Raw genomic sequence first — 288,358 nt, forward strand, 5'->3', positions numbered from 1 at the left:
TATAGAGTTTTAAAATTCGGCAACCTTCATAGAAGCATGTATTTTTTTGAGTTTATGTAAACCTTTACCTTATAAAACAACCCATTCAGTTTAAAATAAAAAAGGAAAGGCGAAACACCTTTTTTCTATTTTTATAAATGATCACCTACCCTCTGTTCCCAGCTGAATAAGAGCTTCACCCCAGTGAATGGCTGTGCAGTGCTGGGGGGGTCAAGACAATTCTGAACATTGGAGGAGAGCAGGCTGTGTTCCCAGCTAGAGAACTGACCACGCTGTACTCTCATGCCTTGTGTAGTCAGTGTTTAATAGGGAAGCAGAGAGACTGGCAGGAACACCTGAGATTTCACACAAAGTAAACAATACAAAGAGAAGAGGATTCTTTTCCATACAAGTACATGTGCAGCAGTAGTGTGGTTGTTAATCACGTCTTCCAATGTGTGTGGCGGTTGTGTACAGGTGCTTTGGCACGTGCCTGTGCACAGCTGCCGCACGTTGCACGCAATCCCCACTCAAAACGTGACAGATCTTGGCACCCAGTGGCCTTTTTAAAGCAAGCAGTCTGGTCCAAAAGTTGTTGAATGATCATCAGCCCCCCACCTGTTCCTGTGCTTCTGTGTTGCTTTATTCCTAGATTCCCCATTGCTGACCTGGCTTGCCCTTGGACCTGTCTTGGCTTCTCTCCTGGCTCTGACTCCAGCTTGTCTCATGGACTTTGTTTACTGCCTGCCTCCTGTGTATGACCTCGACTTGATCTTGACCACGCTTCTGCTCCTTCTCCTGACTGACCTCCTCTGCATGATCCTGGTTCTGGCTTCTGACCTTGCTTCCTGCATCACCCACCTTTTAGGATTCCGCCTTTGTATCTAGAGTTACTCCTGTCTTACTAGTACCTCTGCACGGTCAAGACTTCACCTGTTCTTCTAGAGTGTCTTCTGTTGCCCTGTTAACACTGCAGCATGAACGAGTCCCCTTCTGGTGCTTCATCTACTCAGATCTTCAGGCAATACCACAACCGGCAACCCATGCTTCTTTGGGCGGAGCGCTCCCTCTTCACCATCTTCAGTGGTGCTCTGTACTCAGCTGCAAGGGAAGCCCTCTCATCACTTCGGCCTCCGACTAAGTACATGACAAAATGTCTTTTTTCCCTGTGCTATTTGTTTGCCTTACCTTGTAATGATGGGCTCACATATTGTGGTGTCATGGCTGATCAAATGCCATGGTTTGCTACAGCTCACCTGTCCCTAAGCACCAAAAGGACAAGACAACTTCCAATTCCAGGTCACAGCATCCAGTGTATGCATTGCCATCCACTCTGTGTCACATCACAGATAAAATGTACCGTAATTACAAAAAAAATCTTCCAGCTGCATTGTGTGTCTGAGAATGCTCTGCCTGTTTGTGGCTGTCAGATCTAATTAGCTTGGTTGTCTATATTTCTCATGCACACTTTCTGGAAAACAAGGCTCATCAATAGTGGGTGCTGTAACGATTACCAGCTGGATCCTGGAAACATCAAGCAAGTATACATATTCGCCAGCACACCAAGGATCTACAATTATCCTCCAAAGATTTTTATTGCAGAGGGATCACATCACAGAGACAAGTGCAACGTTTCAGAGTCGCACAGGAACCCTTCGTCAGGCATGTGATGATCTATTTAGCTCACACCTGCACCATCACAAGACTGTGATCCACAGGGATTGTGGGATTTGTAGTTCCATCACAAAAAAATGCAGTTCCCAGACTACAGACAGAGGTCTTGCATTAACCTGTGCAGTGCCATGCTGCATGCCACGTGTTTCTATACAAACATGTAAGCAGGTTGAAATTCTGATTAGTGAGATAGCTGCTGCCTCAGTCTGCTGTATGGGAAAGAAGACACAGACAGGCCACAGCGTGTAATCTCCAGCTGCTTAGGGTCGGTTCACACATGGGCAACACGACTTTAGCGCGACTTTGTACCGCGACTTCAACGCGGCTTCAGCGCGACTTTAGCGCGACTTCAGCGCGACTTCGGCAAATTACGAGGCGACTTGAAGTCGCCTCCATGGCAGGCGACTTCGCCTGTGGCCAATCACCTCTCTGGGAGGGAGGGGGGAGGGAGGGGTTTTCTCTGCAAAGTCGCTTGAGAGATCCGACTTGCAGGCGACTTACATTGAGTTGAATGGGTACAAGTCGCCTACAAGTCGGATAGAAGTAGTACAGGAACCTTTTTTGAAGTCGGAGCGACTTCAGTAGTGTCAGTTAAGACGGTTCAATTCACTACAATTGTAATCTAAATGCAAAGCGACTTGGGGCGACTTGGGGCGACTTGAGGGCGTACAAGTCGGATCCCAAGTCGCCCCAGTGTGAACCGAGAGAAGGGGGAAAAGAGAGTTAACAGTTTATTGTTCAAGTGTACACGATGTTTGGCACAAGTATAGGGACCCCATGTGCAAGGCAAGTGATCCTGTTCAAGGTGCCCAGCATAGCCCAGAAGAACCCACCCTGGAGTAGGCCATCCCTGTGACCCACACTTGGCGCCGAACAGGGGGGGGGGGGGCATGGAGGGAGTGTCACCCACTTTTCCCTACAAACGTGTGACAAATGAATTTGAAGATTTAATCTATCATAGGCTGTACATACAGGGCAACAAATGACATCATGATACTACATCATCAATCCACAGGTTTTCCAGAATGTTTATAATGCCTTTCATTTCTGTTCAGAGCATTTAGGCCCCTTGCAGATATTGTGTAGACATTTCGAACATCGCAAAAGTTCCGAACCAAATAACGAACCCCATTGAAGTCTATGGGACCCAAACTGGAAAAAATCAAAAGTGCAAGTAATTGGGCATACAAAGGGCATGGGGTCCAGGTACTGCCCTGGGGGACATGTATCAATGAATACAAAGTTTGTAAAAAAACATAATTTTTAACCAGTTGCCGACCGCCTAATGCAGATATACGTCTGCACAATGGCACGGGCAGGCAAAATCACGTACCTGGCCCCCCCTCCCGCGATCGCTCCCAGCCAATGGGAATCGTCCCCTGCCTCTGTGTAGTACACAGAGGCAAAGGATGTGATGTCATCTCTCCTCGGCTCGGCAGTTTCCGTTCCGGCGCCGAGGAGAGAAGACATCTGAGTGAGTTGCACAACACTACACCTCACAGTAGAACATGCCAGGCATACTTTACACCCCCGATCGCCCCCCGATCCCCCCCCAATCACCCCTCCCCCCCTCCTGTCACACTGACACCAAGCAGTTTTTTTTTTCTGATTACTGCATGGTGTCAGTTTGTGACAGTTAGTGTGTTAGGGCAGTGAGTGTTAGCCCCCTTTAGGTCTAGGGTACCCCCCTAACCCCCCCTAATAAAGTTTTAACCCCTTGATCACCCCCCGTCACCAGTGTCGCTAAGCGATCATTTTTCTGATCGCTGTATTAGTGTCGCTGGTGACGCTAGTTAGGGAGCTAAATATTTGGTTCGCCGTCAGCGTTTTATAGCGACAGGGACCCCCATATACTATCTAATAAATGTTTTAACCCCTTGATTGCCCCCTAGTTAACCCTTTCACCACTGATCACCGTATAACCCTTACGGGTGACGCTGGTTAGTTCGTTTATTTTTTATAGTGTCAGGGCACCCACCGTTTATTACCGAATAAAGGTTTAGCCCCCTGATCGCCCGGCGGTGATATGCGTCGCCCCAGGCAGCGTCAGATTAGCGCCAGTACCGCTAACACCCACGCACGCAGCATACGCCTCCCTTAGTGGTATAGCATCTGAACGGATCAATATCTGATCTGATCAGATCTATACTAGCGTCCCCAGCAGTTTAGGGTTCCCAAAAACGCAGTGTTAGCGGGATCAGCCCAGATACCTGCTAGCACCTGCGTTTTGCCCCTCCGCCCGGCCCAGCCCAGCCCACCCAAGTGCAGTATCGATCGTTCACTGTCACTTACAAAACACTAAACGCAAAACTGCAGCGTTCACAGAGTCAGGCCTGATCCCTGCGATCGCTAACAGTTTTTTTGGTAGCGTTTTGGTGAACTGGCAAGCACCAGCCCCAGGCAGAGTCAGGTTAGTGCCAGTAGCGCTAACACCCACGCACGCACCGTACACCTCCCTTAGTGGTATAGTATCTGAACGGATCAATATCTGATCCGATCAGATCTATACTGGCGTCCCCAGCAGTTTAGGGTTCCCAAAAACGCAGTGTTAGCGGGATCAGCCCAGATACCTGCTAGCACCTGCGTTTTGCCCCTCCGCCCGGCCCAGCCCAGCCCACCCAAGTGCAGTATCAATCGATCACTGACACTTACAAAACACTAAACGCATAACTGCAGCGTTCGCAGAGTCAGGCCTGATCCAAGCGATCGCTAACAGTTTTTTGGGTAGTGTTTTGGTCAACTGGCAAGCGCCAGCGGCCTAGTACACCCCGGTCGTAGTCAAACCAGCACTGCAGTAACACTTGGTGACGTGGCGAGTCCCATAAGTGCAGTTCAAGCTGGTGAGGTGGCAAGCACAAGTAGTGTCCCGCTCCCACCAAAAAGACAAACACAGGCCCGTCGTGCCCATAATGCCCTTCCTGCTGCATTCGCCAATCCTAATTGGGAACCCACCACTTCTGCAGCGCCCGTACTTCCCCCATTCACATCCCCAACCAAATGCAGTCGGCTGCATTAGAGGCATTTTCTTTATGTCCTCCCGAGTACCCCTACCCAACGAACCCCCCCCCAAAAAAGATGTTGTGTCTGCAGCAAGCGCGGATATAGGCGTGACACCCACTATTATTGTCCCTCCTGTCCTGACAATCCTGGTCTTTGCATTGGTGAATGTTTTGAACGCTACCATACACTAGTTGAGTATTAGCGTAGGGTACAGCATTGCACAGACTAGGACACACTTTTACAGGGTCTCCCAAGATGCCATCGCATTTTGAGAGACCCGAACCTGGAACCAGTTACAGTTATAAAAGTTACAGTTACAAAAAAAAGTGTAAAAAAAAAACACAAACAAAAATCTAAAATAAAAAAAAATAGTTGTCGTTTTATTGTTCTCTCTCTCTCTATTCTCTCTCTATTGTTCTGCTCTTTTTTACTGTATTCTATTCTGCAATGTTTTATTCTTATTATGTTTTTTCATGTTTGCTTCTCAGGTATGCAATTTTTTTAAACTTTACCGTTTACTGTGCTTTATTGTTAACCATTTTTTTGTCTTCAGGCACGCCATTCACGACTTTGAGTGGTTATACCAGAATGATGCCTGCAGGTTTAGGTATCATCTTGGTATCATTCTTTTCAGCCAGTGGTCAGCTTTCATGTAAAAGCAATCCTAGCGGCTAATTAGCCTCTAGACTGCCCCCCCCCCCGCCACCGTCTTCCGTCTTTTTCTCTGGCTCTCCTGTCTCAACAGGGAACCTGAGAATGCCGGTGATTCAGCCAGCTGACCATAGAGCTGATCAGAGACCAGAGTGGCTCCAAAGATCTCTATGGCCTAAGAAACCGGAAGCTACGAGCATTTTATGACATTTCGCCGGATGTGAACAGCGCCATTGGGAAATTGGGGAAGCATTTTATCACACCGATCTTGGTGTGGTCAGATGCTTTGAGGGCAGAGGAGAAATCAAAAAAGAGTACCTGTCACTACCTATTGCTATCATAGGGGATATTTACATTCCCTGAGATAACAATAAAAATGATTAAAAAAAAAATGAAAGGAACAGTTTAAAAATAAGATAAAAAAGTAAAAAAATAATAAAGAAAAAAAAAAGCACCCCTGTCCCCCCTGCTCTCGCGCTAAGGCGAACGCAAGCGTCGGTCTGGCGACAAATGTAAACAGCAATTGCACCATGCATGTGAGGTATCACCGCGAAGGTCAGATCGAGGGCAGTAATTTTAGCAGTAGACCTCCTCTGTAAATCTAAAGTGGTAACCTGTAAAGGCTTTTAAAGGCTTTTAAAAAATGTATTAATTTTGTTGCCACTGCACGTTTGTGCGCAATTTTAAAGCATGTCATGTTTGGTATCCATGTACTCGGCCTAAGATCATCTTTTTTATTTCATCAAACATTTAGGCAATATAGTGTGTTTTAGTGCATTAAAATTTAAAAAAGTGTGTTTTTTCCCCAAAAAATGCGTTTGAAAAATCGCTGCGCAAATACTGTGTGAAAAAAAAAAATTAAACACCCACCATTTTAATCTGTAGGGCATTTGCTTTTAAAAAATATATAATGTTTGGGGGTTCAAAGTAATTTTCTTGCAAAAACAAATAATTTTTTCATGTAAACAAAAAGTGTCAGAAAGGGCTTTGTCTTCAAGTGGTTAGAAGAGTGGGTGATGTGTGACATAAGCTTCTAAATGTTGTGCATAAAATGCCAGGACAGTTCAAAACCCCCCCAAATGACCCCATTTTGGAAAGTAGACACCCCAAGCTATTTGCTGAGAGGCATGTCGAGTCCATGGAATATTTTATATTGTGACACAAGTTGCAGGAAAGAGACAATTTTTTTTTTTTTTTATGGGAATATGTGAAATTACACCCCAAAATACATTCTGCTGCTTCTCCTGAGTATGAGGATACCACATGTGTGGGACTTTTTGGGAGCCTAGCCGCGCATGGGACCCTGAAAACCAAGCACCGCCTTCAGGCTTTCTAAGGGCATAAATTTTTGATTTCACTCTTCACTGCCTATCACAGTTTCGGAGGCCATAGAATGCCCAGGTGGCAAACCCCCCCCCCCCCCAAATGACCCCATTTTGGAAAGTAGACACCCCAAGCTATTTGCTGAGAGGTATGGTGAGTATTTTGCAGACCTCACTTTTTGTCACAAAGTTTTGAAAATTGAAAAAAGAAAAAAAAAAGTTTTTTCTTGTCTTTCTTCATTTTCAAAAACAAATGAGAGCTGCAAAATACTCACCATGCCTCTCAGCAAATAGCTTGGGGTGTCTACTTTCCAAAATGGGGTCATTTGGAGGGGGTTTGTGCCACCTGGGCATTCCATGGCCTCCGAAACTGTGATAGGCAGTGAAGAGTGAAATCAAAAATTTACACCCTTAGAAATCCTGAAGGTGGTGATTGGTTTTCGGGGCCCCCGTACGCGGCTAGGCTCCTAAAAAGTCCCACACATGTGGTATCCCCATACTCAGGTGAAGCAGCTAAATGTATTTTGGGGTGCAATTCCACATATGCCCATGGCCTGTGTGAGCAATATATCATTTAGTGACAACTTTGTGCAAAAAAAAAAAAAAAATTGTCACTTTCCTACAACTTGTGTCAAAATATAAAATATTCCATGGACTCAACATGCCTTAAAGCAAATAGCTTGGGGTGTCTACTTTCCAAAATGGGGTCATTTGGGGAGGTTTTATGCCATCTGGGCATTTTATGTCCTTCAAAACTGTGATAGGTAGTGAGGAGTAAAATCAAAAATTTACGCCCTTAGAAATCCTGAAGGCAGTGATTGGTTTTCGGGGCCCCGTACGTGGCTAGGCTCCCAAAAAGTCCCACACATGTGGTATCCCCATACCCAGGAGAAGCAGCTGAATATATTTTGGGGTGCAATTCCATATATGCCCATGGCCTGTGTGAGCAATATATCATTTAGTGACAACTTTTTGTAATTTTTTTTTTTTTTGTCATTATTTAATCACTTGGGACAAAAAAAATGAAAAAAAAAATGAATATTCAATGGGCTCAACATGCCTCTCAGCAATTTCCTTGGGGTGTCTACTTTCCAAAATGGGGTCATTTGTGGGGGTTTTGTACTGCCCTGCCATTTTAGCACCTCAAGAAATGACATAGGCAGTCATAAATTAAAGGCTGTGTAAATTCCAGAAAATGTACCCTAGTTTGTAGGCGCTATAACTTTTGCGCAAACCAATAAATATACACTTATATACACTCATTTTTTTTACCAAAGACATGTGGCCGAATACATTTTGGCCTAAATGTATGACTAAAATTGAGTTTATTGGATTTTTTTTATAACAAAAAGTAGAAAATATCATTTTTTTTTCAAAATTTTCGGTCTTTTTCCGTGTATAGCGCAAAAAATAAAAACGGCAGAGGTGATCAAATGCCATCAAAAGAAAGCTCTATTTGTGGGAAGAAAAGGACGCAAATTTTGTTTGGGTACAGCATTGCATGACCGCGCAATTAGCAGTTAAAGCGACGCAGTGCCAAATTGTAAAAAGTGCTCTGGTCAGGAAGGGGGTAAATCCTTCCGGGGCTGAAGTGGTTAAATGAGCAGTGATTTACTGATGCTTAAGGTGAAACCATAAAAAAAAGAAATAACAATCAAACTGAAAAATTCCTTTAAATATAGTGCCAGGGGGTCCCCTTAGTCTAACTGTAAAATGGCACATCTGTATTGTGTATAGAACCTGCTGCAGCAATAATTACATTTATAAAGCTAAAAAATTACATTTTTCCTGCAAGCTTTCCTTGTTTTGTAAACAACGGCTCGGGGAGCCAATCTGTATGATGAGGCCACAATTTAGTGTACTCCGAACAAGATTAGAGATTTTTTGGATAAATTCTGGTGTCTCTTTGGCAGATATTGAATGGAAATAACAACGTTTTGCACCGCAGTGAGCAAGCCTTATGTGAAGAAGACAAATTATAGTACACTCAGGCCAAGATTAACAATTTTTTTTTAGATAAAGTCTGGTGTCTCTTTCGCAGACTTTAGATAGGAGTAACAGGTGTGGAAAAATTGGGCTTTGGGTGTTGGTGGTGCCTTCACACCGTAACCCTATAGGGGTACTCTTGATGAAAGCAAGAACTGGCCTTGCTGTCAAAAATTGAAATGATAAACACCTGTCAAACAAGTGCGAAAAAACGTTTTCCAGATGAAATCAACACCCACAAAGCTAGGCAGCCTAGACAGTCTTTCAGAGATTCAAGATTCAGAAAGCACTTAATCAGAGACATCGGCATCAGGGGCTTGATAGCTGCTAATCCAGGACTGATTTACTTTGATAAATTTCAGCCGGTCCACAGAGTCTGTGGACAGATGTGCTCTCTTATCTGTCACAAAACCTCTGGCAGCACTGAATGCCTGTTCAGAAAGCACACTGGATGCAGGGCAGCCCAGCAGCTTAATTGCATACTGGGCAAGTTCTGGCCAGTGGTATATTCTCATGACCCAGTAACCCAGTGGATGGTCATCTGGAAAGCTTTCCATGTCTGTTTTCGCCCCTAGCTATTCTCCCACCAAATGATGCAGATGCTGCCGATAGGATGCGGAAGCTGACAGTCCTGGGCGCCAAGAACTCAAAAAATTTTGAAAAGCATCACTGAGGCATCTCTCCTAAACTCTCAGACTATCTCAAATCTATATCCTCCATCGGGCAAACCTCACCCCGGAGAGGGCAGTCTAACAACTGTCTATTGTGTCATCAGGAAATGGGTAAATGTTTTCACCTAATTTGGGCATGCCCATTGTTACAGGCATTTTGGAAACAAATTGTGTATTTCCTACATGACATGATGGGATCCTCACTCACCATAAGGAGAAAGTAAGGAGAAAGTCTACCTCTTATGCCCCGTACACACAATCGGACTTTCTGACAACAAAACCGTGGATTTTTGTTCGAAGGTTGTTGGCTCCAACTTGTCTTGCATACACACGGTCACACAAATGTTGGCCAATAATTACGAACGTACTGATGTACAAGAAGTACATGATATTTCCATTACGAACGCTAGTTTTACAAGACCGATCGCTTCCGGCTCATACTTGATTCTGAGCATGCGTGGACTTTTAAGCAACAGACTTGTGTTCACACGATCGGAAAGTTCGACAACAAAAATTTGTTGGTGGAAAATTTGAGAACCTGCTAGCCAACATTTGTTGACGGAAAGTCCTCCAACAAATGTTCGATGGAGCATACACACGGTCGGACTTTCCGCCAACAAGCTCACATCTAACATTTGTTGTCAGTAAATCCGATCGCGTGTACGGGGCATTACAGTTGACCCTAGTGGATGATTTTTCCTTACATGTTCTGTCATCACTGAGCTTGTGTGGAGATATTGGGTTAACAGGGACACTAAACCTATAGAACAAATCAAGAATTGCAAAATTGCATTATATATATGAGAGATGAATGTGCCCCGGAACCTGTGCTACCCATCTGCTTCTCTCATAGGGAGCATCCTTTGTGTAGCCGCCCCTGAACACCTGCTGACACACACATATTTATATATGAATCTACGCATTATGCACTCATGTTTAAGTTTGCTAAAACAGATCCTTGGGAACTATTCTGCCAATATACCCTATTTAGCAATACCGGGGTTTCCCTGTATTCCATACAGGTTGTTTATCCCTGGAGCGCTGATCTGTACTGGAAGATGTGGGTACATCTGCAACTCTATGAGATAATAAGTGAATTTGCCTTCAACAACACAACTCAGCTGGAAAAATAAGAAACTACACATGGATTCTGCTTAAAAATAAATTCAGCAATTTTCCACAGCATGCAGCTGACCTTCCTGCTTTCACAAGTTAATAGGATTTTTTTTACCTTTTCAAAAAAATAAAATCAAATTTTCTTGGATCTCGGATTAAGTGTGAATTAATTCCTTTACTAACAAGGTGCAAGCTGTTACTCGAATTGCAAGAAAATAAGTCACTTTACAGCTGAGAAAAGCAGCAACCAGAAGCTCATCCAACATCTGCAAATTGTAAAGAGAGAAATACCTTAGAGAAATACGTCATCTAAAAATGTGAAGTGCCTGGCTGTTGTGCTGACCCACCGACTTCACTACTTAAAGCCTGACTCAAGGCACATCTCTTTTTTAATCTTTAATAGTCTCATTAGCACTCTAATTTTTTTTTTTTACTACTTTAGCAGCTCTCTAAGCTCAACTGAGCTATTCTGATATAAGCAGCGGGAAGCCGCACTTCTGGTTCCCTGCCACATCATAACTGGGTCTTTGATAGACACCAATTGTACCTCTGTCCCCACACTCTGCTGTAGAAATTTTAGCACTTTTCGTTTAATAACATACTGTAGGATATAGGGTTGGATTAAAGAAATCAGCACCCCCTACTCATCAGCAGGCCTCAGATCAGCTGACAACCAGCACAGCAGGGCCAGTTTTACTTTGATTCATAATATAGTATAATAATAGCAGTGCCAGATAACACAGTGAGCTAAGCAAAAGCTGTATCAGCTGAATTTGCAGTTCTAGATAGAATCCTGCTTATTTTAAAACAAAGGATCTGGAAATGACAGTGAGAGCTAGCCTCATCCTCCTTTATATCTTGTGGGCTAATGCAGGGTGGCAGATGATTATGTGACACTTGGACAAAAGTACGCCGCACAATTACTGCACTTCAGTGATTGTTCCTGCTCCTAGCAAACTACACCACCGACCACTGGACCACCACGCTTCTGAACTGACTGCCACAGGACTCACGCACTTCTCAACTAACCACTAGTGGACCTACGCACTTCTCAACTGACCACCACTAGACCAATGCACTTTTCAACTGACCACCACTGGAACTACACACTTCTAAATTGACTGCCAGTGGATCTGCACACTTTTCAATTGACCGCCAGTGGACCTATGCATTTCTCAACTGACTGCCACTGGACCCACGCACTCTTCAATTGACCGCCAGTGGACCTATGCACTTCTCAACTCACTGCCACTAAACCCATGCACTTCTCCACTGACCACCACTGGACCCATGCACTTCTCAACTTATTGCCAATAGACCTAAACACTTTTCAACTGACTGCCAGTGGACCTATGAACAGACAACTATTGGACCCCCGCACTTTTCAACTGACTGCCAGTGAACCTACACACTTTTTAACTGATGGCCAGTAGACTTATGCACTTCTCAACTGACCGCCACTGGACCCATGCACTTCTCAACGGACCACCACTGGAGCTGCGTACTTCTCAACTGCCTGCCATTGGACCCATACACTCCACAACTGACCGCCAATGAACCCATGCACTTGTCAACTGGCCGCGACTGCACCCATGTGCTTCTTAACTGACCATCACTGGACCCATGCCCCTCTCCACTGACCACCACTGCACCTGTGCACTGCTCCAATAACTTCCATTACATGGCTGTGCAATGCACTCACTGCTACTGCCAGGCATCCACTGTGTCCTACTATAGTGATGTGGAGGTCAGTGGGAGGAACTAATAAGTGCAGCATGGGATATAGGTGATCAACACTGCCAGAAATATCAGTATCTAATAAAACTTTAGTGGATTCGGATTCCTCTCTGTCAAAGTGGTGATTGGCAGCATAGACAGTGGGAGAGGTATTTTTATTTCTGTAATTTAAATTTAAATTTTTGTGACAAATCACAAATTTACTGTATAGTGTGCATTCAGATGTGTCCTTTCTGTTTTGTACAGGCAGTCCACGAGTTACGAACACCCGAGTTACAAACGACTCCTACTTACGAACGGCCTCAAATGCCGGCCACTTGTGCTCCACACTGGTCCTGGATACCTCCGGTGACATTCCATACTGCATTACTACATATACTGCATGGCCAGAAGAGCCCCACATAACATATCAAGCGCCCAGAACATCCCACGTCCATGCACAAGTGGACGTTACACTTAAGAATGCGGTGTTCCGACTGGAAGTTACACTTACAAATGCAGTGTTGTGACTACGACTTACAAACAAACCTACAGTCCCTATTGTGTTTGTAACTCAAGGACTTCCTGTATCTTCAAAGTGTATTTTTGCTGCTTTTCAATTTCTTTATAGTTACTTAGGTAATTATAAAACATTGCAGATAAATACACCATATTTACCACATGCAGAACACAGGTGGTGCAATGATAGCAGGAGAAGTTATTTTATTGATATGCTGGGAATAGCAAGAATGGGAAAGAAGAGGGGGAAGATGTTTTAGGCCCCCCTTTCCTCATGGGATCATGGCATCAGCATTTAGGAAACATTTAATGGGGGTTTTTAATGAATTTCAAAGCTGATTGGCTAATTAGGGTCAGGTGATCCAAAGGGTTATAGACAGTTAGTAGGTTGGTTGGAGATTGGTCAGTTAGGGTCAGGTGTCATAAGAAGATTCTGGAAGGTCAGCAGTTCAGGTAGGGATTGGTCAGTTAGGGTCAGTTGTTTTAGAGGGTTCTAGAAGGTTAAGAGTTCAGATAGGGATTGGCTAGTAAAGGTCAGGTGACCGTTCAGAATAATCTAGAAGGCCTTTTTTGGCCTATTTAAGGAGATGTTCTGTTAGGGTCTGTGCCAGTCGCCAGAGAAAATACAGCGCAAAAGAGCTCAGGCAAAAGACGCTATTATACTGCAGGGTCCTGTGTTTATCTCCGGTGGCTTGAAGACCCTGGTGCGACAACTTCTGGAACGAGCAGAGTCGGCTGGAGGAGAAGATTGGATCCAGCATTGCCTTGCCTTACCTGCGGGTCAAGAAGCAAGAGGAGATGGGAGAAGATCAGAGTCGGCAAGTGTAGAAAGTGTTTCTCAGCAGCGGCCATGTCAGGTTGTCGAAGAGGAAGAGTTTCCAGCAGAGGAAGTTCCGGAGGTCATCAGGCAAGGAGGCGCCACACAAGCCGAAGAGGAGGGGCGTAGAGTGAGCAAGAGGAAGCATCAGCAGAGGAGGAGCTTCAGTCCGGCTCCGCCCGTGAGAGAAGTCAGAAGACAAGAGAGGTCGGCATTGTCATCGAATAGACAGCGTGCATGCGCAACAGAGGCGAATGAAAGAGGAGGTGAGCGGAGCTTTCGGATGACATCAGCAGGTGCAGGAAGGTCGCCTAGACAACGCGGATTGCCCAGTAATCAGCTGGGGCTGCAGAATAGCAGAAGAGAAACACACAAGCAACCTAGTTCGGTTCCCCCTCATAATGTTCCACAAGCCGGCAGTCCTATACCTGTGCGGTGTGCCTCACCTATGGCTACTCCTGGAGTCAGCGGTACCCTGGGGAATGATGGTGAGTGTGCTATTTTATCTCAGCGGTCAGCGCTATCTTCATCTTTGGAGCAGCTGATTAATGTTATGTGTACTCAGTCAGCTTCTCAAACAGAGATGTCTGGAGGTATGGACAGAGCCAAGGCCTGTGCCTCAGACCGCTGTTGTTATATCTCCAGATACTAGAAGCAGTGCAGACATTGTAAATGTACCAGATAAAGGGGCTAAAGAGTGCATGCCATGTTTTCTTTCACCTCTAGGGTTTCATTTGCATTCCCCTCTGAAAGAGAATATTTGGAAGGGGGATTACATAGATTTAAACATGGTTCTTCCTCCTTCTAGAGAATTTTACAAATTTGAGAGAAGGGATGAGAAAACAGAGGATGAAAGGCGGAAGCCCTTAATTAAATTATTTTACAGTTGGTTACAAGCCTTTTGCATCTATGTGAGTGTATTGTGTGAGAAATTTCCTGATAAAAGTTTGTTGTTATTTTAACATATTGCTATAATCTAGGAAGCATATAGGAGCTTTAGCGGTCTGTCATGGTTAACTTATGATGAGGCCTTTAGACAAAAATTGGCGGTCCAACCATCACTGCAGTGGGGGTCCAAGGACGTCGGTCTTTGGTTAAATTTATTTTTGCCACAAAGACAGCCTTTTTTACGTCCAGCTACGTCTGTTACCACTCATTCTTCTGGTACTACATATAAAAAAGGTTTATGTTTTGCATACAATGATAGCCAATGTAAATGGTTGAATGCTTGCAAATACAAGCATGAATGTGCTTTTTGCTCTGGAAACCACCTGATCTCTAATGCCGCGTACACAAGAGCGGACTTTTCGACCGGACTGGTCCGACGGACCGGCGGACAATCTGATCGTGTGTGGGCTTCATCGGACCTTCAGCAGACTTTTCCAGTCGAAAATCTGACGGACTTTAGATTTGAAACATGCTTCAAATCTTTACATCGTAACTCTGCCGGACCCAGTTCCTATCGAGAAATCCGCTCGTCTGTATGCTAGTCCGACGGACTAAAACCGGCACTAGGGCAGCTATTGGCTACTGGCTATCAACTTCCTTAATTTAGTCCGGTCGTACGTCATCACTTACAAATCGGACTTTGGTGTGATCGTGTGTAGGCAAGTCCGTTCATTCGGAAAGTCCGTTGGAAGTCCGTCGAAAGTCAGTTGGATAGTCTGTCGGACCAGTCCGGTCGAAAAGTCCGCTCATCTGTACGCAGCATAAGTGTTTTCGTAAGCTGCAAACAAATCAGAAAGAGGGTTTTTCAAAAAGCAACTACACCAGTGATATTTCCAAGAATGCTTCCGTGGTTGCAAATCTATCCAAATCAACAGATGGCTTCTCTGTTAATTGAAGGTTTCACAGTAGGTTTTCAATTACCAATCTTTCAAGGTTCTGGTTGTACACTGGTGGAGAATTTAAAGTCAGTCAAAGAATATCCTCAGTTGGTAAGGAAAACATTGGAGGGACCTTTTGATTTCCCTCCTTCTCAAATTTTAGGATCTCCCCGTATCTCTTAGTTCCCAAAAAAAGTGCAGAATGAATTTCGGCTCATTCATCATTTATCGTTTCCTTTTGGCAGTTCTTTAAATTATCAAATTGACTCGGATTCATCATCAGTGTCCTATACATCTTTTGATTCAGCAGTGGAAGAGCTGCGTTTGCTAGGGAGGAATGCATTGATGGCGAAAGCAGATGTCCAGTCGGCCTTTAGGCCTCTTCCGTTGAATCCAAATTGTTTTAACTCCCTGGGTATTAGTTTTGAGGGTCAGTTTTATTTTGATAAATCGTTGCCAATGGGATGCTCTGTTTCTTGTTTTTATTTTGAAGCATTCTTAGCTTTCTTGGAGTGGGTGGTGAGTAAAACACCAAATTCTAATTTATTTATACATTATCTTGATGATTTTTTATTTATGGGTTCGGGAGGTTCTAGTGATTGTGTTCAATTGTTACACTCTTTCCAATTGGTATGCAAATATTTTGGAATTCCTTCATAGTCTCATATTAGTAAAACTTTATCAGGTATTTCCTTTTTCTTGCGCCTTTACAATCTGCCTCGATGTCACAGTTTTTTCCCAGTGAGGCAGGTTCTAAAGGGGTACAGAAGGGTTACGTTACAAAGGGATGGCAGGTCTTCTATTACACCCGACATTTTAGCACAACTTTGTGTGGCAACCTCACAGGTCTGCTCCTCTAGTTATGAAGCCATCCTTTTTAATTCTGTTTTTACGATGGCATTTTTTGCTGCTTTCAGAATTTCAGAAATTTTACCTGCTTCACAGGCTAGTAATTTGGGCATTTTATTGTCAAACGGTAGATTGCTTACTGATGGTTTGAGTTTTTTCCTGCGTTTTAGTAAAACAGACTCTAGGTATTGGGTCCTGGATAAATTTAAAGGAGTGCTGAAATGCAAGTGTTTGTCCGGTAAAAGCTTTTCGTTATTATTTTCATTTACAACCAAATATTTTGAATTTCTTATTTATCCATAGGGATGGTTCACCACTAACTACTTACCAATTTTCAGTGGTCCTGAAAAAATGTTTGGCACACCTCAAGTTAGGTCATTTAAAGATAACATCTCATCCTTTTCGAATTGAAGCGGCTACTGAAGCCGCTCGGATTGGTTTAGAAGAAAGTACCATTAAAAAAATAGGGAGATGGATTAAAATTCTTTTAAGTTATATATTCATCCTTATTAATATTATTGTTCTGTTACAGGTTTTCACCGTACAGTTTGGATTGTGAGTCATTCTTATATTTTTTGGGCACAGAAAAGAGCGGCAGATAGAATTTATTCGGAGAATTTGGGCCTGGATCATTCATCTTTTCACATTCATTGGTATGGGCGGAGGGGTATGTTATGGGAAGATTTGGTTTTTGAAGTAGGCAGATTATATGCAGTATATGATGCTCCGGATATACTTATTGTACACCTCGGTGGTAACGATATTGGTAAGATCAAAACGCTTGACTCAATTTCTAATATGAAGGATACGTTTAGATCCTTGAAGTTAGTTTCGCCAGACACGGTTCTGTTTTTTTCTGAAATAGTACCGCGTTTCCGTTGGTTAGAATCTATGGTTTTCAAACCTCTTGAGAAAGTCTGTAAAAGGATAAATAGGGCATTAGAGAAATTTCTTGTTTCTGAGTTGGGTATGTCATAATTTTGAACTTGAAGGTGGAGTGCAAGGTTTATATAGACATGACGGCATACATTTATCAGACGTGGGATTGGATATTCTTAATTTAGATGTACAAACATGCATAGAGTCGGCCGCGGTCTGGGGTTGTGTTGACAGAAGGGTTGCTGTTAACAACCCTTCTGTCGATTGGCAGATTTAAGAAAAAAGTTTAATGATAAATGTTGAGTCAGCTCGAGTCTTAGTGGCTGGGCTGAGTATGGCTTATTGCTTAATACATTTTTGGTTGAGAATATGATTTATGAAAATAAAATTTGATGTTATAATCAATTAATTTGTATAAACCAATAAATCAGGCCGTGGCCAATGTTATCCAAAAAAATAATAAAAAAATAAAAATAAAATAAATATATATAATTTAAAATAAATACATAAATAAATAAAAAATAATAATAATTATTTGTGTGCTGTGTTTTTTATTATTAATCTATGCATGTTTGTTGGTTTGCATGATGCCTGCGATCCCATAGCCTTTTGTGCCTTTTCTCTTGTAGTTATACAGTATTCAACACACACAGCCAAATGAGCCCAAAGTGGGACCCAACCCCATCTCTGACTTGTAGAGCCCTGTATGAATTTTAGCAAGAGACATTAAAAAAAGTGAACAGTTACTGCTGGACTTTCCTGTCAAAAACCCAGTGTGCTCAGCAAACAGTGCTATGGAAGCACATTGTAATATTTATTTGTAAATGTAATATACAGTTCCCAACTGTCCCTGATTTCGAGGGACTGTCCCTGACTTAGAACAAAGTCCCTCTGTCTCTCTTTCCTCCTCGATTGTCCCTCATTCTGGTCTGCCCTAATCTTTCAAAAAGTGCTTCTCAGTGCTAAACCTTTCATCCAATTTCTATTAAATTACATTTTAATTTTTAATTTTAATATTTTAAATATTAAATTTCTACATTGGTAAATTTCAAAAGTGAATAATAGTGGTTATAAAAAAGCACTTGTGGGTTTAATTAATCATTTTTTTAATATAATTCTCCCTTAAGGGGGCATGGCAGAGGTGTGTCCTATGCTTACATACTTTTGCTAATAGGTGTCCCTCGTTCCTATAGCAAAAAGTTGGGCGGGATGTATTTAATACAGTTAATGTGTCGCAGGTGCATGCCAGAGATTGCAGATAGGCTACAGGTGACTCTTATGGACTGCATTATTGCAAGAGGTACAGCCATGCTAAAAGTAACTGCTAACGACTGAGAACTAGATATAGGAGACTCCAAGAGATTGCTGTTAATTAAAAACAAAAACCCAACAGGGAAAAAAAAAAAAAAAAAACGGCTGCTACAACAGCTGTGTGCTCACCAAGGTTAATTAGGGGAACAGCTCTTGTGGTGGGAAGGACGTCTCTGCTGTTCCCTGGAGTAATATAAGGAATCAATATCTATAATATAAAGAATTTATTTAATGTTATTATTAAAAAGCATTAAAATAAAATTGATCATATACGATTTTAGTTTTCCGTTAAGCTTAAGAGACGTTCATTTTGAAACAGAAATTTTTTAGGTTACTGGTCCACTGAACAGGCACCGAAAGCAGCCTTGACAACCAACAGAGATTAGCATTTTTATTTCACTAATTACTTTCATTTATTCCTAAGAATTACATGCAAATGTGCAGCTACATAAATTAACAGAACAAAATTGCTAAATTATGATGTGCAATCATTTTTGTTAAATTCAAAACAAATAAATGGACAAAACAGAGGGAAAAACCACAATGATTACATTATGCCAAGATTTTTTAGATAGATGGATGGGGACCACTTTTGCTTAAAATATAAATAAATGAAATAGTACACTGCCTGAGTGAACGGGTCTGTATATGAAAGTCTGAAATCATCATTTATTCCCATGTTTTTGCAACTGTAATTCTCAATTTATAATAACTTTGTCGTTGTAATTTAATTTCCAGTAATGATCATTATGCTGAATTCCAGATGTTTCTGGGTTTAACGCTTATTGTAAAATACATTTACCAGTGCTCTATAAAATGCATGTCCAGACTGTGAGAAGCAATACACTGACGGAAGCACTCAAGCGGAGTATGGGAGGTTCCGTCACACAGACAAAACCTTTTTTCTGAAATTTTGGATAAATTGGGGGATGATTAGAACCCCTCTCTGGCTGTCTTCTCTGGTCTGAGATTTAAAGGGTAACTCCACTTTTGTGGGGAAAAAAAATAGCAAATAAAGAAAAAATATGGCATTTACAATTGCGACACAAGTCATATTGTAATTGAAAGTTATTAAAAATGACCTTTCCTTTTCAACCTGCAGCTCTGTCATTTTCTGAAAATGCAATGCAATATAGCTACATGGAGGTGTTCTGTACACAGAATGTGTACAGAACGCCCCCCAGAAACATATTATTTTTGCTTGTGTGATTGGCTCACCAATTTTCCCAGAAGTCTGCACTATGATACAAGTCAGATTTCAGGCATCCCCTGCAACAAAAATGTCATTTTTTAGTGAGATACTTTCAATAGGAAATCACGGCCAGGGCCGGATTAACATAGGGGCTGATGGAGCTGCAGCTCCAGGCCCCTGCCTTAAAATCGGCCCTCCCAGCCAGCATTATAAGCCCGGTTTCTCCTGTCGATAAACTTCTATGGGACAGGAGAAGCTGTGTGTAAATGTAGGGGTGTCTGGCTGCATCTGTGTTGGCTCACTGTGGTTATTACAGTGTCACAGTGCACAGTTCCCCCCCTACACAAATGGCTCTGCCTTCCCCCTCCCCTCTCCCCTTTCTCTCTGTGTGCAGTGAAGGAGCCGTGTGGGCTGGGAAATTATGAACAGAGCAGCCGGCAGATAGAAGGTGAACACATATCTGAGTGATAAGCTTCCCATCCAAGTGTGAGCTCAGTGACTGGACTCTTATCTCCCTTCTCTCCCCCACTTTTACCTTTATCTTCAGCAATGGCTGTTATAACTGCAGTCAATATGTAGACTCGGCTCCTTGTGCTTTTAGGTGGGTTCACACTGCTTTGCTGTCTCTTGGCCCATTGCTGGTGTATCCGCAGTGTTCCTGCGTTTTACCCACAGCAGTCCTATTGATTTCCATTAGGTTGCATGTTTTTTCTGAAAGCGCACCAAAATTCCTGTGTGCTGCATTTTATCTTTGGCGCACTGTCAGAAAATGCAGCAAAAATATGCAACCTGATATAAAGCAATAGGTCTGCAGCTAAAACTGCAGATACACAAGCAGTGCGCCCAAACTGCAGCACACCAGTGTGAGCCCAAAGGCTGTACACACCCCCCTCTGTAGGACTTGGTCTGCTCAATACTGCTGGCATTCATTTTACACACAACCATACCATCCCAGATGAGGAGGGGTGGGGGCTCCAGGGATTTGTTTGACTATGCAGGCCCTGTCCCTTCTTTCCATCCTGGAAGAGTCCTGGAGGGAGTGGCAGGCTGCTGGTGGCAAGTGACACGCTGTATCTGGTGACAGACTGTCAGTGGCAAGTGGCACACTGTATCTGGTGAAAGGCTGCTGGTGACAAGTGGCACACTGTATCTGGTGAAAGGCTGCTGGTGGCAAGTGGCACACTGTATCTGGTGGCAGGCTGCTAGTGGCAAGTGGCACACTGTATCTGGTGAAAGGCTGCTGGTGACAAGTGGCACACTGTATCTGGTGAAAGGCTGCTGGTGACAAGTGGCACACTGTATCTGGTGAAAGGCTGCTGGTGGCAAGTGGCACACTGTATCTGGTGGCAGGCTGCTAGTGGCAAGTGGCACACTGTATCTGGTGACAGGCTGTCAGTGGCAAGTGGCACACTGTATCTGGTGAAAGGCTGCTGGTGGCAAGTGGCACACTGTATCTGGTGCCAGGCTGCAGGTGACAAGTGGCACACTGTATCTGGTGGCAGGCTGCTAGTGGCAAGTGGCACACTGTATCTGGTGGCAGGCTGCTGGTTGCAAGTGGCACACTGTATCTGGTGGCAAGTGGCACACTGTATCTGGTGGCAAGTGGCACACTGTATCTGGTGGCAGGCTGCTGGTTGCAAGTGGCAAACTGTATCTGGTGGCAGGCTGCTGGTTGCAAGTGGCACACTGTATCTGGTGGCAAGTGGCACACTATCTGGTGACAAGCTGCTGGTAGCAAGTGGCACACTGTATCTGGTGAAAGGCTGCTGGTGGCAAGTGGCACACTGTATCTGGTGGCAGGCTGCTAGTGCCAAGTGGCACACTGTATCTGGTGGCAGGCTGCTGGTGGCAAGTGGCACACTGTATCTGGTGGCAAGTGGCACAATGTATCTGGTGGCAGGCTGCTGGTGGCAAGTGGCACACTGTATCTGGTGACAGGCTGTGGTTGGCAAGTGACGCACTGTATCTGGTGAAAGGCTGCTGGTGGCAAGTGGCCCACTGTATGTGGTGGCATGCTGCTGGTGGCAAGTGGCCCACTGTATCTGGTGGCTGGCTGCTAGTGGCAAGTGGCACACTGTATCTGGTGGCAGGCTGCTGGTGGCAAGTGGCACACTGTATCTGGTGGCAGGCTGCTGGTGGCAAGTAGCACACTGTATCTGTGGCAGGCTGTGGGTAGCAAGTGGCACACTGTATCTGGTGGCAGGCTGCTGGTGGCAAGTGACATGCTGCATCTAGCGGCAGGCAACTGTGGAAAGTGATACTCTACATCTGGTGGCAGGCTATGGGTGGCAAGTGACAAGCTGCATCTGGTGGCAAGTGACAAGCTCAGGTTCCCACTGATTCTGCATGATGGTGAGTTGAACTATTTCACTATATATTACGATGTAGTAACTGAAATAATGGAATTTGATCATCCTGACACCATATCAAGCATGGTGTCAGGATGATTGATTTTAAGTACTAACACCAGCCATTTGCCTGACAAATCACCTCCAATGCCGATTTCCCTGCCAACCCCGAGACTACATCCTCCACCCTTATCTTTTTTTGGGAAAAGGGGGTTGTCCCTAAATGACAGTTTGGAAATGTGGTCTCCCTATGTTGCTGCTGGTGAGAGACCGCATAGCAGGTGGTATTGGTGGTGTTGCTGCTGCTCAGAGGCTGCACGGCTGGTATTACTGGTGAGAGTATATTTAATTCGTTTTAGCGAAAAATTGTTTGCATTTTCATTTTGTTTCCATAAAAAGGCCCACCGAAATTCTCAGCACCAGGCCCATGATGCTCTTAATCTGGCCCTGATCACGGCTAAAGGGAGCAAACCCTGCAGCTTTCCTCATTAGAGCGCTGCAGCTAATTGATAATTATGAAACCCCTCCCATTAGACTCACTCGACAAAGGGGCACAGAGGCACATGGGAACAGAATAACAAAAGGTAGGAATCTGCAACAAAGTTTGTTAAAATCCTTGCAATGTACATAGATCACGCAGAGGGGGATGTTTTATTCTCAACAAAAGTGGAGTAAGGCCCCTTTCACACTGGGGTGGTGGGGGCGTCGGCGGTACAACAGCGCAATTTTTAGCGCTGCTGTACCGTCGTTCTTGCAGCGGTATTCGGCCGCTAGCGGGGCGGTTTTAACCCCCGCTGGCGGCCGAAAAAGGGTTAAAATCCCTCGTACAGCGCGGTTATAGCCGCGGTATTGCCGCGGTATAGCCGCGCTGTCCCATTGATTTCAATGGGCAGGAGCGGTGAAGGAGCGGTGAATACACCGCTCCTTCACCGCTCCAAAAAAGCGGTTTGCAGGACTTTTTTCACCGCCCTGCCTGCGCACCGATTCAGTGTGAAAGCCCTCTGGCTTTCACACTGAACAAACAGCGGAGGCTGTTTAGGGGCGGTTTGCAGGCGGTATTTTTAGTGCAATACCGCCTGCAAACCGCCCCAGTGTGAAAGGGGTCTTATGCTTTAACCTCCTTTCCTGTCCTGCTGACAAAATTTTACCAGACAGGAAGTGAGAGGAACTTGTTAAAGCAGCAACACAGACAGAAACAAAAGTGCATTTTTAAATAGAGTAGTGCAAGACTAGAACCCTTGTCAGATTTTTATTTCTGTCTGTGTCCCTGTGGTGGACTTTCCTTGACTTCCTATTTGGAAAAAACATTGTCATCAGGATAGAAAGTGTAAAAACACCAGACGCCAGTAAAATGTGTTAAACGTGGTTCAACGAGGCTTACCGCTGTATACACAGTGGTAAGCCTCGTCCGGCGTTTCTCTGCCTCTATTCAAAATCAATGGTTCCGTATGGAAGCCCATTGATTTGAATAGAAGTCGCACCAGAAGTCGGATCAAGATGATCCGACTTGCGGTGCGACTTGTGTGCTGAGAATCTTGGGGAAACCCGCCAAAAGTTAAAAAAAAAAATAAAAATTTGCGTGAGGTTCTCCCCAAGACGTTACCAGACCCTTTGGTCTGGTATGGATCTTAAGGGGAAACCTCCGCCCAAAAAATGGCGTGGGGGTCCCCCCCCAGATTTATACCAGACCCTTATCCAAGCACGCAGCCCGGTAGGTCAGGAAGGGGGGGGGTGAGCGGGTTGCCTAATAAATTACTTTAAAAACCTGTGTAGTGTATTTTATTTTTGACACTTTTTTTTCCAGGCGAATGGGTAGGGGTACAATATACCCCATACTCATTCACATAGGGTGGGGGGGCCAGGATCTCGGGGCTCCCTTATTAAAGGGGCTCCCAGATTCCGATAAGCCCCCGCCCGCAGACCCCAACAACCAACGGCAAGGGTTGTCGGGAAGAGGCCCTTGTCCCCATCAACATGGGGACAAGTGCTTTGGGGCAGGGGGGAGCAGGCCCCCTGCCCCAAAGCACCCACCCCCCATGTTGAGGGCATGTGGCTTGGTATGCTTCGGGGGGGGCTCGCTCGTCCCCCCCTTTTCTGATCTGCCAGGCTGAGTGCTCGGATAAGGGTCTGGTATAGATCTTGGGGGGATCCCCATGCCATTTTTTGGGCGGGGGTTTCCCCTTAAGATCCATACCAGATCGAAGGGTCTGGTATCGTCTTGGGGGAACCTCACGCAATTTTTTTTTTTGCATTTTGGCAGGGTTCCCCTTCAAGATTCTCAGCACACAAGTCACACCTCAAGTCAGATCATCTTGATCCGACTTCTGGTGCGACTTCTATTGAAATCAATGGGCTCCCATAGGGAACCATTGATTTTGAATAGAGGCAGAGAAACGCGGCTGAATGCTAGTGCAGCTAAACGTACATTAACGCCAATGCAAAATGTGGATAAAATCGCGTTAACGCCAGTTTTTTCCTGGCGTCGGTACTAGCTTTACAGCCCATTTTTAAAACGTCCGTGTGTATGGGACATTAGCTTTAAAGCAGTTGTATACCCTTTTTTTATTTTTACCAACAGGTAAGCCTATAGTACGGCTTACCTGTAGGTAAAATGAATATCTGCTAAACCTGTACAGTTTAGCAGATATTCACTTTACATGCAGTCGCTGACGTCAGCGGCGCACCCGTAGGTAAGAATTTAAAAAAAGGGTATACGCCTGTTGCAGACTCTGCCAGGCCTTGCCGGAAAGAATACTCTCACACGCATGCGCGGAAGTGACGTCATCACGGCTCTGGCCACTCACAGTGCCAGAGCCGCGAACCCGGAAGAAACGCTGAGGGCATAATGTCAGCTCCCTCGGCATGGACCGAGATGCGATACGGGGACCTCGTTCTAAGGTGAGTATTTCATAATGAGCTAGTACGAGGTGCATACTAGCTTATTATGCCTTTGCCTTACAGGGGGTTTTTTTGTGTGCATTTTTTTTTTTCCATGTGCGGGTATACAACCGCTTTAAGAAGATATCCTGCTAAAGGAGGGGAAAAAAAAAACCTCTTAAGCTGCATATACATGGATTGAAATTTGTCCGGTTTAGCAGAGACCAGCTGAATTTTGATCCATGGGCACTATGGTTGTACAGAAGTCAATCTACCAACAACTTCTTTACATCCTACCTGCTGGAAAATTTCCTGTCATTCAGAACTGCAGCCTATGGTCTGCAGCGCTGATCAGTGTATTCTAAACAGTGGGGAAGCCTCCCCGTTGTCAAAATACAGTGACACAGCAAGAAGGATTCCTCCATCCACCTTGAATTGGTCGATGGGGAAACTGGGACAGTTTTTTTTTTCAGTCAACACACCGGTTGAACAAAAAAAAAAAAAACTCATCTATGGCCAGTTTTAGACAGCTGTCGCCAAAATAAGTGTCCCCGTTGGAATATTTATCAACACCGCCTGTTTCTTGTGCTAACTCTAAAATAATTATATAATTAATAATGTTTTACAAAGTCCACATAGTTTTGTGTATGCCCCTTATCGATGGATAGTGCTGTGATAGACTGGTTGTTTTGATACGGGCAGCTTTGAACACACACGTTTGTGGATGTGGATTTGCACACGAGCGGGAGCATGGTTTAATCATGGATTACATTTACATGTCTGGATTTTAGTTAGTCACTATGACTCTGAGTGGGACATATTTCATCACTTAGGATCACTTAGAGTGAGGATATATTTCACTATCAAGAATATTGACCATTCATGGTTAATCCCACAATACTTTGATTCCTAAACAACCCCCCCCCCCCCCTTCACTCCCCTCCCTCCCCCACCGGGTTGCTGTAGATTTGCTAGCTTGGTTCCATATAAATCAATACATTTGGTGCTTGCTCATGTATGGGACACACTTGCTGACGATGTTTGCATCTAATGCCCAATCTAGGGTCTGACATACTGCAATTCTATAATGTTTGTAGTACTATTACCAATATATATTGTTGCATATGGGTCAAATACGAGCAGCAAACAAATATATACACACTCGTCTCATTGTGTATATGACACACTTGTGGAAACAGACATAAGGGCTTGTATTTATATACACTTCACATGTATATTTACATTTTTATATTTTTACATGACAATAATTCAAGCTCCATATTCAATGCCTTATTTAGAGGTTGTAATTTTACAGTGGTTGTTATGTCAGTATCGTTGCGCATCGTTGTATGTATGCCGAATACCAACAGCCAATACAAATTATGTCAATCGTGTCAATGGTTTTGGCTCGGATATGGAGATGCTTATATACATGTGTGTGTATTGTTTATATAGAGTTTTCATTTGGCTACAACATTAATTATTTTGGTTTTTATATATATGATACACTGTTAGCCATAGAGATATCCTAGCCAGTATCCACCATTTGGACCCAAATTCACAATGGTTTACAAAGTCCACATTGTAGTGTGTATGCCCGTCATTGATGGCTAGAGTTGCGATACACTGGTCGTTTTGACACGGGCAGTTTTAAACACACACGTCTGTGGACATGTGTTCGCATACGAGTGGGTGCATGGTTTACTTATAGGACTACATCTACATGTCGGGATTCCAGTTAGTCATGATTTTGAGTGGGACATACTTCACCATCAAGGATCACCAAGAATGTTGAGTGAGGATATATTTTATGATTAAGAATACTGACCGGTTATGGTCACCCCCTCAAAACTTTGATTCCAACCCCCCCCCCCCCCCCCCTTTTCCCTGGTGCTGTAGATTTACTAGTTTGGTTCCGTATTATTCCATGCATCTGGTTCTTGCTCATGTATGGGACACACCTGTTGACGATTGTAGCATCCAATTCTATGTCCTAACTAGGCGCCGACACCTTGCAACTCTGTACTGTTTGCGGTATCGGCATCAATGTATATCGTTGCATGTGTGTGTCTAATACGAATAGCAAGCTTACACACACTCTTTTTGTTATGCATATGATACACTTGTGGATATGGACACAGGGGCTTGTATTTACATGCATTTCACATATATATTTACATTTTTACATAATGAAAAATTAAACTCCACTTTTAGTGTCTTATGTAGAGGGTGTGGTTTTACAACGGTGGTGGTGTTGGTATCGTTGTATATTGCTGTATGTATGCCGAACACCAGCGGCCAATACAAATTATATCAATCGTGGCAATGGTTTCGGCACGGACATAGAGGCACTTATTTACATATGTGTGTATTGTTTATATAGAGTTTTCATCAGGTTATAACATTTACTACTTGATGTCCCATGGTTTACCATGTTCATACTTTTCCGTGTTTCGATTCTTTTATTTTTTTGACATCGTGGTTGTCGATTCCTTGATTCTCTGACCTGTCACCATTTTCACTTTCTCGTCTAAGGTAGTTCCTGCATTTCCCACATTTTCATCATATCTAGAATGAGGGTTCTTGCTATATTTTCCTTTCCCCATGACCGTTTTATTTGCTCTGTCCATTATATAAAAAAGAAAATTTGCAACTTCGTTTTCATACCTTAATATATAGACTGGTTTACAGGCTGGATTTGCTGACTAGTTGTTTTGGACATCAAAGGAATGCTCATAGGTGTATGTATATATATTTTTCATCCTGTGTATACATTATGATGATTCTGTATAAAATGTTTTTAAACTTTGTTATAATAACAATATATATATATATTTTTAATAACAATAAGCGTTTAAATGTAAATGAAATTATAAATTTATATGATGGTAAATGTTTTTAAAAACTGTTTATATTTGAAGTTTACATCCACAATTATTATTGTAAATAGGGACTATATATATATATATATATATATATATATATATATATATATATATATATACATACATACATACATACATATTAGGGCTGCAGAAATTAACGATTAATTCCTCAATTAATGGTTAATTTTTTTGATCGGTAGGCTCCCTGCCCTGGGGCCGCTTTGGGCCAAGCTGTGGCTGCAGTGCTCCGCTCCTCCTCCTCCTCCTCCACTATCTGTCATACACAGTCTGCGGGCATCTCCCATGTGTGTCTCTGAGCTGAGTGTGAAAACTTTGCTGTGAGAAAAGTCCCGCCCTCCTCCTAGATCAGCTCGTGTGATAGATGCAGTGTTCTGTCTATCACACGAGCTGATCTAGGAGGAGGGCGGGACTTTTCTCACAGTGCAGCCAAAGTTTTCACACTCAGCTCCGAGACACACAGTGGGAGTTACCCGCAGTCTGTGTAATCCATGCACAGGCACTGACTACAGTGAGACTGCATTATGGGCACGGTGAGACTGCATTATGGGCACGGTGAGACTGCATTATGGGCACGGTGAGACTGCATTATGGGCACGGTGAGACTGCATTATGGGCACAGTGAGACTGCATTATGGGAACGGCGAGGCTGCGATTATGAGCACGGTGAGACAGCATTATGGGCACGGTGAGGCTGCAATTATGGGCACGGTGAGACAGCATTATGGGCATGGTGAGGCTGCGATTATGGGCACGGTGAGACTGCATTATGGGCAGGGTAAGACTACATTATGGGCACGGTGAGGCTGCCATTATAGGCACGGGGAGGCTGCGATAATGGGCACAGTGAGACAGCATTATGGGCACGGTAAGGCTCCGATTATAGGCACGGTGAGACAGCATTATGGGAACGGTGAAGCTGCGATTATGGGTACGGTAAGTCTGAGATTATGGGCACGGTGAGACTGCATTATGGGCACGGTAAGGCTGCGATTATGGGCACGGTGAGGCTGCGATTATGGGCACGGTAAGGCTGAGATTATGGGCACGGTGAGGCTGAGTTTATGACGTGTGACGTCCTAGCCATGCCCCGCTATGTCCGGCTTCAGCCGTTGCCATAACAAAGGTGCTAAATCAGCTAAAAGTAGTTGGATCTGTATGTGCGTTATAATTAATAGAAATTAGTCGATTAATCGATTTAAAAAAAAAACGATTAATCGAACACGAAAATTTTAATCAGTAACAGCCCTAATATATATATATATATATATATATATATATATATATATATATATATATGTGTGTGTGTGTATATTCATACCTTTAGATATTTGTGGCTTCATGACACACCTATCACATATATAATAGAGACCTGGTGGATCTCATTAATATATATATATATATAAGAAATATATGACTGCACGTTCCCTATACACAGTAGACATGTGCAGTCGTTTTCGTCTGAATTTCGGGTATTTTTGTTATCGTTTTGACAAATGATAACGAACATGCAGAATCCGAAAATCTAAAGATCCGACATAAACAAATGCTTTATTTTCATTTTCGTTGCGGCAACAGATAGATAGGAGATTTGACATGGCACTGACAATAGCTATCTGTGTCCATCGAACCTGTGTTCGAATGTGCTTAACCTTAGCTCTATTAGTCCAAGATTATTCTACATAGAGAGAAAAGATTTGACATTACAGAGACAATAGCAAAAAAGGTCGAATGTGCCTAACCTAACTCTATTAGTCCAAGATTATTCGACATAGAGAAAAAAAGAATCGACATGAAGATTCGACGAAGCAGTCGCCGCGAGTGGACATTTATGGTCAAATGCTCCGCCCATAGGCTATAGAAGAATTCCTATGTTGGTTGACTAGTAATAATGATTAATAAATATAATTATTACTAGTGTCATACAACATTAGAATTCTACTATAGCTTGTAGGCAGAACATTCGACCGGAAATGTGCGATTGCGGCGTTGTACAGTTTAGGTGCTCCGTCGAATCTTCTTAGAACATTCGACAGACACCATAAGCCTTCAATGACAGATTTGACCTTAATTATTTGGGATTTTCGGACAAATGCATTTTTTAACAAAACAAAATTAATTAAAGCGAATTTCGGGAGTAACTAAATAAATGTATTTTTCGGACGAAAACGAAATTCCGAAACAAAATATTTCAGTGTGCACATGTCTAATACACAGTTTTTGTAAGGTGGTTTTCACTCATTTTTCTGTCCATTTATTTATTTATTTATATATGTTTCTGTACACATACACTTATATTTTTTTATTAGCATTATTATAGATTTATATTTAATACAATTTTTATTCACTTCAATTAATTTTCAATATACAACTATTATCTTATTGTATTTTGTCTATCAACAATTTAGTATATATGTGTTCATTTATTAATTATACACATTCGCAGTTCATAATTCATTTGAATAATCTATTAGAATAATTTATTTGAACACTTTACTTAAGTTGGTTTAATTTCACTTTCATGTATTTGTCCTATTTTATACACAGGTATATACACATTCATGTGCACTTCCCTAAATCACACGTTTATCACGTTTATTAATTGAGTTTATTCAATTGATTATCTAATCAGGTAATTGGATTCAATCAACCACACATGGAGTCACATGTCTAATATGTTTTAGTATATATACCACATCGTTTTTGGTGGTAGGGTAGCTATTATTAAGCACTGTTAAGTGTGAAACGCGTCAGTTTGTTTGTCCCATTTTCTGCTGTGTGGAAAAAAGGCTGAAAATACTGCGCTAAACCCAATAAACTGTGAATAAAAAGCTGCTAACACACAAACAAACCAAGTCTAATCAAAAGTGCAAACAATAAGTGTAGCGCTAAAAGTTAATATATGAGTGAAAAAATATATAAATACAAAACCTGTATGCATCCAAAACACCTCAATCACGCAGGCGGAGATGGATGTAAACAATAAATATTATAAGGCATCAAAAAATAAGTCCCAAAGTGTTGTGAAGTAATGACTATGAACATAAAAAAAGGGAGAAAGAAAAGTCCACATGTAAAGTGTAGAGTGTCCAATGGCTAAGGAACTCTCTCCTCAGTCTTCAACCGAAGTGGAAAATGCACCAATAAACAGGAGAAGACATTCAGATGGAAGAATGGGTACTTTTACCGGATCAGTTGAACGCACGTACCGTACGGCAGTGCGTCTATAAGGCTTTGGGATACTGGATCCCCAATGGTATTGCCACATTGGATGGTCTCCTGCAGGCCACCAACTCCAATCCGCACGAAGTTGGGTGATGGTTGAAACAAGGGTATCCAAGGCTTAACAGCTGCCAAGCCAGTCCAACAATGAAGGTGGTCTAAAGATGGTCATCAGTGCTTCAGCATGAGGAAAAACTTCACATGGCCTAGGTCAACCAAGGTAGGTTTATTCAAGGTAAAATACCATATAAAAAGTGATCACAAAAAGTATAAAAATATATATACTGGCAATGTGGGAAGCAGGAGGTGCTGGACCGATGCATTTCAACTAACAAGTCTTCCACAGGGGCATATCCCAGGGACAACGACCCTAAACAGGGCTGGTGCATGGATTTTTGACACCCTAGGCGAAACCTAATTTTGCCGCACCCCCCTGGCTCCACCCCTGACCCCACCTCCTTATCCCTGCCCATGTATACTCCACCTTTTTAATGAAGCGCCCAAATGCAGCTTTACCAGCTCCCATCAAATGCAGCCTCACCAGTGCCCATCAATGCAGGCTCACCAGCGCCCATCAAATGCAGCCTCACCAGAGCCCATCAATGCAGTCTCACCAGCACCCATCAATGCAGCCTCACCAGTGCCTATCAAATGCAGCCTCTACAGCGCCTATCAAATGCAGCCTACCAGTGCCTATCAACAATAGCCTCACCAGAAAAATTCCTGCCTATGTGATGACGTGGGGGAGGAGGAGCTGACGCCCAAGATGGCTGCTCGGTGAAATAGAGTGGCTGACACGCTGACATGCTGAATATAGCAGACGCTGAACACAGGTATCTTTGGGAGATTGTCTCAAGACACAACCAAAAGTTTACCATATCTCTGTACTACAACTTATCTGCCTGGATAACGGAGGGGTGACAGTAAAAACGAAGCGCAATCCTACCTGTGGAGTGCCGGCGAAGAAGCAAAGGCGGACCTGAGCGAGAGCGCGTGGCCGGACAGGTGCTTGGCGGGTCTGCACACACAGTCGGCAGATTCGACAGAGACGGCTCACTGGCAGAGACGCGCGCGCATGGTCGAAAGGCTCAACCCGGCAGGGATCAGGAGAAAGCAAAAGGACCGAGGGGTGCCCCCTCAACACGGCTTAGCGGTAAAACCTCCAGGTCAGAAAGTGGTTATCAGGAACCGGTAAGACAAAAAATACCTGTCTACAAACAAATGATATGTATGGACTTGCAAGAAATATGCAATAGGGGTATATAAAAAGAAGAAAATTTAGTCTCCCATATATATCTGGGAATAACGCAGACACGCATGTTATCTCATTGCATCTGACATACTAGAAGATACATAGACTTTTGAATCTGACAGGCTGGATTAGAGCATAGTGCTCAGAGGAATAGAAATACAAACATATAAATATAAAAGACACTAAAGGCAGAGATATTGAGCGGACCATCTATTTTTTTTTTTTTTTTGCTTTTTGCTTTCCCAAGAAAACATCACTGTATTGGGGATAGCTTTGGTAAAGAGAAACCATAAGGTGCAAAATATTGTTATAACGCATAACAGAGTATATATGGGTTGGTAACTTTTGGGCCATATAAAATATCCCGTAAAGAAAGAGGAAAAGAAAGGACAAGATAAAGCACAAAAGGGTATAAAAATAAAAACAGTATCTCCTCCAGTATGGCGCCCAAAAAAGGTAATAAAACGCCACAACCCCAGAAAAACAAAAAGGATAAAGAGGAAAATAAAAGTAAAAACCCCACTGGGACACAAACCACACAGACATCAGATATTAAGGAGATATTTCAACAACTTCAGCTGCAAGCTCCTCGAGCTCCACAAGGGATTAATACACCACAAGATATCTCAAATATAGCGGAAACATCAGGTATATCTAGTTCATCAGGGGAACTGCAACTGCAACACCCTAGAAACAGCTCACTACTAGATATAACAGGCTCAGCCAGTGATCTAAAGGACATGGAAAAAGAAAAATGGGATATGAGAAAATATATCCAATCCCTCCCAACCAGAGAGGATATGGATCAATACGTGCACAGAGTGGAAAATTCATACAAAACGGAAATACAAGAGCTCAAAGAATCCATTAAAACCACACAGGAAAAAACCTCTAGACTAGACACAAAAATCTTAAAAGTAGAACAAGAATCAAAGAAGCTAAAGGAAAATGTGCATAAACAAGGAATACAGATAAATCAACTAATAGGCAATCTCGACGAGCAAGAGAACAGAAGCAGGAGATCCAATATTAGAATCAGAGGATTAAAAGAAGAGGTGGGCGGTAAAGAGTTAATATCTACACTACAAAAGATCTTTCAAGATCTGACTCAGGAGATAGAAATGAAAGATTTATTAATAGACCGGGCCCATAGAACAGCAGTAAATAGAAGAGTGGATCCCACTAGGCCGAGAGACATTATCTGTAAGATGCATTATGCCCATATAAAGGACAAGATCATGCAAGCTGCCCGACAAAATAACGGTATTCAGTATGAAGGGGCCCCATTGCAATTTTTCCAAGACTTATCCAAATATACACTGGACCGCAGAAGAGCATTAAAACCCCTAGTGGAACAACTGAGGAAAAATAATCTACAGTATAGATGGAAGTTTCCATTTCAACTACAGACACAAAAAGAGGGACTTAATATAGTTTTCAGGGACCTGGAAGATTTACCACAGTTCGTATCAACTCTTAATCTACCGGAAATAGAACTACCGAATTGGCCCGTTTCATATATGCAGTTGTTCAGATAACTCTAATAGAATATACATAATAAATGGGAGTGGAGAATGGGGGGGCTCTGGGTATGACGGGGAGGAGGGAGGGGATGGTGCCCCCCCCCCTTTTTTTTTTTTTTTTTTTTTTTCATGACAATATGTGCACACTTAATAGATGATGAGATATAGAGGGGAGGAGGGATGTAATGGGGAACTGATGATAGTGGTATATGTAAACACATTGAAAAACAGATGGTAAACAGATACACTTTAAAACGCATAATTATAACATAGAGTTAGATAGGGGGCGGAGTTCTCCCCCCCCCCCCTTTTTTTTTTTTTTTTTTTTTTTTTCTTTTTCCCTCACTATAAAGAGATTTGCAAACACAAATATACTAGATGTAAATAGGACATTGGTTCAAGATAATACACTTCTTTCTTGTATTGCGGACACTAAAGAAGAATTTTTTTTTTTTTTTTTTTTTTCTTCTGTAGTATTTTTTGCATTATGGCAGATTATGAGTATATAGAAATGTATTGATGGGTTATGCACTTCCAGTTTTGTGCACAGTGATGGGGTTGCGGAGGGGTTGGGGGGGAGGGTGGGATATAGATGTAAATTATGGCAATAGTTTGTATATTTATCAGCACTGTATTTAGGATCTCATGCACTTATTTTAATATAAGGATAGGCAAGGTTGCTTTTTTTTTTTTTTTTTTTTTTTTTTTTTTTTTTTCCTTCACTATAAATAGATTTGCAAACACAAATATACTAGATGTAAATAGGACATTGGTTCAAGATAATACACTTTTTTTTTTTTTTTCTCACTAGAGCAGGTTTTGAGCACAAAATTTACAACCACTGTGTACACTCTCATTACACCAATTATTGTATATGAGATACTCTTCCTCTCCCAGATCCCCCATGGATCTGGGGTTTGGTGGGGGGAGGAGGTTTGGGTCCAAAAAGGAAGGGAAAAGGGAAGGAAATGTTTTTTTTTTTTTGGTTTTTTTTTCCCCCTCTATTAAAGGTACTTCACTACACTGGACACGAAATGGAACCTTAGTTGGATGTTTTAATAATATTTCTTGTATTGTGGACACTAAAGAAGAAATTTTTTTTTTTTTTTTTTTTTTTCTTCTGTAGTATTTTTTGCATTATGGCAGATTATGAGTATATAGAAATGTATTGTTGGGTTATGCACTCCCAGTTTTGTGCACAGTGATGGGGTTGCGGGGGGGTTGGGGGGGAGAGTGCGATATAGATGTAAATTATGGCAATAGTTTGTATATTTATCAGCAATGTATTTAGGATCTCATGCACTTATTTTGAGATAAGGATAGGCAAGGTTGCTTTTTTCCTCCTATTTTTTTTTTTTTTTTGATATAGAGTCTTTTATAGACCATGAAGCTAATATCATTACCATGGTAGGGTATACCACATATTTTATGGATAACGAAGGATGAGAGGAGGTTGGGATGGGGGGACAAGAAATTCCTTTTTTCTTTGTTTTTTTTTTCCCTTTAATTTAATTTAATTCCCTGTAATTTAAAAGGTCAGCGTGTCGCCACCGACCGAGTGGCAGTAACTGGACGTTAGGCTCCAATCTCCCTAAGTTGAGGGAGCTTACATAAAGTAAGATAGACTGTTTTTTTAGTCATTAGAGTACGAATCGGGGTGTGTGTGTGTGAGTAGATTACATCGATTTTTTTTTTTTTTTCTCGTCTTTTCCCCTTTTCTTTTTTCCTCCCCTCTTTTTTCCTTTTCCTTTTTTTTTTTTTTTTTTTTGTGTTTGTTCTCTCTTTTTGTTCGTTCATCTTGGAAATATAATGAATATATGCTCATATAATATTAGGGGCCTTAACTCGGCATCGAAAAGATCCCAGGTTCTATATTCTCTCCACAAACAAAAGGTTGGAATAGCCCTCTTTCAAGAGACGCATTTCCGGACAGATCACATACCTAACCTGCGTAACAAATATTATACTACATGGTTCCATGATTCCTATGGATATTCAAAGGCGAGAGGAGTATCTATTGCAATCCATAGAACAATCCCTTATCAAATACTGGAAGAATGGCGAAACAGGGACGGCAGAGCAATTCTACTGAAGCTCAACATATATGGTAAAAAGTATACGCTTATAAATCTATATTTACCCAATCAAAACCAGATTAAAATAGGACTACAACTGATTAGCCAACTGATGGAAAAAGCGGAAGGTATTATCATAATCGGGGGGGACTTCAATTTTGTTTTGGATAAAAATATAGATACTACAGCGCCAAAGACAATACAGGTTAGTAAGGATAAGAAGAAATTTAAAGAAATGATGCAGAAATGCCAACTGGTGGATATATGGCGTCTTTTACATCCATCAGAGAAAAATTTTACCTTCTATTCTAAGGTTCATGGTTCATATCATCGACTAGACTATTTTTTAATAAATCAGAGAGGGGTAAACGCTATATTGACCGCAGAGATCGGTAGTACAATATGGTCCGACCATATGCCCGTTTTTGTGAAAATAGATACATATATAAGCGAGAATAGTAGGGGAAATTGGAGACTTAACGATAATTTATTATATGATGAGACATGTGTAAAGGAAATAAGAAAAGCAATAACGGACTTTGTAAATGATCATACGGGAGACAATACATCCCCGCCAATACAGTGGGAGGCACTGAAGTGTGTGATTCGAGGCCTATTTATAAAACACGGGGCTAGGCTGAAAAAAATGAAAAATAATAGAATAACTCAATTATTCAAAGAAATATCCCTAGGGGAAGACCAACATAAGCAAAACCTTACACGAGAAACACTAACAGAGGTAACAAAATTAAAAGCAGAATTACAAACATTATTAAATGAAAAAACACTTAATATTAGGGATAACAATCGTTCCCTATATTACCAACAAGGGAACAAGCCAGGCAAATTGTTAGCCAGAACCCTTAAAAATAGAGGTAAAACAACACCTATCATAAAGATAAAAACAGAGTCGGGAGAGACGAAATATGACCCAAAAGGGATTTTAAATGAGTTCCAGAGATTCTACACGAAATTATATAATATACCTAATCATTGGGCGGATAGAAACCCCGATAAATTTCAACAAGAGATACGGCAATATATAAAGGAAACGGCAATACCGGCTATAAACTCTTTTGAGGCACAGTTAGAGCAAGACTTCTCTATAATAGAAATACAAAGAGTGATTGATTCGCTAATACTCGGAAAAAGTCCAGGCCCAGACGGGTATACCCCACGTTTTTACAAAACATTTAAAACAGAGCTTATGCCTATAATGAAACGAACCTTTAATGCAGTATCTACAACAACACCTTTCGGATCACAAAGTATGCAGGCTTACATCACGTTAGTACCTAAACCAGACAAGGATCATACCTTGTGTGGAAACTACAGGCCAATATCGTTAACAAATATCGATCTCAGAATATACTCAAAAGTTATTGCCAATAGGCTCACCCCTATAATACCTGACCATATACACCTGGATCAGGTGGGCTTTGTAAAGGGTAGAGAGGCTAGGGACAATACCCTGAAAACTCTTACATTAATGGAATATGCACAGGGGGGCTCCATCCCATCCTGCCTACTCTCAATAGATGCTGAAAAAGCATTTGACAGGGTGGGATGGAGCTTCCTTAAAGAGACACTTATACAATGGGGAATAGGACCTATATTGTTAAATAAAATAATGGCACTATACCAGCACCCCACAGCAAAGATTCGGGCGAATAGTGGAATGTCGGAAGAAATACATATAGCAAATGGTACTAGACAAGGTTGCCCACTATCCCCAATACTATACATACTGGTCATGGAGCATTTATTAAATGCGATTCGGGCGAGTAAAGATATACAAGGGGTAAAAGTAGGAGATATGGAATACAAGATGTCTGTATACGCAGATGATATTTTGCTTTATGTTACAAACCCACTAATAACATTACCAAACCTGATAGCTGCATTTGACCGATTTGGGATCTTAAGTAACTTCAAGGTAAATTTTAATAAATCCGAGGCACTAAACATCAATATGTCAAGAACTATGATAGAATTGCTCAAAAAGGATTTTTCCTTTAGATGGCAAGAAAACTCTATCAAATACCTTGGTACATATATCCCCACAGATTTGAAAAAACTGGAGGTATATAATTATGTACCGATGGTACAAAAAATAATGAAAACACTCCAGCAATATGAAAAGGGCACTTTCTCCTGGATAGGCAGGATAAATATCGTAAAAATGGATATATTGCCCAAAGTATTATATATCCTACAAGCGATCCCCATATATCCTGCTACGGGCATTATGAAAAAACTGACCAGAGCGATTGGACAATTTGTTTGGGCGGGCAAAACACCTAGACTAAATAGAAAGCTACTAAATAAGTCTAAAAAAAATGGTGGTCTTGCCCTCCCGGACATAGCAAGTTATTTAAGGGCAATAATGATCACCAGAATCGTAGACTGGTTCCAAAATAGGAATAATAAACAGTGGGTAAAATTGGAAGAGGAGATCACAGGAATAAAATTGAAATCCCTACCATGGATTCAAAGAGAACAAAGATCGGTAGAGGGCGATATACCCTCCTTAGTAGTTTCAACAATGAAAACTTGGGATAATATGATTAAAAAGGGAGTAGGTTCTACGTTTAAAGGGCCTATGACCCCATTGTTTGATAACCCCGAATTTCCATTGGCACTAAAAGTAAAAACCTTTCTCAAATGGAAAAGACATGAAGATACAAGAATAATAGAAACCATGGTGGGGAACAATGTGCTCCCGTTGGGGATGATGGGAGAGGACCACAAAAATGAATGGATGCAACATGGTCTACTCCAAAGATATGTATCATCCCTGGTAAAAGAAACAGCAATGGATAGGCCCTTAACAGCCCTGGAAAAAATTTTTACTCAAGAAGAGAAACCCGTACATGTACTATCTAAGGTATATAAAATCTTGAATGACGAAAGCCAAGACCAGGTGATATCATATATTAAGAAATGGGAGGAGGAATTGGGGATAGAGATCCATAGGAAAAAATGGGAAAAAGCCATTGCAGTAACCCATAAATTATCCATATCCAGTAAGCATCAGGAAAGAAATTATAAAATTTTAGCTAGATGGTATAAGTGCCCGAAAGATTTACATAGGATGAACCCAACAAATGAAGAAGAATGCTGGAGATGTCAAGTTTCATCAGGGACTATGTCCCATATATGGTATTACTGTCCCAAAATCCTGCCATTCTGGCAAAAGATTTTTGAAATCTATAGGGCTATGACAGGAAATGAAATATATCCAGATATACTGATAACAGTATTATCTATGATACCTGGTTCAATAAAAAATATAAAAAGAGACTCATTAAAATATTTCTTAACTGCTGCACGTACTTGCATAGCGAGAAAATGGAAAAGTAGTATTACGCCCTCCATGATGGAATGGGAGTGTGAGATGGCGGAAATGCGGGCTCTAGAGGAGAGAAAAGTGCTAGAAGAGGGCTCAAATAAACAGATAAAACAGATACAAGCCATATGGGCTAGATGGGTAGACTATAGTGCCTCCTCACAACTGTTATGTGATGGATAGAAATATGTAGACCCCCGGGGACAGGAGACATTGTATTTCCAGATGACTCTTCCCCCCCCCCCCCCCCCTTTTTTTTTTTTTTTTTTTTTTTTTTTTTCTCTTTTCTCTCTCTTTTCCTCTTTCTTCTTTTCCCCCTCCCCTTCACATGAATGGATGGGCAGGATGAACGGGTGGATGGTGGGATGATATAGGAGTTTTAATGTGGTTAATCCAAATAGTTAGTCAGTATGAGAATGGATGTAGATTTGAAGCGTATTGAAGATAAATACTTTTGATATGATTGTGTTTGTATGTTATGGTATAAAATGTAAAATGTTTTGGACAAATAAAGATATAAAAAAAAAAAAAAAAAACAATAGCCTCACCAGCACCCATCAAATGCAGCCTACCAGTGCCCATCAATGATGTTTGCTTGCTTCCATTCATTCGGGACACAGACACAGTCCTCCGTCGCTGCTGCGCCTCTGACACTATGTGCGAACGGAGTGGCCACTGCCTGCTGATGCTGAGACTTAGTTGCTTGTTGCAGAGAGAAGAGAGTAGGAAAACCAGTGGCTGGGCACCCTAGGCAGCAGGACGCCCTAGTCGGCAGTGGTAGCACCCAGCCCTGACCCTAAACATACAGTCAGAGCTACAATGTTCAAAACATATTCATGTGTTAGAATGGCCCAGTCAAACCCAGACCTAAATCTAATTGAGAATCTGTGGCAAAACTTGAAAATTGCTGTTTACAGACACTCTCCATCCAATCTGACAGAGCTTGAGCTATTTTGCAAAGAAGACTGGGCAAAAATGTCACTCTTTAGATGTGCAAAGCTGGTAGAGACATCCCCAAAAAGACTTGCAGCTGTAATTGCAGCGAAAGGTGGTTCTACAAAGTATTGACAACCATTTATAATTTTCCCTCCACTTCATTATGTCCCACTTTGTGTTGGTCTATCATACAAAATCCCAATAAAATACATTTACGTTTTTGGTTGTAACATGACAAAATGTGGAAAATTTCAAGGAGTGTGAATACTTTTTCAAGGCACTGTAAGATGGTGTGAAACTTCAGTTAGACTTCAATAAATGCAAGGATGAATTAAATGGTCTTGTGCCTGGAGTTCAGTTTTAATGTGGATATTGCAAACTTGTTACACAAGAACCACATCCTCCTCTTATAGGGAAACCTAAGTGCTTTTGTGTCATAATTATTACTGAATACTTAGTTGTTCCAACTAACCCTTGACTCCTAGATCAATACTCTGCTGATGCCTTTAGCAATAAATACTGGGCAAATGTCAAAACAATTATCTATTTAACAATGTTATACTTAATAAAGGAGTTTCCTAATTGCCACACAGCCTTTACCTAATGATGCCAAACCAAAGACCATAGCATCTTTAATTTTTTTTTTTTTAAATTATGTTTAAAAGCCATATAATTAATCAAGTCATTTAAAAAAAAACTGTTCTGGCAACCAGCCGATGGTTATACTAAACAGATGTTCTGTGATGGGGAGCAGGAGGGAATGTGGATTATGTCTTATAGTTCCCTTCATTGTTTCTCCCTTGGGATCCATATATCACTTAAGAAGATGGAGATCTGTTCAGGTTTTATGTATGACTCAGTAACTATTTATTTAACCTGCAGGTAAATTACAGGGATTTACTGAATGCAAATATTTGCAGGAATAAATATTTTATCACCAGATTTTCTGGACAACCTGAAATTCACTGCCTGCTAAGGAGACTTTGAGGGATCCCCTATAATACACTGGATCCTATATTATCTTAGGAATTATACCAATTATGGTGTATGATATACCTAGTACATCATTTACCATATTAGTTATTATACCTAATATCATGTTATAGTCAATTATATCACAGAGAACCACAGGGGAAATTCTTCATAACATACTAGGAAATGGTCTCTCAATCTATTTGCCCCATGCTTGCTTAAACTCTCTCCATCAACATTTTTTTAATTTTATTTTTATTCCTTATGCTCCTAGCATTAGGAAATAGATAGGAAATTATATTATAATTACTTGTTTTAACCTTTTCTTTTTACATTTCTTCAGTAGCTTCCTGGCTTCTGGCTTAGGCCAAAATTACAGTATATCATACATCTCAGGAGTCTTTATGGGAATTTTTCCTTTCATCACAAGGGGAGGAGGGGCTTTCTAAGCTAAGCACACTCTCCTGCATGCATGCCTGAGCTAAGGGCAGATGGATACCAGGAAGTAAATGCTGCATTAATCATCTGCCTTTACTCAAGATGGCCGTGATTAGAAATACTAGGGGGGGAAGTTTTTCCAAGTGATTTCTCAACAAAATAGGAGACATGGATGGATGGGTGAGTTTTCTTTGAATAATAAAAATGAATGAAATAATGTTTTCAGTTTGTGGTGCTCAGATACAGTTGAGTTTCACTTTAATTACAGTAGAAAAAGTTAGGTCTCCGACCTGAGTGTTCTGTCTGGCGGAAATACAAGACTAGCTGAGCATAATTACAAGTTACATAGTTACATAGTAGGTGAGGTTGAAAAAAGTCCATCAAGTCCAACCTATGTGTATGATTATATGTCAGCATTACATTCTATATCCCTGTATGTTGTGATCATTCAGGTGCTTATCTAATAGTTTTTTGAAACTATCGATGCTCTTTGCCACTCTTACAGTAAAGAACCCTCTACATAATTTAAGGTTAAACCTCTTTTCTTATAATTTTAATGAGTGGCCACATGTCTTGTTAAACTCCCTTCCGCAAAAAAGTTTTATCCCTATTGTACGGTATTTGTGAAATCATATCCCCTCTCAAGCGTCTCTTCTCCAGAGAGAATAAGTTCACTGCTCGCAACCTTTCCTCATAACTAATATCCTCCAGACCCTTTATCAGCTTTGTTGCCCTTCTTTGTACTCGCTCCATTTCCAGTACAGCCTTCCTGAGGACTGGTGCCCAGAACTGGACAGCATACTCCAGGTGCGGCCGGATCAGAGTCTTGTAAAACGGGAGAATTATCGTTTTATCTCTGGAGTTGATCCCCTTTTTAATGCATGCCAATATTCTGTTTGCTTTGTTAGCAGCAGCTTGAGCCTATCATCTACTAGGAACCCCAGGTCCTTTTCTATCCTAGATTCCCCCAGAGGTTCTCCCCCCAGTGTATAGATTGCATTCACATTTTTGCCACCCAAATGCATTATTTTACATTTTTCTAAATGAAACCTCATTTGCCAATTAGTTGCCCACCCCATTAATTTGTTCAGATCTTTTTGCAAGGTTTCCACATCCTGCAGGGAAGTTATTGCCCTGCTTAGCTTAGTATCGTCCTCAAATACAAAGATTGAACTGTTTACCCCATCCTCCAGGTCGTTTATGAACAATTTAGGAACAATGGTCTGGCAATTACTTGACTGAGTTCCCTAAGTACCCTCGGGTGCAAGCCATCTGGTCCTGGTGATTTATTAATGTTAAGTTTCCCAAGTCTATTTCTAATTCTGTCCTCTGTTAACCATGGGGGTGCTTCCTGTGATGTGTCATGAGGACAAACACTGCAGTTTTGGTTACTGAAGCCCCCCGATTCCCTCGTGAAGACTGAGGAGAAGAAGAAATTCAATACCTTCACCATCTCCTCATCCTTTGTAACCAGGTGACCTTCCTCATTCTTTATGGGGCCAATATGGTCTGTCCTCCCTTTTTTACTGTTTACATATTTAAAGAATATCTTTTTTTTTGCTTTCCTCCAGTATGTGTCTTTCGTTTTCTATCTTAGCCGCCCTAATTGCACCCTTATATTTCTTGTTGCATTCCTTATAAAGTCTGAATGGCGATGATGATCCCTCAACCTAGTATTTTTTGAAGGCCTTCTCCTTTGCTTTGATATGCATTTTTACATTGGAGTTAAAGCATCCAGGACTTTTGTTCATTTTTTTAAATTTATTACCCAAAGGGACAAAAATGGCTAATGCCCTTATTTAATATGCTCTTAAAGCAAACCCATCTCTCTTCCATGTTCATTGTTCCTCAGATTTTATCCTAGTTTATGCCTTCTAGCAAGGTTTGAGTTTAGGGAAGTTGGCTTTTTTTCAATTCGGTGTCTTTGTATTCCCCTTATGTTTCCTATTTGTGTGATTTATACTGAAGCCAATTGACCTGTGATCACCTGTTTCCTAAACTGCCCCATATTTCCACATCCGTGATCAGGTCTGTATTGTTGGTAATCAGTAGAGTCAGTAATGCTTTATTTCTAGTTGGTGCGTCTACCATCTGAACCATAAAATTGTCCTGCAAGACATTTAGGAACTGGCGAGCCTTAGACGAATGCGTGGTTCCCTCCTCCCTGTCTATGTCTGGATAATTAAAATCCCCCATTATGATAACACTTCCCATCCTTGCTGCTAATCCAAATTGTGATAGGAGATCCGTCTCCCCCTCCTCCCTAAGGTTAGGGGGCCTATAGGATACTCCCAGTATTATTTTGCCCTTAGCTTCATCCCTTTGGAGCTCTACCCATAAGGATTCCACCTCCTCCCTAGCTCCCTTATTGATGTCATCTCTCACATTTACTTGTACATTATTCTTGATATATAGGCACACCCCTCCCCCTTTTTTACCCTCTCTATTCTTGCGATAAAGGGTATACCCTTGAATGGTTGCCAGCCAATCATAAGAGCTGTTGAACTAGGTCTCTGAAAAATGAAACAGACAGATCAACCTTCTGACAGGGTAGTAGAGAGAGATCTGCTGTTCTTAGTGATTAGGAACAGCGATCTCTCTCCTCCTCTAGTCAGTACGCTCCCCTCACAGTTAGAAACACCTCCCTAGGGAACACTTAACCCTTTGATCGCCGCCTATTGTTAACCCCTTCCCTGCCAGTGCCATTTATAGAGTAATCAGTGGCTATTTTTAGCTCTGATCGCTGTATAAATGTCACTGGTCCCAAAAAAGTGTCAAAGGTGTCTGATCTGTCCGCAGTCCCACTAAAAATCGCAGATCGCCGCCATTACTAGTAAAAAATAAATAAATAATAAAATTGCCATAATTGCCCGTACTTTGTAGACGCTATAACTTTTGCGCAAACGATTCAATATGCGCTTATTGCGATTTCTTTACCAAAGATATGTAGAAGAATACATATTGGCCTAAACTGATGAAGAAATGGTTTCTTTTGGAGGGGAGGGATATTAATTACAGCAAAAAGTAAAAAATATATATTTTTTTTTAATTGTCGCTGTTTTGTTTATAGCGCAAAAAATTAAAACTGCAAAGGTGATCAAATACCACAAAAAGAAAGCTCTATTTATAGGGAAAAAAAGGACATATATTTTGTTTGGGTACAACTACGCACGACCGCCCAATTGTCAGTTAAAGCGACGCAGTGCCGTATTGCACAAAATGTCCTGGTCATTAAATTAAGGGGACAAATCCTTCCAGTCCTTAAGTGGATAAGGTATTCAGAAGAGGCATATCTTAGCAATCTAAAGCAAACACTTTTTTTTTTTTTTTGGGGGTTTAAACGTTTTGTTTTTCTTCTGTGTCCCATTGGGGAGATTTCCCAGAGCTACAACAAGAAATTAAATGAAATCTCTCCCAAAGTAAGGAAGAGTTCTCTATTATACAGCTGTTGCAGGTGTTCCCATTGGAAAATTTCCCCTATATTCCTGTTACGGTGGCAACTGAAAAATGTCTTATTTCCCTTATTTTGAAGCTGCCCAGCAGGGGCATAAGCAGCAAAAAAAACATAGCGTTTTCAACAGTTCCATACTCTATCCACAACCAAAAAAAGTTTTAGCTCTAGATATATCTAAATTACGCTGCGTTCACATAAAAAAATGTGCCAAAAAATGAGCCTGGCATCGCACATTTTCGTTTTTTGTTTGACAAAAGACAAACATGCCGAAAGGTGTTATTGCAGCCTAATGCCGCGTACACACGAGCGGGCTTTACGGCAGACTTTGTCCTGCAGACTTTTCGACGAACTTTCCGAATGAACGGACTTGCCTACACACGATCAACCAAAGTCCGACGGATTCGTACGTGATGACGTATGACCGGACTAAAGCAAGGAAGTTCATAGCCAGTAGCCAATAGCTGCCCTAGCGTCAGTTTTTGTCCGTCGGACTAGCATACAGACGAGCGGACTTTTCGACCTGACTCAAGTCCGTCGGAAAGATTTGAAACATGTTTCATTTCTAGGTCCGTCGAACTTTTGGGGAAAAAAAGTCCGCTGGAGCCCACACACAATCGAATTGTCTGACGGACTCCGGTCCGCCGGACCAAGTATGCCCTAAAGTCTGGTCGTGTGTACGTGGCGTAAGACCCCATACACACTTAGATTTTCTGCAGATTTTTGTCCTCAGATTTACCAAAACCATTTAGTGCAAGGACCTGCCTGATTGCATAGAAATGGAAACTCTTAAGGTTTGACCTGATATTATATGGTTTTGGTAAATCTGAAGACAAAAATCTGCAGAAAATCTTATGCCGCGTACACAAGGTCAGATTTTTCCAATGGGAAATGTTGGATGTGAGTATGTTGTTGGAAAGTCCGACCGTGTGTGTGCTCCATCGAACATTTGCTGTCGGACATTCCGCCAACAAATGTTTCTTAGCAGGTTCTCAAATTTTCCACCAACAAAACTAGCTGTCGGAAAGTCCGATCGTGTGTACACAAGTCCGTCGCACAAAAGTTCACGCATGCTCTGAATCAAGCAGAAGGAGCCGCACTGGCTATTGAACTTCCTTTTTCTCGGCTCATCATACGTCTTGTACGTCACCGCGTTCCCACGTTTGTAATTGTTGAGCCAACAACCTTCGAACAAAAATCCATGGTTTTGTTGGCGGAAAGTCAGATCGTGTGTACGCGGCATAATAGTGTGTATAGAGTCTTAGGGTTTAAGTGATACTATGTTTAAAAAATTGTAAACTGCATGCACGGTGTAGTTTCATTTGGCTTTGGTAAAGGGCCTATAGTTGACATGCCTGTCATAATGTACTAAAACCATACATGTTAAACACTATCCTCAGTGTTCATAAACTTTAAACACAGGTAATATCCCTTTAAATCTACAATACACCATGTGCAATTTATGAAATAAAGTCCCAAAAAGTCCTTTTTATATTAAAAATAAGAAAGTGATAAAAAGTCCACAAAAGTGCGTGAAAATTCTCTTGTGCCAGGATGCGAGCAAACCAACCCAGCCACCACCACCAGAAAAGATTCTTATCCTGAAATATAACCCGTATATCATAAGGAGGTCAAAAAGTGCTTGCTGTTATACCACCATTCAACACTCCTTCCTGCTCCAGACCCACTCAGATGTCTTTCCCAGGATCTCATGGACAGCTAACAGGACCCACATGGATGGTTTTCAGGGCATACACCCAACAACACAGGAACTATGAGATTGCAGGTATTCAGCCACTCAAACCGCTACACCTCTTCCTGCATGGACCATAAAATAAAAATGAAGGACACTGCACATAGTGTGATCCTAAAAACTGCTATTTAATCTTAGTGTATACTTCATGAAGCGCCCTGGGGTTTAGTCAGAGAGCTCCTCACCAAATTCCTCGTCTGGAGTAGTTACTGTAGTTAATTTCTAAGGATCCATTGACTTCTTCCTAAGTTTGGCCTGGTCGTACTTTCCTCTTCTACCACCAGGTGGCCGGGCACTTGGGGGTATTAGGACAACTCAAGGTCATGTTATTGGTCTATGGGATATCTCAGGGATTTTGTTGAATCCCTTGGCCTGCTGGGAGAGCCTATATATTCGGGTGATATCAGGTGATCCGTGTTCTGGTGTGCCACCCAGACCGCCATCTGGGTGGATGTGTGTCGTATGCCCCGGGTTGCTAGGCCGGAGATTGGGCCTATCCCAGGGGGCATCAGGGTGCCAGGCTGTGTGAGGGACTATCCAGAAGTAAGAGGGCAGTGCAGGGTTGGGACTGTGGGTTGCAGTCCAACCAAAAGTGCCGGCTCTGCCGGCTGGAGAACCTGCTAGTGGTCGGAGGTAGAAGGGAAGCTGTCACCACAAAGGGACCAATCGCCTTTACCAGGGACCACAGTGAGTAACTGAAGCAAGTACCAGAGCAGTATTCTCACTGAACAGGCACGTTGGAGAATCGGGAAACTTCAGGCGGTGATCAAGTCAGGGACCCAACCAGCTGAGGTGACACTTGTAGAGCAGCCTTGTGTGTCAAGCTAGGGACCGAGCCGGTCAGCAGGGGTGAAGTTTGAATGTATTCGAAGTGCTAAGCTAGAGACCCAGCAGGGAAGCGTGGGTGACGCTTAAGGGAGAGACCACCGCAAAAGCCTTGAGGAGCTCACGGGATTCAGAGTTAGTGAATCAGAGGGTCCAGTGAGAGACCAGGAGCTCCAGGGGCTGAAGAACTACAAGGAGAAGTTGTAGTACAGCTGAGAGAACTGTTACTTTGAGTTGGGAACTGTTTAAGTACTGTTAGCATAGGAGACAGCAATCCTGCACGTGCAGAAGTGGCACCTTGCTGGGGCCTTTCCCTGTACTGCTGTTCTCCTATTGAAGTCTCAGAGTCTGCCATTAGAAATTGCAACTACTTAAGGGTGTCCTGGCTCTAACCCTCTTTCCCCTACAAATTATAAAAAGGACTGCCAAAGAAATAAAACTCTTTTACATCGGGCGCCCAATGACTTTTACCACCTTTGCACCCACTATGCCTCACAACCCACCACTTATTGAAGAATGTCAGTTATCTTTGGCCTTGAAGGTTCCCATTAGACTGGAAGAGGTCAGAGATTCTGCTACATTCAAATTCAGCAAATATTGAAGTAATACTTGCAATACACAAAATGGTGCAGTAAGTAACCAGCGAAAACATAATAATGTCAAACACTGTGCCCTGCCCGTGGAGTTTCGTTACAAATAACGTCTTCATGGGAAACGGAAGCCTGTCGTGATGTATCTCTTGCATGCTTGCCATGCCATGGCCACCAAATAGACAAACAGGAGTGTTGTGGAGCCATGAAGAAGCAGCAGGGAAAATGACGGTGGCAGACAGTACAGCAAATGGTGTTTGGACCTATCATCATTTAATTGGGGCAAACTAGGATACTTGTACCTTATGGCAAAAAGCCCCCTCCTGAGAGTATTTAGTTCTGCTTTAACACATAGCATACATACATTTCACCAGTAATTTATTACACCTGGCACTGAAATATGAACATTGCTGTTTCTTCCATAAGAAAATACTTTGCGCAGCTCAGTGACACGGATAGAGGATTCTGGACATGATATATGCATGGGAGGATGTAGAGAATCAACCATGTAGGCATGGTCAGACATTGGATTCAAGATTTAGTGTATGTTGCTATTAGTTCTGGAGAGAAGATAAAATTAGGTGACTAACCTATAGCACCAAAATAAAAAGGTTTATCTTGATATATAGTGCACATGGTTTACAAACACAGTTGGAGTTTGAGGTCTGTGACAAAAGAGATCAAGTGAACCAGAAACTATTTTTATTTTTCTATTAACCTATGTTGAATTCTGCGTTACTACCTTAGGGATGTAGCACTCTCCTAGATAGGTATTTGAATTGGGAAAATAGCTGTGAGGATTAGGTACATTTATTTTGGGCTCATTATATCTGATTCTGCTGCAGTTTGTTGTTAGGCAATTTTAGTTTTGGTTCACTGTAACCAGTGTGGCTGTGTTTATTGTTTTAGTCTGTTCTATGTTGCAGTGGTTAGAGGAATGACTGCTTCCGCCTGATTAGTCCAGAAAGAGCTGGAAATTAATGGGCAGGAAGAGTCTAATCAGCAACTAAATATTCATACAGCCCTGTCCAATCCCTAGGGAGGATCACCCAGATGGTAGCTGGGGGCCTGTATAAATACACTGAGACAGACAGCAGTGAGGGCTTTTTTCCTTAGAAGGAGATCACACCCTAAGGGGGGGGGAGGGCTGCTTAGTCAATCCTGCCATGTGCCTGCAGAGTGTCCCAAAACCTCAGATGGGCTACCTGGAGGTCTGCTTTGCTGGAAGTTGCAGAATGCTGACTGAGAGTCTGTCGTCTGAGGAGGAGCTAGTCTGACATCACAGGGAAAGTGTTGCAAAGATATTCAAAGGAGGAAACCCATTTTCTAAAGACATTTGTGAGTTTAGACTGGAGAGAGATCCTATGAACTGTGGACTGAGGCCATCCCTCATGTATTAAGAGTCAGCTGTATGTGTAAAGGGGACATAGAGTCCAGTGTCCTGCAGAGCTACAACTATTTAATTCCCAGCAAAAGAACTCTGCTTGGACTTTCCACCAGAGGAAGATTAATCTCTTCAGGTTTGCTACAGGTTCATAGTTCTATAGAAGATAAGCGTCCTCCTATTTGTACATAATCCAAGTTACCCAAAAAAAAAAAAAAACACCAAAAGAAAACCCCTGGACTGTTCATTGTGCCAAAGAGATACTGTGACTGTGTGCCTGGATGAAGGGCAACTGTTGGGAAAGGAACCCTGGGCATCTTTCTAGCGGCTTCTTTGGGGGATACCAATATACACTTCTTAAAAAGGGTTCCCGATGTCCATTTCTCAGGCCCACTAAATGCTTCTCAGAGGCCACAGTCTAACCATCAGTAGCCCCACAAAAAAAACCAAGAAAACATCTATAACACACCTTTTCCTGAATGTACAATGTAAGCGATGGGAAAGAATGTGGACTGTATTTCCTTCCTTTATGTTAAATTTTAACTTTGACTAGAGTACACCTACAAATATGCCTTATAGATGCAACCAGATAACCTAGTTAAAACAAAATCTTCAATCTAACAAGCGGCTTGATTCCATCTGATAATTTGCTCCATCAGCAGGCTGCCATTGTCATATACAGCAAGTGAGATCACATTATGTATACTGTATAGTCGCCCACACTACTACACAGCCAGAAATAATTATGTCTAACAAAATGACTTCTGTCCACCAAAATATAAAAGGTCACAAAATCAATTATCACTATACAGATGAACCAACATAGGTTACAAAATCAATTTTACATCTCGCCTTATGGAAGCGACAGCATAATTTGAAAACCAAGTGAACTTTTAAATCTGCTATAATGCATTTCTGAGCTGGCATTTTGAATATCAGCATATGAAAAAGGGAAGTAGACTTTCAAATCCTGTCCAAAATAAAATAAGGATCCTGCTGTAAAGAATGTGGCATCTTGTTGCATAGCGCACTGTGTAAAGCCTAGTACATGAGTGTTAATGCTTGCTTCCTAGCTTCAGGTGTAATAATTAGAATCCAAGGATACAAAATATATATTATGACTTTAAGTTACTGCTTAACCACGTATAATGTTAATTATAAACCCACTACCCACAGACCCCCACTGCCACCGGGCCAGGGTTGTGGGGGCAGAGGCCTGTAAGCAGGTTGAAATGGTTAGTGGGTGCTGTCCCGGCTGGGAGCATTGGGGTTAATGTTTTGCCCACTCTCCTGATCTTTTTGGTGGGTTTCCTGTCTGGGTCCAGCCCACTTACCTATGTGATATAAATTGGGACAGTGGTCTGGTTCAAGAGAGTCCCCGTAGGAGTCCGGGAACCTGACAGTGGTTCCACAGGAGACACTTAGTGATCACGGATCAGCCTTGAGCGTGAGTCCTGAACATGAATAAGAGACCCTTAGAAGTAGGTAAAAATTGCCTGCCATGGCACGCAACAGAGACTTATAACTTGTGGTTCACCCTGAAGACACCAGCACATGAATATGCCTCCAAAGGATCTACACTTGCATGAGAGAGCCTGTAAAGGACTATAAACTCGGGAATGCATTTTCAAAGGTATGCCGGGACAGCACATCAGCCTGTAGTAATAGTTAAGGAGCTAGGAAAGTATCATGTCTTGCCTGTGTGACTGTAAAGTGTCTACTTTTGAACTTTTATAAAGCATTTGAAACTTTGTCCATGCCTGGTCTGAAGTTATTAAAGTGGTGTATCCTAAGTAACCGGCACACACACTGTTAACCAGTGGGTCTTAACACATTGGGGTATGAAGACACCAGTGTGGAATAGAGTAATGTGAAGTGGTTACCAAGAGTAACGGAAGTGTAACAAGCAGCCTGGTGCTCCTTCTGCCAGTGGTCTGCCTCCCATAGCAATGGGAGTGGATTGCACCACAGAGGTTCCCCATCCTGTAGGTAAGGAGATTCAGAAGTCAAGTTACATGCACGTGCAGAGCCCTTGCAGAGTGCACAGCGGGGCTCACTCCGCTACTTGGGAGAAGCGGGAGTAGTAGTGGAAAACGCTGGACAGGTGGTTGTGGACATTGGCTCAGCATGTTCCTCCAAAATTAAAGTTACTGTGAAGAGAAGAACTCACCCTGGGGTGAGCCTCCCATGTGACCCTTGCTTGGTGCCCGAGGAGGAAACTTGGAGGACGTGACTGACAGCCACCGCCCCACCCTTAAAGGCCCTTATCCTCATCAACATGGAGACAAGGTGGTTTGCCAGGGGCTCCCCACCACCCACCATACTGGGGGCATATGGCCTGGTATGACTCAGGGAGGTGGGGGAGGGCACTCTAATTTTTCCCCTTTCCTAGCCACCCAGGCTGCATGCTCAGATAAGCGTCTGGTATGGATTTTGGTGTGTGGGGGGAACCTCATTCTTTTCTTCTTGTTTTTTTGTGTGAGGTTCCCACTTGAGATCCATGCTAGACTCCAAAGGCCTGGTTTAGAATTTTGGGGGGCCCCCATGCATTTTTTTACACTATCCCCACTGTTTGTTTACATTCACCTGTCAGTTGGGAATCCCCAGATGACAGCTGAATGTGCTCGGTGGGGATGAGTCACTGGTTGTTAGGATGCTGGCGGGCTCCCTTACATCCAGGAGGAAGATGTCACATTTAGCTGTCACATTTAAGTCTTTCACATCACACTGTAGCTGGAAGTTTGTTTGACCAAATACCCATAAGTTCGACTGTTCAAACAAGATTCTCCATGGACTGAGCACTGTGCAGAAATTTCTCTCATATTATTTCCCCTGCTGGGCTAATATTCTTAGCCTATAGTGTTAAGCTTTTTTCTCTATTGGTAAATGTTAACGCTCATGGTCAAATGTTCTTATATCTGCTTTTCTTTTAGGACCGAATGTTAAGGAATGTTACATTCACCCAATGAACGGCAAGAACACTATTACACATATATTACAAACATTACTAGTATTGTTTGTTATTCTTGCACAAATGTTGAAATATTCACAAAGCAAATTTTTAATAGATGTAGCATTTTTTGACTCCTTCTGCAATCAAGGGAGCAGTGATCGTTTGTTCTGGTCTTTTCAGAGTTTCACAGGCTGGGAGTTTGATTGCTTCTCTCTGCCTCTGGAAAAAGCTTTCAGAGAATAGGAAGGGAGTTGCAAATAACCACCCTAAATATATATCAGGTTTCAGCCAATCCCGGGAGAGCAGTGTCCAGAAGGGGGCTTGAAAGGTGATAGATTGAAGCACTCGAGAACTGGGCTCTCTATCCCCAGGAGGGTTCCAGGGCCTGAGGGGCTGCTGTCCTCAGGCATGCCATGTACTGTTGCGGGTGTTCTAGAGGCCTTAGGCTCAGTGGTGTCAGGGCTGAGGGCCTGGATGGATTTGCTCAGAAGCTGATTGCAGGACCTCCCCAGAAGGGATCTGGTCTGGAGAAGGACTGTCTCACTCACTGCACTGTGTCTGGAGAAAGCTGGAAGGTGGCATCTGTCCTGGGGACTTGTGAGTAAAGACCCTATATTGATCCCTGTGACTATGCGGTGTTGTGAAAATCACATTGGCTACCAGTAGTTGTGCATAGGTGCAAGATAATCAAATAAAATTGCCTTATGGTCTCCAGCCTGTTTAGAAAGTTATCTCTCCAGCTGTGGGGGTTTAGACTGTCCAACATTCATGTTAACTTAAGGAGAAGATTGTCCTCTCAATTGCTATATGCTAATCATTTTGGAGTATGCCTTGCCCTAAACCCTCTCCTGTTTAAAGTTTCTTCATGCAATAAATCTTACAAAGGCATCCCCCAGACTCTGTTACTGGAGCTGGTGTAAATGGACTGGTGCTTGCGGTGATGGCAGCCTCTGTACTTTTAGGGAAAAAATGTTTTTACCAGCGGCCCCTTTGGGGGAGCACTACATAGACCCCTTAGTAATAGTTAAATGTGTTTAGGGATGAGCTTCGTGTTCGAGTCGAACCCATGTTCGACTCGAACATCGTCTGTTCGCCCGTTCCCCGAATTGCGAACGATATGGGCCGCCCGCGCCAAATTCGTGTGGCGCGTCATGGCCCATAATTCACTGCGGCATCGCAGTGCATTGCTGGCTGATGATTGGACAAGCATGCACTATGACCCGCATGCTTGGCCAATCACAGCGCCGTCTGTAAAGAGAGCTGTAATTGGCCAAAGCCAGGGTGGCTTTGGCCAATTATGGCTCAGGGGGTTTAGTAAATGTCCCACACTATATAAGGCCGCCTGCACGGTGGCCCTGTGTAGTGTGTTACGGCGTTGAGAGACAGAGAGACAGTGTCATTTGATTTAAGTTAGATTAAGCAGGACAGTCAGTCAGTTAGCTGCACTTACAGTGTATTGTGTATATATATATATGCATCCCAGGTGTTGTATATATATATATATATATATATATATATATATATATATATATACACACTGTATTCAGTTTAGCTAGATCCGTTCCTGTTATTATCTTCCTACTGACAGGCAGGCTTGTGTTGTTACAGTATTTACAGCTACCTGAAGAAAATTGCTGGTGTTCTTCTGATCCTATTAGTACCACAGTCAGGCAGCTAGACTATTTACAGTTAGTGGAATGCGTCCTCCTCACAGTGTTCAGCTAAAGCTACAAGTTAGTTTAGTGTGACCTCTGCAAAGTGTTCAGTTAAAGCTACAAGTTAGTGTAGTGCGACCTCTGCACAGTGTTCAGCTAAAGCTACAAGTTAGTGTAGTGCCTCCTCTGAACAGTGTTCAGCTAAAGCTACAAGTTAGTGTAGTGCACAGTGTTCAGCTAAAGCTACAAGTTAGTGTAGTGCGTCCTCCTCACAGTGTTCAGCTAAAGCTACAAGTTAGTGTAGTGCGACATCTGCACAGTGTTCAGCTAAAGCTACAAGTTAGTGTAGTGTGTCTTCCTCACAGTGTTCTGCTAAAGCTACAAGTTAGTGTAGTGCGACCTCTGCACAGTGTTCAGCTAAAGCTACAAGTTAGTGTAGTGCGTCCTCTGAACAGTGTTCAGCTAAATCTACAAGTTAGTGTAGTGCACAGTGTTCAGCTAAAGCTACAAGTTAGTGTAGTGCGTCCTCCTCACAGTGTTCAGCTAAAGCTACAAGTTAGTGTAGTGCGACCTCTGCACAGTGTTCAGCTAAAGCTACAAGTTAATGTAGTGCATCCTCTGAACAGTGTTCAGCTAAAGCTAAAAGTTAGTGTAGTGCGACCTCTGCACAGTGTTCAGCTAAAGCTGCAAGTTAGTGTAGTGCATCCTCTGAACAGTGTTCAGCTAAAGCTACAAGTTAGTGTAGTGCGTCCTCTGAACAGTGTTCAGCTAAAGCTACAAGTTAGTGTAGTGCGTCCTCTGAACAGTGTTCAGCTAAAACTACAAGTTAGTGTAGTGCGTCCTCTGAACAGTGTTCAGCTAAAGCTATCTGTAGAAGGTTGGTGGTGTTTTCCTGATCCTATCACTACCGCAGGCAGCTACATTATTTACACGTTAATGTAGTGCGACCTCTGGCTTGACAAAATTGCTAGCACTTCAACTGCTACCTTTTCAGTTGGTAGACTCTGCCCCCTTCCGTGAGTTTGTGGAATGTGCGGTTCCTCAGTGGCAGGTACCCAAACGCCACTTTTTCTCACGGAAGGCGATTCTGGCTCTCTACCGGCATGTGGAAGGCAATGTCCATGCCTCGCTGGACAGGGCGGTCAGTGGTAAGGTGCATATTACCACTGACTCATGGTCCAGCAGGCATGGACAGGGACATTACCTAAGTTTCATGGCGCATTGGGTGACTCTGCTGGCAGCTGGGAAGGATGCAGGACAAGGTGCAGTAGTGTTGGAGGTTGTTCCGCCACCACGCCTCCAAAATGCCACTACTAATGATTCTGACACACCTCTCTCCTCCACCCCCTCCTCTTCTTCTTCCTCCATGGCCTCTTCCTGTGCTTTGTCCTCGGAACCAGCGGTGCTCCGTAGGCGTTCAAGGGGCTACTCAAGTATGCAGGCCAAAAGATGCCATGCGCTGCTTGAGCTGGTGTGCTTGGGGGACAGGAGCCACACTGGGGCAGAGGTTCTGTCAGCTCTGCAGGGGCAGGTTCAGAGGTGGTTGACGCCATGCCAACTTAAGGCAGGAATGGTGGTTTGCGACAATGGCACCAACCTCCTCTCCGCCCTCCGACAGGGACAAATGACCCATGTGCCCTGTTTGGCTCACGTCCTTAACTTGGTGATGCAGCGGTTCTTGGGCAGGTACCCGGGCTTACAGGATGTCCTGAGGCAGGCCAGGAAAGTCTGTGTGCATTTCCGCCGGTCATATAATGCCAGTGCTTGGCTGCGACTATGGCACCAGGACAGGGTCAGGGGAGCTTGTTTTTTTTTTCACCACGCCAGTGGGCCATGATCAGGGATGCATGCACTGTCCTGTCACCATTTGAGGAGGCCACGAGGATGGTGAGCAGTGACAGTGCATGCATCAGTGACACTGTCCCCCTTGTCCACCTGTTGGAGCACACGCTGTGTGGAATAATGGACAGGGCACTTGAGGCAGAACAGAGGCAGGAAGAGGAGGACTTCCTTAGCTCTCAAGGCCCCCTTTATCCAGACAGTGTTCCTGCGTGCCCGCCGATCACACAGGAAGAGAAGAGGAGGAGGAGGAGGATTGTGTCAGTATGGAGGTGGAGCCTGGCACTCAGCATCAGCAGCATTCTTTAAGGCATCATTTACAGTCCCAAAAAACACATGGACTTGTACGTGGCTGGGAGGAGGTGGCTGCGGATCATGTCGTCCTTAGTGACCCAGAGGACTCAGGACCGAATGCCTCAGCAAACCTACGCTGCATGGCTTCCCTGATCCTGCAAAGCCTGCAGAAGGATCCTCGTATTCATGGTATCAAGGAGGGGGATCGTTACTGGCTGGCAACCCTCCTTGATCCACGTTACAAGGGTAAGGTTGCGGACCTTATCTTGACGTCGCAGAGGGAGCAGAGGATGAAACATCTTCGGGAGGCCTTGCAGAAAGGTCTGTGCAACGCGTTCCCAGAGACTGGGAGGTTACAAACTCCTGTTTCTGGACAACGTGTTGCTGAGGCTTTCGGTCAGTCAATGAAGGAACGGTGGAGTGGACCGATGCGTTCAGACAATTTTTTAGTCTGCAGCCCCAAGGTATGATCGGTTCCAGCAACCATCGCCAGCGTCTGTTTTACATGGTGCAGGAATACCTAGGGGCAAGATCTGACTTGGACACCTTTCCCACCGAAAATCCTCTGGGTTACTGGGTCTTGAGGATGGATCACTGGCCAGAGCTTGCACAGTATGCAATTGAGCTACTGGCCTGTCCTGCATCCAGCGTTCTTTCGGAACGCACATTCAGTGCTGCTGGAGGCTTTGTAACCGATCACAGGGTGCGTCTGTCCACCGACTCGGTCAATCGACTGACCTTCATAAAAATGAATCAGTCTTGGATCACCACCAGCTACCAAGCACCTGATACTGATGTAACTGAATACATTTTTTTGAAATGTCAGATCCCTTCAAAGACTGCCTATGTTGATGCTGAGTGACTATCCTGTTATACTAAGTAATTATCCTCTTCCTCCTCAATGATCATGATTAGGGATGAGCTTCGTGTTCGAGTCGAACCCATGTTCGACTCGAACATCGGCTGTTCGATCGTTCGTCGAATTGCGAACGATATGGGCCGTTCGCGCCAAATTCGTGTGGCGCGTCACGGCCCATAATTCACTGCGGCATCGCAGTGCATTGCTGGCTGATGATTGGCCAAGCATGCACTATGACCCGCATGCTTGGCCAATCACAGCGCCGCCTGAACAGAGAGCCATAATTGGCCAAAGCCAAGGAGGGTTTGGCCAATTATGGCTCAGGGGATTTAGTACACGCCCCACACTATATAAGGCCGCCTGCACAGCGGCCCTGTGTAGTGTGTGTTCCGGCGTTCATTGAGAGAGAGACAGACAATGACATTTGATTTGAGTTAGATAGATTAGGCAGAACAGTCAGTCAGTTAGCTGCACTTACAGTGTATAGTGTATATATATGCATCCCAGGTGTTGCATATATATATATATATATATATATATATATATATATATATATATATATATACACTGTATTCAGTTTAGCTAGATCCGTTCTTGTTAGCTTCCTACTGACAGGCAGGCTTGTCTTGTTACAGTATTTACAGCTACCTGAAGAAAATTACTGGTGTTCCTTTGATCCTATTAGTACCACAGTCAGGCAGCTAGACTATTTACAGTTAGTGCAGTGCGTCCTGCTCACAGTGTTCAGCTAGATCCGTTCCTGTTATCTTCTTACTGACAGGCAGGCTTGTCTTATTACAGTATATACAGCTACCTGAAGAAAATTACTGGTGTTCTTTTGATCCTATTAGTACCACAGTCAGGCAGCTAGACTATTTACAGTTAGTGCAGTGCGTCCTGCTCACAGTGTTCAGCTAAACCTACAAGTTAGTGTGGTGCGTCCACCTCACAGTGTTCAGCTAGATCCGTTCCTGTTATCTTCTTACTGACAGGCAGGCTTGTCTTGTTACAGTATATACAGCTACATGAAGAAAATTACTGGTGTTCTTTTGATCCTATTAGTACCACAGTCAGGCAGCTAGACTATTTACAGTTAGTGCAGTGCGTCCTGCTCACAGTGTTCAGCTAAACCTACAAGTTAGTGGGGTGCGTCCTGCTCACAGTGTTCAGCTAAACCTACAAGTTAGTGTGGTGCGTCCACCTCACAGTGTTCAGCTAAACCTATAAGTTAGTGCAGTGCGTCCTGCTCACAGTGTTCAGCTAGATCCGTTCCTGTTATCTTCCTACTGACAGGCAGGCTTGTCTTGTTACAGTATATACAGCTACCTGAAGAAAATTACTGGTGTTCTTTTGATCCTATTAGTACCACTGTCAGGCAGCTAGACTATTTACAGTTAGTGCAGTGCGTCCTGCTCACAGTGTTCAAGTAAACCTACAAAAGTTAGTGGGGTGCGTCCTGCTCAGTGTTCAGCTAAACCTTCAAGTTAGTGCGGTGCGTCCTGCTCACAGTGTTCAGCTAGATCCGTTCCTGTTATCTTCTTACTGACAGGCAGGCTTGTCTTGTTACAGTATATACAGCTACCTGAAGAAAATTACTGGTGTTCTTTTGATCCTATTAGTACCACAGTCAGGCAGCTAGACTATTTACAGTTAGTGCAGTGCGTCCTGCTCACAGTGTTCAGCTAAACCTACAAAAGTTAGTGGGGTGCGTCCTGCTCAGTGTTCAGCTAAACCTTCAAGTTAGTGCGGTGCGTCCTGCTCACAGTGTTCAGCTAAACCTACAAGTTAGTGCAGTGCGTCCTGCTCACAGTGTTCAGCTAGATCCGTTCCTGTTATCTTCTTACTGACAGGCAGGCTTGTCTTGTTACAGTATATACAGCTACCTGAAGAAAATTACTGGTGTTCTTTTGATCCTATTAGTACCACAGTCAGGCAGCTAGACTATTTACAGTTAGTGCAGTGCATCCTGCTCACAGTGTTCAGCTAAACCTACAAGTTAGTGGGGTGCGTCCTGCTCACAGTGTTCAGCTAAACCTACAAGTTAGTGTGGTGCATCCACCTCACAGTGTTCAGCTAGATCCGTTCCTGTTATCTTCTTACTGACAGGCAGGCTTGTCTTGTTACAGTATATACAGCTACCTGAAGAAAATTACTGGTGTTCTTTTGATCCTATTAGTACCACAGTCAGGCAGCTAGACTATTTACAGTTAGTGCAGTGTGTCCTGCTCACAGTGTTCAGCTAAACCTACAAGTTAGTGGGGTGCGTCCTGCTCACAGTGTTCAGCTAAACCTACAAGTTAGTGTGGTGCGTTCACCTCACAGTGTTCAGCTAAACCTACAAGTTAGTGCAGTGCGTCCTGCTCACAGTGTTCAGCTAGATCCGTTCCTGTTATCTTCTTACTGACAGGCAGGCTTGTCTTGTTACAGTATATACAGCTACCTGAAGAAAATTAATGGTGTTCTTTTGATCCTATTAGTACCACAGTCAGGCAGCTAGACTATTTACAGTTAGTGCAGTGCGTCCTGCTCGCAGTGTTCAGCTAAACCTACAAGTTAGTGGGGTGCGTCCTGCTCACAGTGTTCAGCTAAACCTACAAGTTAGTGTGATGCGTCCACCTCACAGTGTTCAGCTAAACCTACAAGTTAGTGTGGTGCGTCCACCTCACAGTGTTCAGCTAAACCTACAAGTTAGTGGGGTGCGTCCTGCTCACAGTGTTCAGCTAAACCTACAAGTTAGTGGGGTGCGTCCACCTCACAGTGTTCAGCTAAAGCTACCTGTAGAAGGTTGGTGGTGTTCTCATACTACAGGCAGGCAGTTGATTTTGCTAGCTGCAGTATCAGTACATATATATATATATATATATCCCAGCTTAGTGCAGCTACAGGCCATTAGTATGTCTGGATGGCCAAGAAGGAGAGGCAGACAGTCACAAGCCAATAAGAGAGGGCAAGCAGGCTCTGTGTCTAGTGCTGGTCATGGAGACGGTGCATCCTCATCAGCATGTGGCCGTGGGACACGCTTGGGCTTTTTTTCAGCAGCTGGCCGTGTTGAGCCACAACATGCGGAAGACTTGGTCGAGTGGATGACCAAGCCGTCCTCATCCTCCTCATCCTCTCTCACCCATGCCCAGGGTACTTTGTCTGGCAAAGCAGCGGCCTCTTCCCTCGGCTCAATGTCATCAGTGACTCCTTCCCTAGCCCCACCATGTCCTCCTGAGGAGTCCCTCAAACTGTTTGACCACAGTGTTGGGCACATGCTCCAGGAGGATGCCCAGCGTTTGGAAGGCTCTGATGATGATACTGAGCTCGATGAAGGCAGTAACATGAGCGCAGACAGAAGGGGTGCCCAAGAAGGACAGCAATCTGGCAGTCATGCTCCCCCTGCTGCAGCATACTGCCAGGTTAGCTCCAGTGATGAGGAGGGAGGGGATGATGAGGTCACTGACTCAACGTGGGTGCCTGATAGGAGAGAGGAGGAGGAGGAGGCGGCACATCACCAACGAGGCAGGATGCCCTCCAGGGGCCAGCCTAAGGGCAGCACATTGGCTGCATCACACCCCAAAGCTCCACATGTGCAGGGCGCTGCAGTCTCTGCGCGTTATTCAAAAAGTTCTTTGGTGTGGGCCTTTTTTGAGACGAGTGCATCAGATCGCACCGCTGCTATTTGCAACATATGGCTCAAGCGTATCTCACGTGGCAAAAACATCTCCCGCTTGGGTACCACATGCTTGACCAGACATATGTTGACCTGCCATGCAGTTCGTTGGCAAGCGTATCTAAAAGACCCACACCAAAGAACAAAGAGGACCTCTCCTTGCTCCTCATCAGCTGAGATCTCCAACCCCACTATACCTTCAGTCCTCTCTGAGATCTGCACTGAGAGGAATGAAGGTGTAGAATTAGGTGTGTCACAGCCAAGTACTTGTGGGCAATCTGCTTTTGGTACACCGACGTCAGATTGTACCAGGCAAATTTCCCTGCCCCAGCTGCTGCACCGCCGAAAGAAGTTTGCTCCCAGCCATCCACATGTGCAGCGGTTGAATGCTAGCTTGGCAAAATTGCTAGCACTTCAACTGCTGCCTTTTCAGTTGGTAGACTCTACCCCCTTCCGTGAGTTTGTGGAATGTGCGGTTCCTCAGTGGCAGGTACCTAAACGCCACTTTTTCTCACGGAAGGTGATTCCGGCTCTCTACCGGCATGTGGAAGGCAATGTCCATGCCTCGCTGGACAGGGCGGTCAGCGGTAAGGTGCATATTACCGCTGACTCATGGTCCAGCAGGCATGGACAGGGACGTTACTTAAGTTTCATGGCGCATTGGGTGACTCTGCTGGCAGCTGGGAAGGATGCAGGACAAAGTGCAGTAGTGTTGGAGGTTGTTCCGCCACCACGCCTCCAAAATGCTAATGATTGTGACACACCTCTCTCCTCCACCCCCTCCTCTTCTTCTTCCTCCATGGCCTCTTCCTGTGCTTTGTCCTTGGAACCAGCGGTGCTCCGTAGCCATTCAAGGGGCTACGCAAGTACGCAGGCCAAAAGATGCCATGCGGTGCTTGAGCTGGTGTGCTTGGGGGACAGGAGCCACACTGGGGCAGAGGTTCTGTCAGCTCTGCAGGGGCAGGTTCAGAGGTGGTTGACGCCACGCCAACTTAAGGCAGGAATGGTGGTTTGCGACAATGGCACCAACCTCCTCTCTGCCCTCCGACAGGGACAAATGACCCATGTGCGCTGTTTGGCTCACGTCCTTAACTTGGTGGTGCAGCAGTTCTTGGGCAGGTACCCGGGCTTACAGGATGTCCTGAGGCAGGCCAGGAAAGTCTGTGTGCATTTCCGCCGGTCATATAATGCCAGTGCTCGGCTGACGGACCTCCAAAAGGAGTTTAACCTGCCCAAGAACCGCCTAATCTGTGACATGCCCACCAGGTGGAACTCAACGTTGGCCATGCTGCAGCGGCTGCACACGCAGCAGAGGGCCATCAATGAGTACCTGTGCAACTATGGCACCAGGACAGGGTCAGGGGAGCTTGGTTTTTTTTCCCCACGCCAGTGGGCCATGATCAGGGATGCATGCACTGTCCTTTCACCATTTGAGGAGGCCACGAGGATGGTGAGCAGTGACAGTGCATGCATCAGTGACACTGTCCCCCTTGTCCACCTGTTGGAGCACACGCTGCGTGGAATAATGGACAGGGCACTTGAGGCAGGACAGAGGCAGGAAGAGGAGGACTTCCTTAGCTCTCAAGGCCCCCTTTATCCAGACAGTGTTTCTGCATGCCCGCCAATCACACAGGAAGAGGACGAGGAGGAGGAGGAGGAAGATTGTGTCAGTATGGAGGTGGAGCCTGGCACTCAGCATCAGCAGCAGTCTTTAAGGGATCAGTCCCAAGAAACACATGGACTTGTACGTGGCTGGGAGGAGGTGGCTGCGGACCATGTCGTCCTTAGTGACCCAGAGGACTCCGGACCCAATGCCTCAGCAAACCTACGCTGCATGGCCTCCCTGATCCTGCAAAGCCTGCATAAGGATCCTCGTATTCGTGGTATCAAGGAGAAGGACCAATACTGGCTGGCAACCCTCCTTGATCCACGTTACAAGGGTAAGGTTGCGGACCTTATCTTGCCATCGCAGAGGGAGCAGAGGATGAAACATCTTCGGGAGGCCTTGCAGAAAGGTCTGTGCAACGCGTTCCCAGAGACTGGGAGGTTACAAACTCCTGTTTCTGGACAACGTGTTGCTGAGGCTTCGGTCAGTCAAAGAAGGAGCGGTGGAGAAGGTGGCCATCTGACCGATGCGTTCAGACAATTTTTTGGTCCGCAGCCCCAAGGTATGATCGGTTCCAGCAACCATCGCCAGCGTCTGTTTTACATGGTGCAGGAATACCTAGGGGCAAGATCAGACTTGGATCCCTTCAAAGACTGCCTATGCTGATGCTGAGTGACTATCCCTGAGTAATTATCCTCTTCCTCCTCAATCATCATGCTGATAGCTTGAAAGAACATTTTTGGTTCTGGGCGCCACCACCAATGCCTAAGGCACAATTTTTCAGCCCCTGTTTAACAGGGGCGTGTAATTACAATTTTTGATGCAATACTTTGCAGCAGGGCTTGTTCCTGCGTTCCAACTAGTGTGTCTGTGAGGGGTTGCAGTGTTGTAGCACCAGCACCAGTGCCTAAGGCCCAATTTTTCTGCCCCTGTTTAACAGGGGCGTGTAATTACAATTTTTGATGCAATACTTTGCAGCAGGGCTCGTTCCTGCGTTCCAACTAGAGTGTCAGTGAGGGGTTGCAGTGTTGTGGCACCAGCACCACCACCACCACCACCAAAGGCCCAATTTTTCTGCCCCTGTTCAACAGGGGCATGTAATTACAATTCTTGATCTAATATTTCACAGCAGGGCCCATTTCTGCACCCACCAAGAGCGAGTGAGGACTTACAGTGTTGTGGCACCACCACCACCACCACCAAAGGCCCAGTTTTTCTGCCCCTGTTCAACAGGGGCATGTAATTACAATTCTTGATCTAATATTTCACAGCAGGGCCCTGTGAGGGCTTACGTTGTTGTGGCCACAACAACACCTAAGGGCCAAATTTATGCTGAGTATATAGGGCAGGCCCCTACTTTCAAATATCCAACTTACAAACGACTCCTACTTGCAAACGGAAGGAGACAACAGGAAGTGAGATGAAATCTACCCCTAGGAAGGGAAATTCTCTCCTGTAAGAGTTAATATGGGAAAAACATTTCTCCTTTCCACTGATGCTTTCCAATCCTTGTTCCACAAAAAAACCCAAATTTTCAAAAAACATTTGTCATTGGGACAAAAAGTGAGTGAAATCTTCTAAAGAGGAGGAAAGACAGCAAAACAAATGTCACAGGGGTGATAACCCTTTCCTATGTTTTCCAAAAAGCTTAAAAAAGATTTTTTGGCTGGAGCTAAACACGTTAAAAATGTACCTGTTCAAAATGACAAACAGATTCTACTTAACAACAAACCTACAGTCCCTGTCTTGTTTGCACCGCCTGTATACTGCTGTTCAGAGTATATAGAGCCTTGTGGCCCCACACCTTTCCTTATTTTAATTTGGGTGCGGGGTTCCCCTTAATATCCATACAAGACCCAAAGGGTCTGGTAATGGACTGGGGGGTACCCATGCCGTTTGTCTCACTGATTTTCATCCATATTGCCAGGACCCGACATTACATTAAACCCGCAAGCAGTTTTAAATGAGATTTTTTCCTTTAAAAATGACATTTGGTGCAGGGACTGTTCTAAACACGGGAAACACGTGCCACTTTACAGGCATACTATAGACACCCCCCAGGTACGATATTTAAAGGAATATTTCACTTTTTTTTTTTTTACTTTAACCATCATTAAAATCACTGCTCCCGAAAAAACGGCCCTTTTTAAAAGTTTTTTTTGCATTGATACATGTCCCCTGGGGTAGGACCCGGGTCCCCAAATCCTTTTTAGGACAATACCATGCAAATTAGCCTTTAAAATGAGCACTTTTGATTTCGAACGTTCGAGTCCCATAGACGTCAATGGGGTTCTAACGTTCGTGCGAATTTTCGGTCCGTTCGCAGGTTCTGGTGCGAACTGAACCAGGGGGTGTTCGGCTCATCCCTAATCATGATGATAGCTTGTAAGAACATTTTTGGTTCTGGGTGCCGCCAGTCCCGCCACCAGTGCCTAAGGCCCAATTTTTCAGTTCCTGTTTAACAGGAGCGTGTAATTACAATTTTTGATGCAATTCTTTGCAGCAGGGCTAGTTCCTGAGCTCCAACTAGAGTATCTGTGAGGGGTTGCAGTGTTGTGGCACCAGCACCAGTGCCTAAGGCCCAATTTTTCAGCCCCTGTTCAACAGGGACATGTAATTAGAATTATTGATCTAATATTTCACAGCAGGGCCCGTTTCTGCGCCAACCAAGAGTATATGTGAGGACTTACAGTGTTGTGGCACAAGCACCACCACCACCACCAAAGGCCCAATTTTTCTGCCCCTGTTCAACAGGGGCATGTAATTACAATTCTTGATCTAATATTTCACAGCAAGGCCCTGTGAGGGCTTACAGTGTTGTGGCCACACAACACCTAAGGCCCAAAGTAGGAAAGTAGGGCAGGCCCCTACTTTCAAACATCCAACTTACAAACAACTCCTACTTGCAAACGGAAGGAGACAACAGGAAGTGAGATGAAATCTACCCCTAGGAAGGGAAATTCTCTCCTGTAAGAGTTAATATGGGAAAAACTTTCCTCCTTTCCACTGATGCTTTATCACCAATCCTTGTTTCACAAAAAAACCCACATTTTCAAAAAACATTTGTCATTGGGACAAAAAGTGAGGTGAAATCTTCTGAAGAGGAGAAAAGACAGCAAAACAAATGTCACAGGGGTGATAACCCTTCCCTAGGTTTTCCAAAAAGCTTAAAATAGATTTTTTGGCTGGAGCTAAACACGTTAAAAATGTACCAGTTCAAAATTACAAACAGATTCTACTTAACAACAAACCTACAGTCCCTGTCTTGTTTGCACCGCCTGTATACTGCTGTTCAGAGCATATAGGGCCTGAGGGCCCCACACCTTTCCTTTTTTAATTTGGGTGCGGGGTTCCCCTTAATATCCATACAAGACCCAAAGGGCCTGGTAATGGACTTGGGGGGTACCCATGCAGTTTGTCTCACTGATTTCATCCATATTGCCAGGACCCGACATTACATTAAAGCCGCAAGCAGTTTTGAATGACTTTTTTACCTTTTTGTGCAGGGACTGTTCTAAGCACGGGAAACACGTGCAACTTTACAGGCATACTATAGATACCCCCCAGGTACGATATTTAAAGGAATATTTCACTTTTTTTTTTTTTCACTTTAAGCATCATTAAAATCACTGCTCCCGAAAAAACGGCCGTTTTTTTTTTGCATTGATACATGTCCCCTGGGGCAGGACCCGGGTCCCCAAACCCTTTTTAGGACAATACCATGCAAATTAGGCTTTAAAATGAGCACTTTTGATTTTGAACGTTCGAGTCCCATAGACGTCAATGGGGTTCTAACGTTTGTGGGAAGTTTTGGTCCATTTGCAGGTTCTGGTGCGAACCGAACCGGGGGGTGTTCGGCTCATCCCTAATTGTGTACTAGACTACGCCTTTCTTACTTTTAAGGCCTCATGCACACTGGACAAAAAAAAGATGTTTTTTTGTGTTTATTATTTCAGCCTGTAAATGCACCTGTTTGTGTCTAGCACACACAGGCAATCTGTAAGAGCAGCATTAACAGGCTGAAAAAACAACCCATCATCAGTATATTTAGGAGAGGAGCGATTGGACAGAAAAAACGCATACCACGCATAAGCGCAAGATGCACTTAAGCGCATTTATGCGTTCTAATACCCAGAATAAAATAATATTCTGGCTGAAAGAATTCATTAACGCCAAATGCACAAACGCGCAAAACTTGTTTTTAACCACGTTTTTTTAAGCAGCTTTTACCCTGCCAGCAGAAAAGTCATTTAGAAGAGCTGAGGAAACGTTCAGTGTGCATAAGACCTAGAGATTTATCTATTTTGAAGAGAAAATGCTCTTTACACATATCAGTAGAAGCCTGATACCCAATCTCCTTGTGGTAGAGCACTAAAATTGTTCTATCATATGGATTTTTTTAAGCTTCAGGAATAGAGGTGACTTGACATCATGTCTTAGAAATACTTAAGAAACAAAAATAACAGATGGCTGTGATACGTTATTCTTTTGGTTTACCAACATTACCCTTTAATATAATGTATGTTGTATATATTATTACATAACAATTCTGAGAAGAGGATATTACACCACCCTTTCTCAATTATTTTACCAGATAGTAGTAACCCTTGAACTAACTTTCAGATCTCAATAACCCCTTGTAAATATTATTATATTTACAGCCCACAGCACATTAGCATTACTAGTAAGTTAGAGAGTTAAAGTGATTGTAAACTATCACCTTGTAAAACCATTCAATTACAAATGAAAGGCAAAATATATTTGTATAGATACAAAAATACATTATAAATACCTTTTTTCCCCTTTTTTATAAGTGATCACATTCCCTCTGTTCTCAGCTGCATAAGAGCTGAGGGGGGAAGCAGCAGCACACTGAGCTTCCCAGTAAATAGCTGTGCAACGGGGGCGTGTCAGGACAAGTCTGATCATTGGAGGATAGTACCCTGAGTTCCCAGCACAGCTAGAGAGAGAACTGACCACAGTGTGCTCTCCTGCTTAGTGTGGTCAGTTTTTAATAGGAAAGAGGAGTGACTGGCAGGAACACCAAATATTTTACACAAAGGAAGCAATACAAAGAGAACAGGATACTTTCTCATACATGTACATGGTACAGCAGGCACAGATCAGGAAAGTGTTGGGGTAACAAACGCTTTAATTTTTAACACTCCTCTGCTTTACACAACATTATTTTCACTAATAATTATGAAATAAATAATAATAACTGGCATGTTGCCTTACTCCACTCTTGTTGAGAAAAAAAACATCCCCCCCGGGTGATCTATGTACATTGCAAGGATTATAACAACTTTTGTTGCAGATTCCTACCTTTTGTTATTCTGAAGAAATCCATGTGTGTTTGTCTGTGCCTCTGTTTTGAGTAGGTCTAATGGGAGTGGTTTCATAATTAACTGTCAGGTGTGCAGCTTCTGGGCACTATTGAGGAAATCTGCTGGGCCTTCATTCCTTTAGACATGCTTCTATTGAAATTATCTCTCCAAAAATGACATTTTTGTTGCAGGGGATGCCTGAAATCTGACTTGTATCTTAGGCAGACTTCGGGGAAAATTGGTGAGCCAATCACACAAGCAGAAGATGATGTTTCTGGGGGGCGTTCTGTACACATTCTGTGTACAGAACACCTCCAGGTAGCCATATTGCATTGCATTTTCAGAAAATTACAGAGCTTCCGATTGAAAAGGAACTGTAATTTTTAATAACTTTCAATTACAGTATGACTTGTGTCGCAATTGTAAACGCCATATTATTTCTTTATTTGCTATTTTTTTCCCCCACGAAAATGGAGCTACCCTTTAAATCTCAGCTAGCAATAAAAACCCAATAGAGGTTCTAACTATCCTCCAATTTATCCAAAAATTTAGAAAAGCACTGGTAAATGTATTTTATAATAAGCGATAAACCCAGAAACATCTGTAATTCAGCATAATGATCATTACTGGAAATTAAATTACAATGACAAAGTTATTATAAATTGAGAATAACAGTTGCAAAAACATGGGAATAAATGATGATTTCTGACCTTCATATACAGACCGTTCACTCAGGCAGTGTACTATTTCATTTATTTATATTTTAACCACTTGCTTACAGGGCACCTAAACCCCCCTCCTGCCCAGACCAGTTTTCAGCTTTTAGCACTGTCGCTCTTTGAACAACAATTGCGCGGTCATACAACACTGTACCCAAATGACATTTTGATCATTTTTTCCCACAAATAGAGCTTTCTTTTGGTGGTATATGATCAGCTCTGGGTTTTTTATTTTTTGTTAAAAAAAATTTAAAAAAAATGAATTAAAAAAAAAAAAAAAATACAAAACCATTTTATATTTTGTTAATAAATTTTGCAAACAGGTAATTTTTCTCCTTCATTGATGTACGCTGATGAGGCTGCACTGATGGGCACTGATAGGCTGCACTGATGGGCACCGATAGGCTGCATTGATGGGCACTAATGGCCACTAATAGGCGGCACTGGTGGGCACTGATAGGTGGCACTGGTGGGCACTGATGGGTGGCATTGGTGGGCACTGATGGGTGGCACTGGTGAACGGCACTGAAGGGCATTGATAGGTGGCACTGATAGGTGGCAGTGATCGGCACTAATAGAGGGCAGTGATAGGCAATGATCGGAACTGGTAGGTGACACTGATAGGCAGCACTGCTAGGTGGCACTGATGAGGCACTGATTGACACCACTGGTGGGCATTGATAGGTGGCAGTGATTGCTGGCACTTATGCAGATTCATGGCATTCATGTGGGCACTGGCGGGTGGCACTGGAAGGCAGTAATGGTGAGCACAGACAAGGCGGCTTTGCCGCTTCCTCTTCAGGACCAATGTCCCTTACTCTGAAGCCGGTGATTGGCTTTTTTTTCTCCTCACGCGAAAAAAAAAAAAGATTACCGATCTTCTGTTTACAGCACGTGATCAGCTGACAGCTGATCAGCTGTGGTAAGGGGCCGGGATCGGTGATCACCCGAGTCTCATTGACTCGGTGATCACATCGCGCGCCGTGTGTTCCCAGCAGGGGGCGCGCGGGGAGCATAAAAAGGGGAGGACGTCTATTGATGGCCTCCCGGCAATGTAGAAGTGCGCTGTAGCTGGCTATAGCGTGGATCTGAAGGAGTTAAGCAAAAGTGTTCTCCATCTTAGTGCAGACTTCTGGGAAAATTGGTGAGCCAATCACACAAGCAGGAAATGATGTTTCTGGGGAGTGGTCAGTACACATTCTGTGTACAGAACACCTTCAAGTAGCCATATTGCATTGCATTCTCAGAAAATTACAGAGCTGCAGATTGAAAAGGAAAGGTAATTTTTAATAACATTTAATTACAATGTGATTAGTGTCACAATTATATGTGCTATATTATTTTTTCTTTATTTGCTATTTTTTTTTCCCCACGAAAGTGAAGTTACCCTTTAAAAAAGTGTCTCTTATACATTGGTGGTCAGGGTGAGAAGGCCCCTTATTGGTCAATGGAAAGAAGACCCTGTTACATTTGTAGTTAGTTGGAAAATGCCCCATTACATTGGGAGTAGGGATGAGCCGAACACCCCCCTGTTCGGTTCGCACTAGAACATGCGAACAGGAAAAAAGTTTGTTCGAACATTCGAACACCGTTAAAGTCTATGGGACACGAACATGAATAATCAAAAATGCTAATTTTAAAGGCTTATATGCAAGTTATTGTCATAAAAAGTGTTTGGGGACCTGGGTCCTGCCCCAGGGGACATGGATCAATGCAAAAAAAACTTTTAAAAACTGACGTTTTTTCAGGAGCAGTGATTTTAATAATGCTTAAAGTCAAACAATAAAAGTGTAATATCCCTTTAAATTTCGTAGCTGGGGGGTGTCTATAGTATGCCTGTAAAAGGACGCATGTTTCCCGTGTTTAGAACAGTCTGACAGCAAAATGACATTTCAAAGGAAAAAAGTCATTTAAAACTACTCGCGGCTATTGCATTGCTGGTCCGACAATACACATAAAAGTTCATTGATAAAAACGGCATGGGAATTCCACACAGGGGAACCCCAAACCAAAATTTAAAAAAAAATGACGTGGGGGTCCCCCTAAATTCCATACCAGGCCCTTCAGGTCTGGTATGGATATTAAGGGGAACCCCGGCCAAAATTTAAAAAAAAATGGCGTGGGGTCCCCCCAAAAATCCACACCAGACCCTTATCCGAGCACACAACCTGGCAGGCCGCAGGAAAAGAGGGGGGGACGAGAGAGCGCCCCCCTCCTGAACCGTACCAGGCCACATGCCCTCAACATTGAGAGTGTGCTTGGGGTAGCCCCCCAAAACACCTTGTCCCCATGTTGATGAGGACAAGTGCCTCATCCCCACAACCCTGGCCGGTGGTTGTGGGGGTCTGCGGGCAGGGGGCTTATCGGAATCTGGAAACCCCCTTTAACAAGGGGACCCTCAGATCCTGGCCCCCCCGTGTGAAATGGTAAGGGGGTACAAAAGTACCCCTACCATTTCACTAAAAAGCTGTCAACATTGTTAAAAATGACAAGAGACAGTTTTTGACAATTCCTTTATTTAAATACTTCTTCTTTCTTCTATCTTCCTTCATCTTCTTCTTCTGGTTCTTCTGGCTCTTCTGGTTCTTCTGGTTCTTCCTCCGGCGTTCTCGTCCAGCATCTCCTCCGCGGCGTCTTCTATCTTCTTCTCCTCGGGCCGCTCCGCACCCATGGCATGGGGGGAGGCTCCCGCTCTTCTCTTCATCTTCTTCATCTTCATCTTCTTCTCTTCTTCATTTTCTTCTCCGGGCCGCTCCGCATCCATGCTGGCATGGAGGGAGGCTCCCGCTGTGTGACGGTGTCTCCTCTTCTGACGGTTCTTAAATAACGGGGGGCGGGGCCACCCAGTGACCCCGCCCCCTCTGACGCACAGTGACTTGACGGGACTTCCCTGTGACGTCACGGGGAATGCCACAGGGAAGTCCTGTGCGTTAGAGGGGAGCAGGGTCACCGGGTGGCTCCGCCCCCCGTTATTTAAGAACCATCAGAAGAGGAGACGCCGTCACACAGCGGGAGCCTCCCTCCATGCCATACTATAGACACCCCCCAGCTACGAAATTTAAAGGGATATTACACTTTTATTGTTTGACTTTAAGCATTATTAAAATCACTGCTCCTGAAAAAACGTCCGTTTTTAAAAGTTTTTTTTGCATTGATCCATGTCCCCTGGGGCAGGACCCAGGTCCTCAAACACTTTTTATGACAATAACTTGCATATAAGCCTTTAAAATTATCACTTTTGATTTCTCCCATAGACTTTTAAAGGGTGTTCCGCGGCATTCGAATTTGCCGCGAACACCCCAAATTGTTCGCTGTTCAGCGAACTTGCAAACAGCCAATGTTCGAGTCGAACATGAGTTCGACTCGACTCGAAGCTTATCCCTAATTGGGAGGAATTCTTTTAAATAGGCGATCAGTTGGAAAACAGCTGTCCTTACATACAGCTATAAAGATCTTTGGTGCTGATGGGGCAGAATATCTGTTTTTTTTTCTGCTCAAATTAAAATGGTTCTAAAAGCAGAAGGTTTTTTTATCTTAATGCATTCTATGCATTAAGATAAAAAAACCTTCTGTGTGCAGCAGCCCCCCTAATATTTACCTGAGCCTCCTGATTGGCTGAAACACAGCAGCGGGAGCTATTGGCTCCCACTGCTGTCATTTAAAGACAGTGAAGCCAAATAGGAGAGAGAGGGGGTGGGCCGAGCCGCGGCTCCATGCCTGAATAGACACGCGGAGCAGCGGCTCGGCTCATGTTCCCCCATAGCAAGCTGCTTGCTGTGGGGGCACTCGGTAGGAGGGGGCTGCTTTGTGCAAAACCACTGCACAGAGCAGGTAAGTATAACATGTTTGGTATTTAGTTTACTTTAGTATCACTTTAAGTAACAATCAGGCCTTACCTCTCCCCAAGCCTCTGGGTGATCTATGTACATTGCAGGGATGTTAACAAACTTTGTTGCAGAATCCTACCTTTGGTTATTCTGAAGAAATAGATGTTTGTTTATCTGTGTCCATGTGCATAGTGAATCTGCGGAGTGGTTTTATAATTATCAATCAGCTGCTGCACCTGCAGGGTTCTAATATGGAAAGTGGCATGGTCTGCATCCCTTTAGACGGCTTTCACACTGAGCTGCGGGGGGCGTCGGCAGTAAAGCGCCCCCCCCCCCCCCCGCTAGCGGCCGAAAAAGAGGTTAAATCGCTGGAGCGGCGTTTTGCCGGCGGTAATGCAGCGCTGCCCCATTGATTTCAATGGGGAGCATCGGTGGAGGAGCGGTGGAGGAGCGGCGTAGGAGCGGTGAGTTCACTGCTCCTTCACCGCTCCAAAGAAGCTGCTGGCAGGACTTTTTGTGACGCCCTGCCAGCGCACCGCTCCAGTGTGAAAGCCCTCGGGCTTTCACACTGGGGTGAATGGAGTCGCTTTTTCAGGCGCTATACAGGCACTATTTTTAGCGCTGTAGCACCTGAAAAATGCTGGAAGTGTGAAAGAGGTCTTAGATGTGAATTCCCTTTGGGCATATTTAACCAAAAATGATGTTGCTGTTGTTGCAGGGGATGCGCAAAATCTGATGTGTATCTTAGTGCAAACTTCTGGGAATATCAGTAAGCCAATCACACAAGCAGGAAATTACATTTCTGGGGGGGCATTCTGTACACCAACTGTGTACAGAACACCTCCAGGTAGCCATATTGCATTACATTTTACAGAAAATTACAGTGGCTGCAAATTGAAAAGGAAAGGTCATTTTTAATAACATTCAATGACAATATGATTTGTGCTGCAATTGTATACACTATATTATTATTTTATTTGCTTTTTTTTTTCCCATGAAAGTGGAGTTACCGCTTAGGCTTATCATATTCATATGTACTGTATATGTAAAGACACATTAAAGTAAACTCCCATGTATGATTTTTACCTATAAGTAAGCCTTTAATAAGGCTCATCTATAGGTACTGTAAATATCTCCTAAATGTGCACCATTCCTCCAGAGCTGTGCCATAAACAGCAACACCCATGCGCATGCGCGAGAGTGATGTCATCGCTGGCTTGGGCAATCATATAGCTGAAGCCCGCGAACCTGGAAAGAAGACAGGGTGTAGACAGAAGCGGCTTCAGCGGTGACAGCGCGCTGCTGGAGTGCTTTGTTTTTCGGAAAGTCTGTCATAATGTGCTAGTATGCAATGTATACTAGCACATTATGAATGAAACTGCCCAGAGCCCAATTTTTTTTATTTTGGATGCGGTTTACTACCGCTTAAAAAAGACAATACTTTAAGGCTGGGTTCACATATCTCCGGCCGCGGTTCCTAGCATTAAGAAGGCTGAAACAGGCGCTGAGGAGGCGACATATTGCCTACTGCCTACATATTGCCGACATACTGCCTGTCAAATTCCCTTAGAAGAGTGATCCACAGCAGATCGCCTTATGGTCTCTCTTAATACAGATAAACCACTGCAACCAGGAAAAAGTAAAAAAAAAGCATGAGACGAACACACTAAAACAGCATAGAAAAAGAGGAAATACCATTAGGATTCAATAGAAACAAAAGCAAATAAACTGGTTTTGGAGGCAATGAACACTTACAATAAGCGATGTCAAGGCAACCAAACAGAATGAAGAATCAGGTGTACCATGAAAGCAGAGCATTCAAGAAAATATGACGGTCTTAATAAGAAGGGGTTTCCACAGCAACTAATGAGATCTGTCCTACAGCTGAAAGCTGCCCATCAATCAGGAATAAGCATGCTAAGTTATAGCTTCCTGCAGACACAATCCAGCCCTGTCATTGTGCATCAGCATCTCTCTGCCATTACACTTCATAAACCCGGGTGCATCGGATGAGAGAGCGAGCAGAAGAGGTGGGGTCTGATTTACTAACGTACATACGTGTACAATCAACCACCAATGTGATTGAGCAAAATCTATGATAATGCAATATTCATCCATGAACGTCTGGGCACAGGTTACAGTAAACTTGGAATTTATTAACACAGAGGCTTTGCTTTTGAATTTATGCTCCAGTGTCTAAACCAGCTATTCTCAACCAGGGTTCTGTTTATTGCTAGAGTTCCTTCACAGGTTGCTAGAGGTTCCTTGGACTATGGTTGATTGAACTCCCATTTGATGGCTCCTGCATATTTCTACATCCAATGCCTCTTGGTAGAGCCGGTGGCATGATACCAATGATCTTTTTAGCTGTTTGTAGAAGTGGCATTTTTCGCACTGACCACCAATGTTAGGGTCACATTCTTCCCACTGACCACCAATGTAAGGGGGGGCATACTTCCCACTGACCACCCATTTAAGGGTCACATTCTTCCCACTGACCACCAATGTAAGGGTCACATTCTTCCCACTGACCACCAATGTAAGGGGGGCATTCTCCCCACGGACCACCAATGTAAGGGGGTATTCTTCCCACTGATCACCAATGTAAGGGGGGCATTCTTCCCACTGACCACCAATGTTAGGGTAACATTCTTCCCACTGACCACCAATGTAAGGGGGGAATTCTTCCCACTGGCCACCAATGTAAGGGTCACATTCTTCCCACTGACCACCAATGTAAGGGGGGCATTCTTCCCACTGACCACCAATGTAAGGGTCACATTCTTCCCACTGAGCATCAATTAAAGGGGGCATTCTTCCCACTGACCACCAATGTAAGGGGGGCATTCTTCCCACTGATCACCAATGTAAGGGGGGCATTCTTCCCACTGACCACCAATGTTAGGGTAACATTCTTCCCACTGACCACCAATGTAAGGGGGGAATTCTTCCCACTGACCACCAATGTAAGGGTCACATTCTTCCCACTGAGCATCAATTAAAGGGGGCATTCTTCCCACTGACCACCAATGTAAGGGGGGCATTCTTCCCACTGATCACCAATGTAAGGGGGGCATTCTTCCCACTGACCACCAATGTTAGGGTAACATTCTTCCCACTGACCACCAATGTAAGGGGGGAATTCTTCCCACTGGCCACCAATGTAAGGGTCACATTCTTCCCACTGACCACCAATGTAAGGGGGGCATTCTTCCCACTGACCACCAATGTAAGGGTCACATTCTTCCCACTGAGCATCAATTAAAGGGGGCATTCTTCCCACTGACCACCAATGTAAGGGGGGCATTCTTCCCACTGATCACCAATGTAAGGGGGGCATTCTTCCCACTGACCACCCATTTAAGGGGGGCATTGTCCCCACTGACCACAAATGTAAGGGATGTATTCTCCCCACTGACCACCAATGTAAGGGGGTCACATTCTTCCCACTAGCCACTCATGTATGGGTTGCATTCTTCCCAATGACCACCAATGTAAGGTCATATTCTTCCCACTGACCACCAATGTAAGGTCATATTCTTCCCAATAAACACCAATATAAGGGTCGCATTCTTCCCACTGACCACCAATGTAAGGGTCGCATTCTTCCCACTGACCACCAATGTAAGGGTCGCATTCTTCCCACTGGCCACCCATCTAAAGGGGGCATTTCTCTCACTGACTACTAATGTAAGGGGGGCATTCTTCTAACTGATCATCAATTTAAAGGGGGCATTCTTCCCACTGACCACCAATTGAAGGAAGGTCATTCTTCCCACTGACCACCAATGTAAGGGTCGCATTCTTCCCACTGACCACCAATGTAAGGGTCGCATTCTTCCCACTGGCCACCCATCTAAAGGGGGCATTTCTCTCACTGACTACTAATGTAAGGGGGGCATTCTTCTAACTGATCATCAATTTAAAGGGGGCATTCTTCCCACTGACCACCAATTGAAGGAAGGTCATTCTTCCCACTGACCACCAATGTAAGGAGCATTTTTTTTTAACTGATCACCAATATAAAGGGGGCATTCTTCTCACTGGCCACCAACTGAAGGATAGGCATACTTCCCACTGACCACTGATGTAAAATGGAAATTCTTCCCACTGGCCACCAATGTAAGAAGTATTTTTCCACTGATGCCTGATGAATCTGAAAATGATTCCAAGGGTTCCTCTGGATTAAAAAGCTTGAGAAAGGTGGTCAAACAAATGTTGACTGAGGCATGCCTAAAACTAAAAATACTTTCTTAGGGCTCTTGCACACTGACAGCTAAAAAAACACCACATTTATTGGCATTCAGGCACTTTTTTTTTTTTTTTTTACTGATCAAAATGCAGCCCATTGTTTTTAATGTGTACACACAAGCGTTTAAACATGCGCTGCATATAGATCAGTAAATAAATTAAAAAATATGCGTTGCTGATTAGTATTTTGACCCATGTATACACACAAATACACTGCGCACTCTACAATCTGATTGTAAAATACAGTATTATTTACATTTACCAAATTAAATCAATTTCTGTCCAATCGCAGAGGCCTTTCTACAGTTGCTGGTAGATCTAAAGAGACTGTATAATCAGATTATACTGTATAATGTATAGTCAGCTTTAGGAAAATGTCACACGAACATTCATCTGTGATTAAGGGACTGGAATCGAATGTGAGATACAATGAGGATGATTACTAAAAAATAAATAAATAATAACAAGGGCAGGGATAAACTGAGAGCGTATGATTCAAACATCTAAGCATGGCCTGCACATGAAGATCCATGCATGCGCAGTAAATACCCCTCTGGTTTTGGGGTGCTGCCACTTGTTGGCCACTACTTTCAAAAAATGATAGTGTGCTGCAATGCATAAGTCTAAATGGGCCCATTGTGGTAGCTTTGCGCACACAATGTGGGTTTATTCCTATACAGTAGACACATCTAATAGTGCTAAGCGCTTACAGCCAAAACCATAAGGGTAATCACACACTACTGATGTATGATAATCAGACATTCCTAGCAGAAAAAAAAGCAAGGATGAGCTGTATAGCACTTGCCTGTATTTGCACGTACATGTACACATGGGTAAAAATTCTTCTTCTAGATTTATTTTAATCAAGGGAGTGTTGTGTAAGCACATATTTGTGTGTATATGCATGTATTTTTGGGTATACATGGCTCAAATTACTGACCAGCAACGCAGATTTTTGTATTGTTTTTTACTGATCTATATGTAGCGCATGTTTACGCACCTGTGTGTACAGGCCTATTAAAAACAATGGGCTGCATTTAGATCAGTAAAAAAAAACACCTGGAGGTTTTAGGTGTCAGTGTGCACAAGACCTAAGAAAGTAGATTTTTTTTTTTTCAGTTTTAGACATGCCTTAGCCAACATATGTTTAGAGCACCTTTCTCAGCCTTTTTACTCCAGAGAAAGCGGACCGCTAAAATTAATTAATCGGGTGTCAATGGGAAAAATATCCCTTACATTGGTGGTCAGTGGAAAGAATGCAAATGGTATTACACAAAGCAGCCCGAAACCTCCTCTTCTGGGGTCCCCCACCAGCACTCTAGACTCCTCCGCCTCTGCATGTGTCACCATAGGAAGCCACTTTCTATGGTGGCACAAGTGAAGACACGATCCTGAGCCTGCTGTGTGTGTCCACTGACACACACAGTGTGGCTTGGCCCCACCCCCCCTCTGCTCACTGGATTTGACTGACAGTGGCAGGAGCCAATGACTCCCTCTGCTCTCAAAAAGCCTGTGAGAGAGCAGACAGAGGAGAGAAGACCTGTGGACGAGCACAGAGTCGAATCGATACAGGACTTGCGTAAGTATTTGGAACCACTTTAAGGTCCACACAAATAGTGTAAAATATTTTTTGGGTCCAAATTCCTTACCTTTTGATTACTTTTTTACCCTCAGTAGTAGGGCTGCTGGCACTGTGCCTGGCTGGCATGGGAGCAGTAGAAGCCAGTGGCGCTGCCTAGCTGGTGTATGTGCAGTAGGGGCTCCTGTCTTTTAGAGATCTGCCTTGATGGCACAATAGGTGGATGTTGACACTGTACCAAGCTGGCAAATGCACAATGTACTATGCATAAGCCAGACAGGCACAATGACAGATCTCAGGTAGTGTGCGTCCAGGGGTAAATGCCTTCTGCATTATGGGCATTCATCCCTGGGTGCACACTGCCCTAAATATTGGTACTGTAACACTTGTTGCACTAGCCGCAGCAGCTAACAGCCTCTCATAAACTTTTTACAGGTTGCTGGATGGTGCACCTGTGCCTTCCACCTGCACCCAAACGTTGGGAGTCTCATGCACCAGGACTAAATGCTGAGTGTACATGTAAAGTCCCTTGGGCCTTGAGGTGACTGTAAAGTAAATTTTTTTTAATAACAAACATGCTATACTTACTTGCTCTGTGTAATAGAATTGCACAGAGCTGCCATGATCCTCCTCCTTTGGGGTCCCCTACTGGGGCTCCCAGCTCCAACTCTTCTCAGTCTGCCACAATAAAAAGCTGATTCCTATGGGGGGGCACCTGCAGCTCAATCCTGAGCCAAGTCTGCCTGCGTCTATAGACACAGACAGCGTGGCTCTGCCCACCCCGTCATCACAGGATTTGACTGACAGCAGTGGAAGCCAGTGGCTCATTGTCAGCAAATTAATTGACTGGTTTCTTGTACTGATTCTTCCTCTCACTCAAGCCCTGCTGTACAGGGACTGCAAGAGGTTGATACCAGGTCAAACTCAGGTACTTACACTGCTTGCATTTAAATAATACATTTAAAGCAGTAGGAAACCACCTAAAAGAAAATAAAAAATGAGTCCTCTGCAGGTCTTAGCTATAATGTGCTAGTATGCACCTCATACTAGCACATTACAACAAGCTTACCCGCACACAGAGCTCTCCAGAGCAACGCTGTCATGGATCCCCCGACACTCCCATCTTCACTTGGTCTACCTTCCGGGTTTGCGGGCTCTGACCATTTAAATGGCCAGGGCCGTGATGACGCCATGGCACGGGGCTCTGCATTCAGTGACACACTGGGGGTGATTTACAAAGAAGAAGGCACTGCACCAGTTCATACATTAATCGAACGTGTGAACAGGCAATGTGTGAACAGGCACACATTGAAGCGCAAATAGCGATAATAAATGCCCGCATATGTAAACTACAACTATCGCTAGGGTAACTGCGGTTTTCTCATTGATAATAGCTCACGCCCAATACAATTGGTTAATTTCATCTTATTGGATATGTCTTGTTAGGCAATTAGTAGGTGTTCTCAGTTAATTAACCCTTTTGATGCTAATCTCATTCCTATTACTTCTAATATATCTTTGAAATGTGTTTTTTTCTTTTTTTTACCCAAATCTTTCAATACATTACAAAGAACAGAGAAGTGTTTCTAAACTGAATAAATTAATATTTCCAGATCTTGATCTTTAACTAGTTGCCGTCCGCCCTCCATCAAATGACTGTGGGGCGGCTCTTGTTCTGAGACGACGTCATATGATGGCATCCCAGAACGGCCGCTCTCGTGCGCAGTGCAGCGATCGCGGCAGCGCCGTGTTGCTAGGACACGGCACGACCCCGATCTCTGTAAAGAGCCGCGTCCGCGGCTCTTTAACCTTGTGATCAGCTGTGTCCAATTATAGCCGGTCACACAAAGATGCCGGTAATCGGTGCCCCTCGCCTCACACTGACAGAGTGTGTGGTGAGGAGAGCCGATCAGCGGCATCTCCATGCAAGGGGACATCTACACATGTAATCAGGCCACTGATCATCGGTGCCCTGATTACAATATAGTGCCAGCAGTGTCACCAATCAGTGCCCACCATTGCCAGCAATCAGTGCCCACAAGTGCCACCAACCAGTTCCCATTAGCAATGCCAGTTAGTGCCGCCTATCAGTGCTGCCCATCACTGCTGTCGATCAATGCCCATTAGTGTTGCCCATCAGTGCCACCCATCAGTGCCCATCAGTACCGCCTATTAGTGCCCACCAGTGCCGCCTATCAGTACTCATCAGTGCCACCTATCAGAGCCCATAAGTGCGGCATATTAGTGCCTCCACATCAGTGACACCTAATCAGTGCCCCTAAGTGCCACCTCATCAATGCCCACCAGTTTAGCCTGTCAGTGCCCATCAGTGCCGCCTCATCAGCGCACATCAGTGAAGGAGAAAAATGACTTAGTTACAAAATTTACTGACAGAAACTAAGAAAAAAAAATGTTTTTCAAAATTTTTGGTCTTTTTTTTTTGTAAAAAATAACAAAAATCCAACAGTGATTAAATACCACCAAAAGAAAGCTCTATTTGTGTGAAGAAAATGATGTAGTACAGTGTACCATGACCGCAATTGTCATTCAAAGTGCGACAGCGCTGAAAGCTGAAAAATGGCTTGGGCAGGAAGAGGGTGTAAGTGCCCTGTAGGCAAGGTGACCATACACTGCAATCAGTTAGATCTTAAATAAATTAGATTTAGTGCAAGAGCCTGTTTGATTTCCTATCATTTGAATTAATTGTTCAAGTGCGTCTTTCTATTACCTATTTTGCGTAAATATCGAGTTGTACAGAGATTGGCCAATCAGATTGCATAGTGCATGACCATCTTAAGTGCCAAATTTGGAATGTAGATGTGCCATGACCCACTTGTATTTTCTAAACGATATTTCTTGGGCATTACACAAGGCACATGAAAAACCACCTTTTTTCAAGACATGCTAGAGTGATCAGGAATCTTCAAACTACAGCTCTCCAGATGTTGCAGAACCACACATCCCATAAGGGATTGTAAAGCTCTGACATTCACAGACATGACTAGGCATGATGGGAATTGTAGTTCCTGAACAACTGGAGGGCCGTAGTTTGAAGACCCCTGTGCTAGACCATTATTATGGCTCCAGAATTGGGAGTGTGGCATCTACCCAACTTCTCTCTGCTGATGGACACAAGAACCTACATCTATAGATATATCTATATATACACACACACTGAAGCAGGAAGCAATATACATTGGCCCCAAAGTGAATCTGTACACAGGAAGTAGGTGTGTGTTTTGAGGCCAAATCATTTAGACATACACGCATGACCCACACAAACACCACCCCATGTAAAAATAAATAAAAAATTATCTTAATTTGCAAATAAGGATCATCTCTTCCTCAGAGAACAGTAAGTGGGGCATGGTGGGGGGGGAAGAAATTAGCGGCAGTACAAGCAACTTCCTGGAGGGGCGTGATATCATTCCTGTGTGCTGGCCACCACTTCCGGGAACCAGATATGCGCCACGGGTACACACCTCCACGCACGCAGCAGTTGTGCATCTCACATACACAGCTGTCACGCATCTAGCTGCAGGAACCCAATTTTTATGGAAATGAATAGTAAAGCAGATGCAGATTTCCAGGACTGGACTAACAAATGTTTATAGTGAATGGCAACTGGTGTTTTATATCAAACAAGGTCTAAATGGGCCATTGACATGCATCACAGTTGAACTTAGGAATGTGTCTTTGCAAAGTTAAACTAAATTAAATCCCCTCTTATTTTTGCTTGGGTATAGAGTGCAGAGGGATTAGAAGTCTTGTCAGTTTTTGGGGATGTCTATACCCCCTGATAGGGTGAAGACACCTCCCAAATTTTGCCAATTTCTCCTTCAAATTTATTCACTTCCTGTCACATAGCCAAACAGAAAGTGAGGGTAAAACCTTACCAATGTCTTTCCTTGGGGACACACAGGTCAATCAAATTATTAGGTATCTTGGACTTTGGGGTTTATTTACTAAAGGCAAATCCACTTTGCACTACAAGTGCAGTTGCTGGAGATCCGAGGGGGACATGCAAGGAAAATAAAAAACAGCATTTTTGCTTTTCATTGATTGGATGATAAAATCACCAGTGCTTCCCCTCCGATTTACAGCGAGTACACTTGTACTGCAGAGTGGATTTGCCTTTAATAAAGCCCAAAATACCTGATAATTTGGGGTGTACACAAAGTGCTAGAGTGCAATTTGCCTAATGGGGACACTAGTTATATTGACCTGTGTATCACCAAGGAAAGACATTGGTAGGGTTTTACCCTCACTTCCTGTTTGGCTATTTGACAGGAAGTGAAGCCAATTTTCAGAAAAGGGACACAAAGCCCAACCTAAAAAAGACAAGCAGGGGTTTTAACACTCACTTGGTTTCCCTCAAATGCCCACAATTAGAATAGGATTGTCTTGAGCTAGATTTTAGCTCACTGCTCCAAATCAGTGGTTCTCAATTCTGTCCTCAAGTACCCACAACAGGGCATGCTTGCAGGTTTTCCTTCATCTTGCACAGGTGCTTTAAATCAGAGTCAATGGCTTGGTATTTTGGACAGCTAAGATAAATTCCCAAAACATGTCCTGTCGGGGGTACTTGAGGACTTAGGCTGAGAACCACTGCGCTAAAATGGAAAACTGAATACTTACCTCTTTGTAATTTTCCTTTCCTGATGCCTATCCATGGCAGCATACACACAATCCATGCATATGCTACCATGAAAGCACCAGGAAAGTAGCTTTTAGACAAATCACACTTTTTTTGTTTTGTCATGCCAATCAGCCTAGTTAAGCTGCAGCTGGGAAATCTGTTGCATGAAAATTGTTTGGGGGAGGGGGGTAAAATGCATTACTTGGATTGAGCATGCATCTGCAAAACAAATTATTAACAAAACACATAAAAACAAAAATTTGCAACAAATTTTATTGGTCAACAAAACAGGACTTGGAAAAGAGCAAGGAAAGCAAAAAACACATGAATGTTAATTTGAGACACTAACAGAATATGGTTTTGAGGTCTAACCATTTTGCAGAGGAAATTAACAGAAGTTAAAAGGACTGCGCCCACAAACAGACAGTCTCTTAAGGATTTAAACATTTATTAGTCACAACATCTTGAGGAAGATTTTGCAAAATAATGCAGCACAGACAATTACATCAAAGTGAAACTAACAATCTACAAACATTGACAACATCAAAAATATTTCAGGGAAAAATATCCCCCCCTCCCAAAAAAATAAACAAAAGTAAAATACTTGCTCTAAAACGCATCTGTTTTGCAAAGACCACACACACACACAAAACCAACAAAGTCCCTGAGCATGCCCAGAACAACCCAAATGCAGCTAGCTCAAAATAAGCCACCCCCTGTCCAAAATTAAGCACATCATCCAGCATGCTACAAAATTGCAGATGGGACAACACCCCCCCCCCCCCCCCCCCCAGTCCAGGGAGGCAAACAATGAGCCTAACATGGGCAAAAGTTACCATTGCAGTCTATGGGAACTGACTTGTTAGTTTTGCTCGTCCCCACTTGGCTAGCTTATATTCTAGTTTTTGGCCTTAAAATGGGTATGGGGGCCCAGGTCCCACCCTGAGGGACGTACATCAATGTCACCAATTTGGACAACCCCAAAAACGAAACAAGAAGTGCCTTTAAAATTGCAAAATTGCGATCGCTCTTCTCGCCCCTTTCCTAGCTGGCCCTGTTGTATGCTCTGAAAAAGGATGTGGTTTGGATTGGTGAAGGCAGCTCACAGCCTTTTGAGAATGGAGTGGAGTGTGGATTTCCCCTTTAAAAGCAAAAGGTTAGCCCATGGAAATCCAAGGGGTTAGAGGGGGGAGACAAGAGCATTGGAGAATGGAATGTGGCGTTCCCCTTTAAAAGCAAAAGCTAGCCCAAGGAAATCATTTGCATTAGAGGGGGAAGGTTAAATGCCCTTTCAGGAGGAGCTAGAGGAGCGAGAGTCTTTTTACATAATTTTAACAAGGTGCATGTCACATGTTGGCAACGTAACATGCTAACATGACCTGTATGCAAATCCCCTTTAAAAAATACATAGAGGTGAACCAGCGTAAAAAAAATGTTGTCAAATTTAGAGGTGCGCCTGTTCAACCCATGCATTTGCATGTATGTTGCTTAACATTTACTCAGATTTTGGCCGCGCAGTGAACAAACTCATGTGAATGAGCGCAAGAGCCGCTTGCGCACTGCTTACATTGATCTCACGCAGTTCTAAATGTACTTGCAGGCACAGCAGGTTTTCTCAGAAAAAATTGACAGTTACTTACCGGTAACTGTTTTTCTAGGATATCTTCCAGGACGGTACACCTGAGAGATGAGAGACTCTCTCCCTACAGGAAACACAATCAATCAACAGCTGTTTTAAGTCCCCACCCTTCCCCTTGATCCTCAGTTTGTAGAGAAGTAACTCCTGAACCTGGTTCACAAGGGAAATCATTCCTCATAGGTACTCACCTTCTAGTGTTCTACCATTTTGCCTCCTCCAATGGGCGGGAAGTAGGCCTGCCGTCCTGGAAAATATCCTAGAAAAACAGTTACCGGTAAGTAGCTGTCAATTTTCTCGTAGTCATCTTCCAGGACGGCACACCTGAGAGGATAATCAAGTACCTCAGGCCTACCTTAGGGTGGGACCACTGCAAGACCCTCTTGGCGGACCTTGGTTCTGCAGTGAGTTTTACCTCCACTCCATATGCTTGATGAAGGTATTATAGCTGGATCATGCGGCTGGTCTGCAGGTCTATTCCACCAATGTCCCTGCCTTCTCCGCTTCGGATGCAGGACTTAGGTGGAGTGGACTCTTAAAGATGGAATCAGAAAACATGTTAAACTTGTAGGTTAGCAATGTTGCCTGTCTCACACATCTAACAACCATGGCCTATTGTGCATGTAGGTGCTACTTAGAACCCCTAAAGATTAATCAGAGACCTGTGTTGTAAGACAAGGACCCTACATTGATCACTAAGAGGGCCTGTCTTAACACTACCCTGTTCAGGGAATTAAAATTGCAAAAAAAGGTGGGCCCCTAACAGACAACCTTTTTTGTTCATTTTTATCTTTACATCAGCAAAGACTAAAGGGAACTTATGGGTAATAGATTAACCGAGGCTTGATCCCTGGGTTTAAGGCATGCCCACTCTGTGGCTTTACTTACGCCTGAGTGCCTACTTCAGGAGAATAAAGTTCATAGCAGGAGTATAACACTTATACTGCTACATCTAGTTCTGCTAGAAGGGTGAATGAAGGCCATGCACCGAGCCGTAACCTATTTGGTCGGGTATACATCTTTATACTTCATCTTCAGGTCACAATACTCCTCTGAACAGAACTTCCCAAGTTCTTACTAAGCACGGTGATTCTTTATCGCCTTCCTCCAGTGTCCTATAACCCTACTGGGCTTCAACCCTAGGAAATGGTTCCAGCATTCCTGAATGTAAGGGGCTGAGGCTTTCTGACATGTGACGTCTGCAGCCAGAACTCCAGGCCCCTCCACGGAAAAGAGGGCTGAAATACAAAAGGTGATACATGCATTATTAATATCACAAATTAAAAAAGATCATAGATTGTGGACCCAGCACAATAGATTTAGATAGAAAGGACACAAGAATAGACAATAATGTGTATCCGAGTGTGGCTAGCTAAACCAACATATCAAATATGGGAGAGACCCAAATCTGAACTTCAATGTAGACAAACAGTCCTCACAGTCTGGTTCTGATCTGCAACCAATATGTAAAAACATTAAGACACACGCAAACCCTCAGCCTCGGTTCACACTGGGACGACTTGTCAGGCGACCTAGTCACCTGACAAGTAGCGTCCTGTTCTGTGCAATGGAACCGTTCTAATCGGTGCGATGCAAGTCGCTCCGACTTAGAAAAAGGTTCCTGTACGACTTTGGGGGCGACTTGCATTGACTTCTATACAGAAGTCGTTTCGCAAGTCGCCGCTGAGTCGTGTCCTGGGTCGCCTGAGGCAGTCGCGCTGTAAGTCGTGCTGCCTCAGTGTGAACCGACCCTAAATGCTGCGTGTTTCTGAAGTGCAGCTAGCTAGGTCATAACTGATATATATATATATATATATACACACATACACACACACACATACACACACACACACACACACACACACATACATAAAGGACGGGAGTCCTGTTTACGGTGGAGTTTTACAGCAAAACAGTACAGCAAAACAGGGCCATAAATATAAGACAGAAAGACCCAAACTTCTATGTTGCGTATTTCTGACGAACCACCAAATACAGTTATAAGATCAATATGGCACACAAGACAATATCTTTTCTGTTATGCAGTTCTATAGTGCAGTCACATAGAACCAACACAGAAAGGACCCAAGCAACCTGCAGCATTGTGTTTTTCTGAAGTGCAGTAAGGTAAGGGAATCTGAAACAGAAAGCACCAACAAGCTTCAATGTTGAGTACTTCTGCTGTGCAGCCACATAAAAACAGACAGCCTTCCTAGCTGCAATCTTTCTGGTGTCTTGCAAAGTAAGGCAATAACTCCATGATGTCTATTCTTGTTGTGTAGCAAAACCTCAACCAGAAGGGACAGATAAAACTTAGGGCTCCCACACCTGTGCGACCCAACCTGCAACCGCAAAAATGCAAGAGAAAAGTCATACACTATGGCTTCCAATGGGAACCATTCGTGTCTGTGCAACTCCAGGTCGCAGCGCCACCAAGCAGACCCTGCTTTCTGGATCCACAGGTCGCAGGTAACTTGCAATTTTCAGGTTGAACAAGCGAGGGGTCCCCAATGCTGTATCTCCCTGGAGGCGTGCAGCCAACAACCCCCTGCTGTGTATCCTTAAGAAGCAGCAAGGTAGAACAATGAGAAACAGAAAAGACACCCCTCACTGCTGTGCCTTTCTGATATGCAGCCAATAAGGCAGTAAATATAGAACATACAGGACACAAACAATCTTCAATCTTTGTGTATGTCTGATGTGTAGTAATATACCAATACTGAGCAGAGACGCCACCACCCTCAATGTGTCTCCCTGCTGAGGCAGCAAAAACAAATCAGAAAAGGACAAGCAACCTCACTGCTGTGTCCCTTCTGATATGCAGCCAATAAGGCATAAAAGGACAGATAACCTTCAATCTGGTATATATCTGATGTGCAACAATACAACAATCTGAATAGAGATAGCACATCCATATTGAAGGGATTTGGCATGCGACTCAACATGTCAAATCGCATGCCTAAAAATCGGTAGCCTTTGCCATTAATAGCACTGTCAGCCCGACGCCACTTTGCGGGGCTGCACCGATTACCAAAGGCAGTACCAGTACTACCCCTGGCACAGGTTCAATTTGTATTTCCCAACAATTCAGGACCATCAATCTTCACTGCTGCCTTTCTAATAAGCAACCAATAAGGCAGTAATACAGGACACAAAAAACCCCAGACAGAACTCAATTTTGTGTATGTCTGATGTGCAGCAATATAACAAATATAAGCAGAGATGTCACAAGACTCAATGATGTGCATTTCCGCCATGCGTCACAAGACCAGAAAGTACAGACCACCTTCCCTGTTGTATTTTTCTGATATGTAGCCAAATAAGGCAGTACCTTTAGGATATAACAGACAACAACCAAGCTTCAGTGCAGTGCATTTCTGATGTACAGCACTATACCCCTTATGAGCAGAAATGTCACAAATCTCAATGTGTATTTCTGCTGTGCCACACAACATCCCAGCAAGGACAAACCTTCACTACTGAGGTCTACTGGTGTGCAACCAAGGAGGAGTCATGGTGTATCCCTTTATGAAATAACCAAACAAAGCAATTTGATCCCTAGGCATAGCCTGGGCTGTAGATACTAACACTTCACCCCCAGTGAAGGAACAAATCCTAAAATGGTTAGACACCTTACTATAGTAGCTGTTGTCCAACCTTACCTCTGTAGACTGAGCAAAGGCTGGCCAGCTCACACACAGATGGGGCTGATCAGAAACTAAAGTCTCAATGAGCCCAGCACTAGAGACCAATTTAGGACAGCCTCTAGAAAAGGTCGTCACCAATTTAGCCTGGAGGAAAATAGCCACCTGCAGGCCTTAAACAAGCAATCATGTATCTATCTAGCTCTTGCATATGTTTGCACAGAAAATCCTTAATTAAAGGATATAGGAAGCGATTTATGGTAAATTGCCTTTAGATCTGTCACTGAGTGGACTGTAGCCCAAACCAACAAAAAGGTTTTTCTTACCTCCTGCACTATAATATAACCACAATGTAAAGGTGGAGTGGGAGGTTAGAGCTTATGACTTCAGATTCCTAGCAGCTGGGCTAATAGGGCCATATAACCTAGTGCACCTGCTGACCAGGAGAGCTTACTCCTGAATCCTTCAACCATTGCACAATCCATAAATTGTTCAGTGGTATACCTGGCCTGTAAGGAAACCTTTGTATCTACCAGGTCCCCCCCTTCGCTCTATTCATCCCTACTAATGTCTCACAACCGGACATGTAGGGAGAGGCTGGCAATCTACTGTTGTGATAACCACAGTGTCTCTGCTGTAAGAGGGAGCTGTGGCTGGTGGTTTTAGCAGTAGCTTCTGGGCTATTTTGTTATGCAGACCCCAGGTCCTGCACGGTACCACTCAGTAAATACAGGGGGAAAAGGAAGAAATGCCTTACCTACCTCTTTCCCATCTGAGGTGGTTTAGGCACACTCGCTCCTCTGCACCACTTGTCCACCATACAGCATCTCTGATGTAAGAGGGAGCTGTAGCTGGTGTTTTTAGCAGAAGCTTCTGGGCTATTTGAATCTAGACCCCAGGGGAGATATCTCAAATGCCAAGAAACCATCTGGCTGGGATTGGGGATTTTGCAGCTAAATTCCCAAGGTAAAGGAAAGTACTCACCGTTGTCGTCTTCCCCTTTTTCCACAGCCACCGGGCTTGCTTTTCCATCCTTATGGTCCACACGCAAGGAGGATAGCCGCCAAAGTGCCCCCCCAACTGCTGTCCCCGTAGGGAGCTGCAAGGTTAGGCTGTGTCCTGCCAGTCAATATATACACCTGGGGGGCAATGCCGTACGTTCCTCATTCCATTCTGAGGTGGTTTAGGCAGACATCCACCGTAGTGAACTGGTGCCTCCTTGAAAGGAGGAGGTGGGCGCCTGCTCCTGCTGACTCTCAGCCTTCCCTCCTGGGTAAGAACGCGGGTCGTTCAGGCGGCGCCCTCCCCAGCAGCCCACGCGAGCTACCAGGGGCCCAGGAGTCGGGGCCCTGGAAAGAACTGACAGCCAGCACCCCTGTCTGAACGGACGCCCGGACAGGTAAGGGGGGAGACAGGAAAAAGGCCCCTGAAGTTCTGGGGACACCACTGTACCCAGGGGCCTTCAGCTCTCAGGGGGGCTCTTCCAGTTTCTGCTGCCCCCCCTGAGGAAAGGATAGGGGAACCCCCCAGGAAGGATAAATATATCCGGCCAGACCCAGAGGCCCATCAGGTACTAACCAGGCCCGACCCTGCTTAGCCTCCGAGATCATACGAGATCGGGCAGGCGGCGCCCTCTTTTACTTTCAGGGTGATGTGGCCGTGGCCTTCCCAGGCATTTGGTCCGGCTCCCAGGGGGGGACCACCAGCCCCAGGCTTCGGGTCATTTGGAAAAAAACAAACGGTTTCGCTGTGTAGGGAGAAACACAATCAAAAACTGAGGATCAAGGGGAAGGGTGGGGACTTAAAACAGCTGTCGATTGATTGTGTTTCCTGTAGGGAGGAGCCTCTCATCTCTCAGGTGTGCCGTCCTGGAAGATGACTAAGGGAAAGTTACTTTCTCATTCTATTTTGGCCATATTTGTTACTTGGGCAGTTGTTACTAAACTTCCTCACATCACCCCATAATATTGGCACCTCCATCTTCTGTCAATATTGAATTGGAGCTGCGGTGCGCCATGTTCATAGTAGCGCACAGATTGCATTCTCCCATGTGCCAAAATTGCTATAGTAAATGGGGGATTCGAGCTCTGTTACTGCCGCACCGTCTCATAAATATGGAAATGTGAGTTGCACCTCGCCGTGCGCCTCTACTGATGGCGCGCGTTTTTCGTAAATAACCACCACTGTGTGCCCTGAATACAGAGTGTTGCTGCGCATGTGCGGGTGACATCATTGCCTACTGCTGATGTGAATATCTCCTAAATGGTGCACGTTTAGGAAATACAACCAATGTCTTGCTAAAAAAGCTGAGGGTAGACGTGATGCACTGGCCAAGCATGTCTCCTGACCTATACCCTATTGAGCATCTGTGGGGCATCCTCAAACGGAAGGTGGAGGAGTGCAAGGTCTCAAACATCCACCAGCTCTGTGATGTCGTCATGGAGGAGTGGAAGAGGACTCCAGTGGCAACCTGTGAAGCTTTGGTGAACTCCATGCCCAAGAGGGTTAAGACAGTGCTTGAAAATAATGGTGGCCACACAAAATATTGACACTTTGGGCCCAATTTGGACATTTTCACTTAGGGGTGTACTCACTTTTGTTGCCAGTGGTTTAGACACTAATGGCTCTGTGTTGAGTTATTTTGAGGGGACAACAAATTTACACTGTTATACAAACCGTACACTCACTACTTTACATTGTAGCAAAGTGTCATTTCTTCAGTGTTGTCACATGAAAAGATATAATAAAATATTTACAAAAATGTGAGGGGTGTACTCACTTTTGTGAGATACTGTATATCTGACTGGAATATATTTCTAAGGAATGTATTCTGGCTGTGGATTTCTAATTATACACCCTGTCCAAGATAAAGAATTACAAAATATGTTTTTTTGATTATGTGTTAATGATTACTGGGCTGCAGTAACTAGTGTCTTAGATATCTGCCTGTAAATAGTTTGTTTAGGCTTGAACTGCCCCAAACAAATTATTACCTTCACTAACAGATGTGCCTGCTGGGCACACTGTATAGACTGAATGTACCATCAGCTACATACAGTATACAGCACTGTGTTCAGGCAGTGGGATAGGAACTTCCTGTCCCGCTCCCAGAACACAATCGAGTTAGGATGAGCGCTGCTCAGCCATTCACAGAAGGCTTTGTAATTTATGACTGAATACAAGGCTTCCTTTGATTGGCAGAGGTAGAGATCCTGACATCATCTCTGCCTCATCTAATCAGAAGATGCTTTGTATCCATTCATAGAGTAAAAAGCTTCCTGTGAATGGCTGAGCAGTGCTCAGTCCAACTTGATTCTGATTCGGGAGTAGGAAAGGAAGTTCTCATCCTGCTGCCGGAACACAGTGCTGTATATTGTATGTAGCTGATGGTACACCCAGTTTATACAGTGCCCTGGGCAGTCACATCTGTTATTGAAGTAAATAGTTCCTTGGGGTTAAACAAACTAATTAAAGACACAGTAAACATTGAGTTAGGCTTTAAATTAAATGAAATTTGGTATTCTAAAAAATACAAACATACAGACTCACCCCTATGCTGCAACATAGGTGTGATGCTTCAGTGGCTGTCCCATGTCACCTCTAAGCCCAAGAACACATGACTGCTGATTGCTCAGAGCAGAGAGCGATGACTGATAGTCATCGCTCTCTGCTTTGCTCCTCCTCACTGGAGCGCCGGGCAGGAGAGGGGCAGGCATAACTGACAGGTCTCAGCTGTGTGCTGAGAGGCAGAGTCAGCTGTCAGGCAGCTGGTTGGATCCTGACAATATGGTCGGGATCATTCCAGAGCCTAAAGCAGCTCTGCCATGTCAGCCTAAAGCAGCTCTGCTGTGTCAGCCCGCTGTCGGCTGATTCTGGGTCACAAGGGAGCACAAGAGCTCCTGTGACCCACAAGAGTATGGCCAAAAAAGCTTTGCCTGCACTTTTAAAAAAAAAAAAACAAGAGAGGCAAACACAGACTCATCAAGTTGATGGTAAAGTGGTCTCTCAGTTAATATTGTTGCATGTCATATTAGCATGCCTAAATTGCTATTTAGAAACTTGATGAATCAGGGCCTTTGTCCTTCAAAAACAGAGGCAATTAGGAGTTTCCCTCTGGGTACTGTGTGACAAATTGTGTTCAGTTAGTAAATGTACACTTGAGTTATTGTATGTGTGTATGTATGTATGAGTGGTGTTGTCAGTCATACAATATGGTGTGTGATCTGGGGGTTACTTAGCTCATGAGGGAAATATACAGTCAGATCCATAAATATTGGGACATCGACACAATTCTAATCTTTTTGGCTCTATACACCACCACAATGGATTTGAAACGAAACAAACAAGATGTGCTTTAACTGCAGACTTTCAGCTTTAATTTGAGGGTATTTACATCCAAATCAGGTGAACGGTGTAGGAATTACAACAGTTTGTATATGTGCCTCCCACTTTTTAAGGGACCAAAAGTAATGGGACAGATTAACAATCAACCAAACTTTCACTTTTTAATACTTGCTTGCAAATCCTTTGCGGTCAATTAAAGCCTGAAGTCTGGAATGCATAGACATCACCAGACGCTGGGTTTCATCCCTGGTGATGCTCTGCCAGGCCTTTACTGCAACTGTTTTCAGTTCCTGCTTGTTCTTGGGGCATTTTCCCTTCAGTTTTGTCTTCAGCAAATGAAATGCATGCTCATTTGGATTCAGGTCAGGTGATTAACTTGGACATTGTATAACATTCCACTTCTTTCCCCTAAAAAACTCTTTGGTTGCTTTCGCAGTATGCTTCGGGTCATTGTCCATCTGCACTGTGAAGTCGTCCAATGAGTTCTGAAGCATTTTGCCAAATATGAGCAGATAATATTGCCCGAAACACTTCATAATTCATCCTGCTGCTTTTGTCAGCAATCACATCATCAATAAATACAAGAGAACCAGTTCCATTGGCAGCCATACATGCCCACGCAATGACACCACCACCACCATGCTTCACTGATGAGGTGGTGTGCTTTGGATCATGAGCAGTTCCTTTCCTTCTCCATACTCTTCTCTTCCCATCACTCTGGTACAAGTTGATCTCGGTCTCATCTGTCCATAGGATGTTGTTCCAGAACTGTGAAGGCTTTTTTAGATGTCGTTTGGCAAATTCTAATCTGGCCTTCCTGTTTTTGAGGCTCACCGATGGTTTACATCTTGTGGTGAACCCTCTGTATTCACTCTGGTGAAGTCTTCTCTTGATTGTTGACTTTGACACACATACACCTACCTCCTGGAGAGTGTTCGTGATCTGGCCAACTATTGTGAAGGGTGTTTTCTTCAACAGGGAAAGAATTCTTCGGTCATCCATCACAGTTGTTTTCCATTGTCTTCCGGGTCTTTTGGTGTTGCTGAGCTCACCAATGCGTTCTTTCTTTTTAAGGATGTTCCAAACAGTTGATTTGGCCACACCTAATGTTTTTGCTATGTCTCTGGTGGGGTTGTTTTGTTTTTTCAGCCTAATGATGGCTTGCTTCACTGATAGTGACAGCTCTTTGGATCTCATATTGAGAGTTGACAGCAACAGATTCCAAATACAAATAGCACACTTGAAATGAACTCTGGACCTTGTATCTGCTCCTTGTAAATGGGATAATGAGGGCATAACACACATCTGGCCATGGAACAGCTGAGCAGCCAATTGTCCCATTACTTTTGGTCCCTTAAAAAGTGGGAGGCACATATACAAACTGTTGTAATTCCTACACTGATTACCTGATTTGGATGTAAATACCCTCAAATTAAAGCTGAAAGTCTGCAGTTAAAGCACATCTTGTTTGTTTCACTTTAAATCCATTGTGGTTGTGTATAGAGCCAAAAAAGATTAGAATTATGTCGATGTCCCAATATTTATGGACCTGACTGTACATGGCATTATATTGGCAAGTTTTAGAAAACAACAATTAGCCATGGCTGGGTGTGTATTGCGGTGACTGTACCTGGGTGTAGTATACAGTGACAGTAGATGGCCAGGGTGTAATATACAGGGAATAGGATTTCTTAGACTGGCCATGGCAGGGAGTGTGCAGTATATAGCAGAGACAGAACACAGATAGGATGTAGTATACAGGGTTGGGGTGTAGTATACATGGACAGATTTCTTAGTCCCAGGCCAGTCATGGCCAGGAATCTATAGCAGTGACATAACATGGTAGTGACAGTATACAGGCAGGGAGTGTGCACTGTAATATACAGCAAAGACAGTAGAGGGACAGGGTTTTTTGACCAGCCATTGCAGGGAGTGTATAGCAGTGACAGTACCCAGGTTGGGGTGTAGTATACAGGGATGGGGATTCTCAGGCTGGCCATGGGAGTGACAGTAGATGGGCAGGATGCAGTATACAGCAATGTGGTGTAATATACAGGGTTAGGGTATAATATACAGATGGATGGGGTGTAGTGTACAGGTGCGGAGTGTAGCATACAGTGAAATGGGGTGTAGTATACAGGGGGGTGAGGTGTAGTATACAGAGGGATGGGGTGTAGTAAACAGGGGGATGGGGTGTAGTATACAGGGGGATGGGGTGAAGAATACAGGAATGGGGTGAACTATACAGAGGGATGGGGTGTAGTATACAGACAAATGAGGTGTAGTATACAGAGGGATGGGGTGTAGTATACAGGGGGATAGGGTGTAGGATACAGAGAGATGGGGTGTCGGATACAGAGAGATGGGGTGTAGGATACAGAGAGATGGGGTGTAGGATACAGAGGGATGGGGTGTAGTATACAGGGGGGTGGGGTGTAGGATACAGGGATGAAGTGTAGTATACAAGGGGATGGGGTGAAGAATACAGGAATGGGGTGTACTATACAGAGGGATGGGGTGTACTATACAGACAGATGAGGTGTAGTATACAGAGGGATGAGGTGTAGTATACAGAGAGATGGGGTGTAGTATACAGAGAGATGGGGTGTAGTATACAGGGGGATGGGGTGTAGGATACAGGGGGATGGGGTGCAGTATACAGGGGGATGGGGTGCAGTATACAGGGGGATGGGGTGCGGTATACAGAGGGATGGGGTGCGGTATACAGAGGGAAGGGGTGCGGTATACAGAGGGATGGGGTGTGGTATACAGAGGGATGGGGTGTGGTATACAGGGGGATGGGGTGTGGTATACAGGGGGATGAAGTGTAGTATACAGACGGATGGGGTGTAGTATACAAACGGATGGGGTGTAGTATATAGCAATGGGGTGTAGTATACAGATGGATGGGGTGGGGTGTAGTATACAGATGGATGGGGTGGGGTGTAGTATACAGAAGGATGGGGTGTAGTATACGGAAGGATGGGGTGTAGTATACAGGGATGGGATGGGGTGTAGTATAGACAGATGGGGTGTAGTATACAGGGATGGGATGGGGTGTAGTATACAGACGGATGGGGTGTAGTATACAGGGATGGTATGGGGTGTAGTATACAGACGGAAGGGATGTAGTATACAGACGGATGGGATGGGGTGTAGTATACAGACGGATGGGGTGTAGTATACAGACGGATGAGGTGTAGTATACAGAGATAGGATGTAGTATACAGACGAATGGGGTGTAGTATACAGAAGGATGGGGTGTAGTATACAGAGATGGGATGGGGTGTAGTATACAGACAGATGGGGTGTAGCATACAGACAGATGGGGTGTAGTATACAGACGGATGAGGTGTAGTATACAGAGATAGGATGTAGTATACAGACGAATGGGGTGTAGTATACACAAGGATGGGGTGTAGTATACAGAGATGGATGGGGTGTAGTATACAGACAGATGGGGTGTAGCATACAGACAGATGGGGTGTAGTATACAGACGGATGGGGTGTAGTATACAGAGGGATGAGGTGTAGTATACAGACATGGGATGGGGTGTAGTATACAGGGATGGGATGGGGTGTAGTATTCAGGGATGGGGTGTAGTATACAGAGGGATGGGGCGTAGTATACAGATGGATGGGTGTAGTATACAGACGGATGGGGTGTAGTATAGAGAGGGATGAAGTGTAATATACAGAAGGATGGGGTATAGTATACAGGGATGGGATGGTGTGTAGTATACAGACAGATAGGTTGTAATATACAGACGGATGGGGTGTAGTATACAGACGGATGGGGTTTAGTATACAGGGATGGGATGGGGTGTAGTATACAGAGGGATGAGGTGTAGTATACAGACGGATGGGGTGTAGTATACAGATGGATGGGGTTTAGTATACAGGGATGCGATGGGGTGTAGTATACAGAGGGATGAGGTGTAGTATACAGAGATGGGATGGGGTGTAGTATACAGACAGATGGGGTGTAGTATACAGACGGATGGGGTGTAGTATACCGAGGGATGAGGTGTAGTATACAGGAATGGGATGGGGTGTAGTATACAGACATGGGATGTGGTATACAGAGGGATGGGGTGTGGTATACAGAGGGATGGGGTGTGGTATACAGGGGGATGGGGTGTGGTATACAGGGGGATGAAGTGTAGTATACAGACGGATGGGGTGTAGTATACAGACGGATGGGGTGTAGTATATAGCGATGGGGTGTAGTATACAGATGGATGGGGTGGGGTGTAGTATACAGAAGGATGGGGTGTAGTATACAGGAATGGGATGGGGTGTAGTATACAGACATGGGATGGGGTGTAGTATACAGACATGGGATGGGGTGTAGTATACAGACATGGGATGGGGTGTAGTATACAGACATGGGATAGGGTGTAGTATACAGACAGATGGGGTGTAGTATACAGACGGATGGGGTGTAGTATTCAGGGATGGGGTGTAGTATACATAGGGATGGGGTGTAGTATACAGGGATGGGATGGGGTGTAGTATTCAGGCATGGGGTGTAGTATACAGAGGGATGGGGTGTAGTATACAGAGGGATGGGGCGTAGTATACAGATGGATGGGTGTAGTATACAGACGGATGAAGTGTAGTATACAGAAGGATGGGGTATAGTATACAGGCAGATGGGGTGTAGTATACAGACAGATAGGTTGTAATATACAAACGGATGGGGTGTAGTATACAGGGATGGGATGGGGTGTAGTATACAGAGGGATGAGGTGTAGTATACAGATGGATGGGGTTTAGTATACAGGGATGGGATGGGGTGTAGTATACAGAGGGATGAGGTGTAGTATACAGAGATGGGATGGGGTGTAGTATACAGACAGATGGGGTGTAGTATACAGACAGATGGGGTGTAGTATACAGACGGATGGGGTGTAGTATACAGACGGATGGGGTGTAGTATACAGACGGATGGGGTGTAGTATACAGGAATGGGATGGGGTGTAGTATACAGAGGGATGGGGTGTGGTATACAGAGGGATGGGGTGTGGTATACAGGGGGATGGGGTGTGGTATACAGGGGGATGGGGTGTGGTATACAGGGGGATGAAGTGTAGTATACAGACGGATGGGGTGTAGTATACAGACAGATGGGGTGTAGTATATAGCGATGGGGTGTAGTATACAGATGGATGGGGTGGGGTGTAGTATACAGAGGGATGGAGTGTAGTATACAGAAGGATGGGGTGTAGTATACAGGGATGGGGTGTAGTATACAGAGGGATGGGGTGTAGTATACAGACAGATGGGGTGTAGTATACAGGGATGAGGTGTAGTATACAGAGGGATGAGGTGTAGTATACAGAGGGATGGGGTGTAGTATACAGGGACGGGATGGGGTGTAGTATACAGACGGATGGGATGTAGTATACAGAGGGATGAGGTGTAGTATACAGAGGGATGAGGTGTAGTATACAGACAGATGGGGAGTAGTATACAGGGATGGGATGGGGTGTAGTATTCAGGGATGAAGTGTTGTATACAGACGGATGGGGTGTAGTATACAGGGATGGGGTGGGGTGTAGTATACAGAAGGATGGGGTGTAGTATACAGAGGGATGGGGTGTAGTATACAGGCAGATGGGGTGTAGTATACAGGGATGAGGTGTAGTATACAGAGGGATGAGGTGTAGTATACAGAGAGATGAAGTGTAGTATACAGACAGATGGGGTGTAGTATACAGGGACGGGATGGGGTGTAGTATACAGGGATGGGATGGGGTGTAGTATACAGACGGATAGGGTGTAGTATACAGACGGATGGGGTGTAGTATACAGAGGGATGAGGTGTAGTATACAGAGGGATGAGGTGTAGTATACAGACAGATGGGGAGTAGTATACAGGGATGGGATGGGGTGTAGTATTCAGGGATGAAGTGTTGTATACAGATGGATGGGGTGTAGTATACAGGGATGGGATGGGGTGTAGTATACAGGGATGAGATGGGGTGTAGAATACAGAGGGATGGGGTGTAGTATACAGGGATGGGATGTAGTATACAGAGGGATGAAGTGTAGTATACAGACAGATGGGGTGTAGTATACAGACGGATGGGGTGCAGTATACAGGGATGAGATGGGGTGCAGTATACAGACGGATGGGGTGTAGTATACAGACAGATGGGGTGTAGTATAGACAGATGGGGTGTAGTATACAAACAGATGGGGTGTAGTATACAGACGGATGAGGTGTAGTATACAGGGATGGGATGGGGTGTAGTATACAGGGATGGGATAAGGTGTAGTATACAGACGGATGGGGTGTAGTATACAGGGATGGGGTGGCGTATACAGAGGGATGAGGTGTAGTATACAGAGGGATGAGGTGTAGTATACAGGGATGGGATGGGGTGTAGTATTTAGGGATGGGGTGTAGTATTTAGGGATGGGGTGTAGTATACAGAGGGATGGGGTGTAGTATACAGATGGATGGGATGGGGTGTAGTATACAGGGATGGGATGGGGTGTAGTATACAGACGGATGGGGTGTAGTATACAGGGATGGGATGGGGTGTAGTATACAGACGGATGGGGTGTAGTATACAGGGATGGGATGGGGTGTAGTATACAGACGGATGGGATGGGGTGTAGTATACAGAGAGATGGGGTGTAGTATACAGACGGATGGGGTGTAGTATACAGGGATGGTATGGGGTGTAGTATACAGACGGATGGGGTGGGGTGTAGTATACAGGGATGGGATGGGGTGTAGTATACAGACGGAAGGGATGTAGTATACAGATGGATGGGATGGGGTGTAGTATACAGATGGATGGGGTGTAGTATACAGACGGATGGTATGGGGTGTAGTATACAGACGGATGGGATGGGGTGTAGTATACAGACGGATGAGGTGTAGTATACAGGGATGGGATGGGGTGTAGTATACAGACGGAAGGGATGTAGTATACAGATGGATGGGATGGGGTGTAGTATACAGATGGATGGGGTGTAGTATACAGACGGATGGGATGGGGTGTAGTATACAGACGGATGGGGTGTAGTATACAGATGGATGGGATGGGGTGTAGTATACAGACGGATGGGTGTAGTATACAGACGGATGGGATGGGGTGTAGTATACAGACGAATGGGGTGTAGTATACAGAAGGATGGGGTGTACTATACAGATGAATGGGGTGTAGTATACAGAGATGGGATGGGGTGTAGCATACAGACAGATGGGGTGTAGCATACAGACAGATGGGGTGTAGTATACAGACGGATGGGGTGTAGTATACAGGGATGGGGTGTAGTATACAGACATGGGATAGGGTGTAGTATACAGACGGATGGGGTGTAGTATTCAGGGATGGGGTGTAGTATACATAGGGATGGGGTGTAGTATACAGAGGGATGGGGTGTACTATACAGATGGTTGGGGTGTACTATACAGACAGATGAGGTGTAGTATACAGAGGGATGGGGTGTAGTATACATAGGGATGGGGTGTAGTATACTCGGATGGGATGGGGTGTAGTATTCAGGGATGGGGTGTAGTATACAGAGGGATGGGGTGTAGTATACAGAGGGATGGGGCGTAGTATACAGATGGATGGGTGTAGTATACAGACGGATGGAGTGTAGTATAGAGAGGGATGAAGTGTAGTATACAGAGGGATGGGATGTAGTATACAGACAGATGGGATGGGGTGTAGTATACAGAGGGATGAGGTGTAGTATACAGACGGATGGGGTGTAGTATACAGACGGATGGGGTTTAGTATACAGGGATGGGATGGGGTGTAGTATACAGACAGATGGGGTGTAGTATACAGACAGATGGGGTTTAGTATACAGGGATGGGATGGGGTGTAGTATACAGAGGGATGAGGTGTAGTATACAGACAGATGGGGTGTAGTATACAGACGGATGGGGTTTAGTATACAGGGATGGGATGGGGTGTAGTATACAGAGGGATGAGGTGTAGTATACAGAGATGGGATGGGGTGTAGTATACAGACAGATGGGGTGTAGTATACAGGGATGGGATGGGGTGTAGTATACAGAGGAATGAGGTGTAGTATACAGACGGATGGGGTGTAGTATACAGATGGATGGGGTTTAGTATACAGGGATGGGATGGGGTGTAGTATACAGAGGGATGAGGTGTAGTATACAGACGGATGGGGTGTAGTATACAGACGGATGGGGTTTAGTATACAGGGATGGGATGGGGTGTAGTATACAGAGGGATAAGGTGTAGTATACAGAGATGGGATGGGGTGTAGTATACAGACAGATGGGGTGTAGTATACAGACGGATGGGGTGTAGTATACAGAGGGATGAGGTGTAGTATACAGGAATGGGATAGGGTGTAGTATACAGACAGATGGGGTGTAGTATACAGACGGATGGGGTGTAGTATTCAGGGATGGGGTGTAGTATACAGAGGGATGGGGTGTAGTATACAGATGGTTGGGGTGTACTATACAGACAGATGAGGTGTAGTATACAGAGGGATGGGGTGTAGTATATAGGGATGGTATGGGGTGTAGTATACAGATGGATGGGATGGGGTGTAGTATTCAGGGATGGGATGGGGTGTAGTATACACAGGGATGGGGTGTAGTATACAGACGGATGGGGTGTAGTATACAGGGATGGTATGGGGTGTAGTATACAGACGGATGGGGTGGGGTGTAGTATACAGGGATGGGATGGGGTGTAGTATACAGACGGAAGGGATGTAGTATACAGATGGATGGGATGGGGTGTAGTATACAGACGGATGGGATGGGGTGTAGTATACAGACGGATGGGGTGTAGTATACAGACGGATGGGGTGTAGTATACAGACGGATGGGATGGGGTGTAGTATACAGACGGATGAGGTTTAGTATACAGAGATAGGATGTAGTATACAGACGAATGGGGTGTACTATACAGAGATGGGATGGGGTGTAGTATACAGACAGATGGGGTGTAGCATACAGACAGATGGGGTGTAGCATACAGACAGATGGGGTGTAGTATACAGACGGATGGGGTGTAGTATACAGACGGATGGGGTGTAGTATACAGAGATGGGGTGTAGTATACAGAGGGATGAGGTGTAGTATACAGGAATGGGATGGGGTGTAGTATACAGACATGGGATAGGGTGTAGTATACAGACAGATGGGGTGTAGTATACAGACAGATGGGGTGTAGTATACAGACAGATGGGGTGTAGTATACAGACGGATGGGGTGTAGTATTCAGGGATGGGGTGTAGTATACAGACGGATGGGGTGTACTATACAGACGGTTGGGGTGTACTATACAGACAGATGAGGTGTAGTATACAGAGGGATGGGGTGTAGTATACATAGGGATGGGGTGTAGTATACAGGGATGGGATGGGGTGTAGTATTCAGGGATGGGGTGTAGTATACAGAGGGATGGGGTGTAGTATACAGAGGGATGGGGCGTAGTATACAGATGGATGGGTGTAGTATACAGACGGATGGGGTGTAGTATAGAGAGGGATGAAGTGTAGTATACAGAGGGATGGGGTATAGTATACAGGGATGGGATGGTGTGTAGTATACAGACAGATGGGGTGTAGTATACAGATAGGTTGTAATATACAGACGGATGGGGTGTAGTATACAGACGGATGGGGTTTAGTATACAGGGATGGGATGGGGTGTAGTATACAGACGGATGGGGTGTAGTATACAGACGGATGGGGTGTAGTATACAGACGGATGGGGTTTAGTATACAGGGATGGGATGGGGTGTAGTATACAGAGGGATGAGGTGTAGTATACAGAGATGGGATGGGGTGTAGTATACAGACAGATTGGGTGTAGTATACAGACGGATGGGGTGTAGTATACAGAGGGATGAGGTGTAGTATACAGGAATGGGATGGGGTGTAGTATACAGACATGGGATGGGGTGTAGTATACAGACATGGGATAGGGTGTAGTATACAGACAGATGGGGTGTAGTATACAGAGGGATGGGGTGTAGTATACAGAGGGATGGGGTGTACTATACAGATGGTTGGGGTGTAGTATACAGACAGATGAGGTGTAGTATACAGAGGGATGGGGTGTAGTATACAGACATGGGATGGGGTGTAGTATACAGACAGATGGGGTGTAGTATTCAGGGATGGGGTGTAGTATACAGAGGGATGGGGTGCAGCCGAATAGCGCCTCTAAAATGACGGTAAAGCGCCGCTAAAACTAGCAGCGTTTTACCGTCAACGCATGCCCGCTCCAGTGTGACAGCAACCTTAAGTGATACAGAAAATTTTTTATATTTAAACATTTATTAAACAAAACAAACCTCCAATCAGTTCACTTGTATGTAGTATTTAGATAAAAAAATAAATAAATAAAAACTATATCTTAAATATTAAATACACAAAAACAGGTAATCAAAACTTTTGGACGAAAAAAAATGGGCTAACTTTACTGCTTAGTTTTTTTTTTAATTTATTAGTGTATTTCTTTTTTAAAAATTGCGTTTGAAAGACCGCTGCCCAAATACCGTGTGACATAAAATATTGCAACAACCACTATTTTATTCCCTAGGGTCTCTGCTAAAAAAAAAAAAAATATATATATATATATATATATATATATGGGGTGTAGTATACAGAGGGATGAGGTGTAGTATACAGGAATGGGATGGGGTGTAGTATACAGACATGGGATGGGGTGTAGTATACAGACATGGGATAGGGTGTAGTATACAGACAGATGGGGTGTAGTATACAGAGGGATGGGGTGTAGTATACAGAGGGATGGGGTGTACTATACAGATGGTTGGGGTGTAGTATACAGACAGATGAGGTGTAGTATACAGAGGGATGGGGTGTAGTATACAGGGATGGGATGGGGTGTAGTATACAGAGGGATGGGGTGTAGTATACAGACGGATGGGGCGTAGTATACAGATGGATGGGTGTAGTATACAGACGGGTGGGGTGTAGTATACAGAGGGATGAAGTGTAGTATACAGACGGATGGGGTATAGTATACAGGGATGGGATGGTGTGTAGTATACAGACGGATGGGGTGTAGTATACAGACAGATAGGTTGTAATATACAGACGGATGGGGTGTAGTATACAGACGGATGGGGTTTAGTATACATGGATGGGATGGGGTGTAGTATACAGAAGGATGAGGTGTAGTATACAGACGGATGGGGTGTAGTATACAGACGGATGGGGTGTAGTATACAGACGGATGGGGTTTATTATACATGGATGGGATGGGGTGTAGTATACAGACAGATGGGGTGTAGTATACAGACGGGTGGGGAGGTAGTATACAGACAGATGGGGTGTAGTATACAGACAGATGGGGTGTAGTATACAGACGGATGGGGTGTAGTATACAGACGGATGGGGTGTAGTATACAGACAGATAGGTTGTAATATACAGACGGATGGGGTGTAGTATACAGACGGATGGGGTTTAGTATACATGGATGGGATGGGGTGTAGTATACAGAGGGATGAGGTGTAGTATACAGACGGATGGGGTGTAGTATACAGACGGATGGGGTTTAGTATACAGGGATGGGATGGGGTGTAGTATACAGAGGGATGAGGTGTAGTATACAGACAGATGGGGTGTAGTATACAGACGGGTGGGGAGGTAGTATACAGACAGATGGGGTGTAGTATACAGACGGATGGGGTGTAGTATACAGACGGATGGGGTGTAGTATACAGACGGATGGGGTGTAGTATACAGACGGATGGGGTGTAGTATACAGACAGATGGGGTGTAGTATACAGGGATGAGATGGGGTGTAGTATACAGGGATGGGATGGGGTGTAGTATACAGACGGATGGGGTGTAGTATACAGGGATGGGGTGTAGTATACAGACAGATGAGGTGTAGTATACAGGGATGGGATGTAGTAAACAGAGATGGGATGGGGTGTAGTATACAGATGAATGGAGTGTAGTATACAGATAGATGGGGTGTAGTATACAGAGATGGGATGGGGTGTAGTATACAGAGATGGGATGGGGTGTAGTATAGACAGATGGGGTGTAGTATACAGACGGATGGGGTGTAGTATACAGACAGATGGGGTGTAGTATACAGAGGGATGAGGTGTACTATACAGGAATGGGATAGGGTGTAGTATACAGACATGGGATGGGGTGTAGTATACAGACATGGGATGGGGTGTAGTATACAGACAGATGGGGTGTAGTATTCAGGGATGGGGTGTAGTATACAGAGGGATGGGGTGCAGCCGAATAGCGCCTCTAAAATGACGGTAAAGCGCCGCTAAAACTAGCAGCGTTTTACCGTCAACGCATGCCCGCTCCAGTGTGACAGCAACCTTAAGTGATACAGAAAATTTTTTACATTTAAACATTTATTAAACAAAACAAACCTCCAATCAGTTCACTTGTATGTAGTATTTAGATAAAAAAATAAATAAATAAAAACTATATCTTAAATATTAAATACACAAAAACAGGTAATCAAAACTTTTGGACGAAAAAAAATGGGCTAACTTTACTGCTTAGTTTTTTTTTTAAATTTATTAGTGTATTTCTTTTTTAAAAATTGCGTTTGAAAGACCGCTGCGCAAATACCGTGTGACATAAAATATTGCAACAACCACTATTTTATTCCCTAGGGTCTCTGCTAAAAAAAAAAAAAAAAAAAAAAAAAAATTTATATATATATATATATATATATATATAAAATATGTTATAATATATAATGTTTGGGGGTTCTAAGTGATTTTCTAGCAGATAATACAGGATTTTTACTTGTAAGCAACAAATGTCAGAAAAGATTTAGTCTTTAAATGGTTAAACTGAGAGCTTCTACACACAGAGTTCAGTTCATTCATAAGTGTAAACATTGTATCTCTTCGCCCCGGTTTACACGGGGCGACTTGTCAGGCGACTTAGCCGCCTGACAAGTCGCATCCCGTTCTGTACAATGGAACCGTTCTAATAGGAGCGACGCAAGTCGCTCCGACTTAGAAAAAGGTTCCTGTAGTATTTTTGGGGCGACTTCAGGCGACTTGCATTGACTTCCATACAGTTGTTTTTGCAAGTCGCCGCTGAAGTCGTGTGCAGGTCGCCTCGGTGAATCGACCTGCAAGTCGTGCCGCCCCTGTGTGAACCGGCACTTCAGGTTCTTTTTATCAGATTTGGCAGGCTGCCCAGAGAAGAGAGAAGTCGCTTCACAGAAGATTTCAGGCAACTTGTATTGACCTCTATTACTGAAGTCATTTGCAAGTTGCGCTGAAGTTATATCGGCCTTTTTTATCAGCACAATCGGCCGATGCCGATTAAGTAAAAAACACCAAATATCAGCCGATATATCGGCCGGCTAATATATCAGTCAACCTTGAGTGTAGTATACAGGGATGGGATGTAGTATTCAGGGATGGGGTGTAGTATACAGAGGGATGGGGTGTAGTATAGACAGATGGGGTGTAGTATACAGGGATGGGATGGGGTGTAGTATACAGACGGATGGGGTGTAGTATACAGGGATCGGGTGTAGTTTACAGACGGATGGGGTGTAGTATACAGGGATGGGATGGGGTGTAGTATACAGGGATGGGGTGTAGTTTACAGACGGATGGGGTGTAGTATACAGGGATGGGATGGGGTGTAGTATACAGACTGATGGGGTGTAGTATACAGACGGATGGGGTGGGGTATAGTATACAGACGGATGGGATGTAGTATACAGAGAGATGGGGTGTAGTATACAGACAGGTGAGGTGTAGTATACAGGGATGGGATGGGGTGTAGTAAACAGACGGATGGGGTGTAGTATACAGGGATGGGGTGGGGTGTAGTATACAGAGGGATGGGGTGGGGTGTAGTGTACATTGATGGGGTGTAGTATACAGACGGATGGGATGGGGTGTAGTATACAGAGGGATGGGGTGGGGTGTAGTATACAGAGGGATGAGGTGTAGTATACAGAGATGGGATGGTGTGTAGTATACAGACGGATGGGGTGTAGTATACAGGGATGAGGTGCAGTATACAGACGGATGGGATGGGGTGTAGTATACAGGGATGGGGTGTAGTATACAGACGGATGGGATGGGGTGTGGTATACAGGGATGGGGTGTAGTATACAGACGATGGGATGTACTATACAGGGATGGGGTGTAGTATACAGACGGATGGGGTGTAGTATACAGGGATGGGGTGTAGTATACAGACGATGGGATGTAGTATACAGGGATGGGGTGTAGTATACAGACGGATGGGGTGTAGTATACAGGGATGGGGTGGGATGTAGTATACAGGGATGGGGTGTAGTATACAGACGATGGGATGTAGTATACAGGGATGGGGTGTAGTATACAGACGGATGGGATGTAGTATACAGGGATGGGGTGTAGTATACAGACAGATGGGGTGTAGTATACAGGGATGGGGTGGGATGTAGTATACAGGGATGGGGTGTAGTATACAGACGATGGGATGGGATGTAGTATACAGGGATGGGATGGGATGTAGTATACAGACGGATGGGATGGGATGTAGTATACAGACGGATGAGGTGTAGTATACAGATAGATGGGGTGTAGTATACAGACGATGGGATGGGATGTAGTATACAGGGATGGGGTGTAGTATACAGACGGATGGGGTGTAGTATACAGGGATGGGATGGTGTGTAGTATACAGGGATGGGATGGGATGTAGTATACAGACGATGGGATGGGGTGTAGTATACAGGGATGGGATGGGGTGCAGTATACAGACGGATAGATTTTAGTATACAGGAATGGGATTCTCTCTCCCAGGCCAGCCATGTCAGGGAGTGTTCGCCGGCGGCTCCGCCCGTTCCGGTTTCCGGTGGCCCGTGTCTCTCCCGCACACCTCCCCGGACATGGCTCTGTGATACAGCACATGGCGGCCGCGGCCATGCAGAGCCCCCCCACACCATCCAACACCCCCCCGCTCCTCCTCCTCTAGACACCGAGCTCGGCCCCTCTCCCTCCCGCCGCCATGGGGGTGCACGGCTTCCAGGACTACATCGAGAAGCGATGCCCGGGCGCGGTGGTCCCGGTGGAGCTGCAGAAATTGGCCCGGGGCAGTCTGGTGGGGGGCGGCCGGCAAAGACCCCCCCAGACTCCCCTCCGACTGCTCATCGACGCCGACAACTGCCTGCATCGGCTGTACGGCGGCTTCTACACCGACTGGGTGAGCGGCGGCCAATGGAACCACATGCTGGGCTACCTGGCCGCCCTGGCCAAGGCCTGCTACGCCGGCAACATCGAGCTCTTCGTCTTCTTCAACGGCGCCCTGGACAAGGCCCGGCTCCATGAATGGGTGAAGCGGCAGAGCAACGAGCGCCAGACCGGCCAGCAGATCATCAGCCACATCCAGAACAAGGGCACCCCGCCCCCCAAAGTCTGGTTCCTGCCCCCCATCTGTATGGCCCACTGCATCCGCCTGGCCCTGGTCCGCTTCCACATCAAGGTGAGGACCCCCCCCCCATCCCATAATAAGGCCTGTCACCCTGCCAGAGCTAGGCCTCATATCCATGACAAGGGGGGGGGGTCACATCCGGCCATAATGTGACAGCACCCCCCCCCTCGGTTGTTCTGTAGGAGATGGGCCCCAGATCCCTGACAAGGGGGGGCATTTCCTGATATAATCTGTGACACCCTCATTGTCAGAGTAATAGTATATAGGAGGTAGGCCTCAGACTCCTGAGGGGGGGGGGGGTGCTCACAGCCATATATATATATATATATAATGTCACGCCCCCACCTTCAGAGGACCCACCTAGTTGGGTCTTCCCTGGAGGAGTTAGGCCTCAGATCCATAACAGGTTGGGGGGCTCACACCCTGATATAGGTACCACCCCTGTTGTCAGAGCAATTTATATATATATATATATTAGGGGTCGACCAATATAGTTTTTTGAGGGCTGATATAGATTTTTCGACTGCCTTTCAGGCCGTTATCGGGTTCCAATATTCTGTAATTACCTGCCCCCCCGAGATGGAGCGCGTCGCCTGCCCCCCCGAGATGGAGCGCGTCGCCTGCCCCCCCGAGATGGAGCGCGTCGCCTGCCCCCCCGAGATGGAGCGCGTCGCCTGCCCCCCCCGAGATGGAGCGCGTCGCCTGCCCCCCCGAGATGGAGCGCGTCGCCTGCCCCCCCGAGATGGAGCGCGTCGCCTGCCCCCCCCGAGATGGAGCGCGTCGCCTGCCCCCCCCCGAGATGGAGAGCGTCGCCTGCCCCCCCGAGATGGAGCGCGTCGCCTGCCCCCCCGAGATGGAGCGCGTCGCCTGCCCCCCCGAGATGGAGCGCGTCGCCTGCCCCCCCGAGATGGAGCGCGTCGCCTGCCCCCCCGAGATGGAGCGCGTCGCCTGCCCCCCCGAGATGGAGCGCGTCGCCTGCCCCCCCCTGAGATGGAGCGCGTCGCCTGCCCCCCCCAGATGGAGCGCGTCGCCTGCCCCCCCCAGATGGAGCGCGTCGCCTGCCCCCCCCAGATGGAGCGCGTCGCCTGCCCCCCCCAGATGGAGCGCGTCGCCTGCCCCCCCCAGATGGAGCGCGTCGCCTGCCCCCCCCAGATGGAGCGCGTCGCCTGCCCCCCCAGATGGAGCGCGTCGCCTGCCCCCCCCAGATGGAGCGCGTCGCCTTGCCCCCCCAGATGGAGCGCGTCGCCTGCCCCCCCCAGATGGAGCGCGTCGCCTGCCCCCCCCAGATGGAGCGCGTCGCCTGCCCCCCCCAGATGGAGCGCGTCGCCTGCCCCCCCCAGATGGAGCGCGTCGCCTGCCCCCCCCAGATGGAGCGCGTCGCCTGCCCCCCCACCCCGATGGAGCGCGTCGCCTCCCCCCCCACCCCGATGGAGCGCGTCGCCTGCCCCCTCCCCAGATGGAGCGCGTCGCCTGCCCCCTCCCCAGATGGAGCGCGTCGCCTGCCCCCTCCCCAGATGGAGCGCGTCGCCTGCCCCCTCCCCAGATGGAGCGCGTCGCCTGCCCCCCCCGATGGAGCGCGTCGACTGCCCCCCCCGATGGAGCGCGTCGACTGCCCCCCCCCCAGATGGAGCGCGTCGACTGCCCCCCCCCCCAGATGGAGCGCGTCGACTGCCCCCCCCAGATGGAGCGCGTCGACTGCCCCCCCCGATGGAGCGCGTCGACTGCCCCCCCCGATGGAGCGCGTCGACTGCCCCCCCCCGATGGAGCGCGTCGACTGCCCCCCCCGATGGAGCGCGTCGACTGCCCCCCCCAGATGGAGCGCGTCGACTGCCCCACCCCCAGATGGAGCGCGTCGACTGCCCCACCCCCAGATGGAGCGCGTCGCCTGCCCCCCCGATGGAGCGCGTCGCCTGCCCCCCCCGATGGAGCGCGTCGCCTGCCCCCCCCCCGATGGAGCGCGTCGCCTGCCCCCCCCCAAGATGGAGCGCGTCGCCTGCCCCCTCCCCGGATGGAGCGCGTCGCCTGCCCCCTCCCCAGATGGAGCGCGTCGCCTGCCCCCTCCCCAGATGGAGCGCGTCGCCTGCCCCCTCCCCAGATGGAGCGCGTCGCCTGCCCCCTCCCCAGATGGAGCGCGTCGCCTGCCCCCTCCCCAGATGGAGCGCGTCGCCTGCCCCCTCCCCAGATGGAGCGCGTCGCCTGCCCCCTCCCCAGATGGAGCGCGTCGCCTGCCCCCTCCCCAGATGGAGCGCGTCGCCTGCCCCCCCCCCCCAGATGGAGCGCGTCTCCTGCCCCCCCCAGATGGAGCGCGTCGCCTGCCCCCCCCAGATGGAGCGCGTCGCCTGCCCCCCCCAAGATGGAGCGCGTCGCCTGCCCCCCCCAAGATGGAGCGCGTCGCCTGCCCCCCCCGATGGAGCGCGTCGCCTGCCCCCCCCCGATGGAGCGCGTCGCCTGCCCCCCCCGATGGAGCGCGTCGCCTGCCCCCCCCAGATGGAGCGCGTCGCCTGCCCCCCCCAGATGGAGCGCGTCGCCACTTGCACTACCTCTGGCAGCCTCTCCCCAACGATGTCCGAGCGGGTAAACTTCCACATGCGGGTGGTAAGAGATGACAATCTCTCTGTTCGCCCACAGCTCTGTGAAGAGCAGCCTTCACGGCCCTGCTGTAGGGGCAGAACAGCGGTGATGCGAGGTGGGCAGTGAGATGTCATCTCTCTGTCGCTGACAGAGGGAGGGAGGAGGTGGTCTGACCAATATCGCTACGTTTCTGACCAATACTGATTTGAAAGATGTGCATATCGGCCGCCAGTTTGGCTGCTCCAATAATCGGTCGACCCCTAATATATATATGACACCCCTTGTAATGGAGCTTCCTAGTACTGAGCTCCTCCTGTATTAGATAGGCCTCAGATCCATGACAAGGGGGGGCTCATACCCGGCCATATTGTGTGGACACCCCCACTGTCAGTGCTCCTCCTAGGATCTGGCCGCTGTGCACAAGGCCTCAAATCCATGACAAGCCTCTGATATAATATTTGACACCCCCACTGTCAGAGGATCCTCCTAGTACTGGGCTGCTGTGTAAAAGAAGACTCGGATCCATGATAAAGGGTGGGGGTCATTTCTTGATATAATCTGATACCCCCACTGTCAGGGGATCCTCCTTGTACCGTTCTGTTCAGGAGATGGCCCTAGGCATCGTGACCCTAGGGGGGGGCAGGCTCTCACCACAATAAGTGACACCCTGTCAGGGGAGCTTCCTAGTACTGGATTGGTGTGTGTGGCCCCCTATACAGTGACGGGGGGGGGGGCTAATATCGTGTCCTAATATGTGACACCCAAACTGTCAGAGGTCCCTCCCAGTACCAGGCTGCTGTGTAGAAGATAGACCTCAGCTTCATGACAAGGGGGGGCTCATACCCAGCTATAGTATGAGTGGACACCACTAGTATTGGGTAGAGGGGTAGGCCTCCGCTCCATGACAACAGGGGGCTTACACCATGATATAGGTGAACATCTCTAGTATTGGGGAGGAGTTAGACATCAGCTCAATAATGGGGCATATTCCACATTGTGCCCCCCCCCCCCAATACTGTCCTCCTTTGTAGTAACTAGGCCTTAGTACCAGGACACTGGGTGCTCAGTACCCTTCTCATTGTATGACACCGTGGCAGAGCTCCCCCTGTACTGTTGTCATGTATTAGATGGGCTTCAGCCCTGTGACGGAGAGCTCAGCACCCAACCATAGTATGTGACCCCTGTCACAGTATCCTAGTTCTGTAGAAGATTGGTCTCCGCTGTGACAGGGTGCTCGGTACCCAGCCATAGTATGTGACACCATCTAGTATCCTCCTAGTTCTGGGCCCTTTGTAGAAGATAGGTCTCCACTGTGACTGTGTGCTCAGCAGTCAACCATAGTATGTGACCCCCTGTCTAGTATCCTAATTCTGGACCCTTTGTAAAATTTAGCTCTTCAGTGTGACAGGGTGCTCGATACTCAGCCATAGTATGTGACTACCCTTCTACTATCTTGGTTATGAGCCCTCTGTAGAAGATAGTTCCTTGCTGTGACGGGGTGCTCTGTACCCCACCATAGTATGTGACTACCCGTCTATTATCTTAGTTATGAGCCCTCTGTAGAAGATAGTTCCTTGCTGTGACGGGATGCTCTGTACCCCACCATAGTATGTGACTACCCGTCTATTATCTTAGTTATGAGCCCTCTGTAGAAGATAGTCCTTGCTGTGACGGGGTGCTCTGTACTCCACCATAGTATGTGACTACCCGTCTATTATCTTAGTTATGAGCCCTCTGTAGAAGATGGTTCCTTGCCATGACATGGGGTGCTCAGTACCCTCCTAGATACGTTTTTTCCCACAGGGGTACAATCAGTCAGATTTTTGCTCTGAAAAAACTGATGAATACTGATTCAAGTTACTGTTTTTCCATCAGTTTGCAAATTGTCTTCAGTTGAGTTTAAACCTGATTTTTTTCACGTCTGTTTGTTTTTTAGTTGATGAGGAAACTATTCATAGGTGACGAGTATAAACAAAAATGTTTCTTGCCTTTTAAAGTGACACTTGGTCAGAGGACCTTCCTAGTACCGCCCTTTTCTGAAGGCATTAGGCCTCAGTCCTGTGATGTGGTGTGGGATGATCAGTACTTTTTACACTGTGTGGCACCCTGTCAGGGGACCCCTTAATACTGTCCTTCTCTGAAGTAGTTAGGAATAAGCTTTGTGACAGGGCGCTCAGCACTTTGCTATGTTTTATGACACCCTGTCAGAGCATCTTCCTAGTGCTTGGCTTCTCCTGTCATAGTATTCTTAGTTCTGTTCTCCTCTCTAGGTGTTAGGCCTCAGTACTATGGCACATTGGTACCTTGAAATCTCCCACAATTGTACCCCTTTCATATCTGTGATTCATCAATATACGTACCTAGCTGCATTTTGGTGACATTTGGCACCTAAGCACCCTGTGACAGACCTAGCCGGGAGAGAGAATTTTGGAGGGGACTGAATGCTAGCCTCTTGCTGATCGATCGTGGGCCCTGGCATTTGGGGGAACGGTGCTCTTTGTGAGCTGTATGCCTGGGGACCCTTGAGGTGGTATTACTGTGGATTCGGGTCCTGGTCCCCCAGGACACACAGACTCTGGGGACCCTGGATTTGCCATATTAGAAATAGTGGCTGATTCATAGTGCTGTTACAAATGCTGTTGGGAGATGCTGATGTCGATTCCAGCCACCTGTCTGTCTGTTGCCTGCTAGAATGTGTATTGTAAATAAGTCTCTAGCATGGGATCTAAGAGTCATTAGATCCCCATTGTTGTTTGTGTTAATTAACTCTGCTATTGTGATAATGTTGATTGGGTTTTCTGAGCTACAAGATGGCCAGTCTGGCCTAAAGATCATGTCTGAGTCATCTAGGCCAGTGTTTCTCAACTCCAGTCCTCAAGGCACTCCAACAGGTCATGTTTTTAGGCTTTCCATTATTTTGCACAGGTGATTTAATCAGTTTCACTGCCTTAGTAACTACCACGGTTGTTTCATCTGAGGGAAATCCTGAAAACATGACCTGTTGGGGCGCCTTGAGGACTGGAGTTGAGAAACACTGATCTAGGCTGTCTAAAGGGATTAGTTAATTAGCCCATGTTAATTGGGTTTCTGGTCACAGGTGTATGTTCAGAGTAATAAGAGCCTGTATTTTTCAATAAAAGAGATTCCTGTTTGAACTTACATACAGCCTGCCTGGTGTTTGTTCTGAGCTACACAACTGGATTAGAACGGCACATAGCTGTAGTTCTAGTCCCGGAGCTTCAGATGACCGAACCATCAGATGTTGCGATCTGCAATCTGATTCTATAGCTGCAGAGGCGTGTCGGGAGAGTGGAATCGAGCGAGCAAGGGGCTCGTTACACACCCTATTATAATAGCGTTGTACCAATATCCGTATCAGTGCCGATACTAAGAATTTGCAGAAATACTTCTACTCGTGCAAATGCTATGATACTAAAACCAATACCTTCAAGTCCCCAGACCAGTGCGATTCCAGCAATGGAACGGTTTAAATTGTTGCAACTCAAGTCGCAGTGACTTTGAAAAAAGTTCCTGCGCTACTTTTTTTGTTATTTCATTGTGACTTGCATTGACTTCTGGTAAATGAAGTCGGAAATTGATGGGTCCAAATCGCACTGATCTGCGGCTTTGAAATCACATTTCAAAGTCGCACTGGTGTGACCCAAGGCTTACATTTCTTCATAATTATAAAGGAACGGTAATCATTTTCCCCAGTCATCTTTCAGGATGGCTAAATGAGAGGCTCCCCCCCACCTAGCACAGGAAACACAAATCCGCATTAGTATAAAGACAGGCGTGAGGCTAGAATTTGTTGGTATGTGTGTTTCCTCTGGCCAGACAGAATCTCTGCAAGCTTTTTTTATTTTTCTGTCAGATCTTTGTTCTAGGTGGCATGGGCCTCCCGGACCGTGAAACTCCTTATACCAGGGCAGTGTCCTGGGGGGGGGGTTGGAGGACCCCCCCCTCCCCCTTACTTTATGATCCATTGGGGAACCACAGCATAAGGCTAATCCTGTCCCTGTGAGGCATGCAGAGTCTACCTACTGGGAATGTGCTTTGCCCCCTGCCTGCATGGTCGCTCTGGAGTTTAGAAGATCCGGGAACACCAGGCAGACGTCATTTCCGGTCAAGTGATGACACGGCGGATGTAGCCGGTGGCCATCTTGCTTGTGGCTCTCTGGTAATCTCCGGAGCAGCCTGGGAAGGGGATTTTGGGCTCTGAGGCAAGATGACGGGCACCCCAATCCACAGGTGTCAGTCCAGGGCTCACGGGGACGGATGAGGTCCATGCTGGGTGGGACCCAGGACACTTGAGGATGCTGTTTGTCCTTTGTTTCACACAGGTGTTTGCCCCTTTCACACAGGTGTTCCGTTTGTCCGTTTTTCATTCATCCGTTGACGGATGAAAAACGGACATCAGTGCATCTCTATGGAAATATGGAAGTAAATGGATATACATATGCTTCCGTCCATATCCATTTTTTAAAACAAATCGCAAGCCTTCTTTTCTTCCTTTTAAAAAACCGTAATGGTTGAAAACAGTCTATTTTTCCATTAGTAGTGGATGTAAAAAAAAAATGATGAAAAACTGAATTTTTTTTAAAAACGTGACTGAACTGATTAAACCAACAGAATGCCCATGTGAAAGGGGCCTTAACCTCCCTGGCGGTATGATTATGTCAGATTTTTGCGTTTCAAATTGGTACAATTGTTTTGCATAGAAATTTGGCGTTTTATATTGTAGGCCTGTATTTCCTAGTAATAACACACTTAAATCTGTCCAAACAAGCGTGTAGTAGACATCCTGGGTGTGATAAAGTTTGAAACACAAAATCATAAATTATAATATAATAAATAACTAAAATAATTATAAAAAATAATAATAATAAAATACATTTCCCCACGATTCACTGTTGCTCAATTCTGCAAGTGTTCTAATTTACTATCGCTCTTTTCTAGCTGGTCTAAAACCACTTTTGACATAAAGGGACACTTTTTAGTTGCTATGGACAATCTCAAGTTTCCAGGCAGAAAGAAAAGTATATATAATATAAAACTGCATGCAGGGCATTGGACAAAGCACTGGGGACAAAAGGGATGTGAAATGATTTCATACAGTAATGTAATCTGTAAGATTACAGTGTACTGTATGTATTATGAATTTTCAATTTTTGGAATTTGCAGCCAGGCTTTGCCCCAGTGCGTCGTGTCGCTCGCAGGGAATGGAGCCCGGAACACAGAGGCATTGGGCGGAGGACAGAGCCCACGGACACAGTGGGTGGACATTGCAGGATCCTGGGGACAAGGTAAGTATACTGCACAAGGATCCTGCAATGCAATCCTAAGTGTGGCTCGGAGTTACCGCTAATGGTACTGAATTTTAACCCCGAGCCACACTCGGGAAAACCCCAAAGGAAGGTTAAAGGATATGTAAAGGTTTGTTTTTAAAAAGCAAACAAACATGTCCTACTTGCCTCCTCTGTGGAGTTGGTTCTGCACAGAGTGGCCCTGATCCTCCTTCTGGGGTCCCTCAGTGGCGCTGGTGGGTCCTTTTCTTCTCGAGTGCCTCTCTGGAGCTCTCCTTCTGAGCACTCGTGCGGGCGCGCTCCCGTGTTCTGCATTCATTGACACAGACAGCAGGACTTGGCTCCGCCCCCGGCTCCCACATCATTGGATTTGATTGACAGCAGCAGGAGCCAATGACTGCACTGCTATCAATCTATCCAATCAGGACCCAAGGCATCGGCTGGAGCTGGTGTGCTCGTCCCCGTCGCTGGAAAGATCGGGTTCAAGTAAAAGGGGGGCACTGGGGGGGCTGCTGCATCACAGAAGGTTTTTTACCTTAATGCATTAACGTGAAAAACCTCAAGGGTTTACAACCCCTTTTAAGGCTTGTACACACTATAAGAAAATTTTCGTCTGAGAAACGATCATACGATTTTCTAATAGTGTGTACACAACTAACTGATTCCGCTCTTTTGACCCAAAAATTCCAAAGGGACAAATTCCAAAATGTTTCTTGTATGGGGACCAAATGATTTTAGTTTAATGTGTACCGTTTTCGGACCAGAAAAATCAGAAACAAGACCGCATGTGATCAGAAACAATAAAAAAGAAAAAGTCTTTGTCATACGAGAATTCTCCTACATTATTTCCTTCCTCAGTTCCAACTTGCTGTAAAACGGGGAAAATCGGACGATCGTTTGGCCGATTTTCTTATTGTACCCCACTTTAGTCTTAAAAAATCTGTCACATGACACTAAACATAGGTATCTGTAATTGGTATCGGCAAATACTTAAGAAAAAGTATCGGTACTCATTCTTGGTGTTTAAAAAACTGGTATCGTTGCATCCCCAGCGGGTAACACTCCTGCACTACAAAGCACCATGGTGCATTTTAAAATAAATAGGTCATGTCTGTTTTTTTTTTTTCTGCATTGTAATCCATTGGCAGCCTATTCAAAATAAATAGGCTGCCCTAAAGTGGATTTAAACTCCACTTACAGCATTTGGAGTTTTTGCTATAACATGGATGTGTGCACAGCATAATTGTACATTATGGCAGACTTGTCTTTGGCAGCCATGGTGTTCATCACTTCCAATGACATCCTTGCCCTGTCTACATATGGGCTCAGCATCCTTGGCCAAGTTGGCTGTGCAGGGTCGCTGAAACTCCTATTCATGCACATGGGAGTTAAAGTATAACTAGGCCCGTTCACACCACATGCAGTCCAGTGTGTTTTTGTTCTACATCAAAAACGCAGGGAAAGTAGGTTATATGGTTTGGTTATGGCATAGTTCACACCAGTGCAGTCGGTTCCAGGGCTTTTCATGTCCAGGAGAAAAAAAAAGTAGAACATGTTTAATTTTTCATGCACTGGACTGTACTGGAATGCAGTAAAACTCACAAACGCATCGGAAACTAGTAAAAAAAAAAAAAAACACAGGAAAAAAGCACCTGAAATGCATCTGGAAACTCACCAAAAACATGATAAAAACACGCATCCAGAACGGATCTGGCGCGTGTTTTTGTGGTGTGAACCGGCCCTCAAGGCAAAACTTTTTTTTTTGTTTGTTTTTGTTTCGGATTAAAGTGATTGTAAACTTTTTTTTTTTATTTTTTTTATTTTATAAAAGAAAAAAACATGTTATACTTACCTGCTCTGTGCAGTGGATTCGCACAGAGGAACAACCAATCCTCCTCTTCTGGGGTCCCTCTTCTGTGCTCCTGGCCCCTCCCTTCTGTTGAGTGTCCCCACAGCAAGCAGCTTGCTATGGGGGCACCCGAGCCAAGTCAGTTCCGTGTGTCCATTCAGACACGGAGCTGTGGTTTGGCCCCGCCCCCTCTCTTTCCTGATTGGCAAACATTGGCTGAGACACAGCAGCAGGAATCAATCAGTAGGGAGGGTCCCAGACGGCCAAGACACTCGTGGACAGAGATGGGGCTCCAGTTAATTATTAGGGGGGTCGAGGGGGGCTGCTGCACATTCTGACTTTACAACCCCTTTAAGTGCAGAGGGATTAGAACGCCTGTCAAGTCGTATTGCAGTCTGTGCCCCTGTTAAGGAGATACAACCCTTCCTATTTGTTCTGTTTACATTATCATTGAAAGCGAAAGTAAAAGAAAATCCCAAATTTTGGGTTGTCCCCAGAAAAGTAATAGAGGGGAATCTTCCAATAGGAACACTGGTTTTGGTGAGGAAGGAATTCCCTTCATTTGCAGGGATTTCTCCTCACTTCCTGTTTGGCTTTGGAAATGAAGTGAAGGGAAATCTTTTATGCTATCCAAAATGGGGGAAAAAAAAGTTTTGCCTATAGTTCTTTATTCTATCCCGCCACTTGTCAGATGCCAGAATTGTATACTCACCTGTGCATGTGTGTCCATTTAGAAAAATCATTGCTGGCAGGCGAGACCATTTAAAAAAAAAAACATTTTTGCAGAAGAGGCACACAGTCTGCCTGCCAGCAGTGTTTTTAAAATAATTTAGTTCTGATTTACACAGCAGACAACACAGCATTCATTAACATGCAGTTATCAACATACCACAGCAGTGTGAATGAACTCTTAAGTGGCACCTATTCTGTCAGTGTACACTCACTACTGGGCTGCCCTGGCTCTGTAGAAGTTAGGCCTCTGTGCCATGATCAGCAGGTGCCCCTCACCCTCCTATAGCACCCTACTGTCAGAGTATTCTCCCAATGCTGGGCTGCAATGGTTCTGTAGCGGTTAGGCCTCAGTGCCATGACTGGCAGTTGCCCAGCACCCTCCTACATTAACACCCTCAGTGTCTGAGTACTCTTTGAGCCCCAATGCCAGGACGGGATTGCTCAGTTCCATCCTTTTTGTGACCCCCTCTCTCTCTCTGTCATAGTGTCCTTCCAATGCTGTGATGTTCTGTTGAAGTTTGACAGCTGAGGCCAGGCACCCTACCATACTATGTGACACCACTACTGTCCTTTTACTCTCCTAAAACAGATCCACAGGGGCTCTGTAGGAACAGCACACCTAAAAGATGCGGGTAGGAACAAGAACTCCCAGTGTCAGCATTTGACAGGAAGGTTCCACTATGACCATCTTATCTTTTGTGTACATAAATGAATACTGCACTGCTAGAGGTGGTTAAGAGGCCACAATTTTGCACAGGCAGATGTTCAACACCTCCACAGTCAGAGTACAGTAATAATAGTGCACTGCTAGTGCCATTGACAGATGGTTGCCCAATGCCCTACTACATTAACATCCTCCTGTATATACTTGTGTAATGACCTGCCTACATGGGTGTTTAAGAGTTTAATCTGCGGAGAGTTTGGGGATCCTTTGAAAAACTGTAGTGATTTGTGTCATTTTATAGGGCAGTGTAGACAGATAAAATATAGCCTAATCAAATCGTGTGCAAGGGTCAGGATGAGGAGGGGTTGAGGGAAAGGGGTAGGGTGGCATGCATTAACACAGGTGAAATGGTGCCCAGGGAGGTGTGTGCTGGTGATCGAGTGAGGGGTAGAGTTAGGTTTCCAGGTATGTGTGTAGTGTGTGTGTGTGTGTGTGGATATAGATCTAGATCTATACACACTTTTTTTTTTTTTTTTTTTCTTTTCTTTTTTTTTTGGTATGGAAACGCATTGTAAATGCGTAATATATGCTTGTGTGTTTCTAACACAAATTAACCATTTCCCGCTGGGAGGGCATACATGGACGTCCTCCCGTTTTCGGTGGTTATACCGGGATGATGCCTGCACCTACCAGCATCATCTCGGTATTGATCTTTTCATCCGGCGATTCTCTTAAAGGCAGAAGTGATCAGAGTGGCGATTGATGGGAGGCCAGAGGAGAGATTTGGGTTCTAATAGAGCCCAAATCTCTTCATAAAGAGGACCTTGCACAGCCCATAAATGTTCATCCCTTGTGATGGCAATAAATTTAGTACAAAAAGAAAAGTGTAAAAAAAAAAAACAAAAAACATTTAAAACGCCACCCCGTCCCATTGTGCTTACGTGGTAATGCAAACGCATATGTAAACTGTGATTGAACCACACATGTGAGGTATTGTTGTGAACATCAGAGTGAGAGCAATAATTCTAGCACCAAACCTCCTGTGCAACTCTAAACTGGTAACCTGTAAATGCGTTTAAAGCATTGCCTATGGAGAATTTTAAGCAACGTAGTTTGCCGCCATTCCACAGGCAAACACAATTTTAAAGTGTGACATGTTGGGTATCTATTTACTCGGCATAACAACAACTTTCACATTATGCAAAGAAATTGGTTTGACATTGGGGTGTTTTCGTTTTGTTTTTTAAAACCTGAAAACATTTTTTTCCAAAAAAAAAATTGCGTTTGAAAAACCGCTGCGCAAATACCGTGTGCCATAAAAAAATTTCCAACACCCATCATTTTATTCTATAGGGTCTCTGCTAAAATATATATATGTTTGGAGGTTCTAAGTAATTTTCTAGCAAAAAAATACATTTTTAAATGTGGGAGTGAAGTTTCAGAAATAGCCCAGATGGCAAATGGTTAAACACCTTGTAAAAAAAAAAAAAAAAAATCACATTAGAAACTGCTTTTAAATGTAGGATAATGTCATGCTAATTGTGTGCTAGGTGCTTCACAAACCTATCCTAAATATGTAAAGGGGTTCTTATGGGTACGCTTTGTTTGCTTTAAATTTCAGCTCCCACGTAAGCAGCCCTGATGGAGCTGTTGTAAGGACATGCTGGAAAACCAGCAGCTGATCAGCACTGGCAGCCAACGCCTGTGAGAGCTGATCAGTGGGTTCTGGTGGGGGGCAGAACACCGCACTATCATTGCATAGTTAGTATGGCAGCCTGGCGGTTTTTGTTTTGTGCAGCCGCTACCTTGAATGAAAAAAAAAAAATGAATGTGTGTACTAGGCTTAATCCTAAGGCCCCTTTCACACTGGGGCGGGAGGTGCGTCGGCGGTAAAACGCTGCTATTATTAGCGGCGCTTTACCGTTGTTCTAGCAGCGGTATTCGGCTGCTCGTGGTGCGGTTTTACCCCCCGCTAGCGGCCGAGAAAGGGTTGAAAACCACTGCAAAGCGCCTCTACAGAGGCGCTTTGCCGGCGGTATTGCCGCGCTGCTCCAATGAACTCAGTGGGCAGGAGCGGTGTATACATCGCTCCTTCACCGCTCCGAAGATCCTGCTAGCAGGACTTTTTCCCGTCCTGCTAGCGCACACAGCAGCGGCAGCTTCGGGTTGGTTTGCAGATGCTCTTTTTAGCGCAATAGCGCCTGCAAACTGCCCCAGTGTGAAAGGGGTCTAACTAATAAAAACACTGCGAACAGGTAGCTCTTTATTGCAGAGGAGACAAGCTATGTCTTCACAGGTACACACACTTACCTGCTCACAATCTTCTATTGCTGTGCCAGAATGACTCCTGTTTGCATATGGTATATGACATCACCCACCACCAACCAATCAGGAGGCTGAAAACCCAGAAGTAGGCCAGAAACAACCACTGACGAGAGAGCCGCTCCAGGTGAGCACATTAGACATCCATCCACAGCATAGCCAGCGTTTGGGTGAAGGTCATCTGCAAATACACAATCAAAAGAAACCTGGAATTCATTGCGACACTTCACCTTTTATTGATCCTTCATGCAAAAGACATCACAGACCGTGCTGGGTACAGTAAAAGTTGACGTGTTGTGCTGTGACTAGCGCTTTTTTATAACCACATACTATGAGGTTATCAGTAAGCTCACGAAGGATTAATAAAAGTAAAGTGTTGCAGCGAATTAAGCATTTCTTTTGATTAGGCCAGAAACAAGATGGCAGCCGGCAGTGAAGGATGTAACCACTGCATCGCTTTAGGATCCTGTTGGCTTTCATAGCAACAGGTTCTTCAAATGGCAGAGGTGCCAACTACCTCACTTTGCTGCCAGTGTCATGTCAAAAGTGGCACAAATGTTTTGCTTAAATTAGAAGCAGATCATTTCGAAAGGGAACTGGCACCAGAAACGTGTTGACACTATTCAATTCCCTGATCAGGTCTTGTTCGCCTTGTGGGCTTTTTTATTTTCATAGGGATGCATTGAAAATGCATCCAAAGTATTTACAGTGTATTTAAGGTGCTTCTATAAAAAAAAAAAAAATCTTTGTAAAAATCAAACATATACAAGAAGTAACTAATGATCAATCTCTCGGGCACATCACAGGTATATTGTAAGTCCATATCACAATCCCATCCTAAATGTGTTCTGGATGTTCTGCTTGCTTCTAACTTTGACGTTCCCAGTGTACACGTTCTAATACAATACTGCTGTACCTTGTATAGATCTGACATCATATAGGAACTGTGTGTGTAACAACAGCTTGTGTACACGAGTGTTCAGGGGTTTGTAAAAGGCTTTTGAGAGTTCTTTGGAACTGTATTCCTACAGAGTAGTGTGTAGTCCAGTGCTTGTAGATACATACTGTATATCCTATGTCGCTTTTGCTGCAATGTAACCTATTCATTCATGTGATGCTCATTTTGTAAGGAATTAAACGTACATTGTAGGCTCATATGATGCACATTACATGTGTGTACAGTATGGTGTACGTGAGAGGAGGTTCTTCAAGAACAATGAATAACTAGCTGACAGGAACTGCATAAAAGCATCTGAAATGTGACCAATTGTGTTTCTTGAACATGCCTGAAGGCATGCGTTTCTCATAGGTGTGTTTTGCATGCTGCCTTACTGTTGTGGAACTTAAAACGGTATTAAACCCAAACTAAAGATTTTATATATTGCAACTTGCCAATCATTGGATGCGTAGCTGCATTCGTGTTTTTTTTTTTTCTTCCCTCCTGTTTTCACCTGGTGATCTGGCCAGTAACGCACCCTCCTGTATTAGAGTGCCTCCACTCTGGATGAATGAGCACAGGGGGCACCTTGGCCAACAGCATTAGTCTGGGGGGAGGGGAGTGTTAAATGTACCGCCTGTTCGTTTTTTAGGTGGACCTGATCAGACCATCCATTGCTCTCTATGGAGTGGCATGTGTCAACGTGTGTGTGTTGACACCCGCTCACATCTGATTTGATCATATCCACCAAAAACTGCCAGGTTGGGGATCCGTTCCCCATCCATCTGGCGGATCAAATGATTGTCGGGTGTAAATGGACAGGCGGTTTGTTTCCATCCGACCTCCCATAGAGGACAGCGGGCTGTGTCTGCATATGAACACTTTTCTAAGCAGTTACAGTAACTGTTTTTCCTTTTATTTATTTTTATTTTATTTATTTCAGGTACTTATATAGCGCTGTCAATTTACGCAGCGCTTTACATATACATTGTACATTCACATCAGTCCCTACCCTCAAGGAGCTTACAATCTACGGTCCCTAACTCACATTCATACATACTAGGGACAATTTAGACAGGATCCAATTAGGATAAAGGTTTTATATAAATAAAAGCTAATTATTGTAAGCACACCTGTCAGTGGTAAATGGTTTGTTTCATCCCTATAACATGCATGAAGGTAAAAAACCTGTGTGCAATCCACCCACCCGGGGCTCTGTGTGTCTTATGGACGCGTAGAGCAGCAGCTTGGGAACGAGCGCGCAGCGGTGCCCCCAGGGCATAATTTTTTTTTTTCCGGAGGGGGCACTGCTCGAGAGGGGGGGGAGCCAGGCGTGCCAACTGGAGACCCGAAATGATTGGAGCTGCTCGGTGCAAAACCACTGCAAAGAGCAAGTAAGGAGGGGCAGAGGACTGAAGATTTCATCTAGGACAACCAGCACCAGCAGATGAGATCTTGTGCTGGTTAAAAACTAAACTAAACTGGTGTACACATCTTCCATAGATCCAGTTTCATCTGAATGAGAAAGTTACTGCAAAGACCACCCTCTGTGCACTCGATTCTGAGGCTGCATTCTCATTATAGCATTTTGTGATTCCATACAACTCTGTGTTTTTGAGCATGTTTGCGAAATGTACAAAAAACAGGTGCTACTCTTGCGGTGCCATTCAGGCCTCATGCACACTGGACGTTAAAATAACGTTATAAAAACGTCAGTAGCTTTGCAGTGAGTTTTTAAACATTTTTGCAATAGCGTTTAGTAGCATTTAGCGTTTTTCCACGTTAGCATTTTTTAACTTTTTTTTTTAATGAATCAAAAACGTTAAAAACCGCTGGTGGGCGACGTTTTTGAGCGTTTATCGTCTATCAGCATTAGAGCGTTTTTACAGCTCAAAAACGTCTCTCAGAACCCACTAGTTTCTTTTTTTTTTTTTAACTGCTCAAAAAAGCCACTGCCTAAAACTGCTGATAGACACATAGGATAACATGATGGAGAGTTTAACCACTTGCTGCCCGCCATATAGCAGAATGACGGCGGCAAAGTGGTTTCAATAACCTGACTGGGCGTCCTATGACGTCCTCAGGATATTAAGCCGCTGCGCGCCCCCGGGGGCACGCATCGCTGCGATCGTTGCGGTGTGTCAGTCTGACACACCGCAACTCCAATCTAGGTAAAGAGTCTCTGATGGAGACTCTTTACCACGTGATCAGCCATGTCCAATCACGACGGATCGCGATGTAAATTGGAACAGCCAGCGATCGGCTTTTGCGAGTAGAGGAGAGCTGATCGGCTGCTCTCCTGACGGGGGGGTCTGTGCTGATTGTTTATCAGCACAGCCCCCCCTCCGATCCCACCTAGGACCACCATCATGCCGTCCAGGACCACCAGGTGACCATCCACACTGGACCACCAGGTATGCCCCCTCTAGACCCCCAGGGAAATACTAATCTGTGCCCAGACAGCTGCCAATCAATGCCCAGGCAGCTGCCAATCAGTGCCCACTCACAATGCCTACCACTGCCAGTGCCACCAGGGATGCCCATCGGTGCCACGTATCAGTGCCCAGCAGTGCCGCCTATCGGTGCCACCCATAAAAACCCATCTTTGCAGCCTTTCAGTGCCCATCAGTGTCACCTATCGGTAGTGCCCATCAGTGCTGCATATCAGTACCGCCTACCAGTGCCCATCACTGCTGCATATCAGTGCCCATCGTCAGTGCCTGCTCATTGGTGCCGCCTGATCAGTGCCCATCAGTGAAAGAGAAAACTTATTTACAAAATTTTATAACAAACAAAACTTTTTTTTTTAAAATTTTCGTTTTTTTTTTATTTAGCAAAAAATAAAAACTGCAGATGTGATCAAATCCCACCAAAAGAAAGCTCTATTTGTGGGAACAAAATGATAAAAATTTAGTTTTTTGTACAGTGATGGATGACCGCGCAAATAGAAAAAAACGTCTACAGCCAAACAACTGCTGTAAAAACATCAAAAATGTCCAGTGTGCATGAGGCCTTATTGTGTATGCCACCCCAAATGTGGCAAAACAGATGCACCTTTTTTGCACAAAAAAAAGTGCAACTAATGCATCAAAACATGCAATTAAAAACCATTTGAGGCTCAAAAAGGTGAGTGAGCTAATATGCTACACGTAGGACAGCCCATTGAAATGAATGGTCTACGCTATGCTCGAAAACACCCACAAAAACGCATAAACGTGATGCCTGGCATCACATGTCATAGTGTGAATGGAGCCTAAAGCTGGCCATATATGGATCGAAATTTCCATCCATATATGGGCAGGCTGGTTGTACACAAGTCGATCTATCGATCAACTTGTGTACAACTAGCCTGGCAGGTTCTTCCCGAAAAATTTGTTCTGGCTACAGCCAGCAACACAATAACTCAACAGGAGGGATTCCTTCATCTACCTCGTTCATCTGAACAGCTGGGTGCCATCTATTGTCTTTATGTAGTTTTAATATTGTCAGACTTTTCTACTGTTGTCAGTGAACATGTGCATTTTCTGTAGTCGGTACACATCAACATGCCAGCAGGTACTGTAAGATATCGGTAAATACCGATGTTGGTTTCGTTTTATTGTCCCCTTTTCAGAGCCATCTGACATTCTAACTTTCAGAACAATAGAACATATAACGGATGACGTGTGACTATATATACAGATTGTGTGTGTTTAGTGTGAAATTGCAGATTATACCAAAGGGAGATAAAGCATTAATAAACGGAAACTTAAGATCCTGTATTGGTGTTAAACAAGCAGCCACGTTTCCCAGCCCTGGGGTGTAATTCTGTACACAGCTGAGATGTTGGCCATATAATACTAAGTGTACATATTTCCATTTCTCCAATTTCTACGGTGGCATTAAAGCTGGACCTAAAAGCCTGTACACGTGGGCCAAATATCGGGCGGTGGCAGCCGTTTCCATAGAAACTGGCTGACATTCGGCCAGTGTTTACGGGAAGCTGGTCCTATAGAAGCTAGCCAAACTTCTGGCTCCTGGCGAAGGGGCATGTTCGAAAAAGGTCTGCTGATTGGATCCTGATCAACGCTCTCAGCCAATGGCTGAGACCGCTGACCGGTGTGTTCTGATGGGGGCTGACCCCTGTCAGAACACAGTAGCTCAGCGGGGAGGTTGCTTTACTAATGTCTGATTGTTAGTACAGGAATGTGTTAGTTTGTTCTTTCAGCCCGCTGAGTTGAACGAAAAAAACTGATGGTGTGTTCCAGGCTTCAGCTTCACCTTTAGTCTAGTACAGGCTCCTATACTTTAATGAAATTGCTTACTCTGAGTTTAATGCATACTGTGAGCTTCTCATAGTGTGCATTAGAAGCTTCAGGGCTATAGGTCGTCTAGCATCATCTAGCCCAACTGGCCTTCTTTCAATTAAGGAGTCTCAGTTAACAATTGTGGGCATTACCTAGGGCAGTGTGAATGTAAATGCAACCTGCCTAGTAACACCTGCTCCTCCTGACATCCTCCCATCAAGGCATTTCGATATTTCCTTGAAGCGGAACTTTACGTAAAAAAAAGGGGAAGTTCCGATTCTTTGTTACCCTTCCTCTGCTTTAATTTTTGTCACTTTTTGGGGGGAATGGATACCTGGTTTTGACAAGTACCCACTCCCTGTTCTGGTCAGATGGCCACAACGTTCTGAGCAGAAGTCAGAAGTTTGCCACCCATCCCCATTGCTTCCCCCACAGCCTTCTGGAATACATCACAGGTCTCAGAAGACTGAGGGACCATTCACAAAGCGCGGCTTGCACATGCTCAGTGGGAAACTGGCTGTGAAACTCTAAGGCTTCACTGCCAGCACCTGGACCTGCAGCCAATTGAAGAATCGGCTCGGGTGAAGACAACGCTGGATCCCTGGACAGGTAAGTGTCCTTATTAAAAGTCAGCAGCTGCAGTATTTGTAGCTGCTGACTTTCAGTTTGGAGAAGACTGGAGCTCCTGTTTAACGTCTTCCAAAAGCCATCCGAGTGTTTGCATATGGGTTGTTGGGAGGAGTACTGATCCAGGGTCCAGAGATGTTTTCAGGATACATTGTACAGCACCCTGCCAACCTCTCCCAGTACCCATGACTTGCTAGCATTACATAGAGAAGCACAGAAACCTGGTGATGACATTACTTTGCCTAAAATAAGGTAGGTAATTTAAATGGAAAGGTCTCATTTAAAAATGTTGTTTGCATATTAATGAAGAGCGAAAGGGAGGAACCAATAAAGGCAAACTCTAACCTGGTAAACTTCAGATTTTAAGTACTTGTGATGCAAATGAGGACTGTTGGTCCCAATCAACCATTCTTCCTAAATCTTATTCCACATGGTCCCCCTTTCACAGCTTTGGTGATAATTGATGTCCCTTTTTTTTTTTCTGATGATTTATTGTTTATTAAATGTGGCTTAGCCATTTGTGTGATACAATCAGGCTTGTTTAGTATGTCAGCAAAGTGTAGTATTTAGATTTCACAAGTAAAGTGTACTTGCTTTGCCTACTGCTGCTTTTACTATTTTTTGGAATAAGCGGTCAATGCCTGTCCACTTCTGCCCTGATTTCATCCCTTTTTTGTTAAAAAAAAAAAAAAAAAAAAAAGCAGAGATCAGAAGTATTGCTCTAATTTTGCTTTCTATGGGTTAAATCTGGAAGCACTGCGTAAATCTCTAGGTAGTTGCTGGAAAACCCCAGGAGACTGTAAAAGCAAAGGTACTCTATAGGGCACATCTTCACTTTACATATGTAACTCAAGCTCTGGCCTGCCCCCTCCTCACAGCTCACAATAGGAGCTTCACTTGGTAAGGTTGAAGTTCCTGGGGCTAGAAGGCTATAGTTCAACTTGCTGAGCTGCAACTGGCTGTTTCATAAGATTGTCCTGGATTTCCATACATTTGAGCAACTGTCTAGAGATATATGTGCGTTCAACCTCCTGAGAGCAGTTTAACAAGTCTACAAACAAGACGGCTTTCTTTAAAGTGCTTGCGTTAAAGGCAATTTATTCCTCCAAAGCAAATACACTTTTGCACACTGGTACTGACTAGTATTCCAATGTTTCTTCTCCCTCAATTTCTCTCCATCACTCGGCTAATGTGACCCCAGTGCTGATGGAGAGAGGGAGGGTCAAACCAGGATTCTGTGCAGGCATCCATCATCCTTATTAAAGCGGAGTTCCACCCATTTAAAAGTCAGCAGCTACAAAAACTGTAGCTGCTGACTTTTAATCAGACACTCCCCCACGGTCCAGCAATGTGGGTGCAGGAAGCCTCGCTCCTCTCCGAGGAGCTGGCATTCAACTGTGGGCGCCTGGCTGTGGACGGGCAATCTTCTGGGACTTCCGGCGCTGTGGAGCCAGGGGAGAAAGTGGGAACTGGGTGCCTGTAAAAACAGGGTAACCGCTCCTCCCCCCAAAAAATTACATGCCAAATGTGGCCTGTTAGGGGGTCACCAGTACTTAAAGCACAAGTTCCATTTTTTGGTGGAACTCCGCTTTAACTGATGTTATTGGTTGTTAGGACCCTGGAGACTTGTTCCACTCGCTGGCTTGTATACAATTTTTGGGAAATTTTTAGGTATTTTGCCAAGGCACCCTGGTTGAAAAAGGCTGGTTTATAACGTACACAGAGCACAGCTTGGCCCCATCCCCTGCTTCCTCCTTACTGGCTGTGATTGGCATCAGTGGGAGCCAATAGTTTCCACTGCTATGTCTGAGCCAATGAGGAGGGAGAGAGCCCTCTCTCTCTCTGCTCTCGTGCACATCACAGGATAGAGATTGGGGTCATGTAAGTATAAGGGGGAGCTGGCGGGGGCTGAAAATAGTTTTCTTTTTTACCTTAATACAGATTATGCATTAAGGTTAAACCTTCAGCCTTTAGAATCAATTAAGACCCAACTGTATTTTGAGAAGAGGCCACATAAAAGTATAAGCCCCCTTTCACACGAGGTGGACTCCATTTCTACGGAGCCCGCCTCGGTCCGCCGGCTCAGCGGGAGATCAGTCCGTTGATCTCCGCTGAGCTGGCGGATGACAGGTCCCTCTCTACTCACTGAGCGGGGAGGGGCTTGTCAGTCGCCGCTGCCGCCTATGGAGGGATCGGATATAAACGGACAGCATGTCCGTTTTCATCCGATCTCACCCGATCCGATAGCGACGGACCTGGACGTAGAGCCATCCGTCTGCTTTTAGCGGACCGGGTCAGGTGTCAGCGGACATGTCTCCGCTGACATCCGACGCGCCATAGACTAACATGGAGCGCCTGTTCAGGTCCGCCGTCAAAACTGACAGGCGGACCTGAACAGTCCGATCGTGTGAAAGGGGGCTAAGTATTCTTTCCAAATTCAAGATCTGTATGTAGTACCCGATGCTTGATTTAAAAATGTTTGTACATTGTATCGGGAGGACAGCAAGCTATATGTTATGTTTGGTAGCGTGTGTATTTTTGTGATCAGTAGAGGCTGAAGTTATTATAGTTTTTAACCTGATTTTGTACAGTCACGTAGTGACTCGCTAGTACTCGCTATACACCTACCAGCTATAGACGGCTACTGGGAAGTAGTCACACCTTACTTTCCGAGCTCTCCTGGAAACTGATAACACATTTTCGATCATTCACAGAATGGGCAAATATTGGATCTTTTGTATTGACAAAGGCCAGTTTTTTTTTCTTGACTGACATTGGTGTACAAAGAAAATTCATCAGACATCTTTGTTATATTGTTAGTGTTGACCTATTGAATTGTACTGTACAACTAAACCAAAGATTTTATCAAAGAGGAGCAGAAGTAGAGCTGCTGCTCTTAGCAGCCAATCTGTAAGCTTCATCTTTTTCTGGGAATATAAATTAAAGTGGAGTTCCACCCAAAAGAGGAACTTCTGCTTTAAGCACTCCTCGCCCCCTGACATGCCACATTTAGCATGTCGTTTTTTTGGGGGGGGTGTACCCTTTTTTTCTGTGGGACTTCCTGTCCCACTTCCTGCTTCCCATCTTCGGCCGCCTAGACGACTCCTCTTGCCCTAAGCGGCCCCTCCCTGCCAGCAATCTTCTGGGTCACAACTCAGGTCCCAGAAGATCGGCTGGCCAATAGGAGAGCGCAATGCGACTCGCGCATGCGCGCCCGGCTGTGAAGCCCTAAGCTGTCACGTGTGCCCACAGTTACCAGGACGGCGCCAAAGAGAGGAGGGGGAGCTAGCCTCCGGGCGGCCACATCGCTGGACTGTGGGGCAGGTAGGTGTCGGTTTATTAAAAGCCAGCAGCTATGCTTTTTGTAATTGGTGACTTTTAATAAACTAAAAAAACGGGTGGAACTCCGCTTTGGGTAAACTCTTCGCTGTGGAGGGCTGGAGATCTACGTTGTTTTTCGTAAATCAGCACCATGTACAGTTACACAGGAAAGAAATGATGGGAAATGCCCCCCCCCCCCTCCTCCCCCAGTACAGACACACACAGCAACTAAAAAAACCTAAGAGAGGTTCTTATTCTATCTTACTATATCAACTGTCTGCACAAAACTGACAGTTGTAGTATAATTGGTTCAGTCACCCATCAGATGATTACATTTTAGGGGAATCCATCAGGGTATCGCTCAATGATATTGTATAAAGCCAAATTCATACGAATGTCCATAAGCAGGTCATACAAGAAAATTGCTCAATTTCCCCTATGAACACAGTCAGTGTTGTTGGGGGAATCCCTTCCGCAGCTCTGTTGTGTTCTGCCCTACGGGAGCCTTCCCTGCCAGCAGAACACAATGATTAGTGTTGCCAGCCATAGCTGGTGGCACTAATTGTTTGGGAAAACCCTGACATGCTGGTTGTACACAAGCCGATTGATAGATCCATAATGGTCCCTACTAAACCAGCCGAATTTAAATCGATCTATGGCCGGCATTAAGTAAACATCCATGTGAAAGGCTGTTTTTCCACACAGGTTGTACAGATGTTCTGTGCATTTATATGCAGGCAGTCCTATTCATGTCTGTTGGGATGCAGAGGCTGCATGGACACAGTTACTGCTCCTAGTTTGACATTTGTGCAGATGCGTGTCCACGAATGCAGACATTGTGAGTTCAGGTACACGCACCCACACAGCTGTCAAATTGGGAGCAATGGGCGTGATTGCAGTCACTGCATCCCTATAGATATCAATGGGACCCCCTGCATGCCATGCAAATGCATGGAACATCTGTACATCCCTGCAAACCTGACCCTTCTCATGGATGAACACTTAGGCCTCATGCACACTGGATGTTAAAATAATGTTATAAAATCGGCAGTAGCTTTTCGGTGAGTTTCTCAATGTTTTTGCAATAGGGTTTTTTAGCGTTTTTCCACGTCAAAAAAAAAAAAAAAAAAAAAAACGTAAAAAACTGCTGGGGAGCCACGTTTTTGAGTGTTTATCTGTGTTATCAGTAGGGCTGCAACTAACGATTATTTTCGTAATCGATTAGTTGACCGATTATTGTTTCGATTAATCGATTAATCGGTTAATAATCTTATAAAAAAGTGTGGTGTATAATTTAGTTAATATGTAAAGTTTTAAAAAAAGGCAATTTATTCCTATATATCTCTATGCAGTGGTAAATATAAATAACCAACATTATAAGGTTAGGGAGCAAAATATCTAATCCACTCTGAGAATAACAGACAGAAGAGCTATATACTGTATATACTATTAGAGGAGATATATACTGTATATACTATTAGAGGAGATATATACTGTATATACTATTAGAGGATATATACTGTATATACTATTAAAATGTGAATCTGGTAAATATCAGACTCCGAGATCAATTTTTTTAATTTAACAAACAATGTCTTCCTTCAAAAAAAAAATGTTATTTTAAGAACGTTTGTTCGATTTTCTAATCGTTAGTGGGGTCAAAACGACGTTCATTTTCAACCACAGTGATGGGAAAATTTTGAATTAATAGCAAACTTCTTGGTGAAAGGAATTATCAGACAGTGTATGTGGTTTTCGTTCAGAAATTACATTCATTTTAAAAACAGAATGTTAAAAACAAGTGAAAATTTCAAACAACATTCTTTCATTCAGCGAATGTACAAAGATTTCTCGTCTGAATATTTTGTCTGAAAATTGATCGGTGTGGCCAGCATAAGGCTCGGTACACACCTATGCAGTTTGCTTTTGATCTGTTTCTGCAGTGCTTTTTGCTGTGCGTTTTGACTTTTGCGCACGTGATTGTGCTGCGATTTGCGTTTTTGCATTTATTTTTGGCCAATTTGTTGTTTGGAAGATTAAAAAAACAAAAACTGCTGCAATAATTACATGCTTTTCTGCAGCTTTTCCATTGAAGTATATTGAACCAAAAAAAGCACCGTTTCGCATTAAAAAAAAGTCCCCGACCCTTTCCAAATACGCAGCAGCTGAAAAAAGCATTGATGTGAACGTGTCCCACAGGAAACCATGTAAATGAACTGTAGTGCGTTTCTGCAAAAAAGCACCAAACACATAGATGTGAACCAGGTCTAAGACGTTTAGTAACATAATGGGGTTAAAAAAACTAAAATTAGCCCTTTATAGTACAAAGAAAAACAGATCATCACTACTGTAAGGGGTTCATTTTTTTTACTGTAGTGTAATATTTACAGTAGCGATTATTTGCTCTTTTTGTACTTTTAAGGGATTATTTTAGTTTTTTTAACCCCATTATGTTACTGGCCGATTAATCGATTATGAAAATAGTAATCGATTAATTTCATAATCGATTAGTTGTCGATTAATCGATTAGTTGTTTCAGCCCTAGTTATCAGCGTTTTTTGACGTTAGAGCTTCTTTACAGCTGAAAACCTCCTCTCAGAACTCACTAGTTTGTTTTTCTTTTTAAAAGCCGTAAAACGCCCAAGCCAAAAACAGCCTATGTGTGCATGGACACATAGGATAACATGCTAGGGAGTTTATGGACTAGAAAAAAATTTCTGAAACCAAAAACAGCCGCTGTAAAAACATCCAGTGTGCATGAGGCCTTAAAGAGGAACTAACTCTAAACCTACCTTTAGCTACAGCCTAAGCCTAATCTATCTAACCCTGTAAAGAAAAAAAAATGGTGACTTCAGTGTGTAGGAGAGGCAGCTGACAACAGAGGCCTCATAGTAAGTCTATGGGTTCAGAATCGGTAAGTATGGCATTTTATTTATTTTTTTACACGGCTAGATAGATTCGGCTTAGAATGTGGCTGAGAGTAGGTGTAGAGTTTACTTCCATTATGTACCCCCATACAAATGAGGCCTAGTTGACTTTCAGCAAGAAATTTTTAAATGTGTCGGTTTACACATGTGAGCAGGCTTTAGGTTTGTCTGCAAAACAGAAATGTCTATAATTCTTAATACAGATTTAAATTGTAGAGAAATCCGTGATGCTGTACATGATTTTTGGATGCAATAGTAGCAGGTTAAAGGTAGAAATCCCTTTTCATGAAATGGGAATGTGCATACACATTAAAATGTATGTGGTTAGTTTTTTGCATAGCTTTTCAGTCTCTTTTGGAAAGGGTGGTTTTGGCATGCGTTTCGCCAGACATTCTGTATAGTAGGTTAGGTAGCTTATCTATCTGTGGTTTACAGGATTATTCAGCTGTGTTCAATATGAAGTGTATGATGCCATCCCAATGTACATCCACACATGATGGACAAAGTGTACTGTGACATGTGGATGGTCTTGAACCTTCCATAGAATTTATTAGGGGGTGGGCCTGTTGGCGCTTTATGTCCTTGTGCCTTTCCATGTTGTCTGCATGAGCCTTGGATATAGCTGCATGCTTCCATTGTTTCTTTATCCTGATGAGCTTCTCTATAGGATGTGACCTTCGGATCAGAGATTAGTAACTGGAGTTTAGGATTATCAGGATGGTGCTGCTGGCCGCTCTCTTTATGAGATTACACCATAGTGGTGGATGGGAAAGATGACGGCTGTTTTATAATCCATTAACCCTTGTTCTGAAGCTATTTCTTTGTCTGATTTCTCTGCTTCTTGCTTAAAGCAAACCACTTAGCCATCTTACATTTTTAAAAGTCACCCCTAGGGCTGACTATTACTTTATTAGTCAGATTTGATGCAATTTTTTTTTTCTGACTTTAGGGCTAAATCCTACTTGGCTCCCACCTCTTATCTAGCAGATCACCCTTAGTTAGAACACAGCAGAACTGAAGTCATTTAATAAATCACTTCTATGAAGTACAGCCTACCTGGAAGAATACCTTCCACCCCAATCCAGTGATTTGTTTCCTCTGACATTGTCCTGGCCAGCCCCTCCTCATACTGCACACATGGGCCACAGTCCTATTTATTATTCTAGATAAGCCTTTCTAAGGGAAACTGCTGAAGCCCTCCATGAGTACGGCTTACCCATAGGAATGAGTGTGATCTTGGCGTGCATGCACAGTATAAAGCGGAGCCGGCTGGGACAATGTCACAGGAAAGATTGCTAGATCAAGGAGAAAAAAAGTCAAGTTTTATCCCAGGTAGGCTGCACTCAGTATGGGGGTATTATTAAAGGACAGCTTCACTGAAGGTAAAGTTGTACTGTAAGGGACATTAATGACCAGTGCACAGGATCGGAAAACTGTACAAAAAGTACCGCTTTCAAGCGATCGTACGATAATCTGATCGTTGGTGCACAGCTTTTGGGAGCCGATCATGACAATTCATGCGGTATTATCCGATGGGACAAGCATGAAAAGTTTTCTCGTATGATTTTCGTTTAATCAGTACAGTTGTCGTTCGAAAATACAGTACAAATACACTGCAATACATTACATCACTTCCAAATTTTTATTCTGTCGTATGAGAATTTTTGTAACTCTAGTAAACTCTTCATTTTCCATTTGAGACTAGCATGCAAAAAAAAAAAAACAGACTATCATTTGTGCGATAATCTCATTGTGTGTACCAGGCATTTAGGCTCTTTTAATTGAGACGGGTAGCTGAGCTGGGTCTAGGTACAAAGTCAGGAAGGTTTATGTCCTGCAAACAAGGTGAAATCAGATGGGATCACAGAATAACTTTTTAGGTGAATAAAGTAGGGCTGTTACTGATTAAAATTTTCGTGTTCGATTAATCGATTCTTTTTTTTTTAATCGATTAATCTACTAATTTAGATTAATTATAACGCACATACAGATCCAAATACTTTTAGCTGATTTAGCACCGTTGTTATGGCAACGGCCGAAGCCGGACATAGCGGGGCATGGCCTAGGATGTCGCACATCATAATCTCAGCCTCACTGTGCCCATAATCTCAGCCTCGCCATAGTCAGTGCCTGTGCCTGGATTAGTCTGCGGGCATCTCCCGCTGTGTGTCTCGGAGCTGAGTGTGAAATCTTTGGCCGCGCTGTGAGGAAAGTCCCGCCCTCCTAGATCAGCTCGTGTGATAGACAGAACACTGTACCAAAACAAAATTTGCGTCATTTTTTTCCCCACGAATAGAGCTTTCTTTTGATGATATTTGATCACCTCTGCGGTTTTTATTTTTGGTGCTATAAACAAAAAAAACCCGAAATTTTTTTGGAAAAAAATATTTTCTACTTTTTGTTATAAAAAAAATACAATAAACTCAATTTTAGTTATACATTTAGACCCAAATGCATTCAGCCACGTGTCTCGGGTAAAAATCCAATAAGCGTATATTTATTGGTTTGCGCAAAAGTTATAGCGTCGACAAACTAGGGTACATTTTCTGAAATTTACACAACTTTTAGTTTGACTGCCTATTTCATTTCTTGAGGTGCTATAATGGCAGGGCAGTACAACCCCCCCCCCCCCCCCCCAAATGACCCCATTTTGGAAAGTAAAAAGTAAATACCCCAAGGAAATTGCTGAGAGGCACATTGAATATTTTATTTTTTTTTGTCACAAACGATTGAAAAATGACCAAGAAAAAAAAAAATTTACACAAAGTTGTCACTAAATGATATATTGGACATATGTGAAATTACACCCCAAAATACATTCTGCTGCTTCTCCTGAGTATGGGGATACCACATGTGTGGGACTTTTTGGGAGCCTAGTCGTGTACAGGACCCTGAAAAACAATCACCACCTTCAGGCTTTCTAAGGGCGTAAAATGGTGATTTCACTCCTCACTACCTATCACCATTTCAGAGGCCCTGAAATGTCAAGATGGCACAACCCCCCCCCCCCCCCCCAAATGACCCCATTTTGGAAAGTAGACACCCCAAGCTATTTGCTGATAGGCATGTTGAGTATTGTGCAGATCTTGCTTTTTGTCACAAAGTTTTGAAAATTGAAAAAAGAAAAGAAAATGTCCTTTTTTTCTTCTTTTTAAAAAACAAATGAGAGCTGCAAAATACTTGGGGGGGGGATTGTGCTATTTTGAAATCGAAGGGCCTCTGAAACTGTGATAGGTAGTGAGGAGTAAAATCACCATCTTGCGCCCTTAGAAATTCTGAAGTCGGGTGTCCTGTACACGGCTAGGCTCCCAAAAAGCCCCACACATGTTGTATCCCCATACTCAGGAGAAGCACCAAAATGTATTTTGGGGTGTAATTCCACATATACCCATGTCATGTGTGAGCAATATATCATTTAGTGGCAACTTTGTGTAAATAAAGAAAAATTATTGTAATTTTCACAAAACTTGTGGCAAAATATAAAATTTTCCATGGACTCAACATGCCTCTCAGCATATAGCTACTTTCCAAAATGGGGTCTTTTTTTGGGGGGGGGGGTTGAACTGTCCTGGTATTTTATGCACAACATTAGACGCTTATGACACACATCACCCACTCTTCTAACCACTTGAAGACAGCCCTTTCTGACACTTTTTTTTTGTTTACATGAAAAAATATTTTTTTTTCGCTAGAAAATTACTTTGAACCCCCAAACTATATATATATATATATATATATATATATATATATATATATATATATATATATATATATATATATATATATATATATATATATATATTATATAATTTTTTTTTTTTAAGCAAAGGCCCTGCAGATTAAAATGGTGGGTGTTGCAATTTTTTTTTCACACAGTATTTGCGCAGCGTTTTTTTTTCTTTTTTTGGAATTTTTATGCACTAGAACACATTGTCGCCTGCCATTTTCTTCAAAATGGTGTCTATTAGACTCTAGATCTCTCCTCTGCCCTCAAAGCATCTGACCACACCAAGAACAGTGTGATAAGATGCTTTCCCAATGGCGCTGTTTATATCCAAACCAAAGTCATAAAATGCTCGTAGCTTCCGGTCTCTTAGGCCATAGAGATGATTGGAGCCATTCTGATCTTCGATCAGCTCTATGGTCAGCGGGTGTATTCACCGGCTGCATTGTCCTGTTCCCCCGATGGGACAGGAGAGCCTGAGAAAAAGCGTTCCCACTGCTTGTAAAAGCAGTCTAGTGGCTAATTAGCCGCTAGGATTGCTTTTACATGAAAGCCGACCGCTGGCTGAAAAGAACGATACCAAGATGATACCTAAACCTGCAGGCATCTTTTTGGTATACCCACTCAAAGTCCAGCAACATACCAGTACGTTGTTGGGCATATATTGTAATGTTCGTTGTTGTTGTTTTTTTTTTTTTTTTTCATGCAGCCTGTGGGCTGCATGAAAAAAGAGATTGATCGGTGGGTATGCCCACCATTAGAATTCTATCGACATATATGCTTATTTTTAACTGTGGTGGTGAAATCGCCTCCTACAGCGTCGGAGTCGCTGATTTACGTATCGTGAGTGCAAACGCTGTTGCTGTCAAGATGGATAAATCAGTGCTGCAGCTGAATAGCGTATCTACAAAGAAAATAATGTTTAACAATAAAACACAGTAAAGTATAAAATAATGACATATCTGCAAAGCAAACATGATAAAACATAGTAACAATAAAACTTTTCAGCTAAGCATAAAATACAGTAAAACAGAGCAGAACAATAGAGAGAGAACAAGAAAAACGCAACTCTTTGGCTTTTTTTTTTTTTGTAACGGTTCCAGGTGTTGGTCTCTCAAAATGTGATGGCATCTTTGGAGACCCTGTGAAAGTGTGTCCTATGACTGTGCAGTGCTGTACCCTACGCTAATACTCCATCAGTGTGTGGTAGCGTTGGAAACATTCACAGATGCAGAGACCAGGTTGGTCAGGACAGGAGTTACAATAAAAGCGGGTGTCACGCCTGTATCCGCGCTTCCTATAGACATGACATATTCTTTGGGGGGGTTCGTTGGGTAGGGGTACCACAGAGGACATACGGAAAATGCCTCTCATGCAGCCGGCTCACTGCATTTGCATTGGAAAAGTTGGGCACAGCGCCGTCTGGAAACAGAAGGGCTGTGGTGACCTCTTCCTGGAAGTTAAGGAAGGATCCAGTTCGTCCTGACGCCTTGTATAGCACAAAAGCGTTCAGCAGAGCCAATTGAAATAGGTATACGGACACTTTTTTTGTACCATCGTCTGGCTTTATGGGAAATTAAGTACGGCGCCATCAACTGCTCGTTGAGGTCCACCCCTCCCGAATTAAGGTTGTATTCGTGGACACAGAGGGGTTTCTCCACAACACCAGTTGCCTTTGGAATTTGGACTGTCGTATCTGCATGAATCAAGGAGAGAACAAAAACATTCTGGGAATCCCTCCACTTCACTGCGAGCAAATTATTACATCTCAAGCCGGCTCTCTCCCCCAGCCTAAGATGGGAATCTACAAGCATCTGGGGTAAGCCCCGGCGATTAGATTGCACAGTGTCACATGCGCCAATTCCGCAATCAAAAAGGTGACTAAAAAATGGCACGCTTGTGTAATAATTGTCCACGTATAAGTGGTACCCCTTTCCAAATAAGGGTGACACCAAGTCCCACACATTCTTACCAGAGCTCCCTATGTAGTCTGGGTAGTTCTCGGGCTCCACGTGACTATCGTTTCCCTCGTAAACCATAAAACTATATGTATAGCCTGTTGCTCTGTCACAGAGCTTGTACAACTTGACCCCATATCTGGCACGCTTGCTGGGAAGATACAGTTTGAAAGACAAGCGGCCAGAAAACTTAATCAGAGACTCAACGCAGACAACTTGATCGGGAGTAAACAAGGCTGCAAACTGTTGGTTGAAGTGGTTTACGAGAGGCCGAATTCTGTAGAGCCGATCAAATCCAGGGTCACCCCAAGGACGACAGATTTAATTGTTGAAATGCATAAATCGCAAGATCTGCTCGTATCTAGCCCTGGTCATGAATGGAGAGAACACGGGCATATGGTGAATTGGGTCAGTGGACCAATATGAACTCACTGTATTTAGTTATGCCCATGAGGAGGGATTCCAATCTCTGGCAAGGGTCAACTGGGGATTAGCGGCGATGAATTGACCAGCATACAAATTGCTTTGGTCCACAATAGATCTATAGAGATCTTCTGTGAAAAACAGCGAATAAAAATCAAGTGACATAAAATCAACTGTTTCCACCTGAATTCCAGGTTGGCCAGTGAATGGGGGAAGTACGGGTGCTGCAGAAGTGGTGGGCTCCCAATTAGGATTGGCAAATGCAGCAGGAAGGGCACTATGGGCTCGAAGGGCCTGTGTTTGTCTTCTTGGTGGCTGTGGGACACTACTTGTTCTAGCCACCTCACCAGCTTGAACTGCACTTATGGCACTCACCACGTCGCCACGTGATACTGCTGTGCTGGTCTGACTACGACCAGGGTGTACTAGACCGCTGGGGCTTTCCAGTTCACCAGAAGGATGAGCGGCACTAGTACTAGCTCTGTGCTCCATACGAGAGCCCTGCGGTTCTTGCACCTCAACAGAAGAACGGGGTTGGGTATGCCTGACCTTGTCAGGGACCACTACTCTGTCGTCAGAGCTATCTGTCAGGGCGCCGCTGATGTCTACTGGTTCGTATTCTGAGCCTGAATCTGACAGATGAGTGACTTCCTCTTCACTCTCATCTGTCATGCTCAGAAACTTGTAGGCCTCTTCACTAGTGTACCTTCAATTTACTGGTACAACTAGTGAAACTCACAGGCAAAAAGAGCGACTGCTTCAAATGCTACCAAAAAAACTGTTAGCGCTGGCAGGGATCAGGCCTGACTCTTCGAACGCTGCAGATGTGTTTAGTGTTTTTTTAAGTTACAGTGATCGATTGATACTGCACTTGGCTGGGCTGGGCGGAGGGGCTAAATGCAGGTGCTAGCAGGTATCTGGGCTGATCCCGCTAACGCTGCATTTTTGGGAACCCTAAACTACTGAGGACTATAATGCTATAGATCCGTTCAGACACTATACTACTAAGGGAGCTGTATGGTTCGTGCGTAGGTGTTAGCACTGCTGGTACTAACCTGACACTGCCTGGGGCGACGCGGACCGTAAATGACTCTAAAACCTAACTAATGTCACCCGCCGGGTGATCATTGGTTTAAACCTTTAGGTAAAATATGGCGGGTTTCCTGACGCTATAAAAAAATAACTAACCAGCGTCACCCGTGACACTAATATGGTGATCACTGGTTACGGGGGGTGATCAAGGGTTTAAAACCTTTATTCTGTAATAGATGGGGGTACCCTGACGCTATAAAAGACTGACAGTGAAACTAACCAACTGGCTAACCCGTGACACTAATACGGCGATCAGAATATAGATCTATACACTGTATTAGTGACACTTGTGACAGGGTGTGAAAGGGTTAACTAGGGGGCGATCAAGGGGTTAAACCTTTATTAGGGGGGTGCCCTAGACCTACTGGGGCCTACTACTAACTGCCCTAACACTTATTAACCTCTTGACATCCGGAGGCCGTCATATGACGGCCTTGACTTTCGGAGGTTATATCTGAATGATGCCTGAGGCTACAGACATCATTCAGATACCGGCATTTTCAGCCGGCGATTCCGTACACCATAAGAACGAGCATAGCGGCTGTTCCACCGCTTGATCGTTCTTACGGGCGGCGAGAGGAGGACATCCCCCCCCCCCCCCTTCCGCCGCCCTCCGGTGCTTCTACCGACTCACCTCAGCGATCGGTGAGTCGGATAGCGGATCCGCCGGTGCCGGATGTACATCATAGAGATTTCCGGCGGACCAGATGGTCGCCGGAGTCTCTATGATCGCTCGGAGGACGGGCGCGATGTTATGACGTCACGCCCGGCCTCTGCATTCAAAAAAACGGCGCCGCTTCGGCTATGAAGCGGTGATCGTTTTTTGTTTTTTTTTTTATTTTAGGCTTCCCAGCCTAGAGGTGAGATGTGGGGTCTTATTGACCCCATATCTCACTGTAAAGAGGACCTGTCATGTCATATTCCTATTACAAGGGATGTTTACATTCCTTGTAATAGGAATAAAAGTGATCAAAAAAATTTTTTTTTAAAAAAAAAGTGTCAAAATAAAAAATTTTAAGTAAAATTAACAATAAAAAAAAAAAATTTTTAAAGCGCCCCTGTCCCCGTGAGCTCGCACGCAGAAGCGAACGCATACGTAAGTCCCGCCCACATATGAAAACGGTGTTCAAACCACACATGTGAGGTATCGCTGCGAACGTTAGAGTGAGAGCAATAATTTTGGCCCTAGACCTCCTCTGTAACTCAAAACATGTAACCAGTAAAAAATTTTAAAGCGTCGCCTATGGGAATTTTTAAGTACCAAAGTTTGGCGCCATTCCACGAGTGTGTGCAATTTTGAAGCGTGACATGTTAGGTATCTATTTACTCGGCGTAACTTCATCTTTCACACAATGCAAAAAAATTTTGCTAACTTTGCTGTTTTGTTTTTTTTAAAGCATGAAACTGTTTTTTTAAAAAAAAAAAGCGTTTGAAAAATTTATGCGCAAATACCGTGCAAGATAAAAAGTTGCAATGACCGCCATTGTATACTCTAGGGTCTCTGCTAATAAACATATATAATGTTTGGGGGTTCTATGTAATTTTATAGCAAAGAAATGATGATTTTTGACATGTAGGAGCGAAGTGTCAGAAATGGCCTGGATGCGAAGTGGTTAATCACAAATGACACCAATGCAGTGATCAACTGAAAACTGATGGCTTGTGTAGCAATTATATATGCTTTATTTTTTCTGTCTGTTGTATTTTTCCATGAAAGTGGAATTACCCTTTAAGCTAAAGCAGTCCGGCTGGTTAGCGGAGTGAAAAAATGCATTAGGCACTATACACAGTGGGGAAACACGTTTTGTACAGATTTATTGATACCCAGACAATGATACATTTCTTATACTGTATTTGTGATACATTTTAGAATCTGTGAATGGAATGTTCTTATGCTGTAAGGCACTGACCAGAGTGAGCCAAGTACAGTAACCCAAAGAGGCCAGTTGGCAAAATACTACATTGACCTCTGTAAACACAAATTGGAGTGGTTGCTGTGGGTTAATGTGCTATCTATTATTGGCCCTGTTTGCACTGGCTTGTTAAATAAGTCCAATAATGCTCAAGGCAGCTTTTGTTGGCATCATCAGTTGCCATTCAGCAGTTATTGATCTCTTGTGTGTTTTGGGTTTTTATAACTTGCTGTAATCAATATCTGATGGTTGGTAATTTGCCAAGCAGTCAGCTTTTGGGTCAGGGTGTTATTGGGTGCAGTAGGTGAGACTTCTGGCAGTATATTTGCCCCATTTAAATTGTATAAGTTGCAGAATTTTACATTGTGTGACCTGCTAAGTTAACTGTAAGACATCATATTTAAAAATCACCTACACATTTTAACATGCAATAGAATGGCCTCTAACCCAGTCTCCAGCAAGAGCAAAGTTGCAGTGGTGAGTCTACAGCAAGAGCTCTGCGAGTCAACAGCATGAAAATTCAGCCACAGTGACCCCTGTGGTGGGATGACTATTGCACAACATAACTGAACCAGAACTTGCAGCAGACTTGCAGAATGTTTGCAAAGAAAGTTGATCTGGAGTTATGCAATGCGGACTTGCAACTTGTGAAGCCTGGCAAGTCTAGCAATAGCTTAGCAAGTCATTTTTAAACTTGCAGCACAATTGCTTGCTATCTGGGAAGGTACAATAAGAAAAGTATTTTAAAAATGCTAATTTCCTGGTTGCTATGTGGACCTTCTGGCAATCAGATTGGGCGAACAGAGGTGTTTTTGTTTTTTTTTGTTCAGGTAAAAGCATCACTTTTTTTTTTTTTTTTTTTTTTTTGCACGTTTTAATTTTGCCACATTTTTGGAGTAACATTCAATTGAATGGGCTGCCCTCTGCTCCAAAGATGCACCAAAGTAACTCCTGTAACCTTTTTTAGAGCAGACCTTTATTTTTTGGAATGGTGTGGAAAATAACTTTTTTTTTAACCTGCTGGTTGAATGAAAAATCTGATCCATGTATGGTCAGCTTTATTCATCAGGTAGGTTCTGCTGACACACATTGGAGGGGAGCTATAGATTTATTTCTGCTGTCTGACTGCAAATGGATAGATTTCCCAGACCTCCTATATTGCACTCTTAAAGGAACTGTTTGTGCACATTGTATGGCAGTTGCACTGTGTAATTATTTGCATAGCTCCAGTGAGCCAGTTAGATAAGTAACATATTGGTGATCTCAATTTCCTTTTAAAGATTACTATGCTTTCTGTATCACCCTGGTTGGTCCAGTTGAAAACAAGGTTGGGTGTGTGTTTAAGTGTAAGCAACATCTGAAATGTGCCAGTACTTGAAGAATCTTGGATACATCGGGTGTTCCAAGATTTATTTTGCTAGAGTTTTATTGAGCCCAGGTTCACACTGAGCTGCGGAAATCGATTTCAATCCCGCATGTCAGTCCCGATTTCGGCGGCGATTTCAGAGACATCTGTGCGGGTTTCTGCACAGATGTCAATAGAAATCACACCCCGAAATCACAAAAAGTAGTACAGAAACTACTTTTTGAAATCGATGCAGCGTTGCACCGATTAGGACGGTATAATTGTCAATTTGACATGTCAAATCGCACCAATTTTAACCAGGGCTTAAAGCAGAACTAAACCCATCCATAAAACAGTTACGGGAATGCTAACTATCACATTTGCTTGTGCTCTCAACGAAACAATCAAACCATCAAATGGCTTGTGTTATTATTGATCACAGGTGCAGCTCAATGACAGTTGTAGGTCGGACACATGCCAAGATGGCAGCTTCCTTGGCTGGAAAGGAGGGCTTAGTTTCACTTTAACTGCAGTAGCTACATAATGGAATACTATGATGGAAGCAGGAAATGCAAGTGTTCCTAAAATTTTCATCCTTCCAAAGAAATAAGACAATAGACTAATGCCCAGACGTTAATAATTAACACGTAGCAACTAGTCAGATTTTTCCATTTACATAGTGAAGTGAGGTTATTGTCACACATTATTGCCCTTTGCACATTTTTTATGCTGCTTACTTTGCTGGCCCTTGCCTGGCTCATTTTGTGGCTGGTTACATTGCTGGCCCTTTTGGAATGAAGGTAAAACCTGTCCTTAGATTTGCCAGTACGACCTGGCAAGAGATGATAGAGACTGCATGCTGTTACTGTTCTATCAGATATCCACACCCAGTTTGCAAAGAGACGTCAAAGCTAAGGCATGCTTTCTCCTGCTTCCCACAATGCAGTTAGGGTCTCTGCTACCAGTTGCATTACAGATAATAAGGAAGAATTATGATAAAGCAGTGGTGTGTGCCAGCGCTAATAGGTATTTAAACAATCTGGGAGTCACCTTTGTCAAATTTTTACACCCCACCAACTCCTTAAATATAATGGTTGTCAGCCCAGGATCTTCCTATACTAACTAAAACAAGTGCACTACCCAGAGAGGTGCCAACAGTTTTTAACAATGGACTGAAGCAGTTTAGGTACCAAATTCGGTTCTCTCACCTCCCCGAGCGGAGAGCTGCTGACTGTCAGGTGCTATACCATGGGGGGTCGCTGACCCTAAGGATCTGTCACTACAGGTGGCTCTGTCAGGGTCTGCTGCACCATTTTCTTTGGGGGTTTCACTTAGTCACCTGACCCCCATGTGTATGGTGTAATCACTGGGTCAGTCCATGGTGTTAGTTTGGCCACCTGTAAGCATCCCAGCATCAGGGGCCAATAGCACTGGGCGCATCACTCATGCAACCGCTGGTTCTTGTAGTTCCACAACTTGGTGGCCTTGTTTCAGCCCCTCAGTTGGGTTGCCAGATCACGTACATTAGCACGATTAGGTCAGGCATGGTAGGGCTCGCGTAGCCTGGTGATTTCAACTCCTTCATAAGATACACATACAGAGGAGGGGGGTCTCGCGGTCCTTTTAGTTCTTTTTCTGACACACGGTCACCTTTCTTCTCCCGCCACCAAGTACATGTCACACTCTGTTAAGGTGGTTGTTCAGGGTCAGCCACACCAGCTCCAGGGGCCTCAGTCCTGGGAACTGCACTGGTGTAGCTCCCACAGCTTGGTGGCCACGTTGGCCCCTCATTTGGGCTGCCACTGTCACGGGCATTTAGCACGTTGTCACATCTTACAGGCGAGACGGGCCACGCACAGCCTGATTCCTCCTGCCCCCCTTTTTAAAAAAAGGGGGGGTTCACGGTTTTCTTTCTCCGCTGCAGGTTCACCTGTCTCAGGTGAGTGTCTGATTTTGATGTTGCATTTTTAGGTTTTGATTTTCTGCTTGTTCGTTCCATCATTTTATTCAGTGCATATGTCATGATGATGTTGCAGGTGGATTCTACATTTTACGTTCAGGAACAGCAAGGTGTGTTCTGTGTGTCTTTTGGTCAGGGGTCATAGCTAGTTGCACTACATACCAGGGTCTGTCACAGCTACAGATCCGTGCAGGATGAGGTTTCGTTTTTAATGATTGTAATATTAGTCTTCTCGCCTGTACATCATACGTTGCACGTCACTTACATTCCTATTTCTGCCTACCACTGTCTGTAGGTTCCAAGCTCTGAGTGTTTGTTTTTTAATTACCTGCGCTGCAGGTTACTTGAGCTTGCTTACTGCATACACACGGGGTTACGGTCACTAGGTTCACCCTCACGCCTTGTTCCTGTTTGTTTTGGTTCACGGTGCCTACATAGTTATGCACGGTAGTAATTTGCTTGGGTCTGATGGTCTCTAGTTGGGTTTTTCTACAGATTTGAACATGTCACACATTTTGGAGAGCGACGAATTTGCCTTAACCCCTCCTACTCCTGTTAGGGGTTCAGAGCATGGCAGAGCCCATCGCTGAGGAACTGGACTATACCAAAGCTCATAGCAGAGCTCCAACGCAGGGGCTTTCTGTTCTTGGCCATGGCCAGGAAAACAGAGTTTTTTTTAGGCTTTTATTTTCAAGCCCGTCCCAGCTGCAGCCATCCACTAGTGCAGAGCAGCCAGGCCCAGCCAGGGTGGAAGTTGCTGCTGCTCCTATAGCCTCTGTGCAAGCTGGCACCTCTGCAGGTAGTACCAGCATGCCATTACCTGTAGCTGTTCCTTCTCCACTTTCAGTGCTGCCATCCGTGTACCCTGTGCACTTCATCCCTGCCAACCTCAAAAAAGATATCTTAGAGGGAAAGGATATAAATCTGGGGTCCCTGCTCATAGCTTCACAAGACATTGTTGAAAACAAGTCTTATACTTGTGGGAAAGTCTCTGGTTCTCAAAACTAGGGACCCGAGGCTCAAGGCATAGCGGAATTTGTTCTTTCCTTTGGCGTTTTATATAGATGTAATTTGTGCTGTTAGTCCTGGCAGGAGAGAGGAGTTGAACCTGTATCTCAACAGGGTGGTGGACCTGGCGCACAAATACGGTGGCTCTACATTCTACGACTATCACCGGTCGTTTTCGACGACGGCCGCAGCTACTTGGCCGCAGTTTCAAATGGTCACATGTTGAAGCAATATTGACATGGAACGGTTCTGTAAGCACTTTGCCAATCAGAAAACTCCAACATGTGGCCATTGTCAGTTGTCAGCTCACACCACCAATTGGTGTCCCAATATGGAGCATTCCCTGCCTACGGGTTCTACCAGGCAGATGTTCAGTGGATCCTCCGCAGGGACGTCAGGTAGACAAACTGGGCAGACCCATACACTATCTAGGCAAGGCTCAGCTGTGTAATAATTTCAATTACATAGCCTGTAACTACAATCAATGCAGACTCCTTCATATCTGTGCCAACTGCTTCAGGGCACACCCCAAATCCTCCTGTCCCCTTAAGTTGTCCAGTTCTTCTTGACTAAGCCGAGTCAGTGTTTTCAGGTTAGGGTTCTGGTTGTTACACCACCCATCCCCAGCTCTCAGGCAATTTCTCGTAGAGGGTTTTTCTGACGGTTTTCATACGGGCCTCATCACTTTACCTTTGGAGACTTTTGAATGTGCTAACCTATTATCTGCTGCCAGTAATGCCCTGTTAGTTGATGAATTGTTACAGATCAAATTATCCAAGGGGTTTGTCATCGGGCCGTTTCTCGCTGCACCTTTCAGTATGTGGAGGCTTAGCCCCATTGGTGTGGTTAAGGGTAAATTTTCAAATAAACATCAGTTAGTCTATGACTTGTCTGCTCCTCATTCCTCACATACCTAGTCTTAATTCTCTTATTCCTTCAGAAGAATTTTTGCTGCAATATTCGTCAGTGGACTTGGCCATTCAGTGCATTTTGTTGACAGGTAGGGGCACATGGCTATCTAAAGCCGATATTTTGGATGCCTTTAAACTCTTCCCCATCAAACTGACCCTCTGGCAATGGCATGGGTTCAAATGGCGCAAGCAGTTATTTTGACACGAAATTTACTTTTGGTTCTAAGAGTAGTCAGTTTGCCTCAGCTCTCAATTGGATATTGTCTAATTGCAAAGGGTGTCACAAGGTCATTCATTATTTGGATGATTTTTTTGCTATTCGAGAGCTCGGCGCAGTCTCCCAAGGATCTTGAATCACTCACGGAACTGTTTTCTGATTTAAACGTTCCCTTAGCTGCTCATAAGGTGGAAGGGCCTTCCACTCTTATTACCTTTCTGGGTATTACCCTTGACATCAATCGCATGATTGCCAGTTTGCCTCAAGAGACGCTTGATAGGATTCGAGGCACCATTCACAATCTGGTCAGGTCCACTGTTTGCGCTAGGAAGGATTTGCAGTCACTCTTAGGCATGCTCAACTTTGCCATGAGGATTATTCCTCAGGGTAGGTTATTTGTGTCTAGGTTGCTCTCCTACCTCTGTGCCAGGACACAGATTTGGCTGTGAGGTTACAAGCTGATGCAGTTTTTGAGCAATTGGTACAGTATTTCCATGTTTATCCATCTACCTACTGCCATGTCCCCCAGAATTTTTTGAGATGCCGCAGCCTCAGTGGGTTTTGCAGCAATTTTTGGATGTCAATGGATGACCGGTCCATGACCCCCCCCCCCCGAGGTTTTCAACATATCCGGGTTTGCTCAGACTTCTGCTCTGTTCGAAATGTATCCAATAGTTGCAGCGGCAGTCACTTGGGGTCCCACTTGGTCTGGTCACACAGTTATTCAGCTACAGCTGAAATTCTCAATAAAGGAATATCCAGGTCGCTCCTTATAATGTCCTTCATGCGCAGGTTGACATGGTTGGGCCTCATGCACAATTTTCATTTCCAGGACGAGTTTATCAGTGGTGTCTATAATGTGGCTGCTGATACCTTATCTCGGTTTGATTTCCGGCGTTTCTTCTTACAGCATCCAGAAGCAGATCGGGTGGGCAAGCCGGTTCCTCCTTTTTCCACGTTGACAATGGATTAGTCGCACTCGGGGTGCAGGCTGCCAACCTGGTGAATTCTTCATTGTCAAGGAATACTCTCAGGGCGTACAGGACGGCTTGGAAGTGTTTTTGTAGATACACGACCCTCTATCCCTGCAATTGGGTTGGAGAGGTCAAATACATGTTGGCTTTCGCTGCCTATTGTCATGGCGAGTTGTCCTTTTTCATTCATTACCATCAAGTTGTACTTCTCAGGTATTCAGCACTTTATGTCACTCCAGGATCCTGATAGACCATCCTTTTTTGTGGCTCATCCAATCAAAGCCATTTTGAAAGGTATACAGAAAGGTCAGGGTCAGTCACGTTTGACTCGTCTGCCAATCACCGGCCGAATGTTCCGTGGACTTTCAGATTTGTCGTCCCTTTCACCTTTTGGCTCAGGTCCCAGCCTTGTCCTCAAGGCTGCTGTCTTCCTAAGTTACTTCGGTTTCCTCAGACCCGGGGAGGTATTCCAAGCCAGCCACAATGCACTGGTGCTCCTTAAGGTTAGTCTCATCAGATTTCCTGATCACTCTTCACTTCAACTACCCAACAACAAAAATCGGCAGACTGGTCAGGATTTCATTATCAATTATTACAAAACTAACGCTATCTGGTGTCCAGTTGATGTCCTGGACCAGCTCTCCTCCATGTTCGCAGCAGCTCCTCTAGATAGCCCATTGCTCCCTTTCCCTAAGCAACCTCTGGCTTCCAGACAGTTCATCTCACATGTTAGAATTTTCCTTGTTAATTTGGGATTAAATCCGAAACAGCTTTCGGGTCATTCCTTTAGGATCGGGGCGGCGTCCTCAGCATCCAAGCAAGAGGTCCCGTTGTATGTTTTATTAAATGCATGTGATATTGGAAATCATCCTGATTCAGTCGATATATTCCCCATGAGGAAGTTTAAACTAGCTTTTGCTACTCTGCTTGACTGATTCTTCACATTTCCCATTAAACTTCACATTGCTTTACCTAGTTCTTGTATTTTTGCCCTCTTTTAAGCATACTGTTCCATGCGTCCATGGCACACCTCAGGTCACCGTAGTTGGGTAAAACATCTTCAGTATCCAGACTCTGAATACAAGTGTATTTAAAACCCAAACAGTTTTTTTCAGTTTGATAATAGTGAAAGGCTTAAAATCTGTTACTTTTTTAAAATTTTTTTTTGTTTCTGTTAGGATTGAAAATAAGGGAAGTTTTAATTAAAATGTATATCATTAAAATCGGTTCTTGATTTTCAGGCAAGCAACTGTCTCTAGGATGAATGGTGCAGTCTGGGAGAAGGATGTATTCTGCCTGCCCCATGCAGGAGGGAGGTTTTCCTCAATCTCACCTCCTCCACTGAGCAAGCATCTTGGTTTGTGATTTGTAAAGCTACAATTTTAATATTTAAAAAAAAACAAACATATCATACCTGTGCAATGATTTTACAGAACACAGAAGTTTTTTTTTTTTCTTAATGCACACAATGCATTAAAGTGATACTAAAGTCCTGTGTTTTTTCTCATTAAAAATAACAAACATGTTATACTTACCTGCTCTGTGTAGTGGTTTTGCACAAAGCAGCCCGGATCCTCCTCCTTCCCGGGTCCCTCTTTTGCACTCATGGCTCCTCCCTCCTGTTGAGTGACCCCACAGCAAGCAGCTTGCTATGGGGGCACCCGAGCCAAGCCGCAGGTCCCTGTGTCCATTCAGACATGGAGCCATGGCCCAGCCCCTCCCCCTTTCTCTCCTCATTGGCTCACAAACTTTAACAGCAGCAGGAGCCAATGGTGCCACGCTGCTGGCTCAGCCAATGAGGGGAGTCCTGGACAGCCCAGTCTCTCGTGCAATATCGCTGGATCGAAATGGGGCTAGGTAAGTATTGGGGCTAATGCACACAGAAGATTTTTTTCATCTTAAAAAAAACTTCTGCCTTTACAACCACTTTAAGGTAAAAAAAAAAAAAACCTTCTAGATTTACAACTGCTTTTAAACTGGCTGTACATGGATTGAAATTTGGCCAGTTGAGCAGGGACCGGCTGAATTTCGATCCATGTATGGGCAAGAAGTTTGTACAAAAGTCAATCTACCAATTAACTTCTGTGCAACTGCCCTGTCAGATTTTCTCTGCTTGCTCACACCGGCTATAGCCGGAAGTGCTGATCAGTGTATACTGACAATGCGCGAAGTCTCCCCACTGTCAGAATACACTAGCTCGGTGGGGAGGACTCCCTCATCCACATCAAATGTGTGGTTGGGGGATTCTAGTTAGTTCTTTCTTTCAATTTGCTGTTTGAACGGAAAAAAAAAAAAGACTAATCTATGGGCTGCCTTAGTCCAAAAGTAGATACTGATCCTGGATGATTCCTGTACAAAGTTAGCACCGGCCTATTGGGGGAAGTGAAACTTTGACTTGTTTAAGAGATTGTGTTACTCTTTATCTTAGAATGCACACATATGAAAAAAAATATACATCTGATGCTAGATTCATCATAATGCTGATTATTGTCCTGAACATTTGTCTTACTGAAAAGCGTGTTCTATTTTTATTTTCAGGTTGCACAGAGCATTGAAGATCATCATCAAGAAGTCATCAGTTTTTGCCGTGAAAATGGATTCCATGGTCTGGTCGCCTATGACTCAGACTATGCACTGTGCAATATCCCGTATTACTTCAGTGCTCACGCACTCAAACTGAGCCGCAATGGTAAAAGCATCACAACCAGCCAGTACCTAATGCACGAGGTGGCTAAACAACTGGATCTTAATCCCAACCGCTTCCCAATTTTTGCTGCTCTTCTAGGTAATCATGATGTTTGACATTTGTTACAATCTAAGTTGTCCAATAGAATCTACTTTGCTTTCCATACCTGTCAGAAATGCTTCATGTCAGAAGCAGAACACAAATGCTCATGTATGCTGGCCCTTATGTTGAAGAAACTAGCAATTTTGTGCTTCTTTCAAAGCAGGCAAGGCTGAGGTGGGGATAGTGAGGTAAGGAAGGGATGGGAGGTTATGCCTATTGGTGATTTTGATGGTTACATGTACAGCTATGGTGACCTCGGGGAAGGTGTGGGTTTTCAGCATGAAGATTGGGTATAAGGGTGGAGGTTAGGAGAGCAGGGAAGAGGAGAGGTTTGCTGTGGAGGTGTCGGGTTAGGTGTGCTGGTGTCACGGGAAGAGGTTGTGTTAAATGTGCAGGTGTGGTGGTAGGAGGGGTGGGATTGGGTATGACATTTTGATGGTGGAAGCAGAGGGGGGTGTAAAGGTTAGGGTTTTTAAGTATGGTGGTATGAGCGGAGAAGGGGTGGGGTTAGGCGTGCATGTAAGTGGCCGCGGTTGCAGGAAGAGTTTCATGGTGAAAGGCAGTGGTGTCGCTAGGGGGTGGCTTTTGGGGCTGTAACCCCGAATCAGGGGCCCATAGCCCCCATTCTCTGCAGGGGTCCCCAAGGGGAGGCTCTCTGGGGACCCTGATGTAAGTGGGGGGCTCCCTGGGGACCCTAATATAATGGGGGCTCTCTGGGGACCCTGATGCAATGGGGAGGCTCACCGAGAACCCTGATGTAAGGGGGGCTCTATGACGATATATATACACACACACATATATTTTATACATGTGTTTGTCCGCCCAAGCGTATGACTTTCTTTACTACGCTGCTATGGGCTCTAGCCCCAGATCTTTTGTAGACCTAGCAACAAGGATGCAATAGAAAAGGGTTTCCTATAGCAAAATGTTGAAGAGGGCACAAAGCAGTCTTCACACAGCCCTGCATTCCAACGCCTTTTCCAACACACTCTTCCAACTAACAGAGACTACACCCACACCTTAGCACTGCCCCAACTTTTCCTGGAGGCAGTTACTAGACCAGGTGGCAGGTTGAGGGCACTGAGTGGTGACTTCTGTTTTTTGGTGCCAGGATGTTGGGAGGAGGCAGGGGAGGGAAGATGGTGCCCTTGGGCTTTTGGCAGTGTCTTCCTGAAGGAAGCAGAGATTGCCATCCCTGAGTGGGTCACAGTTGGGGTGGAAACCAGGGGTGAGCAACAGAGAGTTCAGTTGGCGGGTATATGAGGGGGTGGCAGTGACTTGACAGCGACTATGTGTGAGTGGCTTGATGCATTGCAGCAGATAACAGGGCAGTTGTAGTGGCTGCCCGCCTGGCTGCATCACTCATTCACAATGCTCTGTGAATGGAAAACTACAAGGTCAGGCAGTCTTTGTGGCTGTCGGCTTGTAGTTTTCAATGAACTACCATGGCGCTGTGGTAGTTCATTCTCTCTGCCTGTCAGGTTGTATCTCCTAGCCTGTATGGGATATATAGGCACACAGATACACTGACTGGATCTGCAGGAGACCTGCATGGCACCAGTAATCTGCTTTAGAGCAGGGGTAGGCAACCTCGGGCCCTCCAGCTGTTTTGAAACGTCCCATGAGACATTGCAAGACTCACCGGCATAACTCCTAGAGGCTGAGGCACGATGGGACTTGTACCCCTGCTTTAGAGGCTCCAGAAACAACAAATAATAAATGCACTTTTTTTTTAACTGCAAAAAATTGTGCATTTATTATTTTTTGTGAAAAGGTGAACTTCTCCTTTAAGGAAGATGTTATACACAAATGTGGATGAAGAAAACATATTGTTGACTGTTGAATTCAGATTCTTCCTTTTCAGTTTAACTTATGCTGGCAAAAGGAAAATCTGTTTGATATAAGCAGGGAAAAAAACAACTTTGTTTCCATTCGATTTATTCATGCATGCTTTATTTTATTGTCCTAAAGCAGTAATTTACAGTGGTGTTCAATTTAGTTCTCCAAGGCAACATAAATAGTGGTAGAATGAATATCTGCTATTAAACTGACATCCATTTATTGTACTTTGTAACCTGATTATGTAAATGCAGGTTTATGAAAGCCAACCTGTTTTAAAGCAAATTTATTTCCGCAAAGGAGTCAAGTATGAGGACTTGTATACTGCAGATGCGTTTTATTTTTTTGTTTTTTAATTGTTACTATAGCTTTATTGTGCTTGTATTGTAATCCATGTTTTGATAGAAGCTCGGAATTATAACGGAATGGATGCACAAATGCCTAGAACGCAAAGAAATCACTAACATGGGAATGAGAAACCTCCTACTGAGATTACTTGGCTTTATTACATTCTGCTATATGGATTACTTTTATGACTTTGATGAACTGACTGAAAACACCAGCCATAGAAGGCAGTGCTACTTAGTTGTAGCCGAGTTATTGTTGGTAATAATGTAACGCTTTCCATGGTTTGAAGGGAGTCTATGTGATCGCTGTGAATGACGTGTAACCAAGGAGCAGTATCTTAAAAGATTCCAGGGTGGTGAATGTTCTTTTATTTAAATAGAATAGTTTTTGAATAACGTGGAAACCCAGTTTCTGGGGTAATGACCACGATCTAAAAACGGTGGTTGAAAAATGTGGCACTTAGCATCGTGTTTTGAGTAATTGGAGAGAAAGCGAGCGAGTCTGTGAACTGATCATAACAGCTCCGCATTGAGAGGCCTGTTCTGTTGTCAAGGTTACAGAATCCTTCAGTGGGGCATCAGGTGCTAATCTCCGATGGAGGCGGCCAAGCTCGTTCTGTTGGCTTAGCCAGAAGTGCCTCTTTGTTCCCAACACCGTGTAATTTGCCTCTGATGGAGCAGCAATAACTGAAGTTTTTCTAACCAGCTATAGGGAACGGAGTACATTGTGGATGTACATTTATTCAAAGTTGTGTGACATTTAGGTAATAAATTAGTAAAACTGGAAACTAGGCAATCTGTATTTTGTAGAATTCCCTGGCTTTAGCCTGTACTATGTATGTATGTATGTATATGTATATATATATATATATATATATATATATATATATATATATATATATATATATATATATATATAATATAATTTTTTTTTTTTTTTTTTTTTTAGGCCAGTGGTGGTAAAAATAATTTGCCCTCCATACAGGGCAATAAATACACATTGGGGGTTATTTACGAAAGGCAAATCCACTTTGCACTGTAAGTGCACTTGGAAGTGCAGTCGCAGCAAATCTGAGGGGTAGATCTGAAACGAGGGGAAGCTCTGCTGATTTTAACATCCAATCATGTGCAAGCTAAAATTTTGTTTTTTATTTTCCTTGCATGTCCCCCTCAGATCTACAGCGACTGCACTTGCAAGTGCACTTGAAGTGCAACGTGGATTTGCCTTTCGTAAATAACCCCCATATTCTTAGAACTATTACTTACCACCCCATTGTTCTGCTGTAGATGAGACTAAAGCCACAAATGCACACACCAAAAGTTGACTGGTTCAGATCGGATGGTTATATTGGAAAAAAAGCATTAAGAACAGCGCATGCAGCCAGTAGGGGGACCCCCACCCCCATGCCCCCACTGTCGCAATACAATAGCACAGCAGAGGAGATCTCCACATCGCTTATGAGATGGATCCTTTTTGGGCACTAAATGTCTAAATCATGGCTCCGTTTTTTTTTTATCATCATTTGTTTACATTTCTGAGAGTTCCAGAAATTCTGAGATTCTCAGCATATAATGGCCACCCCAGTCCCACAGTTTCTCAGTTGAGCATTCTGAGCCTCTATAACAGATAGGGACTCTCATTCGGGGATGAAGGAACGTGCCAAAGCTCTGGCTCTAAAGTCTAGCCATACACAGGGCTTATTTTTCATCTGCAACCAGTTGCAGGAAAGAAATTCGCTTGATTCCCCCAGCAACACAGTGTTTCTGCGGGAATCCCTGCTGCCGGCCATGGTCTTCTTCCAGCACGGAGGAAGGGGAAGCCGTCCTTGCCGGGAGAAGACTAGAGCAGCCTCTAGCGATAATCGCAAGAGAATCCGGCAGGCTTGTTGTACCCAAGTTGATCAATCAACTTGGTACATTAAGCCTGCCCATTAACCGTGCGAATCTCTGCCAGTTCCTGCTGAACCAACAGAGATTTGAACCGTGTATGGCTGGCCTAAGTTTACTTTTTAGAAAAAAAAAAATGCACATATTTTTACAGGGAAAAAAAGTGCCTTTATTGTTTTTGTGGGAGCCTGGAAAGCATTACACCTGTGATCAGAGGATGAGGGGTGCAATATCTGGCTTCTGCATCCAAACCCTGCAGCTTTCAGCCTGTACCTGTTTATGGGCTGTCAGTTTGAAATCTGCAGATCTTGTGAATGTACTGTATCATTAGTGCCCTTGCATTGCATTCAGAACTACAAGCCGTCAGCTGATGGTAGTTGACTGATTCACAGGAAACTGTGAATGAATGCCGCAGCCGCGTGGGTGGAGCCCCGCACATCCGCGCTGCTTTGAGGTATGTCAGCGGGGGTGGGAAGAAGATCCCCTGCCCAATGTCACAACAAGGGGGGATCAGGTTAACTGGCTGCTGAAGCTGGAATATGTTGCTTCTACCAAAAATATGGGTGTAACATATAACCTGTTTCAAAATCTGAACGTATCTTTTAAAACAGAAAGTTCACAAAGATTGACTGCATATTGTACATCACATGTCTGGGATCTTCTGGGGTGGTCAAAAAAAACCCATTATCTGAGCTGCACCCTGGCTAATCATTTTAGCTTGCTTTCTTTTATACCTGCTACAGGTTCACTTTAAGTGGATTATCCATTTAACTGTTAATGTCAGCTTAAACTACTTGTAAAGTGACAGGTACGATTTAAGTGCCTGCGTAATATATCTGTGACAAAGGTTTATCCTTCCATGTGGATGTTGCGTTACCAGTCAACACACAGCTGTCAGTCCACCAGGGCAGGCTGGTTACACTCTATTGCTTGAGTGGCCAAAGTGCCCCTATTACTGGACATGTTCTGAAATCTACCTGTGGGACTACCACAAGTAGCAGGGAGGCATTTAATAGCAATAGTGTAGTTCATTGTAGTGACACGTGATGATTATTTGTGGCAGAGGTAATGTCTAGGTGCTAAGGTGTAGAAACCTGTACATTCCCTACTTGGTTAATAAGCTTAGTACACTCGATCAGAAAATCGGATGAAAAATACGACTTTCGAAATGATCGTCATCGTACGATAATCTGATGGTTAGTACACAGTAGAGCTGCACGATTCTGGCTAAAATGAGAATCACAATTTGTTTGCTTAGAAGATAGATCACGATTCTTGCGGCATTTTCTATTTTTTTTATTCATTGAAGTGTATTTTTTCCCAAAAAATTGCGTTGAAAGACGGCTGGGCAAATACAGTGTGACATAAAATGGCAATTGCCATTTTATTCCCTAGGGTCTCTGCTAAAATATGTATAATGTTTGGGGGTTCCAAGTAATTTTCTAGCAAAAAATATTGATTTTAACTTAAAGAAGTGTCAGAAAAAGATTTAGATTTTAAGTGGTTAAACTTCCTGCATTTACACTTTGTTGAGGACTTGGCAGCCTGGCCTGATTTTTTCTTTACAAACAGAAGCGTGTCCCTTTGATCTAAGGAAGAGTTAGTTACAATGTTTCATATTAAAAACTTGGCAGACTGCCCCAATGTTTTCTTTTGACAGCTGAGTGAGCAGATAAGTCTCTCCACTTGTTATATGAAAGAATCGGCAAACTCTGCAACAGAGATTGTCAGGGGCCTTGAATCGAGATCACGATTTTTTTAACGATTAATTGTGCAGCTATAGTACACAGCTTTCAAGAGTTGATCATGGCCGTTCATCCGATATTATTAGAAGGGACAAACAAAAAATTTTTCTCGTACCATCTGGTATCGTACAAAAAAACATTTTCGTGTTTGTCCCTTCAGATAATTTCAGACAAATGGTCGTGATTTTAGGTGGATGCAGCATCTGTCCCCAATGGCTCTAAGGCTGGCCATACACTATACAATTTTCTTGTACAACTTTCCTTTATAATATGAGGTCAAACCTAAACACTTTCAATTTGTATGCAATCAGGCAGGCCCTTTTACTACCTAGCCTAAGGTAAATCTAAAGAAAATTAAATAAGAAAATTGCATAATGTATGGCCAGCTTAAGACTGAGAACTGAGCAATCGAACACGGCTGATCGCTCGGTTCTCAGTGCCCTGTGAGCAGAGAGCTGATGACTGTCAGCTGAAAATGAGTCGCAGGAGTGCAGAACGAACTGCACTCCTGTGATCCACAGAAGTCCACTCTAACTAGCTTTGGCTGTACTTTTAATCAGTACAGTTTTCTTCCGAAAAAAATCAGAAGAACAAGACGGAGCATGCTCAGAAACTAAAGAATTAATTACTTAAATACAATACACTACATCACTTCCGAAGTTGTATTCTGTAGCATGAGAATTTTTGTAAGTTGAGTAACCTCTTCATTTTTCAATATGAGACCAGCATGTAAAAAAAATAAATAAATAAAATGATCATTTATCCGATATTCTCATCGTGTGTTCAAGGCCATATTGAATGAGTGCAATCAAACATGCATATTGCTTTGTTCTGGCTGTGACACAAAGGTTAAGGCCTTGTTCACACCATGGTGCAGAGACGTCAGTTTTTCTACACACATTCTGCAAGTGCACAAAAATGATTGTTCTCTATGTGCCCTGTTCACACCACTACACTGGCATCACATGCAGATTTTTTTTCTGTGCAGGAATCTGCAACATGTATGCAGTTTTCTGCACGGGGAAAAAAGCTGACATGAAATCATCATTGGGGTGAACAGGGCACATAACTGACGTGCATGAAAACTGATTTCTCTGCAAGTGAAATCTGCGTGCTTTTCCCATCTGTTCCCATCGGTTTTCATGCATTAATGGTGTGAACGAGCCCTAAAGTAAATGCAAAAGTTATTATACAGTAAAAAAGTAAATGCAAAAATGGCATTTGCCATTTGAGTGCCTTTACCCTTCTATAGTGAGTAGTTTGTAAATTGTACACAGTTTTTAAGTCTTCTCTAAAATGCATGTATGTCATTTAGGTAACCACATCCTACCTGATGAAGATTTAGCTGCTTTCCATTGGAGTTTACTTGGACCAGATCATCCATTAGCATCATTAAAAGTATGTAAATAACCTGTGATTTAATCTTTGCTTCCTTTGATATAACTGTATAGGGCAGGGATATGCAATTAGCGGTCCTCCAGCTGTTGTAGAGCTACAAGTCCCATGATTCATAGCAAGATTCTGACAGCCACAAGCATGACACCCAAAGGCAGAGGCATGATGTGGCTTGTAGTTTTGGAACAGCTGGAGGTCCGCCATTTGCATATCCCTGCTATAGGGTTATCGCCAACATTAAGGGCCAGTTCACACCACAAAAATTGATTGCATTTCTGCATGCATGTTGATGCATTTAGATGCGTTCCAGTGCGTTTTTGATGCATTCCCATCCTCCTTCTTTTTTTTTTTTTTTTTTTCGTTTTGCCGCATTCCAGTACAGTTCTATGCTGAAAAAAAATGCAGCTTGTTCTGTTTTTTTTTTTTCCTACACTGGAACTGACCACACTGGTGTGAACGAGGCCATTGGAACCCATATTATCTTCTGTCCTTGCATTTTTGATGCAGAAAAAACATACTGGACTGCATTTGCTGTGAACCAGCCCTCAAGGTACCTCCTTCCCACACGCTAAAGACATACTGGTATTTTAATTGTTCCTTGTCTAAATTGGCCCTGGTATGTGTGTGTACAGATATCATGCCAGTCCCAAGTCCTGGCAATTTGGGAGGGTTGAGGAAAGCCCAGGCAAAATTTGGCAAGAAATAAAAACGATTTTAAGCGCACCAGGGAGCCAACCCATAGAGCCACAGAGGGTCAGATACAATTGTGCGGATATATACATACAAGATATTACCTTCCATGACACCGAGCCAAGCTCAGGATTTCTGTGCAGAACGGCTCTGTCAGGTTGGAAGACATTAGGGTTATTCTGGCCATACACTGCTTGAATCTCGGCCGGTTCAGCAGGAACTGGCTGAGATTTGAAGCATTAATGGGCGGGCTGAATGTACCAAGTTGATCGATCAACTTGGGTACAGCCAGCCTGCCGAATTCGCTTGCAATTATCGCAAGTGCCGGCTATAGCCGCTAGTGATAATTACTGTCTAATCCCGACGTGGACAGCTGCCCATTGCTTAGTAGTAGGGATTCTCTCCGTGTTGATGGGGGAATCGTATGAAATTCTTTTTGCAGGAAAGAAATTTGCACAGTCTATGGCCGGCCTAAAGCTACGTACACACGATCGGACATTCCGACAACAAAATCCATGTTTTTTTTTCCGACAGATGTTGGCTGAAACTTGTCTTGCATACACACAGTCACACAAATGTTGTCGGAAATTCCAACGTCAAGAACGCAGTGAGGTACAGCATGTACGACAAGCCAAGAAAAATTAAGTTCAATAGCCAGTGTGGCTCTTCTGCTTGATTCCGAGCATGCGTGGAATTTTGTGCGTCGGAATTATGTACACAATCGGAATTTCCGACAACATATTTTGTTGTTGTAAAATTTGAGACCCAGCTCTCAAATTTTTGTTGTGGGAAATTCCGACAGCAAGTGTCCGATGGAGCCTACACACGGGTGGAATTTCCGACAACAGGCTTACATCAAACATTTGTTGTCGGAAATTCCGACCGTGTGTACGCAGCATAAGAATGTTTTAACTAATAAACCAAATTGCATCTGTCTTTTTAATAAACAGCAGTTTTATAACAGCAGTTTCAAAAAATGCAATGCATGTCAAAGCACATGCCAAATGCTTTAGGGCACACCACTGAATGACTGCTTACCAGGGTGGATAAAAATCAATAATTTTTTTATTAAATCTAAAAATCTGATTTATTTATTTATTTATTTATTTATTTTTTTATTTATTTTTTTGCTTTTAAATTTGTATTTTTTTTATTTTTATCAAATGTATTTTATTAAAATGCTTTTGGAGTAAAAATCTATTTAAAGATAGATTTCTATTTAAGATACATTAATAATTTAGTTTATTCAGCATGACATGGAGCTTAGTTATGTAGCATGAGGCTGTATATTCTGCAATATTTACATTTTTGGTAAACTCATTCATAAAACAAAATTCAGGAATATTCCTTTATCCCATTGTTTTCGCAAATCTATGTACACTACAAACTGAATCGCTTCTGATATCCCTGTTTTACTAACCTGAGAGCTTATTATTCTGAATAGGAAACCTTAATTTTGTTTGCAAATATTAAAGATTCTAACTACCAGCAAGAATAAGTCCTTACATTTAAAGAGCACCTGTCATTTCAGATCCATCATGGCAGTGCCTGTTAGCGGGCATCCACTCACCTGCTGCCACCACGTCCCTCAGCTTGTTGTGTCACTGCTGCCTCACCAGCTTTTTAAGTGAATGGGACTGTCGGTGAGTCAACAGCGGGTCAGAGGAGGAGCCGCTGTGGACAGAGATGACAGTTGCTCTTTTAAAAATGATGGTTTAAATCGAGTTGATTTAAATCAAATCCAACCTGATGCTTACTACTTACAGTAAGTTGCTGCATTTCAAAGCTGAGCAAAAGAGACTAAAGCTGGCCATACATTTATACAATTTTTTTGTTAAATTTCCTTTAGATTTACCAACTATATAGTGCAAGGGCCTCTCTGATTGCATACAGATAGAAAGTGTTTAGGTATGACCTCATATTATGTTTTTGGGAAAAATCTAAAGGAAAATTGTACAAGAATATTGTATAATATATGCTAATTAAGGAAAAAAATTGCTCTTCTGTATCCGTGCAAAATCATTTCTCTCTTCAAAGAGGCACATCATGTTAGGTTGATTTCCAATATATGTGTCAGATATTATAGGTTTACCAGTTAGCTCTTTGATGTGTGTTTTCAAAGCAATGTAGAGCGTCTAACTCTATATAGACAGTTGGTATCAAAATTGCAATGGCAGCAGTAAGCAAAAAAACGTTTCCATTATCATCATTTATTGTGCCTAGACTCCCAATGACACTGCAACTTGTCTGTTACTACAGTTAAAGCTATTCAGCCGTGTCATTTATTGCTATTTGATATTAAGGTTCATTATTTATTGACTGACACCTTTTTCACCTTTTTAGGTTCGTGCTCACCAGCTCGTTTTACCTCCATGTGATGTTGTGATCAAAGCGGTCGCAGACTATGTGCGCAACATTAAAAATACAGATGATTTGGATGCCATTTCTTCAGATGTTTTTCAGCATTCACAGGTAATTGAAATGGGACGATGGACAGTAAGTCACTCCAGCCTTTATTTGTCCAGTCTTTCACAAATGTATGATTGATAGATGTACATGAACACCATGTATTACATGCGTACATTTTTTTTTTTCTTTGTTTTTTTTTTTTTTTTTTTTTAGAAAAATAGGCAGTTTCTTTGAAATAAAGCACTGTCTGTGGTAGGAGAGATGGATGTGGTGTGTACCTGTGTGTCTGCTGTTCAGATTTATTCATAGTATACCAGATACTTTACAGAGCATGCAAGCGCCGCTTGCATAGAGTTCCACCCACTGGCACATGTAAATGTGAAATACTTGTTACAGCACAATTGTGCATTCACTTGAAACAAAATGCATGTATCGGGGAAATGCCTTTTTTTTTTTTTTTTTTTTTTTAATTTTTCCCAGCGCCAGTATATAATCTGCTTGCAGGGGCTGCAGAGAAGACTGCTGCTATTGGTGAGTTTCTCTGCAGTGGTCAGACATCCTGGGGTTCTATAATTTATTTGATTTTTATAATGAGACTAAAATTCTACTTCTGTTGCATAATTCAGCAAAATAAACAAAAACAAAAAAATATATGAATAGTAAGAATTACAAAAAAATCTGAAAAATAGCAAATGAGATGTTTACAGTCCAGTATAGTCAACATAAAGCCTTTTTTTCGCCTTTTCTTTCTCTCTATCCACCTGCCCAATCGCCTCACCTAAGACTACAGCGGGAAAATGGCTCTCCTGCACTGGATCACGTATTCAATATGTGATCCAGCACTTCTGGGTAGGGCGCTGGCTGGGCTGTGATTAGTTGCAGCACAAGCCGATCAGCGGGTCCCGGACAATGATTGACTGCCGGTGTTCTGTCGAGAAGTGCCCGGCTATCGAATAGTGCCCGGGTGGAACTTCACATGCGTCGCACAACAGCTGAGCTTATGCTCAGCTGTTGTCCCGCGTGGCCAAGGCACGTTCATGTAGGTGAGGGACGGATATTTACATGAAGGGAGCGGATATTTCAATGATGGGCAGTGCTGGGGGCGGAATTTGTATCGGTGGCCAAAGAAATCTGCAAAAGAAATCTTTATCTGCTATTAATTTTGAACGCTTGTGGGGTGTGTTTAGTCAATTGAAGGGCAGCTTTTTCTATATTACACAAAGATTTCCTTCAGCAGATTTGTTTGCCCATCGATAATAATTCCACCCCCAGCACTGCCCTTCATTGAAATATCCGCCCCCTTCATGTAAATATCCAGCCCTCACCTACATGAACTTGCCTTGGCAACGCGAGACAACAGCTGATCTTAAACGCAGCTGTGTTCTGAGGCTGCGTTCTGCGCATGTGCTGCGCACGCGCAGTTCCGGCCAGGCATTTTTCGATAGGGGGCACTTTTCGACAGCACCCGCTGATCGGTGAAGAGGATGACAGGGCAGAGTTTTGTGAATGTAAACAATACAGAACTCTGTCCTGTCAGCAGGGATGTGCTGGTTTTTGTCTCCCTGCAAAGTAGGGGAGAAAAGCCGGCACATACCTAAGTAAAAGCATCTCACAGTACCAAGCACTGTTAGGCACACTTTTAACCCTTTAATCGCCCCCAGATGTTAACTCATTCCCAGTCAGTGTTACTAGTTTAGTGACAGTACATATTTTTAGCACTGATCACTGTATTGGTGCCACTGGTTTCCACAAAGTGTCAGTGTCAGGCTGCCCACCATACTATTGCAGTCCCGCTATAAGTTGCTGATCACCGCCATTACTAGTATAAAACAAAAAAATTTATAGAAATTTTAGTGTATATGTGGATGTCCGCTGCAACCTGCTGATAATCGAGAGAGGCTGGATGGAGCTCTGCATCTGTAAACAATGCAGAGCTCCATCCTGGCAGCGGGGATGTGATGGATTTTCTTTCCCTGCAAAGCTGTTCGCCGTCATTACTAGAATGAAAAAAAAATCTAAAAAATTCCAGTATATATACCATAGTTTGTAGACGTTAGAACTTTTGCACAAACAAATCAATATATGCTTATTGGGATTTTTTTTTACCAAAAATGTGTAGCAGAATACACATTGGCCTAAATTTATGAAGAAATTAGATTTTTTTTTTTATTTTATTGGATATGTTTTATAGCAGAAAGTAAAAAATTTTTGTTTTTTTTGTTTTTTTTTTTCAAAATGTCTTTTTCCTTTTAATAGTGCACAATAAAAAAAAACCCAGAGGTGATCAAATACCACCAAAGGAAAGCTCAGTTTGTGTGTAAAAAAATATATAAATTTCATTTTTGCACAGTGTTACATGACCGCATAATTGTCACTTAAAGTAATGTAGGGCCAACAAGTAAAAATGGCCTGGTCATGAAGGGAGGCAAATCTTCAGGATGTGGACATCTTATAAGACATCTAGGTCTGGTTAGTGTGTGTAGTTAATTTGGTTAGTTGATGTTGTAGGAGAGGAAGCATGACTATGGGAAATGATGGGGAGGATGTGAATGTTAAATGTTGGCATTTCACTCTTTCACACTTGTACAACCTGAAAGTCGCACGGCTTTTCTGCGACTTTGACATGAAGTGAAGCAATGCCTGTGTATTCTTGAGGTCCTCAAAAGTCGCATAAAAGTCAGACAAAAGTAGCGCTGTGACTTGAAGTCGCACAGATAGGAACGTTACTAATTGGGGTATGACTTGTCATGCGACTTTGCAGTCCCAAGTGGCACAAGTTTGAAAGGGGCCTTTAGGCGGAAAAACATGAAAGTTATTGGAATATACGTGGAAATAGAATGAAAAGGAAGAGCTCTAAGTGCTGTAGCATAGTAATCATCTAAACCTGTTCACCTTATAAAAAATATAAATGATTTGTTCTTCAGTCCAGAACAGATGACAAAGTTTCCCGCTTCAAGAGAGCTGTCGCTTACTACAGAGCCACCAACAAGCCCCTGCCATACCCACCAGCTCCATACCTTGGTTAGTCCAATGTCTAAATGTACTTGCTTCAAAATGCATTCATAAATGTTATTCATTAATTAAGATCTGGTCCCTGTGGCTCACATTTCTTACCTTGATTGTTTCATTATTGAGTCCTTTGTAACTGTCAGATCTTTGTGACAGTTCAGAGATCATGTGAGGAATGAGTTATTGTTGGTTCAGTGCTTTATGCTGAAAAACCTGCAACCTTTGTCACGGAGACTGCAATTGCAAGCATTTCATAGAACAGCACTGAACAGTCAGCTAACACTAAGAGCAGGATCTGTGCTGATAACTACCTTGGCTCCTATTCAGAACAGTGGAAGAACACCATTCCTTATTGAGGGATTTGCTGTTACAGCCATAGCTGACTTATTTAGAATGCTAGGTGCCTGCTTCATGTGGCTTCCCTAGTTTGAGTCAGTGACCCAGAACAGACATGTGGACAAGCAAGTCTGATCTCTGTATTTGTGTACTTGTTTCAGGTATTGACTATTGAAGCATTGCAGTCAGTATTTATAGACGTGGAGGTCAGCAATTGCGCCTTCCATGTCTGATCATTGTTGCTCACTTTAATTCATTCTGCTATTTTCTTAAATTAAAGCTGTATATCATCCTTCTACATCTAAGCATAATGAAATAATGGGTAAAAGTTACTTGCGAGAATACTAGATTTGTTTCCCGAGAGCTTAACTCCAGGTAAACGTCTAATTACAGAAGTGAAAAATGCTGTTTTATTGTCCAAAAAAGGGAGGAAAGCACAAGCAAGGCCCCGGAGCTCTCTGCAGAATGCACTGCAGTAAAACAATGCAGCTGAAGCTTGTGATTGGACAGTGAAGGATCCCCTCCAGTAATCCTGTTTAGATGTTGTCTGAAGGCACTGCACAATGTAGTAGAGCCCTCATTTAACTCAAAGTGCTGCTAGTCCCTCTCCCAACCAGTGCTGGCATTTAAAGGGATTAAGAGTCCTTCACACTAGTGCAATTTCTGATGCAACTTGAGTCGCACAGAATTGTATGAAAGTGAAAAAAACACGATTTTCAATGGTGCCCGTTCACATCCAAGCCACTCAGCACAGAGAGATATCGAAAAAGGTTCATGTACTGCTTTGGTGCGTTTTCCAGTGTGATTCTGGCCCTATAAAATCTGCAGACCTTATCAAAGTTGCATTTAAGATGCACTGTAAATCAGATCAAAGTCAGACCCAGCATTGTAAACCTAGTTTAAAAGAAGCTGATACAAAGTTAACTTATGCTAGGTAGAAACGGGGAGTTTTTATTTCCGTTCAACCCATCGGGCTGAAAAATTGTGTTCCGACAGGTGTATGCCCAACCCCATCCCCCCCCCCGCCAGAACACGCTGATCAATGCTCACAGCACATTGGCTGCAAGTGCTGATTGGATGCTAATTTTCCAGCATGCCCGTTGAATAGAAGCTGTCGTTAGATTGGCCTGTACAGGCTAGTGTACACACAGGCCGAAAGTTAGCCGGTTTCCGATGATATTTGGCCCTTGTGTACCAGCCTTAAGGGTAATTCAATTTATATGTAAGACAGTTTCAAATACAAAAACTCATTTGTTCTGTCCTGGTGACCACCATTAGTGGGCCAGAAAGTGATTAGGTACCCAAAAAAGAGGAGGTTAGGGAGAAATTCTCCCTTTTTGGAGAGGTTTCCTCCTACCTCTTGAGACTCTGGGACACAAAGTGAAGGGAAATCTCATGTGGCAGAAAAAGTAAGCTCGTGTAAACGATGTTTTACCATTTAAAAACACATTTTTCTTGGCTTATACATACACTTTAATGTAATTATGTCATTGGCTTTCAATGCAGCTATTAGATTTTATTGACTGGCTCTTAAATTCTAAAATGAAGAGTCCTTAGCTGCTAATATAGACAGGAACACTGAACTCAAGGAAAGCAGCTAAATACTCAGCTAAACTACAAATTTTGGAACTCTTTTATTACCTGTCAAAGTATTTGTAAATCTTGTAGGCAGTCTTGTGATCTAGGCACTCCTGCTTGAAAGCCCAGCTTGAGTAATAAAACATCCCCAGCCTACAGATTAGACAATAGGGCAGGAATATCATCATGAGTTATCACGTTGCACTTTCCTTCGGTCAGCATATATGCTCTTTACTCAAAAAGTGTACAGGTATTAAAGTCAGTTTGTGCTATCAAGAAACCAGTGGGACCTTTCTAGGAGCAAATTAAGGTAATTGATCAGTTTAAGGCACACTTAACATAAAAGCTGTGTTGAGTTTTGCTGTGATGGATTGATAAAGGGTTGTACATATCTGGAGAAAATGCTGCTTCAGGCTCCTTTCTGTGCTGACTATACATCTAAAGGCCAAGGTAGTAGGTTACGTGATCTCTGCTGATTTTAATGGGGGGGGTCATTCTGAATGTGGACCTTCCCCTTCAGCAGAGATAGCATGACAAGGTGCCTGGACCTGCACACTGAAAAGGTAAGTATTTCAGCCTTTCTATTACTTTTTATCCTTTCTATTACTTTTTATCCTCTCCAGCAGTACTTTTTACATAGATTTATACTTTTTTTTTTTTTTCCTAAAATATGTACATTGTCCAACCTATTGATTGAGAAATGTGTTATACTCCATGATCATTCTATCCACTTTTATGTGCGTTACGTTTTCTCTTTCATTGCACTACCATATGCCACTAATATTTGGTATCTGTGTGCTTGATTATCATTTTTATGAATTAATGGAGTATTTCTTCTTATGAGCAGGCAGACCAAATCAAAACAGAGCTCACTGTATGATGCAGGGCAACCCATCTCAGATGCCTCCTCTGCCTTCTGTACAATCAAAGCCTATGGTAAGTATTTTATGTCTGGTTTTTATCCCTATTTGCTGGGTCATTATGTGAACACTAGTTAATGTGCAATACTGCACTGCTAGTGTGATTATTTTAGAACTGCTGCAGACAAAATTAATTTTTAGCCTTTTTTAAAGCTGTTTCTGCTGTACCAATGGATTGATCCTGTTTTCACTCCAATCACCACCTTTTTGACGGTGTTTTTGCTGCTGTGCTGGTTGGTACTTGATCTTGTCCCAGCTTTTTTTTTTTTTTTGACTGTTTAGAAACCCACTGACAGTTTGATATTTTTTCTTTTTCTTTTTCTTTTTTTTTTTTTTATGCAAGCATCTTCTCTGTACTCCTACAGGCTCCTCACTTGTCCGGCCATAGTGGTGCTATCGGTAAAGGTCCATATCCATACAACCTCTCAGAATCCACTGCCACTGTCAGTCCTACAAATAAGAGCGTTTCTGAACAGAATAACTACAGTAACATTCCTCATGAAGGCAAACACACCCCACTGTACGAGCGTTCTTCTCCAATCAACCCAGCACAGAGCGGGAGCCCCAACCATGTGGATTCCACCTACTTCCCAACATCTTCTGCTTCCTCATCTTCTGACAACGACGATGGCAATGCAGGAGCCAGCAAGTGAGTTTTCTGTAATCTGTTTTCTATGGAATAAAAAGAGATCGGCTTGAATAGCTGAGGTGCAATGACCTCACTCCTGCAGCACAAAGCTCTGAAGGAACGGCCCGGGTATGCCATTCCTTTAGAGCACATGTGTCGGTGACGTCACTGGCTGCTGTTCGCTAGAATATCTCCTAAATGGTGCATGTTTAGGAAATATTCATTTTACCAACAGGAAAGCTTTATTAGAAAATGAGTTTACTACCACTTTAACAGAAAAGCAGAATTCCAGAATTTAAAGTGTGTTTAAATGTTAACATTTGTCTTATTTGCTCGCCTATGGTCTTTTGAATATATAATGAAAAGCTTTTTGTTATCTGTTTGACAAGTGCAAAGAAAAAAAAAAAAAGATTTTTATCCTGCCAGAAATTTTGTGAGCTCATAACTTTGTGTTCTCTCTCTGCAGAGAGTTATCTGCTAGCATTGTTCCTAGCTAGAGTGCCCCCCCCCCCCAGTAAGCTGACTCCTGCCTCAGTCTTAGGTCATGGATCCTCCAAAATGATAACACAAAACGTACATCTAAGGCCCCTTTCACACTGGGGCGGTGGGTGTGTCGGTGCTAAAGATAGCGGTGCTTTACTGTCAATTTTGCGGCGCTATTCGGTCGCTAGCGGGACGCTTTTACCCCCCGCTAGCGGCCGAGAAAGGGTTAAAAAAAACGCAAAGTGCTGCTGTAGCAGCGCTATGCCGGCAGTATAGCTGCGCTGCCCCATTGATTTCAATCAGCAGGAGTGGTGTATACACCGCACCAAAGATGCTGCTAGCACTTTTTTTTAGCGTCCTGCCAGCGCACCGCTCCAGTGTGAAAGCCCTCAGGGCTTTCACATTAGAGAGACAGCAGTGGCTCTTTCAGGGCGCTTTGCAGGCGCTATATTTAGCGTTTATAGCGCCAGCAAAGCGCCCCACAGTGAAAGGGGTCTAAGAGAACCCAAGTATGGTTGATAAGCAGACATTGGACTGTTTTGAAATTGTCTGCTGAGTCCTGATCTGAATCCAATGGAACATCTTTGGAATGACTTAAAATAGGAGAAGGAACCTTTCAAACTGGAAACAACTGTAGCAGTTTGCTTCAAGAGAGTAGGACAAACCTCCAGTTGAGAAGAGTAGAAGTTTTATTCTGAGCTGCAGAAGGTGCTTGATTACGATTATTGCCTCCAAAAGGTGGGCTAAGACAGGGCTTGAAAAATTTGCTTTGAATCTAGGAGGCAGCTAAAAAAAGTTAGGAGCCAGGTTTTTTTAAACTAACAAAGCTTTTTTGCTATACTGCACTACTTTAACTGACAATTGCGTGGTCATGCAACGCTGTACACAAATGAAATTTATATCCTTTTTGTTTACACAAATGGAGCTTCATTTCATGGTATTTAATCATGACTGGGTTTTTTATTTTTTGCACTATTAACCCTTTCATGACTAAGCCTATTTCTGAAATTTGGTGTTTACAAGTTAAAATCCGTATTTTTTGCTAGAAAATTACTTAGAACCCCCAAACTTGATATATATATTTTTTAGTAGAGAATCTAGAGAATAAAATGGCGATTGTTGCAATATATTATATCACACGGTATTTGTGCAGCGGTGTTTTAAACGCAAATTTTTGGGAAAAGAGACACTTTCATGAATTTTAAAGAATCCAAACAGTAAAGTTACCCCAATTTTTTTGTATAATGTGAAAGATGATGTTACGCCGAGTAAATAGGCGACAAACTGCGGTACCTAAAAATTTCCATATGCGACGATTTTTTTTTTTTTTTTTTTTTTTAACGATTACCAGGTTAGAGTTACAGAGGAGGTCTAGTGCTAGAATTATTACTCTCACTCTGACGGACGCGGCGATACCTCATGTGTGATTTGAACACCGTTTACATATGCGGGCGCGACTTCCGTATGCGTTTTCTTTGCTGCGCGAGCTCGCGGGGACGGGGGCGCTTTAAAAATGTTGTGTGTTTTTTTTCTTATTTATTTTTATTTTTATAAATTGTGTTTTAAAAAAAAAAAAATGTTTTGATGACTTTCTTATTGCTGTCACAAGGAATGTAAACATCCCTTGTGACAGTAATAGGTGATGACAGGTACTCTTTTTTTTTTTTATGGAGGGATCGGGGGTCTTCACAGTATTCAGATCGCCGAAAACGGCGATTCTGAATACTGTGTATCTTTTTAAAACCGGCGCCATTGGCAGCCGAGTAAACGGGAAGTGACATCATGACGTTGCTTCCTCATTTACAATTAGAAGGCTGGAACAAAGTCGCCCACAGCTTTGTTCCAGCTGCCGGAGGCAGCTGATTGGTCACCGGACCTCCCGATGGCACGGAAGGCTCGGTAAGAGCGGCGGGAGGGGGGACGTCCCCTCCCGCTCCTCCGGTATAACAGCCGAGCGGCTTTTAGCCTCTTCAGTTGTTATATCTGGATAGCCGATCGCCCGCTGCAAACAACGGTACCGGGATGATGCCTGCAGCTGGGCACTGAGCCCGCACAGGGATAGATGGAGGGGGATGGCTGGGCACTGAGCCCGCACAGTGATGGGTGAAGGGGGACAGCTGGGCTCTAGAGCTGCACGATTCTGGCCAAAATGAGAATCGCAATTCTTTTGCTTAGAATAAAGATCATGTTTCTCGCAGCGTAACATCTTTCACACTATACAAAAAAAATTGGGCTAACTTTACTGTTTAGTTCATTAAAGTGTATTTTTTTGCAAAAAAATTGCATTTGAAAGACTCCTGCGCAAATACAGTATGATATAAAATATTGCAACAACCAATTTTATTCTCTAGGGTCTCTGCTAAAAAAAAAAAATACATATAATATTTGGGGCTTCTAAGTAATTTTCTAGCAAAAAATGATTTTAACTTGAAACCAGCAAATGTACAAAAAAGGTTTAATGTTTAAGTGGATAAACTTTCCTCATTTACACACCGAAGTGTATTCCTGTGATCTAAAGGACAAATTGTTACAATGTTTATACTTCGTTCCCTGGCTGAAGAATATTGTGATACTTGGCAGACTGCCCGTTTTTTTTTTTTTTCTTTTCTTTTGATGGCTGTGGCTTCAGCAGAGCAGAGAATTCTCTGCATAGAAAAAATCAGGAAAATACTTTGTCAAGGATCGCAAAGGGGAAAAAATTGCGATAATTAATTGCGCAGCTCTACTGGGCACTGAGACCGCACAGTGATAGGTGGAGGGAGATGGCTGGGTGCTGAGCCTGCACAGTGATAGGCTCCCCCAAACAATGAAAGAACACTGTGCAATTGGAAAATGGGTGATGGGGGACGCTGTGTAACTAATAAGTGCCTTATCTTAAAGACCATATATCATGGAATAAAGTGACATGTGCAATAAAAGTGCAAATGAGGTAACTACTACCTGCCTGAAAAAGTGCTATAGGACATAGGTAAATCATTTCCAATATAAAGTGCAGCAAACAATATACCAATGTGAGAAAATTAATAATAAAAACATAAAGTGATAAAGTCCACAATGTGAATTGATAGCGGCTTAAATCTTGATGGCAGAGAAGAATTCCTTCACCGTTAACATAAAAATGACACCAAAAAACTGCTCACCAGATGGATAATGACCTCTTTAATTAAATAGTTGCTGCCCACCCACTGTCAAATGACGGCGGGGCGGTGCGACTCTCGTACTTTACAATCTCTGTAAAGAGCCGCGTCCCCAGCCGGTCACATGTAAACAGATGCCGGTAATCGGTGCTCCTCGCCTCACACTGACAATATAGTGCCAACAGTGCCAGCAATCAGTGCCCACCACTGCCACCAATCAGTGACCATTAGCGATGCCAGTCAGTGCTATCAGTGCTGCCCACCAATGCCCATCACCGCTGTCGATCAATGCCCATCAGTGTCGCCCATCAGTGCCACCCATCAGTGCCGCCTATCTGTGCCACCTATCAGTGCCCACCAGTGCCGCCCATCAGTGTGGCATATTAGTGCCTCCTCAGTGCCCATAAGTGCCACCTCATCAATGCCCTCCAGTTCAGCCTATCAGTGTCCATCAATGCCGCCTCATCAACGCACATCAGTGAAAGAGAAAAATTACTTTGGTTACAAAATTTACTGACAGAAACTAAGTAAACAAAATTTTTTTTTTTCAAAATTTTTGGTCTTATTTTTTACTAAAAAAACCAAACCAGCAGTGAATAAATACCACCAAAAGATTTGTGTGAAGAAAATGATAAAAAAATTTGTTTCGGTACAGTGTAGCAAGACCGCAATTGTCATTCAAAGTGCGACAGCGCTGAAAGCTGAAAAATGGCCTGGGCAGGAATTGGGTGTAAGTCCCCTGTAGGCAAGTTGTTAAAAAGACGGACTAATGCGCTGTAGGGAAATCCTATTAGGTACCCTTGGTTAATGGATGAAGCCTCTGTGCTTTCCTCTTCTCCTCCAAAATATCTCATACAGAAACAAAAGGACAATCCATAGCACAATACTGTATTTTTATTTAAAAATAATACAAGCAATGGGTGGGGTCCCTGCTTACATTAGTGGGTGCCTTAGCCTGGCACTCCGAAGCTATAGCCTGCATGAATTGCAATATGAGAGCTGCTCACCACTGGGCTCACGTCCAAGCTGGCGTGCGTTCCACTCGTGCTAGGAGAGAAACCGGAAGCTGGGATCTGGAGGTGACATGACCAGATGCGCCTCGACATACGTTTCGTAAGAATTACGTCATCATGAAGCGTATCGGTCACTGGGCATGCTCGCCTTTTATGGCTAGGAAATGACTGTGATTGGTGGAGCTACAATTCTCCGCCCTCCACATTCGTGAAGATTATTCATGCAGCTTTCTATTGATCTTATTATATATGCATTGGTTACCCATGCAGAGTATTCAAATCCCATATAAAATATACAAAAGAATATAAAAAAAATTCAATTTTTTTAAAAAAATAGAAAAATGTATTTTATTAAAATACCAAACCAGTTGATAAACGTAGTCTGGCCACATACTTGGGTGGTACAGACCTAGTTAGCCATTGAAGTAAATATATTGTGAACCTCAAACTTTTTATTCTTCACGGGACCCTATTCATTCATTAGTTAGAGTTTTTCTAACTCTCTATGTTCATACCGGCTGGCTGCATAGTGCCCAGTCGGTATAACCACTGATTTTCATTCTTGGAGACCGCCTGTTTGGGATATGTGCCTCTCCAATGTTTGGATATTCTGTCTATCCCATAAAAGTTCAACAAACGAGGATCCCTATTGTGGTTTAATCTAAAGTGTGTTGAAAACCTATGTTTAACGAACCCTTTGGCAATGTTGGTGATATGTTCGTTAATCCTGGTACGTAACTTGCGTGTTGTCCTCCCCACATATTGCATTGGGCAGGGGCATTCCAACACGTAAGTTACGTACTCTGAGTCACATGTGATAAGTGACTATATCTTGTGTTCTTGTTTATTGATTACTAATTGGAACCTGTCTATTTTTCTGCTTTTCCTTTTCGTTGTTTGGCAGGCTCTACATCTAGTGCAGTAATGAAAGCCCTCTATCCAAAATGGTGCTCTGTTTTTTTTGGGGATCTAGAACGTTAGGTGCTATCTTATTTCTTAATCCTGGGGCCCTTCTATATATGAATTTTGGTTTTGTTGGCAGGAGGGGTTTTAGATCTTTAGCCTTAAGAAGGATTGGGCAGTGTTTCTATACGGTCTGTGGAATACTGTGATGAATGCCAATTCCCCTTTTAAATTTTCTAGGTTTAGTGTTAGAAGCTAATTTCTATCAAGGAGTGAAACTTTATTTCTACATTTTTCCAATTCTTTAGGTTTATAACCTTTCTCAATAAAGCTAGTGATGAGGATATCTGAGTTTTAAAATCCTGCAAGCTCGCAATTTCTTCTCACTCGCATAAATTGGCTTTTGGGTATCCCGGCTAAGCCATTGTGGGTGGATCGTGGTGACAACTTTGTAAAGGCACATAACCATTTGCCGGTTTCTTTGAAAAATGTTTTGGTAGTTATTTTATTTAGTTTTTTTAGTGAGTACCAGATCTAGATAATTAACTCTGTGTGATATTCTGTGAATTTCAAACCATACATGTTTGTGTTTAGCATCCTAATAAATGATTTCAGACTCTCTGTGGAACCTTCCTATAATAGTATGATATCATCAATGTATCGCTTATAAAATAGGAGGCCCTCCCGCTTTTTAGCATACATATTTTCTTCTTCACATTTATTAAGTACTACATTGGCCACACATGGCAGGGTCTTCCGAACAGCGCCAGCATGCAAATGAGTGCGAAGGAAAAATTTTATGTAATCTTTGGGGAGTGAGATAGACTCTGAAGAATTTTTAATTGTATTAATCGATCCCTGGCCTAAACCAGGTGTTGCGTGGGGTTTTCCCAAACATCCTCCCAATCCTCTGAATCCAGCTCCGGGACCTCCGTGCCCCAACAGGACAAAACCTTATCAAGACCAATGTATAGTGGGCTGAAGGGCCTTGTAAATGGTGGAGAGAGGTTTCTCTAAAGTTTCCTCTCGCAATAGGGACTCAATCCCTGATAGTGTAAGGGATAACAGTTTATTGTGAAATGCATGGCGCAACTGGAGGTAACGGAACAGGTACGAGTTAGGGAGCAAGTAGGTCAATTTAAGGGAATCAAAAGTCTGGAGACCACCCCCTGTACAAATTTGGCTACGGTATTTAATTAGCAGCCCATATATTGGGTTCTGGAAACAAAGAGAATTGTTTGAGAGAGGGGTTGAGCCACAGCTGTGTATGGTACAAGAAATTCTGGGAGGACCATCGATGTTGCAATCGCCGGTCCTTTATGATGGATTTCATGGAAAGTGTAGTTGGAAAGAGGGTTGAGGAGTCTCCAAATAATAATTCTCTTTCGTTCATTGACAGACACAGCGCTCCATTATTCAGAACCATAGGGTTATATTGCCCCCTACAGGAGTAGGACACTAGGCAGAAAAAAGACTTGGCTGCGCGTATGGGCAGTCCTAGGTTGATATACATCCCTCTCTCTGCTATAGGCCTTCGTTTTTTTTCTGCCTAGTCATGAGTAAGGACCTAGTTCCCTTCTGGGATCTCTGGTCCTGGCAATTTTTTTTTTTTTTTGCTTTTTAAACTACTTTTTTTCTCTTGGAATTTTTCCGGTGAGATCTACAATCAACTGCTGGACTGGGTAACGGGCTGGACACTAAGATCCAGTGGTCTCCCCAGTCTGGGCAGCGAGGGCGTGAAGACCGCAGCCATGTGCTAGGTTGGCCGCAACATAGCCCCACTGGACGGGGGCTGGCCCTGCGAGTTAAACATCTTGGGAGTTCGCATACGACCAGGTCTCGTCTGTGTTGCAGCGTTCCTCGTGGCCGACAGCCCCCCCACTTCGGTGGCGAGGAGGATCTGTCTGGGAGCGTTACCCGTGCACTTCGCTGGAGTGGTAAGTAAGAGGCCTCTTCTCCTTTCCTGGAGTGGTGTGGGGCATGGGTACTCCTTGGGGTGGTTGGCCCCTCTGGGGTTCTCCAAAGCACCCCCCCTTCCCCAGGTGAGGCCCAGGCCTCGGGGCTTCAGACACTCTGTCCACTCCCCCCTCCAGGGTTGTCACTATGGGAGGTACATCTGGGCACCTGCTGGATGGTTGGGCCGGTGACCGGTGGCCCTCCACTAATTTAGGCCGCGGCCTACCGACCCAGCATGTGTGGGGTGGCCCTAGAGCGGGAGGCGGAGACCGCGGCTTTCCATTGCTGGCATCCGCCTTCCTTCCTCGGCTCTGCCTGGTCTGGCCTCCCCCCCGCGGGCCTGTGCACTCGCGACGGGCAGCCGAAAATTTAGGCCACGGCTTTTGCGGCCTACTAGTCTGCGCGGCCATGCTGGACGCCTTTTACCAGAGGGACAGTGCTTTGAAGGTGACACCCCCCCTTTTTGGGGGTTAAGTGGGCCCTCCATAGGCGCCCCCTGTGAGGGGCCTTAGTGGATGCCCCCTGTGAGGGGCCTCCGCCAGTGCCCCCTGTGAAGGGTCCAGTGGTGCCCCCTGTGCAGGGTTTTCCGTAGGGGCCCCTTGTGCAGGGTCTCAGCCAGTGCCCTTGTTAGGGGTCCAATGGTGCCCCCTGTGCGGGGCATCTGTCTCAGTCGGTGCCCCTTGTGAGGAGCCTTGGTCCGCGCCCCATGTTGCAGGGCCTCGGTTGACATCACATGTGTGGGACCTCACTGACGGCCTATGGTGGTGGTCTCAGGCGGCGGCCCCCTGAGTTCTTTTCATTTTCACAAGTGGCGCTTAGACATATAGGCTAGTACATGACTCCCCCTGCCTCATCAGTCTCGACTGATCCCATGTCTGGCTCTGCCGTCATGGATGTAGGCCACCTTGCGGGGTTGGTGGCCACACTCCCTGTCCTGTCAGTGAGGTTGTTCCTCCACAACTGCAGTGGTGCACAAGAAAGTGCTAGATGCCACCCTTATTACATCTGTACGGGAAACTTTAAAGATGGAGGATGCAGCTGTGGCGGAGGTGCCGGTCCCCTTGGCATGGCAAAAGTGTTCCCTTCTCCCCTCTATTTTGTAATATTTGTTCGTAAAGACTGGGAGTGTCCAAAGCACCCCTTTGTGGTTCCAAAGACGCTTTGCTGTGAGGTACCCCTTTGTGGGGTCCCTCCTTAAAGAGTGGACTGTTCCACCAGTGGATCCCCCTGTCTCTGGGTTGCGCAAGGTGACCATGATTCTGGTAGAGGAGTCTCCGGGATTTAACGATCCGGCTGACATACCTGGAGGGGGAGCAGATTCCCTCTGCTTTCGCTGAGTTGGGGGACCAGTTGGTCTGGGGGCTGCAGTTTGTATGCAGTGCCTCTTGGACACAGTTCACCTGGTTGCTAAGCTCTCTGTTTCTGCAGTGGTGCTTAGACATGTATTGTGGCCTAAGTGTTGGTCTGCGGTCTGGGCTTCTAAAAAAGCTCTGACTGGGTTACCATTTTAAGGCAATTGTCTGTTTGGAGCTATCCTGGATGACATAGTTTCGAGCCTCACAGAAGGGAAGTGTACATATCTTCCAGTTTCTGAAATGGGGAAAAGGGTCTTGTAGTAGATGCAGTTCTTCTTCTCGGAACACAATGGACCTGGTCTGGGGAGCCGAGAGCGGGGCTCCCTAAACCCACGGACAAAGCCCCTTCAGCATGTCCTCACCTATGTCCTAGTGTTCCGGCCTTGAACCCCGAAAAGGGTTTTCTTCTTCCAATAGGTGTCTGTCACTGGACTGTTGTCAGTTCTCCTTGGGGCTGTGCAAGCCCTGTTGCTTTGGGGTGTGCTTGTCCTGGTGGGTACAGAAGGTCAGAATGGAGTCCATTTGCATGGTGGTGGCGTCCCTTCATCATGGGGACTTTCTGGTTTCTGTCGACTTCACGGATGCTTATTTACGCACTCCAAAATATGCCCTACACCAACACTTCCTCTGTTTTTACTGTGGGAGAAGAGCATTATCAGCTCGTGGTGTTGACCTTTGGTCTTGCCTCCGCTCCTTGCATATTCACAAAGGTGTTGGCAACCGTTCTGGCATGGTTACGTCAGCAGGGGATTTTGGTCCTGGGCTGCCAGGACGACCTTTTTCTGCGAGCAGAGTCCTCAACTACCCAAATGGGTCACGTAGCTTGCTATTCAGACCACAGATTTCAGTTGGCTTCTATACAACCTGAAGTCTGCTCTGGCTCCCTCCAGAAAACTGGATTATATCTGGGCCTGACTCTGGTTTCATCTCTAGCCAGAGTGTTTCTTCCTCTGGACAAACTCCGGAAGTTGCATGCTGCGCTTCAACTATTGTTGTCTCGCAGGTGGGCCTCCCTGCGGTCCTGCATGTAGGTGTTGGGCCTGATGGTATCTACCTTTTGAAGTGGTTCCATTTGCGCAGTTCCATACCAGCTCCCTTCAAGTGAGATCCTGTCGTAAAGTGCCCAAGGTGCCTGGGCTATCAGATTCGGCTGAGCCAGAAAACCAGGGGTCCCTGGTCTGATGGCTTCGCTCTCCAGGATTTCGGCAGGGCATATTCTTTCTCCCTTTGTATTGGACAGTGGTCACCTCCAATGCCAGTCTGCCGGGGTGGGGAGGTGTCCTGAGACTGTTCTGCTCAGGGTCGTTGGACGCTGGAGGAATTTGGACTGATGATCAATATCCCGGGACTTCGAGCGATCAGAATATGTAAGGATCATGGAGGTCAACTTCTTTGGGGGCTCCTGGTACGAATCCAGTCAGACGGAGGTGGCCTATGTCAATCACCAGGGCGGAACGAAGAGTGTGTTGGCACTCGGAGGATGCTGGCACCTGACAGTAGCCAGCATTCTCCGGTGGGCAGAACGCCTTGTTCCAGCCCCCTCCGCCGTATGCATTCTAGGAGTGGAAAACTGACAGGCGGTTGCCTCAGTCGGCTAGTGTCGGTCCAGGATGTGTTTTATCCGATATGTCTCCGATGGCACACCCGCAAGGTAGATCTGTTGGCGTCCCGGCTTAACGGAACGGTACTGAGGTTTCTGGCATGGTTACAGGATCCTCTGGTAGACACTGCAGACGCTCTGGTGGCCCCATGGGGCTGGTATAGTCGGATCTACGCCTCTCCTCCTCTCAAGCTTCTGCCGCGGCTTTTGCGCAGGATCGAAGCCGATGGGATTCCGGTCATTCTAGTGGGCCTGGATGGCCTTGTTGGTCTTGGTAAGCTGACCTGGTGTGCTTTGTCGCTGACGTCCCTTGGGGACTCCCTCTCAGACAGGTTCTACTGTCACAAGGGCGATATTCCATCCTGCTTCAGTCGCTGGTTTTGAAGGCTTGGCTGTTATGAGCTAGCTGCTGAAGTTATGCTGCTGAAGGCTAGGAAGCCTTCCTCTAGGAAGATTTAGCACTGGATGTGGATAGCATACATATTCTGGTGTGAAGCGCTTTTACCCCATTTACCCTCGTTCTTTCTCGGTGGCTCGGATTTCGACCTACCTTCACAGGGGGGTTGAGCAGAACTTGACTACCATCAAGGTCCAGTTGTCAGCCTTGGTGGTTTTCTTGGGCATCCCCTGGTCTCGCACTCCTTGGTGCGTACTCTTAATCAAGGGGTTCGACATCTGCCTACTCTGGTGCGGTCTCTTTTAGCGCCATGGGATCTGCTTTTTTTGCGTTTGGTTCTGCAGGAGCCTCCCTTTGAAAATATTCAGGAGGTTCCTCTGCTTGCTCTGTCCCAGAATGTGGCTTTTTTGGTTGCTATCACCTCTGCTCACAGAGTGTCGGAACTATAGACGTTACCATGTCATACTTCTTACCTGGTGATCCACAAAGATGAAGTGGCTCTTCGCCCTTGTCCGTGGTTCCCTCCTTTGATTCCTTTTGATGAAGGACATTGTATTGCCTTCCTTGTGTCCCAGGTCAAAATGTCCTAAGGGTTTTACCTTACATGCCCTGAATGTGTTCAGGCGATTCCGTTGTGTATTTGGCAGTCACAGGGTCTTTTCGGAGTTCAGATTCACTGTTTGTGATCACGGACGGGCCAAAAAAGACCTTTCTAGATGTATCAGACAGACGATGACTCTGGCCTATTCTATCAGGGGTTGGGTTCCTCCTTTCCCTGTTACGGTGCATTCCACTTGCCTGCTTACTGCTTCTTGGGCATTCCATCATCAGGGGTCAGCTACAGTGGTTTGCAAGGCAGCCACTTGGTCGTTGGTGTACACTTTCACAAAATTCTACAACGTGGATGTACTGGCATCTAAGGATGCTTCTTTTGGCCGTAAGGTGTTGTATTCTCTCTTGGGGGTGTATTTTTCAGGTTGGGCTCCAGTTCTGTATTGAGCTCCTGTTACCTGGTTGGCTCTTGTGTTAGCCTTTGGATTTTTCGTTGTTCCACCCCTCATGTTTGGCACTGCTTTGGGATGTCCCTATGGTTCTGAATAATGGAGCGCTGTGTCTGTCAATGAACGAAAGACAAAATGGGATTTTTGACTTACCGTAAATTCCATTTCTCTGAGTTCATTGACAGACGCACTTTGTACCCCTCTAAGCAGTTTTGATGCTTCTGACACTGCCTGTTACTAAACCGAAGGCCTATAGCAGAGAGGGGGTGTATATCACCTAGGACTGCCAAGTCTTTTTTTATTTATTTATTTTTTTTTCTGCCTAGTGTCCTACTCCTGTAGGGGGTGATATAACCCTATGGTTCTGAATAATGGAGCGCTGTGTCTGTCAATGAACTGAGACAAATTGATTTTACGGTCAAAAATCCTATTAGGGCTTCATATTACAAAGATATGCTGCCTCTAGTACCACAGCAGCATTCACCTCATCTGCTACCAACCAGTTGTATGCCTAAGTAAGAGCAGCAATATAATATGCAAATAAATCAGGACATGCCAACCTACCCTGCGTCCATGGTCTCTGTATCAATGCCAACCTAAACCTGGGCTGCTGTGAACCCCATTTAAACTAAACCATTGCATAGTCGAATTGTCTAAAATACTTTCTGGGAATCCACACAGGGACATGACAAAGTAAATATAGTCTAGAGAGAAGCAATTTTATTTTAATGAGATTAATCCTACCCATGCCGACAAGAGTTGCTTCGCCAGATTCAATAGCGGCAACAAATTTAAGGTAGTATATTTTGATGCATCAGAGGAGATGACCCCACCCCCAAGTATTTGGCAGTAGGAGTCCACTGCAATGACAATTCTGGGTCAGCCATACCCCCGCCTCCCGATCAATGGGTAAAATGAGGGACTTGTCCCAGTTGACCTTTAAACCTGTTAAAGGGGAATAAGAGGAAATCATCACTAGAGCCTCCTTAAGGGAAGGGCCTGGGTCGTTCAAAAAAAGTCATGTCGTCAGCGTATTACGCCACTTATTCAACAGCAGGACCAACCGGTATACCTTTTAATATGTGGGGAGATACCGTATATACTTGAGTATAAGCCGACTTTTTCAGCACATTTTTTTTTATGCTGAAAAAGCCCCCCTCGGCTTATACTCGAGTGAGGTTTTCCTGCTGTCATGCAGTCTTAACTGTTCGGCGGCCGTCCACTGTAACAAAGCCCCACCACCTCCTCGTCCGTGATAGACGGAACACTGATACAATGCTGGGAAACTGAATCAGTGTTCCGTCTATCACGGACGAGGAGGAGGCGGGGCTTTGTTACAGTGGACGGCCGCCAAACAGTTAAGACTGCAGTTGCATGACACAGCGGAGACACCCGCTGTTTGTAATCAAAGGTACAGGTGGGCACAGTGAGGCTGCAGATGGGCACTGATGATGCAGGCTGCAGATGGGCACAGTGAGGCTGCAGATTGGCATTGTTTACCAGTAGCTGCTGAATTTCCCACCCTAGGCTTATACTCGAGTCAATATGTATTTCCCAGTTTTTTGTGGTAAAATTAGGTGTCTCGGCTTATACTCGTATATACGGTATGGTTCGGGCAATTGGTTCCATCAGTAAAGCAAATAATGCTGGGGACAACGAGCAACCTTGCCTCGACTCCTTGCCAATGGAAAATGATTCGGACAACCCACCTCCCAATGTAATCTGTACTAATGGAGCTTTATAAAGTATTTTAATATAATTAAGGAAACGTGGCCCAAAACCCAACACCTCCAACAAAGCAGACCTGTAGACGCAATCAACTGAGTCAGATGCTTTGGCTAGATCTAGCATAACCAGAACCCGGAATCTGACTCGTTTGGGGGGAGCTGCAAGTGTGTCAGGACCCCCTGCGAAGGTTAATGTCAGTTGATTTACTTGGGATAAAACCAGTTTGGTCAATACTAACCAAGGATGGTAAAAGTTTTGTCAGTCTCATAGCCAAGACCTTAGTTAGGACCTTTTAATTCATAATTCAGAAGGGAAATACACAAGATCTGACTTTTTGACAACAAACATGCAAATGACCTGTTTTAAGGCAACATCCGACCGTGTGTACGCTCCATTGGACAAACTTTTTCGGTTTCATCGGACAAATGTTGGCTGTGCGAACAGACAAACTTGGCGGCAACAAAAGTCCGATGGTGTGTACACAAAACCATCGGACTTTAGTACAAAGTACAAACATGCATGCTCAGAACCAGTGCAAAAGATCAGACAACAATACAGAAGTTGACCAAAGGGTGCGCCGGAGTTTTGAACGTCCTCTCTAGAAGTGTCGACAGCACGTTAAAACGTCACTACGTTTCTTGTTTGTTGCCTAAAAAGTCCTGCCGTGTGTATGCTTAACAAATTCACGGCCAACGCCCTTTGTACAGAAATCCACGGAAAAGTTTGTATAAAGTCCAATCGTGTGTACGAGGCTTAAGATTCACAGAATTTGGGACCTTTCCCTGGTTTAAGTGGTATGTGTGCTTGGTACGGGGGGGGGGTTAAGGACTGTGATGTATCGATCTTTCAGATGATAAATAGCTGTGTTTTTTTTTTTTTCTTTTCAGTCATGTCAGTGGAAATAAGCCTGGATGGGATAAAAAAGCAAAATCATCTGGTAAAACAAATAAGAAGGATAATGCAGACCAAGTAAAGGTAATTAGTTTAGATTTATAAACAAACATTGACTTGGGGAAGTTTTTGCCCTGCTCTGGTTGATGTGTAAAGTATAAAAGCAAGTTAAAGCGGTATTAAACCCAAATGTATTATATTGCAGCTTACCAGTGATTAGATGTAGTAGCTGCACCACTTATTTTCTTTTTTCCCCTCCGTTTTCAACTGGTGATCTGGCCAGAAACGCACCTCCTGTATTAGTGAGACACCACTCTGCATGAATGAGCCCAGCAGACAATACCATTGTCATCCTGGGGGGGGGGGGGGGTGTGTAGGTAGTGTTAGATGTTCTAGCAGATTTAAATATACCATCAAATTGAAGCTAAACTCAAGCTCACGGTTTATACTTAATTACAGCAAACTGTTTTTCCCTTTTTGGGATAAAAGTTTTACATGAATAAATAAAAGCTGATCATTTAAGCACCCCTGTCAGTGGTAGTTTCTCTCTGTGTAAACATTCTGCTGAAGAAGCATGTGCTTTTGATAAACAGACTGGCTGGCTGGATCACCATATAAAATTAGAAGAAAGCTTAAAAAAAGAGAGAATGCTGAATGCTGCCATCACATCTAAAACTTGTGAACTTGGTGCAATATAATGTTTGCTTTTGTGTTTAACACCACTTTAAACTGACTTTATTCCTACTCGTTTATTGAGGGACAGATGATCTTGTGGGGCAGTCCTGTGTAACTACTATTCCCATCATGTTTCAGTTTTTTTGCTCTTGCTCAAAAAGGAAGAACACCCTTTCTCAGTAAATTTATTATTATTTTTTTGGCTATCCTTTGTATTTTTTTCTTCAACTAAGATTCCTGCTTTATTGCGGTTGAGCTGGTTTCCATATGCAGCAAATTGGATTCTTCAGTAGTAGCTTTCGAGGCTGTACCAGATCTCCGTTGTACTGAATGTTGTGGGGCTAGTACTAAATGTTATCTTAAGGCACTGGACTCTGCAATCTGGCAATTTACAGACTTGAGTGTCCTGTGTGTGTTGAGAAGTGCTTTCGAAATTCAGAGCCATGGCTAAGACCCTTTCTCCAAAGACTCACTTTTTTGAGTAGGCTGTGCGAGCTGAGCACCTGTATGTACCTCGTTACTAGGCTCACTGGGCACCATTTAAAATCCCTACCTTCAATCGGTTCACTGCAGAAGGGGTAAGGCCGAGGAACTGAGCGCTGATATCAACAAGAATAAAGTGTTGCTCTGGCACTCTCCACCACTAAGTGTTGCCGACCTTCCGGTTGCTGCTCCTGACTGCTGGTGACACATGGATCATTCCTCTTCTTGCCTCTGCTGCCTGCCCAAAATAATCCGGGCACCTTCGAGCACTGACACCCCCCCTGCTACCACTATCTGGGTTCCTGAGTATTCAATGCCTGGTCTTGTGCCCTGTTTTGTTCCCTCTGTCCTGCGGTGAGCATGTCAGATCCTATACACATGGGGAACAGTCAAGCTGTTTTCTGTGACTCTAACGCCCGATCCACTAATTGTTCCAGTGCTACCCTTAAACTAATATTTTGTTGAAGCACCTTTTTATTTTATTACAGCACTCAGTCTTTTTGGGTATGAGTCTATCAGCATGGCACATCTTGACTTGGCAATATTTTCCCACTGTTCTTTGCAAAACCCTCCAAATCTGTCAGATCACCCCCCAGATTTTCAATTGCATTCAAGCCTGGGCTCTGGCTAGGCCATTCCAAAACTTTAATCTTCTGGTGAAGACATTTCTTTGTTGATTTGGATGTATGCTTTGGATCGTTGTCATGCTGAAAGATGAAGTTCATCTTCATGTTCAGCTTTCTAGCAGAAGTCTGAAGGTTTTGTGCCAATATTGACTAGTATTTGGAACTGTTCATAATTTCTTCTACCTTGACTAAGGCCCCTGTTCCAGCTCTAGAAAAACAGCCCCAAAGCATGATGCTGCCACCACCATGCTTCACTGTGGGTATGGTGTTCTTTTGGTGATGTTTGGTGCAAAAACAACACTGCACATCTTTTGGAATTATGGCCAAAAAGTTCAACCTTGGTTTCATCAGACCATAACATATTTTCCCACATGCTTTTGGGAGACTTTATATGTGTTTTTGCAAAATTTAGCTGGGCCTGGATGTTTTTCCTCGGAAGAAAAGGCTTCCGTCTTGCTACTCTACCCCATAGCTCAGACATTTGAAGAATACGGGAGATTATTGTCTCATGTACCAAACAGCCAGTAGTTGCCATATGTTCCTGCAGCTCCTTTAATGTTGCAGTAGGCCTCTTGGCAGCCCCCCTGACCAGTTTTCTTCTCTTCATCAATTTTGGAGGGATGTCCAGTTCTTGGTAATGTCACTGTTGAGCCACATTTTCTCCACTGGATGATAACTGTCCTCCAATGTTTTCCATGGTATATCTAATGCCGTGGAAATTGTTTTGTACCCTTCTCCTGACTGATAACTTTTAACAATGAGATCCCTCTGATGTTTTGGAAGCTCTCTGTGGACCATGGCTTTTGCTGTAGGATGCGACTTAGAAAATGTCAGGAAAAACCTACTAGAACAGCTGAAATTTATTTGGGGTTAATCAGAGGCACTTTAAATGGCATGTGTGTACTGACTCCTTTTTAGTGGCTTTCACGCGATTTTGCCACGATTTCAGGGAATACCTGTGTAAGTTTGAGCTCTGTGGACCTCATCTCGCATCAAAGTCAGACCAAAGTAGTACAGGGGCTACTTTGAAGTCGCACAGATATGAATGGTTATCATGGGGTACGACTTGTCATACGACTCTGTTGTCCAAAGTCGCAGAAAAAGTCGCACAAGTGTGAAAGGGGCCTTAACATGAGTTTGAATGAGTGATTACTTAATTCTGAGCCCAGCTACAGCCCCAGTTATAAGAGGGTGTGCACACTTATGCATTGTTTTAATGTTATTTTATTCTACGTATGTTTACATTGTGCCAAGCTGGACCAGTCTAAGTATGCAATACAAATGCTTCAAACTTACACATCCACTTTAAAGTACAACTTCCTTTAGGGAAGGGTTTTGTTTCTGTCTGAGGTCCTGCACAGCCGCATTATTTTCCAACCGTGACAATGGGCTCCCGGAGAAGATGCCCGCTCACTGTCACTGGAAGCGGAGGGGTGGATAGCTTACAGCTGCTGGAACGTGTTGCGTGAGCCACTCTAAATATGGGTGTAACATGTTCCAAAAGGTGAACTTATCCTTTAAAGAGCTAACAGGGGCTATAGTTTTTCTGTTCTACTAAGAGTGTTTGTATTGCAGCCTGTGTTTCTTAGAGAACCATGTCTAGTTCCTATTCTGATCGCAGGGACAGATGGCAAGGAAAAATCCATTCAACTGGGCTGCAGAGAGCGTTAAAAATTGTCAGATCGGTTCTAACCCTTCCGATAGGTAGCCAAAATGAAAACAATGTTGCATGACATAACTAATAATGGTATTCCGCCATTACAGAAAAGGTGCCCTAGAGAGCCCTTCAAAGGGTCATGTATGAGTATTTGTACATTGGAAGCCCTACAAGGAGTAAGAATCATTGGTAGTTTTCAGGAGTCTATGCATCATGAAGGTTATTAAATTGAATATGCTGGTCATGAAGGCAACCCTTCCTGAATCCATTTTAATAGTAATATCTATCTTTGGGCCCAGAATATACCATCAACGGCATGTTCACAACAGATTTGAGTCTATTTTCCTTCCACTTTTGATCTCATAGAACCTATGAACTTGCACTGGCTACAGATATTTTTTTGTTTAAGTTGTGTGGACTGACGGTTTCCAGAGTGGACGTTCAATATCTATCTTGTCTTTCAAAACAGACTGAGGGTTCCTCAGCTGCCACGTCAGGACCCAAGGCAACTGAAAAGAAAGGCAACCAGGGGGGTGGCCTGCAGATTCCATGTCTTCTGTCCATGCCCACCAGGAATCACATGGACATCACAACTCCTCCATTGCCTCCTGTAGCACCTGAAGTATTAAGAGTAGCTGAACATCGCCACAAGAAGGGTTTAATGTACCCTTACATCTTTCATGTACTCACAAAGGTAAGTCTTACCCTGCTTATTACCTTTACCTTTTTCCACAATTACAATTTTCCTTCTGATTACTGCATTATTCAAATCAAATGGTTCTGGTAAGTTTGAGTATTATGATTTTGATGCTTAGTGTGGAAAGAAGCGATTAAGGCCCTGTTTGCACTGGCATTAAAAGCAGGAGTTTGAGGTGCTTTTTTAACTCTTATCAAACGACTAGTAAAGCAGTCTGCAATTAATACTATGGACAGCACACAGTGCTGTTCACATTATCAAAACTTGAAGAGTTTGTGTCACGTCTCATTGCTGCGCTTCTAAAATGAAGCTTCATGTACAGTTTGGAACGAGCTGAAGCATCTCAACTCCTTCTATTCAAGTTTATGGTAACGCACCAGAAACTCACTGGTATGTGTTTGTAGTGAGTTTGCAATGTGTTTGTTGACTGGAGAGTTTACAGGGAGTTGGGCCTTGTTCACAACAGAGAAAAAAACCTAGGCATCTAGGGTGCGTTTTTAACGCTTGTCAAACTCGTGTCAAAAGCACATAGGGCATTTGGGGAGCGGTTTTAACTCTCCTTTAACACAAGTTAAACACAACGCAAATTCAATTAACAACTCACATTAACTCTATAGACATGTTTGTTAACCCTTTCATGCCTAAGCCTATTTCTGACATTTGTTGCTTACAAGCTAAAATCTGCGCTAGAAAATTACTTGGAACCCTCTAACATTATACATATTTTTTTAGCAGAGACCCTAGAGAATAAAATGGCGATGGTTGTAATATTTTATGTCACACAGTATTTGCTCAGCGGTCTTTCAAACACAATTTTTTGGGGAAAAAAGACACTTTCATGAATTTTAAAAAAAAGTAAGGTTAACTCAGTTTTTTTGTATGTGAAAGATGATGTTACGCTGAGTAAATAGATACCTAACATGTGATGCTGTGAAATTGCGCACATTCGTGAAATGGCAACAAGCTACGGTACCTAAAAATCTCCCTAGACACTTTTAAAAAAAAAAGGGGGTTGTAAACCCTCATGTTTTTTCACCTTAATGCATCGTATGCATTAAGGTGAAAAAACTTCTGCCACTGACCAGCCCCCCAGGTTCACTCACCTGAGTCCTGTGATTCACACGCCGGAGACGCGCTCTTCCCTTCTGCTGCCCGTTGTCTTGGCTCTTGATTGGATAGATTGATAGCAGCACAGCCATTGCTGCTGTCAATCAAATCCAATGACGGGGGGGGGGGTTGCATTCTGTGACTATGGACGCAAATGCTGGACTCGGGAGCACACAAGGTAACCCCCCGGGAGAGCGCTTCTCCTAGGGGGTTTTATGATGCGGGGAGGAGCTACCAGCGCCGCTGGGAGACCAATAGAAGTCGAGGATTAGGGGCGCCACTGTGCAAAACGAACTGCTCAGTGGAGGTAAGTATGACATGTTTGTTATTTTAAAAAAAACAAAAGACGAACCCTTACAATCAATTTAACGGTTACCAGGTTAGAGTTACAGAGGAGGTTTTTTGCTAAAATTATTGCTCTCACTCTGTCGATCTCGGCGATACCTCACGTGTGATTTGACAGAGTTTACATTTTCAGGCACAACTTGTGTATGCAACAGAACATGGCGATTTCTCCTCCTGCAGCTGCAGGCATCAACCCTAGTTTAACCCCTTCGAGCCATGTACACAAATTTGCATACGGTCGGCGCGAAGGGGTTAAGCGTCAGTATTTTGAGCAAGTGTGAACAAGGCCTTAGACTTTTAGGTTTAAAATATTCTGACCCTGTTTTTAAGCTGTGAAAATCCATTATATATAAAGTTAGTTCAAACACGAAGAGACTAGTTTACTAATGTGCGTTGTAACTCAAAACAGCACGTGTCATAGGAAGCAATGCTTTTTCAGTAAGGCTGTTCAGATCTTTGGGGTGCGTTGTGCTGCAATTTGAAAAGTGAAGCATGTCATTTTTCTTTGCAGTTTCATATATTGCAATGCCCATTGGAATAAGGAAAATGCATGTAAATGTGCTACAAAGCATGTTATATGTACTATGGACACGAATGGATGTGAACCTGGCCAAAGAGTGAAGACTCTTCATACAATAAATTGTATGAAAATTCACTTAAATTATCTTGCCGTGTGCTTTTTTTTCCCCCACCTAGTGTACATGGAGATGTATATAAGTTTTCAACCCACACCTTTATAAGCGAAAAAGGCTACAGGGCACTTTGCAGCTTTTCCATCATGTACTGCCCCCTAGGGAGTGTGTATATCTAAATTTGCCTATTTTGAAATTGGTAGCAAGGCAGCTAAACTAAGGGCTGAGGAGTTGGTTAAATTGGGTGGTGGAATTAAAACACACAAACGCCACACACCCGTGTGCGTTATTGTCAATCCCCCCTTGTTCAAAGCTCTTTTAGACAGCAACAAAGTAAGTTTCAATCTTACCCAAAAAATGTATAGATTCTGGATTAAAACCTTCACCTCATTATGTAGATATTACCAAAACCCCGAAAAAGCCCTGTTCCAAAAACTGGATATCGAGACCTCCAAATACCCCAAAAAACTGATATCCTGTTTTATTGTGGTGGCTAGGATCACCATAGCTAGATGCTGGAACCAGTCGGTGATATCGTTTAACTACGTTGCACAAAAATTGAATTCGACAATGATTAATGATAAACTTTCACGCGCCCTCCACACCCAGTAAAAATTCGACAAAACTTTGCAGCTATGACTGACATCTCGAAAGGGTGTAGTACAATCCGGGAACTCTGTCTACACTTTTTTTCCCTTCTCTCCTCTTTTCCTTCTTATGGCAACAATGTTGCACCTTATGTTTCTTACGTTTTGATTCTCTGTAGACGCTTGGTGCAAATAGGACAACAGGCGAGAAGCTAGTTTTTAGAATTATAACTTTGTTCATCTCCATACCAACCATGTACCTGTTAAAGGATAATCTTGTCTTTTTCGGAACCTAAGCAAAATGTTCCACTGTGATAATATGTTGTATCACCATTGTTCTACATACCCAAGTGCCTCATTTTCTTGTACTCCCTAATAAGGGTAATTTATGTACATGTATTACTTAAACCTCTATAATAATAATTAAAAAAAAATTGAAATAAAAAAAGATAACATTTTTTTACACTTTTTAAATTTTTTTTTACATTTTTTTTTTTAATTCTGCAAGCCAGTACCCACTGCTTTCCAGCCTAGCCTGGGGCCCTCTGCCTCCTTGGCTCGCTACATCAGACCTACAGTATCTTAGCAGGCAGTGTATTACCCAAGGTGCATGCACTCCCAAGATTCAGTACAATCGCTACAATGGTATGGTGTATCTGCGCATGTGCAGGGGATTTCTGGGCATGCGCACAAATTCCGCTGGCTGCTATAATGCCCATCCCATATACCTAATAACTGACAGCTTAGTTTTTGACAGGACTGATGCAATCAGTCGGGTGTCTTTTTGTACATTTGTTTTTTTGTTAGTGCAGAGTCACTTAATTCTGAACTCCAGATAAATACACAGATAAAATATGTATGATAGCCGTTTCACCTGCCAAAAGATTATTTGTTCTGTTGTAAATACAGTCCTGAAATTTACACAACTCTGCCGCACAGCCTGTCTGTGAAGAGGCGGGGACCTGATCTTTCTCTGCTGTAGCTTAAAGTTAATGTAGGGCTTGTTCAAACAGTCTCCATTGAGATTTGTTTTTCGGCACATTACTGGTATGGTGTGGACAATTGTGGTGCCCCGATACCCATGCAATGGTAATGCAGCTCAACAGACATGGTGTAAACAAGCTCTTATATATGTCCTCTCCCCACTCTGCAACTAGACCGTTAAAGCAGAGGCAGTGTAATGATGAACTTATCTCTCTCTGTCTTCCTTTGTCACACAGTAGACTGCTAAAAGCAGATACCGGTCAAATTTAGCTACTTGCACTGCTTGTATTGAAAATAATACTTTTAATGATGTATTAATGGTTGGAGAGCTGCATTTAGTTGTGTCTTTAGAAATGTCTGGAATTCAACTTTAAAGTATGTCTAAATCCAAATCTTAGGAAGGTAGTAATTGGGCATTTGGGCTATACTGCTGCCTTCAGGAGGTTTGGACATCGGATAACAAAAACACAAAGGCAGGTCCTGCCCCAGCTCTGCTGAGAAAAACAAAATGTTTTCATTTCTTAGCTAGCCTTTTATATTTTTTTTTCTTCAGTCATATTTTTCCTTTGTTTTATATATTTTTTATATTTCAAGACTTTGAAAAAAAAAATGCTTGAGCTAAATTCTACACAGCAGCTCTCCAGATTCAGCTCTGAAGCCCTAACCAAATCCTGTTGGGCTGAACAGTTGTAGGGTTAGCCTGGATGTAACCTTCGGGCACTGGGCTCGGCAATGTGGTGCTTTTCAGACCTCTGTACTGTGCTGGTTAGTCATAGAGTGCTCTTCAGGTCCAGAGCCATGGCTCACAAGTGCCATTCGTTGGTTCTCTCAGTGGCTGTTGCCCACCCCTCAGTTGGGCTGGACATTTGGATGTCCCAAATGTTTAAGACTTTTATATATTCCTGTGTGTCTATGAATGAATAATAAAGAAAATTTTTATTTTTGTATGTGTCATTAAAGGATCACAAGTCCCACCCGTTTTTGTTTGCCTCCCGGAGGCAGCAGAATAACCCATATATATAAGAGATTGTGCATTTCTGTGTAGGAAGAAAAAGATTTTACGTAAACTACACAAATCTTTTTTTTTTTTTTTTTTGGATACAGTAGGGGGGTGTTAAAACCCCGGTCAGTTTTTTTTTTTTTTTTTTTAAATTATTTACCTTCACTACTTGTCCTGTAGAGAAACGAGAGGAAAAAAAAACTCCAGTGTTAGGTAAATCTCCTCTTAGTTGTTACTGCAACAAGTGTCTGCGGTGGAATTTCTGTTTAATGCCTGATCTGGCGGCGACTCAAAATTTGAAATTTCCCTTGCTTTCAGTCCCAGTAACAGTGGCCACCAGTTCATATAGGGTTAGGGTTATGCTACTATACAGTTCAATATCTACCTGTTTCTAATTGTCCCACACACCATGCAATACTAAAAATAACATCTTCTTGACTTTAGATATATCTTAAAGTTTCTTTTTGCATAGTTTCCAGAAAAAAAGCTTGCACTAGACTTTGCAGAGTACTTGATAGGATGATACCCCTGCAGCAGTTTAACATATATACTCAATTGTCCCTTTTTATCACCCAGTTCCTCCCAGGTTGGAATTCTACTTCTGCATTGCGGTGATTTGCACAAATAATATGTATAAAAATTCTTAGTTTGTTATGGGATATATTTTATTAGTGGTGTCAATTTCATCTTGTTAATGTATTGATTTAATTAGGGAGAGATAAAAATTCCAGTTACCATTGAAGATGAAGTGAACAAGGACCTTCCCCCAGCTGCTATCCTCTACAGACCAGTGCGCCAGTATGTCTATGGGGTCTTGTTCAGCCTGGCAGAGTGCAGGAAGAAAGCAGAGCGGCTTGCTTTTAGAAAGAACAGGATGCCCCCCGAATGTAAGTTGGCTTTTGGTCTTTTCTCTTTCCCTCCAATAATGCAGGTTTCTTTTTGTGACTGATCACTTTATTTAAAAAGACACTTTAGCGATCCTCCTACCTAAAATGGCTGGATGAATTAGAAGGTTTTAATCCGCTACACAGAAGATGAAAGGACCGATGCAAGGATGATATACAGTTGTGCTCATAAGTTTACATACCCTGGCAGAATTTATGATTTCTTGGCCATTTTTCAGAGAATATGAATACCACACAAACTTTTCTTCCACTCATGGTTAGTGGTTGGCTGAAGCCATTTATGAACGATCAACTGTATTTACTCTTTTTTTTAATTATAATGGCAAAATAAACTACACAATGACCCTGATCAAACGTTTACATAGCCTGGTGATTTTGGCCTGATAACATGCACACAAGTTGGCACAAAGGGGTTTGAATGGCTATTAAAGGTAACCATCCTCACCTGTGATCTGTTTGCTTGTAATTAGTGTGTGTTTGTGTGTATAAAAGGTCAATGAGTTTCTGGACTCCTGACAGACCCTTGTATCTTTCATCCACTGCTGCACTGACGTTTCTGGATTCTAAATCATGGGGAAAGCAAAAGAATTGTCAAAAGATCTAAAGTAAAGGGTAGTTGAACTGTATAAAACAGGAAAGGGATATAAAAAGATATCAAAGGAATTGAGAATGCCAATCAGCAGTGTTCAAACTCTAGTCAAGAAGTGGAAAATGAGGGGTTCTGTTGAAACCAACTAAAATTTCAGTCACAACTGCCAGGAAAATTGTTTGGGATGCAAATAAAAACCCACAAATAACTTTGTGTGAAATACAGGACTCTCTGAAAACATGTGGTGTGGCTGTTTCAAGATGCATAATAAGGAGACGCTTGAAGAAAGATGGGCTGCATGGTCGAGTCGCCTGGAAAAAGCCATTACTACGCAAATGTCACAAGGTATCCCACTTACAATACGCCAAACAGCACAGAGACAAGCCTCAAACCTTCTGGCACAAAGTCATTTGGAGTGATGAGACCAAAATTGAGCTTTTTGGCCACAACCATAAACACTTCATTTGGAGAGGAGTCAACAAGGCCTATGATGAAAGGTACAGAGGTGGATTGCTGATGTTTTGGGGATGTGTGAGCTACAAAGGCACAGGAAATTTGGTCAAAATTGTTGGCAAGATGAATGCAGTATGTTATCAAAAAATACTGGAGGAACATTTGCATTCATCAGCCAGGAAGCTGTGCATGGGACGTACTTGGACATTCCAACATGACAATGATCCAAAACTCAAGGTCAAGTCAACCTGTCATTGGCTACAGCAGAATAAAGTGGAGGTTCTGGAGTGGCCATCTCAGTCTCCTGGCCTCAGTATCATTGAGCCACTCTGGGGAGATCTCAAACGTGCAGTTCAAGCAAGACAGCCCAAGAATTTACAGGAACTGGAGGCTTTTTGCCAAGAGAAATGGGCAGCTTTACCACCTGAGAAGATAAAGAGCCTCATCCACAAAAGACTTCAAGCTGTCATTGATGTTAAAGGGGGCAATACACGGTATTAAGAACTGGGGTATGTAAACTTTTGATCAGGGTCATTTGGGTAGTTTCTGTTGCCATTGTGATTTAAAAAGAGTAAACACAGTTGATGGCCAAGAAATGATAAATTCTGCCAGGTATGTAAACTTATGAGCACAACTGTATGCTAACTTAGTATATGTAAGCCCTAACAGTGACCTTCTCCTGTTGCTCCATTTTAGTCTGTTTAGCTATACCAATAAAATCATTATACTTTTTTTCTTTCTCTCTCTTTAGGTCCCTTTCACACAGGCGCCTCCGTCTTGTGGATTCTGCTTGCTCAGCGGAGCATTATTCCACTGATACCCCACTAAGCAGGCGGGTGATAGCTCCTGTCCGCTTTACTGTGCATAGCGGACACTGACACAGTCCAGCTCTCTTCTATGGGGAAATCGGGTGGAATCTGACATGGCAGGTGTCAGCTGACATGTGTCCACTGACCGCCGCTCCATAGGGGAGACTGGAGGGTCCGATCAGGTCCACCTGAAAAACTGACTGGCAGGCCTGATCAAAAAGCCCGTGTGAAAGGACTAAAGTGCATAAAAAAAGGTTGATCTTTTGAGAAATTGTGTCTGCTGCCATCATCCCTATGTTATCGCAAAGAGACTATTTAGCTCGCCTGGTTTTTCGCTATTTTTAGCTCTAAAACGCCTGAAAAGCTCCTCAGTGTAAAAGGGGTCTTAATGAGGTCTCACTATATATATATATATATATATATATATATATATATATATAATGAATCGGGACCTCCTTCCTCCTGCTGGTGATGCATCATAGAATTCTATTCGCTTTTACCACTGCCTGGTCACACTGTTTGCTCATTTTGCAATCATCTGAAATAAGTACCCCCAAATCTTTTTCCTCTGTAGTGCTGGCCAACATTATATCCCCAATGTTGTACTCTCAAGGGATTATACACCTTTGTATCATCAGCAAAAAGACATACCTTGCCCAACAACCCTTTAGTTATATCGCTTACAGTGAAGGGGAAAAGTATTTGATCCCCTGCTGATTTTGTATGTTTGCTCACCGACCAAGAGATGATCAGTCTATAATTTTAATTGTAGGTTTATTTTAACAGTGAGGGACAGAATAACACAAATATACAGAAAAACGCATTTCAAAAAAGTTATTTTGCATTTTGATGAGTGAAATAAGTATTTGATACCCTATTAATCAGCAAGATTTCTGGCTCCCCGATGTCTTCTATACAGGTAACGAGCTAATCTCAGCTTGTTACCTGTATAAAAGATACCTGTCCACAGAAGCAATCAAGATTGTAGACCTACACAAGGCTGGAATGGGCTACGAGACTATCTCCAAGCAGCTTGGTGAGAGGTTGACAACAGTTGGTATGTTTATTCGCAAATGGAAGAAACACAAAATAACTGTCAATCTCCTTTGGTCTGAGGCTCAATGCAATATCTCACCTCGTGGAGTTTCAATGATAATGGGAATGGTGAGGAACCGGCCCAGAACTACGCGGTAGAATCTTGTCAATCTCAAGGCAGCTGGGACCATAGTCACCAAGAAAACAATTGGTAACACACTCGCTACACCGCAAAGGACTGAAATCCTGCAGCACCCAGAAGTTCCTCCTGCTCAAGAAAGCACTTGTACAGGTCCATCTCAAGATTGCTAATGAACATCTGAATAATTCAGAGGAGAACTTGGTTAAAGTGTTGTGGTCAGATGAGACTAAAATTGGGCTCTTTAGCATCAACTCAACTCGCCGTGTTTGAAGGATGAGAAATGCTGCCTATGACCCCAAGAATACCATCCCCACTGTCAAACATGGAGGTGGAACCATTATGCTTGGGGGCTGTTTTTCTACTAAGGGGACAGGACAACTGCACCGCCTCAAAGGGAACAATGGTTGGGGCCATGTACCAGCAAATCTTGGGTGAGAACCTCCTTCCCTCAGCCAGGGCATTGAAAATGGGTAGTGGATGGATATTCCAGCATGACAGTGACCCAAAACACATGGCCAAGGCAACAAAAGAGTGGCTCAAGAAGCAAGTTAAGGTCCTGGAGTGGTGTAGCCAGTCTCCAGAAGAAAAAGAAGGGGGATGGACCAGAGTGGTCCAAGGAGTGTCAACAAAGGGAGAAGCTGCCATGTAAAGAGATCAAAAATGTACAAAAAACTTTATTGAAACATCTGTATAACATCATGTAGTTAGGGATCCCACGTCTGCGGACCTAGTCCACACAGGTGGGATCCGTTCCTCCACAATATCAGAAGACCATGCAAAATAAAAAAGCAAAAAACAACGTATTAAAATAGACAGTGGTGGGTCTACCCACCCTCCCCTATATTCCCTTTTGCCAAACCCCAAGTGCCCCAGGGAGACCGAGCAAAAATATGCTAATAATTGGATTGAATCTAATAGACTGCTGACATAGGTGTCCTCCCTATCAGTCAGGGAATCATAAAGGCATGGTACATTCAACTGTTGGTATTCAAGAGTAGCATGAAATAATCCAAGTCCCGTCAGTGCAATCATACAATTTGAATATAGGTGCCTGATATGTCTATCACGAGGATAACACTGTAAGGCAGTGTAAAGCAGACCACATACAGTCAGTTCCGATGGAATATACAGACTAGATCAGAGGTAATTGTACAACAGTCATAACTCCAACATGTATCTGCAATCCCTGTACTTGGTTTGAGTCAGTGTGATAGCTTGGCCCCCCGGAGTAGCGTACTTGGAAAGTGTGCAGTCCAGTCCTCCAAGCTGGCTCCCATGGTGAACGTATAATCGCTAGCACAGTGCCTCCATGCTATACTGCGCTATGCTGCTGGAGGATATGAGCATGGGGGTAAGATGTATTCCAAATGCAACGGAGCATCGGTGTCTATTCATAGAGGATTCTTACCCCTCCTGCCGTTCAGCGTTGTAGCCGTCCAAATTTCTACGTCCCACCGGCATGTGTGAGTTTGAGACCCGCTTGCTTCTGACCACACGTCTAACTTCTGTCGCGGAAGAACAGCTGAGCGTGCTGGAATTTCCGGGTAAGTGTACTGTTGATGAGCTGTAACGTAATACAGATATTTCAATAAAGTTTTTTGTACATTTTTGATCTCATTATGTGGCAGCTTCTCCCTTTGTTGACACTCCTGGGACCACTCTGGTCCCTCCCCCTTCTTTTTCTTTAGGCCTATTGTTCACTGTTACTTGGGAAGGAGCCCGTCTGTTTGACAAATCGTATAGATCATATTCTATACAATTTTCACACTACATGAGTTGATTCAATTACTAGGGGTGTTTTTTTACCAATATTTTTGTAGCCAGTCTCCAGACCTTAATCCCATAAAAAATATGTAGAGGGAGCTGAAGGTTCGACTTATCAAAGGTCAGCCTCGAACCCTTAATGACTTGGAGAGGATCTGCAAAGAGGAGTGGGACAGAATCCCTCCTGAGATGTGTGCAAACCTGGTGGCCAACTACAAAAAATGTCTGATGGATATAAAAGTGATCAGCGCAACTTTCTAGATGGTATTTGATATTATGATCAACATTTCATTTATTTACTTACTTTAAATATAGCGGACTGTTTTTTTAGAATTTTTTCAACATCTTTATACCGTATCACTAACACTGCTGTGTAATCCTACAATTTGGTATTATTTGGGAATTTTTCACCTTATTAGCATTATGAAGATTGTTTATATATTTTGGCACTTTGGATCAGCAGCTGTATGATACAATTTTGCACATTTCTTTACACATCGCTTTTGCTTACTTTGCACAGGTTTTATCTGCCTTATTTTGCACAGGATTTTGCACATTAGATATTTATATGTATTTTACACAGGAGACACACACTCATGATTTTAGGTAGTTTAGCATATTTATCCCACACTGAGAAAGTTGCGCTGATCACTTTTATATCCATCACCAATTTGTGCACTGTGTTCACTTTATGTCTCGCTGCAATTTTAATTTAGTCATTTATTGGATTAGATTTATTGATAGCGTGAGGGATCATTCCTTTTAATTTACAAAAAATGTCTGACCTCTGTGATTGCCAACAAGGGTTTTGCCACAAAGTACGAAGACATTTTTTTTTTTGCGAAGGGTTTAAATACTTATTTCACTCATTAAAATGCAAATCAATTTATAACTTTTTTTAAAACGTGTTTTTCTGGATTTTTTTGTTTTAAACCTACCATTAAAATTATAGATTGATAATTTCTTTGTCAGTGGGCAACCATACAAACGTACAAAATCAGCAGGGGATCAATTACTTTTTTCTCCTCACTGTACATATAGATAAAAAAAAGAACAGGACCTAGTACAGAGCCTTTTGGTACACCACTAGTGGGCTGATCTCTGTTCCCAGTGAACCCCATTTACAACCACACTCTGGTATCTGTCTTTTAGCCAACTGCATATCCACTGAACCACCCAAGGGTTAAGTCCTAGCTTGTACAACTTTTGTGGAACTGTATCAAATGCCTTGCTGAAATCAAGATATTGTCCACAGCACCACCCTGGTTTAAAACATTGGTAATATAGTCATAAAATTCATTCAGTTTAGTCTCACTTGATCTGCCCTCAGTAAAGCCATGCTGCTTTGGTTCCAGCAAGTTGTGTATTTTTAAGTGATCAATTATCCTACTTTTCAGGAGCGATTCCATTAACTTGACTACAACCAATGTTGACCATTCCCGCCTGTCCTATAGCAGATTGACGGCCGGCGGTGGCTCTGTTATCCTGACTGGGCGTCATATAACGTCCAGCAGGATAACATGCCGGCACACGCCGATCGGAGGTGTTGTGTGTCACCGCTAAACATCACGTGAACCAGGGAGTACCAGTAAACGGCATTCCTCAGTTCGCGCTGACAGGGATAGCCGATCGGCGGCTCTCCCTGTCGGGGTGGTGGGATGGGGTCTGCACATTATCAGCACAGCCCCAGCAGCTGCCAGTCGGTGCCCCATTAATAACGTATGTCAGTGCCCACCAGTAACACCTGTTAGTACCTCATAGTCAGTGCCGCCTCATTGGTGCCCATCAGTGCCCGTCAATGAAGGAAGAAACACAATTTTATGACAAACTAAGAAAAACTTTATCTTTTTTAGTTTGTTTAGCAAAAAATAAAAACTCCATAGGTTTATTTGTGGGAAGAAAATTTTTAAAATGTATGACTGCGCAATTGTCATTCAAAGTGCGACAGCACTGAAAGCTGAAAATTGTCCTAGACAGAGAGGGGCTGGTATTGTGCCTGTTTTTGAAGTGGTTAAACGACTACTACAGTATCGATGTTAAATGTCCAGTAAGAATAGCTAAGTTGCCAATACTGGCGCTTTCATTGGACTAGATTATTGTGAGTGGGGCTTGGCTTCAGGGGTGGAGCTTAGCCCTCAAAGTGATACTAAAGTCTTGTTTTTTTTTTGGGGGGGGGGGGTTAGTTAAAAATAACAAACATGTTATACTTACCTGTTCTGTGTAGTGGTTTTGAACAGAGCAACCCTAATCCTCTTCTCGGGTCCCTCCTTTGGTGCTTCTGGCTCCTCCCTCCTGTTGAGTGCCCCTATAGCAATGAGCTTTCTATGGGAGCAGCCGAGCCATAGCTCTCTGTGTCCATTCAGACATAGAGCTGTGGTCCGACCCTGCCCCCTTTCTCTCCTCATTGGCTGGCTGACTGACTTTGACAGCAGCGGGCACCAATGGCATTGCGCTTCTGTCTCAGCCATGAGGAGGGGAGTCTCGGGCAGCCGAGACACTCCTGCAACATCGCTGGATCTAGATGGACCTCAGGTAGGTATTAGATAGGCTGAGGGGGGCTGCTGCACACAGAAGGGTTTTTATCTTAATGCATGGAATTCATTAAGATAAACATTCTGACTTTAAAACCATTTTAAGTTGGGCCCCCTTTGTAAGGAAGTACTAGCAAGAAACAATGCAAAATGAGAGACTTCTTTTAACAGTGTATCTTCTTCCTTAACCATTCCTACTTTCAGTGTGTAAAGACAATAAAAAATAATAGATAATAGAAGCACTGACAAATCTGGATTTAAAAATATAATTCTGGCATACAATATCTTTCACCAAAAGACTGAAACATAAGAAAGTCCCACCCTAACTGCTCTCAACGCCTCTCTTCCTTTTTCCCTTTTCTTCTCAGTTTATTCTTGACGATTTATATTGTGAAATCAGTTCACAAGTTGTTGCTTTCAATTAGGGCCAAAACAAATAATCGATTAATTGACAACTAATCGATTATGAAAATAGTTGTCAACTATCTTCATAATCAATAAGTCGGTCAGCCGTTTATTTGGCCTGTATACAGAATTCAATTATTTGTTTACAAATCAGGAAATCCGGTGAAGCACACATATAGCTCAATACACCGTCCATACATGTCAGACACAGTGCAGCACACATACAGCTCAATAAGTGCCTGAGAACTTGTGAATGTGTGAGGAGCAATGCCTCATGGGACATGTAGTCCTCGGCAGGAAGTGAGTGGTTCTAAGGGCAGAAGTTTTTTTTTACCTTGCTATAGGGGCGCTCTATGCTATACTTTGCAGCTTGCTTTTGGGACACTCTGAAGGCATGAGCAGCCAGAACCACCGGTGGGGGACCCCAGAAGAGGAGAATCGGGGCTGCTCTGTGCAAAACCATTACACAGAGCAGGTAAGTATAACATGTTTGTTTAACCACCTCAATACAGGGCACTTTCACCCCCTTCCTGCCCAAGCCATTTTTCAGTTTTCAGCGCTGTCGCACTTTGAATGACAATTGCGCGGTCATGTTACACTGTACCCTAATGAATTTTTATCATTTTTTCCCCACAAATAGAGCTTTCTTTTGGTGGTATTTGATCACCTCTGCGGTTTTTATTTATTGCGCTATAAACAAAAGAAGAGGGACAATTTTGAAAAAACACAATATTTTTTACTTTTTGCTATAATAAATATCCAATTTTTTTTTTTTTTTTAACAAATTTTTTCCTCAGTTTAGGCCGATACGTATTCTTCTACATATTTTTGGTAAAAAAAAATTGCGCTAAGCGTATATTGATTGGTTTGCGCAAAAGTTATAGCGTCTACAAAATAGGGGATAGATTTATAGCATTTTTATTATTTATTTATTTTTTACTAGTAATGGCGGCGATCTGCAATTTTTATTGTGACTGCGATATTGCGGCGGACATATCGGACACTTTTGACACATTTTTGGGACCATTCACATTTATACAGCGATCAATGCTATAAAATTGCATTGATTACTGTGTAAATGTGACTGGCAGGGAAGGGGTTAACACTAGGGGGCGCTCGAGGGGTTAATGTATTACCTAAGGAGGTGATTCTAACTGTGGGGGGAGGGGACTGACTGGGGGAGGTGACCGATCGCTGTCCCTATGTACAAGGGACACGCCATCGGTCTCCTCTCCTCTCTGACAGGACGTGGATCTGTGTTTACATGCACAGATCCACGCTCCTGCTCTGTTACCCGGCAATCGCGGGTGCCCGGCGGACATCGCGGCCGCCGGGCACGCGCACCGGGTCCCGAGCGACGCAGCGGGCACGCGCGTGCGCCGGCGGCGCGCGCGCGCCCCCTAGTGGCTCGGAAGGCGAGGACGTCATATGACGTCCTCCCAGAACAATAGAAGCCTCGTCCAGCCGTCATATGACGGTGGGCGGTGGCTTAGCGGTTAAAAAAAAAAAACTTTAAAGACTGTGCAGGGAAGATCAGCATCTGAACCCAGAGAAGGTGGAGGCTGATAGACTGGAGGTAATAGAAGGCATTACAATTATATTTAAAGTAAACTTTTACCAGTATTGTGCATTATATTTAAAATGATCATATCCATGAAAAAGTCTCAGCTTTTAGTACTACTTTAATATAAAAGATTTATATCTCCCTTCCAGCCTTCATATTTTTCATGTCTGACTCCTAGTTAAAATGGCCATATATCCCACTTCTGGGTATATTTTTATATATGATTAGTAATATATATTATTACTTTCACTGTTTCACAGTATAGAATGAACCCTTTATAGTAATGATTATCTGAACTTTTTGTACTATAAAGGGCTCATTTTAGTTTAACCCCATTATGACAGGTGATACAAAAAAAAGCATGCTGCTGCTAACAAACGTCTTAGGCCTGGTTCACACCTAGTGCGTTTTTTGGTGCTTTTTGCAGAAACGCACTACAGTTCATTTAACATGGTTTCCTATGGGACACGTTCACATCTATGATATTTTTCAGCCACTGCGTATTTGGAAAGGGTCAAGGACTTTTCAACGTAAAACGATGCTTTTTTTGTTTTATTTGGTTTGATAGACTTCAGTGAAGAAGCTGCAGAAAAGCATGTAGTGTGTTTTTGCCGCTATTTGCGTTTTTTTAATCTGCCCAACAACAAATTGGCCAAAAAACAGCATAAGAATTGCAGCAAAAAGCACTGCAGAAACGGATCAAAAGCAAACTGCATAGGTGTGAACCAAACCATACACTATATACATATCGATTTTCAGGCGAGAATATTCATAAGAAAAATCTTTGTACATTTGCTGAACATTGTCGTTTTGAAAATTTCACTTGCTTTTAACATTTAGTTTTAAAATCAGTGTCATTTCTGAATGAAAACCACATACTGTCTGAAAATTTCTTTGACCAAGAAGTTTTCTGATTGGCCCTTCGAATTTTCCCATCACTGTGGTGGAAAGAGAACATCGTTTTGACCCCACTAACGCTTAGAAAATTAAACCAAAAATGAAATTTTTTTTAGAAGGAAGACATGGTTTTTGTATGGCCAGTATAAGTGACAGCAGGTGCAGATAGCTTTTTTGTAAAGCCACCTGCCTATGACAATGGAGTCTGTCATACGTAATATATTACAGTTCTGTCTGAAAATCTGCAAAACAGTCTTTACTTTTTTTTCTTTAAATAAATGATGATATTTACCAGATTCAACCTCTAATAGTATATACAGTATATCTCTTCTGTCTGTTATTCTCAGAGTGGATTATAGATTTGGCTCCCTAACCATATAGTTGGTTATTTATATTTACCACTGCATAGAGGTATTTAAGAACGTATTGCCTTTTTTTTTTTTTTAACTTTAACATATTAACTAAATTATACACCACACTTTTTTTTAAGGTTATCCTCCGATTAATCAAGACAATCGGCCAACTAATCGATTATAAAAATAATCGATAGTTGCAGCCCTACTTTCAATGACACACGGTTTACATAAATGTCATATCTAATTCACTATGAGCTCTCCTCCCCAGTTTAGGTAAGGGTGGGGTAAATGTTAATTAGGGTCACCAATTACTCTCCATGTTTTACATACACTACTCTTAAGTATCTATACTATCTAAGCCGTGATATGATGTCCATTACTGTTGCTTTCATTATTGTGACATTTGTATGTGACGGACATTGCCCGTCTATATTTGTTACAATACACCACTGATTACTTGATGTACATGTGTTTCTTTTTTGAACTGTATGTGCTTAGTTTCTATTGCTGTTCAAAACTGAAATAAACAGATCAAATTGGAAAAAAAAATCAAATATAATTATAAGTATTATGAGAGATTAGATGTTGCACCCAATATTATTTTTTTTTATTTTGTCATACAGATTACCCAGTCATTATTAAGGAATGGGCAGCCTATAAGGGAAAGTCACCTCAGACACCAGAGCTGGTGGAAGCCCTTGCCTTTAGGGAATGGACCTGCCCTAATCTAAAGAAGCTGTGGTTGGGCAAAGCAGTTGAGGACAAGAACCGAAGGATGAGAGCTTTTCTGGCCTGTATGAGATCTGACACACCAGCCATGCTTAATCCTGCTAATGTGCCCACTCATCTTATGGTGCTCTGCTGTGTATTACGGTGAGTGACTGCCCATGTATTCCTTATGATGATGCACATGGTGTATGTGTAATAAGAAAATGATGGGTAGTCATTGGTATTGCCAGGGTTGTTGTAGAATACTAATGGACCCACCTGGAGTAAAGTTTTTCTTTAATGTCCATTTAAGGCTTGCGCACAAGTGTGCAGAGACTGGAAATTTTCTGCATTAGAAAAACACTCATTTCCACAAAGGCACACAGTAAACCATTGTTTTCTGGGAACACAGGTGGCAGTGGTGGAAAATTGCTGTGTGTGACATTTTCTTCTCTGTAGCCCTCTCTCACTTCTTGTGTTTCTATGCATAAAAATAAATGCAGTGTGATATTTTAATATTAAAAAAAAAATAAGATAAATGATGCCTTACATTGTAAAAATGCAATGCACTGCACCCCCCTCCCCAAAGTCTATCCAAGATGGACACCAGCCTGCACAGGAAAACAAAATGTTTTCCTATATGGCTAAAGAGAACCAACTGTTGGGTTATACTGCTTCCTACAAGAGATTTGTCAAACAAAAAGAAAATTTGGCCAGCCCTAGAATAACACATTACAGCCAGCATGCCTCAGTTATTTTGTGATGTCCTAGGAGGATAGATGTCTTTTCCTCAGCTCTCTTGAGGAGTCTAACCATGTTGTGGTGTTTTTGTATTTTTATTTTTTTTAACCTTCAATCAACAACCTGACCTCATCGCGCCTTGAACTGGTCTCTGTATAGTAGAGCTGCACGATTCTGGCCAAAATGAGAATCACGATTTTTTTGCTTAGAATAAAAAGATGACGATTCTCTCATGATTCTCGCGAAGTAAAATCTTTCACATTATACAAAAAAAAAATGGGCTAACTTTACTGGTTAGATTTTTTTATTTTTTTTTTTATTCATTAAAGTGATTTAAAAAAAAAAAAAATTGCATTTGAAAGACCGCTGCGCAAATACAGTGTGACATAATATATTGCAACAACCACCATTTTATTCTCTAGGGTGTCTACTAAAAAAATATATATGTTTGGGGGTTCTAAGTAATTTTCTAGCAAAAAAACGATTTTAACTTGAAACCAACAAATGTCAGAAAAAGGTTTAGTGTTTAAGTGGTTAAACTTTTTTCACTTACAAAGTCTATTCCATTGACAAAATTGTTACAATGTTTATACTTAAGTTCAACTGATAAAGAATGTTTGGTTTCTTGGCAGACTGCCCGTTTTTTCAATTCCTTTCTTTTGAGGGCTGTGGCTTCAGAAGAGCAGAGAGAATTCTTTGCATACAAAGAATTGTGAAACACTTTAGTCAAGATCACGATAACGATTCTTGACGATTAATCACGATAACGATTCTTGACAATTAATTGTGCAGCTCTACTGTATAGCAGCCATTCCTTTAGCCTGACTTTGGAGTGAAATACCTAGTGCCAGCTGCAGCATAAGCCTACCCTGGAATGTGACCTCCAGGCACTGGCTTCTGCATGTGGCACTTTTCAGACCTCTGTGTACTGGTGAAAGGTAGCCGGGTAACACTCCAGGTCCAAAGCCATGGCATTACCTCAGTGCTTGCATTGTCTCTGAAGACTCACTCTGTTGAGTAGGCCATTTGGACTGGAGCATGGGGAGCTTTCTCACTATTGTACTTTCTCAAGTTTCCCATTACTGCCAGCTTTGCCACAGAAGGTTTAGCATGAAGGGTTTTAGCATTTTCTAAGCTCCAGCTTAGAAAAGTCATGTGGAACTTCAATCTGTCCTTGTTGCTTGTCTGCAATGACTTGGTCACCCCCGCCCATTTGACCCTAGCAGCAGTTGGGTTTGTGAGTACCTGAGGCCTTGCTTCCTACCCTGAGCTACGTTGCATTTCCAGTTGGTGGTTGCAAAATAACCTGGCTGATTCTAGACAGAGAGGGTCGGTCCTGCTGTGCTCCCAGCTTAAGCTGCCTATACACTAGTATAATGTTTTACAATAAGTTTCATTTTAAAGAACGCTCAATTTTCTATTTGTTAGTGGGATTAGATGTCTCTGAACGCTACAGCCTCTGGCAAGTGTACCACATTTTAACACTCTGCGTGTCTCACACTGTGAGTCTCAAAATGCCTAAATTTATCCACAATGTGCCTTGGAACTTCCTGCCAACGCCTACATCACTGCCCAGTCTTATAATGACCTAGAGGTTGGAGGAAGGAAGCTTGCACTGTGTAGGACACAGGCATTCAACCCTCCCTGAAGTGAGTTGATTGATGAAGACTTTGCCAGAGGCTGCAGCACTAAAAGGCAAAGGCGTTCATGTTCATCACACACCGGTAAGTATGTACGGTCTTATTTCAGGAATAAGCAAGAGAGTCACTTTAATATCATGCATGTTGTGTCTTTTTGGCATGTGGCTCACACACATTTGTTTTGCAGCTATATGGTGCAATGGCCGGGCATCAGAATACTTCGGCGCCAGGAGCTTGATGCCTTCCTCTCCCAGGCACTGTCACCCAAACTCTATGAGCCTGAACAACTCCAGGAACTCAAGGTACGGATTATTACATGTTATTGTATAGATCCCGATATAAATGTGTCACAATAAATGCTTTAGGTGGCTGGCTTTACATTAAGCAAATTTATTTTCTTCAACCACGGGTTGAAGGAAGGAAAATTGCTGGATTCCCCTATCAACACTGTGTACTGTTAACCTTCTTTTTTTTTTTTTTTTATCTCTGTACTGCTGATCTGCAGCCAATTCCTGTCTACATAAATGCACACCAGAAATGGCTGCAGGGTGGTTTTCCTTATGGTGACAACAATGAACCATGTGTACCTAATGTGGGTTGAAATGGCCAATTGTATTTTTCAGTGGAAGCCCTGTAACAGGGTGTCGGCACAGGAGCAAAACTGAAAAATGTTGACCAAGCTGTCCTGCGAACACCTGCCTGAGCAAGGATCATGGCAGGATCACCAGCTATGATTTTATTGAATGTTGCAGAAGTTAATTTCAATATTTTTAAATTGGATTAACATGTTAAAGCTTATATATAGGCTTAGTAATCAGGTTTACATATACTTTTAAAAACACAAAAAAAATGTATTAATGGAAAAATAGTTCTCATTATAATTGCATTGATTTTGAGTGAGCATTCTAACATGAAACTTGTGGTTTTTAGATTGAAAATTTGGACCCAAGAGGTATTCAGCTGTCTGCCTTGTTCATGAGCGGAGTGGACATGGCGCTACTGGCCAATGATGCTTGTGGACAGCCTATCCCTTGGGAACACTGCTGCCCTTGGATGTATTTTGATGGAAAATTGCTTCAGTCCAAGTATATTAAAGCTACCAGGGAAAAGGCCTCACTAATTGACCTCTGCGATGGTCAGGTATGTGACCAGAGCACCAGGTAAGTCATGTAATGTTCCTTTTACATGCCACAATTTTTTAACCCCCTTCCTGCCCGGGCCAGTTTTCAGTGTTGTCACACTTTGAATGACATTTGCGCAGTCATGCAGCACTGTACCCAAATTACATTTTTTTTCACACAAATGGAGCTTTCTTTTTGAAGAAAAAAAAATATTTGTTTTGGTTAGAAAATTTTGCAAATCAGTTATTTTTCTTCACTGATGTTTGCTGCTGAGGCAGCACTGATTGGCACTGATGTTCAGTGTAAATATCTGCTGCCACAGGAAAGCTGGTTATCAGCTTTCCTTTCCTGGCACAGTGACAGCACAGAGAAAAGGAAATGCCGATAACCGGCATTTGTTTATATGGAATCACCTGTGATTGGACACCACGGACCACATGGTAAATGGCCAATGTCGTTTACCCTGATCAACGATGCGCTTTATCCGGGAGACACAGCTCACCACCGACCGATGCACACCTTTTGGGGGCGCACGAGTGGCGTGACCGAGAGGACGTCATATGATGTCCACCTGGCCATCAATCTGATAGGCCAGGTGGGACCTGGTTAAAACTTGCATCCCCTCCTTGCAACCCATCCAGGTATTGGCATAGAGAACTCAAGTACAGAGAATAACATCTGGGTAGATGGTCTATCTGCTTTCTACAGGAACTGCAGTTTTTTAAAAAGTGCTCTAATAGATTTATAATGGCCATATTATTTAAATGAAATTCGTACAGAAAAGAATACCTGGTTTGCCATGGCTGACCACATAACAGAATGTGTGTTGTAGGAAAAGGGACTAAAAGGGCATAAAAGTAGTAAACAGAAATATATCACATGAAATTCCAAATTTATGATACAAAAGTTAAAAACGATATAGTAGTAATCATATCCATGTGTTGTACCAAGGTAAAGTTGACATCTGAATATTCCTATTTTTACAAAACTGGTCCACATAAGAAGCTCGACTCGTTTCGAATGCACTTTCTTCTTCAGAAGCGCATGTAAGCGCATATATGATGTCCAGAACAGGGTCAATATATAAAAAGTGTTAAAATAGTCTTGTAAAGTGAGTTCCAGTGAGTCCGCAACATGATAGAACAGCAGGGAGCATGTAGTGGATCATAGGTGTACGCACGTGGCGCCAGCAATTGCAACTATCCCCCCACATCAATAGAATATGCGTATGCAAAAAGTAGTTGTATAAACTGGCATCTGCAGATACATGATCATATAACTGTGGAGCTACGGTCATAGGTGAGAATTACAGCAGTGGTTTTTACATTTTTTTGTGGAGGCTGGAAAAAGGGTTTTTGAAACGTGTTGCCCTTATGTGGACCAGTTTTGTAAAAATAGGAGTATTCTCTGTGAAATTTACCTGGGTACAACACATTGGTGTGGTTACTATTATGTCTTTTTTTTAACTTTTGTATCATTAATTTGGAATTTTATGTGCTATGTATTTTGTAGGTTTTGCTCACTACATGTATGCCCTTTTGCAGTCTCTTTGCTTCAACACACATTCTGTGATGTATATTAGTGGGATGTGGGCATGGTATCTTCTTCCCCTATTGAGATCAGCATTGCTGACATCCTGCAGTGCTTTTTGTCTAGCTCTATTTGTCTTCATTACTTTTCTAAGTCACTGACCCACAACAAGATCCAGTGCATGACTCAGAAGAAGATCCCATGCATGTGATTCAACTGGTCAGACTGGTGTTGGGATTGACAGACAGTCGTGCTGGAACGTCAATTCGAAATATTTCCTGTCAGCTGTAAGTCTCTTTTGTGCCCCTTACCAGGTGGTAATGGACAGATAGGCCAACATGGCGCAGATTTATTATACATTTAACTCTGCATGGAGCCTTATACCGCAAAATATGTTGACAGGTTTAATTTCAGGATTCGTTTCTGGCATTGCAATATGCTAGTATGATTACTCATGGTGCGAACGTCTTTAAGGCTACTTTCACACTGAAGGCATTTTTCAGGCGTTTAACGCTAAGAATAGCGCTTGTAAAGCACCTGAAAACCACCTCCCATGCCACCCCAGTGTGAAAGCCTGAGTGTTTTCACACTGGGGCAGTGCGCTTGCGGGACCTTACAAAAGTCCTGCAAGCAGCATCTTTGGGCTCCTAAACCACCCCGCCCATTGGAATGCATAGGAAGCGCTTCTGAAGAGCCGCAACACATGGGGTTTTTACCCTTCAGCCGCTAGCGGGGGCTAAAAGCGCCCCGCTAGCGGATGTAAAGCGCCGCTAAAATGAGCGGTGCTTTACTGCTAACGCGGCGTGGCCCCAGTGTGAAAGTAGTCTTAAACCTTTGTGTAATGTTGTGACTTTCTTCTGGTCCCAGTGAAGAAATGTCATTGGCATAACAAGGATTCCTCGAAAAGGTCCAAAGCTTTATTTTCGTGGTCACATGATAAACATACATCACTGACGAAAGGGCCCTGCGTGGCTCCGAAATGTTGCTGTATGTTTATCATGTGACCACGAATATAAAGGTTTGGACCCTGTCGAGGAATCCTTGGCATGCTGATGACCTTTCTTCACTTTGATCGTCCACGGTTTTCCTATGGTAATTGCAGCACCCTGCACCTACTGAACAGCCAGTTTCTTGAACGTGTGCGTGGGGAATATTGCGCTTGGACTTCCTGCTGGTCCTTTCTAATCCATTGTTCTCTTTATTTGTTGCAGGCAGAACAAGCTGCCAAAGTAGACAAGATGAGACAAAGTATCCTTGAAGGGCTACACTTTACAAGACAGAGCCACCCACTGCCATTCCCGCCTCCACCCGTCATGCCTTTTTACCCTGCTGCTGTGTACCCACGACCCTTTGGACCAATGCCTCCACCTCCAGGTAGAGGAAGAGGATTCTCTGGTAAGTGTTACCAGCTTTCAGCTTAATTTATATTGATGGGACATTGTTCCATTAAATTTCATGTGACATTCTTTTCATCATGTTTCTAAAATGTAATATAATGTGACTGCTGAGAAAAGCTTTTGCGTAAATCTTTGTCCACCTTCTGCTTCTTGTCTTGATCATGTCAATCTCTAGGACCCCTTTCACACTGGAGGCGTTTTTCAGGCACTTTAGCCCTAAAAATAGCGCCTGTAAAGCACCTGAAAAAAAGCCTCAGCTGCAATGCCAGTGTGATAGCCCAAGTGCTTTCACACTGGGGCGCTGCGCTGGCAGGGCATCACAAAAAGTCCTGCCAGCAGCTTCTTTGCAGCAGTGGAGGAGTGGTGAATACACTGCTCCTCCACTGCTGCTGCCCATCGAGATCAATGGGCAGCGCCGGCAAAGCACCGTTGCAGCGTCGTTTTGCAGACGCATTAAACCCTTTTTCAGCCGATAGCGGGGGTTAAAACCTCCCCGATAGCTCCGCTTTACCGCCAACACCTGGGCGCTTTCAGCGTGAAAGGGCTCTAAAGGGTATAGCATGTGACACTTTTCCTGTCAGAGCCGGTTTTTTTTTTTTTTTTTTTTTTTTTTTTGCACACGTGCTTAAGAAAATCATTTTAGGCCTAAAGATTACATAACCCCCCCCAAAACATATATATTTTCTATAAGCAGACATTCTAGAGAATGAAATGGTGATAATTCCAATTTTTTATGTCACATAATTTTACTGCAAAGGTCTAGGAAAGTAAAAAATACACTAAAGTTAATATTAGGGCACACAAACTCAATAAATTACCCAGTTTTTTTGGTAAAATATAAAAGATGAAGTTGCGCCGAGTAAAAAGATTCCCGATATGTCTAACCTTTAAATTTACCCATGCCTTTGAAATGGCGACAAACTTCAGTACCCTGTATTTTATATAGGTGATGCTTTTAAAGCCCCCTATGAGTCATCAGTTTAGTGTTATGAAGTAGGTCTGCTGCTAGAAATATTGCTCTCACTCCAGCGTGCGCTATGTAACATGTGTCGTAATCAGCGTTTTCATGCATGGGCGCCCCCGACATGTGTGTTTGTACATGCATATATGTGTGGGTGGGCCTGAAACATTTTTTTACAATTAAAAAATATATAAACTTTTTTTTTTTTTTTTTTATCACATAGGGGACAAAGTCCCCATGTGATGATTTTTTAGTGACAGATTCTCATCAGTGAGACATCCCCTGTGCCCCACTGAATGTAATATAATGCAATGCAGATCAGATTGCATTACATTCTGTCCAGGGGCACCGAGAGACGGTCAAACATGTTGTTTTCCGGGTCATCAACAAGGAGGGGAGTAGAGCTGACGTGAGTCCGCTCTGCTCCCTCCCTTCTACACAGTGGCGCCTGCTTTTTCGGTCCCGGGCCCACAGATGGGCAAGCGGAGCCTGTAAAACATGGTGAGGGTGTGTGTGGGGGAAGGGGGGTGTCATTACCAGGGGTGTGTGGAAGCAATTGGGCAGCCATGCTCATGCTTCCACTGGACAGGCAGGAGTCTGCTTGTCAGATTTACACACATGACGTACAGTCCTGGCAGCGAAAGGGGTAAAGAGCCAAATGCCAGGCCAATATGACTGGCAAAGCTTTAACACTTCCAGGTAGTGTCAGAACTTGCTATTAAGCCCTGCCCCCCACATTCCTTTTGTCCAGTTACTATAATGGCCTACCGCACTGGTCAGTAGCAAGCACTATGGACAGTAAGCTTCAGCACTGTGAGGAAGTGCTTGAGCCTTGCCAATCAGATCAGCCAGGCATTCTGCCATAACTACAGGCTTGCTGAGGCTGCAGCAGGTATGAGCACTAGTATACTTACAGCAACTTGTTGGTATTGGATAGATCATCGCCATGTATTGGTAATGCAGAAAAGCAAAGCCTCAAGCTTTTCACCTGGGGTGTTTTGCGAGTACCCACAGCTGATGCAGAGGAAAACTTTCACTTGCAACAAGTGCCTTCCTCTGCACTTCTGGAAGCCATTGTGAAATCTACAGCTGTGTATTTTTGGACAGATTGAAAGCCCAGAGCTTTTCTATTAATAATTGTCTGTAAAAAAAAAAAAAAAAAAACATTGCCCTGCATCAGCACATGTACCTGCAGAACCAATTCTGATGCAAAAAAAACCTTGTCACATGCACAAGTGCCTTATATGTTTGCTTAGATTTCCTGGTCAGCTTTTTTAATAACATTTTTTCATTGCTGTTGCGTTCACCACTGTGAGTACCTGGAGCAAGACTTGAATGGTTTAAATAAGAGCCATACTAATCTGTTTCTGAAATTGTTATCTTTGATTTTCCTAAGGTGTCCAGCCCATGCCTTCTCAGGGAGGGAAGCTTGAAATAGCTGGAACGGTGGTTGGCCAGTGGGCTGGAACTAGACGTGGACGTGGCAGAGGACATTTCCCACTTCAGGTGGTTTCTGTTGGTGGACCAACTAGAGGGTATGTATAGCAAGCCTTCTCTGCACCCTCCCAGTACAAGTGTATATCGGTCAGTCTGCAATAGTACTCAGTCATGGTAACAGTACTGTAGAGCAGCCTTTTTCAACCAGGCTGCCTTAAGGTTTCTTCAGAATGCCTAAAAAATGCCCAAATATTGTATACAAGCCAGCAGTTGGCTCAAGCCTGCCTTTTATTTACACAAAGCTACAGGTTTTCATTGTGCACAGGTACAGCCTCCTAGCCATCGGTGTCCAAACAACCAATAACATCATCGGTTGCATAATTTTAAAGGGTGCCTTGACTAAACAAAGGTTGACAAACACTGCTGTAGCCTATGACAAAGAACAGAGCCTTCAACACCCACTCCAGCCTTACACCAAACCTTCCCTTTCACTGGTCTTACTCTGGTAAACTGAAATCTCTGGGTTAATATGCTTCACACACCTTCATTTGACTGTTGACATGTGGCTCTATGCACTCCCTGTAATATTTTAACACCAGCTGGGCCTGTTCACAGTATTTTGCTAGGCTGGTGCATTCAATGAACATGAGACTTTAAAGTGTGTGGGTTTTTTTTGTTTTTGCAACTTTTTTATTGATTGAAAAAAATATAAGGAATTACAAAACCGAGTCCATTGGCTTGCAGATACAAAACACATCCACACACTTAACTCTAAAGGCACTTCAGTTGTCACAGCAATCTGAGAAAAAAAGAGGCGTAACAGATCAGCAGCAGAAGTAACTTCTGACAAATGTTCCCCACACCACTGCAACGCATTACATCATAGCAGTTTGTGTACAGAAAAATCTAAATACCAAAAGGGAACCCCATTGACATCTACGTGATGGCATAACCAACTCATTATGAAGGGTTTGGTTCTGGAGAGGCAGTAGTAGAGGGAGAATTGAGCCATATGTCCCAGACCAAGTTAACCAGTTGTTTCCAGTAATTCAAAGTAGGGGCTATGGGAGATTTCCTATTTAAGAATAATATCCTCCCTGGCATAAAATAAAAGACTACCTAATAGAGCCCTAAGCACCCTCGTAGGGGCATTTCACTAACCTTGAAATAAATGTCTACAGTTAGTGGTATTGGGATAGTGGTTAATTGAAAAATGAATTGTGCCAGGTTCCCCTTAAATACTAATTATAGCTGGGCAAGTCCAGAATATATGGGTGAAGGCAGCCGGATCAGCCAGGCATTGCCCATCATCATCTCAAGGGTGTATGAGGATAAATCTTGTGCAATCTCCTGAGGTGTGAAGTATATCCTATGGAGGTGTCAAACCATGAATCAGACCGAGACAGAAGTACAGTTAAATCACACTTGTTTAATAATAAAAGTAAATAGAGCAAACGTTAAAACATAGCCAAAGTTCGGTAACCGGAACGGATAGTCAGACGAGCCAGAAAGTCAGGAAGCCAGTGCTCCGCGTAGTGGAACAGCAAGCAGGATCTGGAGCCAGAAGGAATGTCAGCCAAGCAAGTTTTTAACAGGAGCACAGGAGAAAGTCTCTGTGATGTTGACCAAGACGAAGGCAGAGATCATCTGGGCTGGACAGCTTAAGTAGGCATTACTGACGAGCAGGATATCGTCAACAAGTGAGTCACTGTGGAGAGATAGGAGCTGACAATTAGCAGACAGCTGAGCGGCCAGCTCAGAGAAGGAAGCCCTGACAGGAGGACCCTAAAATGAATTAAGCAATATCTAGCTGAGACTAATTGTAACATGGGATATTCCCAAATATCCTCGCTATCTAGCGCTGGACCCTCTTCCCACTATGCTGCCAGCAAACCATCCAAACCTTCATGGACAGAGGGCATTAAGGCCATGTATAAAGTAGATGATGTGAAGCAGGGAGACACTAGCAGCCACACTGCCTTGCTTTTCAAAAAAGATCCAGACTGGCTATTTCCAGCTACATACTACAGATTTGTCTCTTATATGATTACACTGGCACTTTTTTAGGCATTCGGGTATCCCAATACATATGGATAGTCTTTACCTGCCACCCTGAATTGGTCAGGTCCTGTGGACAAGTACCCTTTCTAGTCCCATACCTGTTGGCAGGGCTGTCTTTTGGCCTAGGCCGATAAGGCCTAGGCCTAGGGCGGCACTTTGCAGGGGGGCGGCGCATGAGAGAAAGCCCCCTCACCCGTATTCCCGGCTCCTGCGGCTGCCCCCCGCACACATGCAGCCCACGGCAGCCGGCTTGCTGTAGCAGTGCCGCTGTGTATGGGCGTGCATGGCCGAGTGTGGGGGGGGCGTGTGACTCATGCCCCCATAATCGGCTGATGACTGGCAGAGGTGTGGAGCCTTATGCTCCGCCTACCCTCCTCCGCACTGCTTTCCTTCTTGGGGCGGGGTCTGGCTGTGACATCAGGAGGAGGAGAGAGAGAGGAGCACGAGGGAAACCCCCAGGACAGTAGCAGGTAAAATGTATTGAATAAATTATATCAGTGGCAGTGTTTGGGCACAGTGGCAGCGTTTGGGCACAGTAGCAGCATTTGATGGATGCAATGGTGACATTTGATGGCACAATGGCTACAATTGATGGGCACAGTGGCTGCGTTTGATGGGGCACAGTGGCTGCGTTTGATGGGGCACAGTGGCTGCGTTTGATGGGGCACAGTGGCTGCGTTTGATGGGGCACAGTGGCTGCGTTTGATGGGGCACAGTGGCTGCGTTTGATGGGGCACAGTGGCTGCGTTTGATGGGGCACAGTGGCTGCATTTGATGGCACAGTGGCTGTGTTTGATGTTTTTTTTCAGAATTTTTTAGTTTGTTTGCGCCCCCTCAAAGAAAATTTTGAGCACCAGCTGCCACTGGCATGTGCAAAGTGTTCCATGCATGCTAAAGTCAATGCAAACCCATTAAACTGTCCACATTTAGTGAAAGTGCATTAATATGCAGATCATGATACTGCAATAAAGTGCTCCATCAATGCAAACTCATTAACCACTTCAGCCCCGGAAGGATTTACCCCCTTCCTGACCAGAGCACTTTTTACAATTTGGCACTGCGTCGCTTTAACTGCTAATTGCGCGGTCATGCAATGCTGTACCCAAACGAAATTTGCGTCCTTTTCTTCCCACAAATAGAGCTTTCTTTTAATGGTATTTGATCACCTCTGCCATTTTTATTTTTTGCGCTATAAACGGAAAAAGACCGAAAATTTTGAAAAAAAAAAATGATATTTTCTACTTTTTGTTATAAAAAAAATCCAATAAACTCAATTTTAGTCATACATTTAGGCCAAAATGTATTTGGCCACATGTCTTTGGTAAAAAAAATGTCAATAAGTGTATATTTATTGGTTTACGCAAAAGTTATAGCGTCTACAAGCTAGGGTACATTTTCTGGAATTTACAGAGCTTTTAGTTTATGATTGCCTATGTCATTTCTTGAGGTGCTAAAATGGCAGGGCAGTACAAAACCCCCCAAATGACCCCATTTTGGAAAGTAGACACCCCAAGGAAATTGCTGAGAGGCATGTTGAGCTCATTGAATATTAATTTTTTTGTCCCAAGTGATTGAATAATGACAAAAAAAAAAAATTACAAAAAGTTGTCACTAAATGATATATTGCTCACACAGGCCATGGGCATATGTGGAATTGCACCCCAAAATACATTTAGCTGCTTCTCCTGAGTATGGGAATACCACATGTGTGGGACTTTTTGGGAGCCTAGCTGCGTACGGGGCCCCGAAAACCAATCTCTGCCCTCAGGATTTCTAAGGGTGTAAATTTTTGATTTCACTCTTCACTGCCTATCACAGTTTGAGGCCATGGAATGCCCAGGTGGCACAACTCCCCCCCAAATGACCCCATTTTGAAAAGTAGACACCCCAAGCTATTTGAGAGGCATGGTGAGTATTTTGCAGCTCTCATTTGTTTTTGAAAATGAAGAAAGACAAGAAAAAACTTTTTTTTTTTTTTTTCTTTTTTCAATTTTCAAAACTTTGTGACAAAAAGTGAGGTTTGCAAAATACTCACCATACCTCTCAGCAAATAGCTTGGGGTGTCTACTTTCCAAAATAGGGTTATTTGGTGGGGTGTTTGTGCCACCTGGGCATTCCATTGCCTCCGAAACTGTGATAGGCAGTGAAGAGTGAAATCAAAAATTTACGCCCTTAGAAAGCCTGAAGGCGGTGCTTGGTTTCGGGGTCCCGTACGCGGCTGGGCTCTCAAAAAGTCTCACACATGTGGTATCCCCGTACTCAGGAGAAGCAACAGAATGTATTTTGGGGTGTAATTTCACATATTCCCATGGCATGTTTGAGCAATATATCATTTAGTGACAACTTTGTGCAAAAAAAAAAAAAAATTTGTCTCTTTGCAACTTGTGTCACAATATAAAATATTCCATGGACTCGACATGCCTCTCAGCAAATAGCTTAGGGTGTCTACTTTCCAAAATTGGGTCATTTGGGGGGGTTTTGAACTGTCCTGGCATTTTATGCACAACATTTAGAAGCTTATGTCACACATCACCCACTCTTCTAACCACTTGAAGACAAAGCCCTTTCTGACACTTTTTGTTTACATGAAAAAATTATTTTTTTTTGCAAGAAAATTACTTTGAACCCCCAAACATTATATATTTTTTTAAAGCAAATGCCCTACAGATTAAAATGGTGGGTGTTTAATTTTTTTTTCACACAGTATTTGCGCAGCGATTTTTCAAACGCATTTTTTGGGGGAAAAAACACACTTTTTAAAATTTTAATGCACTAAAACACACTATATTGCCCAAATGTTTGATGAAATAAAAAAGATGATCTTAGGCCGAGTACATGGATACCAAACATGACATGCTTTAAAATTGCGCACAAACGTGCAGTGGCAACAAAATAAATACATTTTTAAAAGCCTTTACAGGTTACCACTTTAGATTTACAGAGGCGGTCTACTGCTAAAATTTACTGCCCTCGATCTGACCTTCGTGGTGATACCTCACATGCATGGTGCAATTGCTGTTTACATTTGACGCCAAACCAACGATTGCGTTCGCCTTAGCGCAAGAGCAGGGGGGGACAGGGGTGCTTTCTTTTCTTTCTTTTTTTTTTTTTTTCTTTATTATTTTTTTGCTTTTTTATCTTATTTTTAAACTGTTCCTTTCATTTTTTTTTAATTTTTTTTTTAATCATTTTTATTGTCATCTCAGGGAATGTAAATATCCCCTATGATAGCAATAGGTAGTGACAGGTACTCTTTTTTTTTTTTTTGAAAAAATTGGGGTCTATTAGACCCTAGATCTCTCCTCTGCCCTCAAAGCATCTGACCACACCAAGATCGGTGTGATAAAATGCTTTCCCAATTTCCCAATGGCGCTGTTTACATCTGGCGAAATCTAAGTCATGAAATGCTCGTAGCTTCCGGTTTCTTAGGCCATAGAGATGTTTGGAGCCACTCTGGTCTCTGATCACCTCTATGGTCAGCTGGCTGAATCACCGGCTGCATTCTCAGGTTCCCTGTTGAGACAGGAGAGCCAGAGAAAAACATGGAAGACGGTGGGGGGGCATTCCCTCCCACTGCTTGTAAAAGCAGTCTAGAGGCTAATTAGCCGCCAGGATTGCTTTTACATGAAAGCCGACCGCTGGCTGAAAAGAATGATACCAAGATGATACCTAAACCTGCAGGCATCATTCTGGTATAACCACTCAAAGTCGTGAATGGCGTACCTGAAGACATAAAAATGGTTAACAATAAAACACAGTAAACGGTAAAGTATAAAAAATTGCATACCTGAAAAGCAAACATGATAAAACATAATAACAATAAAACATTGCAGAATAGAATACAGTAAAAAAGAGCAGAACAATAGAGAGAGAGAGAGAACAATAAAACGACAACTATTTTTTTAATTTTATTTATTTATTTTTTTTACACTTTTTTTTGTAACTAACTTTTATAACTGTAACCAGTTCCAGGTTCGGGTCTTTCAAAATGCGATGGCATCTTGGGAGACACTGTGAAAGTGTGCCTAATCTGTGCAATGCTGTACCCTACGCTAATACTCTACTAGTGCATGGTAGCGTTCAAAACATTCACCAATGCAAAGACCAGGATTGTCAGGACAGGAGGGACAATAATAGCAGGTGTCACGCCTATATCCACGCTTGCTGCAGACACAACATCTTTTTGGGGGGGTTCGTTGGGTAGGGGTACTCGGGAGGACATAAAGAAAATGCCTCTCATGCAGCCGACTGCATTGGTTGGGGATGTGAATGGGGGAAGTACGGGCGCTGCAGAAGTGATGGGTTCCCAATTAGGATTGGCGAATGCTGCAGGAAGGGCATTATGGGCACGACGGTTGGTGGCAGCGGGAAACTACTTGTGCTTGCCACCTCACCAGCTTGAACTGCACTTATGGGACTTGCCACGTCACCAAGTGTTACTGCAGTGCTGGTTTGACTACGACCGGGGTGTACTAGGCCACTGGTGCTTGCCAGTTCACCAAAATGCTACCAAAAAAACTGTTAGCGATCGCAGGGATCAGGCCTGACTCTGCGAACGCTGCAGTTATGTGTTTAGTGTTTTGTAAGTGACAGTGATCGATCGATACTGCACTTGGGTGGGGTGGGCTGGGCCGGGCGGAGGGGCAAAACGCAGGTGCTAGCAGGTATCTGGGGTGATCCCGCTAACACTGCGTTTTTGGGAACCCTAAACTGCTGGGGACGCTAGTCTAGATCTGATCGGATCAGATATTGATCCGTTCAGATACTACACCAATAAGGGAGGTGTACGGTGCGTGCGTGGGTGTTAGCGGTACTGGCGCGAACCTGACGCTGCCTGGGGCTGGTGCTTGCCAGTTCACCAAAACGCTACCAAAAAAACTGTTAGCGATCAGGCCTGACTCTGCGAACGCTGCAGTTATGCGTTTAATGTTTTGTAAGTGACAGTGATCGATCGATACTGCAGTTGGGTGGGCTGGGCCGGGCGGAGGGGCAAAACGCAGGTGCTAGCAGGTATCTGGGCTGATCCCGCTAACACTGCGTTTTTGGGAACCCTAAACTGCTGGGGAAGCTAGTATAGATCTGATCGGATCAGATATTGATCCGATCAGATACTATACCACTAAGGGAGGTGTACGGTGCGTGCGTGGGTGTTAGTGGTACTGGCGCTAACCTGACGCTGCCTGGGGCTGGTGCTTGCCAGTTCACCAAAACGCTACCAAAAAAACTGTTAGCGATCGCAGGGATCAGGCCTGACTCTGCGAACGCTGCAGTTATGCATTTAGAGTTTTGTAAGTGACAGTGATCGATCGATACTGCACTTGGGTGGGCTGGGTCGGGCGGAGGGGCAAAACGCAGGTGCTAGCAGGTATCTGGGCTGATCCCCCTAACAATGCGTTTTTGGGAACCCTAAACTGCTGGGGACACTAGTACAGATCTGATCGGATCAGATATTGATCCGATCAGATACTATACCACTAAGGGAGGCGTATGCTGCATGCGTGGGTGTTAGCGGTACCAGCGCTAACCTGACGCTGCCTGGGGTGACGCATATCACCTCCGGACGGTCAGGGGGCTAAACCTTTATTAGGTAATAAACGGCGGGTGCCCTAACACTATAAAAAATTACCGATCTAACCAGCGTCACCCATAACAGTTATACGGTGATCACTGGTGAAAGGGTTAACTAGGGGCAATCAAGGGGTTAAAACATTTATTAGGTAGTACATGGGGGTCCCTGTCGCTATAAATGACGGCGAACCTAAATATTTACCTCCCTAACTAGCGTCACCAGTGACACTAATACAGCGATCAGAAAAATGATCGCTTAGCGACACTGGCGACAGGGGGTGATCAAGGGGTTAAAACTTTGTTAGGGGGGTACCCTAGACCTAAAGGGGGCTAACCCTAACTGCCCTAACACACTGTCACAAATTGACACCATGCAGTAATCAGAAGGAAAAAAAAAACTGCTTGGTGTCAGTGTGACAGGGGGGGGGGGGTGTTCGGGGGGGGGATCGGGGGTGTAATGTATGCCTGGCATGTTCTACTGTGTGTGTGTGTGTGTTGTGCACTCACATTACAGTCTTCTCTCCTCGGCGCCGGAACAGAAAATGCAGAGCCGAGGAGAGATGACATCATTTCCTCTGCCTCTGTGTACAATACAGAGGCAGGGAAATGATTTGATTGGCCAGGAGCGATCGCGAGGGGGGGCCACAAATGGATGGCCTCCCCCTCAACACCGATCGCCAGGGAGGATTTGCCGACCGCCGCAGGCACCGGGGGGGGGTCCGATCGGCCCCCTCACCCGCGGGCAGGCAAGGACGTACCTGTAAGTCCTTTTGCCTGCCCGTGCCATTCTGCCGACGTACATCGTCGTGCGGCGGTCGACAACTGGTTAAAGAGGAGTGTGTGTGTCCCCAAACCCCCCCCCCCCCGAAAACATTCAAACTCCGCAGCTCCAAATACTGTAGCTGCTGATTTTTAATATTAGGACACTTACCAGTCCATGGATCCCTCGATGTCGACACCTCAGCCAATTTTCGGATTGTCTCTCGGGTTTTGCCACCATCATTCATGGTAAGGGAAATCGGACGGTTCCCTACTGCACATGTTCGAAGCGCGTTGCACTTTCTGAATGGCTCAGTGGAGGTAGGAGGAGGGGGGCAGCGCAGTCTCCCGGGAGTGGGGAAGGGTGCCTGTCAAAAACAGGTACCCGTTCCCCCCTCCCCCCTGAAAAGTGCCAAATGAGCCTAAAGAGGAAGGGGTGTGGTTTACAGATGATAGGGTGGGTCTTAAACAGGAAGGGGTGTGTCCTCAGCAGGAAGGAGTGGACTGTAATTAAATTAGGGGGGTGCATGAGTTTAGTCAGGCCTAGGGCAGCACAAAACCTACACCACTGCCTGTTGGGATATAGACTCATGGGGGTCATAGAATACACTTAGTGATCTTCCAAGGCTCCAGCCCCCTTGTGAGATCCTACGTCCCGATACGAGGGGCATGCTGTGCTACTTTTCATCTTCCTCCTGTCATTCTTGCTTGGCGCAACTCTGGCGCCTCAGCTCTCATCTCATCCTTTTGAGGCATGATCTCTCTTGGGTGAATCACTAACACTTGGGATTAAGGCTATGCAGTTGGAATTTATTGGCCTATTGTCCCTGAAGAAGACTTTTTTTATATGTTGAAATGCGTTGGACTCTTCCTGTCTTCCTGACAGTTGATTTAGGCCATCCAGTAGCTGATTTCATGCTATTCTTACCATCATGTTTTTTATTTTATCCCTGTGTTCTCATTTGTAATTCATGTTTTAATAAATTTGTATTTTTATATTTGAATCACTGTGCATGGTCCAAATATATACATATTACCAAATTCTAACAAGTTTTTTCTTTCTGCTCCCTGTAGACGCCCCAGAGGCGTTATATCAACCCCCGTCATACGAACATTTGGAAGAGGCGGTAGATATTATGGAAGAGGGGCATACAAAAACCAAGGGGCATCTCAGGTATACTATTTGTTGTCTATGACAATTTAAGGTGTAAATTTTGTTTCAGGCATTCAGGACAAAGTATTTTGGCGTGATATCTAGTTGGAAAAAGCTACTGTCTACTTTGCACAGCTGTTTAAAAGCGAAAGAGAAAAAAAGACTAGTAACAGAGAAATTTTTGCACAATTTTCCCAATTCTGCATCTTGCCAAGCATCAGTTCAGAAACTGTGCACTACGCTGTATATAATACATAACACAGGTAAAACGTATCCATTTCTGGAAGGATGTGCAGTGTGTAGATATGGCCACGCTCCCGCCCACTATCCATGTAAATGCTAAGCTGTGACTTTTTAGCAAAATTGCCTCATTGGGAAATATGACTATGCAAATGCAGCTGTAGTACTTTGCTTCTACATTACCTTCTTTTTTTGTGAGCTGAAAGAGGTCAGTTAGTCCAGTACAGCAGCCTGTCTTTTTAGCCCTGTTTGGGATTGGTCAGTTTTACCTTCCTTTGCTTCATGTATTCACTACAGCTCACATAATAAACTTGAAAAATCCCAATGCAGAGTTAACCATAAAATTCTGTAAAGGGCCTGCTCAGCAATGTGGGTTAGGTCCACTGAATGATAACTTTTCCTCCTACGTATAATAGCCTTGTTGTACAAACCAGTGTACTTGCCTGCAGATCGGTCTTTGGGAATCACAGGTAAACTCACAAACTTTAGTATTGTTCGTTATTATGGCACGTCTCCCACATGATTAAACTCGCAAGCTTTTCAAATTTAGTCCATCGTTTGCTTCCACATTTCTTTTTCATACATCATGGGACACAGAGTTAGGCTTATATTCATTACCTGCTGGGTTATACTTCATCTCCAGGTGAATGGACACTGGTAGACCAAAGGTCTTTAGACAGGAAATGATCCCCTATATAACCCCTCCCATACAGGAAGTACTTCCATTTTTTACCAGTGTGCAAGGTGGATGGCACGGTTGTTTGAGCTCTCTAGTCCTACAAACGGTTCTTAAATGAATCAAGTGCTTGACCGATCGGATCCATTTGACACAGGCTTTATATGCTTAGATAAATGGTAACCGAGCCTCGCAAAGACGACTCAAGATCCTGTGAGGTTTTTGCCTCTGAGTGCTGGACCCTGCGAAGTGGAATCCTGAACACCACAGCGCTAAGGCATTTCTGCAGGGTGCTGTACAGGTCCAAAGGAGTGGAACCATACTAAACATGAAAAGGGTACCCAGTCCTTGAAGGTCCACAAGTGACAGGAACCCGCCGTAAAGGGTGAAGATTGAGCTCTTTGTTTTTAAGCTACCCTGCGTCTGGATGGATAAATGAAACCCATTTTTTTATTATTGTGGGGTGTCCCAGTGATTGTAACAATCAGTCAAGCTAGCTAGAGGCTGGACGCCTGTGTTTGGTGACCATACGGGGGAGTTTTTGGGCTAGCTGTGGGTGTTTGCAAAGTGTACCTTTTTTTGCTTGTGTCTGGCTGTTTTTTTACTTGTATGATGGTGCGCCATTTCGCCTTGGTTCGCCATGGCGCATGTGCGTTCACAAGAGCGCTGCTGGGCTCAGCAGTTTGGTGGCTGTGTCGCATGTGGCTTCGCCGCACATGCGTTGTAGCCTTTATCTGGGCAGATTATCTCAGCTGCCAGCAGATCTGCCCGGGGGAATGGTCCTTAAACCCAAGGGTGTTCAGGAAAATTGCCAATGTTGGGGATGGCCAGAGGTCGACCTACTAGCATCCAAGTTCAACAACAAGCTACAGCAGTTTGTGTCCCGAACAAGAGATTTGGCAATCGGAGCAGATGCTCTGGTAGTTCCATGAAGCCAGTACTCCCTGGTTTATGCTTTCCCTTCGATCCCCCTCCTTCCACATTTGTTGCGCAGGATTTTGAGAAAGTGAGTTCTAGTCATTCTGGTGGTGCCAGCCTGGCCCAGAAGGCCCTGGTTTCCGGAGATTGTGAGACTGACAATAGACGGACCATGGACGCTTGCATGTCGCCCCAATCTACTGTCTCAAGGTCCTATATTCCACCCCAATTTACAGTCTCTAAATTTGATGGCATCACTATTGAAGCCAGGGTGTTAAAGGACCGTGGCATCTCGGGACCAATGGTGTCTACCCTAGTGAATGCTAGAAAAGCTGTCACTAGTAGGATTTATCATAAGGTCTGGAAGACTTATATTGGTGTGAAGCCAAAAAAAATGGCATCCTGGAAAATACATGATTGGGAAAATTCTCTTTTCTACAGTCAGCTGTGGAAATCAAATTGGCTTTGAGTACAATCAGAGGTCAAGTTTCAGCCCTATCAGTATTCTTCCAAAGGCCTTTAGCCTCCCATTCACTGATCCGAACATTTATGCAGAGGGCAACTCGCTTTCTTCCCCCCATTAGGTCGCCTATGTGTCCTTGGGACTTGAACTTGGTGCTGTCTTACAGAAACAACCATTTGAGCCAATCAAGGAAATTCCATTAGACTTGCCGTCACGCAAGCTAGCCTTCCTGATGGCCATCACCTCGGCTAGAAGGGTTTCGGAGTTGGCGGCCCTTTCGTGCAGGGAACCATACTTGATCCTTCTCCACGATAGGGTCGTGTTACGACCTGTTCCATCCTTTTTGCCAAAAGTGGTGTCAGCCTTTCATTTAAATTGGGACATTATTTTGCCGCCTTTTTTCTCTTGGCGGAAGAGAGACTAATGCATTATTTGGACAATGTCCGGGCAGTCGAGGTTTATTTGTCTAGATCTGTGGTGATCCGAGGACCAGACTCATTTTTTGTTTTACCAAAAGGACCTAAGAAGGGGCAGGCAGCTTTCAAAGCTTCCATTCCCAATTGGGTCCGTCAATTGGTCATTCAGGCCTATGGTCTGAAACGTAAAGCTCCTCCCTTTAGGGTGAGAGCTCATTCTACCAGGGGTGTAGGAACCTCCTGGGCTTTTCGCCATCGGGTATTTGTGGCTCAGATTTGTAAGGCTGCCACCTGGTCTTCAGTGTATACGTTCACAAAATTTTATCAAGTGGATGTTCGAGCAGCCGAGGATTCGGCTTTCGGCTGCAGTGTACTGCGGGCTGCCATATAAAGTCTGATGGCTGTTGTTCGGCAGGGTGTCTCCCTCCCCTCAAGGCTATTGCTCTGGGACATCCCAGTAGGTAATGAATATTAGCTTAACTCTGTGTCCCATGATGTATGAAAAAGAAAATGGGATTTTTTCGTCATACTTACCTGTAAAATCCTTTTCTTTGAGTACATCATGGAACACAGAGGTCCCTCCCCCTCTTTTTGAGGATTCAGTGCTTGCTACAAAACTGAAGTACTTCCTGTATGGTGGGGGTTATCTAGGGGATCACTTCCTGTCCTAAAGACCTCTGGTCTGCCAGTGTCCATTCACCTGGAGATGAAGTATAACCCAGCAGGTAATGAATATTAGCCTAACTTTGTGTCCCATGATGTACTCAAAGAAAAGAATTTTACAGTATGATGAAAAAATCCTATTTTTATCACTGAGAACCCTGTCTCTTGGCAGGATAAGGAAACTTACTATGTCAGTCTGCAGCTGTCATTTTTCTGACCAATATGATTGCGCTATGCAACCATGGCAGCCCAAGAAGAGTTTTGTACCTTGTGTACTGAATGTCCTCAGGTATATAGTTCTCTTGGTTACATGACTGGTTGACTGCTTTAACCAGATGTTTGCACCAATCTTGAAAGTGATATTAAGGCCTCATGCACACTGGACATTTTTACAACGGCTGTTTTTGGCTTCAGATGTTTTTTTTTTCTACAGCCAGTAAACTTCCTAGCATGTTTTCCTGTGTATCCATGCACACATAGGCTGTTATCAGTGTTTTTTGGCAGGGGTGTTTTCTGGCTGGAAAAAAATCCAAAACTAGTGGGTTTTAAGAGGAGTTTTGCAGCTGTAAAAACGCTCTAACTCTGATCAATGCTGAATAGCCACGTTTTAAGCTTTTATCAGTGTTTTTGGGCCATAAGCTTTTGTGTAAATGATAACGAAAACTGCGCTAAGTCAAACTACAATTCAAAACAAACAGCAGCAGCATACCGTGTGATATGACATAGCATCAGAAATGAAATAAAAAATGTTGCGCTAAAATAGGAAAAGCAAAAGAAGTGATCCCCTATCACCTGGTTATTGATAAGAAATAAAGTCTGCAATGTGTTTAAAAATAGAGAGACCTTGCATAGGGTAACTCCGTATGTAAAGAGGTCTATTGAATAAAGGAAATAGTAACACTTACATATTCTCCAAGAAAAAGGGCTTTTTGGTATATAATCCACGGATAAAACAGGATCACTTCCAGCACCGACGTAGTGATGTCACAATAGGCTGTCCCTACGTGGTTCGTCATACCTGACGTAATCTGGGGTACGAGCTCCATGTCAGACCGTCACTCGGATATAGGAAGCAGGGAAGTCAAGTCTCGATTTGTATTCTGTTACACTCCCGATCTTACAGGCTAGAATACGTCACGTGGTCTCCATTATGGACCTCGTATCTAGATAGTGTGTAAAGAAGCCCAACCGACTTGTTTACTTATTGGTATTGCATTGAGTGCATCGCATATAAGCCATCCGCAAAGAATACAGCTTCTTTAAAAAGTAACAAAAATAACGATATCCATTATGCCTAAAATTAAAAAAATCATAAGACTGCGAATATCCTAAATAAATTGTGGAGATACAAACCCCACATGATGACATTTATAAAGGCTTATCCATCTTGGGGCCCTCCAGTGGCCATACGAGAGACCACAATCCAAGATAGTATAGTTTTGCAGGGGGGGGGACGCTACTGCAAGAACGCTGCAATACTCTTCTACAGCTTCAGCTATCTAAAACTAATGCTACTGGCATTTTTACATCGTCCAGTGTGCATGAGGCCTAAAGGTTTTTCTTTTAAAAATAAACCTATCATTCTTGCCTGCTCTGTGCACAGAGCACCCCAGATCCTTTTCTTGGGTCTTCCACTGATGCTTCTGGCTCCTCCCCCTTGATCAATGCCCCCAATAGCAAGCTGCTTGCTATGGGACACTGGTGCATGCCTGCTCCCGAGCCACGCTCTATGCATCCATAAGAGCCAGGGGGGCGGCGGCTCAAGTGAGTATTTGGGGGCTGTAGAGGGAGCAGCACACAGAAGATTTTTTACCTTCTATGCGTGAAGGTAAAGGCTGAAGGTTTTACAGCCACCTGAAGTCAATTTGGAAGTATCCTTTAAAATGCGAGCCTTGGCTTTGGTGAGATCCCTACAGAGAATCTTATAAAGTGAGCCTGCAGCTGCCCCCATTCCAATACAACACTCTCCTGAACGATTTAACTTGACAGATAGTAACCCACATTCAAAACGTCCGTTTTGCCACGTTTGCATTTAGAAGCGTTTTTTTTTTTTTTTTCCAGCCCCAGAAGATTTTACCCCTTTCCTGACCAGTGCGTTTTTTGCAATTCGTCACTGCGTAGCTTTAACTGACAATTGCGCGGTCGTGCGACGTGGCTCCCAAACAAAATTGACGTCCTTTTTTCCCACAAATAGAGTTATCTTTTGGTGGTATTTGATCACCTCTGCGTTTTTTTTTTTTTGCGCTATAAACAAAAAAAAGCGACAATTTTGAAAAAAACACTTTTTTTTTTTTACTTTTTGCTATAATAAATATCCCCAAAAAATATTAAAAAAAAAAAAAATTTTTTCCTCAGTTTAGGCCGATACGTATTCTTCTACATATTTTTGGTAAAAAATAAAAATCGCAAAAAGCGTTTGGTTTGCCCAAAAGTTATAGCGTTTACAAAATAGACGATAGTTTTATGGCATTTTTATTATTAATTTTTTTTTTTTTTACTAGTAATGGCGGCGATCAGCGATTTTTTTTTATCGAGACTGCGACATTATGGCGGACTCATCGGACATTTTTGGGACCATTGTCATTTATACAGCAATCAGTGCTATACACATGCACTGATTCCTGTGTAAATGACACTGGCAGTGAAGGGGTTAATCACTAGGGGGCTAGGGAGGGGTTAAGTATGTCCTAGGGATGTGTTACTAACTGTGGGGGGGCGTGGCTACATGTGACACATAACTGATCTCTGCTCCCGATCACAGGGAGCAGAGATCAGTGACACTGTCACTAGGCAGAACGGGGAGATGCTTCTTGTTTACTTTAGCATCTCCCTGTTCGTCCTCTCCGTGAGGCGATCGCGGGTATCCCCGCAGCGATCGAGTCCGCAGGACCCGCGACCCGACTCATGGAGCTCCTGGCCGGCGCGCACGAAATGGCACGGCGGCAAATTCAAAGGAACGTACGGGTACGCACCCCCTTTGCCCAGCCGTGCCATTCTGCCGACGTACATTGGCGTGCGCCGGTCGGGAAGCGGTTAAACGAAACGCAGCGAAACGCAAGTTGCCACGTTTAGAAGCATTTGGTGCTTAAAAATGGCTCTAAACTCAGCGTCTGAAATCATTTTTTTGCTTTCCAAAAAAGGCCTCTAAACTCAACTGCCTAAAAACAATTTAAGGAACCTTGTGTACATGTACACATAAGATAACATTGGATGAGTTCAGGGGCAACTGAAAAAAAGCATCCAACTGCCTCTGAAATTCCGTTTACCAGCAGCAGTGTACATGAGGCCTTAAGACTGTTTATGTAGTATAATAAAGACAAACCCTCTTTGCTGAACAGTCTGGTTGCCAACATTTTGAGAAATGCTTTCATATGTGTATAAGAGTCTGAAATACAATTTTAAAACCCTTTGCCATGCGTAATTATTATGGAGCTTTATTCTACGAAAAATAAACAAATGCAGCGCTATGTGATATCACTCACTCAGCTGAAAAAAAAAAAAAAAATATATATATATATATATATATATATATATATATATATATAATTGCTGTGGGCAATGCGCGAGTGAATATTGGAGCAACTTGAATTCCCAAAGAATATAAATGTAAAAAATATATAAATAAAATACTTGTTCTCAAGTAAGTGCACAGTGAAAAAAATTTTTTAAAAAAACATCTTAATTTCGGCAAGTCCACAGCGAGGGAAAAAAAAATTTATAATAATTTAAGAAAAACTTATTTTCAGCAAGTCCACAGTGGGGAAAAAAAAAAAAAATATATAACCACGATCTGTCACTACCTGTAGTTAGTCCCTCCCCCTTCAATTAGAATCACGTAGCAGGGAACACAGTTAACCCCTTCACCGCCCCCTAGTGTTAACCCCTTCACTGCCGGTGACATTTTTACAGTAATCAATGCTTTTTTAATTGCACTGATTGCTGCATTATTGCCAATGGTTCCAAAAATTTGTCAAATTTGTCCGATGAATAAAAATGCTATAAATCTATCCCCTATTTTGTAGACGCTATAACTTTTGCGCAAACCAATCAATATACGCTTATTTTTTTTTTTAACCACAAATATGTAGAAGAATACATATCGGCTTAAACTGAGGAAAAAAATGTTTTATTATATATTTTTGGGGGATATTTATTATAGCAAAAATTAAAAATGTTTTTTTTTTTTCCAAAATTGTCACTCTTTTTTTTTTTTTTTTGTTTATAGCACAAAAAATAAAAATCGCAGAGGTGATCAAATACTACCAAAAGAAAGCTCTATTTGTGGGGGAAAAAAGGACGTCAATTTTGTTTGGGTACAACGTCGCACGACCGCACAATTGTCAGTTAAAGCGACACAGTGCCGAATCGCAAAAAGTGCTCTGGTCAGTAAGGGGGTAAATTCTTCCGGGGCTGAATGGTTAAGTTTGGTCCACAACAGCAACTGAACCACCTCTGGGCTCTAAGTAGCAGGATTTGCAGGCTCCCCCAGGTGTAATCCAAAGATGGTATCCTCAATTTAAAATACAAGAGGCCAGATAGTGCATTTATCGTTTAAATATAGAAATTTATTGTAGGTAAACAGGGTACTCACACTTTATGGGTGAGTGATTGATGTATCACATAGCGCTGCATTTGTTTATTTTTATTATTTTATACACAGATTATGGGAGTGTGAATATGCTTAGCAGCTGTGGATTGGTTCTCTTACTTTTAAAACATTCTTTAGACACACTTCCTTGAGAAGACATCCATCTATCTATATCACGAGCTTTATTCTACCATTGGCAGTTGTTCCATTCTCTTTGCTTGCAAGGAAGTGCACAGACAGTAGCAGCTGAACATTTTGTTTTAAAGAATAATTTTTTTTTTTTTTTCTTTCCATGTTGCCCCACAGACCAAGCCGGCATACGCTACTTCTGCGGCAGAAGTGGCCAAAGAGCTTAAGACACAATCCGAAGACTCCAAATCATCCGTCGTGTCTTCAGATGGTTCTCTGACTGAGAACGGAGTGGGGAATGAGGACACCCAAGCTTCCCAGATCAACGGGGGCTCTGCAGACACCCAGCCTCCCAATCACTCTGAAAGTGCCTTAAGCAGTGACTCTAAAGTGTGCAATACGAATCCTCATTTAAATGCACTAGATCCAGACAGCGGGCACCACGAGGAGGAAACCCTTGAGGCCTCTGTCTTAAAAGAAGAGTAAACTTATTTTTCTAGAGGGTGAAGGATGTTAGAAAGTTCAGGGTTAGGAATATCTGGAAAGAAGGAGAGCCTACAGTTACGTACATTTTTTCCTTTCCGTAAGTGAAAAATGAGGATTTGGAAATTCGGATCCCTCTTTTGACGTCAGACGAAAAAAAAAAAAGTTTCAGAGGTTTTATTTTCTTTTTAACCAGTTGTAGTCAAAATGCTACAAGGAAAAACAAAAGCCGAGCATATTTTGAAGAGCATTTGACTCCCATATGTTAATGAAACATGCGCAAAGTTAAAACTGGTTACAACAACAAGGCGTAAACAAAAACCGCTCGTGCTGTATCTTTAGATACAAGCAAACACAATTTATGGCAGTTCTTTTTTCAGTATATATATAGCTTAAGTATAATTTGTAGTATTTGGCACCATATGTATGCCATTATATTTGATTTTACAATACTGTGTCACGTTAAAAGAAAATCAGAAACTTTGGTTTTCCGGATTATGATAATATGGCACAAACAGTTTTTTTTTTTCTCTTTCATTCTTTATTTCATCGCTGTTGATGTGGTTTTTCTCTTTATTTTTCGTACTACAATGTGCAACTTTATTGGAACACAAACAATTATAGCGTTAACATTTACAGATTTTTGCTAATCTTTTAAATACTCATTACTCATACTATTCAAGCAAAGTTAGAAATCATAGAGGAGGGAAGAAAAAAAAAAGGACAACAACCTTTTTTTTTTCCCCCCTAAAAAAAAAACAGCCGCTCACAAAATAATAATAAAAAAAAGTTTCAGTGAATACTGTTCTACCATGCATCCGTGATCAATGAAATTGTGTGGTTTTTTGAATCAAACGTAGACCATTAGTGCTATTATTGACCTTGCATGGTTCATCCTTTTTAAGGTGTGTAGTCAATATTATGCATGTTCTCGTCCTCTTTCTGCCATTCTTACAAAGTTCTGTGCCCATCTGCAAAACAAGAAAACAAAAAAAACTAATAATCAGTAATAGTTCGATGAGATGTTAATTATGTTTAGTCATTGACTGATCTCGCGCTAACCTTTTAAAGAAAATTTTGTGATTATTGACCTCTGTTGCATTTATCCTAAAAAAAAAAAAATTAACTAGCCGTTTAAATATCAACGTTTTTTCTCTGGTGTATCCATTGCTGTATTGCATTATTGTTCTCTGTTGCTGTTTTCACATTAGCAAATATGGATTCTGTGATTTAAAAAAAATAATCTTAAAAGTGCTTTGATCTTTAAACCTTCCCCTTTTCACCCCCCCCACTTCTGTAGCAGGACAGGATTTGCCCGTTCCTGAGCTCTTCAGCCTTTTCCTACGCCGAGTACACCTGTATCATTTTGATGTTTCTGTTAGTGTTTCCAAACCCTTTTAAATGTTCTTTATGAAAAAAAATCCAAATCATTTCTTTCTCTTCGTTTTCATATAATTCTCCTGATGCTCTTCATCACTCATTAGTGATCAGAAATGAGGTGTAACTCCCCCCATTCTTTTGCCCGCAAGAGCTGAGTAGGTATTTTTAATGTAAGTTGAAAGGAGTTTTGCCCCAACTCATGGACTGTGCAAGAATGAACTACTGTTGGCTTTGTTTGGAAGTCGGTGGATTGTGGTGCGTTATGTCTGAAGGCTATTGAATGCAACTTACAATGCTTAATAAAAATCTTTATTCTTTTAGTATAAACTGGTGTTTTGGTCTTTTTATTGCGGACATGCTTGGACTTTTTCTAGTCCATTTTATTTTCAACAGTGATGTACAAGACACTACAGGGTGTTCCAAAACTCAGAAAAATTAACATACTCTTTTTTTTTTTTTATATTATGTTATATTTTTTATAGAATTGTTTGACCTGTTTTCTTTGAGACAAACCTGACTGCCAACCTTTATTTAACCACTTCAGCCCCGGAAGGTTTTACCCCCTTAATGACCAGAACACTTTTTGCAATTTGGCACTGTGCTGCTTTAACTGGTAATTGCACGGTCATGCAATGCTGTACACAAACAAAATTTGTGTACTTTTTTTCCCCACAAATAGAGCTTTCTTTTGGTGGTATTTGATCACCTCTGTGTTTTTTATTTCTTGCGCTATAAACAAAAATAGAACAAAAATGGGGATTTTTTTTTTATTTTATAATTTTTGTTATTAAAAAAATCCAATAAACCCAATTTTAGTCATACTTTTAATCCAGAATGTATTCAGCCACATGTCTTGGTAAAAAAAAAATTAAATAAGCGTATATTTGTTGGTTTGTGCAAAAGTTATAGCATCTGCAAACTATGGTACATTTATTGGAATTTACACAGCTTTTAGTTTGACTGCCTATCTCATTTCTTGAGGTGCTAAAATGACAAGGCAGTACAAAACCCCTCAAAATTACCCTTTTTTGGAAAATAGACACCCCAAGGAATTTGCTGAGAAGCATGTTGAGCCCATTGAACATTTTTTTTTGTCACAACATTTTTATACAAAGTTGTCACTGAAATTATTTATCGCTCACACATGCCATGGGTATATGTGGAATTACACCCCAAAATACATTCTGCTTCTCCTGAATATGGGGATACCACATGTGAGACCTTTTGGGAGCCTAGCCATGTACAGGACCCCCAAAAACCAATCACCGCCTTCAGGCTTTCTAAGGGCGTAAATTTTTTATTTCACTCCTCGCTACCTATCAGTTTTGAAAGCCATGAAATGCCAATATAGCACAACCCCCCCAATGACCCCTTTTTGGAAAGTAGACACACCAAGCTATTTGCTGATAGGCATGTTGAGTCCATGGAATGTTTTATATTTTGCCACAAGTTTCGGGAAAATGACAATTTTATTTTTTTTACACAGTTGTCACAAAATGATATATTGCTCAAACATGCCATGGGTATATGTGCAATTACACTCCAAAATACATTCTGCTGCTATTTCTCCCGAGTACGGGGATACCACATGTGAAGCCTAGCTGCGTACAGGACCCCTAAAACCAATCACCGCCTTCAGGATTTCTAAGGGCGTAAATTGTTGATTTCACCCCTCACTGCCTATTACAGTTTCAGAGGCCATGAAATGCCAAGATAGCACAACCCCCCCCCCAAATGACCCCATTTCGGAAATTAGACACCCCAAGCTATTTGCTGAGAGGCATGTTGAGTATTTTGCAGCTCTTGCTTTTTGTCACAAAGTTTTGAAGAAAAAAAAATGACTTTTCTTTCTTAATTTTCCAAAACAAATGATAGCTGCAAAATACTCACCATGCCTCTTAGCAAATACCTTGGGGTGTCTACTTTCCGAAAAGGGGTCATTTGGGGGGGGGGGGGGGGTTGTGCTATCTTGACATTTCAGAACCTCCGAAACTGTGATAGGTAGTCAGGAGTGAAATAAAAGATTTATGCCCTTAGAAATCCTGAAGGCAGTGATTGGTTTTCAGGGTCCTGTACGCAGCTAGGCTCCCAAAAAGTCTCACACGTGGTATCTCCATACTCAGGAGAAGCAGCAGAATGTATTTTGGGGTGTAATTCCACATATAACCAATGGCATGTGTGAGCAATATTTTAGTGACAACTTTGTGTAAAATAAAATCTTTTAGGGTTGTCCCGATACCACTTTTTAGGACTGAGTACAAGTACCGATACTTTTTTCAAGTACTCGCCGATCCCGATTACCGATACTTTTTTTTTTTTTAATGTCACATGACAGTGTTTTGTTTTTTTTTTTTGCAATGCTTTCTTTTTTTTTCTGGGGGGGGGGGAACGGTGTCTGTGTGGTTTATTTTTAATTTATATTTTTATTATTTTTTACAATAATATTTTTTTTTTTATTATTTATTGCAATATGTGTTTTGTTTTTTTTTTTTTTTTGGTTTTTTTTAGCAACCCTGTCGGGGGGGCTTTGGTGAGATATCAGGGGTCTTAACAGACCCCTGATATCTCCCCCTTGAGACAGAGAAAGAGACCGAGGATAGAGATTCCCCAGTCCCTTTCTCTGCGGCTCCTCTCCATTCATAAACTGAGACATCCTAATCACAGGAGATTACAATGTTTCAGTTATGTGAATGGACAGAGTCAGCTGACTCTGTCCATTCACAAAGGAGGATATGGAGAGAGGGACAGCACAACGGAGGGGGACAGCAGAATGGAGAGGGACAGAGGAAGAGAGAGGAATGGAGGGGGACAGCGGAACGGAGGGGGCATGGAGGATGCGGTGACAGTCAGCAGTGATCGTGCGTGGCGGAGTTACAAGCACCGATCACCGCTGTATGTCACTAAAGCAGCTGAAAGCCGCGGGGGGAGAAGCTTGTAACTCCCCCCCCCCCCCCCCCCCCCGCAGCGATCACTGCTGACTCTGACTCTCAAGGTATCGGGGGAAGCATCTGGAGCATTTGCCCGAGTACAAGTACTTGGGCAAATGCTCGGTATCGGTGCCGATACCGATACTAGTATCAGTATCGGGACAACCCTATTTGTAATTTTTCCGACACTTGTGGCTTTATATAAAATATTCCATGGACTCAACATGCTTCTCAGCAAATAGCTTGAGGTGTCTACTTTCCCAAATGGGGTCATTTTTTTTTGGGGGGGGGGGGGGTTGAACTGCCCTGGCATTTTATGCCCAACATTAAAAGCTTATGCCACACATCACCCACTCTTCTAACCACTTGAAGACAAAGCCCTTTCTGACACTTTTTGTTTACATGAAAACATTTTTTTTGGAAAATTTTGAATCCCCAAACATATATTTTTTTAAAGCAGAGGCCTAAAGGTTAAAATGGTGGGTGTTTTTTTGGGGGGAAAAAAACCTTTTTGCATTTTAATACACAAAAACACAAACAAAATAAAGTGCAGCGCTTAATGAATAAAGTGCAATCTGTGTGTTACACAGTGTATGCGGTTAATGAAAAATGATTCAATTGATAATCACAAATACTAATTAAAGTGCAATAAGTGGTATCAATTGTGCATAACAGAAAAGGTATATAGGCTGAAGATGAGTCTCAAGCATATATAATGGTGTAGTATAAAAAAGAAATGCAGTTTACTGCAAAAATTCATATAAAACATATAGATTTATTTATTTATCCATAGAGAAAAAGTGTGTTTAAATGATCAAACATCCAACGATGTGACATCCATCACCAAATGGCTGAAATGGAGGCTTACCAGAAAGCTGGCGACCCCCCCCCCCTTTTACTCAGGGAGGTCATACAACGCTTGACTGGATCTGTGATCCACTGAAGGGAAGCCCGGATGTTCTCTCGGGTGTTCTTGGTTGGTTTACCGGAAGGCTCTGAACAGATTAGGAGGTGTTGCCAAAAGACCATCAATAGACCACAATGCCCACAAGATGGCATTGTGTATCTAGTCCTTTCAATTGTGAGGACTTCCTTCATTATGAGTGAGGGGCATGCCTTTCACCAATGGCTGCTTAGGTCATTTTATCCAATGAATGAAAATGCTTCCTCGTCTCTCGATGGGAGTATTTATAGTGCAGTTCCTAGCGTGTGTACGTACCCCTGATGATGTAATTTATGACGAAACGATTGTCGCACACACGCTACTGCGCATGCGCGATCTCTGTTTGGCCATTTTTAACAAGGGTACTGATTCGTTTGGATTCTGTTTACATGCATGAATTCTACTAATCTGTAAGTGCATTACTTTTTATTAAATTGGAAGTTGATACAGTATCACGCTATGTGGAGTCTTTTCATTGTGGTCTATTGATGGTCTTTTGGCACCACTTCCTGATCTGTTGGGAGCCTTCCGGTATACCAACCAAGGACACCCGAGAAAACATCCGGGTTTCCCTTCAGTGGATCACAGATCCAGTCAAGCGTTGTATGACCTCCCTGAGTAAGGTCGGTCCGCTGGCTTTCTGGTAAAGCCTCCATCTCAGCCTTTTGGTGATGGGTGTCACACTGTTGGGTGTTTCATCATCATTTCAACACACTTTTCCTCTATGGACTTTAGTTTTATATGAATTTTTGCAAGGAACTGCATTCCTTTTTTTTTTTTTTATACCACACTGTTATATATGCTTGAGACTCATCTTCAGCCTATGTATCTTTTCTGTTATGCACAATTGATGGCACTTATTGAACTTTAATTAGTATTTGTGATTTTCAATTGCATAATTTTTCATTAACCACATATACTGTGTAATACACAGATTGCACTTTATTTTTATATTGTTATAGTGCCTGGTGTCTGGGTTATAGTGCACAGATGCTGCTTATTTTATGTTTCTAAATCAGGTTTATTTTTCACAAAAACACTATATTGCCCAAATGTTTGGTAAAAAAAAAGCCTTTACAGGTTACCACTTTAGATTTACAGAGGAGGTCTGGTCTACTGCTAGAATTACTGCCCTCGATCATCATTCCGGTATAACACTCAGTCCAGCAATAAACCAGAACATCGCTGATCCTTGTTGGGCATATATTGCAATGTTCTTTTTATTCATGCAGCCTGTGGGCTGAGCGACAAAAGATAACCGATTTCTCCATTCACATTGATTGATCAGTGGTATGCCCACCATTAGAATACCGCCCTGCATCCACCCACTTCTAATGATGGGCATACAATAAATAGGCGATCCGCCTCTATGTCCACCCCTGCCCTTCAGCATATATGCTTTTTTTTATTTTATTTTTTAAACTGTGGTGGTGAAATCACCTCCTACAGCGTTGGAGTCACGGATTTACGTATCGTGAGAGCAAACCCTGTTGCTGTCAAAATAAATAAATCTGTGCTGCAGCTGAATGGCATACCAGCAAAGAAAACAAAGGTTAACAATCACAGTGACAGTGCTGTAAAACAATAGGACATACCTGCAAGGCAAACACAATAAAACAGAGATGATAAAACATTACAGTATAGCAGGGATATGCAATTAACGGACCTCCAGCTGTTGAAAAATTACAAGTCCCATGATGCATTTTACTACCTATGCTGCAGAAGAATATCTTTACATTTATCTGGGGGGGGGGGGGGGGGGGGGGGTAGAGGCTAACTCATGTAGATGGTGCATTAGCATTTGTTTGAGCCACAATTTCAATTGTTTGGCCATTGGCTCCTGCTGCTGCTAATCACAGCCAATGGGCCAATGAGGAGAGAGAGGTGCAGGGCTGAGCCACGGCTCTGTGTGAATATGGACACGCAGAGCAGCGGTTTGGGAGCGAGCCTGCCTGGGTGCCCCCAGAGCAAACTGCTTGCTCTGGGGGCACCTAGATTGTTGTCCTGCAAGCTGGAAAAACTTTGTGCTTGGTGAGGCTGAGATTAATGTGGTCACAAAGGCATTCTCATTATACAGGAATAGCAGTTTGGCAGAGGTTAATCCGAAAGCCGGGGAAGCCAACCCTTAAGCATCAAAGTGAAACCGGGAAAAGTGGAGTTCAGAGGAGGGTATTCTGACTAATGAATGTGATAACAAGAAAGCTGTTGACATCCGATCTGAACCTGTCCTCTAAAAACAGACAGATTGGATGACAGTCGGATAGAAATGGACAGGCGGTCCCTTTCCATTCAACGGGCTATAGAGGACAGCGGGCTGTGTCTATGTCCACTCTATTAGCGGAGCAGACACGGACCTGTCATCTGCCTGCTCAGCGGGGGATCTGCGAAGAGATTCCTGCTGAGTGGGCGGATCTGCTGGTGGACTCCGCCAGTGTTAAAGGGGCCTTACTTTTTGCATAAAAAAATGCACTACAGTTCATTTAACATGGTTTCCTATGGGACATCTTATACAACCAAGTGTAGCGCTAATATGTGATGCAAAAATATATAGAAAATTAATGATGCAATGACACATGCAATAAAGAAAAAAAAAGGTCAAAAATTAGTGTTGCATGTTAATGAATGTTCATACATAAAAAGTCTATCGTAGTATAAACCCTTAAGGTCACCATGTGTATCGACAAATAAATAGTGACAAAACTGTCCCAAAACTGAATAAAGGCGTGCAATAAACAAAATTATTGTGATAATGATGAACACCAAAATAAATGATCGTGGAAACCTTTGAATACAATCCGATATGTGTTGATATACACTTGTGCAAAACCACCACCTGGATGACTGGAGGCTTACCAGAAAGTTGGGACCCACAGAGCGTATGTTGTATGGGTCAAACAGGCTTAAATTTCTCGCTGGCAGTGGAGGTAGGACACCAAGGGCAGACAGAAGGTGAAATCCTAGCGGTTCTTTCCCAGGGGCATCTTCTCCATATGGAAGCTTAGGCGTCCTCTAAATGCCTGTTGCTAGGGCTTTTTTTTTTTTTTTTTCCTATGGGACATGTTCACATCTATGCTTTTTTCAGCCACTGCATTTTTGGCAAGGGTCAGGGACTCTTTTAAATTCACAACAGTGCTTTTTTGGTTCGATAGACTTGAATTGAGAAGCTGCAGAAAAGCATGTAGTGCGTTTTTTGCCACAATCTGCATTTTGTTTTTTTTTAATCTGCCCAACAACAAATTGGCCAAAAAAAAGCATAAGAAATGCAAATCGCGGCAAAATAGCATTTGCAAAACCTCAAAACGCATAGCAAAAAGCTCTGCAGAAACGATCAAAAGCAAACTGCATAGGTGTGATCCAAGCCTAATGCCCGTACACACGATCCGAAAATCGGATGACTGACTTTTTTCGCTTGCTAGTTGCAAGTAGGAATTGAATAGATTACTAAAGTGACAAAAATTCTAGTAGGACAGCATAAAAATTCGGAAATTATGTATTGTATTATATTTTTGGACAACAACTGTACTGATTAAACAAAAGTCGTACGATCTGGTATCATACGAGAAAAAATTTTGTGCTTGTCCCATCCAGATAATATCGAATGAACTGTCGTGATCTTCTCTCGAAAGCGGTGTACTAACAATCAGATCGTACGATCGCTTTGAAAGCGGTAATTTTAGTATGATTTTTGGATCGTATCTTTGAGTTCAAAGGTTTGTCAATAAGATCTCCCAAGTAGAGTTTCCAGAACACTTTTCAGCTGCTTTACATGTTTTTCATTTAATAAAAGCTCCCACTGCTCCCAAAATCCCAAATAGAAGTAAATGAACATGCACATGGATTATATATCATTGTTGGAAGCTTTAAATGCTAAATTCACCTTTGGAACGTGCTACACCCATAAGGTTAGGGTGTAACATGCAACGTGTTCCAACATCTTTCCCCCTTGCCCTCTGAGCAACCCTCCTCCTGTGATGGCTGGCTGGGGTTCCTCTTCCTTTTACATATGGAAGTTGCACCACTTTGGTGTACCTTCAAGTACTGCAAACTATTTTATATAGCCACGAAAGAGAGAAAGCCGTCCTAAAACATGTTTTAATTCAAGAAATGAACAGTTGTTTTTTTCTACAAACATGCTTAAAATCGATCCCACTTGTAAAATATCATGGAATACCATAGTAAACAGTAACCTGCCTCTGTAGTTCATGCACCAGTGAAAAAAGTTTTTTTCACCGGTGTCCGTAAAAGACTTGGATTTTATGCTGGCCATACATCATTCAAATTTCCTGCTGAATATAACAAAATATGAGCTGTTGGTGGTCCTGTCTGCACCACCTGGCTTGACAAATGTCAATCTGAAGTTCCAAGGAACAATGGCGGAATATTCTCAGTTGTAGTCAAAGTTTGGGTATTTTGATGCTGAGGGAATAGCGATAGCGTTAAGTAGCTGGAACTAATCTTTGATTAAGAAAAATAAAACTTCAACCTTCTCAAACATCCCTCCTAAAAGGATCTACTGGAAAGCCAGCTATCCTTTACACAGCCTATTTGTTTCATTGTTCATACATGACAATGATATGTATAAGGAACTATTTGACATTGGGGATTACAGTATAGGTTTTCTTTTGGTTGTGTCTATTTATTGGGCAAAAATCAAACGTCACTGAATCTAGCCCATCCATTTGTACAATCAGCATCCCTGGCACTGAGCCAAGAATAGATACCGCTAAATCGGGAAGTACTGACTAGCAGAACCAATATTTTAATTTGCTGGAGGGGGTCGTGCATTTTTTTCCAGGCGTTTCATTCTGCTATTACTTCCCGTAAAGTGGTCTCTGTTATTCTAAATAAATGATTTTCATATCGGATCATAAGGTTGGGCAGCACTACAATTGAAGTTTAAGTTGACCAAAGAGACAAAACTAGCAGTGGTGTAAGCTTCTGAGCTGGGTCCACCTTTAAAAAAAAATAATAATAATAAACTCAAATATATTTGCAGGAAGAAAAATGGTCAGTTTTTTTTTTTTTTCACGGGATCCTGCAAAGCATTTCACGATCAGTGGATCGCAGGTGCAATCCCGGACTCCTACAGACTCTTCCTCCAGCTCCCTGTCTGTACCAAGGTGGGGACTTTCAGTTCGAGAGGAAGAAGTGTCAATGGAACATGAAATACGAGTATGGTGATTACCACCCATGTGTTCCAATGAGAACTACAAGTCCTGCGGTGGCAGACAAGAATTTTAGTTCATTCGTTCACAGATCACACTGATTGCAAAAGCCTTTGGTATTTATACAAGGATGGTCATGAATAGCCATTCACTTGAACAGGAGGTTGTACAGACCACCTGTGGCTCACAGGGTGCAGGAAAGTGCCTGGGTTTTTTTTGGGACATTGCAGCCCCTTGACACCTGTGTGCATGAGACATAAGCTTCTGGGAGTGCCTTTCAAACTCAGAAGGTACAGTTCACTGACAAGGTGATGAGTCATTGGTTTGAATAACGTAATTTATTAATGAGGGTCTTCAAGCTGGAAGAAAGCCACTATCAAAATTGCCAGCCTGTATTGTGAGAGGGAGCTGCAGTTCAGACCTTGCTAAGGATTGGACTGGACCCAAGACTGCTATTTTTGTAACCAATCACCTGTAACTAATTTAAGTGGATGCTACTTTTCATTATTTTATTGTATGTTATTATTTATTAGCACTATATTGGGAAGTTTAAAGTGAACCTGTATGGGATATTTGTTGTATAGCGTAGTCGGACTCTATTTATAAACTGACACCTTACTTCCAGTGACAGTAATCACCTGTATAGGAAGTGAGGGATAAATCTCCCAAAAGAAACTGATACAGCAACGAAACTTCAACACCCCATTTAAAATATCCTCATAATACTGAATGACATCCCAGCGAAGGATCTGTGACCACGTCCGCTAGTGACGAAACGACGTAGAGAGGAGGAGCTACGTTCTGACGTCACCGCTGTACGTCTAGTCCCGGAAGTTACGGGCTGTTTGGAAGCCGGCTGGCTCATCTTTTTATGCTTATCTTGCCTAGTATTATCCATCGATTTGTAAGTGTCCATTTGTCTCTTTTATAATCTTAATAAATGTTAAGGATTTACGCTATGTGAGGCTTTCTGTTTTTTTGGTGAACATACTGCCCACTGTACCGATCTATCTGCTGACCGTTCCCGCTGATGCTGAGGAGTCCAGTACATGCCAGTGAGATCCAGGGCTGGAGTTACAGCCACTCGCCCACTGTGGTCCCCTGTAATAAGGGACCACTGATTTCTGGTAAGCGGCAGTCCTTTCTGTGGTGGAGGATATCTTTTCACTTGTCACTCTAGTGTGGAAGCTCACAGCACATCACTTTTGTATTATCACCATAATTGGACCTCTTCTTATGTTTTATTTTGTCCACTTCTCTGCAATATGGATTGATTTTTTTATTTTTTCATTTTCATCAAGTCATTGGACAATTTCCAATCACTTTCTTTTATTGTATTTCTTTTATTACATTTCATTTGTATTTTTTGTTACACATACTTACATTCATATGTTTGACCCACTATATATTTTGTCTATCATATAGTTTGATGCACTCATTTTTTGCACTTCCGCTTTGGGTCTATTTAACTCAATTTTATTTTACTCAGTGTGACCTTTTGGCATTTATCATTGGGATCATATGTAATTTTGTTTACTATTCCCATTATCTAGCGCGACTTTTTGCTCTGTAATCCCAGCGAAGGACCATGTTGCCATTTTGGACAGCTGTAATACAACAGTCTGGTGCGCTGTCTCTTTTAACCTCAAGTAATATAAACCTGACCTTTAACACCCCTCACCCTAAAATTCTCAAGAAAAAAAAGTGATTTTGAATTGAATTCCAGTTTGGTTGTCTCAGATTCGGAATCATTGTGGGGGTATGCTGCTATTAGGAAAATGAACTGACTTCCAAACTCAGATTATATGGCTGGCCCTACAGACTTCAATGCAAACTGTTGGCAGTAGGTTGCCTTGACCTATTCAGTTATCTTTTATGTGAAAGCTGCTTGAATGTGTCTGCAATTGCCTGAAAATTGATGTGTTGGGGCCAATATAATTCTTCTATAACTATTCCACACCTGGTTTACATTAAACCTGTCATGCGAAAACAGGGGTTTGCTATTGTAGATCTAGTTGCATGAATGTCCCTGGCTTCAGTACTCTAAATCAGTGTTTCTCAACCTTTTTTCAGTTAAGGCACTCTTTAAAATTATGGAAAATTTCGAGGCACCCTCAAATTATGGACAGTCTTGAGGACACCTAACGTTAGAGGTGATTTATTCTTTTAACGTAAATGCACTTTTGCAAACTGGTACTTACTAGTATTCCAGTATTTCTCCTCTCCCTCAGTTTTTCTCCATCAATTCCATCATCACTCTAACAAGACCCCAAAGCTGATGGAGAGAGGCAAGGGAGGGTCAAACAAGGATGATACACAGGAAACTGACATCCTCCTTATCAACTGATGAAGTCATTGGTCGTTAGGAGGTTGGCAGCTAGAAGATTGTAATGGTGTACAATGAAAAATTGTGGCTTTGTGTAACTAAAAGGAAGGCTTCATCCATCCACTAGCTTGCATACAATATCGGGGCAGTTTTTAGGCATTTTACCAAGGCACCCCTGAAGAAACCTCAAGGCACCCCAGGGTACCTGGGCACCCTGGTTAAAAAAAGGCTGATCTAAATCACTATCTTAGAATATGTAGATCATGAAATTACCATGGGAGTCTAAAGTCATAATCTGGATACTTGATTTAGGTCAGAGGCAGTATGACAACCAGGAATATTAGACATATGGCAGAATCCCTTATCTCTATATATTCTTAGGGTTAGTGACTACAAAGGCATTGAAGCTAAAGCATCAGCATTACAAACAGAAAACTTTAGTTTTTAATTTTTAGGTGATGTTAGCAATGGCAGCCTCTGATTTATGTGTGTGTACTTAACCAGTTGCCATCCTCGGGACATTTTCTAAACAGCCTGGACTTCAAGTGGTTAAAACAAGCTCATGGCTGCAGCCGTGAACTTGGTACTGCTTTGCTCAGCCGCCTTCTAACTTTTCAGTAAAAGGGATCCAGGTGACTGTAGAGCTGCCCCATCACTTTTACAGTACTGTGAAGGGCCACTGTCATACAGTACATAAGCACCTGATGTAATTTCCGGGCTCTCCTGTTCATCCAGGAAACACAGGACCAGGTAAATGCTGTCAAGATGCGGAGCAGAAAGAGCACAGGGAACATACATTCATGTGATGGATCGACCCACAAACTACAAGCATACCATCACTTCCAGATTCAGAACTGTCATTTCCTTGCTGCTGTGGTCCGGTTAGCAGCTAATTAAGCACAATCCTTGCTTGATTAGCTGCCGTGGAGATGATTAGGGGTCCAATGTCTCAATAAGGAGGACATTTGCCAACACACCACAGATCAACAAGTGTCATCTAAAAGTTTTATTGTAGCTTGATCACAATCACGTGTCCATTGTGATATGACCATGCTACAATACAACTTTGGACGGTACTTGTTGATCCATGGTGTGCTGGCAAAGATGTACATTGACCTGTGATGCTTCCAGTCTCCAGTTGGTTGTTGCTGCAGCACTTGCTACTTCTGAGCCTAATCCAAGTCGTGTTCAATGAGAATATTGACATTATCGTAAAAAGAACCTGTCACCAGCTAATGCTCTCACATAGGAATCTTTTTAGCCTTATTATGATAGCAATAAGGTTAAAGGATAAGTTCACTTTTTGTAACATGTTACATGTTTCACCTTTATTTAGGGTGGAACATGTAACATGTTTCAGCAGCTACAGCCATTCCCTCTCCCCAGTGACAGCAGGCGGGCATCTGCTTTGGGCGCCCGCTGTCACTCTTTGAAAAAAATGTGGCCGGGCGGGGCTCTGCCTGCCCACCCGCGTCACTCATTCACAGTCCCCTGTGAATGGGAAACTACAAGTCCCGACAGCCTTTGTGGCTGTCTGCTTGTAGTTTTCAATGAACTACCACAATTCTGTTGAGCACTGTGGTAGTTCATTCATTCTTCCTGTCAGTGAGTATCTGCTTGCTGATACAAGGTACAAGCAGATACACTGGCAGATCTGCAGGAAACCTGCATGGCATCAGTGATCTGCTGATCGCTGGTGCAATGCTTTACAGGCTCCCAAAACAAAAAATAATAAATTCACATTTTTTTACCTGCAAAAAAATGTACACTTATTATTTTTTGTTAAAAGGTGAACTTATCCATTAAATGAAAAAAAATACATTATAATAAACTAACAATAAATATATATATATATATAGATATATATATATATATATCTATATATATATATATATATATATAAAATATAAAAGCAGCTCTGCACCACACTTTAGGTCCTGCAGCAAATGTCAAAGTGAAAAGCAATAATTCTAGAGCCATAATCACAATTAAAGTTAAGTCATTATAATCTATTCATGCCATCCCCTCTGTTATATAACAATATGTGTTCCAGTGTCTGATCTATATTAAAAAAATGGCAATTACACGTCTCCCTGCACTCACATGACTCCTCGGCTCTCTCCTCTCCCCAGCTGACAGCTATAGTGGGAGGGGCCATGAAACTCCCACTGACATCAGTCGGGGAGGAGAGGGAGTCGAGGAGTAACGTGAGCGCTGGGAGACACTCTGCTATAAGGTATAATCTGCATTTTTTTTATATAGATCAGAAACTGGTACACATATTATATAACAGAGGGGATGGCATGAATGTATTATAGTTTTTAAAGCAGTGGGAGGGGAGGGGAGGGGGAGGGGAGGGGAGGGGGCGGGCACTGTCACGAGCAGACAGGCCGGGAGGGAGACAGAGAAGGACAGAGCATGGCTTTAGATCACAGAGGCATGTAAACTGACCACAGTGTCAGGGTTTAGCAGCCATGCTAGACCGTGGTCAGTTTACAGGGGGGAGGGCAGAACTAGGCAGGATGAGCCAGGAATTTCAGGTTATACAGGGGGCCAAATTACACAGCACAAGCACTGTGCTGTGTAACATGCTTTAAGGAAACAGAATCTATTTTTTTTTTTTTTTTAGGGTAACAAACGCTTAAACTCTAAACTGGTAACCTCTAAGGCTTTTAAAGCATTGCCCATGGACAATTTGGGGTATCATGGAGAAAAACTTTCACAGGCACACCCAGTTTTAAAGCTTGGCATGTTTGGTATCTAGTTACTTGATACAACTCCACCTTAGTATTTTACAAAAAATGGGTATTATATATAGGGTTTGTGTTCACTAAAATTTGTTTTGGTGTATTTTTTCCTGAAAACATAGATTTGATCAACATTTGCACAAATATTGTGCGACATAGTAAAATTGCAACTGCCAACCTTTTTATTTTATTGGGCCTCTGCTTTCAGAAAAAAACATAATTATTTGGGGGTTTTGGGTCATTTCCATTTTGACCCTTTAGAGTCAGCCTATAGAAACCTTGCATTGTTTGTGCCACTCTAGAAATGCCAGCCATGGCACAGGCACAAGGATGGAGAGGAATGGCTGCAAGCAATTTTCCTTAATTTTAAAGGAAAAAGAATACGATCAACAGTTTATTCACAGAATGGCAGTACAATTTGGTACATCTTAGCATACACAGGACAGCAATATACTAACAGACTTGACCTCATGTGTATGTGCTACTGTCGTTCTTTTCTTATACCTTTCCCGTTTCTCATCCAAACTATTTAAAAACACATTTATCTGACAAGCGGCATCTAACATCTTTTGACGATGCAACATATGATATTTTAGCACTCAACTAAAGGTGGAGGGGGGGGAGGGGCACAACGCACACAGCTTCTCACAAAATTACCTTTCTGCCTATTTGAATGTCATTTTGATTTCTTTCACAGTGGAGTGGCTATAATGTATTTTTATTGTTTTTATAAATTCTGCTAGCGATTTGAAAATTGCTTTTTGCAGAAGTTAATTATAACAAATAATAACAGTAGACCTTTTATGGCTTGTGTCTGGGGCTCCAGAAAACAGTTTGTACTTCATGAAGAATGAATTCAAGAATCCCCTGCCCTTGAGAAAACCAAATAAATTGAATGTGCTTCTTATGTGAGGCTGCAAGACGCTGCCACCTAGTGGTAAAACATAACATATGTAAGCCCAGTCGCTGAAACCTCATACAAATGTTTATGTCATTTTCAATATTTTTTTTTAAGGGCCTTGTTCAGGCATTTCGACAGAGATCTGTCTGCTGTCCAAATTATGATCCTACATTGTCCCCCTGTCACATAAGCTTCCGATGTAGATTAAATGGCCATTTCGACACACATTACACAGGCAGGATCCACTGTTGTCACTTTCAGGAATTCATCCTGAGAAATGCCTTGCACCTGTGGGTAGGACCTGCGGCTGTGTTCATACAGCCTCTGCATCCTCATAGCGTAACAGACTGCTGCAGATGCACAAAATGCTCATAATTTTTTACAATTTGTTATTATTTTTTACATTTTTTAAAATTATTTTTCATTCAAATTGTACTTTTTACAACTCTGTTGGGGGGGGGGGGGGTTGGTTGAAATATCAGGAGTCTAAATAGACAATCTTTTAGACAGAGAAAGGAATTGAGGACACCGATTCTTCAATTCCTCTCTCTGCAGCCTCAGCTGCACAGATGAATGTACAGGAGACAGAGCACACACAGTTTAATATGCTTTAGTTATAAATGGACACCAGAGCGATCAGTACCAATCAGTCACTGTGTCATTCACTAAATTAAAGTGGTTGTAAAGGCAGAAGGTTTTTTCATCCTAATGCATTGTATGTATGTGTGCAGCAGCTCCCCTCATACTTATCTGAGCCCCATCTCGATCCAGCGATGTTGCACAAGAACCTCGGCTGCCCGGGACTCTCCCTTCTGATTGGCTGAGACACAATCAAAGTTAGTGAGCCAATGAGGAGAGAGGGGGGGCAGGGCCAAACCGTGGCTCCATGTCTGAATGGACACACAGAGCAGCGGCTCAGATTGTGTGCCCCCATAGCAAGCTGCCTGCTGTGGGGGCACTCGGCAAGAGGGAGGGGCCAGGAGTGCCGGCGATGGACCTGAGAAGAGGAGTGATCTGGGCTGCTCAGTGCAAAACCACTGCATAGAGCAGGTAAGTATAAGTTATTTTTAAAGAAAAAAGAAATAGACTTTATTATCACTTTAAGGGGCCAGTGAATTACATTGCAGTACCAGCCCCTTCCCCTGCTCTCCATCCTGAACACCCCTCTGTGTACCCACAGCAGCCTGCGGGAGAGGGAAGCCAGCAGCACTGCAGGGCAGAGAGGAAGGGACACACAGTAGGGGGAATCAGATGTGGGCAGGACAGGGACATTACAGGGACAATGTTCAGTGTACCTCTCCCTGCAGCAGCTGAAATGCGGCAGCAGGAAGAGGGGGAGAAACCAGCTTTCAGCTGCTGTAAACAGCCTCACAGGGCATTGTTCTTATAATTGGCATCCTCCCCCCATTGCATCAATCCCCCTCCCTGTCCTGCCCATATCTGATTCCCCCTGCTGTTCAGGGCCCCCCGTGTGTCCGGACCCCCTACAGGAGGATCAGTGGCCTTGTGCGGAGGAGTAAAGGTTCCGGGGTATCAACCAATTTTCACAGTATTAGGAATTTGGGGATTATGGATGGAGTTCACTTTCTTTGACACGTACAAAAAATTACTACTGTGATATTGGTGGGAATTATCTGACAGCTATTTCTTATTTGGCTAGCTTGTGATATCATTAGACGAGGTTTGGCTACCTTCTTTCTCTTTCTTGATGCCCCCTTTCTCCGTTCTCCATGGGAAAGGGAGGGATGGGGATTGGGGATGCGGGGGATTTTCATTTTTCTCCTTCGCCCTCTCTCAAATGTCTTGTTATTATATCTTTGCATGTACAAATAAAGATTTTATAACAAGACGTAGCAGTTTATGATGCAAAGGAATTAAGCAAACTAAATGTCATTAACTTAGTTGTAAGTCAACTCCAACCATATACCTTACAAGTGAAACTCCAGTCAACACTTTTTTTTTTCAACCTTAGTCTGATGTCCAGCATCATTCAACCCACTTCCTTTGAGCCCAGGTTGTCCTCGGCCCATCCTAGCCTGTGACTGAACAGTGAAAGAAGAAGCAGCACAGCAGCAAATAGCTCATCTCTCTGTAACTCTATTTTCTCCTCCTATCAGTACTTCTTGTCAGCCTATGAACTGCTTCCTTTCATACTCCAGGTCTGCTATACAGAGACTGCAAGAGGCTGATAGCGGGTCAAATTCACATACTAAACTGCTTGTATTTAAACAAATACATTTAATGATGTATTAAAGTGACACTAAATAATATCCTTATTCTTCAAAAAATTAATCTATACACATCCACTACTTAATGGTCCTGTAATCTATTTATTATTAAATTGTTTCCTACTGACTATTGAACTCCCAAACCTCTCCTTTTCCTCCAAGCAGTACAAGTTCAGTGCGGTCATCACTACTCTTTGCACGCTACATATAGTCTATAGTCCATCTCAGGAGCAAGCAAAAGAGGGTACATTCCTACATACAGTGTGATCATGGAGAACGAATGTAGCCACCCTCTAACAGGAAGTTAGATCACAGAAGGAAAAAAAAGGAATTTGGTGATTTGGAGGAGACTGAGAACAATAGGAGGGACTTTTTTGAGTTAAGAATCAATAATCAATAATCTGAGTGAGAGGTTTCTTCAACTAATTTGTCCCAAGTGGGCTAGATGAACCAAAGACTCAATATATGCGATAGCGACAGGTTCCAGCAATATAGAACCACAAAACAATAAGAAAACCCTACTATACCATTATAAACGAATATGGGATATTGCGTCAACTAAATTGGGGATCCCTCAATACAATGATTACACCCCACTGTGGCACGGTAAAAACCTATCCGAACTCACGCAACTGCCAGATGTGGACCTTTGGACCACTCATGGCATCCTCTATTTACATCAACTTACCCAAATGGAACTCACAAAAATATGCTTAAAGAAGAATTCACACTTCCCAATTACATGCTGTTCAGATTTCTACAAGTCAAACATGCGGTTCAAACTCAATTCCCAACGTCCCCTCCCCAACCCACTCCAAATGTCATCATGGCAATAGTTAAAAACACAGATCCCCAAAAACTAAGATCAGCATTTTACAACATACTTACCACCCCAGTGGCCACTAAACTAGCATACGGACTCAAGCCCCGCTGGCAGAGAATGATAGGATCTATAGAAGATGAGGAATGAGAGGAGGCAATGGAGTCTTGCAAGGTAGTCTCGTCCAAACTTTCCGATAGATTAACCCAAATCTACATACTTCATCAAGCAGGGTGGCTAGATATAGGAGATCCCAATCCACCATATGTCAGATGTGTGGGAAGGAGACAGGCACATTCATTCATCTACTGTGGTCATGCCCCAAACTACAGAGTCTATGGACACAAGTGGTGACATTCCTCCATGACAATATGGGCTCTCCAGTAACACTGGACCCCAAAACATGCCTTCTCTGGATACTACCTGACTCTATCGACAAATACACAAAGACGTTTCTACACGAGACACTGTTTCTAGCGCGGAAAGTGATAGCTAGGAAATGGATGAGACCCTTACCCCCGAGGATTTCGGAATGGAAGGTGGAAATAAATAACAACCTACCATACAAAAAATTCATATATATTAATAGAGGGTGTCCTACGAAATACAATAACATTTGGGACAGATGGCTGCAAGAATCCGATACCTGCTCATAGTACAACCTATACATCACATAACAGATAGATGTTGCGTTATAGATTGCTAATCCCATAGGAAATAAGAACAAAACACACGGCAACATTCTGGAACAATTCTTTATTTCGCACCTTGCGTCTCCTCCCCTCCTCCTAGGTGTCCAAAAGGATTGCCTGACGTTTCAGCCAATCAGGAAATGGTTAACAGACCCGCGCTTCCTGATTGGTGAAGAGGCGATTCAGTGTTAGAAAAGTGAATATTCATTTGCTTTTCTAACACACCTGGGTGGTCTCCAAGCGCAATGCTCTGCACTCCGAGTCCACCCTATTTTGAAGCCTATTAGAGCCCATGGCTCTAATCAGGTGCTTCAAAAACACCACCGCCGCTGTAATTCAGGCGCCTGGCATCCTGAAAGGGGCTGGGCGCCCGAATAGGGGGTGGTCATGGATAGATTTATGCTATGCATGAATCCATACATTACCATATAGGGGATGTGGTGTGGATAGAGGGGGCGGCACCCGTGTGCGCCCTTAATGGACAGATCGCCCCTTCTTTTCACAGCAGCGCTTCTGTGCAGTCACATGATTTTGTCGGGTGTTACTACCAAGCAGGATGACTCCAGTGGGAGGGGCTAACATTCCTCTGCTATTTTAGTTTCAGGAGAGGAGGGGCTTCACACAGACCAGGAAGGGAGGGGGAGAGAGGGAGGTACAGGGGCTGCAGAGAGAGCAGTATGACAGGAAGTCAGTTTGCTGATAGGAACACAGGAAGAGGCAGGATCAACCAAGTATTATGCAGTATGGAGAGAGAGAAAACACAGGGGCGGGCTTCACAGTGACTGATCACTGTGATAGCCAATCAGAGGCTACCGATCATTAGTACGGGGCTCAGGGCTCTTGGTGAGACCCCAGGCTCTGTGTGCGGCACACTCCAAGCACAAAGGGGGATACGCAAATATGCGGCCCAGTCCAGCGGGGCTGCATATTTGCGTACTCTCGGCACCAAGGGGTTATTGTCTATCATCTGAGCATAGGTGTCCTTCAAAGCGGAACTAAAGTCTGCAATAGTTTCCTCTGCATCAATGGTCTGATGACCATGAAGTTCCACTCCAGTGCCAGCATCTTCTACTTGGCTTCTTCTGGGTGCCGGTTTTCAACCATCTTCATTGGCTAGTGTGGGATGACATCACTCCTGCGCATACGCAGGAATCAGTGTTCCTGGCACACAGGCACTGTGCTGGAATGTAAACTGAGCGGCACATACGCAGGTCAGTGTACATTCTGCACATAACTGCAAAAAGGCAAATAAGTTTTACAAATATAGTGGGGTTGGTGCAGCGTTCTCATCACAAACATATGCTAAATTCAGTTATACCGAATAAAAAAAAAAAAGCTCCACTTAAACTTGCTACAGGTTGTTGGCAGCTATTACCTGTGGACTATTAACTTCAGTGTGATTCGTGAAAGAAAACCTAAAAAATAGTAGACACCTTGCTGGTGCTATTTGCATACAACTGACGATCTGTTGTTAGTGCTATTTTCATACATTTACTAATCTTCTGTTGCCTGTCCTTATTATAAAGTGCTTGTGCTGTGTAAAACTTCTCTACGTCCAATATATAACCAGTCCAAATAAAGTGCTTCCATTAACCACTTAAGGTCCGGAAGGATTTGCCCCCTTAATGACCAGGCCGTTTTTTGCGATACGGCCCTGTGTCGCTTTAACTGACAATTGCACTGTCGTGCGACGTTGTACCCAAACAAAATTGCTGTCCTTTTTTTCCCCACAAATAGAGCTTTCTTTTGGTGGTATTTGATCACCACTGAGGTTTTTATTTTTTGTGTTATAAATAAAAAAATAGTGCCGATTTTGAAAAAAAAATTTTTACTTTTTTTTCAATATTTTTTACTTTTTGCTATAATAAATATCCCCCCAAAAAATATAAAAATACAAATTTCCTCCTCAGTTTGGGTCGATATATATTCTTCTACAGATTTTTGTTAACCACTTAAGGACCAGCCTCGTTTTGGATTTTAGGTGTTTACATGTTTAAAACAGGTTTTTCTGCTAGAAAATTACTTAGAACCCCCAAACATTATATATGGTTTTTCTTCTAACACCCCAGAGAATAAAATGGCGGTCATTGCAATACTTTTTTTTGCACCGTATTTGCGCAGCGGTCTTAAAAGCGCACTTTTTTTGGAAAAAATTCACTTTTTTGAATAAAAAAATAAGACAACAGTAAAGTTAGCCCAATTTTTTTTTATATTGTGAAATATAATGTTACGCCAAGTAAATTGATACCCAACATGTCACGCTTGAAAATTGCGCCCGCTCGTGGAATGGCGTCAAACTTTTACCCTCAAAAATCTCCATAGGCGACGTTTAAAAAATTCTACAGGTTGCATATTTTGCGGTACAGAAAAGGTCTACAGCTAGAATTATTGCTCTCGCTCTACCGGTCGCGGCAATACCTCACATGTGTGGTTTGACCACCATTTTCATATGGGGGGCGCTACTCGCGTATGCGTTCGCTTCTGCGCGCGAGCTCGTCAGGACAGGGGGGTTTAAAAAATTATTTTTTTTATTTGTATTATTTATTTTACAATATTTTATTTAGTTTTACACAGTTTTTTTTTTAAAAAAAAGGTGTCACTTTTATTCCTATTACAAGGAATGTAAACATCCCTTGTAATAGAAAAAAGCATGGCAGGACCTCTTAAATATGAGATCTGGGGTCAAAAAGACCTCAGATCTCATATTTACACTAAAATGCAATAAAAAAAAAAAAAAAAAAGTCATTTAGAAAAATGACATTTGAAAAAATGTGCCTTTAAGAGGCGTGGACGGAAGTGACGTATTGATGTCGCTTCCGCCCAGCAGTGTATTGGAGACGAGTGAGCGCCATCCTAGCCTCACTCGTCTCCAGACACACCACACAGAAGGACGCGATCGCCTCTGCCACTACCGAAGGCTCCGGTTAGCGGCGGAGGGCACCGGATCGCGGCGGGAGGGGGGCCCCTCTCCCGCCACCGATAAAAGTGATCTCGCTGCGAATCTGCCGCAGGGACCACTTTTATCTGAAAGCCGGCCACTGCACGAAAACGAGGATACCGGGGTTATGGCAGCTAGCTGCTGCCATAACAACGATATCCCCGTGCAAAGTTTGGACGTACATCGTCGTGCGGCGGTCTTGAAGTGGTTAAAAAAAAAACGCAATAAGCGTATATTGATTGGTTTGCGCAAAAGTTATAGCGTCTACAAAATAGGGAATAGATTTATGGTATTTTTATTTTATTTTATTTTTTTTACTGGTAATGGCGGTGATCTGCGATTTTTAGCAGGACTGCGACATTGCGGTGGACAGATCGGACACTTTTGACACTTTTTTGGGACCATTGACATTTATACAGTGATCAGAGCTAAAAATAGCCACTGATTACTGTATAAAGGTTACTGGCAGGGAAGGGGTTAACACTAGGGGGTGATCAAGGGGTTAACTGTATTACACTGTGTTAGGGAGTGTTTCTAACTGTGTGGGGATGGGACTCCCTGGGGGAGGAGACCGATCTCTGTTCCTAAACAGTAGGAACAGGAGATCTGTCTCTCCTCCCCTGACAGAACGGAGATCTGTCTATTTACATTGACAGATCTTCGATCTCTCTGTCAAGAACGATGGCGGGTGGCCGGCAGACATCACACCCGCCGGCCATGCGCATCGGCTCCAGCGTCACGCTGCGGGAACACGCGTGCCCCTACAGCTCTTAAAGCGGCAGATGTACAGATACAGCGATTCACCCAGGGGAGCCAAGCTGCTGCAATATAACTGTGGCGGCTCGTCCTTAACAGGTAAATTGTGCTTTCCCACCATACTAAAGTGCTCTCCACCTCTCATTTTGAATAGCCGCTCACCAGATCCTTATGACTTGTTATATAAACAGGTCCACAGCGCTTTATTAACACCCTTTATTTCTTCCAGTTTGGCTTCATATAGCACCTTCTCCAGCTCTTCCCCACTCCGCCTCCAGATACAGGCAAAGGAATTACCAGAATAGAGACCGCAATAGTGTAGTATGATTTAGTTTTAAAAAATCTCCACACATTAAAATGCACTTACTGGCTGACAAATTCCGTTAGCATTGAGCATCAATAGCACCTCCAGGTCCCAGGCAAAGTGGGCATGCGCTCCAGTGGCCATAAATGACACAACCGGATGTGACATCTGCGTGGCTCCGCCCATCTAGTTTTGTCAGTATGACGTTGTCAGGGTACAGTCTGTACCCTGTCACATCCAGTACAGGTATTGGATAAAGATTTACAATACTGTGCAAAAGTTTTAGGGAGGTGTCAAAAATGCTGTAAATTAAGAATGTTTTTGGAAATAGAAGAGTTAAGAGTTGATTTTTATCAACTAACAAAATGGAAAGCAAATTAACAAATCAAATCAATATTTGGTGTGACCACCCTTTGCCTTCAAAACAGCATCAATTTTTCTAGGTACCCTTCACACAGTTTTTGAAGGAACTCAGCAGGTAGGTTGTTCCAAAAATATTAGAGAACTAACCACAGATCGTCTGTGGATGTAGGCTGCCTCAAATCCTTCCGTCTCTTCATGTAATCCCAGACAGACTCAATGATGTTGAGATCAGGGCTCGGTGGGGCCAAACCATCACTTCCAGGACTCACTTTCAGGACTACAGAATACATTTGGGGCCAATTACAGACCCCCCTGATGGTATGGCATGATGGATAAGTATCTGCCTGTATTTCTCAGCATTGAGGACACCATTAATCCCGACCAAATCTTTAACTCCATTTGGTAAAAAAAAGTTCCCCCCATATACACAAACACAATGGTTGTTAGGAAGTCCACAATCAGTTACCTTAAGGAGCCAGTGTCCCAAAGCAATATTCCACCATGCAGGGCATCCGCCCAATAGGTTGCAGCGTGTTCCCTTCCCCATACGATGTGCCCCACCTTAAATGTGCCCCCAGTGGTGGCATCCGCACTGGCCTTCCATTGCCACCATTGCCAGTGTGTGACATCATTCCGCTCCAGAGCTCTGGACTGCACATGCTCACTGCCATGTCACAAGCATGTGCAGAATGGCGTGCATCTGTTCCCATGAATACCAGTTCCATGGAAGAGATGGCAGCTTTAACCCTCACCTAGAGTCTCCACATGCCCGCCCTATAGCATAAAACAGGAGACCCGTGTAGAACAAGGGCCAGACTGCCCAGAGCTTCCCACCACCACAGGAAACATCAGATGGATAACAATAAGACCAAATTTACATAACCTTTACAAGGTAAACTATTTGGATACCGAAAACAACAATAAATAATCTAATAATGTGCAACATTAAAGCGGAGTTCCACCCAAAAGTGGAACTCTCGCTTATACACTCCCCCCCCCCCCTGGTGTCACATTTGGCACCTTTCAGGGGGGAGGGGGGAACGGGGGACCTGTTTTTTTTGTGATGAGGAGAACATGTGGTGAGGGGGCACAGGGCTGGGGGGGCAAAGTTATTAGGGGAAAATGTGATGAGGGGGCACACTCTCTGCTGATCCTCATGGCCATATAGCTATGGGGGTGAGGGGGACCTCTGCAATGGAGTTCCCCGGTCTGCACTCCTATGACTCCAATTACAGAGGAGCAATCATAGGAAGCAGAATGTCTTTTGTATTATAGAGAGCAAAACTGCTGGATATTCTGTGCTGCCGAGGACTATGTCCCAAGATCGGTACCAAAATTTAAAAATCACGAGAAAACCTATGCTTAAAAAAGTGTCATACCATATGTTTTCAGCATTACCTGTTCAGACAATATTAATGTATCAATGTTATTGCAGGAGTAGATTGGAAGACAAGATCTACGGCTTCTCTGATCTTCTGCATCCCTGGACGATGAGACTGAAATCCATTCAAAAATGAATAGAAAAAAAACATATTTCTATTAATTTATCATTTTTATAGTAGGATAGATCTTCTGGATCCTGGAAGATGAAATTGACACCCATTCAAAATATAAAGGGGTTGTAAAGTCAAAAGGTTTTTATCTTAATGCATTCTATGTATGTATGAAAGAGATGGTCTCAGCTCATAGTCCTGCTGAGGAGGTACTGATAAGCGGCACTGATGGGCTACACTGATGGGCACAGATAGCGACATAGATGAGCACTGATAGGTGGCATTGATGAGCACTGATAGGTGGCACTGATAGGCGGCACTGGTGGGCACTGGTAGGCAGCACTGATGGGCACTGGTAGGCAGCACTGATGGGCACTAATAAGCTGCACTGATGGGCACTGATAGGCAACATTGATGTACACTGATAGGTGGCATTGATGAGTACTAATAGGTGGCACTGATAGGCAGCACTAATGAGCACTGATAGGCAGCACTAATGAGCACTGATAGGCAGCATTGATGAGCACTGATAGGCAGCATTGATGAGCACTGATAGGTGACACTGATAGGCACTGATAGGCAGCATTGATGAGCACTGCTAGGTGGCACTGATAGGCAGCATTGATGGGCGCTGATAGGTGGCTTGGATGAGTACTGATAGGTGGCACAGATAGGCAGCACTAATGAGCACTGATAGTCAGCACTAATGAGCACTGATAGGCGGCATTGATGAGCACTGATAGGCGGCACTGATGGGCACTGATAGGGGGCATTGATGAGCACTGATAGGCGACATTGATGAGCACTGATAGGTGGCACTGATGGGCACTGATAGACGACACTGTTAGGCACTGATAGGCGGCATTGATGGGCTGCACTGATGGGCACAGATAGCGACATAGATGAGCACCGATAGGAGGCACTGATAGGCGGCACTGATGAGCACTGATAGGTGGCACTGATAGGTGGCACTGGTAGGCTGCACTGATGGGCACTGATAAGCGGCATTGATGAGCACTGAAAGGTGGCACTGATAGGCAGGACTGATAGGCTGCACTGATGGGCACTGATAGGTGGCATTGATGAGCACTGATAGGTGGCACTGATAGTTGGCATTGATGGACACTGATAGGTGGCATTGAGGAGTACTGATAGGTGGCACTGATAGGCAGCAATAATGAGCACTGATAGTCAGCACTAATGAGCACTGATAGGCTGCATTGATGAGCACTAATAGGCAGCATTGATGAGCACTGATAGGCAGCATTGATGAGCACTGATAGGTGGCACTGATGGGCACTGATAGGCGGCATTGATGAGCACTGATAGGCAGCATTGATGAGCACTGATAGGTGGTACTGATGGGCACTAATAGGTGGTATTGATGAGCACTGATAGCCAGCACTGATAGGCGACACTGATAGGCACTGATAGACGGCATTGATGGGCACTGATAGGCAGCATTGATGGGGCCACACTGATAATGAGGGCACTGATGTTCAGTGCCCTCATTATCAGTGTAAACAATGTACTGACAGTCCTGCTGGCTAACGGCTTTCCTTTCCTCACACAGACACAGTGTGGGAGGAAAGAGCTGCCGATAACCGGCAAGTCTGATTACATTTAATTAGCTGATCACATGGTAAAGGGCCGCTGTGATTGGCCCTTTACCGTGATCTGTGATCAGTCACAGAGCACATTGGATGCACACCCCAGGGGCCACGCAGGAGGCAGGGTTCTGGGAGGATGTTCATGGACACCCTTATAATGCATAAAATGCATTAAGGTAAAAAAAAATTCAATCTTTTACAACCACTTTAACCACTTTAGCCCCGGACCATTATGCTGCATAAGGACCAGAGGACTTTTTCCAATTTGGCACTGTGTCGCTTTAACTGCTAATTGCGCGGTCATGCAATGCTGTACCCAAACGAAATTTGCGTCCTTTTCTTCCCACAAATAGAGCTTTCTTTTGATGGTATTTGATCACCTCTGCCGTTTTTATTTTTTGCGCTATGAACGGAAAAAGACCGAATATTTTGAAAAAAAATGATATTTTCTACTTTTTGTTATAAAAAAATCCAATAAACTCAATTTTAGTCATACATTTAGGCCAAAATGTATTCGGCCACATGTCTTTAGTAAAAAAAAAAGTCAATAAGCGTATATTTATTGGTTTGCGCAAAAGTTATAGCGTCTACAAACTAGGGTACATTTTCTGGAATTTACACAGCTTTTAGTTTATGACTGCCTATGTCATTTCTTGAGGTGCTAAAATGGCAGGGCAGTAGAAAACCCCCCCAAATGACCCCATTTTGGAAAGTAGACACCCCAAGGAAATTGCTGAGAGGCATGTTGAGCCCATTGAATATTTTTTTTTTTCTCCCAAGTGATTGAATTTACAAAAAGTTGTCACTAAATGATATATTGCTCACACAGGCCATGGGCATATGTGGAATTGCACCCCAAAATACATTCAGCTGCTTCTCCTGAGTACGGGGATACCACATGTGTGGGACTTTTTGGGAGCCTAGCGGCGTACGGGGCCCCGAAAATCAATCTCCGCCTTCAGGATTTCTAAGGGCGTCAATTTTTGATTTCACTCCTCACTACCTATCACAGTTTTGAAGGCCATAAAATGCCCAGATGGCACAAAACCCCGCCAAATGACCCAATTTTGGAAAGTAGACACCCCAAGCTATTTGCTGAGAGGCATGTTGAGTCCATGGAATATTTTATATTTTGACACAAGTTGCGGGAATGTGACAATTTATTTTTTTTTTTTTTGCACAAAGTTGTCACTAAATGATATATTGCTCACACAGGCCATGGGCATATGTGGAATTGTACCCCAAAATACATTTAGCTGCTTCTCCTGAGTACAGAGATACCACATGTGTGGGACTTTTTGGGAGCCTAGCTGCGTACGGGGCCCCGAAAACCAATCACTGCCTTCAGGATTTCTAAGGGTGTAAATTTTTGATTTCACTCTTCACTGCCTATCACAAAATACTCACTATACCTCTCAGCAAATAGCTTGGGGTGTCTACTTTCCAAAATGGGGTCATTTGGGGGGGTTTTGTGCCACCTGCGCATTCCATGGCCTCCGAAACTGTGACAGGCAGTGAAGAGTGAAATCAAAAATTTACGCCCTTAGAAAGCCTGAAGGCAGTGCTTGGTTTTCGGGGTCCTGTACACGGCTAGGCTCCCAAAAAGTCTCACACATGTGGTATCCCCGTACTCAGGAGAAGCAACAGAATGTATTTTGGGGTGTAATTTCACATATTCCCATGGCATGTTTGAGCAATATATCATTTAGTGACAACTTTGTGCAAAAAAAATTAAAAAAAAATTTGTCTTTCCCGCAACTTGTGTCACAATATAAAATATTCAATGGACTCGACATGACTCTCAGCAGATAGCTTGGGGTGTCTACTTTCCAAAATGGGGTCATTTGGGGGGGTTTTGAACTGTCCTGGCATTTTATGCACAACATTTAGAAGCTTATGTCACACATCACCCACTCTTCTAACCACTTGAAGACAAAGCCCTTTCTGACACTTTTTGTTTACATGAAAAAATTATTTTTTTTTGCAAGAAAATTACTTTGAACCCTCAAACATTATATATTTTTTTAAAGCAAATGCCCTACAGATTAAAATGGTGGGTGTTTCAATTTTTTTTCACACAGTATTTGCGCAGCGATTTTTCAAACGCATTTTTTGGGGAAAAAACACACTTTTTTAAATTTTAATGAACTAAAACACACTATATTGCCCAAATGTTTGATGAAATAAAAAAGATGATCTTAGGCCGAGTACATGGATACCAAACATGACATGCTTTAAAATTGCGCATAAACGTGCAGTGGCGACAAACTAAATACATTTTTAAAAGCCTTTAAAAGCCTTTACAGGTTACCACTTTAGATTTACAGAGGAGGTCTACTGCTAAAATTACTGCCCTCGATCTGACGTTCGCGGTGACACCTCACATGCATGGTGCAATTGCTGTTTACATTTGATGCCAGACCGACGCTTGCGTTCGCCTTTGCGCGAGAGCAGGGGGGGACGGGGGTGCTTTTTTTTTTTTTTTTCTTTATTATTTTTTTGCTTTTTTATCTTATTTTTAAACTGTTCCTTTCATTTTTTTTTTTTAATCATTTTTATTGTTATCTCAGGCAATGTAAATATCCCCTATGATAGCAATAGGTAGTGACAGGTACTCTTTTTTGAAAAAATTGGGCTCTATTAGACCCTAGATCTCTCCTCTGCCCTCAAAGCATCTGACCACACCAAGATCGGTGTGATAAAATGCTTTCCCAATTTCCCAATGGCGCTGTTTACATCCGGCGAAATCTAAGTCATGAAATGCTCGTAGCTTCCGGTTTCTTAGGCCATAGAGATGTTTGGAGCCACTCTGATCTCTGATCAGCTCTATGGTCAGCTGGCTGAATCACCGGCTGTATTCTCAGGTTCCCTGTTGAGACAGGAGAGCCAGAGAAAAACACGGAAGACGGTGGGGGGGGGGGCATTCCCTCCCACTGCTTGTAAAAGCAGTCTAGAGGCTAATTAGCCGCTAGGATTGCTTTTACATGAAAGCCGACCGCTGGCTGAAAAGAATGATACCAAGATGATACCTAAACCTGCAGGCATCATTCTGGTATAACCACTCAAAGTCGTGAATGGCTTACCTGAAGACAAAAAAATGGTTAACAATAGATAACAATAACAATAACAATAGAAGGGACAATAATAGCGGGTATCACGCCTATATCCGCGCTTGCTGCAGACACGACATCTTTTTTGGGGGGGTTCGCTGGGTAGGGGTACTCGGGAGGACATAAAGAAAATGCCTCTCATGCAGCCGACTGCATTTGGTTGGGGATGTGAATGGGGGAAGTACGGGTGCTGCAGAAGTGGTGGGTTCCCAATTAGGATTGGCGAATGCAGCAGGAAGGGCATTATGGGCACGACGGGCCTGTGTTTGTCTTCTTCTTGGTGGAAGCGGGACACTACTTGTGCTTGCCACCTCACCAGCTTGAACTGCACTTATGGGACTCACCACGTCACCAAGTGTTACTGCAGTGCTGGTTTGACTACAACCTACGTGTACTAGGCCGCTGGTGCTTGCCAGTTCACCAAAACGCTACCAAAAAAACTGTTAGTGATCGCAGGGATCAGGCCTGACTCTGCGAACGCTGCAGTTATGCGTTTAGTGTTTTGTAAGTGACAGTGATCGATCGATACTGCACTTGGGAGGGCTGGGCTGGGCCGGGCGGAGGGGCAAAACGCAGGTGCTAGCAGGTATCTGGTCTGATCCCGCTAACACTGCGTTTTTGGGAACCCTAAACTGCTGGGGACGCTAGTATAGATCTGATCGGATCAGATATTGATCCGATCAGATACTATACCACTAAGGGAGGTGTACGGTGCGTGCGTGGGTGTTAGCGGTACTGCCGCTAACCTGACGCTGCCTGGGGCTGGTGCTTGCCAGTTCACCAAAATGCTACCAAAAAAACTGTTAGCGATCGCAGGGATCAGGCCTGACTCTGCGAACGCTGCAGTTATGCGTTTAGTGTTTTGTAAGTGACAGTGATCGATCAACACTGCACTTGGGTGGGCTGGGCCGGGCGAAGGGGCAAAACGTAGGTGCTATCAGGTATCTGGGCTGATCCCGCTAACACTGCGTTTTTGGGAACCCTAAACTGCTGGGGACGCTAGTATAGATCTGATCGGATCAGATATTGATCTGTTCAGATGCTATACCACTAAGGGAGGTGTATGCTGCGTGCGTGGGTGTTAGCGTTATTGGCGCTAATCTGACGCTGCCTGGGGCGACGCATATCACTGCTGGGCGATCAGGGGGCTAAACCTTTATTCGGTAATAAACGACGGGTACACACGACACTATAAAAAATAAACGAACTAACCAGCGTCACCCGTAACAGTTATACGGTGATCAGTGGTGAAAGGGTTAACTAGGGGGCAATCAAACTAGGGGGTCCCTGTCGCTATAAAACGCTGACGGCGAACCTAAATATTTACGTCCCTAATTAGCGTCACCAGTGACACTAATACAGTGATCAGAAAAATGATCGCTTAGTGACACTGGCGACAGGGGGTGATCAAGGGGTTAAAACTTTATTAGGGGGGGTTAGGGGGGTACCCTAGACCTACAGGGGGCTAACACTAACTGCCCTAACACAGTAACTGTCACAAACTGACACCATGCAGTAATCAGAAAAAAAAAAAAAAAACTGCTTGGTGTCAGTGTGACGGGGGGGGGGGGGGGGGGTGATCGGGGGGGATCGGGGGGGTAAAGGGGGGTGTAATGTGTGCCTGGCATGTTCTACTGTGTGTGTGTGTTTGGTGCACTCACATTGAAGTCTTCTCTCCTCGGCGCCAGAACGGAAACTGCCGAGCCGAGGAGAGATGACATCACATCCTCTGCCTCTGTGTACTACACAGAGGCAGGGGACGATTCCCATTGGCTGGGAGCGATCGCGAGGGGGGGCCACGATCGGATGGCCTCCCCCTCATCTCTGATCGCTGCCAGACCAAAGACAACCGCCGCTGGCACCGGGGGGGGGGTGTCCTATCGGACCCCCCACCTGCGGGAAGGCAAGGACGTATATGTATGTCCTTTTGCCTGCCCGTGCTGCTCTGCCGACGTATATCATCATGCGGTGGTCGTCAAGTGGTTAACATTATTGCTATTACAAAGGGGCTAAAAAGCCCTTTGTGACAACTTTGGACAGGTGTCAGGTACTCTTTATTCTCTGCTCTCCAAAGCAACTAACCAAGCGCAGATTGTGCTTGGTTAGATGCTTCCCTGGTGGTAAAAGCCAGGGAATGACAGCTCTGAAAATGACAAAATCTTCCCCACTTCCATCTTCATTCATCACAGAAGAGTTCTGGGAATAGATGTTCCTCCATCTCTTCTGTTGCTAGTTATCCAAAAATTATTGCTCCTGGCTGAATTAAATGAAAAAGATTTTTTTCATTGGTGTATGTAGTGCCTCCCTTCTCCAATGCTATTTTTTTGTTTCAAGCATAGGATGTGGAAACAAGGCCAAGTGACTAATTTATGCATGAAAACATAGAAACTGGGGTGCAGAAAAATGGCAGCATGTGCTCTGGACTGATGAGTCAAAAAATATTGAAATATTCAGCTGTAACACAAGGCAGTTTGTTAGTGAAGGGCTGGAGAGCGGTACATTAATGAGTGTCTATAGGCATCAGTGAAACATGGTGGAAGTTCTTGCAAGGTTGGGTCTGGAATTCTGCAAATAGAGGAGATTTGGTCAGGATCAATGGTGTCCTCAATGCTGAGAAATACAGGCACACACTTATGCCCTGTACACACGATCGGACATTCCGACAACAAAATCCATCGGATTTTTTCCGATGGATGTTGGCTTAAACTTGTCTTGCATACACACGGTCACACAAAGTTTGTCGGAAATTCCGATCGAACGCAGTGACGTACAACACGTACGTCAAGCTGAGAAAAATGAAGTTCAATAGCCAGTGCAGCTCTTCTGCTTGATTCTGAGCATGCGTGGCACTTTGTGCGTCGGAATTGTCTACACACGATCGGAATTTACGCAAACGGATTTTGTTGTCGGAAAATTTTAGATCAAGCTCTCAAACAAGTCTGATGGAGCCTACACACGGTCGGAATTACCGACAACAAGCTCCGATCGCACATTTTCCGTTGGAAAGTCTGATCGTGTGTACAGGGCATTATCCATCATACCATACCAACAGGGAGACGTGTGATTGGCCTCAAATTTATTCTGCAGCAAGACAACAACCCCAAACATACAGCTAATGTTAAGAACTATCTTCAGTGTAAAGAAGAACAAGCAGTTCTGGAAGTGACGGTTTGGCCCCTACAGAGCTCAATGTTTTAGAGCCACACAGGACCATGATCACATGCCTAATGAAGGGTCCTGCATGGCTCTGAAATGTTGCACTACACTGTTTGTGATGTGATCTTTCTTAAATAAAAAAAATGTTTGGACATAACTGAAGATCCTTGGTGTGCTGGTGAATACCTACATTATATTGTGTATGTTGCAGTATCCAGCTGGTGGTCACTACAGCACCCGATACCTTAGCTCATTCCAGGAATGTGTGTGATGGGAATATGGACCGTGATCCTTACATTTTTGCAAGGAATGGGTCTTTGAGGACTTTGTGGATTTAGTATTATGAAATATGCCTTGCATACAATCTTGGCTTTTTCTGTGCTCTGGGAGTCGCAGCCATAAAAGGTGAATGGCTGTAGTACAGCCACATACAGCCATTCACCTTTTATGGCTCCTTCGGACGCTGATGCCTTAGTACAGGGGTACTCAATCTTGGGAAGAGCGAGGGCCACTTAAGCCTTAAAGTGGATGTAAACCCAAATTTTTTTTATCTCATACTGTAGACTAGACCAACGTGGCACATAATTGTGAAGTGGAAGGAAAATGATAGTTTTCAAAATTTTTTACAAATAAATATCTGAAAAGTGTGGGGTGCATTTGTATTCAGCCCCCTTTACTCTGATACCCCTAACTAAAATCTAATGGAACCAACTGCCTTCATAAGTCACCTAATTAGTAAATAGAGTCCACCGGTATGTCATTTAATCTCAGTATAAATACAGCTGTTCTGTGAACCCCTTAAAGATTTGTTAGAGAACCTTAGTAAACAGCATCATGAAGGCCAAGGAACACAACAGACAGGTCAGGGATTACGTTTTTGGAGAAATTTAAAGCAGGGTTAGGTTATAAAAAAACATCCCAAGCTTTGAACATCTCACAGAGCACTGTTCAATCCATCATCTGAAAATGGAAAGAGTATGGCACAACTGCAAACCTACCAAGACATGGCCGTCCATCTAAACTGACAGGCAAGGCAAGGAGATCATTAATCAGAGAAACAGCCAAAAGGCCCATGGTAACTCTGGAGGAGCTGCAGAAATTCACAGCTCAGGTGAGAGAATCTGTCCACAGGACAACTATTAGTCGTGCTCTCCACAAATCTGGCCTTTGTGGAAGAGTGCCAAGAAGAAAGCCATTGTTGAAAGAAAGCCATAAGAAGTCTCATTTTCAGTTTGTGAGAAGCCATGTGGGGGACACGGCAAACATGTGGAAGAAGGTGCTCTGTCAGATGAGACCAAAATTGAACTTTTTGGCCTAAAAGCAAAACGCTATGTATGGTGGAAATCTAATACTGCACATCACCCTGAACACACCATCCCCACCGTGAAACAAGGTGGTAGCAGCATCAAGTTGTGGGGATGCTTTTCTTCAGCAGGGACAGGGAAGCTGGTCAGAGTTGATGGGAAGATGGATGGAGCCAAATACAGGGCAATCTTAGAAGAAAACCTGTTATGCCACATACACACAAGCGTAATTTCCGACAGAAAGAGTCCAAAGGGAGCTTTTCATCGTATATTCCGACCGTGTGTATGCCCCATTGGACTTTTTCTGTCAAAAATTCAGACGGACTTGGAAAGAGAACATGTTCTATATTTTTCCGACGGAAGAAATTACTATCGGAAAAAACGCTTGTCTGTATGCTGTTCCGACGCACCAAAAACAACACATGCTGTGAAGCAAGTACGGGAAGCTTTTGGCTACTGGCTATTGAACTTCCATTTTCTAGTCCCATCGTATGTGTTGTACGTCACCGCGTTCTGGACGGTCTGAATTTGGTGTGACTGTGTGTATACAAGACAGCTTGAGCGGAATTCCGTCGGAGAAACCTTCAGAGTTTATTCCGACGGCAAAACCGGTCGTGTGTACACGACATTATGCCGCGTACACACGGTCGGAATTTCCAACAACAAATGTTCGATGTGAGCTTGTTGTCGGAAATTCCGACCGTGTGTAGGCTCCATCGGACATTTGTTGTCGGAATTTCCGACAACAAAAATTTGAGAGCTGGTTCTCAAATTTTCTGACAACAAAATCCGTTGTCGGAAATTCCGATCGTGTGTACACGATTCCAACGCACAAAATTCCACGCATGCTCACAATCAAGCAGAAGAGCCGCACTGGCTATTGAACTTCATTTTTGTTCGTCGTATGCGTTGTACGTCTTGACGTTCTGAATTTCCGACAGCATTTGCGTGACCGTGTGTATGCAAGATAAGTTTGTGCCAACATCCGTCTGAAATAAATCCAGGATTTTTTTGTCGGAATGTCCGATTGTGTATGCGGCATTAGAGTTGAGACTTGAGGCTGGGGCAGAGGTTCACCTTCCGGCAGGACCACGACCCTAAACATACAGCCAGAGCTACAATGGAATGGTTTAGATCAATGCATATTCATGTGTTAGAATGGTCCAGTCAAAGTCCAGACCTAAATCCAATAGAGAATCTGTGGCAAGACTTGAAAATTGCTGTTCACAGATGCTCTCCATCCAATCTGACAGAGCTTTAGTTATTTTGCAAAGAAGAATGGGCGAAAATTTCACTCTCTAGAGTGCAAAGCTGGTAGAGACATCCCCAAAAAGACTTGCAGTTGTAATTGCAGTGAAAGGTGGTCCTACAAAGTACTGATTCAGGAGGGCTGAATACAAATGCACGCCACACTGTAAAAAATGTTGAAAACCATTTATCATTTTCCTTCCACTTCACAATTATGTGACACTTTATGTTGGTTTATCACATAAAATCCAATAAAATACATTTACGTTTTTGGTTGTAACATGATAAAATGTGGAAAAAATCAAGGTATATGAATAATTTATCAAGGCACTGTAGTTTTATAATGGACTTTTGTCACTGAATTTGTATATTTTTGTCACTACTTGTGTGAGTTCATTATTTTAATTTAAATTATTTTTTAATTTTTTCATGCATGTGTTTTATATCATTGCTATGTGTATTTATCACTATTATCAGTGTTTTTGTTAATAGCATGCAATGCCAAATTGCTGTGTATATTTAATTATGCAGTTTACCGTCGCTGTTTACCTATAGTTATTGGTTTAGGTGAAAAGTTGAGATTTTTCATTATTTAAAGTAGCAGCTTCACATCTAATATAGTTTATTTGCATTTTTAACACATTTTTTTCTGTGGCACATTGGTGGATTGGTGTTTTATACATTTCTTAGATCACTTATCCATAGATTATATTGTGTGGTATATGTTGTGTAGCAGTGTTTTCCTCCCATCCACACACGCAGTGATTGTACAGTACAGTGTAGTGTAAAGCTGTGTACAGTGTTTTATTGTGTAGCAGTGTTGTCCTCCTCTCTACACACACAGTGTACAGTATAGTGTGGTGCATGTTGTGTAGCAATGCTGTCCTCCCATACACACAGTTTACAGTATAGTGTGAGTAGTGTATAATGTACATTGTGTAGCAGTATCCCCCCATACACATACAGTCAGTGTGTAAATGTGTATAGTGGGTACAGTATTCTGATGTGTATATTGTATGTTGTGTGACAGTGTTGTCCTCCTATACACAGTCAGTGTACAGTACTGTGTAGTGTATAGCTGTGTATAATGTGCAGTGTCGTCCTACCCTACACACACACACACACACTCAGTGTACAGTGTTGTGTAGGGTTGTAGAGTAATGGTTGTAGTGTGGTATTGTGTTGTCCTCCTATACACCCAGTCATTGTACAGTAAAGTGTACTGTAGTGTATAGGTGTGTATGGTTTGTTGTGTATCAGTGTATCACCCAGCCATTGTACAGTACAGTTAGTGTATAGCTGTATACAGTGTTGTCCTCCTCTCCATACACACAGCCATTGTATAGTATTGTGTAGTGTAATGTGTGTTGTTGTGTCATCTTCCTATACCCAGTCATTGTACAGTATAGTATAGTGTACAGCTGTGTGCAATGTGTTGTTGTAAAGCAGTGTTGTCCTCCTATACACCCAGTGATTATACAGTATAGTTTAGTGTAATGTGTGTTGTTCTGTAGCAGTGTTGTCTTCCTACACACCCAGTCATTGTACAGTGCAGTGTAGTGTATAGGTTTGTACAGTGTGTTGTTGTGTAGCAGTATTGTCCCCCATACACACGGTGATTGTACAGTACAGTGTAGTGTATAGCTGTGTGCAGTGTTGTCCTCCTCTCCATACACACAGTCATTTTATAGTATTGTGTAGTGTAATGTATGTTGTTGTGTATCAATGTTGTCTTCTTATACCCAGTCATTGTACAATACAATGTAGCATAGTGTATAGGTGTGTACAGTGTGTTGTTGTGTAGCAAGGTTGTCTTCCTATACCTAGTCACTGTACAGTGCAGTGTAGTGTATAGGTGTGTGCAGTGTGTTGTGTAGCACCTGTTTTCCTCTTATACACCCAGTCATTGTACAGTACAGTGTAGTGTATAGCTGTGTACAGTGTTGTCTTCCTCTCCATACACACAATCATTGTATAGTATTGTGTAGTGTAATGTGTGTTGTTGTGTAGCACTGCTGTCTTCCTATACCCTGTCATTGTACAGTGTAGTGTACAGCTGTGTGCAGTGTGTTGTTGTGTAGCAGTGTTGTCCTCCTATACACCCAGTCATTGTACAGTACAGTGTAGTGTAGTGTATAGGTGTGTACACATATGAGGCAAAGTCCCAAATTATGTCCTAATCCGAGGAGATAGAAGACTGCCCACTTGCAGAAAAGAAATTCTTCAGATGGTAAAAAGGGTGCAGTGATTGGATAAACTTAGCATTCGTGTATCAACACCACTGTGTTCCACCACCAGGAGTCTAGGCCGCTCACCTTATCGAGCGGACCTTCTGCGCTAACAGAAAGGTCACTCGTACATTCCCTTCCACAGGGTTATTATAAAGATAAGGCCCACTTGCAGTGTCCAAGAGTCAATCTCATCGGCATGTATATATCATGTTAAAACAAAATAACAGGACATAGTGCTCTCCATATGGTAAACATTAAATTTATTAAATAAAAGAATATTACTCACAAGAGTCGCGAGATTCGCTGAGGAAGTCCATACGAACGATACGCTTGCGAGGGGCTCCGTGACATCAGTACAGCCACCCATCTGGTTCTACTTTTATATGTTTTAAACTTCTGCACTGGGAATCAGTGCTATCCTTGTGAGTAATATTCTTTTATTTAATACATTTCTTGTTTACCATATGGAGAGCACTATGTCCTGTTATTTTGTTTTAACATGATATATACCTGCCGATTAAATAGACTCTTGGACACTGCAAGTGGACCCTCATCTTTATAATAACCCTGTTAGCGCAGAAGGTCCACTCGATAAGGTGAGCGGCCTAGACTCCTGGTGGTGGAACACAGTGGTGCTGATACACGAATGCTAAGTTTATCCAATCACTGCACCCTTTTTACCATCTGAAGAATTTCTTTTCTGCAAGTGGGCAGTCTTCTATCTCCTCAGATTAGGACATAATTTGGGACTTTGCCTCATATGTGTTTATATTTTATGTATTTATGGTCTACATGTTTTAGTAAGCGCTGCACTGCTATATTTTGTGAGTTACTTTTAAGGTTTTTATATAGGCCTCCAGTGTCCGGCTGCTTGGTTTTTTATTAATTTGGCTTTTGCGCTGTCTGTTTCTTCCATTTTGTATAGGTGCGTACAGTGTGTTCTTGTGTAGCAGTATTGTCCTCCCATACACACAGTCATTGTATAGTATTGTGTAGTGTAATGTGCGTTGTGGAGCTGTGTTGCCTCTTATACACCCAGTGATTGTACAGTATAGAGTAGTGTGGTTTATATTGTACAGTGTGTCGTTGTCCTCCTATCTCTCCATACACACACAGTACAGAGTGTACAGTACAGTATAGTATGGTGTATATTGTGCAGTGTGTTGTTGTCCTCCTCTCTCTCCATACATACACACAAGGTACACAGTGTACAGTATAGTATAGTGTGGTGTATATTGTACAGTGTGTTGTCCTCCTCTCTCTCCATACACACACAGTGTGTCCTCCTCTCTCTCCATACATACACACACAGTACACAGTATAGTGTAGCGTTGTGTATTTTTTACAGTGTGTTGTTATCCTACTCTCTCTCCATACACACACAGTACATAGTGTACAGAAGGGCTGAAACTGGGGGGGGGGGGGGGGGCAGGGAGGGTGCCTAAAGTGAAGTGCAGTATTTCTATTATTACATTGTAATATAAAATTAAATCATTCAACTCACCATAATGCAGAATCAGTGGGAGCCTTGAGTCCGTCCTTGCATCAGGTGCCCCTGGCAGAGTCCGTCCTTGCATCAGGTGCCCCTGGCAAAGTCCGTCCTCGCATCAGGTGCCCCCAGCAGAGTCCGTCCTCGCATCAGGTGTCCCCAGCAGAGCCCCCCCCCTCACACCAGGAGTCCCCAGCAGAGCCCCCCCTCACACCAGGAGTCCCCAGCGGAGCCCCCCTCACACCAGGAGTCCCCAGCGGAGCCCCCCCTCACACTAGGAGTCCCCAGCGGAGCCCCCCCCTCACACCAGGAGTCCCCGGCAGAGCCCCCCCCTCACATCAGGTGTCCCCGGCAGAGCCCCCCCCTCACATCAGGTGTCCCCGGCAGAGCCCCCCCTCACATCAGGTGTCCCTGGCAGAGCCCCCCTCACATCAGGTGTCCCCCAGTGGAGCCCCCCCTCACATCAGGAGTCCCCCAGTGGAGCCCCCCTCACATCAGGTGTCCCTGGCAGAGCCCCCCCTCACATCAGGTGTCCCCGGCAGAGCCCCCCTCACATCAGGTGTCCCCGGCAGAGCCCCCCTCACATCAGGTGTCCCCGGCAGAGCCCCCCCTCACATCAGGTGTCCCTGGCAGAGCCCCCCCTCACATCAGGTGTCCCCCAGTGGAGCCCCCCTCACATCAGGTGTCCCCCAGTGGAGCCACCCCTCACATCAGGTGTCCCCCAGTGGAGCTCCCCTCACATCAGGTGTCCCTGGCAGAGCCCCCCCTCACATCAGGTGTCCCCCAGTGGAGCTCCCCCTCACATCAGGTGTCCCCCAGTGGAGCCCCCCCTCACATCAGGTGTCCCTGGCAGAGCCCCCCCTCACATCAAGTGTCCCTGGCAGAGCCCCCCTCACATCAGGTGTCCCCCAGTGGAGCTCCCCTCACATCAGGTGTCCCTGGCAGAGCCCCCCTCACATCAGGTGTCCCCCAGTGGAGCTCCCCTTACATCAGGTGTCCCTGGCAGAGCCCCCCCTCACATCAGGTGTCCCTGGCAGAGCCCCCCCCTCACATCAGGTGTCCCCGGCAGAGCCCCCCCTCACATCAGGTGTCCCTGGCAGAGCCCCCTCACATCAGGTGTCCCCCAGTGGAGCCCCCCCTCACATCAGGTGTCCCCCAGTGGAGCCCCCCCTCACATCAGGTGTCCCTGGCAGAGCCCCCCCTCACATCAGGTGTCCCTGGCAGAGCCCCCCTCACATCAGGTGTCCCCGGCAGAGCCCCCCCTCACATCAGGTGTCCCCGGCAGAGCCCCCCCTCACATCAGGTGTCCCTGGCAGAGCCCCCCCTCACATCAGGTGTCCCTGGCAGAGCCCCCCTCACATCAGGTGTCCCCCAGTGGAGCCCCCCTCACATCAGGTGTCCCCCAGTGGAGCCTCCCCTCACATCAGGTGTCCCTGGCAGAACCCCCCCTCACATCAGGTGTCCCCCAGTGGAGCCCCCCCTCACATCAGGTGTCCCCCAGTGGAGCCCTCCCTCACATCAGGTGTCCCTGGAAGAGCCCCCCTCACATCAGGTGTCCCCGGCAGAGCCCCCCCTCACATCAGGTGTCCCCCAGTGGAGCCCCCCCTCACATCAGGTGTCCCTGGCAGAGCCCCCCCTCACACCAGGTGTCCCTGGCAGAGCCCCCCCTCACATCAGGTGTCCCCCAGTGGAGCCCCCCCTCACATCAGGTGTCCCCGGCAGAGCCCCCCCTCACATCAGGTGTCCCCCAGTGGAGCCCCCCTCACATCAGGTGTCCCCGGCAGAGCCCCCCCTCACGTCAGGTGTCCCCCAGTGGAGCCCCCCTCACATCAGGTGTCCCCCAGTGGAGCCCCCCCTCACATCAGGTGTCCCCCAGTGGAGCCCCCCCTCACATCAGGTGTCCCCCAGTGGAGCTCCCCTTACATCAGGTGTGTCCCCAGTGGAGCCCCCCTTACAAATTCCCACAGCGGTGCGCCCCCCCTCCCCTACCTCAGAGGTGTCCGCCGGTCTTTTCGAATACCGCATGGCAAAGGCGGAGTGAGGCGGGGCGGAGCGGGGTGGAGGGTGGGCGGAGTGAGGCGGGGCGGAGGGTGGGCGGCGACGAAGGAGCTCCGTCTAGCCCCCCCCCAGCCGTCTTCAAGCTTCTTCAAGATGGCGGCCGGCGGAGACAATGTCTCCGCCGGCCGCAGACCTCTAGCGGCGGCGGCGGCGGGAAAAATCAAAAAACGGATTTTGTGGGACATTTCCCGGGACACAAAAAATTCGGGAATGGAGTGTAAGTCCCGGGAACGTCCCGGGAAATCCGGGACAGTTGGCAACTATGTTGTTGCAGCATGGTTTTTTAGATTTTGATTCAGTTAGTGAGACGGATTGTGTTATTTAGATACACTGTTTATTTTACATATAATCAAATGAATTTTTGTATATGTAACCCCCCCCACCCCTCAATAAAGTCTTTTTTGTATTTTTGTACCATAAGCTGTTGTTGACCATTCCCTTTTTGCGTTCTGTGGACTCTCTTGTCCCTTCCCTCTGTTTTTTCTCCTGTTGAGCATATCAGGGCAGATTGTTTTGCACTCCTGTGACCCATTTTCAGCTGACAGCAGGCCGCCTGCTGTCAGGTGATGTCAAAGAGTCGGTCCAGGCTGGGGAAAGATCGCAACTATATGGTTGGGATCCACTCACATGCCTGGACCAGCACCCAGCTCAGCCTCTCAGCAAGCTGCTGAGAGGCTGAGCTGGCCACTCCCGCCCCCCCGCAGCCCAGTGTTTCGGTGAGCACCGCGTGGGGGGGGGCAAAGCAGAGAGCCAGAGACTGAGAGCCACCAGCTCTCTGCTTAGGGAGCACTGAGAACTGAGTGTTTGACTGTTTGATTTCTTGGTTCTCAGACTTAGAGCCGGTGGGGGACAGATGCAGCATCTACCTAGGTAAGTATGATTCATAAATAAAATTCCCATACTTCTCTTTTAATTATCCGACATCTCCTCTTTCGCGCTATTTGGTCGACATGACGACAATTAGGCCCTGTCTCAGGACCTGTCCGAATGAGCCCTTAGGGAAATTTATCAAAACTGGAGCAGACAGAATTTGGAACAGCTGTGCATGGCAACCAATCAGCTCATAGACTTCATTTTTAAAGCTGAACAAGCTGAAGATAGAAGCTGATATTTTGCCATGCGCAGCTGTTTCAGATTCTGACTGCATCAGTTTTGATAAATTCCCCTCACTTTGACTACTGCATTCTAAGTTCGGCACATTCTTTGTTAAAATGGTTGTAAAGGCACAAGCTTTTTAATCTTCATGCATTCTATGCATGAAGGTAAAAAAACCTTCTGTGTGCAGCAGCCCCCCCCAGCCCCACTTACAGCCCCCCATACTTACCTGAGCCCCCTCTCGATCCAGCGATGTCCACAAGAGCCTTGGCTGTCTGGGGACTCCCACTGCTGATTAGCTTTTGGCAGCAGCGGGAGCAATTGGCTCACACTGCTGTCAATCACAGCCAGTGACCCAATCAGAAGAGGGAGGGAGCGGAGTCGAGCCATGGCTACGTGTGTGAATGGACACACAGACCCACAGCTCAGGAACTTGCCTGCTTGGGTGCCCCCATAGCAAGCTGCTTGCTGTGGGGGCACCCAGAAAGAGGGAGGGGCCAGGAGTGCCGGCGAGAAACCCAAGAAGAGGAGGATCCAGCTGTTCTGTGCAAAACCACTACACAGAGCAGGTAAGTATAACATGTTTATTATTTAGAAAAAAACAAACAAAAAAAAAAACGAAGACTTCAATATCACTTTAAGGTTAGCTGTGCGTAGTAAAGGATATGCAATAGAACAGTTTTATTTTATTAAAATGAGTGTACTGAGGTTTGTACTGTCTGCTACATACTCGCTTGTGGCACAGTCATTAAAGCATATGGCCCTTTAAGCTCCTCCCACTGTTGACGCAATCTGACCACACCCACAGTGTTGGGATGGTGCCGCTATGTTGCCACATACCATTTTTTTGAGGGTGCAAAAAAATGTTTAGCCCTGGGTGCCAGATGTGCTAGCTATGCCACTGGTGTACAGTACAGTGTGTTGTCCTCCTCTCTATCATACATACACACAGTACACAGTGTACAGTATAGTATAGTGTGGTGTATATTGTGCAGTGTGTTGTCCTCTTCTCTCTCTATACACACACAGTACACAGTGTACAGTATAGTATAATGTGGTATAATATAGTATAGTATGGTATAATATAGTATAGTGTGGTGTGTATTGTGCAGTGTGTTGTCCTCCTCTCTCCATACACACACAGTACAGAGTGTACAGTATAGTATAATGTGGTATAATATAGTATAGTATGGTATAATATAGTATAGTGTGGTGTGTATTGTGCAGTGTGTTGTCCTCCACACACAGCACACAGTGTATAGTATAGTATAGTACAGTGCCTTGAAAAGATATTCATATCCCTTGAAATTTTCCGTATTTTGTCATGTTACAACCAAAAAACTTATTTTATTGGGATTTTATGTGATAGACCAGTGCTTCTCACCTCCAGTCCTCAAGGCGCCCCAACAGGTCACGTTTTGTTGGGGCGCATTGAGGACTGGAGTTGAGGAAACACTGTGATAGACCAACACAAAGTGGCACATAATTGTGAAGTAGAAGGAAAATGATAAATCGTTTTAATTTAAAAAAAAAAAAAAATGTGTGAAAAGTGTATTCAGCCCCCCTGAGTCAATACTTTGTAGAACCACCTTTCACTGCAATTACAGTTGCAAGTCTTTTTGGGGATATCTCTACCAGCTTTGCACATCTAGAGAGTGAATTTTTTGCCCATTCTTCTTTGCAAAATAGCTCAAGCTCTGTCAGATTGGATGGAGAGCATCTGTGAACAGCAATTCAAGTCTTGCCACAGATTCTCCTTGTCAAAAGAAGTTTATTGAGTATACAATGTTATAAAGATACATAAAGTAAGTTTACAAGGATCTATAAAGTAAGCTCATTGTTTTACAGTAGGGTTTATATAGGTAAATATCATGAAATTTCAAATATTAAACATTGGGTTTACGTAAACCTAAATTAAAGATATATATAATTTCCTTAGTTACTTTTGTAGGTATTTCAATGATTTATACCTACTATACATATTGTTTACAAGTAGAGTGTATATAGGTCAAATAAATTCTGATAATGAGCTTTAATCGTAAGGTGGAGAAAAGGAAAGAGAAAGAAGAAAAAGGGTTGAAAGGTAGAGGTATGGTCCACAAGTTGTCCCGCTCGTCAGTTTATTATTCTTTTTAGTTCTCTTTGAAGCCTTAGAATGGGTGTCTCTGTAAGTCATTTAATCTGTTACCATGGCAACAGGACAGAGTCATTGAAGTTTGACAGGAACTGTTGTTTTATCCAAGGATGCCAAAGTTTTTCAAATTTTGGAATTTGATTTTGATCGATGGCTACCATCTTAGCATGGGACATTGTATTATTCATTCTGTGAATTGTTTCTGCTAGTACCAATGTAGGAGATTTCCATGCCTTGGCCACTGTTTGTTTTGCAGCCGTTATTAGTTGGATCATAAGTTTGAATTGAGAGAGTGTTAACCATTCCGGTTTTAGATTAAGTAAAGTTAAATATGGATCTGGTTGTATTATTTTTTTAAATATTTTAGATGCAATCACGAAGACTTCCTTCCAGAAGGTTTGGATTACTGGGCACGTCCACCATATGTGTAAATATGTGCCTATTTCTGGGCATCCTCGAAAACAAAGAGCTGAGGTATTAGGTGAATATTTTGCCACTCTAGCGGGTACAAGGTACCAGCGAGTTAGGACTTTATAATTTGTCTCCAGTGCTAAGATGTTGGGTGAAGATGACTTAGATGTGAGCCATATGTTAGACCAGTCCGTGTCTTCTAAAGTTCGTCCCAGGTCCTCCTCCCACCTCTGAACGTAAGAGGGTCTATTTAGATTTGCTACTCCATATAATTGATTATAAAGTGATGAAATTGTACCTTTAGCAAATGGATCTTTTGTACAGATTGAATCAAAAATGGATAATTGGGATAATGGTGTATCCCCCTTTAGGAATGGTGTATAGAAATTTTTGATTTGGAGATATCTAAATATCTCAGAGTTTGGTAGATCATATTTTTCTCTAAGCGATGGGAATGAAAGGAATGATTTAGATGCTATGAAGTCGTTTAGTGTCTGAATGCCTGATGTTGTCCAAGCTTTAAAAGAATTTGGGTAGATCCATGCCAGATAAAAGGCCGGATTTCTGATAAAAGAAAGGAGAGGATTGTGTGGAGATTGTAACTGATATTTGGTTTTTAGTTTATCCCAGAGAGATAAGAAGTGTTTAGTTATGGGATTATGAATTTTAAAGCGGTCTTTAGGATCAAGCCATAATAAATTTGATATTAATAGAGGGTCATTTTCTGAAGCCTCTATAAATACCCATAATGGGATTTCCTGTTTTGCATGGTATTTGGACAGACTGGCCAAATGTGCTGCTCTGTAGTAGTTAGTAAAATTAGGGTATCCCAGGCCTCCTTTATTTTTGGGAAGATGTAGTGTGTGTATAGGTATACGTGGTTTAGAAGAGCCCCATATAAACGAAGTTGCTCTTTTTTGTACTATTCTCAAAAAATAGGAAGGAATTGGAATAGGGAGGACTCTGAATAGATAAAGCAATTTGGGTAGAATAGTCATTTTGATTGCATTAATCTTCCCTATCCAGGATAAAGGAAGTTGCGACCATTGTTTTATTAGATTTGTGATCTGTCTTAATACAGGAGGATAATTGGTTGAGAATAAGTCAGAATGAGATGCTGTTAAATGAATTCCAAGATATGGGATTGATTTTTCTCCCCATGTGAATGGGAGTGCAGCCCTAGCCGGGATCAATTCCATGTTTGTGAGTGAAATATTAAGCACTAGGCATTTCTTAGGATTAATCATAAGGCCGGATAGGGCTGCAAATCCATCAAGTGCTGGTATTAAGTTAGGACCAGAGACCTGTGGTGATGATAGAAAAAGTAATATATCGTCTGCAAATATACATAATTTGTGTGTAATACCTCCTACTTCAATGCCAGTTATAGTTTGGTTTGTTCTGATGTATTGGGCCATGGGTTCGAGTATAAGGGCAAATAATAAGGGAGATAATGGGCAACCCTGTCGGGTACCTCTTTCGATATTAAAGGCTTCAGATTTGTATCCAGCATATTTTATATAGGCTTTGGGTTTATTATATAATGCTTTGATCCATGTTAAAAAGTGGGGTCCAAAACCCATTTTTGTAATGAATATTGCATATATTGCCAGGATACTGTGTCAAATGCCCTCTTAATATCGAGAGATAGAAAACATAAAGGGATTTTCCGTTTTTTAGCAATATGTGCCAATAACACTGCCCTGCGTATATTATCGCCTGCCTGTCTATTTGGCATGAAGCCTACTTGATCTCTATGTATTAATTTTCCTATAATGCTATTGAGGCGTTTTGCTATTATTTTTGCTAATAATTTAATATCGAGGTTTAACAGAGAGATAGGCCGATAATTCACACAGGAAGTATCATCAGAAAGGGGTTTTGGGATCATACAAACAATTGCCATTAGTGTTTCTTGCCGAAAAGAATGTCCATCTAGAAGTTTGTTAAAAGTTTCAGTGAGAATGGGAGAGAGTATTTCTGAGAATGTTTTATAGTATAAAGCCGAGTAGCCGTCTGGGCCTGGTCTTTTGTTAAGTTTTAGGTCTTTTATGGCGTTAGCAACTTCATCTATAGTTATAGGCTCATCCAAACTGCTTTTTTGATTCTGAGATAACTCAGGTAAGGTTATTTTTGAGAAGAAGGATTCAGCCTCTGTAGGATTAAATTCATTGTTTGTCTTGTATAAAGTTGCGAGATGTGAGTGAAATTTATGGACTATTTTAACTGGATTACAAGTGTAAACATTTTTTGATAATTTCAAACGTATTGGTTTGAAAGATTTGTTAGTTGAATTTAATGCCCGAGCCAAATATGTACCTGGTTTGTTTGTATTCATGTAGAAATTGTGTTTGGAGCGTTTGAGGGATTTATCAACTGACTCAGTGAGAAATAGATCGTATTCCAATCTAGATTTTTCCAGATGAGATTTTGTACTCTGAGATGGATTATCTTGAAATGATATGTAGGCTGCATTAAAATTGAGTTCTAGTTTTTTTGCTAGATTTTTGCGTTCCCGTTTAAATAGTGCCATTTGTCTTTGTATTGTACCACGCAAGACAGGCTTATGAGCTTCCCACAGTGTTATTGGGGAGATGTCTGTTGTATTATTAATTGATATGTATTCCTTTAAAGCTTGTTCAATGGCCATCTGATGTAGTGGGTGTTTGAGCATTATGTCCGGTAAGTACCACGTTGGGTCATGCGCTTTTGGTATGGCTGAGGCTATAGTAGTGTATACTGCATTATGGTCAGACCACGGAATCGGAATTATATCTGATGCAATAATTTCTGGTATCATTCCTATTGTTAGAAAAATATGATCTATTCTGGTGAAGGTTTGATGAGGGTGCGAGAAATAAGTGAATTTCTTTTTCATTGGGTTACTTTCTCTCCATGAATCTACCAGATTGTATTTGGAAAGAAGTTGAGAAAAAGGTAATCTAGAGGTTATTTTGGATGGTGTAAAAGGTGATTTATCTAGAAATGGGAGGAGGACCTGGTTCGAATCCCTACACATTATTACTGTTCCTATTTTGTGTGTATTAATCACTTGTAATATATGTGAGAGGAATGGTGTAGGTTGTTTGTTAGGAGCGTAGTAGGAAATCACAGTGATTGCTGTATCCATTATATAACCCATGAGTATCAGGTATCTACCTTCTGGGTCTTTAATTTCTGATGATAAGGTGAATGGTGTGGATCGGTGAAATGCAATTAGAGTTCCCCTTTGCTTGGTACAGGCAGAAGCCGTGTAAATTTGTTGATAAAAAGGAGAAATATATTTTGGAGTAGAATCTTTGGTGAAGTGTGTTTCTTGGAGGCATACTATGTGAGCCTTCTTGTTATGGAAAGTACGGAAGGCTTTGGTCCTTTTTTGAGGGACATTTATTCCCTGAACATTCAGGGAAAGTATATTCAGTGGTGCCATGGCAATAGATCAAATAGTTTTGACTTACTTTTTGTTATGCAGAGCTGACTGCGCAGATCAACCTGTGTGGACTGAAGAGATGAATAGATAGAAAAGAAACCAGTGAATTCTGGAGTAAAGAGTAAACAAAAAACATATGAGATTAGATGATACATTGTATAAATTATTTTTTGCAAGTAATCACAATTTACCTGTGAAAGAGAATAAATATCTCTCTCAGGGGAATAAGTGCCTTCGTCACACTCCCACATAATATGGTTGGGAGAATGAGGAGGGCTAATGGGGGTACACGGATCTTCCGCTTACAGGAGAGAAGTGCTATGTCAAAAGACATCAAAATGATGTTTCATTAATTGGAGTGCAGAATATAGTTTTTGTTGAAATTATTTATTCCAGGGTGGTTGTATATGGTTAGTCTTGCCCTAGGCTAAATAATTCAGTTAGAAAGGTACTGTTAATAACTTTGGTATTGATGAAGATAGTTTGAATTATTTTGGGATTTTAACCCTTTTAGAGTAAACAATTACATATTTTATTCATATGTAACTGTTTAGATATGTTAACTCATAAAATTGAGGTTGTATTGCTTCAGATTAGAATAAACAAAAACATAATTCTAGGAACTAGTTAGGTAATAATATATTTGTTTTAAGAAAAGAAAGAAAAAGCTTCCATTACTTCTGGATTATTGAACATATTTGTCCTAAAAAGTAATAAATCTATTGTTATTACCTGATAATATATAACTGAACAAGAATTTCCTTATTTCACTTATATATTCTAAGGCTATATGAATCAGAAGTAATAAGAAATATAACTGGAATGTAACATGATCCCACACAGTGTGTGACTATCAGAATGCAGTTACATTCAGTTATAAATATAGGTTTTTTATAGAGAACCATCTCTTAGTATAATAAATGAAGAGATATCAGGAATTAGGATGTCAGTCCATTGAATCTTCTTGGTCCATGGATGATGTGGCATAACGGCCTCTTTTGTGAGAATGATGATTCCCATTTTGTTCTGAAATTTTCTGGGTGCTGCCTGAAGGTGAAGATGACGCCATTCTTCTGCGTGTGGGAGTGTTGCTGCTTGTGGGTTCTGTCAGATTTAATTTTAAAAGGGTTTGTTGTAGTTCATCTGCTGATCTGCTTCTGTAAATTGTACCTTGGTGTTTAAATCTGACTGAAAAGAGGAAGCCCCATTGATACATAATGTTGTGGCGTTGCAGTTCCATTAGTTGGGGTTTCATGGATCGTCTTTTAGTAATAGTAAGTTGGGATAGGTCAGCAAAAATTTGATAATTGTGTCCTTGAAAATTAAGTTCCTTTTTTTCTCTTGCAGCAATTAGTATTTGTTCTTTCGTTCTGTAATAATGAAATTTTGTGATTATATCACGTGGGGGTCCATCTTTCTTTTTGGCTGTGAGGGCTCTGTGTACTCTGTCCAGTTCTAAACGTTCAATAGGGATATCTGGCTTTAGTTCTTGTAATAGAGCAGTAATAGTAGATTGCAGGTCTGTCACAGTTTCAGGTATTCCCCTTATGCGCAAGTTTGAACGTCTGGCTCTATTTTCGTAATCTTCGAGCTTAGTTTGAAGTATTAAATTCTCTTTTTTTAATTGTTCCAATTCTGTTATATTTTATTGGGTTGTAATTTTAATTTCATCCATTTTTATTTCTAAGGCTGCGGTGCGGTTTCCCAGCTCTCTTATTTCTTTGGTTAGGCTTTTTGTTATTTGGGCTGAGGTTTGTTTTAAAGCCTTATGAAGCATCTTTTCAAATTGTAATAATATTACTGGGGATGCTGAGGAGGCTTGTGGAGAAGTTTGTGAGAGGATTTGTTCTGTATCTGACTCAAATGGAGAGTCTTGCTGTGACATTTTCTGTCTGTGAGAGCGCCCTGATGCTGTATCTTGTGAGGTGACTGGAGCTGCTTCAGCTGCAGTGAGTGCCTGTGAGCTCTTTGTGAGGTGATTTTTATTTCTGCCACGGCTTCCTCCCAGTACCATATTTCCTGCCCAAACTTTCACAGTTTGTTCCCTGGGGCAAAAAGGTTCAAATGGATACCTTTTGAGCCTGCAGGCTCCGCTTTGTCCTTCTCTTCTCTCCTCAGCGGTGTGGAGCTCTAACAATGCATGTCTGCTCTGCTAGGCTCCGCCTCCTGCCCCCTTGCCACAGATTCTCAATTGGTTTTAAGTCTGGACCATTTTAACACATAAATATGCTTTGATCTAAACCAGGGGTGGGCAACCTCAGCCCTTCAGCTGTGGTGAAACTACAAGTCCCATGAGACATTGCAAGACCCTGACAATGACAGGCATGACTCCTATAGGCAGAGGCATGATGGGATTTGTAGTTTCACCACAGTTGGAGGGCCAAGGTTGCCTACCCCTGATCTAAACTATTCCATTGTAGCTCTGGCTGTATGTTTAAGGTTGTTGTCTTGCTGGAAGGTGAACCTTTGCCGCAGTCTCAAGTTTTTGCAGACTCTAATGCCTCGTACACACGAGCGGACTTTTCGATGGACTAGGTCCGTCAGCCTTTCCGACGGACTTTACAGCGTAGGTCCGCCGGACTTTCAAACGAACGGACTTGGACACACACAATCACACCAAAGTCCGACGGATTCGTACGTGATGACATACAGCCGGACTAAAATAAGGAAGTTGATAGCCAGTAGCCAATAGCTGCCCTAGCGTCGGTTTTAGTCCGTCGGACTAGCATACAGACGAGCGGATTTTTTGACCGGACTCGAGTCCGTCGGAAAGTTTTAAAACATGTTTTATTTCTAGGTCCGTCTGACTTTTGGGAGAGAAAAGTCCGCTGGAGCCCACACACGATCGAATTGTCCGACGGAGTCCGGTCTGCCGGACCAAGTCTGCCGGAAAGTCCGCTCGTGTGTACGCGGCATAACAGATTTTCTTCTAATGCCCCGTACACACGATCAGCAATTCCGACCGTGTGTATGCTCCATCGGACTTTTGCTGGCAGAATTCCAGCCAGCAAAAGATTGAGAGCAGGTTCTCTATTTTTCGGTCGGAAAAAGTTCCTATCCGAAAATGCGTTTGTCTGTATGCAATTCGGACGCGCAAAAAATCACGCATGCTCAGAAACAATTCTACGCATGCTCGGAAGCATTGAACTTCATTTTCTCGGCTCGTCGTAGTGTTGTAAGTTACCGCGTTCTTGACGGCCGAAAGTTCAGAGAACTTTTGTGTGACCGTGTGTATGCAAGCCAAGCTTGAGCAGAATTCCATCGGAAAAACCATCCAAGATTTTTCAGACGGAAATTCCGCTCGTGTGTACGTGGCATAAGATTGCACTGTATATGGCTCCATCCATCTTCCTATCTGACCAGTTTCCCTGTCCCTGCTGAAGAAAAGCATCCCCACAACATGATACTGCCACCACCATGTTTCACAGTGGGGATGGTGTGTTCAGGGTGATGTACAGTGTTAGTTTTCTGCCACACATAGCGTTTTGCTTTTAGGCCAAATAGTTAAATTTTGGTCTCATCTGACCAGAGCACCTTCTTCCACATGTTTGCTGTGTCCCCCACATGGCTTCTCACAAACTGCTTCTTATGGCTTTCTTTCAACAATGGCTTTATTCTTCTTACTCTTCCATAGAGGCCAGATTTGTGGAGTGCATGACTAATGCCCCGTACACACGATAGGATTTTCCGACGGAAAATGTTTTATGGGAGCTTGTTGTCGGAAATTTCCAACTGTGTAGGCTCCATCGGACATTTTCCATCGGAACATCCGTTAGACAAAATTTGACATCTGGATCTCAAATTTTCCGACAACAAAATCCGTTGTCCTAAATTCCTAATGTGTGTACACAATTCCGATGCACAAAGTTCCACGCATGCTCGGAATCAAGCAGAAGAGCGGCACTGGCTGTTGAACTTCATTTTTCTCGGCTCGTCATACGTGTTGTACGTCACCGCTTTCTTGACGTTTGGAATTTCCGACAAGATTTGTGTGATCGTGTGTATGCAAGACAAGTTTGAGCCAACATCCATCGGAAAAAAAACATGGATTTTGTTGTCGGAAAATCCTATCGTGTGTACAGGGCATAATAGTTGTCCTGTGGACAGATTCTTCCACCTGAGCTGTGGATCTCTGCAGCTCCTCCAGAGTTAACATAGGCCTCTTGGCTGCTTCTCTGATTAATGCTCTCCTTGCCCGGTCTGTCTGTTTAGGTGGATGGCCATGTCTTGGTAGGTTTGCAGTTGTGCCATACTATTTCCATTTTTGGATGATGGATTGAACAATGCTCCGTGATATGTTCAAAGCTTGGGATATTTTTTTATAACCTAACCCTGCTTTAAATTTCTCCACAACTTTATCCCTGACCTTTCTGGTGTGTTCCTTGGCCTTCATGACACTGTTTGGTTAATAAGGTACTCTAACAAACCTCTGGGGGCTTCACAGAACAGCTGTATTTATACTGAGATTAAATTACACACAGGTGGACTCTATTTACTAACTAGGTGACTTCTGAAGGCAATTGGTTCCACTATATTTTAGTTAGGGGTATCAGAGTAAAGGGGGCTGAATACAAATGCACACCACACTTTTCACATATTTATTTGTAAAAAAAAATTGAAAACCATTTCTAATTTTCACACCACTTCACAATTATGTGCCACTTTGCGTTGGTCTATCACATAAAATCCCAATAAAATACATTTACATTCTTGGCTGTGACATGACAAAATGTGAAAAATTTCAAGGGGTATAAATACTTTTTCAAGGTATAGTATAGTATAGTATGTATTGCACAGTGTGTAGTTGTCCTCCTCTCTCTCGACACACACAGTACACAGTGTACAGTATAGTATAGAGTGGTGTATACTGTGCAGTGTGTTGTTGTCCCTCTCTCTCCATACACGCACAGTACACAGTGTATAGTATAGTGTGGTGTGTATTGTACAGTGTGTTGTTGTCCTCCTCTCTCCATACACACACAGTACACAGTGTACAGTCAAGTATACAGTATCTCACAAAAGTGAGTACACCCCTCACATTTTGGTAAATATTTTCTTCTATCTTTTCATGTGACAACACTGAAGAAATAACACTTTGCTACAATGTAAAGTAGTGAGTGTACAGCTTGTATAACAGTGTAAATTTGCTGACCCCTCAAAATATCTCAACACACAGCCATTAATGTCTAAACCGCTGGCAACAAAAGTGAGTACACCCCTAAGTGAAAGCCATTTTACCTCCCCGGTGTCATGTGACTCGTTAGTGTTACAAGGTCTCAGGCATGAATGGGGAGCAGGTGTGTTAAATTTGGTGTTATACTGGTCATTGAAAGTTCAACATGGCACCTCATGACAAAGAACTCTCTGAGGATCTGAAAAAAAGAATTGTTGCTCTACATAAATATTGCCAAGACTCTGAAACTAAGCTGCGGCATGGTGGCCAAGACCATACAGCGGTTTAACCCCTTCCCGCCAAGCGTACGCAGATGTGCGTACTTGGCTTTCCGGGGTTATACCGGGATGATGCCCGCAGCTGCAGGCATCATCCCGGTACTGTTGTTTAAAGCGGGGGATCGGCTATCCGAGTATAACAACCGATGCGGCTAAAAGCTGCTCAGCTGTTATACCAGAGGAGCGGGAGGGGACGTCCCCCCCTCCCGCCGCCTCCCGCCGCTCTTACCGGGCCTCCCGTTCCATCGGGAGGCCCGGTGACCAATCGGCGTCATGACGTCACTTCAAGTTTACTCGGCTGCCAATGGCGCCAGTTTGAAAAAGATATATAGTATTCAGAACCGCCGTTTTCGGCGATTTGAATACTGTGAAGTGCAAAGGAGGGATCGGGGGTCTTTTAGACCCCCGATCCCTCCATAAAAAGTACCTGTCACCACCTATTACTGTCACAAGGGATGTTTACATTCCTTGTGACAGCAATAAAAATGATAAAAAAAAAAAAAAAAAATTTTTAAACACAATTTATAAAAATAAATAAAATAAATAAGAAAAACATTTTTTAAAGCGCCCCCGTCCCTGCGAGCTCGCGCAGCAAAGAAAACGCATACGGAAGTCGTGCCCGCATATGTAAACGGTGTTCAAATCACACACGTGAGGTATCGTCGCGATCGTCAGAGCGAGAGCAATAATTCTAGCACTAGACCTCCTCTATAACTCTAACCTGGTAACCGTAAAAAAAACTTTAAAGCTTCGCCTATGGAAATTCTTAGGTACCGTAGTTTGTTGCCTTTCCACCAGCGCGTGCAATTATAAAGCGTGACATGTTTGGTATCTATTTACTTGGCGTAACATCATATTTCACATTATACAAAAAAATTGGGGTAACTTTACTGTTTGGATTTTTTAAAATTCATGAAAGTGTCCCTTTTCCCAAAAATTTGCACAAATACCGTGTGATATAAAATATTGCAACAATCGCCATTTTATTCGCTAGATTCTCTGCTAAAAAATATATATATAATGTTTGGGGGTTCTAAGTAATTTTCTAGCAAAAAATACGGATTTTAACTTGTAAACACCAAATTTCAAAAATAGGCTTAGTCATGAAAGGTTTAACAGGATAGGTTCCACCCAGAACAGGCCTTGCCATGGTCAACCAAAGAAGTTGAGTGCACGTGCTCTGCATTATATCCAGAGGTTGTCTTTGGGAAATAGATGTATGAGTGCTGCCAGCATTGCTGCAGAGGTTGAAGGGGTGGGGGGTCAGCCTGTCAGTCCTCAGACCATACACCGCACACTGCATCAAATTGGTCTGCATAGCTGTCGTCCCAGAAGGAAGACCCTTCTAAAGATGATGCACAAGAAAGCCCGCAAACAGTTTGCTGAAGACAAGCAGACTAAGGACATGGATTACTGGAACAATGTCCTGTGGTCTGATGAGACCAAGATAAACTTCTTTGGTTCAGATGATGTCAAGCGTGTGTGGCAGCAACCAGGTGAGCAGTACAAAGACAAGTGTGTCTTGCCTACAGTCAAGCATAGTGAGGGGAGTGTCATGGTCTGGGGCTGCATGAGTGCTGCCGGCACTGGGGAGCTACAGTTCATTGAGGGAACCATGAATGCCAACATGTACTGTGACATACTGAAGAAGAGCACGATCCCCTCCCTTCGGAGACTGTGAGGCAGGGCAGTATTCCAACATGATAACGACCCCAAATACACCTCCAAGATGACCACTGCCTTGCTAAAGAAGCTGAGGGTAAAGGTAAAGGACTGGCCAAGCATGTCTCCTGACCTAAACCCTATTGAGCATCTGTGGGGCATCTTCAAATGGAAGGTGGAGAAGCGCAAGGTCTCTAACATCCACCAGCTCTGTGATGTCGTCATGGAGGAATGGAAGAGGACTCCAGTGGCAACCTGTGAAGCTCTCGTAAACTCCATGTCCAAGAGGGTTAAGGCAGTGCTGGAAAATAATAGTGGCCACACAAAATATTGACACTTTGGGCCCAATTTTGACATTTTCACTTAGGGGTGTACTCACTTTTGTTGCCAGCGGTTTAGACATTAATGGCTGTGCGTTGAGTTATTTTGAGGGGACAGCAAATTTACACTGTTATATGTAGCGCTGGTAGATTTGCGATCTACCATATGTTAGGTAAATTTAGTAACTTGTTCGTTAAATAGGTTAGGTTTGCCTCTGTTCCAGCTTGGCTGATGTTGTGTGTGTTTCCGTGCTGACCGGTGGGTGTCGCTGTTATCACTGGTCAGTGTTGGAAATGCAACGCGTTGAAGCGTATGGATGCTCTTCTGTCCTGGAGACAACTCGGTGGAGGTGGTCCTCCGAGATGCATTCTGGGCGAGGGTATTTATGGGACAGACGCCATATTGTGGGGTTGGTTTTTACAGCCACCTGCTGGCCCTCCTGGCCGACAGGTATGCGTTAGAGAAGCAATCTCGTGGTCCTCCGTTCCGGAGGCCCACGTCGCTGCGGCGCAGGGGTGGGCCCAGAAGCTTGTCTGGGGCCTACCACAGCAGCCAAGGAATGGTCCTGAGCTGTCTATCCAAAGGGAGGAAGCTGGACAACCGAGGAGATCCCAGGGGAGGACCCGTCATGGAAGGATCACGCAGCGTGCTGGTCTGGAGAGGGGCCTGGTGACTCGGTTGGAGGACGTATCCTAAAAGTAACTATACAGCATAGTGTTGCCGGGTTGGCTTAAAGGTTCAAGCACTGTGACTGACGTTCATTGCAGAAAACCCAATACATCCTGTGACAGAGGATCGTACCGGTTTATCCCAAACAAGTCTGTGGCAGAGACTTTTGTTCGTGCTACGTACTGGCTGCTAGGCAAGTGAGAGAGGCCTATCCAGGCGAGCAAAGTGTGTCCCACGAGGGGAGCGCATTCTATTATAATATCCAAATTCTACCAGAACATTTGTCAAGAACCTTACAAGAAGATATTTGAGTTTCTTCTGCAGTTTCCCTTCTGC

The 288,358-nt window shown here is 43.7% G+C and overlaps 1 protein-coding gene across 1 annotated transcript; it reads left to right on the forward strand.

Annotated features, from left to right (window-relative positions):
* Positions 1–107,110: 107,110 nt before the first annotated feature.
* FAM120A (family with sequence similarity 120 member A) lies at positions 107,111–232,367 on the forward strand. The gene is made up of 17 exons (XM_073592325.1): positions 107,111–107,714; positions 151,269–151,515; positions 158,652–158,734; positions 161,765–161,893; positions 164,755–164,851; positions 167,601–167,689; positions 168,039–168,322; positions 182,762–182,849; positions 186,676–186,900; positions 192,271–192,445; positions 203,632–203,881; positions 206,285–206,399; positions 207,028–207,237; positions 209,960–210,143; positions 212,503–212,641; positions 222,006–222,105; positions 230,355–232,367. The coding sequence occupies exons 1-17, from the start codon at positions 107,241–107,243 to the stop codon at positions 230,661–230,663; spliced, it is 3,198 nt and encodes a 1,065-aa protein (XP_073448426.1). The 5' UTR covers positions 107,111–107,240; the 3' UTR covers positions 230,664–232,367.
* The last annotated feature ends 55,991 nt before the right edge of the window (positions 232,368–288,358 follow it).

This window comes from Aquarana catesbeiana, linkage group LG07 (assembly GCF_042186555.1).
Source record: "Aquarana catesbeiana isolate 2022-GZ linkage group LG07, ASM4218655v1, whole genome shotgun sequence".
NCBI classification, from domain to species: domain Eukaryota; kingdom Metazoa; phylum Chordata; class Amphibia; order Anura; family Ranidae; genus Aquarana; species Aquarana catesbeiana.

What these genes read in the sequence shown, in the direction of transcription:
- FAM120A (XM_073592325.1), top strand. Translation starts at nt 107,241, where the DNA reads ATGGGGGTGCACGGCTTCCAGGACTACATCGAGAAGCGATGCCCGGGC. An exon ending in ATGTTTTTCAGCATTCACAG is followed by an intron (nt 161,894 to 164,754) that starts GTAATTGAAATG and finishes TTTGTTCTTCAG; the next exon opens with TCCAGAACAGATGACAAAGT. An exon ending in TTGACCTCTGCGATGGTCAG is followed by an intron (nt 207,238 to 209,959) that starts GTATGTGACCAG and finishes TATTTGTTGCAG; the next exon opens with GCAGAACAAGCTGCCAAAGT.